At 55.0% G+C, this 243,793-nt stretch overlaps 6 protein-coding genes and 1 long non-coding RNA gene across 35 annotated transcripts in view; 5 read left to right on the top strand and 2 right to left on the bottom strand.

The window, feature by feature from the left end:
* Positions 1 to 5,505, bottom strand: part of LOC102463923 (transmembrane protein 229B-like) — a 15,676-nt gene extending 10,171 nt beyond the window's left edge. Inside the window, exon 1 of the mRNA XM_075915338.1 lies at positions 5,394 to 5,505. The gene's annotated coding sequence lies outside the window, so the exon portion shown is untranslated. The remainder of the gene's footprint in view (positions 1 to 5,393) is intronic.
* Positions 5,506 to 35,936: 30,431 nt separating this feature from the next.
* Positions 35,937 to 87,049, top strand: PLEKHG2 (pleckstrin homology and RhoGEF domain containing G2). Of its 8 annotated transcripts, XR_012898912.1 has the most exons (20): positions 40,934 to 40,959; positions 51,933 to 52,006; positions 58,103 to 58,563; positions 62,866 to 62,966; positions 67,851 to 67,917; positions 68,958 to 69,004; positions 69,256 to 69,406; positions 70,629 to 70,760; positions 71,164 to 71,346; positions 71,875 to 71,967; positions 72,498 to 72,584; positions 73,489 to 73,522; positions 73,820 to 73,921; positions 74,195 to 74,296; positions 74,857 to 74,895; positions 75,267 to 75,304; positions 76,055 to 76,318; positions 77,873 to 79,415; positions 81,955 to 85,172; positions 85,217 to 87,049. XR_012898912.1 is itself a non-coding variant. In XM_075915278.1 (19 exons), the coding sequence occupies exons 2-19, from the start codon at positions 51,958 to 51,960 to the stop codon at positions 84,099 to 84,101; spliced, it is 5,640 nt and encodes a 1,879-aa protein (XP_075771393.1). In that variant the 5' UTR covers positions 35,937 to 36,096; positions 51,933 to 51,957; the 3' UTR covers positions 84,102 to 87,049. The 8 variants fall into 8 exon arrangements, 7 of the variants coding, with proteins under 7 accessions (XP_075771393.1, XP_075771395.1, XP_075771391.1 ...); XM_075915278.1 differs by lacking the exon at positions 40,934 to 40,959 and adding an exon at positions 35,937 to 36,096 and having other exon boundaries at positions 81,955 to 87,049; XM_075915280.1 differs by lacking the exon at positions 40,934 to 40,959 and adding an exon at positions 35,937 to 36,096 and having other exon boundaries at positions 58,106 to 58,563; positions 81,955 to 87,049.
* An 11,742-nt stretch (positions 87,050 to 98,791) lies between these two features.
* Positions 98,792 to 115,385, top strand: LOC102460529 (neuroglobin-like). 3 transcript variants are annotated; one of them, XM_075915327.1, is made up of 6 exons: positions 98,792 to 99,051; positions 100,366 to 100,650; positions 110,363 to 110,470; positions 111,327 to 111,447; positions 112,199 to 112,279; positions 114,009 to 115,385. In XM_075915327.1, the coding sequence occupies exons 1-6, from the start codon at positions 99,047 to 99,049 to the stop codon at positions 114,132 to 114,134; spliced, it is 726 nt and encodes a 241-aa protein (XP_075771442.1). In that variant the 5' UTR covers positions 98,792 to 99,046; the 3' UTR covers positions 114,135 to 115,385. The 3 variants fall into 3 exon arrangements, with proteins under 3 accessions (XP_075771442.1, XP_075771443.1, XP_075771441.1); XM_075915328.1 differs by lacking the exon at positions 98,792 to 99,051 and adding an exon at positions 99,726 to 100,034; XM_075915326.1 differs by lacking the exon at positions 98,792 to 99,051 and having other exon boundaries at positions 100,168 to 100,650.
* LOC142823815 (uncharacterized) lies at positions 107,598 to 121,569 on the bottom strand. Of its 3 annotated transcripts, none has more exons than XR_012898927.1 (4): positions 121,363 to 121,569; positions 114,024 to 114,135; positions 112,182 to 112,426; positions 107,598 to 111,360 (listed from the first exon to the last, which is right to left on the bottom strand). It is a non-coding gene; the product is annotated as an uncharacterized LOC142823815 (long non-coding RNA). The 3 variants fall into 3 exon arrangements; XR_012898926.1 differs by lacking the exon at positions 121,363 to 121,569 and adding an exon at positions 120,438 to 120,560; XR_012898928.1 differs by lacking the exon at positions 121,363 to 121,569 and adding an exon at positions 120,054 to 120,408.
* LOC142823814 (interleukin-15-like) lies at positions 120,629 to 145,220 on the top strand. 16 transcript variants are annotated; one of them, XR_012898919.1, is made up of 7 exons: positions 120,634 to 120,786; positions 127,907 to 128,011; positions 131,327 to 131,609; positions 132,824 to 132,868; positions 134,843 to 135,101; positions 137,818 to 138,188; positions 144,146 to 145,220. XR_012898919.1 is itself a non-coding variant. In XM_075915324.1 (5 exons), the coding sequence occupies exons 2-5, from the start codon at positions 127,912 to 127,914 to the stop codon at positions 144,269 to 144,271; spliced, it is 333 nt and encodes a 110-aa protein (XP_075771439.1). In that variant the 5' UTR covers positions 120,629 to 120,786; positions 127,907 to 127,911; the 3' UTR covers positions 144,272 to 145,220. The 16 variants fall into 16 exon arrangements, 6 of the variants coding, with proteins under 6 accessions (XP_075771439.1, XP_075771438.1, XP_075771436.1 ...); XR_012898917.1 differs by lacking the exons at positions 137,818 to 138,188; positions 144,146 to 145,220 and adding an exon at positions 135,364 to 136,235 and having other exon boundaries at positions 120,636 to 120,786; positions 134,843 to 135,294; XR_012898921.1 differs by lacking the exons at positions 137,818 to 138,188; positions 144,146 to 145,220 and adding an exon at positions 136,035 to 136,235 and having other exon boundaries at positions 120,638 to 120,786.
* A 5,010-nt stretch (positions 145,221 to 150,230) lies between these two features.
* On the top strand, positions 150,231 to 177,781 carry SUPT5H (SPT5 homolog, DSIF elongation factor subunit). Of its 2 annotated transcripts, XM_075915283.1 has the most exons (30): positions 150,231 to 150,387; positions 154,015 to 154,147; positions 154,294 to 154,453; positions 155,220 to 155,285; positions 159,448 to 159,459; positions 160,169 to 160,238; positions 160,768 to 160,836; positions 161,451 to 161,516; positions 162,661 to 162,691; positions 162,881 to 162,949; positions 163,367 to 163,618; positions 163,942 to 164,031; positions 164,473 to 164,543; positions 165,773 to 165,878; positions 166,854 to 166,947; positions 167,098 to 167,234; positions 167,553 to 167,708; positions 167,796 to 167,942; positions 168,833 to 168,979; positions 169,682 to 169,807; positions 170,566 to 170,650; positions 170,862 to 170,966; positions 171,416 to 171,518; positions 172,165 to 172,292; positions 172,578 to 172,683; positions 172,936 to 173,094; positions 173,202 to 173,370; positions 173,536 to 173,739; positions 175,587 to 175,682; positions 177,304 to 177,781. In XM_075915283.1, the coding sequence occupies exons 2-30, from the start codon at positions 154,067 to 154,069 to the stop codon at positions 177,445 to 177,447; spliced, it is 3,249 nt and encodes a 1,082-aa protein (XP_075771398.1). In that variant the 5' UTR covers positions 150,231 to 150,387; positions 154,015 to 154,066; the 3' UTR covers positions 177,448 to 177,781. The 2 variants fall into 2 exon arrangements, with proteins under 2 accessions (XP_075771398.1, XP_075771400.1); XM_075915285.1 differs by lacking the exon at positions 159,448 to 159,459.
* Positions 177,782 to 185,662: 7,881 nt separating this feature from the next.
* TIMM50 (translocase of inner mitochondrial membrane 50) lies at positions 185,663 to 242,067 on the top strand. Of its 2 annotated transcripts, XR_012898915.1 has the most exons (12): positions 185,663 to 185,860; positions 191,044 to 191,194; positions 192,203 to 192,234; positions 209,146 to 209,167; positions 219,801 to 219,859; positions 223,146 to 223,265; positions 228,330 to 228,434; positions 230,420 to 230,518; positions 235,180 to 235,336; positions 235,974 to 236,080; positions 237,460 to 240,267; positions 240,424 to 242,067. XR_012898915.1 is itself a non-coding variant. In XM_075915314.1 (11 exons), exons 1-11 carry the CDS (start codon positions 185,678 to 185,680, stop codon positions 237,562 to 237,564), a joined length of 1,140 nt encoding a protein of 379 aa, XP_075771429.1. In that variant the 5' UTR covers positions 185,663 to 185,677; the 3' UTR covers positions 237,565 to 242,067. The 2 variants fall into 2 exon arrangements, 1 of the variants encoding a protein (XP_075771429.1); XM_075915314.1 differs by having other exon boundaries at positions 237,460 to 242,067.
* Positions 242,068 to 243,793: the final 1,726 nt, after the last annotated feature.

A 243,793-nucleotide genomic window follows, 5' to 3' on the forward strand; every position in this document is an offset into this window, starting at 1 on the left:
GCATTTGATACGGTCTCTCATGATCTTCTTATCAATAAACTAGGCAAATAGCACTTAGATGGGGCTACTATAAGGTGGGTGCATAACTGGCTGGATAACTGTTCTCAGAGAGTAGTTATCAATGGTTCAGAGTCATGCTGGAAGGGCATAACAAGTGGGGTTCCACAGGGGTCAGTTTTGAGACTGGTCCTGTTCAACATCTTCGTCAACAATTTAGATATCGGCATAGAGAGCACGCTTATTAAGTTTGCAGATGATACCAAGCTGGGAGGGGTTGCCAGGGCTTTGGAGGATAGGGTCATAATTCAAACTGATCTGGACAAACTGGAGAAATGGTCTGAGGTAAATAGGATGGAGTTTAATAAGGACAAATGCAAGTACTCCACTTGGGAAGGAACAATCCGTTTCACACGTACAGGATGGGAAGTGACTGTCTAGGAAGGAGTCCTGCAGAAAGGGACCTAGGGGTCATAGTAGACCACAAGCTAAATATGAGTCAATAGTGTGACGCTGTTGCAAAAAAAGCAAACATGATTCTGGGATGCATGAACAGGAGCGTTGTGAGCAAGACACGAGGAGTCATTCTTCCGCTCTACTCTGCACTGATTAAGCCTCAGTTGGAGTCTTGTGTCCAGTTCTGGTACCACATTTCAAGAAAGATGTGGAGAAATTGGAGAAGGTCCAGAGAAGAGCAACAAGAATGATTAAAAGTCTAAAAGAACATGAGCTATGAGGGAAGACTGAAAGAATTGGGCTTGTTTAGTTTGGAAAGGAGAAGACTGAGAGGGGACATGATAGTGATCTTCAGGTATCTAAAAGGGTGTCATAGAGAGGAGGGAGAAAAATTGTTCTCCTGGGCCTCTGAGGACAGAAGCAATGGGCTTAAACTGAAGCAAGGGAGGTTTAGGTTGCACATTAGGAAACACTTTCTAACTGTCAGGGTGGTTAAACGCTGGAATAAGTTGCCTAGGGAGGTTGTGGAATCTCCATCGCTGGAGATATTTAAGAGCAGGTTAGACAGACATCTATCAGGGATGGTCTAGTCGGTGCTGGGTCCTGCCATGAGGACAGGGGACTGGACTCGGTGACCTCTCGAGGTCCCTTCCAGTCCTAGTGTTCTAGGATTCTATGACTCCATGCAAAGACATAAGATAAGTTTGACCAGATGTAGTGCAGACCATGCTGGAGTGTCTCACTCAGAAAGTCTTTTCTCCAGCCCTCAAATAATGTTTGTGGCTCTTCCCTCAACAATTCAGCAGCGTCCTTTTCAAAAACGCCTGCACCCGAAGTGGATGTATCAGTATTGGTTTCCACCAAAGACAGATACAGGAGGTAAAAGTCACCTCTTTGCTTTTAAAGCACTATATATCGAAGGATCAAGTCCTGTTTGTCCCAGGACCATGCCAGGACCATGCCGGGAGCTCATGGTGGGTTGTTCATCCATTAAGAAGCTGAAATGCCATGCTGGAGAGGCAGGGGGAAGGGAAATGAATCATGGAGTCACAGAATCTTCCAAGCCGCTTGGGGAACCAAAGGAGAAAGAGTCCAGCATCCAAATTCCATCCTGACTTCTTAAAATCCCCAGCCCCAATATCAGATCCACTGAGCTCAAGTTTCTTCTGCACATCGCCTCTTCAATCCTTGTGTGGCGTTGCCCTCTAAGCTGCCACGCTCCCCCCCAAAGGAGGAAGCATTATGTTGAATGCATAGGGCTCGCATCCGAGGGCCTCTCAGAATGGCTTGTTCTGAACTCGCCAGAGCCCCCTGGATTCTCCTGCAGCCGCTCGGGAGATATTCCAATGCCGCCCAGCCGCTTAGCAGCACACCCACAGCTGGGTTTTGTTAATGGTGGTGCACTTTTGCACATGACTCGGCGCACATAAAAATGTATTCCACACATAGATGGAGAAAATCCCCCATTAGCCTGCTGCCCTGGGATTGGCTCAGAACTCACGGTCGCTGGAGGGGAAAGGTCCCATGTCCGGTTCTGACCCAGCCAAGACAAGCTGAGCAGGGAAAGTCCTTTCAAACTCGTAGGGCTGCCAAGGGATCCTGCAGGCGGAGTTTCTCTGGGCAGAGGTTCCCAGAGAAAGACCAGCTGCCTGATTCAGACCAGTGGAGACAGTTTGGGATACGAGCGGCTTTCGAAGGACAAGGGGGGAGGAGTCTTGCCAGTGGCCCTTTGCATTCAAGTGTGGGCTGTAACGTAGCCAGCCCCACCTAGGTCTGTGCCAGTCAGTCGGGAAGGCTGGGCACAGGAGAAACCAAGCCAAGTCTCCCCTTCTGCCCGCCTTGTGGTCTCTGGCTCCCCTGCCTTTCCTCTGGTGGTCTCTGATTCTGGCTACCTCCATTTGGGGCCCCTCCAGTAGATACCCCCAGGGGAGCAGTGCCCAAAAGGCCCACATCGTTGGCCTGCTACGGGAAGCTTTGGCCCAAAGGAACATCCCCCTGGGAATTTTCCCTTCTACCTTCCCTTTCCTCAGGGGACGTTGCCGTGCTTAGCAAAGAGTGGCTTGCATTGCACGTGCCCTGCAAGGAGTGGAGCATCTGCAGGGTTACAGACAGGGAAACTGAGGCACAAAGGGGTAGTCACTGGGAGCAGGGTCACCCCTCATTCTGGCATCTGAGCTAGGGATGTTAAACAGTCGATGATCCTCATGAATTCTTATTGGTTACTTGGCTATTTTCTAGCCCCTGGGGGTGGGATCAGCAGCCAGCGTGCTCTGGGTCCGCTCCCAAGGAGACCTCTGCAGGGAGTGCCAGGCGGGCGCTGGTCCACAAAGGGAGCCAGTTTAAAAACCAGCTCCCCTCGCGGACCAGGCTGCCTGTCGCCCTGTTCTGCTGCCCCTTGATACCGAGGCAGCAGTGCGGGGTGGAAGCAGCCCCTGTCTGGGGGTGGGGGACTGAGGTCCTGGACCTGGCAGGAGCTAGAACTGAGACAGGTTGCCTGTCTGCCTGACTCCTAATTCACCTTAAATGCAGAGCTGCAGTGGGGGTAAGTCCCAGACCTGGGCTATGTCTAGACTGCAGGCTTCTTTCGAAAGAGGCTCTTTCGAAAGCATCTTTCGAAAGAGCCTCTTTCGAAAGAGAGCGTCTAGACTGCACGGAGAAATTTCGAAAAAGCGGCTTGCTTTTTCGAAAGAAAGCATCCAGTGAGTCTGGATGCTCTCTTTTGAAGAAGCCCTATTTACATTGAAGAATGCCTTCTTTCGAAAGAGGAACTTTCAAAAGAAGGCGTTCTTCCTCGTGAAATGAGGTTTACCGCCATCGAAAGAAAAGCCGCGTTCTTTCGAATTAATTTCGAAAGAACGCGGCTTGAGTCTGGACGCAGGGGAAGTTTTTTCGAAAAAAACCCTGAGTCTGGACACAGCCCCGGTGCGAACCAGGACTGAGCCAGGCTGCTGGTCAGCCTGCTAAAAAATGTAATGGCAGAGGGGAGGGAATGCGGGTAGTCTATAGCATTAACCTACACGCTTTTGCTTATGAGTTAATCAGCCACACTATTACACCACGAATCTGAGCACATGGTTAAGTCATTAACCTCATTCCAACTCCTGCCGTTGCACAGTGAATCATAGCACAGCTGGAGATGGAACCCCGGAATACTGGTACCCAGTCCCCCCTGCTCTAACCACTAGCCCCTCCTGCCTCCCAGAGCTGGGAACCCACCTAGATTCCCCACACTGGCTAGCTAGTTTCCCAAAAGAGCCCCTTGAGTTCAACTGGAAGCAGCAGGGCCCGCGTGGGCAAGCAGCCCTTTGGGGTATCACACATGCGCCCAGGGCTCAGCTGCCCTAGAGCAAGGCTGATGTGCTGCCGGGCTTTGCCACAGCTCCAGACCCAAATGCGGTACCAGCCTAACCCCCCACCCTCCCAGCAAAACAGAGAGGCCCCCGCTGCTCCCCTTCCGGGGGGGGGGGGGTATAGCGGCCAGATGTGGGGATCTGTCCACCTCCTTGGGAGAGAGGAGGCAGCCCTGGGCATGGGGAGACTCTACCCCAATGTGTTACGCACGTCCCCGGCCATTCTCCTGCCACCTGCCCCTTGCCAGGGGCACACAGCCCCCCCAGCGCCCTTATCGGGGGTACCCCTGAACCCGGCCTAACCCTGTGCCCCCGGCCTTTGGCAGGAGCCTACAGACAGCCATCATGCCCAGAGCAACATGGCCACCCCTGCCTGGCGCACAGCAGGAGCCTGCCCACTTGCCCCTTGGTGCTCCCTTCCCCGAAGGGGCATATCCCCGACCCCTTGGTGCCCCTTTCCCCTGGAGGGGCATATCCCCGACCCCTTGGTTCCCCTTCCCCCAAAGGGGCACATCCCCGACCCCTTGGTTCCCCTTCTCCCGAAGGAGCATATCCCCGACCCCTTGGTGCCCCTTTCCCCTGGAGGGGCATATCCCCGACCCCTTGGTTCCCCTTTCCCCTGGAGGGGCACATCCCCGACCCCTTGGTTCCCCTTTCCCCTGGAGGGGCATATCCCCGACCCCTTGGTTCCCCTTTCCCCAAAGGGGCATATCCCCGACCCCTTGGTGCCCCTTTCCCCTGGAGGGGCATATCCCCGACCCCTTGGTTCCCCTTTCCCCTGGAGGGGCACATCCCCGACCCCTTGGTTCCCCTTTCCCCTGGAGGGGCATATCCCCGACCCCTTGGTTCCCCTTTCCCCTGGAGGGGCACATCCCCGACCCCTTGGTTCCCCTTTCCCCTGGAGGGGCATATCCCCGACCCCTTGGTTCCCCTTCCCCCGAAGGGGCATATCCCCGACCCCTTGGTTCCCCTTTCCCCTGGAGGGGCACATCCCCGACCCCTTGGTGCCCCTTCCCCCAAAGGGGCATATCCCCGACCCCTTGGTTCCCCTTCCCCCAAAGGGGCATATCCCCGACCCCTTGGTGCCCCTTCCCCCAAAGGGGCATATCCCCGACCCCTTGGTTCCCCTTCCCCCAAAGGGGCATATCCCCGACCCCTTGGTTCCCCTTCCCCCAAAGGGGCATATCCCCGACCCCTTGGTGCCCCTTCCCCCGAAGGGGCATATCCCCGACCCCTTGGTTCCCCTTCCCCCAAAGGGGCATATCCCCGACCCCTTGGTTCCCTTTCCCCTGGAGGGGCACATCCCCGACCCCTTGGTGCCCCTTCCCCCAAAGGGGCATATCCCCGACCCCTTGGTGCCCCTTCCCCCAAAGGGGCATATCCCCGACCCCTTGGTCCACCCTTCCCCCGAAGGGGCATATCCCCGACCCCTTGGTGCCCCTTCCCCCAAAGGGGCATATCCCCAACCCCTTGGTGCCCCTTCCCCCAAAGGGGCACATCCCCGACCCCTTGGTTCCCCTTTCCCCTGGAGGGGCATATCCCCGACCCCTTGGTTCCCCTTTCCCCTGGAGGGGCACATCCCCTACTCACCTGTCCGGGTGCCTGACGTGCCTCTGGCCCTGCTGCTCACCTGAGAGCAGGCACTTTAAGAGACTCGGCTAGCCGGCTAGGTGTCATCCCTAATCCCCGCCCACCCTAATCCCCACTCCCCTCTCCTGGGCCCCGCCCACCTGCCTCGACCGCTGCTCCCAGTCCCCTGTCTCCTCTCGGCTCCTCTGGCTTTTCCTTCTTCTCACCCCTCTTCCTTCTGAGCCCCCTGCCTCCCTCCCTCCCTCCCTCCCTCCTCCTCTCTCCCTCCCGCTGTGTCTACACTACAGAGTTTTTTCAGAAAAACGGCCGTTTTTCCAAAAAACCTGCGGAATGCCACACCTCAAAGTGCGTTTTTGCGCCAAAAATCAAAAGCTCAGAGGGGGCTTTGCGGTGCAGGTATTCCTCGTTCTGCGAGGAAGAAGGCTTTTTGTGAAACAGCTCTTTCGGAAAAAGGCCTGTGTGGACGGGGAAGAAGGGGTTTTGTGCAAAAAGAGGAAAGAGGAAAAAGCACAGGTGCCCTGGTGGCCATTCTGTGTATAGCAATCAGAGCTTATTCCGAGATAGTGTCCATGCAGTGAACGCTCTTTCACAAAAGTGCATCGCTTTTTCAATGCGCTTTTGCAGTGTGGATGTGCTCTTGCGCAAGAAGTTTTTTCGGAAGATCTCTTCCAAAAAAAGCTTCTTGTGCAAAAAGCCTGCAGTCTAGATGTAGACTCCCTGTCTGCCTCCCTCCTTCCCCCTTCCTCCCTGTCTTCTCTTCCTTCCTTCCCCTTCCTCCCTGTCTTCTCTTCCTTCCTCCCCCTTCCTCCCTTTCTGCCTCCCTGTCTTCTCTTCCTTCCTCCCCCTTCCTCCCTGTCTGCCTCCCTCCTTCCCTCCCTCTTCCTCACTGTCTGCTTCCCTCCCCCTCCCTGTCTCCCTCCCTCTTTCTCCCTGTCTGCTTCCCTCCCCCTCTCTGTCTCCCTCCCCCTGTCTCTGCCTCCTTCCCTCTTCCTCCCTGTCTGTCTCCCTTCCTCTCCCTTCCTCTCCCTCCTCCTCCCTATCTTCTCAGCCTCCCTCGCTCCCTCTTCCTTCCTCCCTCTCTCCCTCTCCCTCCCCCTCCCTGTCTGCCTCTTCTCAGCCTGCCTTCCCTTCCTTCCTTCCCCATGTACCCCCTCCTTCCTTCCCCCCGTCTTCTCAGCCTTCCTTCCTTCCTTCCTTCCTCCCTTCCTTCCTTCTGTCTTCTCAACTTGCCTTTCCTCCCATCCTCTTTCTTTCTTTCTTTCTTTCTTTCTTTCTTTCTTTCTTTCTTTCTTTCTTTCTTTCTTTCTTTCTTTCTTTCTTGCTTTCTTGCTTTCTTTCTTTCTTTCTTTCTTTCTAACAACATACATCTTGGCAGGGATCATAAACCTCCTGCTTAAACCAGTCTTAAGAGACCCAGATGAGCCCTTTGGGGATGGCTGCTCTGGTTATCCCCCCGTCTGCTGGTGCAGGCTCCTTGCATCTAGCGCTGGGCACTGTCAGAGACGGGATACTGGGCCAGATGGGCCCGAGTGCTGCTCCGGGCTGGCAGCTCCCAGGTACCCACAGTGTTAACCTTCCATCCCTCTCTGGATGTCATTGGTGGCACTTCAGGGATGGGTAGAGAGCTCTTGTGTGCTGAGCCGGCTCCAGGGGGCAGGGGTTAGGGTTTGCCTGCAGGTAGAAAAAGGCCCTTTGATTTTATTCTGAAGGAAACGTATGACTCGTGGTAGCTCCTGGGAGGTGCGCCGCCCACTCATGCCCCTGCTAGCTAAACGGGGTGTCCTCACATGCCCTCTTCCTGCACCCCCTCCTCCCACAAGCCCCCTGGAAGGAAATGCAATGAGGAAGGAGAAGTTTAAGGAGCTCCACACCTGACACCCGCACTCTGCCTTCCGCCTGGAGAGGCTGATCACATCCAGCCCTAGGCTGGGCTGTCCCAGTTAGCCTTACAGGGTGGGTAACCCACATGGGCAGCACCCTCCAGCCCCTCCCCCCACCTCTTACAGCCCGAGTTGTGAGGGGTCGGTGAGAAGGAAGGAAAAGGGGGCGAGGTGGTGGACAAATGGCCCAATAGCACAGGGCAGAGGGCATTGCTGGAGATTCTCCAGAATGCCAGGGGCAGCGGAGATCCCGGCGTCGGGTGGGAGACTCACTGTCCCGAGCCAGGGCCTGCGGCAAAGCTGGTCTCCAGGTAAGCTCACAAGTGCTGCCGGCCAGCAGTTGCCACCTAGTTGGCTACCCTGCCTGTCTGGTGAGAAGCCAATAGCCCGGCTCTTCGTTCAGTGGCTGCTCAAAGCATTCGCTTCTGGTCACCCCCGGGTCACCTGGGCCTGGCCCTTCAATTCCTGACTTGGGCTCTGACTCCAGTTCTGATCTTGGGCTTCCATATCTGGTGCCTGATGCCTGCTCCAACCACTAGGCCTGACTGTCCACATTCTGGACAGCTCCTCTCTGCAGGCCCCAGAGAGAGGTGGCAGTGCATGGGGGGAAATCTTCCCCATGTGGGTCTGGGTCCAGGAACTTCTGGGTGGGCTGGTCCCATTTTACTTTCTCCATTGGCTTCTTTTTCTTCCTCCCCACTGCTGACAGCTTACGCAAGGCAGTGGCTTTATGCATGTTTTAGACCTGCTTGGTATGGCGGGGCGAGCCATGGCCATGTGATCCACTCAAGACGGGGCTACCCATGGATGGAGTGGGGGTGGGGTTCCCTGACCCCTGGCTCGTTTGCCAGCAGCATCTCTTCCTTAGGTCACAGATCTGCATGGGATGCTGCTCGTACTGCATCTCTCTTTAGCTCTGATACTTTACAGATGTGGTAACTGGAGGGGGCGGTTGGTCAGTATTCAGGGCCTTGCTGGACTGTTTCCTGTGGGAGGAGGATCTGAAGGTGAGTCAGTTCTATTCCACGCACAGTCCTGCTTCCTTGAATGCATCAGGAACAAATCATGCCAGGCAATTAGCTTTGCCTTGGGCGGTGGCTTCTATCCTTTCCGGCTATCTCACTCTATAAAGGAGCTTAGTTGCTTCTGCTACTGAGCCTGAAAGAAGCATGGTTAGCAAGCCCAACAGTTTTAACCATGTCTGTGATTGTTGGTCAAAGTCTCCCTTTTACGGCAGCCATTCACGAAGTGGAGAAGAACTCAGATGGCCAACGGGCTATCAGGAAAGAAATCACGAGAGCTGAATTCCATTAAGGATCCCACAGAGTTATGCGAGAGAAATCCCTGTGGCTATGTCTGCACTGCTGGGGGTTTTTTCGGAAAAAGATAAGCAAATTGTGAACCGCAATTCGCGTACCTTTTTCCGGTTCTTTTTTCGGAAGAGGCTTTTCTGACATCTACACCAGGCCAAATGTCAGAAAAACTTCCTCTTTCAGAGGAGCCCTTATTCCTCATAAAATGTAAAAAAAAACAGTTGGAAGAGCAGACGCGTTCCTTGCATGCAACGGAGTTTTTCTGGGATACCTCTGGCACTCAGACAGAGTGTCCTGAGCCTAGTGGCAGAACATTGCACCTTGGCAGACCTGGGCAGTTACTTTGAAATAGCGCAGAGCTGTCTGGCTGCAATGACTCACAAAGGAAGTCGTTGACGCTTGCTTAACCACCGCAGTGGGGATGCCCTGGGTGTGTCTAAACTACATGGCTCCGTCGACGGAGCCATGTAGATTTGTTTGTTCGGCAAAGGGAAATGAAGCCGCGATTTAAATAATCGCGGCTTCATTTAAAGTTAAATGGCTGCCCCGCTCTGCCGATCAGCTGTTTGTCAGCAGATCGGGGCAGTCTGGACGCTCCCCTGCCGACATGAAAGCCCTTGATCGACCTCCCCGGTAAACCTCATCCTACGAGGCACAACGGGGAGGTCGATAAAGGGCTTTCAGGTCGGTGCGGGAGCTGTTTGTCGGATCAGCTCGGCAGCCATTTAAATTTAAATTTAAATGAAGCCACGATTATTTAAATCGTGGCTTCATTTCCCTTTGCCGATCAGCCTAATCTACATGGCTCCATCGATGGAGCCATGTAGTTTAGACACACCCCCTGTTCCAGTAAGGTTACACTAGAGTGTGTCATCTGCATGCCAGTGATATTTCCGGGTGGAACAGGTGATAGTAACATGCCGTCTGGCTGGGGAAGCAGCTTAAACTTTTCCCAGGAGCTGAAAGCCTCTGAAATGACAAGATCTAAGCAAAAAGGTCTAGGCTAGGGGTGGAGAACCTAAGGCCCGGGGCCAGATGCGGCCCCCCGGCTTGCCTGGATCTGGCCCCTGAGGCTCCTGGCTCTCCCCTCCATCAGTGGGGTGCCATGCTAGCACTCTTCCCCCACCATCCCTCCATGGGGCTGGAGCACACAAATTCTACTATCCCTAGGCTCTGGTGTCGGTGGGGAGCCTCTTCTGCTTCTCAGTCTGGGGTCACGTCAGTTTGGTTTGGTTTTTTGTTTTTCACTTTTGCGTTGCCCCCAACGGATTTTTCTGTGGGTCCACAGCCCCCGACCCACAAAAGGTTCCCACCCCTGGCCTAGGCGAAGGGGCTGTAAAGAAGGTGTCCAGTAGATGGAGGCATTTGCTCAGTGTGGAAAGCCAAAAGGGTAGAAATAGCAGCCACTTACTAGAATTTATCTCAGCATCTGGAGTCTCCCTGCTTGGTGTCCCAGGCTTACTGTGCCCTTCCCCAGCTGCTTGGAGGGTCCCAAGTGGCAGTGGGACGCAGAGTCAGCACGCCATTGGGGTGCACCATACAGCTTACTGCACTTACAACAGCAGGCACTGGCTCTCTGCAAACGCAGGCAGCGTTGCCGTGTCAGCTACATGCCGTCATGTTTTCAGTCTCTTTGTCACAGCTAGCAGGGGCACAAACTAGCTCTTTAACAAACCCTGAAGTTCTGACATTGGCCTGCGACTCCGCAAGGCTGAGCTGTTGTCACAGGCAGAGCTGAGTCAGAAACATCCTGCGAAAACGTTAACGACAGCGAAAACCATAAATTCAGACTCTTGCTCAAATCAGGCCAAAAAGTCTGTAGTAAAACCTCCAGTAAAACATTCCACTGTGAGAAGTTCGGAATATTTTGTTTCCGTGTTGACCTTTTTTAAAAAAAAAAAAAAAATGACCCGATGGAGATTAAATTCTGAAACAAAAAGCCATTTTGAACTTGCTTGAACATTTTGAGTTGCTTCTTATAGAAAAACGGGAGGGAAAAGTTTTGTTTGTTTTTGTTTGGAAAAAAAATGAGGCAGTCAGGCGGGGGTTGCGTGAGAAAATATTGCGAAAACCAAAACTTTACTGTGAAAAACTCGATTTCAACAAATTGGCATTTTCAGAGGGAAAAACATCACCAAATTCTTCACCCCTGGAGTCAGGGAATCCTGGTACCTTAGCCGGGCCTCCGTCCAATTCTAGGATGAAATCCCACCTCTCCCCCTTTTTTAGACAAGACCAGGGGAAGGAAATCAGACCCGCTGATGTTGTATCTTTCTCCACTAGAGGCCCTAGTAAACCAGTCTGGAGAGTTTCCCACAGAGCTGCTTGTTTGGTTGATTTTCCTGTGGGATGGAGGTGGGGAGTGTGCTAATCTACAAACAAATTTACACCCCCACATATCTCCTGTAGCCAAAGTGGTGTGAAAATGCAGATCAGACGCATACACATGGTGTCCAGCCTATGCAATACCGAACACACACTCACACAGCATCTAGGCTATACATTCACCGCACACATGCACATAGAGCCATCTGTAAACACACACATTGGCTAGGTGATGGATTCACTAGACACACATGCACACACAGCAGCACATGCAAACACTCACACAGTGTGTTATGTACACCCCCCACCCCCAAGTCATACAAAGGGACCTACCTATTCCACATCTCCACAACATGCACACTCTTAGCATACAAACACACCCTGCTGGTCTCAGTTGCTCCAACGGGGGACATCACATCAACCCCCACCATATAACCTAGCCCCCACCAACACATATGTATGCACCCTTTTACTGCGCACACTTGCACACCACAGGGACACACACAAAAGCTATATAACTTAGATGTGCAAACACCCTAAACACACAATCGTAGCCGTACACATGCACTCTACATACACACACATCACTGAGCCCTTCTGGTGTTGGGTATGGTGTCTTTTCCTGCCACAGTGTCTGTTCCGAACCACTGGAGGCCTCGTATTATTAAGATGGAACAACTGGTTCTAATTAGGCTCTGATCGTTTTTTCCATTGTGTAGCAAGGGGGTTGTGAAGGTGAGTCCAGAAGAACAGGAAGCAGCGTTCTGTGTGTGAGCATAAGGGGAAAGCGAGGAGTGAGGGCAGGGAAAGAAAGAAGGGAGGAAGGTTGTGTTGGGGGGGGTCATAATATTTGTCTGTCTGCCACCCCCTGCTGGAGGCGCTGACACCTGCTCTGTGTGTGTGTGTGTGTGTGTGTGTGTGTGTGTGTGTCCATCTCTGTGGCCCCCTGCTAGAGGGATTGAGACCTGGTGTGTGTGTGTGTGCATGCACGCGTGTCCATCTCTGTGGTCCCTTGCAAGAGGGATTGAGACCTGCTCTGTGTGTGTGTCCGTCTCTATGTCCCTCTGCTGCGTGTGTGATAGAGACCTGCATCTCTGTGACCCCCTGCGAGAGGGACTGAGACCTGCTGTGTGTGTGTCTCCCTGCTGCCCCCAGATGCGAATCGATACTGGGGTAGGTAAAAGGTGTGGAAGGTCATATTTCCATTTGTCCCCTGGGACCAGGTTTGTGCTAACCTGAAATGAGCGGCTCATCTGCACCCCTTCACTGTGGTATCTGAGCACCTCCCAGTCCTTCGTGCCCCTCATCATTTTTTTTTGCCCTTTTCTGAACTTTTTCATGCTCCTCGCTTTAGCCAACACCTCCCTCTTCCCCAATATGGAAGGCCCAGCACGGAGTGAACTTCACTGAGTCGTACTTTCCGGGTCAGACTCAATGGGCTGAACACTGTGAATCTGAAATGATGGCAGAATCAGGCCTGCGGTCCAACTTTGCCACACGTCCTCGTTCGCGACACAAGCATCCGCTGCCTGTTCCATTCTCTTTCCCGCGGCTGTAGGTCACAAACTCTGAAAGCTGGAGCCCAAAATAATCTGTGTATTTATATGTCTCTTTCAGCTCTTCTTGTTACTCATGTTGGAATGGGCTTTTTTTTCCATACCAAAATTGGAAATCTAAACACTCCTCATTTCGGATAGTCTCTCTTTTCCGTCTCCGTTTTCCCAGGCCCCGGTCTTGACCAGTTGAAAGCAAGCAGCAGGTTTCTAGCTGGGTAGCTACCTGGCTCCCACATCTCCTGGGGATGCACTTGATACCCTGTGAATTGGAAGTCACCTGCGAAGAGGATTCGGTGCCACTTGAACTGCACAGGAGAGAGTGGGACAGAGGCAAATGGGAATGGCCTTTTCGTTCAAGAATTCACAAACCTGTGCCCTGCCCCTCCCCTTGTATCTTTTAGCTCACAGCCTAGGATGCTCACCTGGGCTTCGGAGAGATCAGGGTCAAATCCAGAAAGGACTTTTCCAGCTCACCAAAAAGTCTGGGGAAATGGCAGGTTCCGTTCAACCCAAACCGACTTTCTTTTGACTTTTCGGCCCTGAAAAATCAGTTTGTCGCCTGGTTCAGACGAGAACCCGGGAGAGCTCTGACCACCTCCCAATCCACCCACGCTGGAAGAAGCAGGGAGTGGACAGGAGGAAAGCATCAGTCACTCCGAGCTGGCAGAGGGTCTGAACCTGGCTTTATTGTGGGGGAACTTATCGTAACTTGGAGAATTTGTTTATTTAGAAATTGTGGTATTAATGGGGACTTTGGGAAAGCCATGATTCTCCTGCATTTGGACACAAGTAACAGGTGTTTATCCCTCCCCCCCCCCAAGCCAGTCCTGGTAGCAAGAGGGGTATAGATAAAATCACCCTGCTCTCAGCTCAGAATGTCAACACTGCTAGAAAACTGACCCCACCTGGTTGCATGTGACGGCCCAGTCTCCCAAGAAGTGTGACATCACAGCCTCCTAATATGATGTCACAGCCTCTGTGTGTGATGTCACTCAGTATGAGGTCACGTCCTCTACATATGACACCATGGTTTCCCCCAGGAATGTCAGTAGGTCACAGAGGTAAGTTGGTTTTTCAGTCACTAAGGCTACGTCTAGACTGCAGGCTTCTTCCGGAAGAAGCTTTTTTTGGAAGAGAGCTTCTGAAAAAAACTTCTTCCGAAAGAGAGCGTCCACACTGCAAAAGTGTATCGAAAAAGCCATCTGCTTTTTTAAGAGAGCATCCAGACTGACTGGACACTCTCTCGCATGTAAGCTGTGATTGCTATGAACGGAATGGCCACCAGGGCACCTGTGCTTTTTCCTCTTTCCTCTTCTTCCGAAAGAACGCTCTCTTCCCCGTCCGCACACGCCTTTTTCTGAAAAAGCTCTTCCGCAAAAAGGTTTCTTCCTTGTAGAATAAGGATCACCAAAAAAGAAGATTAAGGGGGGACATGATAGCGGTTTTCAAATATCTAAAAGGGTGTCACAAGGAGGAAGGAGAAAATTTGTTCCTCTTGGTTTCTGAGGACAGGACAAGGAGTAATGGGCTTAAAGTGCAGCAGGGGAGGTTTAGATTGGACATTAGGAAAAAATTCCTAACTGTCAGGGTGGTCAAATATTGGAATAAATTGCCAAGGGAGGTGGTGGAATCTCCCTCTCTGGAGATATTTAAGAACAGGTTAGATAGACATCTGTCAGGGATGGTGTGGACAGAGCTTGGTCCTGCCTTCAGGGCGGGGGGCTGGACTCGATGACCTCTTGAGGTCCCTTCCAGTCCTATGATTCTATGATTCTATGATTCAATGCCGGAAAAACCCCTCTGTTCTTTCGATTTTCTTGCGGAAAAGCGCAATTGCAGTGTGGACGTTCCTTACGTTTTGTTTTTCCGACAAAACTCTGTAGTGTAGACACACATATTCCCCAGACCAGGCCTTGCTGGCCCTCTGTGCCTGTTATGCTCGGCTGGTGAGGGAAGGGAAGGTCTGATGGCAGGAACATGTGTGGCTGACAGCTAATTGGAGAGAAAGAGGAAACGAGAGATTAATTTACAACTCTCAGGATGGCAATCAGCAGGGGGGCGGGGCACATTGGAGGAAAGAATGAAATACACACTCACAATCATTTGCGTGTGCACACACATTCATTCGCTCGCTCACTCTATCACGCATTTCCAGACTGTTGCCACTTCTCGACCCCTAGTCAAATTTCAGAGCCCTGGGGGTGTTCTGGCTGGAAATAGAAGTGGATGGAGTCTGGTATTTTCTTTGATGCAATCTTGTTTATTTCCAAGGAACGTCAGAAGGCTTGCTTGGAGCAGAGCCTTTGCTCGCAGCCCCAGCCTCTACAGCCAAAATCTCTTTAGCTTTTTCCAGGGTCACGTGGTGTCGATAGGCTGTGTCTTGACTTCCTTGCTTTCTGTCTGTCTCTTCTCTTCCCCCCACCCCGCCTTCCCACAACACTCTTCAGCCCAGCTTTGCTCTCTCCCCTCCTTCTGCCTTTAGTGGGGCCTTACACAGGCGGTTGTGTGAACGGAAGGGTGCGCTCACGCCTATCCATCCCAACGGGGTTTGAACTCCCCTGGAACCAAGCTTCACCGGGCTCACAACAGTCCCGCAGTGGCATCCGCCTGCCTGCCCCCGCTCTGACATGCAGACCCTGCCACGCTCACCCCACCCCACGAGAGAAATCAGCTGACCAAAAGAGCTTTTGCCACAATTCTCTCTCTGCATTTAAATGCCCCTCCCTCAACCTCTCCCCAAACATTATCCACTGTGTGCACTTAATGAGGCCCGGTCCTGTGAGTCTCCTTCCTGGCCCCGTGCACATCAACCACACCTGAATTTCAGGCCTGCTGAGAGGACAGAGCCCAGGTCTGCCAGTGTCAGAGGCACTAAAAGGAACAAAAGGAGAATCACCACTAGCAGTGTGCAGTATAGGAGTCTAGGACACACACGTGCCACTTGGATTCTGTCCCGTAGAGGGAAGCAGTGCTCCATGCAGGCCAGCACGTTCCATCGCTGCCGTAACTCTTGCTGCTGCTTGGTTTAGATTTTGGCAGTGGTTTGGTGGAGATTCAGATTTCCAGAACATAAGCCCAGCCATACTGGGTCAGATCAAAAGCCTAGAGTCCTGTATTCTGACAGTGGCCAGTGCCAGGAGGCCCAGAGGGAATGAACAAAACAGGGAACCATCCAGTGGTCCATCACCTATGGCAGATTCCCAGCTTGTGGCAAACAGGCTAGGGACACCATCTCTGCCCATCCTAGCTAATAGCCATTGATGGACCTAACCTCCATGGGTGCGTCTATACTGGCAAGATTTTGCGCAATGCTTTTGCGCAGAAACTTGCCAGCTGTCTACACTGGCTGCTTGAATTTGTGCAAGAGCACTGACTTTGTAATGTACAAAAAGTATTTCCGCAAAATCGTGCCAGTCTAGATGCCCCCCATGAGTTTATCTAGTTCTTTTTTTAACCTTGTGAAAGTCTTAGCCTTCACATCATCCTCTGGCAAGGAGTTCCACAGGTTGGTTGTGCACTGTGTGAAAAGCTTGACAGCTTGTCACACCCCAGGGAGGAGCGAGGATAAGGTGTAACTGCATAATAACCTCCAGGGCTGCAGCCGTTTAAGACAAGTGGCAAAGAAGAAGCCCTGGAAGAATGTGATTTTTAAAAAGAAATAAAATGGCAGGATAACGTCACTGTTTATTTTTAAGCAAGACAGGGTGGGTGAGGCAACGTCTCTTTGACGGGCCCAGCGTCTCTGGGTGAAGGAGACAAGCTTGCCAGCTCCACAGAGCTCTGGGAAGGGTTTTCACAAGTGCAGTTGCAGGGGAAAAGTGACTGGGGCGTGGGGAGGGAGGAGCCAGGCAAGGATTATTAAGGAGCAGCCAGCACTGTGCTGTGACTTTACGAGCTGGCTGGGTCCGCAGAGCCATAGCTATGGGCTTTGGGTCGCCTTTGTCGCGGCATGTTTGTTGGTGGACAAGGTGGGTTCCAAGAAAGAGCCTGCCCCCTCCCCTGGTCTCTTCGCCCTGCCGTGGGACAAGTCCTACACTCTGTCCCTCTGCAAATGGAGATTCTCAACCCCAGTCTAGACAGTCTGTGTGGCCGGCGAGACTGACCACCATTGGCTGGGGAAAATGGAACGCTCCCAAGCCTGGGAGGCGTCCGGGCCTGAAATCCAAACCCTTCCCAAGCCTCTCACCTTCAGTTCCCAGTCCCTGGGCTCCGGCTCTGGGAGGAGCCTCGTTTCCAGCTGACCTACTTCTGTTCCAGGCCTGGTCCCGGCAGCTCTGCGGTGTGAAATCGCCCAGCCATGGCTTTGAGAGAGCCTGGGCTTGCTTGCCTTCCAGAGAAGGGAGTTAAGGGTGGGAGGGAAGCTGGGAACCAGGACTCCTGGGTTCTATACCCAGGTTTTATTTCCAGGCGTTGGCAAGGCAGTGGTGTCCAGTGGTCAGAGCAGTGGGGAGCAGGAGCCAGGACTCAAGTTCTGCTCTAGCTCCAGGTGTGTGTGTGGCGGGGGGGGGGGAGGGGGGGTTTAGTGGATTAGAGTTGGGGGAGGGGGAAGCTGGGGGTCTGGATTCCTGGGTTCCATTCCCAGGCATTGGGAAGGCAGTGAGGTCTAGTGGTCAGAGCAGCAGAAGGCCAGGATTTCAGGAGGCCAGAGGAGTTAGGGGGGCTAAGAAGCAGGGGTGGCTGCTGAACAGGTGAGTTTGCTTTGCAGGAGATGGGCAGGGAGTGGGGTCTAGTCAATAGTGTGTGTGCAAGGGAGGTAGCAGGACTCCTGGGTTGGGGGGTGGGGCTGGGAATCAGGACTCCTGGGTTCTATTCCAAGGGCCCATAAACATCCCAGCCCTGACCCTGGTTTTCCCGCAGGTCCCTGCCTGTAGGTGGGGGAAGGGGAGATCCCAGATTAAACACCCCTGAATTTGGCATCGGGGAGGGGCAGATTTGTAGCCCCTACTTCATGCCTTGGGGCAGGAATGGAGCCTGGAATTGCTGATCTGCGCTTAGATGGGGCCAACCCCCCCCCCGGCCCCCCCTCCCCCCGGCCCCCCCCCCCCCGGCCCCCCGTGCACACATACATACTTTCTTACTTTCTGCCATTCCAAGATCTTGCTTGGACTGAGGGATCCAAAGCCCATTGACGGATGAAGGGATCCAGAGTTCAGGTTGCAGGCCCATCAGCATTAAGCCAGGGGGTGTTAGAGCCCGTGGAAATGGCTAGAGTGGTAAGGGAGAACTCAGAGAGCTGGGCTTGCTTTCTAGCTCTGCCACAGACTTCTTGTGTGGCCATGGACAAGTCACTTAGCTGCTCGGTGCTAAGTGTCTATTAGAAAAGCAAGTCGGCCTTGAGGTTGATGGTCTTGGGCTGGGGAGCTGAACTCAGTTCTCAGCTCTGCCTCTGGCTAGTGGGGTGACTAGAGGAGAGTTGCTTCCTGCCTCCACCCCCACGTCATGCCTCAGTTTCCCTGTCTGTGATGATGCTACTTCTGTCTGCGTCCATTGCGTGGGCAGCATCTAGCCCACCGGGGCCTATTGCACAAGTAAGGGCACCCGTGTACTTGGGGGCCAAGCCTGGGTCAGTGTCTGCTTTGCAGGGGATCCTCTCCCCTCTTAAATTGAAAGCACTTGTGTGACTGCTCCAAGGGAGAAAGGGGGGAGGACCATGGCTGGGCTGCTGGTTCCCACGACACGGGAGCAGGGAGTGAGTAATCTGACCGCGGGTCGCTTCTCAGCCATGCCTTAAAAAGGCAAAACATTCCATTGCCCCCAGACAGAGCTCTGGACTCCAGCAGAGACAGTTGAGACTGGAAAATTGTTTCATTGGAGGGGTGGCTGGGTGGGACCCACGGCCCTCTCTCATTTTGGCCAAGAGAAGGTGGGGAAAACCAGAGAGTCCAGCTGAGGGAAGCGCTGGAGAGTCGTGACCCTTTCACACTGGCTTGCAGGGGGGGCTGGGAGAATAGCTGGTCTTTGGAGCTTTAGCGTGTGCTAGAAACGTGCCGCAGCCATGTCTAGGCTGGGTCTCATCCCAATGGGATACATAGCAGGGGTGAGGAGAGACTGGAAACCAATATTTCTATTTTCAAGGTGCAACTACATTTGAAATGATGGTGTCTATCATTTAGGGAAGGGAAGGGCTGCAGGGGACTGGTAAATTTGAAACTGACATTCCTGTTTTCTGAGAGAGGTGACTATATATGAAACTGACTTTTTGTTTTTTTATTTTGAGAGGCAGCTACTTTTGAAAGTTACCTCTCTCTGTTATTTTTGTAAACAGAAGGGAGGGCCCTACATTTGAAAGACACAGCTCTGTTTTCCGAGAATCCAGTTTCTTAGGCAATACAGCCGGGCTACTCAACACACAGCCCGTGGCATTATTATTAATATCAGCAGAACTGACAGAAATGGGGCCTGTGTGTTGTGTTGGGTATGCTTGCCTTATTCTTTGTATTCCTGACCGTTAGCGTGAAAGAAGCTATTTGCATATATTTGCATTTATATTTGCATGTATATACAACCACGCTTAAGTTGTGGCCCTCAGCATGTGCTGTGAGGTATCATTGTGGCCCCTGGGGCTTCCAAAGTTGAGTAGCCCTGTAGGAGCAGCCTGAGGCAGGCTTGTGGCAGCTGGCACCCCAGGCGGAACGCGCCATCAGCACCCCCGCCTGCATGGCCGTCAATGGGCCATCAATGGGGTGACGTCATCATCGGGTGTCCCGGGCGTCCCGTGATGTCATCATCGGGCGCCATTGAAGGTGGTGCCCTAGGTGACAGCCGTGTCGGCCTATAGTCACAGGCCACCCCTGTAGCCCTGCAATACAGTATAATGAGGTTTTGAGAATGGGGGGCGGGGGGGTGAAGGAGGAAGGGATAGTCCTGTGGCTGTAGTCCAACCAATCAGGAAGTGCGAATGACAGGGCGCTGCTGTGGGTTGATTTATAGTGGCTCCAATAGGGTCCTGGTTTGTTGGATGTTTCACAAAGAGAGCCTTTCTCCAGACTGCTCATTGGACATTGGAGTTACTTATATAGAAAACCTTAGAGAATTTTAAACCACATGATTGAAAATCTGTCTGAGCTGCTGCAGCATCTCATCCCTTGCACCCTCATTCCCCCGCTAGACATTGATAATGTGCAACAGCTTCAAAGAACTGGCAGCATGCATCAAACCTGAGTCTCTGCTGCGGGGCCATTTCCACGAGGGGGCAAAGCTCTGCCCCATCAGAAGTGCACCCAGTCTGCACTGGTGACAATGGCCATGCAAGGTGCTGGGTGACTGTAAACAGGCCACGTGGGGGTGGAGCAAAAGGTCTGAAATGCAGGCAGTGTAGCCTCCTGGGACTCATGAGACCTAGCTTCTATTCCTGGCTTTGCCATTGGTCTGTTCAGCAACCTTGGGCAAGTCACTGTGCTGCTTCGTGCCTCAGTTTCCCCATCTGGAACATGAGACTGGCTTCCTTTGAGATCTGTGGCTGCCAGGTGCTAGATAAGAGCTTGAGATATTGTGGTAGGTTCCATGAGCTGTCACAGGCCCTGAGCAAAGGTGAATTCACCAGAAAGGAAGGAATGCGGCAGCTGGGACACCACTGACATCATCACCTGGGTGCCTTGAGCCAGACCTAAGCTGAGTCTCTGTCAGAGTTGAGGTTTCATCCTCTCCAGTATGAGGGAGCCAGGCCCTGGTGTGTTCTGTGGCTCTCTCCCACATGGATTCAGGCGGGCGCACGCATGCATGCACACACCTGGGCCCGCACACCTGCTGCACACTCATGCACGCTAATACCCCGTCCCGCTGCATGGCTTTCAGCTCAAGGCACTGGGGAATATTGCACAGCAGCAGCTTGTCAGAGGTCGGAGTGGAGAGCCTGCTCTGCTCAGCCCTGGCTCCCCACGCCCCAGGATTTGGCAGACACGTGTTTTCTTTCAAGAGAATCATCACATTTTTGAAAGGGCCCCAGTGCATTCCTGAGCAGTGAGTTCATATTCCAAGACGACAATGGAACATTTGGGGTTGAAAACGAATTCGCAGGGCAGCGGGATCTCTTTGTGAGCAGGGCGGCCTTCGGACCGTCTCACTGGTTTCTCTCATTCCCACACGCCTGCCCCGCTTTTCTTTCTTCCCGTCAGTTCCGGATCCCCACTCCGGCTCCAGAACTTTGCTCTCCAAAGTCAGCTCCTAGCAGAACCCAGGTGGCCTCTTTGCAATCCACTGTGCTGATCCCTTTAAGTGTGTGTGTGCGCATGACCCTGCTGCTGCCTGGCTTGCATCGCTCTGTGTGTGTGTGTGTGTGTGCGCGCGCACGCGTGCACATGCATGTATTCTTAAAGTGACATTTACCCCATGCAAGGCCCCAACCACTACTTGAGGATTTCAGGGTGCACAGGTCAGTTTCAGGCCTCAGTCTGTAACTGCCTTGGGTATATCTGACTCAGGAAAGGACTTATCTTTACTGCTCACTACAGCTCAGTGCTGGGGGAGCAAACCCTCACTAGCCAGCTGCCCTAGCCCATTACAGAAGCTGCTGTTTCAGTGCTGGATAAGGGATCCCTGGATAAAAAGGTTACTGCCACTCAGTGACAGATGTGGGATCACTGGGTAATTGGTGGCTGTGTACTGCCCCAGAGGTGGCTGCTGTTCCGTGTCAGGTGTGGGATCACCAGGTAGTCGGCTGCTGTGCACTGCCCCAGAGGTGGCTGCCGCTCTGTGACAGGTGTGGGATCGCTTTATAAACTGCAGTGTTCCACCCCAGAGATGGCTGCATTTTAGCAAAGGGCAAGACTGTATAAATAGCTGCCATATGGCCCAGCCCAATAACAGCTGTGCTCCAGTGCCAGGGCAAAAGCAAACCTTGAGCATCCCCGCCTGAGAGGGGTTTGCACGGCTTGTGAAGCCCTCGTCTGTCCTTGCCTGACACACGGGAACAGGTGTGATGTAGCCCTGCTGGGGCAGGAGTGGCTCTGCCATTGGGTTTGCACTGAGCCATTGTAGTCAGACTAGGGATGTAATAGTGTAGTCGAGTAACCAATTAACCGATAAGCAAAAGCTTATAGGTTAAAGCTATGGACCACGCATTTACCCCCTCCCCTCAACAATACATTTTTTAGCAGGCTGGCCAGCAGCTCGGCTCAGTCCTGGCTCACGCCAGGTCCGGGACCTACCCCCGCTGCAGCTCTGCATTTAAAGTGTATTAGGATCAGGCGGGCAGGCAGCCGGCTCAGCTCCAGCTTGTGCCGGGTCTGGGAGCTTGGCCCTGCCTCTCAATTAACCGATATTTAACATCCCTAAGTCAGACTCAGCTCCAGGGCCTTGTTACTCCCAGGAGCAGGCGCAGGAAACCTGTGAGTGCTGCGTACGTTGGGTCCTGCTAAATCACCCAAGTAAAGGCCGCACCTTCTTTCCAGCCTGAATGTGTCCAGCTGTTGGGCCCCTCTGCTAGGCTGGCAAACCCCGGATCTGCCCCGTGGCTCTCCAGCAGAGGGGAGACCAGGGCAAACTGGAGTGAGGCTCTGCAGAGCCTCGCAGGCGGCCTGGCCTTGATGGAAGGCTGGGACAAACAGGCTGGACTGGCCCCTGCCAGGGACAGGCTAGGGATCCGTAGCCCTGCGTCGGAGCGGGGACTGGGCGAGCTGTCAGCTGCGCCTTTTCTCTCCCATTCCCGGTCTCTGGTGTGCAGAGGAGGGTGCCGGGCTGTTTGCCTCACCTTTCCGGCAGGCCTGCCCTGGTAGCAGGAGGATTCCCATCCTGCGGGGAAGCCCTGAGTAATAATCCCCCGCTGGTATCGACACAGACTTTACGGAAGAGCCTTGTTCCCATTTGCCAGATGTGGAAACTGAGGCATTCGTCTGCGGTCACCCAGGGACAGAGCCAGGAATAGGACTGAGCAGTGCCACAGTCCAGATCAGTGCTCTGTCCACTGGGCAACATTGCCTAACAGCCCTTGTACCAACTGGCCAGCCAGCGATATGGCCCCTGGTAGAATCATACCCGCCCTGGCAGCGCTCTGGGCCTGGGGGCATGTGAGCCAGGAGCCAGAGGGTTATGAAACAAGGAAGTTGTGGGGCTCCAGAACCCAGCACAGAGCTCCCCATTGACGCCAGAGCTGGCAATAATCACTTCTAGACCTATAGTCGGCCCTAGGTCTTGAAATGGGGATGCTGAGTAGGGGGGTGTCCCTGGCTCTCTTGGGTCAGTCCTAACTGCATGTCCAGAACTGGGACTAGAACCCAGGCATCCTGACTTGCCCCACCTCGCTCTAACCACTAGCTCCTATTCCCCTTGAAGAGTCAGGAGCAGAACCCAGGAGTCCTGCACCCTAGCCCTCCCTCAGTCCTGTCCTCCTAGACCCCCATGCCTGCCCTAGAGCTGGGGTGAGAACCAGGAGTCCTGGCTTCCAGGCTGCTGCCTGGTTTCCTTTCGGGGAGCTAGCACAATGGGAGCTCACAGCCCCGGGTGCAGCTCCCGGGACCTGTTGGAGGAAGAATCAGGGCTTTGTGCTGCCAACAGCAGGCACTGCCAGGCGCGATGTGCGGGGTGGAGGCGGCCAAGGCGTTGGCAGAGCCTGGTGGGAAGAGGGCTCAGGCGGCTGCTCGGATTCGGAGACTTGCTTCTTGTTTGGGGGATAAGGGGCTCTCACTGGAGTCGTGGGGGTCATTCGTGGCTTGGCACAGGGACAGCGTAAGCAAGGAGTGCATACAGGTACTGCATTCCCAGCAGGGGGCGCTCGGGGGAGCAAGGCAGGAGCGCTGGCTGGGGGGATGGGGAAGCTCCTGGCTACTCCAGTCCCAGCCTGTTCCAGCAGGGGGTGCTGTGGGGAGCAGGGCAGGGACTGACGGGGGGGACGGGGACGGGGAGTGCCCAGCTACACTAGCCCCAACCTCTCCCAGCAGGGGGTGCTGTGCGGAGCAGGGTAGGAGCTGGCTGGGGTGGGGGGGCGTGCCTAGTTACACCAGCCCCAGCCTCTCCCAGCAGGGGGTGCTGTGGGGCACAGGGCGGGAGCTGGCTGTGGGGGAGTGCTCAGCTACACCAGCCCCAGCCTCTCCCAGCAGGGGGTGCTGTGGGGCACGGGGCGGGAGCTGGCTGGGGGGAGGCGTGCCCAGTTACACCAGCCCCAGCCTCTCCCAGCAGGGGGTGCTGTGGGGCACAGGGCGGGAGCTGGCTGTGGGGGAGTGCTCAGCTACACCAGCCCCAGCCTCTCCTAGCAGGGGGTGCTATGGGGCGCGGGGCGGGAGCTGGCTGGGGGGAGGTGTGCCCAGTTACACAAGCCCCAGCCTCTCCCAGAAGGGGGTGCTATGGGGCGCGGGGCGGGAGCTGGCTGCGGGGGAGTGCCCAGTTACACCAGCCCCAGCCTCTCCCAGAAGGGGGTGCTATGGGGTGCGGGGTGGGAGCTGGCTGCGGGGGAGTGCCCAGTTACACCAGCCCCAGCCTCTCCCAGCAGGGGGTGCTGTGGGGTGCGGGGCGGGAGCTGGCTGGGAGGCAGGAGGAAAGGCAGCTCTGGCAGAAGCCCTGGAGGTGCAGGCCTGTGGGCCAGGCCTGGGGAAGGAGCATGGGGCCTGGATGGTTTATTGCTAAGCTGTCAGTGTGCAGAGTCTGTGGGGCGTGGGAAAGGCCGCAAGGCTCACTCTGGCTGTGCCAGCCAACACAGCCTCACTGCGAGTGGAGGGCTGGCACGAGCCCCCCCCCCTCCAGTACTCAAACCTCTCCGCCTGTGTCTTCCGACATTTGCACCCCCACATATGGTCCCCCTGCTTTCACACCCCTTCCCAGGCCCCTGTGCCCGCCCGCTCTCACATCCCTCCCCCATCACTTACACCCCGGCCCCATTCCCTGCCCCACCCCATGGCTCCCCAGCTGTCACCTCCCCAACATTCATACCTCTCACCACCCTGCACCAGTCCCTTCCCCACCCAGAACGTTGCCCCCAATGGTGCCAGGTCACCCACTGCCCCATTAAAATAAGGGAACAGGCCTGGTGTGGGGAACGCTCGGTTTCTGGTGCGGTTTAAGAGTCGAGACCTCAGCTTTAGGCCTTGGGTCTGGACACACAGTGGGGCCCCTCTCAAAAAGCCCCTCTGGGCCCGTTCAGATCCGAGCCGGAAAATAAATCACCAACTAGATCGTCGGCTGTGAAAAGAAAGAGGCTGGGAAAGGCGCCAGTCCCAGCTGTGCAAACGGGCCGGATCCCCAGCTGGGGGAAATCAGCGTCACTCCAGAGCCGACCAGCACTGAGAACCCGGCTCCGGGTGGCGGGAGGAGTTCTGGGGACCGGCGTTTGTGGCCTTGTGTCCGTATGGCTCAGCGCTGCCAGGAAGTCTGGGCTTTTCTGGGATGCAGAAAATGAGTCGCTGGCAAAGGCCTGACGTCTCCCTTAGCGTAAAGGCCACAACCAGATTCCCAAGGCACCGGCTGCTAATTTCCAGGCTGGGAAATTTACACTTGGCCACTGCTGCAGTGCCACTTGGCAAGGTCTGCCCAGTGCCCCATGGAGACAACAATAGCGCAGTGTGAATTTCCTTAAAGGGGATGGGCTCTGCAGAGGAGCAGGTGCCCGGCGCCAAAAATCAGGCCCCTTTAGGGTACGTATGTGGGACTGGATCCCCACCAAAGCACCAATAACTCCAGAAGCTTTAGCCTTCCTCCCTGGATCTCAAACAAAGCACTTTGCAGTGATGGATCATTGGTGCGCTCACCACTTGGCAGAGAGGGGAAACTGAGTCATAAAGCAAGGGACTTTCTGAGGACAGACCCCAGATTTCTGGGAAGCCTCCCCTCCCCATGCTAGCTGTATGGGCGGCTCGCATCCAACGCCAACTTACAAATGAGCCCTAGATCTCAGAGTGCTCGGCGAAGGAGAGACACAACAACCCCCTTTCGCAGATGGGGAAACTGAGGCCTGGGTTGGTTGGGGGGAGCAGCTTCCCCACGGTCGGTGGTGACAAAACCAGGAATAGAACCCAGCTCTCCTGAGGCTGCTGCTCTGGCAGCTCCGCCATGTTGCCGCAGACGTGAATAAAACTCTCTCTGCAGGGAAGCTGAGTGTGAAATGAGCCGGCAGCCTCACAGCGGAACTACAACTGCATAGTGGGATGCTGCCTCGCCTGATATTAACTCCAGGAAGGGGCCTCTGAAGAGAGGTGTGAGCAGGTCTTATGGTGGCTTTATGGGCCACTGAATCTGGCTGGGTGGGTGATCAGGTCCTCTGGCGCTTCCTGAAATTGGAAATCCCAGGGTGCCCTAGAGCGGGCCAGAGGGCTGCAGTGGGGACAGGAGCCAGCTGCATGGTCTTCAGGCTATGGGGGACTGCATCATCCAGCACCCCGTCAGCCCACTTGGAGAAGGGAAGAAGATGCCCCAGGAAGTGAGTGATGTTAGCTCCGAGAATCCACCTGTCATTAGTGTGCCAAGATCAACCTTGTGCTATTCCAGGCTTCGGGAGTGGTGGTCAGTCGTGTGCTCTTACAGACCAATGTCAGCATTTGATGGTATGGGCACGCTTTGGAGTGACCAAGGTCAATATTGTACCTTAAGGACCAGCACAACCAAGGGCCATGTCTTGCCATTACAAACCAGTGTATCTGAGGGCAATATTGTCTCCTTACGGACCAGCATAACCAAGGGCCACGTCCTGCCATTACAAACCAGTGTATCTGAGGTCGATATTGTCTCCTTACGGACCAGCACAACCAAGGGCCACGTCCTGCCATTACAAACCAGTGTATCTGAGGGCGATATTGTCTCCTTACGGACCAGCACAACCAAGGGCCACGTCCTGCCATTGCAAATCAGTGTAACTAAGGTCAATATTGTCTCCTTAAGGACCAGCACAACCAAGGGCCACGTCCTACCATTGCAAATCAGTGTAACTAAGGTCAATATTGTCTCCTTAAGGACCAGCACAACCAAGGGCCACGTCCTGCCATTACAAACCAGTGTAACTGAGGGCAATATTGTCTCCTTACGGACCAGCACAACCAAGGGCCACGTCCTACCCTTGCAAATCAGTGTAACTAAGGTCAATATTGTCTCCTTACGGACCAGCACAACCAAGGGCCACGTCCTACCATTGCAAATCAGTGTATCTGAGGTCGATATTGTCTCCTTACCGACCAGCACAACCAAGGGCCACGTCCTGCCATTACAAACCAGAGTAACTGAGGTCGATATTGTGCCATTACGGACCAGTGTCACCAAGGTCCATATGGTGCCATTGTAGATTTGGGGCTACTCAGTGCTCTTCCCAGCAGCAAAGAGGGAATTTTTCTTATGACAGAGACTCTGATCAGTTTGTGAATTATTCCCTCTCCTCCTACCCTCGCTGATGGGAGCTTTCCAGCCCACGCCTTTGTCAGGAGCTGCAGAGTGGGAGGCATCTGTAAATCCCCCCCTTCTACCACAGCTGGAGCCCTGTCCCAAGTGGCTTCTCTCTCCAGGGCCAGCTGAGGAAGTGTTGCAAATAACTCATTTTTACCCCTGTAGTTAGGGTCAGAATCTGGCTTCTGCACCATGCCCACACGTGTGCAAACGTGCACATACCCATACAGACACACAGGTGTGCATACAAACATGCATATGAGCACTCCTCTACGTGCACAGATCCACTCGAACACAATTGTGCGCACACACACTGAGTTTCTGGGAGAAGGGTGGGCCAGGACTGTTTGATTTACAGCCCCCTACCCGTCTGCTGGGACACACGTGCAATTATGCAAACAAATGCACGGCCACCCATGTGCATGCCAGCATATACACAAACACACAAAAAGTGTGCATGCAAACAAACATGCACACATGCGCATAAAGGCAGGCACACATGTGGCTGCCAATAGATGTGCCCACACGTGCCTGTTCAAGCATGCAAACCCTGATATGTGCATGCAAACGTAGGCATATGTGCACCAAGGCAGGCATGCAAAGATATGCATAAATACACTCACACACACACACAGACTGCACTCAGTCCGTCCTTACAGCAGGCTGGGCACCCGTGGGCTGGGAGTCCTGTGGGCACCTTCACCTTATTAACAAAACCCTCACCCAACTCCAGCTCCCTGGGCACTGCTCCAGGGCCACACACTCAAGGGTTAACAGGAAATCGGAGACCTGCAACAAGCCATTGCAAGACTGGACCCCACAGCTCAGCAGCTTGTGCTTGGCTTGGCTCTAGCTGGCCTCGCACATTCACCAGGGCATCCACCCAGCGGGAAGCCTCCATTCCACAGTGTGACGCTCTCCCCTTCTGCACAGCAGCAACAGAGGCTCAGTCCTGCGCTCCCTGCGCCGGGGACCCCAAAGCCCGCCTCGGGGGGCCGGAGGGGAATGGCAGCTGCTGCATCACACACTGAGTTTCTGGGAGAAGGGTGGGCCAGGACTGTTTGATTTACAGCCCCCTACCCGTCTGCTGGGACACCGGTCTGCATGTTTCCCTGGCTTCATGATTGGAACTTGGTTGGGGGGAGCAAGTGACCCTGGTCTGTGCTGCCGAGGGGGTGGGCTGGCAGTCAGCTGTCCCTGCCCAGCAGCCTAGCCGAGGGAACTGGGACTCAGGCTGGGACCCAGCAGACTAATCCAGGATCTTCTGCGTGGCCCTGGGCAAATGCCTGCGTTTTCCCTCTGAAAAGCCGGGGTGATGACCCCGACGTTCTTTGGGGGGCTTGGTGCTCTGCAGCAAAGACCCAAGGGGAAGGCTGATTTTGTGATGAGAGCAGGCCTGGGTATCAGGACACCTGGTTCAATTCCCAGCTGGGGTGGAGTGGGGTGGAGTGGTTAGAGCAGGAACGGGGCTGGGACTCAGCACCTCTAGGTTCTGGTCCCCTGCTCTGAAAAGTAGCTGGAAAAGGGGAAGTGGGGGCGCCACTTTATGGGTTTTGGGCCCAGCTCTGCTCTGTGAACCTGGCAGGAGCTGCTTTCCAGCTCTCTCTGTGCCTCAGTTTCCCCATCTGTGAAATGAGGATCAGAATACTCTTGCCCCTCTTTGACCTGAGCAGCTAGTCATGGCTAGCGGGGGGTTCAGTGGGGGCAGAAATGGGTGACCCTCGGCGGTCAATCTTGGTGACAATCTTGGATGCAGCTTTATTTACAATGTTTGAACTAAAGTCCTGAGCTGAAGGCAGAAGGAATCCAGTCATGGGAAATAGCTCCTTTTGCTCCCAGCGCCCAGAGTAAGCTCTCTCTTCAGTCTGCTCCCCTTCCTACCCCAAAAGCTCAGCCCGGTTCCTTCCAGAAACAGATACCATGCATCTCAGCTGCTCCTTCTGGCTGTCCCTCCGGGCATGGGCTGTGTCTTTGCTCTGTGTCTGTGCAGCACCTGGCAGAATAGGGCCCAGAGCCATGATTGGGGTGTCTAGGTGCCACCATAATACACCTAATAGCAAACAAAATGTACAGCACCTGGCACAGTGGAGTATTGGTCTGTGACAGGGGCTGCCAGGTGCTACTGTAATACACCTAAATGCAATGAAAGACCAAAAGTATCCCGAAATAGCTATTCTGCGTCTTTTGAGCAAGCCCATTATTTTGAAATATAAAGGGCTCGCTAGTCCGACGTCCCTGCAAACTTCGTTCCATGAGGAGTGAGGGACGTTTCGAAATAAACTATTTCGAAATAAGCGATGCAATTTTTGTAGCTCCAAGTGAGTCGCTTATTTCAAGCTCCGGGTGCAGTGTGGATGCACCCAAAATGCACAGCACCCGGCACAATGGGACCTGAGGGCCCTGCCTGGGGTTCCTAGATGCTACTCGAATAAAAATAAATAATCATAATTTGTAGAACACTTAGAGATCATCAGGTGAAAGAGCCAAAGCATGATTCGCGGCACGTCTCTGCAGGGATGGGGAAAGGTTCAATACCCTGCTCCCCCGTCTCCTTGGGAGCAACAGCATTTCGTCTGGGGACAATCAGTCCACAATCGCTGGGAGCAAGTGACTTTAGCAACCTACCTTCCAGTGGCTAAGGCCACCTCACTCCAGAGAGGGTCTGCGTACATGAGGAAGCTGGCGGTCACAAAGAGCTACACTGGAATCGTTACCTTGCTACGGCGCGGCTCCAGAGTAATCATGGTGCTTTGGAAGTGACACTGGGAAGAGCTAGAGAACAAGAGTTATGCCCTGATCGCTCCGCCAGCCAATTTGCCCTCCTCCCTTGGAAGAGGGGGCCTCAGCTGGGAAGCTGATGTCGTTCTAGTGATTCAGCAGCCTTGAATGGGTCTTTCTCCTGTGCACTGCTGACTTGGCAGCCAGGATGTCTGAGGGCTGGGTGAGGAGGGGGCTTTGTCCTAAGGATGTAGAATCACTCTGCAGTCAGCACTTAGAAGCTCCTAAGCTTTCTGCTGGGTAGGAAAAGTGGACTGGGAGCTCTATTCCTGGCTTGGATGCAGCCTCCACATGGAACCTGGACCTTGTGTTTTGTTTTCCCCCCAATATAGTTCAGTGTACCCGGTCCTCGGCACTTTCGGTTATGGGTGTCAGGCCCTAGGATATCTGGCTCTTTCCTGCCTCCAGGCCTCAGTTTTCCCATCTTGAAAATGGGCAGATTAATCTTCCCTTTTGCCTGCCTTATCTCCGAACTCTCTCACAATTTGGGTCACGGTACTTAGTGCCACTTTTTAGGGATATGTGAAGCTTTGCAAAAATTTCAATTGTTAACGTCTTTAGTGACATGATTGTAAATTCCAGCGGAGGCAGTGTGGCCTACCAGATAAAATGCTGTAGATGGACTCTAGAGATTTTGGGTCTATTCCTAGTTCTGCTGAGGGACCTTGGGTCAGTCCCAGCCCTGTTTGGTGCCTCAGTTTCCTTTTCTGGGGGCCCTGTTCTCAGTGCCTCTTGAGGCCTTCCTGATAATTAGAGTTACCTGAAATTTATCGACTGGATTTTTTTTATTACAATAAAAACACAGTGCAGACAACTCAAACATGTTTTGCAAAATCTCTTTGAGACAAAATGTTTGAATATTCATCCAACAAATTTTTTTTCATTTCAAATCAATATTTTCATTTCAATTTATTTTTTGAAAACTGGGGGAAAAAACAAGATTTCACTCAGATGGTCACTGAAAATGTTGATTCGGAATGAACCAAAAAGTATTGTTTGGGATTTCGCCATCAACAAACATTGACATATTCAGCCAAAAATTTCAACCAAAATGGTGAATAGAATTGGATTTCTCAGCCCGTACTAGGGACAATGATAAGTTTACGAGGGTGTTGTGTTTGAACCTGTATGACATAAACGATTGTAGCTGCTAGTACAGAGTCAAAGCAAATGTTTGTTTCTAGTTGCAGTTAACCCAAGACACCAGGGACAAAATTATGCATCCTTCCAAAGATTTTACAAGAGCAAGCAAAAATTTGATTTTTAAATGATTTCAATGGATAATATTGTTGCTTATTTTTAACCATTTTTAAATTTTTTATCAATTTAAATGATAACAGTTGTGGGAACTCAGGGGAAATCAGACAACGGGAGGGATGTCAGAGAAATATTTAATGACAAAAATGTTGAGATTCCAAAAATGAAAGTTTTCTCCTTGCTAAAACACAAAATGTCCCTATCACGTTTCAAAATATACAAAATAAACATCCTTAAATCCAATGCTCACAAGTTGTCAATTAGCGTTTTTCTCACTTTCCCACCGCATAAATTTTATTTTTTCATGGGTTTGCATGTGCAAAGTGAAATCAATGGTTACTGATATTTACTGACAAAATCTAACTCTTTGAAGCCTACCAACTAACCGAGTATGGGTGTGTGTGCTCTCTCTGCCTTGGTGTGTGTGTGTGTGTGTGTGTGCGTGTGTGTGTGAATCCCCCTGCCTGTCCTGTATCCACCCCACTGTGTTTCTGTGTGTGATCCTGCTGTTGCGGTTGTATAGACTGTGTGTGTAAGATATCTCTCAGTTAAAATCCTGCAAGGGGTTAAAACCCTGCAGTGCATCTGCCTGTGAACAGGAAATTGTCCAACAGAAGTGAGTGTGAGAGAATTTTTGCTTGTCCTTCCCCCGCTCCCCAGCCTCCAACATTTTAACTGGGCATCCATCAGCCCCCCCTTTCTCTCTCCTTCCCCTCCCAGCTGGGCTCTGGTGCTGGCAGCCTCAGCAAATATATTTTTGTCTTTCCAAGATCTACAGACCCCCCCAACTTTTCTCTCCCAACTGGATCCAAAGACAAGGGGGGGAGAGGAGGGAGGAGGGGGAAGGGGGAGGGAGGGCTTGCCTTGGCTTAGAAAGAAGGAAAGGCAACCTAGGCAGAGTGTGTTGGAGGGAGAAGTTGTTATATCCTGAACACACACACATTTGTAGTTGCACACAGGAACAAAGATCTGTACTTTCAGAGAGATACAAGCCTGCAGCCATGCACAACACAGAGGTGTAGATACACACACATAGATTTATAGTTACAGGCACAAAGCCCAGATCTTTAGCTGTGCATGAACACACACACACACACACACACACAGATTTGTTCATTGCCCAGAAACAGGTCTGTAGTTGTGTGCATGCAACACATACACAGAGGTTTGTAGTTGTTTGCCTGTAGCAGATAAAAACACACAGGCTTGTAACTGAGTGAGCAGCAGACACACACACACACACACACACACACACACACACACACACATCTATAGTTGTGTGCACACACATCTGTAGATGTGAGCAGGCAGCACACAGACGTGTGGATGTGCATGCACAGTGCATACACACACAGAGGTCTGTGGTTGTGCACATGCAGTACACACACAAATCTGTGGTTGTGCACACACAGTACATACACACACATCTGTGGTTGTGCACATGCAGTACACACATACACACAGAGGTCTGTGGTTGTGTGCGTGCAGTACACACACACACAGACAACTCTGTGATTGTGCGTGCACAGTACACAAACACACTAAGGTCTGTGGTTGTGCATGCGCAGTACATACACACACACAGAGGTCTGTGATTGTGTGCGCACAGTACACAAACACACACAGGTCTGTTGTGCCCATGCAGTAAACACACACGCGCATGCACGCACGCACATAGGTCTGTGGCTGTGCATGCACAGTACATACACACACACACAGAGGTCTGTGATTGTGCGTGCGCAGTACACAAACACACTAAGGTCTGTTGTGCGCACACGGTACACACACAGAGGTTTGTGTTTGTGTGCATGCAGTGCACACACACATACACACAGAAGTCTGTGGTTGTGCGCGCAGTACACACATACACACAGATCTGTGGTTGTATTGCGCAGTACACACACACAGAGGTCTGTGGCTGTGCGGGCGCCGTATACTCACACACACAGCCTGTGGCTGTGCGTGCACAGTATACACACAAACACACACAGCGGTCTGCGGCTGTGCGGGCGCAATATACACACACATATACACACACGTCTGTGGCTATGCGTGCGCAGTATATACACACACACACACACAGATCTGTGGCTGTGCGCGCATACACACATATACACATATACACACACTCACACGTCTGTGGCTGTGAGCACACAGCACACACGTCTGTGGCTGTGCACAGCGCAGTATACACACACAGATGTGTGGCTGAGCACACACACACACATACACACACACAGGTCTGTGGCTGTGCGCGCACAGCACACACACACATATACACACACACAGGTCTGTGGCTGTGTGCACACAGTATACACACACACACAGAGGTCTGTGGCTGTGCGCACACAGCACACATACACATATACACACACACACGTCTGTGGCTGTGCGCATGCAGTATGCACACACACACATACAGAGAGGTCTGTGGCTGTGAGCGCACAGCACACACGCACACACGTCTGTGGCTGTGAGCACACAGCACACACGCACACACGTCTGTGGCTGTGAGCGCACAGTACACACACACACATACACATCTGTGGCGGTGCGCGCGCAGCACACACACACATATACACACACACACACGTCTGTGGCTGTGTGCATGCAGTATACACACACACACACACAGAGGTCTGTGGCTGTGCGCGCACAGTACACACACACACATACACACACAGGTCTGTGGCTGTGCGCGCACAGTACACACACACACATACACACACACACACAGGTTTGTGGCTGTGGGCGCACAGTACACACACACACACACACAGAGGTCTGTGGCTGTGTGCGCACAGTACACACACACACATATACACACACACAGAGGTCTGTGGCTGTGAGCGCACAGCACACAGATACACACACACAGGTCTGTGGCTGTGCGCGCACAGTACACACACACACACACAGACACACAGACAGGTCTGTGGCTGTGCGCGCACAGTACACACACACACACACACACACACAGGTCTGTGGCCGTGCGCGCGCAGCGCACACACACACACAGGTCTGTGGCTGTCCGCGCACAGTACACACACACACACACACACACAGGTCTGTGGCCGTGCGCGCGCAGCGCACACACACACACACACACACACAGGTCTGTGGCTGTCCACGCACAGTACACACACACACACACACACACACACACACACACACAGGTCTGTGGCTGTCCGCGCACAGTACACACACACACACACACACACACACACAGGTCTGTGGCTGTGCGCGCACAGTACACACACACACACACACACACACACAGGTCTGTGGCCGTGCGCGCACAGTACACACACACACACACACACACACACACAGGTCTGTGGCTGTCCACGCACAGTACACACACACACACACACACACACACACACAGGTCTGTGGCTGTCCGCGCACAGTACACACACACACACACACACACACAGGTCTGTGGCTGTGCGCGCACAGTACACACACACACACACACACAGAGGTCTGTGGCTGTCCACGCACAGTACACACACACACACACAGGTCTGTGGCTGTCCGCGCACAGTACACACACACACACACACACACACACACGTCTGTGGCTGTCCACGCACAGTACACACACACACACACACACACACAGGTCTGTGGCCGTGCGCGCACAGTACACACACACACACACACACAGGTCTGTGGCCGTGCGCGCACAGTACACACACACACACACACACACACACAGGTCTGTGGCCGTGCGCGCACAGTACACACACACACACACACACACACACAGGTCTGTGGCCGTGCGCGCACAGTACACACACACACACAGACACACACACACACACACACAGGTCTGTGGCCGTGCGCGCACAGTACACACACACACACACACACACACACACACACACACACGTCTGTGGCCGTGCGCGCACAGCACACACACACACACACACACACACACACACACAGGTCTGTGGCTGTGCGCGCACAGTACACACACACACGCACACACACACACACAGGTCTGTGGCTGTGCGCGCACAGTACACACACACACGCACACACACACACACAGGTCTGTGGCTGTGCGCGCACAGTACACACACACACACACACACGCACACACACACACACAGGTCTGTGGCTGTGCGCGCACAGTACACACACACACACACACACACACACACACAGGTCTGTGGCCGTGCGCGCACAGTACACACACACACACACACACACAGGTCTGTGGCTGTGCGCGCACAGTACACACACACACGCACACACACACACACAGGTCTGTGGCTGTGCGCGCACAGTACACACACACACACACACGCACACACACACACACAGGTCTGTGGCTGTGCGCGCACAGTACACACACACACACACACACACACACACACACACAGGTCTGTGGCCGTGCGCGCACAGTACACACACACACACACACACACAGGTCTGTGGCTGTGCGCGCACAGTACACACACACACGCACACACACACACACAGGTCTGTGGCTGTGCGCGCACAGTACACACACACACGCACACGCACACACACACACACAGGTCTGTGGCTGTGCGCGCACAGTACACACACACACACGCACACACACACACACAGGTCTGTGGCTGTGCGCGCACAGTACACACACACACACACACACACACACACACAGGTCTGTGGCCGTGCGCGCACAGTACACACACACACACACACACACACACACAGGTCTGTGGCTGTGCGCGCACAGTACACACACACACACACACACACACACACACACAGGTCTGTGGCCGTGCGCGCACAGTACACACACACACACACACACACACACACAGGTCTGTGGCTGTGCGCTCACAGTACACACACACACACACACACACAGGTCTGTGGCCGTGCGCGCGCAGCACACACACACACACACACACACACAGGTCTGTGGCTGTCCGCGCACAGTACACACACACACACACACACACACACAGGTCTGTGGCCGTGCGCGCACAGTACACACACACACACACACACACACACACAGGTCTGTGGCTGTGCGCGCACAGTACACACACACACACACACACACACACACACACACACACACACAGGTCTGTGGCCGTGCGCGCGCAGCACACACCCTCCCGCACACACCCCCACACCCGCCCGCCCGGCCCGTCCGCATGGCTGTTCCCCTGCCCCCAGCGGAGCTGATGGGCTGGGCCGGCGGCCGGGCGCCCGCCGCGCTCTGAGGCCGGATCCCAGCCCGCCCGGGCCCCGGGAGCGCCGCTGCCTCCGCCGCCGCCGCTCAGCCTGGGAGGTGAGTCCGCGTGGGGGTCGCGTCGGGGAGCCCCGGCCGGGCAAGGCGGGTCACACACACACACACACACACACACACACAGCTAGACACACACACACACACAGCTACACACACAGAGCTATACACACACACACACACACAGCTTCACACACACACACAGAGCTAGACACACACACACACACACACACAGAGCTAGACACACACAGAGCAAGACACACACACAAAGCTACACACACACACACACACACAGGCGGAAAAAGTTTCTCGGCGCAGGAGTGGGCAGGAACAGCGCTGCCTTTGTGTGCCGGGGCCGCGGGATGGGGTGCCCGGCCCTGCTCCAGGGAGTGGGGATTGGTGCGAGTGTGTTGCTGACCGGGGAGAGGGGATCTGCTCTGGGCTGGGGGGGGTCCTTGGCTGGGGAGGGGAGATCTGCTCTGGGCTGGGGGGGGTCCTTGGCTGGGGAGGGGGGATCTGCTCTGGGCTGGGGGGGTCCTTGGCTGGGGAGGGGGGATCTGCTCTGGGCTGGGGGGGTCCTTGGCTGGGGAGGGGGGATCTGCTCTGGGCTGGGGGGGGTCCTTGGCTGGGGAGGGGGGATCTGCTCTGGGCTGGGGGGGGTCCTTGGCTGGGGAGGGGGGATCTGCTCTGGGCTGGGGGGGTCCTTGGCTGGGGAGGGGGGATCTGCTCTGGGCTGGGGGGGGTCCTTGGCTGGGGAGGGGGGATCTGCTCTGGGCTGGGGGGGGGGTCCTTGGCTGGGGAGGGGGGATCTGCTCTGGGCGTGGGGGGGTCCTTGGCTGGGGAGGGGGGATCTGCTCTGGGCGGGGGGGGGTCCTTGGCTGGGGAGGGGGGATCTGCTCTGGGCTGGGAGGGGTCCTTGGCTGGGGAGGGGGGTTCCGCTCTGGAAAGTGCTTGCCGGAGGGCTGCCCAGTTGGGTGGGAGCTCTCGGCTGTGGGGGGCGGGCATGTGGGTGTCATGCCGAGGGAGGGGGTCTCTGTAGGATGTAGAGGGGGTGGGCTGTGTACTGGAGTGGGAGCTCTGCTCTAGGATGGGGGGTGGGCTGTGTACTGGAGTGGGAGCTCTGCTCTAGGATGGGGGGTGGGCTGTGTACTGGAGTGGGAGCTCTGCTCTAGGATGGGGGGTGGGCTGTGTACTGGGGTGGGAGCTCTGCTCTCGGATGGGGGGTGGGCTGTGTACTGGGGTGGGAGCTCTGCTCTAGGATGGGGGGTGGGCTGTGTACTGGGGTGGGAGCTCTGCTCTAGGATGGGGGGTGGGCTGTGTACTGGGGTGGGAGCTCTGCTCTCGGATGGGGGGTGGGCTGTGTACTGGGGTGGGAGCTCTGCTCTAGGATGGGGGGTGGGCTGTGTACTGGAGTGGGAGCTCTGCAATAGGATGGGGGGTGGGCTGTGTACTGGGGTGGGAGCTCTGCTCTAGGATGGGGGGTGGGCTGTGTACTGGGGTGGGAGCTCTGCTCTAGGATGGGGGGTGGGCTGTGTACTGGAGTGGGAGCTCTGCACTAGGATGGGGGGTGGGCTGTGTACTGGAATGGGAGCTCTGCACTAGGATGGGGGGTGGGCTGTGTACTGGAGTGGGAGCTCTGCTCTAGGATGGGGGGGCTGTGTACTGGGGTGGGAGCTCTGCACTAGGATGGGGGGTGGGCTGTGTACTGGGGTGGGAGCTCTGCACTAGGATGGGGGGTGGGAGCTCTGCACTAGGATGGGGGGTGGGCTGTGTACTGGGGTGGGAGCTCTGCACTAGGATGGGGGGTGGGAGCTCTGCACTAGGATGGGGGGTGGGCTGTGTACTGGGGTGGGAGCTCTGCACTAGGATGGGGGGTGGGAGCTCTGCACTAGGATGGGGGGTGGGCTGTGTACTGGGGTGGGAGCTCTGCTCTAGGATGGGGGGGGCTGTGCAGGGCCACAGCGGGCAGTCCCAGGAGGGGTGGTGAAGGTAATTGGGTTGGGTGCGTGTGGTCGTGGGGCTGGGAGAGATCCTTGCAGGGCAGTGAGTGCTGGCCGGGGGGAGCGGGGGGATTCTGAGCAGGGTGGAGGTTATGGGGGGGTCTGGGAAATGGACCCCCCTCTGAGTTCTGTATCCACCCCGGGACAGTGCAGCTATGGTAGACAATGGGAAGGGGGGGGCAGCCTGGCCAGCTTGGAGGAGGGGGGAGCAGTGGGGGGGCAGAGAGGTGTAATGCCCCCAGGGTCTTTCCTAATGGGCTAGAGGCATTTTGCAAAGCTGCGTGGCCCCTCCTCCATTCTGGTCATGCCCCTCCCCCTGCCTCCCCCAGCCTGTCCCGGGCGGCTCCAGCAGTGGTACTGAACTGCTGCCCCAATGTGGGTCAGAGATGAACATGGGGTGACCCATCAGCATGGGTTCCCAGAGTACCCTGAATAGCTCTGCCCTCTTCTTCCCACCTCAGACCCTTAGCCCCCCCCACCTCACTCAGAATTTCAGGGGGGGTGGAATGCAGGCCCTGGCTGCTTGAGCTCAAGGAGACTCTCCAGCAGCTGCTGGCTGCGTGGGGGCTCTGACCCACGGCAGAGCCATCCCAGTTCCATCCAGCTCCGGCAGGACAGACTCTAGAGATGAATCGCCCACTCTGGGGGGCCTTCCCAGTCAGTGTGCTTGACATTAGGCACTGCTCCTGCCCCCCCGCATAGGAGTAGCAAGGGGGCCTGTCTGGAGTGCACTGCACTGTGGCTGTTCTCTGCCCTGGGCCCATAGCGGGTGAATTGTGAGCTGCTCTAGCTGACATTGGGGACCAGGCAGGGAGGTGCCGAGAACCTCCCCAACCCTGTTTCCACCCAACTGGGCTTTCCCTTGGGTTTGCCCCCTGCTGGTGCCGGTCCCTGGAGGGGGCAGTGTATGTATGAGCAGACTTGTTATCCTGGGCTGTCTGAGGTCAAGCTACATGTTCAGGGATCTTCTCTGCCCTGGGAACCCTGCCTAGAGACTCCTGCATCCAGCCCCTCTCTGACAGTCGTGCGGGAGTGGCTCTTTTAGCGTGACCCCAGTGACGGAGAATCCACCCTGGCCTGGGGTCAGTTCCCCTCCCTTTTCAGAACGTGCACCTCATTGCCGCTCTGGGCTGAACGTGTCTCGCTTCTGCTCTCGGCTCTTTGGGCTTCTTTCTTTTGCCTGCCGAATTAAAGAGCTCGCTCTGGGGAGTGCTCCTAGGCCAGGACTCAGTCTCCTCTCCGCCTTCCCTTTGCCCCATCTCCTCTAATCCCCAACCGTGAGGCAGGTTTTCCAGACTTGGAACCTCTCTGTGTCTCTTCTGGGCCCCGTCCTGGTTTTTGGCAATGCCCTTCTTAAAGTGTGGGCTCCAAACCGGTTTATAACGTTGCCGTCCTGGACTTGCCAATGCTCCTGTGAAATCTGCCCCTCGGTCTCCCCTGCTGGCCTTAAATCTAGGGATTTCACTCCTGCTGTGGCAGGGTAGCGATGCCAGTCCTGGCAGAGGGTGATGGAGAGAATATCAGCTGGCATTGCTGAAGCTGCCTGTTAACGGTTGGGTTTAGTGGTGCCAAATGCTACCGTTCTTGGAAGGAAGCTGCTTTTCAGCAGGGGCCGGGAGCCGTGCCGGAAAAATCTACTTTGCAGTGTCTCTCCTCTGTCTCATTCCCTTGCCTTTAAAGAATTAAGCAAGCAGTGTAAACCCAGAAAATGTTTGTGACCAAGCTGCGGTGCCAGGTGCGTATTGGGAGGGGGCCCCAGGTGTGGGGCAGTGAGATGTTGGGGGACTGTTGGCCTGTTCCTGGATGTATGGTGCTGGATGGGGTGACTCCAGGTGGGGGGGTGCACTGGGGGGACTCCTGGCATGGGGACGGATTGGGCTGTCCTAGATGCAGGGCACTGGGCTGGTGTAGGGTGCTGGGCCAGGTGACCCCCGGCGGTGGGGCGCAGGGCTGAGTAAGATGGCCCCAGCATGGGGTGCTGGTCCAGATCAGGGGTGCATGGCTGGCATAACATGCTTAGGGCAGGCAGGAGTAATTTGCCCTGAAGAGTCACTCTCCGGAAACTGACGTCAGTCTGGCTCCCACCCCACAGCCGCTGCTTTGGCTTCTAGGAGGGTGCATGTGTACTGCTGGCCGGACCCCAGCGACCCCCCTGTCCCAGAGCGGCTGGAGAAAGCGAGTTCAGCTGAGGCCAGGCTTGGCTCCCGGAGCCGGAGCTGCAGACACAGAAGGAAGGAAGGAAGGAAGGAAGGATTCTTCCCTTGCTTTGTCCATCTATCCGCATGGAGGAGGGTCTATTAATGAGTGGCGATGGTTTGCATTTGTCCCTTCTGGGATGGACTCTCCCAGATCAGAGTTGGAGGCTGGGCGCAGGTTTGGGACACTGGTATCAATGTGGACTCCCGTTGGTGGGGCTGAGCCATGTCGGGGGGATTAGGGGAGGCTGAAGGTCAGAGCACTGGAACCCAGGGCTTTCAGCACGCCAGAACGCCACTGCTAAAGCCAAAGGACTAACTCGAAGCTGGCGGCTCTGGTAGGTTGTTATCCCCCGGTGCAGCTGGCCAACATGCGCTTTGCCAACATATTTCAGGAACAGCATCTGCCTCCCTCTGTTGGAGGATTCCAAAGCGCTTGCCAGCCAAACCTCACTGTCCCGGTTCCCACTGACAGCAGCCAGCCCCCGGCCTCTGGGGAGATCTGCGTGATGTCAAGTGTTTTTTTGCCTGTGTGGCTGCTGGAAAGCAGCCACCTCTGGGGTGGAGCGTGGTGGCTGTTGTGTGCCAGGTGCTGTGTGGAGCAATGACTAGGAATGAAGGAGAACGTACCAGGCTGGGAGGCAGGGTGGTACTGACCTACCAGCTCTGCACTGCGCATCGGTCCATTTGCTGCCTTAATGGATGGTCTGGTGGTAAGAGTAAGGAGTCCTGAGTTCTGTCTCCAAGGGGAGTGGGGTCTAATGGGTAGAGCAGGAAATTGACTGTCAGGAGCTCTAAGGTCACTCCCAAGCTGAGGGAGTGGTGCCTGGTGGTTAGAGCATGGGGGCTGTGTGTTAACAGAGCTGACTTCCTTCCTGTGTCTGCTAGGATGTGTGATGTAGTGGTGAGAGCAAGGATGTGTCAAGATGCCTGGGTTCATTGCACAGCTCTGTGGAGAGCGAGGGATCTAGTGGTCAGAGCAAGCCTGGGTTTGGGACCCGGGACTTTTGGATGCTGTTCCTGATTCAGCCACCGATTTTCCTTGGGACCTTAGGGGAGTCACTCCTGGTCTATGTGCTTCCGCTGCCTCATTTATGAAATGGGTGGGGTGGGTGTGTAACAACCCCGGTGTGTGTGTAACAACCCTGGTCTGACGGAAGCCCTTTGAGAGGATCTTGGGATGCAAACCTCAGGGAGTGAAAGAGTTTTCCCCTGCCCTCCTGGTTCAGGGCATGTCTGTGCATTGCATGTGTTTGGTAATTTTGGGCATTCTGCCCAGTTTGCATTTGATCCCACGCCCCAGCGTTAGCCCTTCCAGAACCGTTTGTGCCGGGAATGGGGCACGCTCGGGAAGCGTCGCTCAATGACAGCCGGCCGCCTTCTCCCTCGGGGCCGTCAGAAAGTGACGAGGGGCTGGCGTGTGCGCGATGCTGCGTGTGTTACGGTAGCGCTTGACGCTGTAAGCGAGACGCTGCTGTGCTAGGTGCTGCACAGACACGTAAGGCGAGGCCAGGCATGCTGGGGGCGTGCGGCCTGCCTGCATTGTGGTGCATTCTGGGATCTCCACCTGTTCAGAAGGCTGAGAGGTCACTGGGACCCTGCTCATCCAGCAGAGGGAGCAAGCCCAATGGGCAAAGGGGCAGGATCGGAGCTGGGGGCACCTGTGGCTATACCCCTGCTCTGCTACCGCCTCCCGTGTGGCTGGCTGGAGAGAAGGAGCAGGCATGGAAATTCTCCACCTCCCTCCCAGTCTTGTGGTGCCTCACCTGTTTCCTGGCACCAGCTTTGGGCGGGCAGGTCCTTCCTGGATGAATCACTGCTCCGTGCCTCAGTTTTCCTTGCACTAATATGGGGACAATGCTATTAGCCCAAACCAGCAGGGACTGGGAGGATTAAGAGCTAATTATCTCAAGTGGACCAATCAGAGAGTAGGACCCAGCCTTGTCTGGCTTGGTCATTGAGCCTGGAAGATCTTTGGAATAGGCCTGTCTCTCATGCTGTGTCGCACTGCCTCTGGCATGGCGCGGCTCCCATCTCGGGAGAGGCCTCATGTCACTGGTTCTGCACAAACACAGTCAGCCTGCTACCATCTGGGGAAATCGCTAGTTCTTCGTTATCTGCATCGGCCCCATAGCTCTCCGCTGTCTGTGCAGCACCAAGCACCGTGGGATCCTGGGCAGTGCTCCCTGTGAGCTGAGCGTTTGAGTGGCCCCCAGGAGAGAAACAGATGCCGCCCTGCTGATTAGCAGAGTGCCGGTGGTGCACATGCCTCAGTGCACAGAACAAAATGTATTCTGCCCAAGGATGGAAAAAGTTAGCGGGAACATTGCCTTTGGGTGCAGAGATCCTACCTGGAACAAGAGCCCTGTGGACACGATGGGGTCTTTGGGTGCTTTCCAGCTCGCTGGCTCTGAAAGGGGTAACCGTGAACCTGGAAATCCCCTGCCTCGCGCCAGCGCTGGGCAGCTCCTGAGACCCAAGGCTCCAGGCTGCTTTTTGCAGCAGAGAGGAGCCGCCACACACAGGTCAGCTCCCACAGGCTGGGGAGGGGCTTGTGGGCAGGGGAGGTCACAGTCTGGTGAGCTAGAGGATGGGGGCTGCCCTCTGGGCTGCAGTGATTGCAGGAGTGGGGAGATGGGGGCAGGGGTGAAACTGGAAGGCAAGACCTGGGTTCTAGTTCTAGGTCCATCTCCTGGGAGAAGAGGGGGATCTAGTGATCTAGAGCAGGGGCAAGGTTGGTGTCTGGATCCCAGGTTCTAATCCTGACTCTGGGAAGGGAGCGGGATCTAGTGGTTAGAGCAAGGGCAGGCCTGCTGTCAGGACTTCTAGCCCTGCTCTGTTTCTGGAGTAGGTTGGGCCTTGAGTAGGGATGTGAACGACTAGTCGACTATCCGATTAGCAATTGCTTATCAGATAGTCCACACACTAGTCGCTTCCCCGGCCTTGCTGCCTCTATCAGAAAGAGGCAGGGGAGGGGGGGAAGGGTTGCTTCAAAGCAGCAGTGCCATGTGGACCCCGGGGCTGTTGCTACACTTCAAAGGTGGAGGCGCCCTTATCGACTAATCGATGCAAATTGCATTGACTATTGCAGTGTTTCTCAACCAGTGGTACGAGTCCCCTTAGGGATACTCCAGAGAAGTCTGGGGGGGGATGCTCCAGAGAAGTCTGGGGGGGGGATACTCCAGAGAAGTCTGGGGGGATATGTCAATACAACTGAAATTTGGAGAAAACTAAATTTTTGTTTTAAGTTTTGCAGCGCTTTATTCTTTTTATACTTTTTACACCCAAAAATGTCATCGCCCACCCGGCGACGATTAAGTTGTTTAAAAAAATGTGTTGCAATCATAGAAAAAAAATGTTGTTTGTCTGAAAACTGGAGGTACTGAGGGTGCTTTTTTTTTTTAAAGGGGTACTTTATAAAAAAAAAGTTGAGAAACACTGGACTATTCGATTAGCCAATTAATCGAAATTTAACATCCCTAGCCCTGAGATATCTGTTCCATGAGAAATTCCGACATTTGCGGGGAGAGAGGGAACTTAGCTCTGCATCCGAATGAAATACTGGGAAAAGCAGTCTGAGGATTTTCCATTCCGGGTTGACTCAGATCTGGTATTTAATGCAATAGCTGTGTACTAGCTCCTTCCCTGGGCCTGCACTTCGGGATGTTGGAAGGGCCAGTGGAGTGTATACGACAGATTTCTCAGTAGGATCATACACTTCTTTTGAGCTGCCCAACCCAGACAGATCTAGGGACCGGACAGATTTAGCTCCCTGGCTGTTCAGGCTAGGGGCTGATAAGCGATCCGTGTAAAATACATAGAAACCCCAGCTAACAAGAACATTTGGAGTTTTTATTTCCCTTCTGGTTATTGTAAGCCCTGGGGTCTCACTTCAGCCACCTTTCCAAACATTTCTCCGAAGACATGATGGCTACAAACTCACTTAAAAAAGCAAGCTAGATTCATAAGAAATCCCATGACTCCGGAAGCTAGGGTCTTAAGAGAAGCATGAAATGTCTTCTCACCCCATCCCCTCTTCTTCTTTTGCATCTGATCCTTCTGCTTGGGGGGTTCTTTGTTTGGAATGATGGGGAGGGTGGATGGGTTTCGCTACCGCTTAGTTGCTGTCATTGGCAGTGGAACCGTGTCATTGTGCCATGTGCTGTACAGGATCCAGAGCAGTGTTTCTTAAACTTTTTAAGACCGGGGAACACCAAACAATATTTTTTTAATGAGGAACACCAATGATTTTTTGTTGAGGAAAAAAAAATCCAAAAACGGCCAGGGAAAAGTTATTGACCAAAAAAAAAAAAGGTTTCCTGCCTCTTTAAGGGCAGCCATTTTTAACTCTGTTGCTCTCCGCGGCACACATCCGACTGCCTTGCAGCACACCGGTGTGCCACGGAACATAGTTTAAGAAACACTGATCTAGAGAGATGTAGCACCCTGGAGCAAGGAGGGCAGGAGGCCTTGGGCCCCCTTTGCACTCCCTGTATTCTGAGCCCTGCTGTAGTATCCCTCAGTGCAGCTTCAGGGCTGCTCTGACAAATAGCGAGACTCTTCTGGGCCCGGGGAGCGGAGACTAGCCACAGCACGGTTTGCTCTGGCCACGGCCCCGATCCATCCCTACTTTATGGCCCTTTCACCAGCTCCAGATTGACCTATGAGTAGAGGACACTCTGGACACGTATCCCCTTCCCAGAAGATCAATCTGCCTGAGTTCGATTTAGGTGGTCTAGCCGAGACCCACCAAATCGAGCACTGAGTTTGCCCCCTCCATGCTGGATTCCTTCAGTCATGGGGAGTCAGGGAAGTGGACTGGGGATGTTTGCTCCTGCTGACCTACTGCCGTGAAGACTGTGCTGAAGTTGGAATTACAGGCAGTTCCCGGTTACATGGATCCGACTTACATCGGATCCCTACTTACAAACGGGGTGAGGCAACCCCGCACTAGCTGCTTCCCCCCAGCAGACCAGGGAGATACGAAGCTAGCGCCCCCCTCCCCCAGCAGACTAGGGAGACGCGGAGCGGCTTTTCTCAGCAGACACCTCAGCTTAAGAATAAAGGACTGAGGGAAGTGAGGTGTGGGAGAATAAAACTGAGCTCTGGAGAAATGTTTGGCTAGAGTTTCCCCTACAATATGTACCAGTTCCGACTTACATACAAATTCAACTTAAGAACAAACCTACAGTCCCTATCTTGTACGTAAGCCGGGGACTGCCTGTAATGTCTGTCGACTCCAGCTGTGCATCTTAATTCCAACTTCTGTGTAAGTGTAGATGTGGCCTCAGGGTGGGTGTTCCCGCTCCCAAGGGCACAGGGGCACCTGAAAACTGGGGCCAAGCAATCGGTGAAAATCAAAGACCCAGGACTCCCCGCCGTGCTCGTGGTTTGCTATTCAGAGCTGCACGCTGGACCATGTTCCTCCTGAAGAGGAGGGTGTCCCGTTTGACCTTAGCGGGGGTATTTTCCCCTGGTTTTCAGCCTGGGGATTTGGGTGAGGGAATCTAGAAATCTAGAGGCATTTGCTCAGGAATGTGACGGTGGCCCCCAGCCCGAGGGAGGTGCTTCACATCAGCCCCTCCCGGCTCGCTGAACCCCCTCTCGCTTCTGCGGCTGCTGTTTCTGCCCCTCAGCCGGGGTCAGGAATTTAAATTAAATGAATTAATGGAGATTGCCTATCACCTAGAATGGACCTTGAAAGGTCATCAAGTCCAGTCCCCTGCCTTGACAGCAGGACCAAGAACCATCCCTGACAAATTTTTGTCCCAAATCCCTAAATGGCCTCCACAAGGATTGAACTCACAACCCTGGGATTAGCAGGCCAATGCTCAAACCACTGAGCTATCCCTCATGGTGGGTTGTGCTGGGTAGCCTAGTGGGTTGAGGGCTAGAACCCGAGCTGTGTTCTCAGCTGGGTGACTGTGGGAAAGTCACTGGCCCTGCCTTAGTTTACCCAAATGTGGCTCATGTTACTGATCGCCTTGGGGTGTGCCTTGAAGTATGTGTGCTAACAGGAGTGTCGTTAGGTACAACCAGGGAAGCAGCCAGCCCGGGGGGCTTGGCACCGGGGAGAACTCCGCATGAATTCTGGGCACAGCAGTTTAAGGAAGAGGTGGACCAATTGGCAAGAGTCCAGAGGAGAGCTCTGTGGGTTTAGTTAGGGAAGAGAAGGCCAAGGGAGAGCCCAATAACAGTCTCCAAATATGCTAAGGCCCATCTACGTTAACTCGGTCCTGAGTCAGCGCAGGAGGCAGGATGCGATCGCCTTTCAAGGTCCCTCTCTCGCGGATGTTTCTATGATGGAAGAGCCCTAGGGATCACTGTGGCTCACCGCACAACAGCTGTGGGAAACAGAGAACCATCATCTCCCCCATTTTATAGGTGGGGAAACCGAGGCCGAGCACGGCGATGGGACTGCCTGTCAGGTTGGTTTCCCAGTTACTGCAACGGGCTGGGCTCTAAGAAATTTGGATCAGGATCCTGGCTGTGCTACAGATTCACTGTGGGATCTGGGGCTATTTGGGTCTAGGGATGTTAGCTAATAGCTCCTTCCCCCCACCTCCCCCCGCCGCTGCCTCCATGAGAGGCAGGGGGAGGGGAACAGGAGCCAGTGCTGGGGGGAGCTGGCTTAAAAGACGGTTCCCCCAGCAGTGTTTCCACAGTGCCGCCTGGCGGATGGGGGAGGCTGCTGCGAAGTCTCCCCTCCCACCCCACAGACAGGGCTGGCTGGACTCAGTGCGAGCCGGGACTGAGCAGTCCCAGCTCACGCTGGTCCGGGATGCTGCTCCTCTGCATTTTAAAGGTAGTAAGAGCCCGGCTGCTCTTACTACATTTAACATGCAGAGCTGCAGCAGGGGTGGCTCTCAGAGCCGGCCTGAGCTGCGACTACTTGGTCCTGGCTTGAGCCAGCTCCTGGAGCTACCCTACTGCGGCTCTGCAGAGCGGCCCTTATCGACCAATCGTGGGGTCGATACAAATTGTATCGACCCCACGATTAGCCAGACAACTGCAGTTTAACAGCCATATTTGGGTCTCCGTGTCCCCGCGGGGCAGCGGCTCTCGCTGCACCAAGAAAAGTGCCCTTTCCGAATCTGCTAATTCCTCTGCCAAAGTGGGTCGGACTGGAAGCTCTTTGGGGCTAGCTCTGTGTCTGTGCAGCACCCCCTGCGGTGGGCCCCAGTCTTAGCTGGGACCGCTGGGTGCTACCATGATACATGTAGTAGTAGTTCCATCTGTAACCCCACAGGAGATTGCCAGCCCCATGTCCTAGCCTCTGCCGGCAGATGGGGAGACCTCCTTGTATTTGGGTTTATTTTTTGGGTAGGCTTCCTTGTCCCATCAAATTTCCTCCCCCCATCTTTTTGCTTAGAAAGTTAGGGGTCACAGTTGTTGCTACATCTTGGTCACAGTTCTCGGTGGCAGAGCTCAATGTGCATCTAACACCTGCTGCTCTGTGTTAAGACAGTGACTATAATACAGTCTCATGCTCCAGGGCTTTACCCAGCCCCCTTTCAGGGGTCAGGAAGGTTTTGCTCTCCCGGATACACAGTTGGTCCGATGGTTTCTGGGGTGTGCAGCGTGATGCGTGGGTCACCGGCTTGGATCATTGGGTGAATCTCCCCTAGTCGGTTCCCTGTCCCTGTAAGGGCAGTGGGGGCACCTGTCCCTCCTGGAGCGGGATGTGGCACACAACTATTGAAACGCCCGAGGGCTAAAGTGCTTGCTCTGGTTGAAGTCGCTGGGCCTAAAATAGGCTGCATTGTGTTCTCAGCCTGTGCTGATTGTGCCCGGGGCCGTGGAGATGAATGGGGGGAAGCGGTGACCGGTGCAGGAATTCGAGCCGTCGGCCCTCCCGACAGGCAGCGGGCATGAGCGGTGCCAGCTCCTGGCAGCCCCAGGAAAGAAGGCAGGAGGCGTGGGGAGGGAGGAGGGCAGAAGGGCTGCCTGATATGATTGTGTTACACTCCTCCGCGAGGGCTGGCCACCGGGCCAGCCTGACCTTTCTCCAGCCCTCCCGGACGGAGCCAAACATGGGTCAGGCCTGGCTGATTGGCAGGGAGGTGCGAGACTCCTCTGCTGGTTCCTGACAGGTGGATGAGCCTCCAGACTTTGCCCCAGGGAAGCTGGGATGGTGCAAGCCGCCGTTCACACCACTTTGCACGAGGGGGAGTTGGTGTCAGGGCAGTTTTCACGAGGAGGGATTGCCCCCACACGTTGCAGCAGGACACAGTGCGTTTTGCACAAGAAGGCTTGCCCCAGCAGCACCAGAATGGCGTAGTTTGCACGAGGGAAGCTTGCAACAGTGTTGCGTACAGTGCAGTGTAGATTGCACTAGCATTGTGCAGTGTAGTTTGCACAAGAGGGGCTTGTGCCAGGACCAGGCAGTGCATTTTTGCATGGTGTGAGTTGCACCAACACTGCACTGTTTGCGCAAGGGGTTAATGGTGCTTCTACATGGAGGCTCCTAGATGGAAAAGGAAAGTGCTATTGTTCTTAGCCCAGAGGGCTTCCTCAGCTAAACACAGCTAGGCTTCCCTGGCAAAGGCAGTTTGTGGCTAATCACCAGGCATGAGGGACCGAGAGGTGTCCCACAGCAAGGGGCTTGATTCCTCATCGCTCTGTGCCCGGAGCAGCGGTCTGCAGCAGAGCAAATCGGGGTCCCGATTAGCATTTGCACTGGTGCAGGGAAAGGGCAGCGTGAGGATCAGACCCTGCCCTCCCCACACCCATGCATGGCCCAGTCTTCAGCTGAGAAGTACCTCTGTGTCCATAAAGTCGTGGATTTCCTTTGGCTCTTCACCCGCTTGTATCAGACAAGACTTTGCCTTGTTGGCAGAGCCTGGGATGCACTTGCCCTGGTCGATAAAGTGATCTGCCCCTTGCACTGAGTGGCTCGTGTTTCCGTTGTGCCCAAGGGGCTGTTTTTCTCTATGCAGCGCTGAGATGCGGCTTCCTCTGGGGAGAAGCGTAGCAGTTGCTCACGCAGGCTTTCTCCGTGTAGGGCTGAGATGCAGCTTCCTCTGGGGTGAAGTGTAGCAGTTGCTCACGCAGGCTTTCTCCGTGTAGGGCTGAGATGCAGCGTCCTCTGGGGTGAAGCGTAGCAGTTGCTCACGCAGGCTTTCTCCGTGTAGGGCTGAGATGCAGCTTCCTCTGGGGTGAAGTGTAGCAGTTGCTCACGCAGGCTTTCTCCGTGTAGGGCTGAGATGCAGCGTCCTCTGGGGTGAAGCGTAGCAGTTGCTCACGCAGGCTTTCTCCGTGTAGGGCTGAGATGCAGCGTCCTCTGGGGTGAAGCGTAGCAGTTGCTCACGCAGGCTTTCTCCGTGTAGGGCTGAGATGCAGCGTCCTCTGGGGTGAAGCGTAGCAGTTGCTCACGCAGGCTTTCTCCATGTAGGGCTGAGATGCAGCGTCCTCTGGGGTGAAGCGTAGCAGTTGCTCACGCAGGCTTTTTCCATGTAGGGCTGAGATGCAGCATCCTCTGGGGTGAAGCGTAGCAGTTGCTCACACAGGCCTTCTCCATGTAGGGCTGAGATGCAGCTCCTTCTGGGGTGAGGCATGGAACCTGTTTAACAACCATCCCACAAAGAGCATCTTTTTGGGGGGAGAGGGAAGCACAGTGGAATTTCCAGCTGAAATGTGGTAAATGCTCCCGGCCTTTCCTCCAGTGCGATCATCACATCCAGTGCGAGCCTGCATGTTTCTACGCGAGCGTGGGTCACGGCAAGGCAGACGTGGGACTCCTGGTGTGTTCCCCGCTCTGGGGGAGGAGTGGGGCCTAGTGGTTTGAGCAGTCAGGGCTGGGAACCAGGACTCACAGGTTCTCTTGCCAGGTCTGGGAGAGTCCCTGCATTTTAGTTTGCAAGCTAAGTAGGGTCTGAGCCAGTCGGCATCAGAGAAATATCAGTGTGGAAGGGACCTTCAGGCAAGGCCTTGTAAACCTAGTCCTGCCCAGGGTGTGTCCAGCCTGGTCTTAAAAAGCTCCAGTGACGGGATCCCCCATTGGCGGGAAAGCCGGTTCCAGGCTTGACTCCCAGAGAGTTAGAAAGTTTGTCCTGATTTCTCCCCTCGATCTCTCTGGCTGCAGATTAGGCCTAGTCCTCCTTGCCCTGCCTCCAGTGGACACGGCACAGAGCGGATCACCCTCATCTTTGGAACCCCATTAACCTCGTGGCTGTTTGCAGTTCCCCTCGGTCGTCTGCTCCAGATGCACTTGCCCGGTTGGTTAACTTTCCTCCCAGGGCAGGTTTCAAACCTCGAGCCTTTGTGTTGCTCCCCTCTGCATTCCCTCCGGTTTGCCCAGGTGTGTCCTACGGCGCAGCCCCAGGCCCAACTGCCTACGCCAGCCGAGGCCCCGTGCCTTGTGGCGAGCGGGACAGTCGCCCCTCGCCTGACATATGACACTCCTGTGGCTACACCCGCAGGGAGATTCGCCTGTTGCGCAGCTGCCTCCCGTTGCTGACTCACGTTCCGTCTGGGACCTGCTGGAAGCCCGCCAGCTGCTCTCCGGCTGCACGGCCCCCAGCCGGCTGTGCCCCCGTTTGGAGCCGTGCATGCGAGTTTTTCTTCCCGAAGGACGTACTTTGGGCTTCTCATCGCTGCCTCTTCCAAGTTTCACAGCAAACTATTGATTGCCCCTTTGAATCTGATTTTTCAACCGGTTGTGCGTCTCCCATACAGCGACCCACAGCCCGTGGCGGCTCGTCCATAGGTGCAAACTAGGCAGTCGCCTAGGGTGCCAAGATAAACGGCTGTTGAGGGCTTTGGAGGCAGGGGGTGCTGATCGCGCGTTTTGCCTAGGGCGCCAGTTGCCAGCAGCTCATCTACGGCCGCTCCTGCCCACAGCTTCCTAGTTAGCTTCTGGGATTGTCAGGTGGGACGGAGTCCAAAGCCTTACTCGCCTCAAGCTCTGTTGCGGCTACAGCTTCTGCCCATCCTCTAGGCCAGGCAGCCTGTCAAAGAAAGCTTAGAAAAGAGGAGATGAAGGGGGATATGATAGAGGTCTATAAAATCATGATTGGGGTGGAAAAAGTGAATAGGGAAAAGTTATTTACTTGTTCCCATAGCATAACAACTAGAGGTCACCAAATGAAATTAATAGGTACCAGGTTTAAAACAAACAAAATGAAGTTTTTCTTCATGCAGCGCACTGTCAACCTGTGGAACTCCTTGCCAGAGGATGTGGGGAAGACTAGGACATTAGCAGGGTTCAAAAAAGAGCTACATAGATTCATGGAGGTTAGGTCCATCCATGGCTATTAGCCAGGATGGGTAGGAATGGTGTCTCTAACCTCTGTTTGTCCGGAAATGGGTGACGGGAGGGATCACATGAGGATTCCCTGTTCTGTTCCCTCCCTCTGGGGCACCTGGCATTAGCCACTGTGGGCAGACAGGATACTGGGCTAGATGGACCTTTGGTCTGACCCAGTCTGGCCGTTCTCATGTTCTTAAAGGAACTGGTTTGGTGTGGTGTGTTTTGACAAAGCCATGCGGGCTTTCGAAGCTGAGTTGTGGGCCGGCCCGGATAAGCCGCTGGCGGGCCGCAAGGCGCCTTGTCTAAGTGCCCATAGACGCGGAGCCTCGCATTGACTGGGTGCCTGGCTCCATGAGAGGTTAACCAGTTAACCCAGTTATTTACATGCCTAGCCCAGGATGCTTTGTGACTCATGTTGTCTCCCTCTCGGCACAGGACGTCCGTCGGAGAGCACAGCACCATGCCTGAGGGAGCCCGTCGGGGCAGCCACAAGAAAGCAGGCAATCAAGGTGAGTGCCTAGGCCCCCTGCCCCATGTGCTCGTAGCCCGAGGGGCAGCCCCGCCTGTGGAACTGGGCACATTGCTCCTGGGCTTATGACCCAATCTGCCCCAGTTGCAGCGGGGGTGCGTTACTGCACGGAGCGAGAGGGGAGACAGGAGTCCTGGGTCCTAGTCTCTGAGAGGGGGAGGGGAGTGGGTACTAGTAGCTAGAGCGGGTGGATTATGAGTGTGGACAGCTGGGTTCTTTTCCTGGATGTGGGGCTAGTGGGTTGGGGTTAGGGGGCTTGGGAGCCAGAACTCCTGGGTTTTATTTTCCACTTGGCCACTGATTCACTGGTTGACCATGGGCAAGTCTGTCCCGCTGTGTGCCTCAGTTTCCCCATCCTTCAGATGTGGGGTGCATTCATTGTGACCAGCTCTGTATCACTCTTCTTCCCACGCTCTTTCTCATTCCCTCTTTCCTGCAGCCCCGGAACAGTCTCCCCATCCCCAACCCACCAGCCAGTCCCCCACACCCTCCTTCAACGCCCACCCTCCTACAGCCATGCCCACCCCTCCCCCAAACTGACACCCTGTGGTTTGGGCACTCGCACTCCAGCGGCCACAACAGATCCCCTTGCTCGGAGGCTAGGACTATAACAGAGTTTAAAAAAGAGCTGGATAAATTCATGGAGGTTAGGTCCATATTAGCCAGGGGATAAAATGGTGTCCTTGGCCTCTGTGTGTCAGAGGCTGCAGAGGGATGGCAGGAGACAAATCGCTTGATCATTGTCTTCGGTCCACCCCCTCCGGGGCACCTGGTGCTGGCCACTGTGGGCAGACAGGGTACTGGGCTGGGTGGACCTTTGGTCTGACCCAGTGTGGCCGCTCTTATGTTCTTAAGTACGTAGACAGCACCAGACGGGGCTTTCCGCCACCCCCTGGCTACAGCCCTCTTCCCAGCGCAGAGGGAGGGGGCGGGTCCTGGCGCAGATGTGAGGGGGTGAGGACAGAGGGGCTCCGGGGGCGAGGGCAGCGGGGGAGCGGCTCGCACGCCCACCGCCTGAGGAGAGGGAGCAGGGAGCAAGCAGCCGGGGTGGATGAGTCTCGGTTGCAACCAGAGCAGCACCCGGAGGCCCCTCCCCCGTGAAGGGGGCCTTCTGGCCAGTGTGGGGCCGGCCTGAGGGCTCTGCTACCAGCAGAAGGGGCAGATGGGGGTGGGGCCAAAGCACAGGGCGCTGTGGCCGTTCTCCGCCCCCCAGGGCCTGGTGCATGAGTTGGAGCAGCCCTGAGGCTGCCGTGACACTGGAGGCCCCGCAGGACCCGGACCACGGAGAGCAAAGAGACTTACAGCCTCCTCCCGACATGCCTGCCCCACGCGCAGGGCTGTGGGGAGCTGGCTCCCAGGCCCCAGGATGTGGATCCTGGCCTGACCGGGGCGCCGGAGGAGGAGGAGCCTGGGATGCGGGAGAGGGGCAGGGGCAGCGGGGCGTGGGGTCAGAGTTGACTCCAGCTGGAGTTGGTCTCTCGGCCTCTGTGGAGCGGGGAGGCCAGGGTTAGAATAATAAACCTCCAGGCTGCACACAGCCAGCCGAGGCCCCCAATGGGGAGACAAAAGCAAACACCTCGTTCAGGGGCTTCCGCATTCCTGGCAGTCTTGGCAGGAGGAGCCTGGTGCATGGGGTGGGGGGCGGGGGGCAGGGGCCCTGTAAGGGATCAAATTTAACCCTTCTCCTGCCATCCAAACTGACAGGCGAGCTGGGGAGCCACCGAACATGCCTGTAGTGAAGAGCCATTGGAGTGCTGGGCTCCCCTGGGCACAGGGGCTGTTGCCACCAAGCAAGCCCTGCCTGTGGCCAGCCCTGGCTGCCATGAACAGGGGCCGCTGGACTCAGCGCGTGCCGGGACCAAGCAGCCCTGGCGTGCGCTCATCCCCGCGCCGCTGCCTTTTAAGTGTAGGAAAAGCCCAGCAGCTCTTACTGCATGTGAAATGCAGAGCCGCAGCGCAGGGGCTCCGGAGCCAGTAGGAGCCAGGACTGCTCAATACCGGCTCGGGTCGCTTCCTGGAGCTACCCCGCTGCGGCTCTGCAGAGGCACTTAACGACACATCGTATCGTCGATACAAATTGCATCGACTTCACCATTAGCCAGGTAATCACATTTGAACATCCTCACCCTAGTGTCAGGGTGGCGCTTTTAAAGGGGAAACTGAGGCATGCCACCAGGGGCTTCTGTGCACGGGGACAGCTGGGCAGTGCTAGCATTCCCTGGCTCCTGCCTCTTCTTGCAGTCTGCACATTTCACTTCCTCTCACCTTAGTGCCGCATGCAGTCGGTTCCTCTTTTTGTGTTTGTGGCTGCTGCTCGAATTGAGTCCCTGGCTGGAACTGAAAGGGCCAGAGAGACATAAACTGCCTGCAGGGTCGATATCAATGGGTGTCGCTCCATTAGACCCCGCCCCCAGGCCTCCTACAGCAGCATGTGCATGGGGGAGGCCGAAGTGTCTGTATATACATGGCCCCACTGCACTGGCTCGTTACCCCCTTGTAGGTGTATAGTGCACTGAGTTGGTGTTCAGGAGACACGGGCTCCATTCTCAGCTCTGCTGCCGGGGGCCTTTGAGCAAGTCCCTTCCCTGTTCTGTGCCTCAGTTTCTCCATCTGTAAAATGGAGCATTTGGAACGCAGCCAGGGATGAGAGCCGGGGAGGTTTTGTTACATTGCTGTTTGTGTGGCACTCCCCGCGGCTGTTCAAATCCACACGGTGTGTGTCTGTACCTCTCTGTTGTTCATGCGTGCAGAGAGGTGTTTGTGCCCTGGTGTGTGTTGCCGAGCTTGTGTGAGTGTGCATATGCACAGAGGGGTGGCAAAGAGTGGCCTTGAATTGTGTGTGCATGGGGTGAGGGCAGACATGTGCGCATGCATAAGGTGTCCATGCGCATGCACAAGGAAACGGGGTTGATAAGTGCAAATCACAGATGTCCCCTTCGGATTGTCCCATGGTGTGCTGATCATGCCACTGATGTCTGCCTTCCTCTTCCCTGGGGCTCCCCACCACCCTGCCCTGCTGGGCCAGATCCCCTCTTCTCCCCCGGACAAGGCACAGGGTTGGGGTCACCACTCCTCTGCTGAGCAGCACAGACCCTGAACCACTTTAGTCTAAGGGCTCAGCACCCAGGAAATCACCCTCCAAAAGGGACCAAAACCCCAAATAAATCGGTCAGTAAATTGTATAAAAGTTCTACACAGAGAAAGCTCATAAGGTCCAGCCCTTTATCAGAGAAAGAGAGATATGCACAATGGTTGCTCCCCCAGATAACAATTATTTACTCTGGGCCTGATAATAAACAAATGTGTTTGTATTAAGAGGAGGAAACTAGGGTAGTGGTGGTTGGAGATTCTCTTCTGAGGGGGACGGAGGCGCCCATATGTCGCCCTGACGTGACATCTTGGGAGGTGCTGCCTGCCAGGGGCCTGTATCCGAGACGTTATGGAGGCATTGTTGAGGATTATCCGGCCCTCTGACTACTACCCCATGCTACTCCTCTCTAATGATTCTGCAAGGTGTGACCTTGAGTGGATCAAGAGTGAAAACAGGGCTCCGGGAGTAGTATGGGTGAGGGAGTTTGGAGCACAGGTGGTGTTCTCTTCCTGTCAAAGGGAGGGGCCATATGAAAAGCCCCTCTCCATGATGGCTGCAGCTCCGGCTGGCATAGCCGGGGGATCAGTGCATGTCCCCCCGCTGGGAGACAGACAGCCACAGCCACACGAACAGACACATTCTCTGAAATATGTAGTACAGCGGCCTCCAACCGTTTTAAGCATGCGATCACTTTTTGAATTTAAGTGCAATCCAGGATTCACCTCAGACCTAAACACGCTTGCCCCGCCTCCTTCCCACCCCATCCTCCCTCCCTCCCCCATCCTCACTCGCTTTTATCCTGCCCGGGCCAGAGGGCTGGGATGCGGGGGATGCAGACTCTGATCTTGGGCTACAGGATTTGGAGTGTGGGAGGGGTTCTGAGCTGAGCCTGGGGCAGGGAGCTGAGGTGCAGGAGGGGGTTCAGGGTGCTGGCTCTGGGAAGGAGTTTGGGTGCAGGGTTGCAGAGGTTTGGGGTGCAGGAGGGGTTCAGGACTAGGGCTGGGGTTCGGAATGCAGGCTCCAGCTGGGCACTGTTTACCACAAGTGGCTTCTGGGTGGTGGCGCAGGGGACTAAGGCAGGCTCACCCCTCCCCTGGCCCTGCACCACTCCCAAAAGCAGCCAGCAAACTCTCTCCATCCCTGCCCCCCTCTGCTCTGTGGAGTTGGGGTACAGAGTGGAGGAAGGGGCACCCTGACATCAGCAACCCCTCCTCTTCTTCCTGTGCCCTGCACAGCAAGCAAGAGGCTCCTGGGGCTGGAGGACAGCTCCAAGCAGAGGGCAGGAGCAGCAAACGAGCTGAGAGGGACAGATACAGTCCTGGCACTTGACAGCCTCCCCCCAAACCTGCCAGGATCACCTGTCAAAGGGTCCAAAATCTACTGGTTGGTGACCACTGCTATAGTAGGTAGCTGTCCCTTTCTCCACCCTGCCCCCTGCTGGCCCAATGGGGTTATAGCCGTCCCGGTCCCCATCTCTGGCTCCTTGTGCCCCCCTGTGGTCATTTTACAGTATAAGTCCCTCCTGCCAGACCCCTCCCTTTCCATTTCATGGGAAACAATCGAATTCCAGGCACATCCCATTGTCCTGGCGCAACCAAACTCCACCCTGAAGTGATGGTAAGAGGAAGCAGCATGAGGGGGTCCTAGCTCTTCCTGTTTAGGAGGGGTTTGTGAGCACAGGGACTCATGGATGGACGGCCAGACAGACGCACATTTCTAAACTATATAGTAAGCTAAACTAAAATACAAGCAAAGGAGAGACATGGGCTCACACTGTCTGAATCTGCTCTGGGCCCCGGCTCCAGTGTATATTTTGGTGCAGACCTTTTCCTGAGCAGCAGACCTCACTGTGCACAGGGTGCGTGTGCAAAGCCTCTGCTCCCACAATGCAACGCAAACCACAGCAAGGCAGGGCAGGAAGTGAGGAAGCCCTTGGAGATCGGAGCTGTGGGCGGGGGGGGGGGGGAGGAAGGGAGCATGAAGTGCAGCTGGGGACAGATGCTGCAATGTCGCTGCGTCCCAGGGGGGCAAACCCCCACAGAACCAAGATCCGAGGTGATGATGTGGGGCGAGGGGGAGAACGGAGGAAGCGGCTTGAACTCAGAGCGGTTGCAGATCGGGGGCCGTGGCTCATTGTGGCCATGGGGCGGGAAGGTGCTTGCAAGGTGCAGGGCAGGTGCCGGAGGCGCGGGGGCTGAGGTGAAGGGGTGGTAGGACTAGAAAGGATGCTGGGGTGCTCCCATCTCCTATAGCTACAGGAGGCTCAGTCTGGGAAGGGCTGAACAGCGAGGACTATACCCGTTCCTGGCCACGCCGGGCAGCTGCCCTAGGAGACCTCTGGGGAAATCTGCCCGAGCCCCGTGCATCAGTGCAGTGAACCCTTTGCTCCCCCATTGTGTCCCTTGGGGGATCTCTAAACACTCTGCAGGCATGAATGAGTTTAGCCACATGCATGCATTGGGGATAGCGATGGGTGCTGTGGTACCATTACACAGAAGGGGAAACAGAGGCACGGGGGAAGGGCAGGGCTTGCCCAGCATCACCAAGTGACAGAGCTTGGGGGGAACCCAGGAATCCAGACTCACTTCTCTGCTCTGTCCAGTAGACCCTACTCCCCTCCAGGGAGCTCTGTGGGGAGCAGGGCAGGAGCTGGCTCTGGGGGGGGTAGTTCCCAGCAACTCCAGTCCCAACCTCTTCCAGCGGGGGGCGCTGAGTAAGAGCTGGGTGTGGGGGTAATTCCAGTCCCGACCTCTCCCAGCAGGGGGTGCTGTGGGGAGCTGGGTAAGAGCTGGCTGTGGGGAGCGCCTGGCTACTCCAGTCCCCGCCTCTCCCAGCAGGGGGTGCTGTGGGGAGCTGGGTAAGAGCTGGCTGTGGGGAGCGCCTGGCTACTCCAGTCCCAGCCTCTCCCAGCAGGGGGTGCTGTGTGATGGGGAGTGTCCCAGCAGGTGGGCACCACTAACCCAGCCATCTCTCTCTCCTCCCCAGCAGCTGCCAGGCCGTCCTCTGTGTCCTCACTGAGCGGGATTGCCGGCAGCATGGCCGCCGCCGCCATCTCGGGCAGCTGCACCTCAGTCAACACCGTGTGCTCGGACGGAGATCGGCCCGTCAGCCTCAGCTCCTCCGCTTCCTCAGCCTCCCTGCCTGACAGCCAGAGCGCCTTCGGCAGCAGCGGGGCCCTGGGTGGAGGTAGCTCCGCCGGCTACCCCCCCGACGCCCAGCAGAGCGGCAGTGACATTAACCTTGACCTCACCCCCGTGGCGCTGCTGGAGGGGCCGGTTGAGGCCGAGCAGCCCCCAGGGGGCGCCAAACGCAGCAGCGGCACCTGGTCCCCTGGGCCCTCCAGAGCCAGGGAACGCCGGGCTAAGCTGTCCCAGCTGGACCGAGTGGTGCTAGAGATCGTGGAGACGGAGCAGGCTTACGTCCGAGACCTGAGGAGTATCGTGGAGGTGAGCTGAGGGTGTGCAGGGGGAGCTGCCAGCTATGCCATTCCTGGCCTTGCCCAGTAGGGGGTGCTGTGGAGCGCAGGGCAGGAGTGCTGGTGGGGGGGGCAGTTCCCCAGCCTCGTCCAGTAGGGGGCAGTATGGGGGGCAGGTATAACACCCAAGTAAATGGGATGCCATGTGTATAATTAACACATAACGTTAATTCCCATTGGTTTTCCGATAACAACAATAGGCTCCCACTGGGATTGGATCCCATGACACCTGGTGCAGCACGGACTCACGCTTCCCTGAAGAGCTTCTAGTCTAAACAAAGGGTGGGGAAACTGAGTCATGAAAGAGGCTGTGACTTGTCCACGGAGACATGGCACGTCTGGGGCAGAGCCAGGATTCCTGAGGCCTAGCCCAACCCCCTGGCCACTCAGCAGCGCTGACTCAGGTCAGAGGTGACCCCGGAGAGCAGCGATTTGGGGGGGGGTGTGTGTGCACGTGTGGACTCATCTGCCTTGCCAGTGCCAGTGGAGCAGGGCCGGCCCTGGCTGTCCCCAGAGAGGCCCAAAGAATCCCAGTTATTCCTCTGGCAGGAAGGGCTGAAATGTGAGATGTGAGCTTGAGTGGGTGGAGGTGGGGAGCATCTGCCGGGAGCCTGGATCCAGTATTGCGAGGAGGGAAGCTCTAACCCCAGCAGCAAACAGCTCAGCCCAGGCTGGACTTTCACTTCCAGCGAGAAACATACAGGCCCTTGCATTGAGTGCAACCAAAGTCCTGGTTTGAACTGTTCGCTGGCATTAAAACCCAGACTCTTGGCTCCCAGCCCCCTGCTCTAACCACTAGACCCCACACCCCTCCGGGGGCTGATAATAAGCCTCTGCCCCCTTCGGTAGTGTCTCCTTCTTGGACACCCAGCCTATTTCCTGCCCAGATTTCCATGTCTTGTAACCTGGTGCTTTGGCTTCCTTTTCATTTGTCTCCTTTCTTGTGGGACTATGGTGCCTGCAGACACCAGCTCTCTCATGGGAGCTCTCAGGCCTGAGATACTGTGCTAGGGAGTGAGGATTACCCGTACCAGTGTCGGTAGTGGAAGGGGCGGTTCCCCCTCTATGCTCAGCATGCGGGGGGGGGGGGAGATTTTGTGGGCTTCCCTCTGGGGCAGGGGAGCCCATGAGATCTCTCCCCGTCACCCCGCCCACCTAGAGGGAACCGCCAGCCATTTTGAACATTTGGAGGTTCCCTCTGGTGCCGCCTGCCCCTGGTGCGGGGAGGAGACCTCATGCGCTCCCCCGCCCCTGGGTCTCAATTGACCTGGGGGTGGGGTGTGGCGGGGTGGGCTGCAGGCATGATCTGGCTTGTGGGCTGGATTTTGCCCATCCCTAGGTTAGAGCAATGGGACCTAGGTGCCAGGACGCCTGGGTTCTATTGCCAGGTCAGGGAGGGGAGAAGGATCTAGTGGTTAGAGCATGGAGAGACAGAGAAGCAGGACTCTTGGGTTCCATTACCAGTTCTGAGAGGAGGATGTGTCATAGTGAGAGCGGAGGATCTGGCAGTCAGGAGATCTGGCTTCTGTTCCCAGTTCTTCCGTAGATTCCCTGGGCGGGTAATCATGAGCAAGCCTCTTGAGGCTAAAGAATTCGAGGCGCTGAGTTCCCATGACTCAGTGAAATTGTAGGTGCTTGGCAGGTCCAACAAGAAGGGCCTTAAGCCCTGTGCCTCAGTTTCCCCATCTGCTGAACAGGGATAATAGTCCTCCTTCCCTGCCACCTTTCATCCATCTAGCCTGATTGTACTGTCTTTTGAGCAGGGAAGGTTTTTACAGCCCGGAGCACAATGGGCCCTGATCTCGGACTAGCAATACAATAACAGATTCTGTCTGTAATCTGGACAGGGGATGGAAACCGAAATGGCTGAGACTGAGAAGGCGCATTGATATGGAGGCTGGTTGAGCCATATGGAGGAATTTCTCCATTTTGACAAGTTACTTTGACTCTAATAGCAACAAGGCATCCTGAGTCACCTTATAGACTTAACAGATGTATTGGAGCATAAGCTTTCGTGGGCAAAGACCCATGCATGCATCTGACGAAGTGGGTCTTTGCCCACGAAAGCTTATGCTCCAATACATCTGTTAGTCTATAAGGTGCCACACGACTCCTTGTCGCTTTTGCAGGTCCAGACTAACACGGCTACCCCTCTGATATTTGACTCGAATGGCTCCCTCCACGTTTAACAGAGTTTTTAATTTTTTTCCTAGTTTTTAATTTGGCACATCTTTTGGGGGCTGTGATTTCGTCTTTTCTCAGAAGTGCGCTCACTAGGAGACGTTGCTAAGCAAGCCGGGCGAATAACTGACTTTTGGGTTCACTGGTAGCTCTAAAAAACGGAAAAGAATTCGGTTTAGGTCAAATGGATTCCAAAAAATTCCTAGTCGTTTCACCAGAATCAAATTCTGCGAGTGTGTTTTGGGGCGGAGAAAACCGCTGGTCTGGGAAACATAGTATGATCTTTTATTTCTTAAGGGTTTGAGGTTTCCTCTGCCTCCCTCCTTCAAAGTAGATATTTTTGGAGCAATCCCTCAGCACCTTTTGACATTGTCTGGGTTCCTCTCAGGACAGACTCCCAGTAGAATCGTTGAAATCTTGGCTGCACGCTTGTGATTGGTCCCTACGTTCTAGGGCGGTTGTGAGTCAGCCGGAGCCGTCCTGGGCCGGGGCCAGCACTGAGTCTCCTTTGCATGGGCAGGCGGGTTTTTCTGGCTGTGGGAGGTGCAGCGTCAGAGGGGGTGGGGGAGCTAGGGAAAGGTCACTGGCAGAGAAATGAGAATGAGTTTAACAGATTGTCTAAGCAGCACTCGTTCCGGGTTGATTAACCGCATTTGGTGGGTGGGCGAGTGCTGGAAGTGCTGAAACTCAGGGTAGAAGGAAATGTTATTTCACCCGGGGTAACCGAGGCACAGAGCGGGTGGTAATGGGACCCAGGAGTCTTGGCTTTTGCTCTGACCATTACGCCCCACATGTCCCCCTCCTAGAGCTCGGGACAGATCCCAGAAGTCCTGACCCGCCCCCCACCTCCACTGTCCCATCAACCCCACTCTAATCCCTCCTCCTACAGCTCGGGAAAGAACCCAGGAGTCCTGACAACTCTTCAGATCAAACCACGCTGGGGATGGAGCCAGGGATCCTAGATCCCAGCCCCTGGCCCCAAAATGTTGCCATAGGGATCCCGGTCTAGGTAGATTTCCCGTGGGTTGTTCCACCCCTTTGCAGTCAAGGGGACAACAGCACCCTGTGAATCCAGCAGCTGTCAACCTGTATCCAGCTGGCGAGCCTGTGCATGCCGGCTGGGATCTCCCTAGAAGCTTCCTAGAGTGGAGCCAACGGGAAAATGGAATTTCCCTCCTTGGAAAAGTCCAATATTTCAACCCTGGGTTTGGGGAAGAAAAGTTGGAATCTGGGCTCTTTTCACGCAGCCAGAAGTTTTCATATGGAAACGTTGTTGGGAGGGTTCATTTTGGAGTCAAGCGAATTCCGCTGAGGGCCTGAGCTGCCACGCTGCATTGTGGGAGTTGTAGTCAAATGTTCCTCCTTAGCCTCTCTGGACCCTGCTCCCTGGCCAGATGTCATCTCCCATGATGCACTGTGGTTTCTCCCCAGGGATGAGCCGGTGAGGGATCTCTGTCATGCTCCACCCCTCTCAGCGCTAGGTGCAGGATCCTTGTACAAGTGGGTTTCATGTTCCACGGCAGAGCTAGCTGCATCCCAGAGCTGAGGGAGGGATAATTGTATAAAGAGCTACCATGCCCCATTGCTGGGGTGGCTGCACTTTGGTGCTGGGTGCCGGATTCCTTTATAAACAGCTGTTGTGCTCCTCCGCTGACTTCTCTGCATTTCGCTGCTGGGCGTGTAATCCCTGAGCTATGCGGCTAGTAAGCAACTGCCATGCCCCACCCCAGGCCAGTCCCACATCAATCCGGGCGAGTGGCCACTGTGCAGAATGTTATGCAACAGCTGCTGGGGGCTGCCCCACAGATGGGTGCACTTCAGTGCTGGGGAATGGCTCCTGTAAAAACAACTGCCCCGGCCCACCCCAGAGGTGAGCGCATCTCAAAGTGCTGAGTGACGCAGCCTTGTATAGTCTTGGGCCAGGTGTCACCCCAGAGGTGGCTGCATCCCCGGGCTGGGAAAGCCGTCCCCGTATAAAACAGCTGCCGCACCCCACCCTACAGGCTGCCACGTGTGCCCAGGGATGAAATGGTGCCTGCCTGGTGCAGCGTTTGCCGGGAATGCCAGGTTCTGACCCATTCCTGTTCTGCAGGATTATCTGGGCTGTATCATAGACTGCGGGCACCTGCCCCTCAAACCCGAGCAAGTGAACACCTTGTTCTGCAACATCGAAGACATCTATGAGTTCAGCAGGTGAGTCCGCAGCCCACGAGTGCCCATGCCTCTGGGAGAGCCCGGCAGGAGACCACAGCGTTTGGAGGGGGACTTGCCGGGGGGCTGAGATGTTTTCTGCACTCCTAGCAACTTTGCTAACACTGACCCCCATAGGTCTCCCATGCTGCAACATGGCCAGGAACATCCCCCGCCTTCCTTCCCTGAGAGGGGAGAAAGTGGTGCATCATGGGAGATGTAGTCCAGTCAGAGCCTGGCCCATAGAGAATGAGACTATAAGGTACCTGAACCATGGCTGGTGACTTGAAATATGTTAGTCTCTGGCCGAAATTTAAACTTTGGCTCCAAAAGTCTAAATTTTCTAGGGGGGAGGATGAGCTGAGAGGGTGGTTGAACTGTTTTGACGGTTTGTGTTGACTCAGCTCTCTCAACGTTCACAACGTTTTTGATTTTTGCATGGAGCAATTTCCAAGGTTTTTTAACTGGCAAAACTTTTGGGATCAGAGACATTTTCATAAACTCCCCCGCTACTGTGCAAATGCTCATGGAAAAGGTGATCGCATGTGATTTCCTGCAGCCTTTATCTTATGTGTCTCCCCACACCTGCCCCCATTCTGGGGGCACACAACCTGCATCGGGACGGCACCTGGTGGAAGAACTTTTGAGGGAGCAGTTTTCCATTGGAGAATGTCATCTGGCCAGGATGGAAATGTTTCACAGCCGCGTGTTGCTTTCTGTGACATTCCCAATGGAAAAAAGTTGAAATATTTTGTTTCAACAAAAAAATGATTAATATTGACGTGACGGCGTCGCTGTATTGTGCTTTGGCTTTTAGCTGCTATTGCAGCAGTAAATTCAAGCTGTGTCTTCATAGGGTGTATTTCACGTGTTTGGGTTGTCCTGAATGATGGTTTGAGATTTCTAATATTTTAATGCAATCTAAAAATCAAATCCAACTGCATCATAAAAATAAAGTTGTTCCAGAAAGGGGAAACTGAGGCATGTCTGGCTGGATGGCTGAGTCACAACATCTTAAAGGATCCTGAAAAACTGGCATCGAAGACTCCATACATGTTGACTTATGTATTGTGCCAGGTGCTGCTCACACGCAGAGCAAGTGACAGTCCCTGCTCCCCTAGAGTTCCTAGACAAAAGGTGGGGAGGGGAAACTGAGTCCCAGAGTGTGGGAGGTGGCTTGTTCATGGATTCGTAGATTGCAAGGCCAGAAGGAACCAGTTGTATCATGTAACCTGTCTTCCTAGGTGGCACAGATTAGAAACCTGTCCCAATATAATTCTTACAGCAGTTTTTTTAGCAAAACGGCCAGTGAGTTAAAAATTACCAGTTTGAGAATCGTAGGCAGGGACGAAATCCAAGTGGCTAGTTGATCACTCCAGTGCCAGTTTTTCAGGATCCTTTGAGATGTCGTGACTCAGCCATCCAGCCAGGCATGCCTCAGTTTCCCCTTTCTGTAACAATGGGGTTAAAGAGGAACCCCGCTGAGATCCAACCACTAGGCATCACTCCGCCGCCTGGAGCTGGGAGCAGAACCCAGCTGCCCTGTCTATTCCCAGCCTCCCTCACTCTAACCATTAGACACTTCTCTCCACCGAGACGGGAGAGAGAAAACTGAGAAGTCCTGACTCCGAATCCCCCCCCACCTCCCAGCTCTAGATACCCCAACAGTTTCGTGGCAGGGCAGCAAACAAAGCAGCTAGGGGCCCGGTGCTTGGTTTATGTGGAGCATTTGGTTTCAGCCAGAGCTGGCTCTGGGCCACCCTCCCCCCAGCTATAGTCTCAGGGTGGGGGAGGGGAAGGGAAGGGGGAGCGGGGGTTGTTTCCTGTCGAGCACGAACTCTCATCTGTGTCTGTTTAAGCGTTGCGGCAGAGGCTGCGTGGGCCAGCCGCCGGGGCCCTTAACCCTCTACGGGAAGGAGCCGCACGCTGAGCCGGGGCTCAGGAGCACGAAGGGGGCGGGGGCCACTCCCATGCCAGCCTCCCCCCGCGACACATCTTACTGGGGGAGGCAGCCTGGGTTTCTTGGGGAGTTTTGCTAGTCGGGGTGGGGGGATTTGGCACGAGAGTGGAATGGGGGTGCAGTGAAAGGGGGTGGAAGGGGAGTGGGGCCTAGTGGTTGGGAGCAGGAGTCCGGGCTGTGGGAGTCAGTTCCAGTCAGGCTTAGAGGGGCTGCGTGCAGGGGCCTGGTTGTAAGGGAGGAGTGCCGAACCCAGTAAGTGGAAGGAGGGGATGGGTTTACCTCTCGCCTGACAGTGTTTGGCCGGGCAAGGTTGGACCAGTGAGAAGCCCCCACCTCCTGCCATGTGCTTGGCCTCTGGGTTTCTCCTCTGCAGCCCAGCTGGTTCCTGGAGCTGGGATTGAGTTTCCTGGCAGGGCAATGCAAGAGGTAGGGGGAGGGTCCCAGCTCTGTTGGAACACCCCCCCCCGGGGTAACATTGAGGTGGGGCCCAGCCCGGGCAGAGCAGGCGCTGGGGTTGGCGTGGGACGCAGAGGACAGGACCGTCCTTCGCCACCGCTGCGGATTCTAGCCCAGCACTTCCCCCCAGGTGGGAACTGACCAGGTGGGAACTGAGGCTGATGGTCTCAGTTGCCCAGCGGGGGTGCTCGGGAGAGGCGAGAGCAAGACCCCGGCACATTTCTCCTGCAGCCTTGTGCTGACATGAATCCAAAGAAACCACCTGCTGTTGCATTTCACCCCCAACCGCTTAAGGCACTGGGGAGAGGGTTGGTCAGGCCACTAAGCATGTGAGTGTCACTGCCCTCTACTGGCTGCAATCAGCACTGCGGTGCCTCTGTGTGTCATGGCCCCTATACTGCTAGCAGGGGGTTCTCCTTTGGTTCTGGTGGCAGGTGGAAGCTGGGCCTTTGTATAAGTGCCACTGGGTGGATTTGAACCTAGGACCTCTGGAGCCCAGTGCAGGAGCCTCTACCGCTTGAGCTAAAAGTCTGCTGCCTCTCTGCTTAGGCTGTAGTGCTCACTCATTTTTATCTCTCGCTGTAAGTGGCCTAAGTGCCACTCCCTGGGACACTGCCCCACACCCACTAGGTGTGTGGGCTACATTTGCAGCAGAAATGCTTGCTGTGTTGCTTGTTGTAACGGAGCGTGGGTGAGTCACTGGGCCCTGCGCCCCCTTCCGCAGCCAGACGGGACTGTCAGCCGGCAGGTGCCACAGAAGGTTCATTCATTGCTGGGGACACAGCGTAGCACAGACTGGTTGTTACAGGAACCAGCACCATCCAGTACAGTCCATCTTGGGATGGGGGGCCCCAGCTGGACTCCCCCCTCCCTAAAGCAGCCGACAACTAACACACCCAGCAACTGGTCCCAACCGTCTAGGCAGACCTGCCCCCTCCTTTCTCCTGCTTCCCGGGCCCCAGGTGTTATCTGGTGATCACTGGTTGCATCTTCCCCCTCGGGTCAGGGGACAGGCCAGTCCGGGCCATTCCTGAAGTTCTCCCCCAAAGGTCCCACCCCCCGCTGGGCACTGCACCCCCTGTGACGGACCGGGCCGGGTCTGAGCATGGCTGAGCGCATCCGCTCAGGGCAAAGTGCTCAAACTCGGGGCTCCTTACAGCCCCAGACCGCGGACCTTCCCAAATAGGCCACAGACCAGTCACACCGAGCGCTCCAGCTGCCAACCTGGCCAGCCAGAAGCCTCATGCGCAAAACCCCTCTGATACCCCAGCTCTCCCTGTGCCCCAATCAGCCCCGGGCCTAACACAGGTGAGGGGTTATAGAACCCAATCTCACCTACCCCGAACGGGTTCTTCTGGTCCCAGGAAACCAGCCACAGTTCCCAGGTCAATATACCCTCTGGATCTTACCCAGAAGATCACGCCGAGCCAATCCTTTAGAATCTAGACTCTAAAGGCTTATTACTAAAAGAACGAAAAGCATGAGAGTAAGGTTGTTAAAGGATAGTACGTTACATGCATCGAATCTCCCAGTTCTCAATACAGGCTCTAGCAGAGATGTGATAACTGTCTTTGGTGTACATCCTGTGTCAGGATGGGTCCACAGTTCTTTCTGGCTCGTGGTTCCCTGCAAGGCTGCCTCTGGGATCAAGAGCTGAGCTGAAGACCAGATGGAGGGTGCCACATGGCCCTTATATACCTCCCCTGGCATCTTCTTCGCCGGAGCAGGTTACTGCAGGTCACATGGTCAGACAACCTATCCCTGCGTCCCATGCTGGTTTGCAGGTATCAGTCACGTTCCTGAGGTGTGTATTGGCACCTAGAGCCTCGTTGTCCCCTTGCTAATTAGCGTAGCCATTGGCCGAGCATTCCTTGACAGTTTTCCAGCATCCATACAGAATACATGTTTATAACTCCACATACAGATATCCTACAAGTACATGAATAGCAGATACAGAACCAGCAGAACATGAGCTTTCATTCAACATCTCACATGACCCCTTTTGTACAGACTTTTGGGGCAAACACCCCCCTATGGATGCAGCAGTGATCTGGCTGCTCCCCTTAAAATCCAGTAACGTGACCCCCCCCCCAGTCAAGACAGAGAAGCACAGGACAGCAAAATCACACATGGCACCGCAACGCAAGCCAAGGGAATACAAAAGCGAGGGACTGCAGCAGTGAATACCGTCCCCACGACGTCCCACTTGCGCTGAAAGGAAGGGAACGTGCACAGTCCGGGGGCTTGACCTCGGCGCTTTGTGCGGGTTCGAATCCAGCCAGCGTCAGCTTGGAGGACAATTATGCAAACTTTATGCAAATGTGGAGTCTGAGCATGCAGCTTCTGAGTGTGTGTGTGGGGGGGGTCTCCTGAGGACAGAGATTCCTCCCCCCCCCCCAGAAACAGCCTTTGAATTGAGTGCCCCACATGGCAGCCACTTCATCCCCTCCCTGTTTCTCCCTCTTGTGCAGCGAGCTGCTGGAAGAGCTGGAGAGCAGCAGCAGCGCCCATGCCATCGCCGAGTGCTTCGTGCAGCGGGTAAGGGTCTCCTGTGCTGCCCCCGCCCCCGCCAGCAGCCAGCTGTGGCCCCCTGCCTCTCCTGCCCCCTGGCGTGTCCAGGTGTGCGCTGCACAGCCCCTGTTCATTGCTGGCTGCAGAAGCCAGCTGAGGGTGGGAGTGGGCCAGGGCCAGGCCCAGCCTGGATCTTCTGCACCCCTCTGCCAAGAGAACTGGGCACCTCTCCCTCAGGCGTGGCTGGGGCATAGGGATAGAGTGGAGGGTTGAAGGGTAGGGCTAGGGTGGTGGGAAGAGGGGTAGGGATATGGATAGGGTGGAGGAATGGAGGGTGAGATATGGAGGATAGGGGTTGGGTGGGTGGTTGGGCGGTGGGTGGGGTGGATGGGGGGTATGGTAGTTGGTTGGATCATGGCTGGGGTAGGGTGGATGGTTGGATGGTGGGTAGGAATAGGGTGAAGTTGGGTGGATAGTGGGATAGTGGGTAGAGGTAGATGGTGGGTAGGGGTAAGGTGAGTGGTTGGATAGTGAGTAGGGGTAGGCTGGGTGGTTGGACGGTGGGTGGGGTGGATGGGGGGTATGGTAGTTGGTTGGATCATGGCTGGGGTAGAATGGGTGGTTAGATGGAGAGAGGGGTAGGGATATTGGAGGGGGGGCTGGGGAAGGGGCTGGTCTGCTGGGGAGGGGGGGCAGCCAGGGCAGAGGGGGCCATTCTGGTGTCTGGAAGCTCGAGTGGGAAGGTGGAGGGGTGGAGTGGGAAGGAGTCGGGCGAAGTGAAGCAGCCAGGCAGGACAGCCGTCCAGGTCAGGAGCGCCACACACCAGAGGTGGCTGCATCTCGGAGCCAAGTGAGGGCTCCTTGTATAAACAGGCCCCCATCCCCCGTCCATCAGCAGCATCTTGCTGCCGGGAGAGCCCTGTGCTTTGGGAGAGGGGCTGTGGGACCGTCCTCCCGCTCTGCACCTGAGCATCCTCCCTGGCTGGCACCTCCAAGCTTCTGTCCCAGCCCTCAGGGTCCTCCTCCCGGCGCCGTCCCCTCCCCTGATGGCCCGTCTTCTCTTGCAGAGCGAGGAATTTGACATCTACACCCTGTACTGCATGAACTACCCCAAGTGAGTAGGGGCCCCCAGCCCAGGGGTGGGGAGGGACGGGGCACGGAGCAGCCTGGGGGAGGCAGGAGAGGGGCATGACCTGAGCATTTGTCCCCAGCCCTGCTGCGGGAAAAGGGCAGGGTGCTAGGAGTCAGACTGGGGAGGGTGGCGCCCCCTTTGCCCTGTGCAGGGGCAGACAAACACCATCCCCCTGGCTCGTCGCCTCTGGTCCGTGGCGCCGGCGCCTGGCTAGCCTGCCCGTGTGCCCCCAGCTCGGTGGCGGTGCTGCGGGAGTGCATGGAGAACCAGGTGCTGGCGGGGTTCTTCCGGGAGCGCCAGGCCACGCTGTCCCACTCCCTGCCCTTGGAGACCTACCTGCTCAAGCCCGTCCAGAGGATCCTCAAGTACCATCTCCTGCTGCAGGTGGGTGTTGCTGTCGCCGGGCCGGGGCCCTGTGCCGGCTCGCTGCAGAGGGCTCTGGGGAGGGATGACTAATGGGTGGGGGTGAGACAGGCAAAGCTAGGGAGCAGAGGCCCCCACACCCAGTTGGGAGCTCCCCCCACAAGTAGTGTTCCCGCCCCGCCCCCCACAGTGTTCCCCCCACAGGCAGTGTTCCTGCCCCACTCTCCACTATGCCCAGTGCTGGGCGAGACTGGGAGCTCCCCCCACAGCCAACGTTCCCGCCCCGCCCCCCACAGCACCCCCAGCTGGGCGAGACTGGGAGCTCCCCCCACAGCCAGCATTCCTGCCCCGCCCCCCACAGCGCCCCCTGCTGGATGAGACTCGGAGCTCCCCCCACAGCCAGCATTCCTGCCCTCCTCCCCACAGTGCCCCCTGCTGGGCGAGACTGGGAGCTCCCCCCACAGCCAGCATTCCCGCCCCGCCCCCACCCCACAGCGCCCTCTGCTGGGCGAGACTGGGAGCTCCCCCCACAGGCAGTGTTCCCGCTCCGCTCCCCACAGCGCTCCCTCCTGGGCGAGACTGGGAGCTCCCCCCACAGGCAATGTTCCCGCTCTGCTCCCCACAGTGCCCCCTGCTGGGTGAGACTGGGAGCTCCCCCCACAGGCAGTGTTCCCGCTCCACTCCCCACAGCGCTCCCTCCTGGGCGAGACTGGGAGCTCCCCCCACAGGCAATGTTCCCGCTCTGCTCCCCACAGTGCCCCCTGCTGGGCGAGACTGGGAGCTCCCCCCACAGGCAGTGTTCCCGCTCCACTCCCCACAGCGCTCCCTCCTGGGCGAGACTGGGAGCTCCCCCCACAGGCAATGTTCCCGCTCTGCTCCCCACAGTGCCCCCTCCTGGGCGAGACTGGGAGCTCCCCCCACAGGCAATGTTCCCGCTCTGCTCCCCACAGTGCCCCCTGCTGGGTGAGACTGGGAGCTCCCCCCAGAGGCAGTGTTCCCGCTCCGCTCCCCACAGTGCCCCCTGCTGGGCGAGACTGGGAGCTCCCCCCAGAGGCAGTGTTCCCGCTCCGCTCCCCACAGCGCCCCCTGCTGGGTGAGACTGGGAGCTCCCCCCAGAGGCAGCTGAGGGACCAGCTCGGGCTCTCTCTGGCTGGAATCTGCCCCAGGTCCACCAGTTGCCGTGGCCCCTGCCCACGGGGGGATCTGGTGGGTGCTTGGACGGGCCTCTGCCTGCTGCCCCCAGGAGCTGACCCGGCACTGTGAGCGGAGCAGCGCGGGCTATGAGGCTGTGGAGGAAGCCACCATCACCATGACAGCTGTGGCCTGGTACATCAACGACATGAAGCGCAAGCAGGAGCACGCTGCCCGGCTGCAGGTGAGGGGGGGGGTCACTGTGCTGCCCCCCAGCCAACCCTCCGCACAAAGGGCCCCTTCCATCCCTCCCAGGCCTCTGTGCTGGCCCCAGGTGGGACCTCGTACCCCTCCCCAGACCCCAGATGGGGACCCAAAGACAAGCCCCAAGCTGTACCCCACTAGGCCAGGTCCCCAGGTGAGACCCCCTTGGCCGACACCAACTGGTCTTCCCCATCTCCTTGCCCTTTCTTGGCTGGGCCCCCACCTGCCTGCCTAAGCCCCTTCCCTCACTAGGCGAAACGGAGAGCCCCCCCCAGTCCTGCCCCTCCCCCAGCTCTCAGCTGGCTTCTGCCCCCTAGGTGAGCCCCCTTCCCCTTCCTCATCCTGACCCGTGCGGAGACTGATCTGCAGCCATGTTCCCCCAGGAGCTGCAGGGGCTGCTGGAGGGCTGGATGGGGCCGGAGCTCCAGGCCTTCGGGGAGCTGGTGCTGGAGGGGCAGTTCCGGGTGCAGCGGGTGCGGCGGGAACGCGCCTTCTTCCTCTTCAGCAAGATGCTCCTGGTTGCCAAGCGCCGCGGGCCGGCCTTCGCCTACAAGAGCCACATCTTCGTAAGGGGGGGCCCTTCTCGGCGGGGGGGCTACCTATTCATTGGGCGGAGGGGCAGTCCCATCCAGGGGGCCAGACAGGTGGAAGGGGGCTCCCTGCCTATTGGGAGGTGAGTAGGTGGAGGGACGGCCCCTGTTCCGTGGGGAGTATGGACAGGGCTCACTCTCTTCTCGGTGGGGCAGGTGAGGAAGGGGGCTCCCTATGGGGAGGGGGTGAGTCATGGGGAGGGGTGCCCCAGTCCAATGGGAGGGGGACACCCCCATGCCCTGCACTTGAGGTGGGCGTCTTATCCTTGGGGGGAGGTAGGCAGGGGAGGGGCACCCCAATCCACTACGGGGGGGCCTGTCTTCCCCTTTGCCAGCTTTCGCCCTCCACCCATGGGGGCTGTGGCCCCCATCGAGGGGCACCCTGTCCCTGGGCAGTCCCCCTCCCCACCGGTTCTCCCCAGCTCCTTCCAGGGCACTCGGGGCCCCCGGAGGGGCCAGCAGCCAGAGGGGGAAGGGCCACACCATGCTCTCCCTCCCCTGCAGTGCTGTAACCTGGCCCTGTCGGAGAGCACCAAGGACCCGCTCAGCTTTAGGATCTCGGACCTCACCATCCCCAAGCAGCAGCACGTGGTGCAGGTGAGCACAGCCGCCAGGGTGCGGGAGGGGGCCAAGCGAAAACCCCCCAAGGGGCGGCAGGCAAAGGGCTGATGTGTCCACTCCCCTCCGACTGCTGGCGTCCAAGCGGTGGCGCTGGGGGGTGCTGTGCAGTGGGGTTAGGGGGACTCTGCAATTGCAGTGAGTGTTGACCCCATGCGGCACTGGGGCGCTGTGTTGTGGGGGGAGGGTCTCTGCCCTCATAGTGCAACCCCCTTGCTAGACTGCAGGGAGTAGGGCGGGCGGCTCAGGAGGGGGTGTTCTCCCCACTGCCCCAGGGTTGAGTTCGGGCGCATTTTCCTTTTGCTGGACAGACACAGCTGAGATCCTGCCTAGTTGCAGCTGCTAAAGATCCTCTGGCTAAAAGCCAGATTGGTTTCCTCTCGGCACCTTCCTCACTCCCTGTGCATCTCCGCGCTGGGCGAGAAGCCCTTGTATCATCAGCTCCTGCGCCCCACCCCAGAGGTGGCTGCATCTCAGCTGTGGGTGTTACTTCCCTGTCCCCTCTGCAGGCCAGGAACCAGGAGGAGAAGCGGCTGTGGATCCATTACCTGAAGCGCCTGATTGTTGAGAACCACCCCGCGTCTATCCCTCAGAAGGTGAGCAGGGGAAGGGCGCTGCGAAGGGGTCTCTGTGGGGCCTCGCTCCTGTTCTGAATGGAGCCACCGGCTCTGGCAGCCTCCCTCAGCTGGTGTTAGCGCCCCTCCCAGAAGCCAATGAGGGGTGGGGCCTTGCAGGCTGTGCTCCCCTCTTAGCCCTGCAGGGGGCGCTGTGAGCTGCAGCCAGGGTGTAATGGCCCCTGGATGTTATGTGTCTCTCTTAGCCCTGCAGGGGGCGCCGTGCGCTGCAGCCAGGGGTGTAATGGCCCCTGGACGTTATATGTTTCTCTTAGCCCTGCAGGGGGCGCTGTGAGCTGCAGCCAGGGTGTAATGGCCCCTGGACGTTATGTGTTTCTCTTAGCCCTGCAGGGGGCGCCGTGCGCTGCAGCCAGGGTGTAATGGCCCCTGGACGTTATGTGTCTCTCTTAGCCCTGCAGGGGGCGCCGTGCGCTGCAGCCAGGGGTGTAATGGCCCCTGGACGTTATGTGTCTCTCTTAGCCCTGCAGGGGGCGCCGTGCGCTGCAGCTAGGGGTGTTATGGCCCCTGGAGGGTGTGCGCCTTTCTTAGCCCTGCAGGGGGTGCTGTGCGCTACAACCAGGGGTGTAATGGCCCCTGGACGTTATGTGTCTCTCTTAGCCCTGCAGGGGGCGCTCTGAGCTGCAGCCAGGGGTGTAATGGCCCCTGGACATTATGTGTCTCTCTTAGCCCTGCAGGGGGCGCTCTGAGCTGCAGCCAGGGGTGTAATGGCCCCTGGACGTTATGTGTCTCTCTGAGTCCTGCAGGGGGCGCTGTGAGCTGCAGCCAGGGGTATAATGGCCCCTGGACGTTAAGCGTCTCTCTTAGCCCTGCAGGGGGCGCCATGCGCTGCAGCCAGGGGTGTAACACCCTTTTCCTTTTGTTACAGGCCAAGCAAGTGCTGCTGGAAAACAATTTCCAAAGTAAGTGAGCAGCTCTGCACCCAGCCCCCCCTGCTCTCACTGCTAGCCTGCACTGCCCACCCAGAGCTGGGGATAGAACCCGGGGTCCTGACTCCTAGCCCCCAATCTCTGGTGGCTGAGTGAGAGGCCTGGGGGGGGGGGTGGGAGGAAATGGAAGAGGGAGGGGCTGGGTGGACGGTGGGGTGGGGGCTGCCCAGGATGTATGTAGAACATTGGGCCCGCCAACTGCCCGGTTTGCTGCGGTCTGTAGCATCGGCAGTGTCTGGGGGGCAGGCTTCAACCCCTCATCTGTCCCAGGCTCCCCGGAGATCCACTGCATCCCGGAGCCCCTGAAGACTCCAGCCCCCTCTCCACGGATGGATGATGCCAGGGGCTACTACCGTGGCAGGCGGCAGTCAGGTACCCAGGACCCAGGGAAAGCGGGGTGCAGCAGCTCCTGCAGTGGGAGATGGGGGTCCCAGCCACACGCCAGGCCGGCTGAGCCGAGCCGAGCCGGGGCGTCCGTTTGGGTCCCTGCTGCCGAGGGGGTAACGCCAGTGGGTGGGAGCCAGGGACCGGATCAGGGTCTAATCAGAGTGTGGGAGAACCTGATCCTCCTACGGCGGCTCGTTTGCCCCCTCCCCAGCCGGGGCAGGATTCCTCCCCCACCCACACTCTCCTGTGCCGTTTCAGAGCCGCCTGAATTCATATGCAGCCCAGAGAGAGCTGGCAAAAGCTGCCCGGTCCTGCAGCTGGACAGCACCCCCCAGTCCCGCCGTGGCCGCAGGAAGTCCGGTGAGTGCCCTGCAGCCAGCATGTGAGGGCAGGAGAGGAGTGTGCCCCCCTGTTGCTGCGGGGGCAGGGGTGAGGGGGCACCTCCTGACTGGCACAAATGGGGCTTTTCCGACAGTGGGCTCTGGGCAAGGATTGATCTGGGGAGAGAACCCAGCCCTGCTGCTCTAGCCACTGGAGAGAACCCAGGAGTCCTGGCTCCCAGCTCTGGGGGGGGGGGGGGGGGAGCAGGATCTAGTGGTGAGAGCAGGGGAGCTGGGAGCCAGGACACCTGGCTTCTTGTCCCATCTTTGGGAGGGGAATGGGGCCTAGTGGTTAGAGCAGAAAACAACAGGCTCAGGACTCCTGGGTTCCCTGCCAAAGACGCCCTGTGTGATGTTGTACAAGTCTCTTCCCCTCTTTTTGCCTCAGTTTCCCCGGCTCTCATTCTGCCTGCTGGGGTGGGTGATTACAGGGGAGCACCCTGGGCAAGCTAAGAAGCCTCAGTCCTCCCTGGCAGGGTGGAACCCAAACAGCCTTTTCCTCCCGGGGGCTTCAGCTAACGCTTCCTCCTTTGCCCCCAGAGCCAGGCACTGAGCTGAGCCAGATGGGAGTGCAAAATGGTACGTACCCGCCCCTCCCCCGTCGGTTTCCATTCACTGCCAGGCCGGGGGTCTCCCACAGCCTCCTGGTACCCCTCAATCCTGACCCTCTAGCCCCCTTGCATCCCAGCCGGTTGCGGTGCCCATAGGGCTGCCTTGTCCAGTCCTGAGTTTGGGATCTCAGCCTTCCCAGAGCGTCTTGCCCTTTCCTCTGGTGCAGGCAGGATGCCGGGGCAGATGGGCCCATCGGATCCAGTTGGAAAATTCTGTGTTCCTAAGTGGCAGGTGCTCCGGCCCAGGTGGGGCTGGCCCGTTGGGTCTGTGCTGGTTGAGATTGGGGCCAGCTGCTCAGGTGTCTAATGCTGGGTTTGTCTTTCTCCTTCCATGCTAAGGTCGCTGTCGGGGGCTCCCAGCCACCCCCAAATTGAAGGTAAGAGGCCAGCGTGTTCTGGGCTTTCCCTTCCCCAGTTGGCATTTTGTTGCTGCCTAATGGGCCTTGGACTGGGGGCAGGGAGTTGCTAGGTGTGCGTTGTGCTCCCAGCTCGGGGAGGGGATGGGGGTACTGGAGCTAGGACTTTCCTCTGAGAGGGGAGTGGGGTCTAGTGGTTGGGGGGGAGAGTCAGAATCAGGACTCCAGGGTTCTCTCCCCAGCTGTGGGAAGGAAGGGAGGTTTAGTGGTTAGAGTGGGGGGGGGATGCTGGGAGCCGGGACTCCTGGGTTCTCTCCCCAGCTGTGGGAAGGAAGGGAGGTTTAGTGGTTAGAGTAGGGGGGAGGGATGCTGGGAGCCGGGACTCCTGGGTTCTCTCCCCAGCTGTGGGAAGGAAGGGAGGTTTAGTGGTTAGAGTGGGGGGGGGGGGATGCTGGGAGCCGGGACTCCTGGGTTCTCTCCCCAGCTCTGGGAAGGAAGGGAGATTTAGTGGTTGGAGTGTGGCCGGCGGGAGGCTGGGAGCCGGGGCTCCTGGGTTCTCTCCCCAGCTCTGGGAAGGAAGGGAGGTTTAGAGGTTGGGGGGGGGGGGGGGATGCTGGGAGCCTGGACTCCTGGGTTCTCTCCCCAGCTCTGGGGCGGGGGGGTTAAAACAGGTGCTCCTTCCTCCCTAGCCCGTGCCCGGTCTGGGGAGCCTGTGTGGAGGGAGGACTTGGGGGGTTCATGGTGTGGCGACCACCCTTGTTCCTTTTGCAGCACGCGGGCAGTGAGGGGGAGCTGTTCCCCGCCCCACCGCCCATGGTGTCCTCGGGCAGCGCCTGCACCCTGGCCTCCAGCATGGCGGAGGCTGAGGAGTCTGACCCCGGCGAGGAGGCCGAGTCGCCCCCGTTCTGCCTGGCCCCGGAGCCGCTGTCCATCACCGAAGAGATCCTGGAGCTGCTCAGCCAGAGGGGGCTGAGCAGGGATCTGGGCACAGCCGAGGTGCAGCGCCCTGGCAGCCCAGCTCCTCAGCCAGAGCAGGTACATGCGGAGCAGGGGCACAGTGGGAGAGAAGGAGGTGACATTGGCTAGTGGATGGGGCACTGGGCTGGGAGCCAGGACTCCTGGGTTCCTGGACGGGAGTAGGGTCTAGTGGGTAGAGCAGGAGGGGGGGGGGAGCCAGTCTTTTATGTGCCTACCTGGAACACTTCCGAAAGCACCTGACTTAAGAGCAAAACCCCCATATTCAAAAGCAGCCAGGCTGCCGGGCCTTTCAGAGTCTGAGTCTACCCCCGTCCCTCAATGGGACTTGAGATCTGAAACTGCGTCAGGGCTTGTGAAAATTCTACCCCGGCTCTGCCGGCGCAGAACCATCAGCCATCAGCCCAGCGCGAGTTTTGCTGAGAAATCCTGAGGTCAAAGGGTTTTTCTGCTGCATGTTTTTCACCCTTTTCTGGGCAACCAGAAACTTCATTTTGGTCTATGAGTCGTGGCTGGGATTCCCCAGAAGCGCATGGTTCCGGGAGCCCCGTGATGATTAAGTTAAACCTCAATGATTGCGACAGCTGGCTGCAGAGCCCTTGCTAGACCCGGATAGGAAACAGCTCATCTTGTCAACACGTTCGAGAAATCCAAACAGTTCCCCTTCCCGAAGGGAGGCACGGAATCAAACCCCCTACGAGTGTCCCCAGTCGGAAACGGGTTTCCGTTCTGCTTGATGGAAACGTTTCATTTTGCTTTCTATGCGTTTGCTCTCCGGAAGCGCTGTCACCGTTTGGGGCGGTTTTGTCAAGAGCTGCCCAGCCAGGTAGCCCTTTGTTGCACGTACACAAAGAGCACGCGCAAGGACTCACCCATTTCGGGAGAGCTGCTTATCTGGGTTGTTATTTATTTGTCTCGCTCTCCTGCCTTGGCACTGAGCTTCACTTTCTCAGTGAAGAGCCGGTTTGAACCGATCAGCTGGATTTTTTCATGTATAAACTATAACAAGTTTTTCCCCAGGGGTATGTCTAGACTGCAGCCCTGTCGGCAGAGGGATGCAGATTAGGCAGGTCGACATTGCAAATGAGGCAGGGATTTAAATATGCCATGCCTAATTTGCATAAAAATGGCTGCTGCATTTTGCTGACTCATCAGTTTGTCGGCAAAAAGCGGCAGTCTAGAGGGGGAGCTGTCGAGAAAGAAAGCCTTTTTCGACAGATCCTGTAAACCTCCTTGCAGGAGGCATAAGGGATCTGTTGAAAAACGCTTTCGTTCTCGACAGATCCCCCTCTAGACTGCCGCTTTTTGACGACAAAGTGCCGAGTTGGCAAAACGCTGAGTCATCAAACGCAGTGGCCATTTTTATGCAAATTAGGCACAGGATATTTAAATCCCTGCCTTATTTGCAATATCGACCTGCCTAATCTGCATCCCTCTGCCCACAGGGTTGCAGTCTAGACATACCCCAGGTGTCCCTGGAGGGGAGAAATTCCTCCATTCCCCACCACCTGGTCCGGTGTCGGCGAGTTGGCGTTTTCTGATGGAAAAATCCTTTGTTGGGACATCCCCCCCAAGCCCGGCTCTAATGCTGCTGTTGTCTGCTTTGATCCCCAGGATCTGCCCCTGAACCCAGCCAGGCCGGAAGAACTGGCGGAGGGAAGTGAGGTTCCAGAGGGAGACGCAGCTGGGTCAGAAGAGCCCTCCTGTGGCAGCCTCAGAGTAATGCAACCCCCTGCCCTGTGCCGGCCCCCCAGCAGTGAATCAGAGGAGCTGGGCCTTTCCCCTCTCTGTCCCCTCGAAGACCCGGGTGCAGAGGAGGCTGACTGCCAGCCGCAGGTCCTGGCATGGAGTAATGTGCTCCGTGCAGGGCGTGAGGCATCCAGCGGGCAGCCCGGTACTGCCAAAGGGGCGTGCCCCCCGTGCAGGGCTGGGTCGGTGGGGCTGGGCCCATGCCCCTGCAGCCCAGCGGGTGGGACCACGTGGGATTCCACACTGACCCGCGACGACCGGCTGCTGATCGAGAAGATCAAGGGCTACTATGAGGCGGGCGAGGCTGCCCCAGACCCCCCAGCTCGCGAGGGTGCCCTCTCCGTCCCGGCTGGCGTGGTGCGGGAATCCGTGCTCCACCTCAGCCGCCTCCCCCAGCAGGAGGGCACCGCCATGGACAATGAGGGAGGCAAGGCTCGGTGGGCCAAGGCCCGGCCTGCCCGCCAGGAGGATGCTCGGAGGAGGTGGGGCCAGGTTCTTGACCAATATGATTCCGAGCTGGGGCAGAGCGAGATCTTTGACCAAGGCACGCAACTTGGCGCCAGCCAAGAGGATGCTGGGAAGGGACAAGGCCAGTCTATCAACCCAGGCGTTCATGACACCAACCAAGAGGATGCTGGGAAGGGGCAGGGCCAGATCTTTGACCAAGGCACTCAACTTGGTATCGACCAAGAGGATGCTGGGAAGGGGCAGGGTCAATCCATCGACCATAGCACTCAACCTGGTGCCAACCCAGAGGATGCTGGGAAGGGGCAGGACGAGCCTATCAATCCAGCCTTCCAAGGCACCAGCACAGAGGATGCTGGGAAGGAGGAAGGTCAACTCATTCACCAAGATAGTGGCGCTGGCGCCAACCAGGAGGAGGAGAAGGGGAGGGGCCAGCCCGCCAGCCCTGCTGCTCCGCCCCCCGCCAGTCAGGAGCCAGAGTACAAGTCATGCGCGGAGATCCGGCAGGCCTGGCGGGAGAAAGAGCGGGGGGTCGTGGATGCCCTGGGAGCTGGTGCCCCCCGCAGGAAGTGGGGCAGCAAAGGGCGGCCCGCCGTCCGTGAGCCTGCACCGTTCCTGGAGCCCCTGCGAATCGTGGAGGAGTCGGATCTGGCCACCGTGCCCCGGCCTCCCCACAGCAATGGGGTCCCTCGTGCTGACACGGCCCCGCCTGCCGGCTACACCCCCCCGCCGGGGCTGTATGAGGATAGCGCCCCCTGCGTGCTGGAGAACTCGGAGCGGATCCTGAGCAAGGTGCAGGCCCTGGCGCGGATGTACAGCGAGAAGATTGGCCGGGCCAAGATGCCCCGGAGGGTGCAGGACGGGCCGCGCCGCCCGGCAAACAGCAGGACGGGCGCCCTGGAAAGCGTGTGGGAGGAGATGCCAGGACCCCTCCTCCCTCGCTGTGAGTTCCAGGGCCTCTGGCTGGGTGGGTAGGGGCCCCTGCTGTGGCATGGCTGGAGCAGCTCCAGGGGTCAGAAAACCCCATCTCATGCCAGGCAGTGTGCATGGCTCTACCTCCCCCATTGCCCCTGTGCCATTCCCCACCCCCTGAGCCAGCCAGCTCACCCCCCATGGCTGGATCAAACCTGCCCCCTGGAGAGGAACGGCTCCGTGACCCATCCCCCCTCCTGAATCAGCCTGCTGGATGCCAGGGCAGTGGGCTAACAGTCCAGATCGGGGCAGGATCCAGGCACTGACTTCTTGTCCCCGTTCCCTGGCCACTGGCCTTCCCTGCCCCCTCACTCTGTGTATCTGGATGCCTGGCTTCTGTCCCTGGGTGCTTGGACTGGGGATGTCAGCGACTAGTCGAGCTTATCGCATAGTCAAGTAGCGACTCGACTAGTCTCTAAAAAGCCGATTCCCCCCGAGCACCGTCTCCGCAGGGGGCAGGGGCGTAGTGCGGGTCCGGGCGCAGGCCAGGAATTCCTGATTCCTGGCTCACGCCCTGTGCCAGACGCTGCACTTCTGCCTTTTACATTTCTTAGGAGCTGGCAGGGACTTGATCCATTTACAAAGTGGAAGCGCAGCAGGGGGATCAGGCGTGAGCCAAGAATCAGCTGTCCCAGCTCGCGCCTGGTCTCCCCTGCTGCACTTCAGCCTTTTAAATGGATTAAGAGCCTGCCGGTGGGGTTAGCTCCTGCTTAGCGACTAGTCAATGGAAATGCCGTCGATTAGTTGATGAAATGCAATTCAGCATCCGTAGCCTGGACCCCGCAGCAGGCTGAATGGTGCGCCAGAGCCACCATGCCAGCCCCGAGCTAAATAGCAGGTGGAGCGGGGTCCCTGAGCCGCCCAGAGAGATGGGAGATCGAAGCCTGAGCAAAGCTGTGCTGGGGGGGGACATCTGGAAGGAGCGGTGGAGGCAGCTGGAGAAGGGTTTGCAGGCCAAGAGCAGGCTTGGGGGAGTGATGGAGGGAGTGGAGAGAGACTGGAGGCCTTGTCCCCGGCTTCGGCTGGGTAGATATTTGCACTAGTGTATGTCCCTGGTCTGCTCTGTGGGTGACCCTAAGGGGTACCACACCCACCTACCTTCCCCTTGCCTCCGTAGCCTATTTCATCCTTGGATTCTAGCCAGGTGTCCCACTGGATGGGACTAGTATGCTGACGAGTGACGCCTGAGGCTGCCACTGGGACATTTCTGAGCCTCCAGAGTGGTGGGAGGGGAGAGCTGCTTCCCCTGAGCTCTGCCGACATTAACTGGTTGTTTCTCTGTCAAAGCTCCTGGCCACTCACAAGCGCCCAGTGCTGGCAAGGGAAAGTGTTGTCATTAGGGTCCAGAGTCAACACCGACCCTCTAAATGGACTAGAAAGCAGGCCCCCCTTCTCTCGCAGCAACTGAGTCTGGCTTCTGGCAGCCTCCGGCGCTTTTCTCCACACTCCAAAGGGTGGGAGATGAAACAAAAGCTTGGCCTTGGGGTCCCTGGGGTGGTGCCAGGTGAGATGGCAAGGAGCGACTCAGTCTGAGAGGCAGGTTTCCTGGTGGCCCTGGGAGATCTGTGTCCTAGTCCTTGCTCTGCCATTGGCCAGGTCAGGGCTGTGTCCAGGGCCTCAGTTTCCCTAACAGGAAGAGGGGAGAAGTGGTACTGCCCCTCCTGGGTAAAGCACTTTAAGATCTGCAGGGATTAAGCACAAGGATGGTTCTCCCTGCAGGGGCTGCTCTGAGAACGGTCAGGGTCACCAAATAACCCGGTAGCAGCAGGCTGGGTTCAGGCCAGCACCTCCTAGCGACTGTGAGGGGGCCATGTCCCATTCCAGTCCCAGCTCGCCTGCAGCCTGCCACACATCAGCTGTTCGCAGGCAGCATCTCATGGGCGCACACGGAGTCAGGTCAGCGAGGGTCCGAAGAGAGCTGGCATTTTTCTTAGGGGGGAGGCTGTTGTAACCCTTGCGGGCTGCTGCTCCCGCATGTCTAGGGAAGGCAGAACAAAGGCTTGGATTCCGCAGCATCCCCAGGCCTTGCTCCCACGACAGGCGGAGGGAACAGCTCCGGGTCAGTTTATAAGGTCAGACCCCCAGCGGGCGTGGCGGGCGCTCTCCTTGGAGTAATAGCCCCATGCAAGGGGACTCAGCCCCTCTGTGGTTCCTAATGCCTGTTCACGCCGGCTGGGTGGTCTCACCCCGGGCTCTGCCCTGTTGGGTCCTGCCCCCTGGCTCTGGGGGCCCATGCGCTCAGCCCTGCAGCCGGCGAGTGACTAGTAAAAAGCCCTTGTTTGTCTGCATCACAACGGCGTGGGGCCCAGCGTGCCCCTTTCACGGGGGGAACTGAGGCACGGGGCTTGCCCCCGGTCACCCCGCCACAATACAAGGACTAGAACTGGGGTCTCCTGAAGCGAACGCTGTCGCGCTACCCACTAGGCCACACAGCTCCGGAGAGGAAAAGGGGACTTAGGCCAACCAAGAGCTGCTCTCTCCGGTGACCCCTCTGCCCGTTTCTCCCCCAGGCGAGCCCCGGATCTACGGCCATGTGCTCATCCGCGAGCCCCCCTTGCACGTGAACTGCGTCCAGGAGAACGTACCACTGGTGGCTGCCGCCCGAGACAATGCTCTGGATCTGCGCAGTGACCGGCCTCCGCCTTTGCTGGCTCCTCAGCCCCTGGCTTCGCTCTCCACAGAGGATCCGGAACCCACCGACCGGGAGCTCCCCAGCCCAGACTCCCCAGCGGCTATTCCGCCTCCCCCCCCACTGGTGGAATCGGCAGGGGAGCGCCCCCCAAAGCTCAGCAAGGACCCCCCAGCCCCAGGAGACCTGGCTGGGGCTGGTCCCAGCATGGGCCGCTCTCCCCCACCTGCTGCCGAAGCTGCCAGTGGAACTGGCATGGTGTTTGAAGCCTTGGACTTTGAGGGGGCCCAGGGCTCCTCGGTGCCAGGCTGCCGAGCTGAGCTGGAGGGGGCAGCGGCTTGCGGGCGACAGGGCGAGATGGTCGCTGGGGAGGTTTCCGCGGATGCTGGGGCGCTCCCGGTTGCCTCCTCCAGCCCCGGGGCAGAACAGCAGCTTGCACCCTCGGGCGCCTCTGGCGTGTGCGCCGGCCTGTTCGCGGAGCCCGACCTGCTGGGGGCGGGCCCCTCCATCCTGGCAGAGGAGCGGGCCCTGGGTTTGGGCAGGGATTGGCCACTGGGCACCGAGGAGCAGCTCCCCCAGCGGCTGTCAAGGCCCGTCAGCTGTGGGACAGGAGAGGTGTCCCTGCCTCCCGGCCCGGGCGCCAGTCCACTGGCAGCACCAGAGCATGGCAAGCCGCTGCCTGCTCCCTCTGTTCCTGCAGGATCCCCATCTCTGCGCCACAGCAGCTTCCTGTCCCCAGCGGCCCCTCCGTGCCGTGGTCCCCGGCTGCCTTCCCGGGCCACGAGCGTGGCACACCCATCCCCCAAGCTGCCCGTGGATGCAGCTGCCCGGGCCGGCCCCTCCGTGGCCCAGCCGGCTCCCACTTCTCCGCCCAGCTCTGGCCTGGATCGTAGCCCCGTGCCGGCTCTGCTACGCCTGCAGCCCTCCCCGGCACACCGGCGCCTCTCGTCCAGTGCCGCAGCCATCTCCAGGTACCTCGCCGCCTCCTGCATCAGCCAGAGCCTGGCCAAGAGACATGGTGCCCCCCTGGAGCCCTCTGGCACCCAGCCTCCGCTGGCAGACACCCCCGCCCCCACCAGGCCTCTGCCTCCCTGCTCAGCCATCCCGAGGTTGCCTCCTGGCTCCGTAGGCTCCAGAGCCCCAGCACCCCAGTCTGCTCCATTCCCCCAAGAGGAGACCAACACCTGGGTCCATTGTAGCCGCCAGCGGGACCCTTCCCCGCTCCGCACCTGTCCCGCTGCCCGTGGTTTTCCCAGCTCACCCTCTCCCCCAGCCTTTTGCCACGAGGCCAGCTGGCCCAGGGAGCCCACAGCCATGCTGCTGGCCTTTGACCGTCTCTTGGGGACATGTCCGGCCCCCAGGGCCAAGCAGCCAGCCCCCTTCTCTGCCTCAGAGCCCAGCTCTAGGGTCCAGTCTCCAGCGCCGGCCTGCCCACGGGTGTGCTCTCCCCCTCCCTCCAGCCAGCGCCCTGCAGGAGGGGTAGCCAGCTGTGCCCCCCCACGGCCTTACTCCTTCACCCCTGTGCACATCCCAGCCCAGCCTTTCGCCCCCCGCCGCTCCTCCCCTCTGCCGCCCACCTCCCACCCCTGTGCCTCATTACCTCAGCCAGGCAGGAGGGCAAAGGAGCACCCTGAGAGCCCCCTGTCCCCTGGGGAGGGCGACAGGGTGGGGTGCTGCTCTGGAGTGCCCCCTAGTGACTCCCCCATCCTCAGCCCTGATGAACTGGAGGGCATCAAGTGGCCAGCTGTCCCCGACTTGCGATCCAGGTATGCCAGCCAGGAGGGTGGCCCGGGGGCACCGGGCTCGCCAGAGGATTGCCCCAAAGTGAGAGCGGACTTGGGTCGGGACACGGGCCCCCATCGCGCCAGCTACTCTACCACCGTCAACATCCAGATCGGGGGCAGCGGCCGGATCGCCTCCTTCAGCAACGCTCAAGTCAGCCTCACCCACCCACTGCTGGCAGGGCCCGGGCTGCACAGCGCCAGGCGGATTAACAGCAGCACCTTAGAGACCCAGCAGAAAACGTGACAGCCCGAGGGGGTGGGGCTTACAGCTCTGCGCACCTGGGGACCAATGGTAATATGGTTCTGGCATTGGATGGTACGGGGGGGGGGGATAAATTGTCACTGTCCCACAGGGGTAGGCAGGGATGGGATCGGATCCACAGCTGGGGTCTGGCCCGTTGAGGATGCTCCTGGGTGGTGTTAAGAGGCGCAGGGGGTGAATTAGGGACATCTGAACTTGAGATCTGTCTGTGCAATTAAACAAGTGTCTCTAGCCCCCCCAGGCCAGGAGGGATCTGTGGGGCTTCTGTCTGTAAAAGCCAAGCCACCCCAGCTGGCTGTGTGGGTCCCTGCCAGGTGGCTCTGGTGCCCCGGACAAAGCACACTCCACCCTGCCAGGCCCTTTATGAGGCAGGCTGCTCTCCGCTCTGCCTTTTGGTGGTTTTCACTGCCTGGCTCCTTCCTCAGCTGGTTGGGCCTCAGTGGGGCCCAAAGTGAACAGCATGGGTGATTGTAAAGAGGATCAGGCACATGTGTTCCTACCCCTGGCCAGCAAGGCGCAATGCATATACTCACATCTTTCCCACCCTCAGCCAGCAGGGGGCAGTGTATATACACACACGTCCTTCCCACCCTCAGCCAGCAGGGGGCAGTGTATATACACACGTCCTTCCCACCCTCAGCCAGCAGGGGGCAGTGTATATACACACGTCCTTCCCACCCTCAGCCAGCAGGGGGCAGTGTATATACACACGTCCTTCCCACCCTCAGCCAGCAGGGGGCAGTGTATATATACACACGTCCTTCCCACCCTCAGCCAGCAGGGGGCAGTGTATATACACACACGTCCTTTCCACCTTCAGCCAGCAGGGGGCAGTGTATATACACACGTCCTTCCCACCCTCAGCCAGCAGGGGGCAGTGTATATACACACGTCCTTCCCACCCTCAGCCAGCAGGGGGCAGTGTATATATACACACGTCCTTCCCACCCTCAGCCAGCAGGGGGCAGTGTATATACACACACGTCCTTTCCACCCTCAGCCAGCAGGGGGCAGTGTATATACACACACGTCCTTTCCACCCTCAGCCAGCAGGTGGCAGTGTATATACACACGTCCTTCCCACCCTCAGCCAGCAGGGGGCAGTGTATATACACACGTCCTTCCCACCCTCAGCCAGCAGGGGGCAGCGGTTGTGGGGTTGTTTCCAATCAAAAGACACACACAAGCCTAGTCAGCAGGGGGTCGTGTGGATACGTGCACACCCTTAAGCATGCCTGGGACTGTAGAGATATGCACATGTTAGCCAGCAGGGGGATGTCATGTGTCTAACTAGCAGGGAACAGTATGGACACAGCCAGAGGGGGGTGGGGGGAAGGCAATATGGGTACACAGAGCCAGTGAGGGAGAAGGGCTTGTATGGGCATACAGAGCCAGTGGAGATGCACAGAGCAGGTATACGCATGCCCAACCTGCAGGGGGCAGTGTGGACAGAGCCAGGCGGGCAATATGGACACACACAGCTGGCAGGATGTGTGTGGAGATGCACAGAGCATGTACATGCATGCCCAGCCAGCAGGGGGCAGTGTGAACATGCACACCCATTTTCCTGCTCCTTTCAAGCGTGAAACCCAAAGTCCTTGCACCAGCCAGTCTCCCTGAAGCTGCCCAGCAGAGCAAGGGCTGCAGGAGCGGGGGAGTCTTTCTCCCAGTGCTGTCCAGCCACCCCTGCTGTGTGTCCCAGTGAAGCAGGATGGGGTCCAACTCGGAGGGCTAGACCTCTTAAAACCATTGTGACTTATGTGGTGCTAGATCTGTTGGCCAAGGGTTGGATTCCTACTTCTGCTACAAACTCCGCGTGTGATTGGTCACGTAAATTAAGCTGCCTCGTGCCTCAGTTTCCCCCATGGGGAGAATAATTGTTTCAGTTGTGGGCTCTGGAGCAGGGGTGTTGTTTACTTGGTGCGTACCTCTGTCCAGGTACTACTGTAATTCACCTAATATAGACTGCTCTGCTGAGCTGGATCTGGTGCAGTTTAGTCCCCACAACCTAAAATGTGTAGGAAGTGGAAGTTGCTTTTGCTAGGAGGAAAACACAGGGGTTGGTCCCAGGGTTGCACAGAGTGGTGAGCGCATGTGTCGAGTGTGCTGGAATTGGGGCAGGCAAATTCATCTCTGCAAGGTCTAAGCACAGCTTACGCTGAGACCAATGGCAGTGGGCCAGTTGGGTATACAGGGGGTCCTCACTATAAGTCCAAGATACGTTCTAAAAAACTTGGACTTATAGCGAAACAACTTAAAGCTGGGAATTTTTTTCCCATGGCCAACTTCCATTTTAGCAAATTGAGGGGAGTGTTTCACACGACTTATAGCAGGGAATGGGAGGACTTATAACGCATCAGTTCCTACACATGTCAATGACTTTCGTGTGGAACGGATGTATACTGGGGCGACTTATAGTGGGGACTCCCTGTAACTTTTAAACGCATTGGTATCAGACCCACATTGAAATCACTGGCGTAATGCCTGTTTGAACCAGCTGGGAATTGACACCAGAGGAGTGATACCCCTGATCTCCAGCTTTTAGTTTCTAGAGTGGCAAATGGTCTAAATTGCTCCAGAACTCTCTCTTACCCCTTCCTACAGCCATAAAACCTCTTACTCAAAACCACCAGCTTCTTCCCTGCTTTCCCTGGAGCTGTGTTGCTGTGACATTCCAGATGATCTCTGACAAATTCAAACAAGTTTGCTTAAGTATTGCACTTCTAGGGTCAAATCCTTCCAATCCTGGGTTGAGATTTGGAGTAAACTACTTGGAACGTTTGTGTCCTTGCTTGTTTTCCTTGAACAGAACATGGGGAAATCATGGGGGTGGGGGGATGCAATCCCCTAAAAGGGGAACGCAGGAACGAGCTGGCTCTAAAGTGAGACTAATGAAATAAAGATTGGCTCTGTAGAAAGTGGTACAGCTATTTCTGGTTTCTTTGCAATGAGTTTTTCTGCTTCATTTCTAAAGCTGGATTGCATAAGGAGATTTTAAATTGAAGCAGCGGGTAGTTAGAGAGACTCTGGTATTTAATAGCCAATCTTGCAGATGGAACCATTTAGCTCCATGTTTCTACAAATTATTTCAGTCCACCATTGGAAAAACTGAAGGTTTTTAGCGTTACCGCCGGCATGTTCTCGTCCATCGGAGATTCACCATTTTCTCCTCTGACTGCTGGGAGCCATGCTAGCTTTGGACTGCCTGTCCAAGATGTCATGGCCAATTTTGAGAGAGGCCTCCCATCTTGATGTAAAGATTCTGAGAGAGAGAATCTAACTGGTCTCTTGGGGAACTTTTCTCAAGTCTAGTTCCTTCCCCCACCAGACTGCCCCTCTCTCTTTCCAGTCGGAATGTGTCTCACTTCGACTCCCTGCTGCTAGGCCTTATCCTGCCTTTGCTCCGTTACAAAGCCCTCTGCTAGCAGGTAGGTTCAATTGCCCTTTGTGACCCAGGTGGCTAGTCAAAGCTGGAGTCCTGCTTCCAGCTGGGAGGAGAAATTGAGAATAGAGCCAGGCACCTTTGATGTGATTTTGTTTATCTGTAGTGGCTTGTCAGGGCTGTTCCCCACTCTGGCACTCTGAGGCTATGTCTACACTGCGCCTGTTTGGCGCAAAAATATGCAAATGAGGCAAAGCATGGAATATCGCCAAGCCTCATTTGCATAATTAATGAGGCTCCGTGTTTGCACAAGAGGCTTTTGCGCAAAAAGAAGCCATCTACGCAGTTCCTTTTTGCGCAAAACTCCCCTCTTGCATGAGAGCTGTTCTTCCTGAAAAAATGAGGAAGAACGGCTTTTGCACAAGAGGGGGTTTTTGCACAAAAGCCTCTTGTGCAAAAATGGAGCCTTGTTAATTATGCAAATTAGGCTCAGCACTGTTCTACACTTAGCCTCGTTTGCATATTTCTTGCAACAAACAGGCGCAGTGTAGACATAACCTGAGTGCAGAATGTGGGGGCCCACAAAGACTTGAAATATACCTTGCCGCTACAGGCATTGGTTACTAAAACCTCCCCTAGAATCACAATACACAGATTTGAGGGGAGGGAGGAATGGCTGCCATCATCAAGTGATTGTTATTTCTAAAACCAAGGGCAAACACTTGAACCCACCCCCAGGGTACCTCAAGCTCTTCTGCCACAGAAGAGCTTGGCGGGGGGGGAGAAGAGGAAAACAAGCTGCAGTCTCTAGTAGCCGACCATTCAGTCTGAGGCAGGCAGACACACACAGACAGATCTCTCGTACCTTCCCAGACACGAGTCAAATCACCTTAAAAAATGAATTTTATTACAAAACAAAAGACAAACTTGATACAGCATACTGAGTTGCTAGATGTTATAGAGCAACTAAGAAAAACAAAACAGAAAAATCTCTGGGAACAATGCTTAGATGGTAAATGGGGAGGCATAGATTCATACAGAGCAGTTCAAACCACACCACAAAATAAAGAAAATACCCTGATTGTGGCTAGATTCACTTTTTCCCTTTACTTACTCCCAATCTTTTCTTGGTTCAGTCCACTTCAATGCCCCAAATTCCCTGGAGGCATGGTAGTCCTGCCTGGGTTTGAATCATTCTGTATCTCTCCCACAAAGAAAGCGGGCAAGGAATCTATATCCATTTCCAATTTCAACACTCTATCTCAATTGGCGCTTCCGGCCCCAGACAACACCCTTGCTAGCTACCTGAGTTTACCACCTTAGTCACCGGGGGCTGGTCAGTGCTCTTCTTGTCCATTACAGGGCTTACAAGGTTCTTTTGTCCTGAACACAGGTGGACCCAAAAAGCAGGAGATCACTTCCTTACCTGTGGCAGCACACATCCTGTATCTGTCTGTCTTTCTGCCTGTCTCTCTCCTTGTGTTGTATCTCCAAGGCCTTTGCCACAAAACCTCTGCCAACCAATGTTCCCTCTAATTTTTTCATCCATATGCAGAATGAATTTTGTTCTGTGCACTGAGATATGTGTAGATATGCACCACCAGTAGAAACATGCTACTGGCCGGGAGCGCTCTGCTAATCAGCGGGGCAGCATTTGACTCTCCTGGGCAGTCGCCCAGGTGCCCAGCTTACAGGGAACACTGCTGTTAACTTCCCCCTCCACTGAAGTCTTGAGACTTCCCGAGTGGCTGTGGTTTGCAGTTGCCTGGAGGAAAGCTGAAGGAAGGGCAGCTGTTTGCTCACCTGTCTCTGGGGATTTAACCCAACCTAGTGCAGCATTTACAGCCCGACATCACCTGACTCCTTAGCTTTCTCTTCAGTTAGTGGAATCGACTGAGTCTCTCCAACCCGTAGCTTGTTCTTGTAGCTCCTCTTCGTTTGTGGACCTGTGACCTGACCGACGTCCCAGGAGGCACCCGACTGGAGCTGAGCCGAGGCCCATCTAGCCCGGCATCCCGGCTCTCATGCCAGGTGCTGCAAGAGCGAGGGGTAAGAACCCCACAGGGTAGATGGGGGATAAGATCCTCCTCCCCCCCCCACACACACACATTAGGTCTGTCTCCTCTCTGGTAGCAATTGGCACGTCTGGCTCCCTCAGCAGGATTGTCAAATGAATCACTCCAATGCAGGACGACTGTCTGATTAGGGTAGGACCAGGAGCGCCCCTCCCCCCCATGCCCGCACTGCATGTTTTGATTGCTATTCGGTCTATTATGGTAGCCCTCAAGAGCCCAGTCATAGTCCAGGACCCCACTGAGCCAGGTGCTATTGCTAGTAGGTCTATTCCAGTGACATTCAGCTGCCCAAGCATGGTCCCCAGCCCATGGTGCTAGGTACTGTATGTATTTGTGGCTATTAGATGTATTATGGTAGCAGCACGACCCCCCCCCCCCCCCCCATGCTGCTAGCTGTTTGCCAACACAGAAGTGTCCTAACTCCAGAGGCTTCCTGTGGGGTCTTGTCCTGCTGCAGATGGTGACTCAGGAATTGGCCCTTCCTTTCCCTCCCTCCCTATCTGCTTTACAGCTGGCCCTCATGGTATTTTTTTTTCCAGCCTCATCCTCACTCCTCTCCTGACTCGACTTCCCTCCCTGCTGCCCTCAGCCCTGCTCTTTGCTGGGTGGTTTCCTGCCTGTTGCCAGTGATCCAGCGAATCAACCGACTGCTTTTCCTCTGCCCCCAGTGACCCTCCGCACACACCCGCAACTGGGAAAACAGCAAAAGTGCAAACCAGGCAGGAACACCCAGGCCGGCACTCACACGCTGGCTTCTCCCCAGGCTCGGTGTGGCCTCGTGGCTCCGGAGATTTGCCCGTTACTCAGGGGATGCTCGTTTATTAGGGTTCTTATGGGGGGGGGGGTTAATAATTCTGCTTGTGCTCTCATGTGGAGCTGCATTCTTTCTGCTGCCAATTCCCTCCCGACGGAGCTCTCCTGCAGGAGCTGTGTCCCCCAGCACTGGGTTCTGCCCGCCCTGGAACCAGACGGACACAGACACAGCACAGCTGAGAGGGCCGGTTGATCAGTACTCCCAAGCTGACCCCTTCTCTGTCCCTGGACTCAGCAGGCTGGTTGCCCGGCAGCGCCAAGCTGGGACCCCCATGGGCTCTTGGACTCGTGGGCTAGTTTAACAGCACTTTAAGCTGCCACCCTCCTATGCCCCCACGTTCAGCACCTCCCTGTCCCCCTTTCACATCACAGTCGTTCTGCTGGGAACCTGCGTGGTGAGCAAACCCCACAGGAGTTTGGGGATCTCTAGCTTAGGTAGGAGGAGCCTTTCTGTAGAGGAAATGGGGGAAGCCAAAGCACCCCTGAGGGAGGGGGAGAGAGAAGCAAGCAGCTTACCAATGACAGTTACTCATTTCTAGGTGGGCACCTCACAAGGGGGTCAAACAAACAGTCGAACTGCAACCAGATTACAAGCACTGGGCCAGCAACCGCAACTGATTACCGTAATTTAGTTCCCCGAGAACACAGGGCCCCTTGGTTCCCCGAGAACGCAGGGCTGGCAGGTGAGTGATCGAGCAGAGTGCAAGGGGTTCCTGGTGTGAGAGAGTGAAGCTCAGTGGTTAGGGCCTCCTAGTTTCCAGTGAAATCCCACTCAGCTTGGCCTGCCCTCCTTTGACAGGGTGGTCGGAGCTGCCCTAAGCAAATGGGTCCCCTGGAGCTGTGGGGACAGGGCTGACAAAGGAGGCTAGTGGGCATGGGAGTGTGTGTGTGTGTGTGTGTGTGTGTGTGTGAGTGAGGGTGAGGGTGAGTGGCACGTGCCAAGGGCTGGGAGTGGAGGGAGGAGAGATCCAGGGATCAAGCTAACCAGGCACTCCTGTGCTCCTCTGAGCCCCTCCCTCCAATGTCGTCAATACCCTCGGTGGAGTGTGGCCAAGTGGTGAGAGCATAGCAGCAGGCGCTCGAGTGCCTGAGCTCTTTTCCCAGCTCAGGGAAGCTATCCCTAGTGGTCAGAGCAAACCTGGCCTCCTAGGTTCTGCTCTACACTCTGGGCAGGGAGTGGTATCCAGTGGGTAGAGCAGAGGGACCTGGGAGCAGGTTTCATGGGTTCTTCCCCCCAGCTTTGGGGAAGGAGCATGTTCCAGTTGCTGGTTAGAGCAGAAGGAAGCCAGATCAGGCCTTGTTAGATGGACCCTCGAATCCGCAGTGTTTCCTGTCTCCAACCCTATTGCTGGAGAGCCTCGTGTGACCACGCATGAAAGTTCACGCTGTCCTTCCGGCCAGCAGTCCCCTTGGCTCCACCAGAGCCTTCCTTATTTTCTGACCACGTCACTGATTACACCGGCTGTCACAAGCACCTTGAAATTAAGGCCTAAGCTTTTATTTCCTCTGGCTTCGTGCGAAGTTTGCCCTCTTGTAAATACATTGGCACTGGTTAGGACTTGCTATCGTCTCACCACTCTGGCGGGTTGGTTTACGGCCCCTGTATCGTAGGTGCAGTTTGTTTGAACGGGTTTGTTCTTTTTACTTCTGTTTTTTTAATTAAAGGTAATTTTGGAAGAGGAAAAAACCTGCCTTCAGTCACTAAACAGCAATGTTTTCAGTGACATTGTGCTCATTCTTTCTCAAACAGGCCCTCTCCGGACTAGCAGTCCCCAGCTCAGCTTGTTAACTGAGTTTTTGCAGAGGGGGAAACCAAGGCCCTGGCGAATGGGGCTGCCTCACCAGGAGCTGGTGGCAGTAGTGGGATTAACAGGGAGCCCAGCTCAACCCACTAAATCACTCTCCCTTCTGCAGCCAGAAGGAGAATCCCTGGGTCTGATAGACCCTTGCTCTGACCCCTAGACCCCACTTCCTTCCCAGAGCCAGGGAGAGAGCCTAGGAGTCCTGGCTCCCAGCCCCCCTTAAGTGTCCTCGGTTCCATGTGAGAGTAAGGGCAACCCTGTCCCAACCCAAGAAACCCCAGGGACCAGGGGCTGCCTTCTGTGTGTGCTGGGAAAACTCACCCCAACAAGGGACTTGAGTAGGGGCCATTTAGCAAACATCTCCCCAGTGGTCCCTCCTCCCGCCTCTTCCATCCCCAACACCCCCCTCTACACATACCCTCCCTGCCCCTGCACCCTCCCCTCTCCTGCCCCGTCCTCTCACAACCCACTCCCTTTACTGCCCCTCCACCCCCATCCAGATCCTCCCCTCTCCTGCCCCCTCCCCTGGCAACTCACTCCCTTTACTGCCCCTCCACCCCCATCCAGATCCTCCCCTCTCCTGCCCCCTCCCCTGGCAACTCACTCCCTTTACTGCCCCTCCACCCCCATCCAGATCCTCCCCTCTCCTGCCCCCTCCCCTGGCAACTCACTCCCTTTACTGCCCCTCCACCCCCATCCAGATCCTCCCCTCTCCTGCCCCCTCCCCTGGCAACTCACTCCCTTTACTGCCCCTCCACCCCCATCCAGATCCTCCCCTCTCCTGCCCCCTCCCCTCACAACTCACTCCCTTTACTGCCCCTCCACCCCCATCCAGATCCTCCCCTCTCCTGCCCCCTCCCCTCACAACTCACTCCCTTTACTGCCCCTCCACCCCCATCCAGATCCTCCCCTCTCCTGCCCCCTCCCCTGGCAACTCACTCCCTTTACTGCCCCTCCATCCCCATCCAGATCCTCCCCTCTCCTGCCCCCTCCCCAGGCAACTCACTCCCTTTACTGCCCCTCCACCTCCCATCCAGATCCTCTCCTCTCCTGCCCCCTCTCCTGGCAACTCACTCCCTTTACTGCCCCTCCATCCCCATCCAGATCCTCCCCTCTCCTGCCCCCTCCCCAGGCAACTCACTCCCTTTACTGCCCCTCCACTCCCATCCAGATCCTCCCCTCCTGCCCCCTCCCCTGGCAACTCACTCCCTTTACTGCCCCTCCACCCCCATCCAGATCCTCCCCTCTCCTGCCCCCTCCCCTGGCAACTCACTCCCTTTACTGCCCCTCCACCCCCATCCAGATCCTCCCCTCTCCTGCCCCCTCCCCTGGCAACTCACTCCCTTTACTGCCCCTCCACTCCCATCCAGATCCTCCCCTCCTGCCCCCTCCCCTGGCAACTCACTCCCTTTACTGTCCCTCCATCCCCATCCAGATCCTCCCCTCTCCTGCCCCCTCCCCAGGCAACTCACTCCCTTTACTGCCCCTCCATCCCCATCCAGATCCTCCCCTCTCCTGCCCCCTCCCCAGGCAACTCACTCCCTTTACTGCCCCTCCACCCCCATCCAGATCCTCCCCTCTCCTGCCCCCTCCCCTGGCAAATCACTCCCTTTACTTTCCCTCCATCCCCATCCAGATCCTCCCCTCTCCTGCCCCCTCCCCAGGCAACTCACTCCCTTTACTGCCCCTCCACCCCCATCCAGATCCTCTCCTCTCCTGCCCCCTCTCCTGGCAACTCACTCCCTTTACTGCCCCTCCATCCCCATCCAGATCCTCCCCTCTCCTGCCCCCTCCCCAGGCAACTCACTCCCTTTACTGCCCCTCCACTCCCATCCAGATCCTCCCCTCTCCTGCCCCCTCCCCTGGCAACTCACTCCCTTTACTGCCCCTCCACCCCCATCCAGATCCTCCCCTCTCCTGCCCCCTCCCCTCACAACTCACTCCCTTTACTGCCCCTCCACCCCCATCCAGATCCTCCCCTCTCCTGCCCCCTCCCCTGGCAACTCACTCCCTTTACTGCCCCTCCATCCCCATCCAGATCCTCCCCTCTCCTGCCCCCTCCCCAGGCAACTCACTCCCTTTACTGCCCCTCCACCTCCCATCCAGATCCTCTCCTCTCCTGCCCCCTCTCCTGGCAACTCACTCCCTTTACTGCCCCTCCATCCCCATTCAGATCCTCCCCTCTCCTGCCCCCTCCCCAGGCAACTCACTCCCTTTACTGCCCCTCCATCCCCATCCAGATCCTCCCCTCTCCTGCCCCCTCCCCTGGCAACTCACTCCCTTTACTGCCCCTCCACCCCCATCCAGATCCTCCCCTCTCCTGCCCCCTCCCCTGGCAACTCACTCCCTTTACTGCCCCTCCACCCCCATCCAGATCCTCCCCTCTCCTGCCCCCTCCCCTGGCAACTCACTCCCTTTACTGCCCCTCCACCCCCATCCAGATCCTCCCCTCTCCTGCCCCCTCCCCTGGCAACTCACTCCCTTTACTGTCCCTCCACCCTCCCCTCCCCTCCCTTTCCAGATCCTTCCCCCTCCTGCTCCCTCTTCCCTCACAACTTAGTTCCTTTTCTGCCCCCTCCCTCCCCTCTTCTGCACCCTTTGGCTCACAAACCTCCCTTTTCTGCCCTGTCCCTACACACCCTCCCCTCTCCATCCAGTCCTCTCCTCCCACTCGTCCCCCCCCAACCACACACTCCCTGCCCCATCCAAATCCTCCCCTCTCCTGCTCCCCCCTCACCACCCACTCCCTTTTCTGCTCCCCCCCAATCCCTCCTCTATCCAGTTTCTCCCTTCTCCCTGCCCCACACCGAAGCCGCTCAGGGCCCTGGCACATGGTGAAGCCGAACAAACCCATAGCGGCTGCAGCCCGGCGGACTCCCCGGCGACCCTGGCCTACGCTCCGGGCTCCAGATGGGCCCGAGACGCTGGAAACGGTTCCACAGCCCCACGCACCCGGCCATTCCCACACAGCAACCCCCATCACACGCCTGGGCCCGGCCCCAGGCTGGCTTGGGAAGGAGCTGGGCGGAGAGGGGGCTCCATTGGCCGCGGGCCTGGGGCAACTGGGCTCCAGGGAGAAGAATGAAGGAGCCAGGGCGCCTGGACTCTGTTCCTGGCTGTGGGGTTGGGGGTGGTGTCACAGCAGAGTTGGGGGGGTTGTGGGGCTGGGGGTGGTGTCACAGCAGAGTTGGGGGGGCGGGTTGTGGGGCTGGGGTGGTGTCACAGCAGAGTTGGGGGGGTTGCGGGGCTGAGGGTGGTGTCACAGCAGAGTTGGGGGGGTTGCGGGGCTGAGGGTGGTGTCACAGCAGAGTTGGGTGGTTGTGGGGCTGGGGGTGGTGTCACAGCAGAGTTGGGGGGGTTGTGGGGCTGGGGGTGGTGTCACAGCAGAGTTGGGTGGTTGTGGGGCTGGGGGTGGTGTCACAGCAGAGTTGGGGGGGTTGTGGGGCTGGGGGTGGTGTCACAGCAGAGTTGGGGGGGTTGTGGGGCTGGGGGTGGTGTCACAGCAGAGTTGGGGGGGCGGGTTGTGGGGCTGGGGTGGTGTCACAGCAGAGTTGGGGGGGTTGTGGGGCTGGGGGTGGTGTCACAGCAGAGTTGGGGGGGCGGGTTGTGGGGCTGGGGTGGTGTCACAGCAGAGTTGGGGAGGTTGTGGGGCTGGGGGTGGTGTCACAGCAGAGTTGGGGGGGTTGCGGGGCTGAGGGTGGTGTCACAGCAGAGTTGGGTGGTTGTGGGGCTGGGGGTGGTGTCACAGCAGAGTTGGGGGGGTTGTGGGGCTGGGGGTGGTGTCACAGCAGAGTTGGGTGGTTGTGGGGCTGGGGGTGGTGTCACAGCAGAGTTGGGGGGTTGTGGGGCTGGGGGTGGTGTCAGCAGAGTTGGGGGGCGAGTTGTGGGGCTGGGGGTGGTGTCACAGCAGAGTTGGGGGTTGTGGGGCTGGGGGTGGTGTCACAGCAGAGTTGGGGGGTTGTGGGGCTGGGGGTGGTGTCACAGCAGAGTTGGGGGGTTGTGGGGCTGGGGGTGGTGTCACAGCAGAGTTGGGGGGGCGGGTTGTGGGGCTGGGGGTGGTGTCACAGCAGAGTTGGGGGGTTGTGGGGCTGGGGGTGGTGTCAAAGCAGAGTTGGGGGGTTGTGGGGCTGGGGGTGGTGTCACAGCAGAGTTGGGGGGGCGGGTTGTGGGGCTGGGGGTTGTTTCACAGCAGAGTTGGGGGGGCGGGTTGTGGGGCTGGGGGTGGTGTCACAGCAGAGTTGGCGGGTTGTGGGGCTGGGGGTGGTGTCACAGCAGAGTTGGGGGGTTGTGGGGCTGGGGGTGTTGTCACAGCAGAGTTGGGGGGTTGTGGGGCTGGGGGTGGTGTCACCGCAGAGTTGGGGGGTTGTGGGGCTGGGGGTGGTGTCACCGCAGAGTTGGGGGGGCGGGTTGTGGGGCTGGGGGTGGTGTCACAGCAGAGTTGGGGGGGCGGGTTGTGGGGCTGCGGGTGGTGTCACAGCAGAGTTGGGGGGTTGTGGGGCTGGGGGTGGTGTCACAGCAGAGTTGGGGGGTTGTGGGGCTGGGGGTGGTGTCACAGCAGAGTTGGGGGGTTGTGGGGCTGGGGGTAGTGTCACAGCAGAGTTGTGGGGGTGGGTTGTGGGGCTGGGGGTGGTGTCACAGCAGAGTTGGGGGGGCGGGTTGTGGGGCTGCGGGTGGTGTCACAGCAGAGTTGGGGGGTTGTGGGGCTGGGGGTGGTGTCACAGCAGAGTTGGGGGGTTGTGGGGCTAGGGGTGGTGTCACAGCAGAGTTGGGGGGTTGTGGGGCTGGGGGTGGTGTCACAGCAGAGTTGGGGGGGCGGGTTGTGGGGCTGGGGGTTGTGTCACAGCAGAGTTGGGGGGGCGGGTTGTGGGGCTGGGGGTGGTGTCACAGCAGAGTTGGGGGGTTGTGGGGCTGGGGGTGGTGTCACAGAAGAGTTGGGGGGGCGGGTTGTGGGGCTGGGGGTGGTGTCACAGCAGAGTTGGGGGGTTGTGGGGCTGGGGGTGGTGTCACAGCAGAGTTGGGGGGTTGTGGGGCTGGGGGTGGTGTCACAGAAGAGTTGGGGGGGCGGGTTGTGGGGCTGGGGGTGGTGTCACAGCAGAGTTGGGGGGTTGTGGGGCTGGGGGTGGTGTCACAGCAGAGTTGGGGGGGGCGGGTTGTGGGGCTGGGGGTGGTGTCACAGCAGAGTTGGGGAGGGCGGGTTGTGGGGCTGGGGGTGGTGTCACAGCAGAGTTGGGGGGTTGTGGGGCTGGGGGTGGTGTCACAGCAGAGTTGGGGGGCGGGTTGTGGGGCTGGGGGTGGTGTCACCGCAGAGTTGGGGGGTTGTGGGGCTGGGGGTGGTGTCACAGCAGAGTTGGGGGGCGGGTTGTGGGGCTGGGGGTGGTGTCACCGCAGAGTTGGGGGGTTGTGGGGCTGGGGGTGGTGTCACCGCAGAGTTGGGGGGTTGTGGGGCTGGGGGTGGTGTCACAGCAGAGTTGTGGGGTTGTGGGGCTGGGGGTGGTGTCACAGCAGAGTTGGGGGGGCGGGTTGTGGGGCTGCGGGTGGTGTCACAGCAGAGTTGGGGGGTTGTGGGGCTGGGGGTGGTGTCACAGCAGAGTTGGGGGGTTGTGGGGCTGGGGGTGGTGTCACAGCAGAGTTGGGGGGGCGGGTTGTGGGGCTGGGGGTTGTGTCACAGCAGAGTTGGGGGGTTGTGGGGCTGGGGGTGGTGTCACAGAAGACTTGGGGGGGGCGGGTTGTGGGGCTGGGGGTGGTGTCACAGCAGAGTTGGGGGGTTGTGGGGCTGGGGGTGGTGTCACAGAAGACTTGGGGGGGGCGGGTTGTGGGGCTGGGGGTGGTGTCACAGCAGAGTTGGGGGGTTGTGGGGCTGGGGGTGGTGTCACCGCAGAGTTGGGGGGGCGGGTTGTGGGGCTGGGGGTGGTGTCACAGCAGAGTTGGGGGGGCGGGTTGTGGGGCTGGGGGTGGTGTCACAGCAGAGTTGGGGGGGCGGGTTGTGGGGCTGGGGGTGGTGTCACAGCAGAGTTGGGGGGGCGGGTTGTGGGGGTGCGGGTGGTGTCACCGCAGAGTTGGGGGGGAGGGCGGGTCCGGCAGGCAGTCGGGACTCCTGGGTTTTGTCCCGGCTCTGGCAGAGCAGGGGGCCAGCGGCTGGAGGCTGTGGGCATGGCAGGCAGAACGCCCGGGGGGGGGGTTGACTGTGTCTGGCGAGGACAGCCAGGCCCCCGACCGGATCTCCCCCCCTCCTGTTTGGCAAGGAGCTCGCCTCAGGCCGGGCAGACCCAGGCCCCGTGCGCTCTGCTCTGCCTTCCCGCCTGGCTTTGTAATCGACGTGCTGGGCCAAGCCGCTGCCTAGCCGCTGTGCACCATCCCCCCCGAGCTGCATCCCCCACCAGCAAAGCCTGATCCCCCCCCCCCCGTAATTCCTCCAGCGGGGGTGGGGAGCTTAAAACCCAGTGTTCACACCTGCAGGGCTCCCTTCTGGCTGCGGAGCCTCGCGCTTGCTTGGGCTGGTCCCTATCCAAATAGCCCCTCAGCCCCCCCGTCGGGGCACGGAATCGCCTCGTCCCCCTGCCTTTGGAGAAAGGGGCCGGGTGCGAGAACCCACCGCCCGGCCAGTCCTGGGCCTGCGCGTGTGCAGCGAGGCAGGGGAGGGGGTGCGAGGCGGGGAGGAGGCAGCCAGAGAGCGCGCCGACCTTTGGGAAGCGGATGCAGATGGCAGGAGATAAGTTTGAAGAAATCCAGGCCCTGCTGGAATTCTCCTGAGCCCGTGTTGGGGGAGGCTGGTTAGCAGACCGAGACTCCCCAGGGGACCACATCCCTGCCAGTCCTTAGCTGGGCCCCCCTCTGGGGCAGGCATCCCAGAATGCAATGTGGTAAGCAAGCGGGGTAGAAAGACCGGTCTAGTGGGGGAGGGGAGTTAGACGCTGGGATTCAGCAGTCCTGGGTCCCAGTCTCAGCACCCTGTTGGACCTTGGACAAGCCCTGTCACAGCACTGTGCCTCAGTTTCCCCAACCGTAAGTGGGGAAGTGCAGTACAGGGGCTAGGGCCCTGGAGGAGGAAGCAGGACACCTGGGTTTTATTCCTGGTGCTGCTGCTGGGTGAGCTTTGGGTAGGTTTTCCTTGCCCCTCATCCCCCATGCTGTGCCTCAGTTTCCCCATCTGTAAAACAGCAACAATGCTTCCCAGGGTTGTTCAGCTACTACGACCTTTAAAAATTCCCAGAATTCTCTGCTCTCTAGCACCATCACCAGTAATGGGGAGAGGTGGGTGCAGATGGCCTATGGTTGGGTTGCAGGGCAGGGGGTGTAGATGGGCCCAGAGCAGGTGGAACCTGGAAGAAGTGGCTTACTTGCACCTTGCTTGGCACTGGAGGAGGGGGCAGATTAATAGGCTACATCCCCCGCCAGTCTCTGAGCCACACCAGCAAGGTGACACCCCCCATGCCCTGGAAGAGGCCCAAGGGGTATCGGAATCTATAGTGGGGGGTGCTGGCCGCATGGATTGTCCTCGAGAGAATGGGCTGGGTTCAGGTCCGGAGAGCGTGTTATCGGCACAGGCCCAGAACAGCGACTGGCTGGCTGGGGAGCTCCTCTGAAAGCTGCCCCCCCCCCCCTTCACATGTGCATTGACTAGGAGGCTTGATGCTCCCATTGGTTAGCTGAGCCTGTGCTGTCTAGGACCCTGGGATGGCTGCACTGCTCAGCTCTGTGCAAAGACGACCCACCTGCACGTTGGAGCGCCAAAAACACACACACACACACACACACACACACACACACATACACACACACACCCTCGCTGGCCGCCTTCACCATCTCCAGCAGCCTCCTCCTGGTCGCCCGGGGGCCTCTCTAGGTAGGTGGGGGCCACTGCTAGACCACATCAGGGCTTCCCGGCATGGGTGTGTTGGCTGGGAGCATTTGGAGTTGCAGGGCCGGCTCCTCGGTGGGTGGAAATAGCCGGGGCTCAGCCAACTTGGAAGGAGTTGATTTATGCCAGCTGTCTCCCAGGCTCTGTCAGCCTGCAGAGCTGCATCCCTTCAAATAGCGATCGCTAGTGTCCGTGTGTCCCGCTGCAAGCTCTGCCCTCGGGTAGCCCCTCTGCATCTTCTCTCCCAGGGGAGGGAGGAGGGTATACATTCACCCCAGATGCAGGCTCCTCATTTGCTGCATCTCTCCCTGCCTAGCTGGTTTGGAAGATCCAGGACGGCCCTGCTGGAGGTGGGTTTGAGTCCCCTCGCCTCAAGAGAGATGGGGTGCGCTCTGTCGGGTTCGGGGAGCGCCCCGGGGAAACGCAGCTCCGAGGCCGAGCAGAAGGACCGAGCGGCGTGGAAAGCGGGGCCGGTGTGCGGCGGCGAGGGGCTGGAGGCTGGTCCCTTCCCGCCGGCGGGTGCGCAGAAGGAGCGGATCCAGGAGTCCTGGCGCATCCTGCATGACAGTATCGCACGGGTCGGCATCATCGTCTTCATCAGGTGAGCCAAGGCGCGGGCGCCGTGGCCGTCTGGGCGTGGAGGCTGCCGGCCACCCACATGCCTGCTCCCTGGCATCCCGCGTCCCTGTCCTGGGCTCTGTCCTCAAGCGTTCCCGGCTCGCTCGTTCTGGGGTGCGTTGCTGGGGAAGAAGCCTCCGCAGTTTTTGACCCCAAAGAAAATCCTCCGGCCCGCTACAGCCATGGGGCACTCTCCTGGGTGCTGCTTGGCTTTATAAAGCTTCATCTTTCTAGCATGGGCTCTATATAAGCATGGAAAGAGAGCCACATAATCCCGGTGCCTAGCCTTGCTACCTAACCCCCCGTCCCTGCTCAGCAAGAACCCAGGAGTCCTGCCCACCTTTGGCTGTAACCACTAGACCCCATTCCCCTCCGGAGCTAGGAATAGAACCAACCAGTCCTGGCTAAGCAGAGCATGAAATGCAAGTGGGTTCAGAACTGACATCGGGGTATCAAAGGGGGCACTAACTGCCCCCCCCCCGGGGGGCCCAGATCCTCCACTGGTGTCAGTCAGCACTGCTCCTTTGACTCCAGCGTGGCCCATTACACCAGCTGGGGTTCTGGTCCGTTGACTCCCCTGGAGAGCTGCCCACCTATGCTACTGGGGATGTGGCCATGGTGCTACCCTTCCAGATGAGACACTGAGCCTTAGCAGGAAGCCAAAGGAAACCACCCCGTGGCACAAGTCTTGGGTCTGGCTCTTAATGGTAAATTGTTTTCTGCCTTGTGTAATCCCCACCAGACAGATTTGAACCTAGGACCTCAGTGTAGGAGCCTCTACAGCCTGCGCTGTAAGCCAGCTGGCTCTCCGTTTGGGCTGTAGAGCTCCCTTTTTCTTATCACTCACTGCAAGTGGTCTAAGTGCTGCTCTATGGGACAGGGAGCACACCAGGGCTATGTCTATACTGCAGCCTTCTTCCGCAACAGCTCATGCAAATGAAATGCGGACTAGGTGCTTCATTTGCATAATTAATTAGCAGCTGGTTTTGCGCAAGAGGCTTCTGCTGGAAGGCTTTGGGGGCTTGAGGGGACGGCTGGATACTCAGCACTGGGGAAGCGGCCATTCCTCCACAGAGCGGGCACACCTGGCAGGCGCTGACCCCGGTGTGATGTAGTGTCAGTACCTTGCTGGCTGCTGTGCTTAGGCTGGGGTGACCCCTACTGGCCTCTGTCTGTAAGCACTGCCCGGAGCGGGGGCATCTTGAGGGACCCATGACAGTGACCGAACCGGCTGGGAAGAGATGGAGCAAAAGAATTGAGTGTTGGGGAAGAGGCAGTTTTGGGCTGGAACCACGAAGGAAACAGACTAAGGAGGAGGCTGGAATCTAGGGGTCTGCGGCATCCTGGCCCAGACTCTTGAAGACTCTTGTAAAAACATGCTGCCTCTCTACACTGGCCGTGTGTTCTTGCGCAAGAACACTGACGTTCTAATGTAAGAAATCAGGGCTTCTTGTGCAAGAACGATGACGCTCCCGCTCAGGAATAAGCCCTTTTGCGCAGCTGTTCTTGTGCAAGAGGCCAGTGTAGACAGGCAACGTGAATTTCTTGCACAAGAAAGCCCGATGGCTAAAATGGCCAGCAGAGCTTTCTTGCACAAGAGAGCGTCTACACTGGCACGGATGCTCTTGCACAAAAGCACATCTCTTGTGCAAAAGCACATGCCAGTGTAGCCGCTCTCTTGCACAAATACTTTCACGCAAAAACTCTTGCGTTAAAAGTATTTGTGCAAAATCTTGCCGGTGTAGATGTAGCCATCACATCTGTGCTGTGCTGTATGCAGGAGCAGCAATAAACCCCCTCTATTTTGCTGGCTGGTGGAGTCTGTTCTTGCTGCTACAGGGCTGCAAGATCGGAGGAACCCCAACTCGCCATCACACCCAGCCCATGCATCTCATCGCCCTCACCTTAACGGACCCCGGAGACAGCGAGTTGTACAGCGTCGCCAGCGCTAAGGGCTCCAGAGCACCCCCAATCACAGCTGGAACCCCGAGATGTTCAAGGGGGTTCTGAATTCTGGGGTCTCCCTCCTGGTGTTCTGTTTGCTCTGAGCCTTTGAGCTTTTCACAGCAGTAGCACAGCACAGGATGCTCTCTGGCCCCACTCCTGATCTGCCCCCTATGGGCCCTGGGGGGCAGAGAACAGCCCCAGTGCAGGGAGCTCCAGCCATGACCCCAATCTGCCCCCTATGGGCCCTGGGGAGCAGAGAACAGACCCAGTGCAGGGAGCTCCAGCCATGACCCCAATCTGCCCCCTATGGACCCTGGGGGGCAGAGAACATACCCAGCGCAGGGAGCTCCAGCCATGACCCCAATCTGCCCCCTATGGGCCCTGGGGAGCAGAGAACAGCCCCAGCGCAGCACCCACCAGCCATGCCCCCATCTGCCCCTATGGGCTCTGGGAGTAGCCCAGTGCAGGGTGCTCTGGCTGGGCCCCAAGGCTGAAGGCCATATGCTAGCCCCATACCAGATGGGGAACCTTCCCCCCCGCCCCGCCCCATGGGGAGGTTCAGGTGGCCGAGAGAGCCGAAGGGCTCTGAGCAGGTGAGTGAGGCCCAGAGGAGTCGGGGCAGAGAAACCCGCCTCTCGCAGGCCATGTTCATCTCCCGGGAGGGGCAGGTTTAACGTTCCCCTGCCCAGCTGGTCTTCAACCCCTGTCCCTTGACTGTGTATCTGGGGCCCCGGCCGGCTGTGGCAGAGTGTGGGGGGAGACTCCTCTGCCGTGGCACCAGGGCCCCTGGCGTGTTCCATATGGCAGCACTTACTCCAGTTTTCCGGCTGCCGGCCTCCTGGCTAAGCCAATAGGAGAAGCAGCAAATCACTTGGAAACACAGCAAGCCTGTCCGATGGCATCAGCTGCCTAATGAGGGTTGTTAGGCCGGCTGGGAAACCAAGGCGCAGTCAGAGCTGGGGGGGGGGGGGTCTCCTCACCCCTTTGGGCCCTTATCGATTCATTTGGAGTGATCTGCATTGCGCTGTGCAGACCCAGGGCGAGCTCTGGACCCTGCTGTGCCAGGTGCTGGGCAGACATCCAGTGAGCGAGAGTCCCAGAAATGCCATTGGTTGGGAGGGGAAACTGAGGCACAGAGCAGGGACACGATTGGGCAGTCACCCAGCAGATCAGCCGCAGAGCCAGGAACAGAAGCCAGTTGCCTTGTGCCTCCGGCTAATGCTCTGCCACGTTCCTTCGTGAGGCAGGATGCATCTGGCAGGCAGGGCTGGTTCATGGCAGTGCCACATGGCTAGTGAACCCTGACTCTACCCACTGGGCCCCACATCCCTCCCAGAGCGGGGCTGGAACCCAGGAGCTGGGCTCCCACCCTGTGACCATCATGGGTCTTTCCTTGCAGATGTAGCCAAAGAGAAGGTACTTTCCTCCTGGGGCAGATGGGCAGGGATTTTCCCTTCTTCTGTAGCACGGGTGCCTGTCCGGACAGATCTCATTTTGCCGGTTCCCTGCTTCGGGGGCCCCTCGGTTTCTGCCCGCGGCTCACAACGGCGAGGACCAAAACGTTTGAGTCTCATCAGAGCGGCTGGGTTCAAGGCAGAGCTGACCAGTGCTCTGCAGGAGAATGAGGAGTCTTAGCAGGGGCATCCTTCACATGCAGGCAATTGCTGCCCCCGGCCGGCTTGCCCCCTGCATCTGAAAGGGGCACCACATGGCTCTCCAGCAGGACCTAGTGGACTGGTGCCTGGGTGTCCGACATCCCACGTGAATGTGCTGTCTGTGAGGTCACGCTGCCTCCCCACCCACATGCACATCCCGGGGGTCAGAGTTAAGGGGATGCAGTTAAGTCGGAGCACCTCCATGGGGCATTTCCTGGTGACGTTTGCAGCTGGTTGTTTCCATGCCTGTAAACCAGTGGGTTGTCTCACTGGCCAGTGGCTCAGGAGACTCAGCAAGTGCAGGATTTCAGCCCCTTGTGACGAGCACAACAATCGCCTTCTGCTCTCTCTTAGCAACTGGCTCTGCACCATCGTAGCACCCCACCCCAGGCCCTGCATGAATAACCAAGGCACAGTCAGCCGTGCAGAAAGGGCTTGGTCCAGGAAAGCACTCACTTCTGGTAGATCCCAGCAGGGGTGGTTTTTCATCCCTGCGGCTTTTCCTCCTCGCCGCCTTCCGGCTGCTTTGCATAAAGGCTCCTAATTAACCAGCACCAAGTCCCCCCACTATCCATAGTTGGGCTCAGCTTCCCTTGCAACTAAACCGCCAGGGGCTAGTGCATCAGGGCTGTGTTGCTCACTGCTGGACTGAATCGGCCAAACTGTGTGTCATATGCCCCTCTACTGCTGGAGGCCAGTGGGGATTTTCAAGTCTGGGCTTTGGAACAGGCAGAGCTGGCGCCTCTAACCCAGCTCCTCTCTGCAGTTTTAGGGACTTGACCTGTGTCGCAGTGGCCCAGGAGCTAACCCGGGGGGAAGTGCCTGATTCCCTTTAGCCGAACTTGCTGTGGGCATAACCACAGCCCGTTAGACTGAGCCTGGAATTGCGGGGCCTTAAACCCAAACATCTCAAACAGCAGCAGGAAATCTCACCTGTGCCAGGACAAGGCCACTCTCCTCCTTTTACTGAGGGGGAAACCGAGGCACAGAGCAGCAAAAAGCTGACCAACAATCACACAGTCTAGGCACAGCTGGGGAGAGGACCCCGGAGCCCTGAGACTCCCAGGGAGTCGGGCGCACAGCTGGGAAGAGGACCCAGGAGCCCTGAGACTCCCAGGGAGTCGGGTGCACAGCTGGGGAGAGGACCCCGGAGCCCTGAGACTCCCAGGGAGTCGGGCGCACAGCTGGGGAGAGGACCCCGGAGCCCTGAGACTCCCAGGGAGTCGGGTGCACAGCGGGGGAGAGGACCCCGGAGCCCTGAGACTCCCAGGGAGTCAGGCGCACAGCTGGGAAGAGGACCCAGGAGCCCTGAGACTCCCAGGGAGTGGGGCGCACAGCTGGGGAGAGGACCCAGGAGCCCTGAGACTCCCAGGGAGTCGGGCGCACAGCTGGGAAGAGGACCCCGGAGCCCTGAGACTCCCAGGGAGTCGGGCGCACAGCTGGGGAGAGGACCCCGGAGCCCTGAGACTCCCAGGGAATCGGGTGCACAGCTGGGGAGAGGACCCCGGAGCCCTGAGACTCAGTGAATGAGGCTGGGGCACAGCTGGGGCAGGGAGCCCGGCCTGCTGGTGTTCGTCCAGGACACAGCTGGGGCGGGGTCCCAGGAGTCCGCTGCTCTGCGCGAGGTGACAGTTCCACGCAAAGCAAATCCATTTCCCAAAACCATAAACCCTCTTGGAACCGCTCCCCCGACCTCGCAGCCTCCCGTGGGGTTCTGTATCGCGTGTGTGGAGGGTTGATTGATACACCTGGACGGGCCATTGTGACAGGCAGGGGAGCCCCCGCCCCCGCAGCACAGCGCCCCTGGGGCCATGCTGGGGCACTGGGGTCAGTGCTGACCGTGAGGGGAGAGGCCCCTCACCCCCGGCATCCGGCATGTGCCCAGCTCTCTGAGCTCCGGGAGGAGGTGGGCGACAGGCTGAAAGTCCTTGGGGAAAGGTAAGAGGGGGGAGATGAAACTAGGGGTGCTGTGCTGTGGGCAGGGGAGCCAACAGCCTGTGCGGGCCCTGGGCAAAGCATGTGTGAGTGGGGGGCTGCTCCGCGCTCCCACAATGGGCAGGGGCTTGGGCGGAAAGGGTGGAGCAGTGGGCGGAAAGGGTGGGGCACCCACCCCAGCCCTCAGAGCCCCCCAGCCCTCAGAGCCGCTAGGAGCCCCCCGAGCCATCAGAGCTGCTGGGAGCACCCCCCAGTCCACAGCATCACCCGGAACACCTCCCCCAATCCTCAGAGCCGCCTGGAGCATGCTCCCCCTCCCCCCGAGCTGTCAGAGCCACTCAGAGCACCCCCCAGCCCACAGCACCCCCCTGCAGTCCTCAGCGCTGCCCCGAGCATGTGCCCCTGCCCCCCACCTTCAGCGCTGCCCAGAGCACGCCCCCCTACCCCGCACTTTCAGCACTGTCCGGAGCACACCTCCCTTCCCCCCACCTTCAGCACTGCCCAGAGCACGCTCCCCTGCCCCCCACCTTCCGCGCTGCCCGGAGCATGCTCCCCTGCCCCCCACTTTTAGCGCTGCCCAGAGCATGCCACCTTGCCCCCCACCCTCGGCGCTGCCCGGAGCCGCTCGTTTGGAGCATTAGCCCAGCAGCACCCTTGTGCCCTTTGGGCTTGGCAAATGGGTCCCTCAAGGGATTTCTTAGCCAGTGTTTGCTTTAGGCTTAAGTGGGTTATGGTAGCACCCACAGGCCACGTCTGAGTGTGTGGGGGGGGTCACCAGAGACCCCTTGAGGCTGCTTCCCGGGTGCTGACAAAGCCACTGCACTCGCCACCTTGCTCTCTGGGGCTTCTCTCCGCCCTGTCCCGCCAGGCCAGGTCTGGTCTCCCCCAGCCAAGGCCCCGAGTTGAGACCTCCCCCTCCCCCCGAAGAGCAATGCAGACACTGAGTCACTTCAGGTCTGAGGAGAAGGCAGTTTCAGGCCCAGCATCCAGGTAACCAACCCCAACTGGGATCCGAACCCCAAAACAACCACTCAGGCAGCACCCTTTAGCAGGGAATGGAAGGGCACACTGGTTGCTCCCCCAGGTAACAATGATTCACACAGGGATGATAGTAAACACAAGGGCTGTGTCTAGACCTGCATGATTTTCTGCAAATGCTTTTAATGGAAAAGTTTTCTATTAAAAGCATTTGCGGAAAAGAGCGTCTAGATTGGCACGGACGCTTTTCCACAAAAGCACTTTTTGCAGAAAAGCGTCCGTGCCAATCTACATGCGGTTTTGCGTAAGAAAGCCCCGATCACCATTTTCGCAATCGGGGCTTTTTTGCGCAAAACAATACCGTGTTGTCTACACTGGCCCTCTTGCGCAAAAGCATTTACATGAGATCATCAGTGTTCTTGCGGAAATTCAAGCGGCCAGTGTAGACAGCTGGCAAGTTTTTCCGCAAATGCTTTTGCGGAAAAACTTGCCAGTCTAGACACAGCCAAATGCTTTCACTAAGTACAGTCGGGTTTCAGCAGTTGCAAGTGAAAACAGCAAAGTAAATTACGAATTTAAAATAAACAGTAAACGCGGAGCTTGTTCTAACACAGTCAAACTTAGTGCAAACTCACCCGAAAACTGTCTTATTTCAGCTAAACCTCCAAGCCAAGGAAGGTCTTTTTTCCCTGGAGGTCCCTAGCTTATTCTCTTGACGTCTACACTGTGAGGCTATGTCTACACTGGCGGCTTCTTGCACAAGAAACATCCACACTGCCATGTGTGAGCTGTGCTTTTGTGCAAGAGCATCCATGGCCGTGTGGACGCTCTCTTGCACAAGAAAGCTCTGATGGCCATTTTAGCCATAGGGCTTTCTTGCACAAGAAATCCCTGCCAGGCAGCCACACTGCCCCCTTGTGCAAGAGCTCCTGCACAAGAGGGCTTACAGCTGTTAAAAAAGAGTGTAGCTCTTGCACAAGAAGCCCTCTCTTACCACGCGGTACTGTAAATCTTCTTGCACAAGAATGGGTGGGCAGTGTGGACGCTTTCCAGAAGAACGGCCCTTTTTGCACAATTATCCACCAGTGTAGGCATAGCCCGGGTGTTTTGCGGAAGAGTAAGTGCAAATGGAGTGCTCATTTGCATATCTCGCGCTTTTCGGGAACTGGTGATTGGTTCTTCAAGGGATTTGAAACCACAGACTGAGGAATACTTCCTTTTAGGGTTAACCAAAAATTTATTTCTATTTACTTTTATAATTAATTTTTCATTTAAATCAATTCACTATCTTTAATTCTTTTAAGACAGTGTAACATACAAATAAAGAATAGAAAAAACAGTACAAATAAAACGAGAATAATAACCCGTCCTACAGCTATACCCTCCAAAGTTACCTTTGAACAGTTTGTGGAGTTATCAGACATACCTACATAATACTTACATTAAGATGGATAGAAGCATTGTTTAGATTCAGGAGATAGTCTTTTCTTTATGTCTTTCCTTTCGGATTTTTCGTTGCAACTTACGACCGATGTTCCCCTTTTGGAGCTTATGAGCTGCAGCGAGATTCAGTGCCGGGGAGGGAGCCCTGGTTGATCAGACCTGGCTTTTTCAGATTCGCAACCTGTCCCATTTTGGTCTGTTTAGTTCAACCTTACATACCCTGCTTTGGTATTTTTCCTCTCGCCTGGCTATGCTGACATTACTCATTCTGCCTTTTTTGGACTTGCGTCTGCTTCTTATTTGGGGTTATCGGCACTTTGTTGCTTTTGCTGGTTTTGTTATGTCTATTTCCCTAAAAGTGGGGTTATTGTTGGTCATCCAATCAAATTCTGTTTTTTTTCCTGTTTATGTCTCCTGTATCTTGGCAATGCTGCCTTCCTTTTACACTTTCAACTAAATTAGTGCTCATTTGACATACTCAGGGTAGGCCTTAACACATCCTTTTCACAGCGCTCTCATTTGCATATCTTCTTCCGATCCTTTTTGCAGAAGAGGTTTTTGCGATAAAAAGCCCTGTGTAGACGGGGCCATTTGTCGGAAAAAAAAAAAACGTTTGTGCAACAGCCTGTAAACCTCATTTTCTGAGGAATAAGGGCTCTTGCACAAAAGGGGTCTGCCACACAGTGACCAAGATCAGAGCCCCGTCAGGCCGGGTACTGCCCAGACACATGGTGACCAAGATCTGGGCCATTCGGGCCGGGCGCTGTCCAGACACACAGTGACCGAGATCAGGGCCCCATTGGACCTGGTGCTGGCCTCCTTCCTTAGAAGCTTTTAAGGCCCAGCTTGACAAAGCCCTGGCTGAGATGATTTCGTTGGGGTTGGTCCTGCATTGGAGATAAGGGATTGGTTGTGCCAGGAAAGTGGGATGTGCCTGGAATGGGATTGTGTCATCAGGCAGGTGAAAGGGGCAGGCTGGGGACACCTCCTATCTGGGACTGCCCCAGCCCTGAGCCTCCCACCCCCCCAGGCACCCTTCAGGGGTTGCTGAATCCCTCCCTCCTCCCAATTTGTATGGGAATACTGCTGTCTGTTCCCCTTCACTAGGGAGTGAGGGGAAAGTGCACAGGCTGCTGCATTCCTCACTGCCTGGGGAGTGCAGGGAGCAGACGAACCTCTACCTGCCCGAGGTGGAACAGGCACCCTTCCCCTGGCTCTGCCTGCTGGAGCTGCAGCGGCCATGAAGAGGCACCTCTCACCTGACCCCAAGCTGCTGCCGCGGTGACAGAGGGCTGGGGTAGTTCCCTCCCCCTGGGGCAGCCTGCACACTGAGCCCCCAGCCCCAGAGCAATGATGCAAATGAAGCACGTACAGCTGCATTTTGTTTTGCCAGAAACCAACATTAATTGAGCTAAGGGCCGGAGCTATGCCGGGTACTTCCACCGACCCCTGGGCCCCTAGAATGAAGGGTCGGCTTAGTGCCCAGGACTCCTGGGTTCTCTCCTGGTCACTGCCGAGGTCAAGTTGCTTCCCACAGCACCATCAGCGCAAGCCGGTGAACCGCCCCCAGTACAATGTGCCGGGTGGGCTGGGAACTTAGGTGGCAGAGTGTTACTTTCCCACCACCACTAGGGGTCGCTCCGGTGCACTGCCCAGCAGCCCAGGAGCACAAAAAGGCCAAGTTAAAGGGCAAGCAAGCGCCCAATCCCCTAACTCCGTCTCCCCTCCCCCACTCAGGCTATTCGAGACCCACCCTGAGTGCAAAGATGCTTTCTTCCTCTTCCGGGACATTGAGGACCTGCAGCAGCTCAAGATGAGCAAGGAGCTGCAAGCCCACGGCCTCAGGTGGGTCCCCGCACCGTGCGATGGATCTCACCTCTGTGCCCGGCCTCCTGGGTCAAGAGGCCAAAGGCTGAGCCACGCAGGAGCCGCATGCACGCCTGGATCTCAGGAGGGGGGGAGTGGGGTCTAGTGGGGAGAGCAGGGAGAGGCTAGGAACCAGAACTCCTGGGTTCCATTCTTGGATCTGGCTGGGGAGCGACATTTCCCCTCACTGTGCCGGCTCAAGTGGGATATGAAGCTGCTCCCTAAAGGGCGGAGGGGCTCTCCCGCCAGCCCCGGCTTTGGAATAGAGAGTAATTGAACCACATCAACGGGAGTGATCCGAGATGGGAAGACTGCGTTTCGGGAGGCTCGGGGCTGGATTCAGGCCCACCCTTGGGATGGGATAGGATAGGGAGCATGATGGGAAGAAAGCTAGAAGGGGTTGGAGAGGAGACGGGGGCTAGGAACAGGGGGAGGGGGGACTTGGAGGCGATCGGAGGGGGATCTAGTCAGTTGGCTAGATCAATATTAGTATTATCCAAAGAATAAGGCCCTGATGTCTACAGCCCAGTCCTACTTATCCTGGGGACTCCCTGCCAAAGATGGTTATTGAGCTGGGGCAATTCTGGGAAGCTGGACCGGTGCCAGGGGTTCACTTTCCCGAGGTGCTGAATACCCACAACTCACTGTGGAAGCTTCCAGGACTCCAGGCTCTGCATCTTCATGCATCAGGGCACTGGCAGTGAGCAGGTCAGGAAGGTGTTTCTCCCAGTGCGAGGTGGGCCAGTCTGGCAGGCTCGAGGGTGGGATGTTGGCAGGGAACAGCCCCAGCGCAGGGCAATCCAGCGACGTCCCAGTCGGTTCTGCCCCATCCCAGGGTGATGTCCTTCATCGAGAAAAGCGTGGCCCGGCTGGACCAAGAGGACAAGCTGGAACACCTGGCCTTCGAGCTCGGCAGGAATCACTACAGATACAGTGCCCCTCCCAAGTACTATGAGGTGAGCGCTCCAGGGCCTGGGCTGCAGGGCGAGGGGGGACGGACCTTGCCGTCCTCTGGGGGCTGGCTCCTGGGTTGCACAGACAGGAGCCGCTTACCCTCCTGCACAGAGGCAATCCACAGTGCATTGCACCACAGGGCGCAGGCCAGGACACCCAGAATCCTCTGCACTCTGGTCCAGTGATGGTGGGAGGATGGGAGTGATTTCCCCAGCCTGGTCCAGTGCAAAGCCATTTCCCCAGCATGCCTGGGAACAAACGCCTTGTTTTTCTCCACTAGTACAAATGGCTTTTTCCCCAGCTCACGCTGGTGCAAATGATTTTCTCCAGCATGCTGTGGCCTGGCACACATGGCTTTTTCCCAGCATGCACTACCACAAACATTTTTTCCCCAGCATGCACTAGTAGAATGTTTTTCTCCCCAGCATGTTTCCCCAGCGTGCACTCCTGCAGACTGTGGTTCCCCTCCACCATGCTCCAGTACAAAGGGTGGTTCCCGCTGTTCACTCAGACCAACCAATTTTCCCAGCACGCCCCAGTACGAAACCCTTTCCCCACAGTTCACCAGTCCGGGCGCTTCCCCAGCCTGCATGGCTACAGGCCCAGCGGAGGTCCCAGGGAGAGACCCGTGCAGAGGGCAGCACCCAGCCATGCCTGGCCTGGTCTGTGTTTGCCACAGATCGGTCTGTCGTTTGGGCCGAGAAGGGCTGGGGCTGGCGTCTTCCTCTGACCCCACCTCTGCTCTGTTTCCAGTACGTCGGCGTCCAGTTCGTCAGCGCGGTGCAGCCCATCCTCAAGGAGCGGTGGACACCGGAGCTGCAGGAGGCATGGCAGGTAGGCAGCGGCTCCGCGGAGACTTCACCCTCTCCTGGACCCCTCTGGTTCTTCATCCGGCCCTGAGCCCTTTGTGTGGGGCTCTCACAATCAGTGGCAGCCAGGGGAGCTGGACAAATCTTCCAGGGGTTTGGCTTCCTGCTTGCCCTAGGAGTGGGTATGGAGCACAGTGCGCTGTGGCTGGTCTCTGCTCCCCAGTGCCCATAGGGGGCGGATCAGGGGTGTGGCCGCAGCACACTGTGCTGTAGCTGTTCTCTGCTCCCCAGGGCCCATAGGGGGCGGATCGGGGGTGTGGCCGCAGCACACTATGCTGTGGCTGTTCACTGCCCCCCAGAGCCCATAAGGGGTGGATGGGGTGGGGCCAGGGTGCCTGTGCTGTGGCTGTTCACTGCCCCCCAGGGCCCATAGGGGGGCGGATCGGGGGTGTGGCTGGAGCACACTGTGCTGTGGCTGTTCTCTGCCCCCCAGAGACCATAGGGGGCGGATTTGGGGTGAGGCCAGGGTGCCTGTGCTGTGGCTGTTCTCTGCCCCCCAGGGCCCATAGAGGGTGGATGGGGTGGGGCCAGGGTGCCCTGTGCTGTGGCTGTTCACTGCCCCCCAGGGCCCATAGGGGGCAGATTTGGGGTGTGGCCGGAGCACACTGTGCTGTGGCTGTTCAATGCCCCCCAGAGCCCATAGGGGGTGGATGGGGTGGGGCCAGGGCGCCCGGTGCTGTGGCTGTTCTCTGCCCCCAGGGCTCAGATGGAGCAAGAGTTAGAGCAGCGCCTGGGCTAGACCCTGCATGGTGCACTCAGGGCGTGCATGGGGCTCAGTCCCTGCCCCCGGCCTGTATGTATCATGATAAGATCCTGCAAAGGGAAAGTCCCTCTCAGCCCCTGCGAGCTTAGCCTGGAGCAGGCTCAGTTCCGCGTGGGGGGCCGGAGCATGCTCAGTGCAGATGGAATCTTTGGAGAATTTAGTTGCCAAACGCTCACCTGTCTTTTCTGAGCATGTGCAAACTGATTCCCCTCCCCAGAGGCTTCTGACTCAGCCAGATTTGAGTGGATTGTGTGGGAGGGTGTGATGGGGCGTCTGCCCCACACTGGGGCAGGGCAGCCGGGGAGAGGGCAGGAGGTGGAGCTGTGGAGCCAGCAGCTGTGGCTGGGATGAGCCAATTAGGGCCCAGCTGGAGCTGTGTAAATAGAGGGTCCTGGGAGGGAGGGGGGGGGGGGCAGATACAGACTCACTCTTGCTCTAGCTGGAGGTTCCTGACTTAGAGCAGAGCTGGAGCAAGGCCTGAGGGTACTAAGGGACACAGCCAGGATAGGCAAAGGCAGCAGGTCCACACCCCTGGCCACTGATGAGTGGCCATTCCAGATTGCAGTGTGTCCCCCGTGGCAGGGGCTGGATGAAGACTGGCAGTGGGTCACTGAGGCAAGGGGGCTCTAGGGGAATTGTGCGTTCCCTGGAAAGGGAGGACCCCAAAGTGTGGGGGTGCTGCAGCCGGGCAGTACCAAGAAGGAAGGGCACTGTAATCTGGGAGGGACGTGGGCCCTTATGCAAGGTGGGGGAGCCAGGAAAAGGTACCAGCAGGAGAGACCCTGAAGAGCTAATTCCCAAGTGACCAGTAGGAGGCGCCGTGCTAGCAAGTCATGCTGTGTGACAGAGGGCAAAAGATGCCTTCCCTGCGCCCAGGGCGACCGGGCACAGGCCTCCCGCTGTGTGCAATCTCGCTCCTCTCCCCTTGCAGAGTCTGTTCAAGTACCTGACGGCCACGATGGAGCAGGGGTACTACGCGGAAGAGGAGAAATCGGGCAGCAGGAAATCCCTTGCCTTGCGGAAGCCTGGGACTGGATCCTTCCTGAACAGCATCTAGGCTGGAGGAGCAGACAGGGTAGCTAAGCAGAGCAGGCTTGCTGTGGTAGTCCCATAGGACCTCTCCCTCCGCCTCCCCCTGTGCACAAGGAACTGCCCTCACCTATTTCTTTCACGGGCTGTCATGCCAGCTGATCCATGCACAGAGCCTGGATTTTTACTGTCCCACTGGCTGGAGGCCCCATAGCTGGAGGCCTCCTCAGGTCTCCGCAGCAGGTAGCGGCAGTAAACAGTCCTTGAACCCCTTCCACTTTGGGCATAGGCAGTGCAGGCTCAGCCTCCTGGAAGGCAAAAAGCTTCCTGGGGCTGAGAACCAGGCTTGGCTTTAGAGACCAGCAGGAGGGCCTTGATTGAAGGGTATGGACTGCTATCTGCCGGGCCCACCTAGAGCAGCAGGGGAGAAGGGTTTGCAGGGTGGCAAAGTTAAAGGTCACCCCCAAAGGGCAATGAAATTGAGATGGGGAGGCAGCCGCCTCCTGTTTTGCTTCTTTACCGGGGATCAGGACACCCTGAGAAACCGAACTCATGGGCAGACCAATGCTTTCTCGCAAGCTGGTTAATGGTCTGCTACTGCTGCCGGTGGAGGGAGTGACTCTGTTACCTTGAGTGGCAGAGGCCTGTGCGAGGCATAAGGCTCAAGAGACAGAGGGAGGGAGCACAAGGAAGCAGGGAGGCGATGGGAGCTGGCCTTGCGCAGGTCTAAAGTGGGAACCGGGGGAGGCCGTGGCAGTCTGTGAATATTGGGGGAGGGGTACGAGAACAGAAGTAGCCCCGCCCTGCGATTAAAGCGCTCGCAGGGGTTCACTCCCCACCTCTGCTGCGATCCTGGGCAAGTTCCTCCATCTTTCTAGGCCTGGGTCCTTCCCAATCTGTACAGTAAGGGCGGCTTTGTCCTGTCAGACTGCAGGGGCAGGGCCGGGCCCTGAGCTCAGTCTGAGATGCCTGTACAGCTCGCTTTACAGTAGAGACCCTGACCTTGCAGCCTGCCCTGCAGGACTCTGCGGAGAACTAGCCCTGGTGCTAGTCTAGGGACAAAAACTGCAACAATTTGAACCCCCCCTCCAATTCGGAGGCAGCAAAGTACAGAGGAGGGGCTGTTGGGAATCAGAGACTCACAGAACACGACAACTGGAAGGGACCTCGCAAGCTCATCAAGTCCAGTCCCCTGCCCTCGTGGCAGGACCAAGCACCATCTAGACCCTCCTGATAGATGTCTGTGTGACCTGCTCTTAAATCTCTCCAGTGATGGAGATTCCACAGCCTCCCTAGGTAATTTATTTCGGTGCTTAACCACCCTGACAGCTGGGAAGTTTTTCCTAATGTCCAACCTAACCCCCCGGCTGCAGTTTAAGCCCCTGGCTTCTTGTCCTAAAAGCCAGAAAGCCCAGGCCTGGTCTATGCAGACGTTTTGTGCCGGGGTAACTGCATGGGCAGGAGGGTGCTTTCCTGGAACCCATAGGCTATGTCTACACTCGCGGCTTCTTGCGCAAGTACGATCGTTCTTGCGCAAGAATCTGCAGAGCGTCCACACTTCCCGCCTGCTCTTGTGCAAGTAAATTTACAGTACGGTGTGGTAAGAGGGGGCTTCTTGTGCAAGAGCTACGCTCTTTTTTAACAGGTGTAAGCCCTCTTGCACAGGGGCTCTTGCACAAGAGGGCAGTGTGGACGCTCAGCAGGGGTTTCTTGTGCAAGAAAGCCCTATGGCTAAAACGGGCATCAGAGCTTTCTTGTGCAAGAGAGCGTCCACACGGCCATGGATGCTCTTGTGCAAAAGCACAGCTCGCACATGGCAGTGTGGACGTTTTCTTGCACAAGAACTCTTGCGCAAGATGTTCTTGCACAAGAAACCGCGAGTGTAGACCTAGCCATATAGTTCTCCTCCTGCAACCCCAAGTGTGGCTGCAGTTCTGCCAGTATAAAGGCCTTAAGCTGGTATCACGCCCCTTTGTGGGACCAGGGCAGTAGCACAGTGGCCCTTGTGTTCATTCGGTCCCCCGGGACACTATGGGTGCCCCCCTGGTTTTCACCACTGCCCCTCCAACTCTGGGGCCATGCAGTTCCATTGTGCGTGGGCAGGCAGGCGCTTGAGTTGTGCCTGCCGGCCTGCGAGCAGCTTGGATCGGTTTGCCCCAGCTGGTGCTAGTTCTCCTGCTTCAGGCCAGGCTCTTCCCTTCCACCTGTGACCACCCTGGCTTGCCACCACGCCCGGATCTGCCCTGGCCTCTTGGCCACTGCCAGGGCGCCACGCAGCTGCCAGAGACGTGGCCGTGGTCTGACGGCGCCTCTCGTCCTGCAGCACGGCGCCTCGTGCACCCGCCATCCCTGAGCTTGGCCTAAGGGCCGGGAGAGGGGAGGTCTGATTGCCCCACAAGACACAAAGGGAAAGTTGCTTCTGTTTGTCCTGTTCTAGGCCAGCAGCTTTGCAAGGCATTGCTGCTAGTCCTCTGCTGCTGAAAGTGCCGGGGTTGCCTCGTGTTTTCCCTCATCCCTGGCTTGGCAAGCTGGGACGGAAAATACGTCCACTCAGGGGCCCGTGGGATAGGAGCGGGCTGCTTGACTTCCCTGCATTCCCACGGAGTGTGCAGTGGCATAGGCAGGGTGCCCTGGAAGCTGGACACGTGTGCACCGCCTCAGGAGAAATTATTCCAATGCTGCCCAGCTGAATAGCAGAGCACCCACGGCTAGGTTTGTTTCTATTCGCACACGGCCCGGTGCACATAAAATGTATGCCACACAGCTATGGAAAACCTCTGCACATGGATGGAAAAGATTAGAGGAACACTGGGAGTAGGGTGGCCGGGTGGCCAGTTTTCAACCAGACAGTCCGGATCAAGAAGGGGATCCGACAATGTCTGGTCAGATCTATCGACTGGACACCCAAAGTCCAGTCACTGCAGACTGGAGAGGGGCCGAGTCATCACCTGCGCCAGCCCCACACAGCCGGGTCCACCTCCTTCCTGCCATGGGAGGCTGCAGCTTAAGGATGTTACATCTCGATGAACTTCCATGAATCTCGATGGAATTTCCATCAACTACTCGATTAGTCGATAAGGGGCGCCCTTGCGATCCTGCTGCGCCTCTGCCTTTGAAATGTACAAGGCTGCTCTTGTACATTTCAAAGGGAGAAGCGCAGCACTAGAGACGCCACTGCCTCCCCTGCCCCCCATAGAGTCGGTGCTGGGGGGAATCGGCTTTTAAGCCGGCTCCCCCCAGCACCAGCTCCTGCTCTCCCCCTCCCCCACTGCCTCTTTCTGATACAGGCAGCAGGGGGCGTGGGGGAGCGACTAGTTGAGTCTCTACTCGACTATCTGATCGCATTTGCTTATCGGGTAGTCGACTAGTCGCTTGCATCCCTGCTGCAGCTCCCTGCCCTGGCTCTGCAGATGTGTCCCTCTGACCGCCGTGGGGGGAGGGGAGCGGGGAAAAGCAGTGAGCGGCAAAGGGAGGGGAAAGAGGAGTAAATGGGGGACAGGGCCCCAAGGGGAGGGGCAGGAGCGGGTCCGTGGCAGAAAAGACATGTGGGTCAGGCTGCTCTGTGCTCAGCTCCCAGGTTCTCACACGGCCACTGATTTTGAGTGACTGAGGGTGGGGCCCAGGACTCCACGAGGGAGTGTGGAGTAGTGGTTACAGCAGGGGATGGTGTTACACTCCCACCTCTGGGAGGGATGGAGGGTCTAGTAGCTAGACAGGGGAGTTGGGGCTCCTGGTTGCTATTTGTGACTCTGGGAGGGGAGTGCTGTCTAGTGGTTAGAGGTGCAGCTGGGGTCAGGACGCCCGGGGTCCGTCAGGCTCTGGGACGGGGTGGGGCTGTCTAATGGCTAAAGCGGGGGTGTGGGGGGGGTTAGATTCCAAGGCCAGAAGAGCCCACTGTGATTGTCTATTATACACGCCCCCGCAACTGCCCCAAAACACTTGCCAATGCCGATCTTCTAGCTGGATTGTAAACGTGCCGGTGGCGGGGAATTCACCGGGCCCCTCAGTACATGGCTCCGGTGGGGAATGACTCGCCGCTCACACTGGGCAGCCGGGGCCCCGCTGGGTGGGTCACAGCGAGCCGGGAGCTGAATCTGCCCCCAGTCCCTGTGACTGGGCTGACTGGCGTTCGGAGGCTGCTGGGTGCCTAGTTCCCTGCGTTCGTGCCGGGGCTTGTCCCGGTGCCTGGCGCCTCGCAGGGCGTGCCCCTTGGCTGCGCCGTGTGAGCCATAGCGCCACGACACGGTTCAATAAACCCACCGCACGGCACGCCGGGCCCAGGGAATTCTTGCCTTCGAAACAGGAGCATGTAGCTCCCGCCACTGCCTTCCTCGAGGCAGGCTGGGAGCAGGGCCCCGGGGCCCCACTCTGCCAGGGAGCACGGCCTGCAGCCTGGCCGCTGGCATCGGGGCGGGGAGCGTTGGGAATGGGGCTGGCCCCATGGCAGTGGAGAGGGGACGGGCTGGCTCGGGGGCTGGGGGCTTTCCCTTCTACGGGAAGCTTGCTCCAGTGTAGCCCGGAGGGGGGGGGGGGGGGCTGGCTTGAGGCGAGGGACACCAGACCTTGCACCTCGAACCCAGTTCCAGCGGGGCAGCGAACAGGAAGGTGGCGACGGGCTCCTGACGCGTGTCCGCAAATTGCCACTGTCCTGGGGCCAGGTGGCCCTTGTCCATGAAAGCTGCATCCGCCCCCCAGGATGGAGCGAGAGGGGGTCAGGAAAGGGGGGGGTTGTATTGCTGCTGTCCCAGTGCAGCCCCCAGGCTCCCTGCCCCCAGTGCCCAGGCTCTGCCCTTGCCCTGCCCTTTGGCTGCTGGAGGTGCCGCTGGCTGTACTTGTCTGGAGGTTACAGGTTCAAGCCCCCGTTCACAACTCGGCCCCCCTCCCCCCGGTGTTGCATGGGGATAAGCAGGCATCTAACTACCCCCCTCGGTGACCTTTGCCCGCAACCCCCCCCCCCCCGGTGTGCTCTACAGAGTGAGGGTCTCGTCTGGACAAACTGCCCTGGCTGGGCATGGGGGGGTGAAAGGCCCCTGTGCTGGGAGCCCCGGGTTCCTGTCCAAGCTCTGTGTGTGCGACCAGTCACCCACTGTGCCCATCCCCCAGGCTGGGAGTTGTGCAGTCCTCTGGCCACGGCGCTGCTCCCGAGGTCCCTGGTTCTGCTCTGGGTGCAGCAGCTCGGATCAGGGCCTCAGAGCAAAAGCCTCTGGCGCCCTGCGGCTGCAGCTTGCCAGGCCGGTGGGATGAGGTGGGTTGTAGGAGCCCCCAGCCACAGCCCTGGTGCCTGGTGCTGTACAGGGTCAGTGCTGGTAGGGGTCTTGCAGCTGCTGCTAGAGGCCTCGGGCCTTATTCACGCCCCTGAGCCGCGGCCGTCCAGCCGAAGCCAGCGCTAGTGCTGAGGGAGCCTTAGCGGCTACTGCAGGCCCTGAGCCCCGGGCCTGTGAGCAGCCCGTGGCACCGTCAGCCTGGGCTTGGGCCGTGGCCACGCGTCCGTGCTGCGCTGCAGACCTGCTGACTTGGGTCTGCCCATGGGTGGTGGGTGAGCCTGCCCCTCCCCGTGGCCAGAGCCCTGAGCACCTCCTGCCCCAACACTGGCCTGCCCCCCAGGCACCCCAGAGCCACCCCAGGGCAGCGGGCCTGAGATGGAGCCGAGCCCCCACTGGCTTCTGCCTCCCTGGCAAGGCCTCAGGGTGGGCTAGGGGAGCCTTAACCTGCCCTGGCCTTTGGTACCAGCAGCGCCTGAGTCCCCTCGGTGTGTCCTGGGCCCACGTGGACCGGATCTCCACGTGCCACCGTAAGACCCGCAAGGGTGACTGCACGGAGCCCCAGTCCAGCCCAGCCTGTGCAGCACCGAGCGCAGCAGCACCTCCGCTCAGCCGGCGCCTCTAGCCGCTGCCCTCATACACGGCGCCCTAGGGGCAAACCAACGCCTGCGCGTGTCCACACGTACCACCGGGTTTCTGAGCAGGGATGGAGTCGGCTCCTGGCCAGGGCTCCCCGGAACAGCAGAACCCAGCAGCACCGCGAAGGAGCAGGGAGCCGTGCGTGGCTGGCGCTGGTGGGGATTTATGAAGCTGCAGCACCCCTGAGCCAGGAGGTGAGCCTTGCTCAAGGAGCAATAGGGCCAGGCAACTCCTGCTTTTGGGGGGGGAGGGCAGCGGGGCTGAGTGGTCAGAGCAGCGGGGGCTGGTGTCAAGACTCCTCCGTTCTGTCTTAGGCCCTCAGGGGGAGTTTCTTGACGGCTGGAATTCAGGAGCCAGGACTCCTGGGTTGATTCCCAGCCGTGCCGTTGCCTTTCTGGACAAGTCACTTGACCATGCCTCGGTTTCCCCACCTTGCCTAGGAACTGAGGGTGCCAAGCGTTCTCACGTCTCCGGCGTGGGGCGCTCCAGCCCCTCCCCTTTTTGTGGGGAAGCAGAATCCGCCGCCCAGGAATGCGGCCGCTCCTCCCTTGCGCCGCTGCATTGGACTTTGGAGGGCTTGGTGCTCTGGCAGCCCTTCCTGTGCAAGCTCAGCAGGATGGGTGGGCCGGGCCAGTCCAGACCTCCCCTTGCCCCTGTGCTGTGCGGGAGGGGCATGGGAAGGAGTGCCCCCCCTTCCGGCTTCTCTCCCACTCGCGGCTCTGCCCAGCGAGGAAGAAGCAGAGTCGAGGCGGAGCAGGGAGCCGTGCCCCGGGGGATGGGGTAAGTGCTGTGTGCTCGGCTGTGCTCCCCTAGCCCTGGCCCTGTCACGCGGCCACCTGCCCCTTCTGCTGAGTGGCCCTGCCTGGCAGCGGTGGGCGAGGGAGCTGCCTGGTAGCCCCCTGGGCATTTCCTAGCTAGGGACCTGGGGACTGGGGCTTGGCTTTGGAGCTCTGGCTGCAGGCCTGCTGCCCATGGGCTGCCCGAGTTCCCTTCCCATCAGGCAGGACTGGGAGAAGGAGCAGGACAGTCGGGGGCTCTGCCCTGCAGGGCCGCTAGCCCGTCCCCGCCCCACTCCATGGACGGGAGGCAGGAGCAGGTCCCCGGCCATGGCAGAAGGGCTGATTGCCCCCGTGCAGGGAACGCCAGGAGCGGGGCTCGTCCTCGTGAGCTGGGATCGCCCCAAGGGAGACTCAGGCTGGCACTGTGCTCACACGGGGCCTGTTCCCAGTGCTCTGCCTTTCCCCAGCCCTTTCTGCCAGTGTGCTTTGCCAACAGCACCGAGTCGCTGCCTCCAGCACTGCGGGGCAGCCACCTCTGGGGTGGGGCGCAGCAGCTGTTTATCCAGGGATCACTCACCCGGTGCTGAGATGCAGCCACTTCTGGGGCACAGCACAGATCTGGCTCAAACCAGGATCATTCACACCTGTTTGTACAGGGTTGCTCTCCCCACACAGACATCTCCGGGGGTGAGCGGGGCAGCTGCTGATCCAGGGTTTGCCTCCTCTGCACGGGAAGACAGCCAGCTCCGAGTGGGACACAGCAGCTGTGTATTCTAGCTCACCCTCCCGGCACTGACACGCAGCCCCCTGGGGAGTGGGGCGTGGTACCTACGGAGAGAGCCAGGCTCTGTTGTCATGCAGCTGTGACGGGACAGGACACGGCAATTGTTTATATAGTGACCACTCACCCAGCACTAACACGCAGCCACCTCTGTTGTGGGGCGCCTTTTAACAGTGGGGTCCTCGGCATATTGCTGAGCTGCAGCCATCTCTGGGGTGGAGCACAGAAGCTGTTAGTTCAGTGCGCCCACATGTAGCGCTAAGACACAGCTCATCCTAGGGAGAAGGTTGCAGGCAGACAGCACATGGGGCTGGACCGGTATGGGGCGGATCTGGATTCGAGTGACCCCGGTCATGGCTCACAGGTTGCGCCCACACTTGTCCCGTCGGTCCTCCGGGGTGGCGCCTCTTAGGCCTGGCCTCCCTCAGCCCAGCCTGTCTTAGTCTCCCCTGCGCTCTGCCGGCTCCCTCGCTGTCCAGATCAGCCCCCCAAGTCTTCCAGCTGAACCTCTAATATCAGTTTCTGGGGCTCAAGATATGGGCTGTTCTCTGCAACATCAAACTCCCCCTCCCCTGAACACTGCCCTGTGCATGCAACCCCCCCCCCCATGAATCCCCCAGACTCCTCACTTCCTAACTCTCCCCCCCCCAACAGCAACATTCATCAGGAGGGAGCCGGGGCATGAGGAACCACACAGCTTTGCTCACCGACACATTGCTCTGCCCCTCACCAGCGGCTCTGTCATGGCTCAGTCCCCCAACCAGACCCTCTGCGTGCAGAGATGGGGGCTGGCTAGCAGAAGAACCGCTGCAAACCCTGTCTCTGTGACTCCCGCCGATACACTTATTCAATCTCAGGCCCCCTGAGATCCAAAAGACAAGACTGGTTCCGCGCGGCCACCACCCAAGTGATTTAAAGGAAATATAAAAATAAACCGTTTTCCAGGGAGAGAGATCACTGGGGGTATGTCTACACTACAAAGTTAATTCCAACTAACGGACGTTAGTTCGAATTAACTTTCATAGGCGCTACACTAGCGCTCTGCTAGTTCAAACTTAATTCGAACTAGCGGAGTGCTTAGTTCAAACTAGGAAAACCTCATTGTACGAGGACTAAGCCTAGTTCGAACTTACTAGTTCGAATTAAGGGGTGTGTAGCCCCTTAATTCGAACTAGTGGGAGGCTAGCCCTCCCCAGCTTGCCCTGGTGGCCACTCTGGCCAACACCAGGGAAACTCTTCTGCCCCCCTCCCGGCCCCAGGCCCCTTAAAAGGGCACGGGCTGGCTACGATGCCCGTGCCAGGTGCAAGCCTGCCAGCACCCAGCCAGCAGACCCTGCACCTGGCACGGCTCGAGCCAGCCACCCGATGCCCCCCAGCCCTCCCCCTCTTCCCGGGACCAGGCTGGCGGCTCCTGGGAGCTTGCCCGGGACCGCAAGAGGCGGGCACCCACCTGGTCTAGTGTGGACATCGTGGACCTCGTCCACGACCTCTGCACTAGGCACAGGAAAGCGGCCGGCTAGGGCAGGAGAGCTGCCAGCCTGGCCACCCAGGAGCAGGTGTGCATGAAAATCAAGGTGGTCCACTGAGACCCCCGACCCTGAGCCCTGAGCTTACAATGGCTGTACTGGGTCAGACCAAAGGTCCATCTAGCCCAGTAGCCTGTCTGCGGACAGCGGCCAACCCTAGGGACCCTGGAGGGGGTGGACCGACGACAGTGATCAAGCCGTTTGTCTCGTGCCATCCCTCTCCAGACTTCCACAAACTTTGGGCAGGGACACCACTCCTACCCCCTGGCTAATACCACTCCATGGATCCAATCTCCATGACTTTATCTCACTTCTCTTTAAACTCTGTTCTAGTTCTAGCCTTCACAGCCTCCTGCAGCAAGGAGTTCCACATGTTGACACTTTGCTTTGTGAAGAACAACTTTCTGTTACTAGTTTGAAGCCTGCTACCCATTCCTTTCCTTTGGTGTCCTCTAGTCCTTCTATTATGGGAACTAATGAAGAACTTTTCTGTATGCACCCTCTCCACCCCACTCATGCTATTATAGACCTCTATCTTATCCCTTCTCAGTCTCCTCTTTTCTAAACTGAAAAGTCCCAGTCTCTTTAGCCTCTCTTCATATGGGACCTCTTCCAAACCTCTGATCATTTTAGTTGCCCTCCCCTCTCTCACCCTCTCTCTTCCCCTCTCCCACCTCCTTTTCCCAGTCTCCCCGAGTTTTGTTCAATAAAGAGAGATTCTATTTTTGACCACCCGTTTTCTTTATTTTGTACATCAAGAAGGGGGGCTAGGGAAGGGTAAGTGGAAGGAGGTGAGGGAGGAATGGGGTACGAGCCCCCGATGGGGAGGACTGGGCTGGCTCTGCGGGCTTCTGGGGGTGGAACCTCTCCTGCAGCCTCCCAATTGCCCCCTCTCCTCAGATGGCAGCCTGCGGCAAGTGCAGCCGGTCTGATGGCCGAGTGCTGTGATGTGCCCAGTGTGGGTACTCCGGGCACTCCAAGCCAGGACTGCTTTGCAAGCGGGGCACCCCTTAGAACTGTCTGTCCGGGGTGGGGGTCGGGACTCTTTAAGCGCAGCCCTCGGCTAGCCTGAGACAGCAGCTCCACTCTCTAAGTCCTCCTCTGATGCCCTGCCGGCACTGCTTCCGGCCAGCCTTAACCCCAGTTCAGGGTCCACTTAATGTGGACATGCTAGTTAGAATTAGCAAAACGCTAATTCGAACTAGTTTTTAGTTCTAGATGCGCTAGTTCGAATTAGCTTAGTTCGAATTAACTAATTCGAACTAAGTTAGTTCCAGTTAGCGCTGTAGTGTAGACATACCCTTAGGTATCTCCTCCGCTAAGGTAAAGCTCTCCCCTTGCACCCAACCTCCGTTTTGCTTGGAGTTGGGAAAACAGAGTGAATCCTCAGACAACACTGGACTCTGCCCTTGTAACTAGGCTTAGTCCTAAGGACACAACGATCGACCAATACCGGTTAATTAGAATAAAAAGAAAACTCTTTGGCTACGTCTAGACTGGCAGGATTTTCCACAAATGCTTTTAATGGAAAAGTTTTCCGTTAAAAGCATTTTCGGATCAGAGTGTCTAGATTGGCACGGACACTTTTCCACAAAAGCACTTTTTGCAGAAAAGCGTCCGTGGCCAATCTAGACGCAGTTTTCCACAAAAAAGCCCCGATCGCCATTTTCGCAATCGGGGCTTTTTTGCGGAAAACAAATCTCAGCTGTCTACCCTGGCCCTTTTGCGCAAAAGTTTTGCGCAAAAGGGACTTTTGCCCGAACGGGAGCAGCATAGTATTTCTGCAAAAAGCACTGAGTTCAGACAGTAGGAAGTCAGTGCTTTTGCAGAAATTCAAGCGGCAGTATAGACAGCTGGCAAGTTTTTCCGGATAAGCGGCTGATTTTCCAGAAAAACTGGCCAGTCTAGACACAGCCTTTTAGTATCAAAACAAAGTTACTGTTGCAAGCAGAGTACATTTACCATAGTAAATAGGTGGTAAATACCCACAATTGACTTAGATGCAGGGAAAGTCCCTGAGCTGTAATCCTTAGTTACAAAAGAGAGAAACAATTAGCCAGCTCAGACATGATTTCCAAATCCCCAAAATAAGGAAAACAATAAACCCTGAGGGTACGTCTACACTACAGCGCTAGTTCGAACTAACTTAGTTCGAATTAGTTAATTCGAACTAAGCTAGTTCGAACTAACGCATCTAGAACTAAAAACTAGTTCGAACTAGCGTTTTGCTAGTTCGAACTAGTAAGTCCACATTGAGTGGACTCTGAACAGGGCTTAAGGATGGCCGGAAGCAGTGCCGGCAGGGCATAAAAGGAGGACTTAGAGCATGGAGATACTGTCTCAGGCTAGCCGAGGGCTGCGCTTAAAGGGTCCCGACCCCCACCCCGGACACACAGTTCTAAGGGGTGCCCCGCTTGCAAAGAAGTTCTGGCTTGGAGTGCCCTGAGTGCCCACACTGGGCACATCACACCACTCGGCCATCAGCCCGGCTGCACTTGCCGCAGGCTGCCATCTGCGGAGAGGGAGTAATTGGGGGGCTGCAGGAGAGCTTCCACCCCCAGAAGCCCGCAGAGCCAGCCCAGTCCTCCCCATCGGGGGCTCGTACCCCATTCCTCCCTCACCTTCTTCCACTTGCCCTTCCCTAGCCCCCCTTCTTATTGATGTACAAAATAAAGATAACGTTTCTTCCAACATTGACTCTGTCTTTATTGAAAAAAACTGGGGGAGACTGGGAAAAGGAGGTGGGAGAGGGGAAGAGAAAGGCTGGGAGAGGGGAGGGCAACTAACATGATCAGGGGTTGGGAACAGGTCCCAGATGAAGAGAGGCTACAGAGACTGGGACTGTTCAGCTTAGAAAAGAGGAGACGGAGGGGGGACAGGATAGAGGGCTCTAAAAGCAGGGGTTGGGTGGAGAGGGTGCATTCAGAAAAGTTCTTCAGGAGTTCCCATAAAGAAGGACTAGAGGACACCAAAGGAAAGGAATGGGTAGCAGGCTTCAAACTAGTAAGAGAAAGTTGTTCTTCACAAAGCAAATAGTTAACCTGTGGAACTCCTTGCTGCAGGAGGCTGTGAAGGCTAGAACTAGAACAGAGTTGAAAGGGAAGTGAGATCAAGTGATGGAGGTTGGGTCCATGGAGTGCTATTAGCCAGAGGGTAGGAGTGGTGTCCCTGCCCAAAGTTTGTGGAAGGCTGGAGAGGGATGGCACGAGACAAATGGCTTGGTCATTGTCTTCGGTCCATCCCCTCCAGGGTCCCTAGGGTTGGCCGCTGTTGGCAGACAGGCTACTGGGCTAGATGGACCTTTGGTCTGACCCAGGACGGCCATTGTAAGCTCAGGGCTCAGTGTCGGGGGTCTCAGTGGACCCCCTTGATTTTCATGCACACCTGCTCCTGGGTGGCCAGGCTGGCAGCTCTCCTGCCCTAGACGGCCACTTTCCTGTGCCTAGTGCGGAGATCGTGGACGAGGTCCACGATGTCCGCACTAGCCCAGGAAGGTGCCCGCCTCTTGCGGTCCAGGGCAAGCTCCCGGGAGCCGCCAGCCTGGTCCCGGCAAGAGGGGGTGGGCTGGGAGGCATCGGGTGGGTGGCTCTGTGCCGTGCCAGGTGCAGGGTCTGCTAGCTGGGTGCTGGCAGGCTTGCACCTGGCACGGGCACCGTAGCCAGCCCGTGCCCCTTTAAGGGGTCCGGGGCCGGGAGGGGGGCATAGAGTTTCCCTGGTGTTGGCCAGAGTGGCCACCAGGGAAACCTGGGGAGGGCTAGCCTCCCACTAGTTCGAACTAAAGGGCTACACAGCCCTTAGTTCGAACTAGCTAGTTCGAACTAGGCGTTAGTCCTCGTAAAATGAGGTTTTCCTAGTTCGAACTAAGCGCTCCGCTAGTTCGATTCAAATTCGAACTAGCGGAGCGCTAGTGTAGCGCATAGGAAAGTTAGTTCGAACTAACGTCCGTTAGTTCGAACTAACTTTCTAGTGTAGACATACCCTGACGGACTAGTTAATCTTTTCCTTACTTACACATTTTAAGCAGTCCATTTGGGAGAGAGAAGCATCTCCCATTTCCCTCAATACCTGGGGGTGTGTCTAGACAACAGGGATTTTTCGAAAAAAGTGGCCTTTTCTAGACTGCTGCCTAGACCTTCGTCTAGACTGCTGCTGCATTCTTTTGAAAGTAAATCGAAAGAACGTGGCAGTTTTTTCAACCGCAGAAAACCTTGTTTTACAAGGAATAACGCCTTTTTTCGAAAGAGCGCTTTCGAAAAAAGGCGCTGTGTAATGCAAACTGTGCTTTTTCTAAATAGAGCATCCAGACTTCCAGCTTGCTTTTTTTAAAGTACTGGCTGTAGTCTAGACACTCGTTTCCAAAAGAGGCGAGGAGTCCTGTGGCACCTTATAGTCTAACTGAAGTGTAGGAGCATAAGATTTCGTGGGCAAAGACCCACTTTGTCAGATCTGACAAAGCGGGTCTTTGCCCACGAAATCTTATGCTCCTACACTTCAGTTAGTCTATAAGGAGCCACAGGACTCCGCGCCACTTTTGCAGATTCAGACTAACACGGCTACCCCTCTGATACTTTCCAAAAGAGGCTTTTTCGAAAGTTTGTGAAAAAGCCTCTTTCAAAAGAGGCTTGCAGTTTAGACGTAGCCTGGGCGAAACTGCTCTGCTCTCAAACAAAGGAGAGAGCGAGAAAAACCCGTGTCCCAGTTTGAAATTCCTACTTGCATTGTTATTGGCTGATTGCTCAAGCCCCCCTGGTCGACATCTTTGCTAGGTACCTGAGTTAACCCCTTAGTGACCAGGTGCTGTTCACTCTTTCTAGGCTCCATGAAGAGAGACGGCCGAGCCCAGTGGAGCAGGTGGGATAGACCCCAGCAGCACGGGTGGCTGGGGTCCAACGGTCAAATTGATGCCCCGGCAGCACAGGGTGAGTGGCAAGGCTCTCTGAATGGGCGGCCAGAGAGTCTAGCTAGACAGAGGGGATGCCTGGTGCACAGAAATAGACACAGGCGGAGCAAGGCAGGGGGGCGTCCGGCAGGAGGGAGCTGAGGGTGGGCAGAGGGTGGGGATGGCCCGTGTTGGAGGTGGATGGAGGGAAGGGGGTACGGGAACAGAGGGGTGGTGAAAGGACAGAGGGGTGCACCGTGATGGATGGCGACAGACAGAAATAAGCAAGGGATGCCTATGGGCGTGGAGAGACAGATAGATAGGGGTCTCGGGCAGATGGCAAGCTAGAGGGGGCACACGGAGATACAGAGAGGAGTGGGGGTGGATCGATACGGGTGGGAAGGGGAAAGCGTAGAGAGAGGGGAGTACGGGCGGATGGAAGAATGATGGAAGGAGTGGAAACGAGTGCATGAATGGATAGAGGGGTGTCTGTGCACTGGCTGGCTGGGGCGGTGAGAATGGCGATGGACGGATGGACAGAGGGATGGATGGAGCGGGGCGGCAGGGGCGGCTCTGAACTCCCCACTCCTCCATCCCACAAATACACAGCAGGATGGGAGGGGCCGGGGAGAGCAGAGCAGGATGGGAAGGGGCCAGGGAGAGCAGAGCAGGATGGGAGGGGCCGGGGAGCGCAGAGCAGGATGGGAGGGGCCGGGGAGAGCAGAGCAGGATGGGAGGGGCCAGGGAGAGCAGAGCAGGATGGGAGGGGCTGGGGAGCGCAGAGCAGGATGGGAAGGGGCCGGGGAGCGCAGAGCAGGATGGGAGGGGCCGGAGAGCGCAGAGCAGGATGGGAAGGGGCCGGGGAGAGCAGAGCAGGATGGGAGGGGCCGGAGAGCGCAGAGCAGGATGGGAAGGGGCCGGGGAGCGCAGAGCAGGATGGGAAGGGGACGGGGAGAGCAGAGCAGGATGGGAGGGGCCGGGGAGCACAGAGCAGGATGGGAGGGGCCGGGGAGCGCAGAGCAGGATGGGAAGGGGCCGGGGAGAGCAGAGCAGGATGGGAAGGGGCCGGGGAGAGCAGAGCAGGATGGGAAGGGGCCGGGGAGAGCAGAGCAGGATGGGAGGGGCCGGGGAGAGCAGAGCAGGATGGGAGGGGCCGGGGAGCACAGAGCAGGATGGGAGGGGACGGGGAGCGCAGAGCAGGATGGGAGGGGCCGGGGAGCACAGAGCAGGATGGGAGGGGACGGGGAGCGCAGAGCAGGATGGGAGGGGCCGGGGAGAGCAGAGCAGGATGGGAGGGGCCGGGGAGCGCAGAGCAGGATGGGAAGGGGCCGGAGAGCGCAGAGCAGGATGGGAGGGGCCGGGGAGAGCAGAGCAGGATGGGAAGGGGCCGGGGAGAGCAGAGCAGGATGGGAAGGGGCCAGGGAGAGCAGAGCAGGATGGGAGGGGCCGGGGAGCGCAGAGCAGGATGGGAGGGGCCGGGGAGAGCAGAGCAGGATGGGAGGGGACGGGGAGCGCAGAGCAGGATGGGAGGGGCCGGGGAGAGCAGAGCAGGATGGGAGGGGCCGGGGAGCACAGAGCAGGATGGGAGGGGCCGGGGAGCACAGAGCAGGATGGGAGGGGACGGGGAGCGCAGAGCAGGATGGGAGGGGCCGGGGAGCACAGAGCAGGATGGGAGGGGACGGGGAGCGCAGAGCAGGATGGGAGGGGCCGGGGAGAGCAGAGCAGGATGGGAGGGGCCGGGGAGCGCAGAGCAGGATGGGAAGGGGCCGGAGAGCGCAGAGCAGGATGGGAGGGGCCGGGGAGAGCAGAGCAGGATGGGAGGGGCCGGGGAGAGCAGAGCAGGATGGGAGGGGCCGGGGAGAGCAGAGCAGGATGGGAAGGGGCTGGGGAGAGCAGAGCAGGATGGGAAGGGGCCATGCATCGGCAGATGCTTCTCCTGCCCCTCTGTCTTTTCCCTAGATCAGCCTGGCCAGTGGCATTAACTGCTCCTCCTGGGCCAGATGTTCTCACCTCTGGATGACAGGAATGGCTGGCTGGCTGCAGGCCTGCAGAAGGAGGGGTGGTGGAGGCCAGCTGAAAAGGGATGAGTGGAGAAAGAGACAGAGGAGGGGATAAAGAGAAATCGGGGTGGGGAGGTGGGGAGGCATGGAAAGAGACAGGTATGTAAGTGGATGGATGAATGCTGTGTAGGGAGGCAGATGGATGGGTGGGTGTGTATGGGGAGAGAAGCCTTGTACGGGGATGGATGGATAGACAGATTACATAGAAGGCGTGCAAGGGGACAGATAGATGAATGGGTGGGTTTGGATAGGGCTGGTTGGATGGATGGGGATAAGCAGGTAGGGTATGTCTACACTACCCCCCTAGTTCGAACTAGGGGGGTAATGTATGCATACCGAACTTGCTAATGAAGCCCGGGATTTGAATTTCCCGGGCTTCATTAGCATAAAGCCAGCGCCGCCATTTTTAAAAGCCGGCTAGTGCGAACCCCGTGCCGCGCGGCTACACGTGACACGGACTAGGTAGTTCGGATTAGGCTTCCTAATCCGAACTATCTGTACACCTCGTTCCACGTTCCTCGTTCCACGAGGCGTACAGATAGTTCGGATTAGAAGCCTAATCCGAACTATCTAGTCCGTGCCGTGTGTAGCCGCGCGGCACGGGGTTCGCACTAGCCGGCTTTTAAAAATGGCGGTGCCGGCTTTATGCTAATGAAGCCCGGGAAATTCAAATCCCGGGCTTCATTAGCAAGTTCGGTATGCATACATTACCCCCCTAGTTCGAACTAGGGGGGTAGTGTAGACATACCCGTAGGTAGGTAGATAGATGATGGATGGGTGTGTGGGGGGGTAGATGGGTAGGCAGGCAGACAGGTGACAGACGGGGTGCGGATGCATGTGCCTGGGAGAGAGGGATGGCTGGGTATAGGTAGATCGATGAGGGATAGAGGTGTGTGTGTCGGATGGATGGGTAGGTAGGCAGACAGAAGACAGACGGGGTGTGTGGATGGAGTGGACAGACACACAGATGGGGTGGGTGGGAATAGGGATGGATAGTGGACGCAGGAGCCAGGGGTGTCTGAGGATAAAGCGAGACCGATGGGTGGCGGGGAGGATGCATGGGGACAGAGAGAGGCGTGTGTGGAACAGATGGGGAGATGAGAGGCTGGCCAGAGAGCAGTCGGGGGGTGCTATGACACTGTCCCCCAGTGGCTCTGAGAGATGGGAATTCCATCATTGACCCCCTCCCCCACCTGTCTAGCAGGGTCTGTCCCTACGGATTTGCCCTGGGCTCTCCCTCGTGCTGATGGAAGCATACGGGGTGGGGGTGGGGGGGCTGTCCCTGAAACGACCAGGCCCAGGTTGCTAGCTTTCCAGAAGACACCAGGGGACACCAGGACCTGGCCCAGCTCTCCGGCTGCTGCTGCAGCAATCCTGGACTCAGCAGGCTCTGGAGTGGCAGATGTCGACATGGCCCGTAGCCAGCCAGGGGCAGCTCCGGAGGCCAGCCTGCCTCCAGCCACGCGGGCCCTCCACCCCCTCCTCTGGGTCTCTTTGCTGATGTGCCTCTCGGCAGGAGGGAGCCCGCTCTGCGGGATGGAGACCATCAGGCTCCTGCAGAACATCACCAAGCTGCTGGTGAGTGGCGTGAGGTGCCGAAGGACACGAGACGGGGCAGACCACACCCCCTCTCCCATAGATGAAGGGGCTGGGTAGTTTCTAGAGCCCCCCCACCCCCCCCACCGCTGGCTGGAGACTTGCAGCAGCTGCTAACCGGCAGGTGTCGCTGGCCTCTCTCCCAGTAGCGAGGCCCAGGGCTGGGCGCAGCTCAGATGTTGGCACAGGGTACCGACCGTGTTGCTGCCTGGGCTGAACACACCTTGCGTCCCACCCCTATGGCACCCCATCAGCATGGCACCTCGCCCTCCGTGCATCCCTCATGGCACACTTCTGCCCCGTATTTGTCCTCCCAGGATTGAGACTAGAACCCAGGGCTATGTCTACACTCGCGGCTTCTTGCGTGAGTAATATGCAAATGAGGCTAAACGTGGAATATCGCCAAGCCTCATTTGCATACCTAATGAGCCACCATTTTTTTCAGAAGAGGCTCTTGCACCAGAAGGAGCTGTCTACACTGCCCCTTCTTGCGCAAGAAAAACCCTCTTGCGCAATGCCGTTCTTTCTGAAAAGTAAGAGGTGTAGCGGCGTTGCACAAGAGGGTTTTTCTTGCGCAAGAAGGGACAGTGTAGACGCTCCTTCTTGTGCAAGAACCTCTTCTGAAAAAAATGGTGGCTCGTTAGGTATGCAAATGAGGCTCAGTGATATTCCATGTTTAGCCTCATTTGCATATTACTCACGCAAGAAGCCGCAAGTGTGGACCTAGCCCAGGTGTCATGGCTCCTGGCCCCTTGCTTTAACCACAAGACCCCGCTCCCCTCCTAGAGCCGGGAATGGAGCCCAGGCATCCAGCTCTCAGTTGTAGTACACCTGCTTCCCCCGGTGTGGCAGGAGCTCTCCTGTCAACCTTGGACAAGTCCCATCCCTGCTCAGTGCCTCGGTTTCCCCATCTGTAAACCAGAGATCATGATCCCGACTTGCCATTGGTTGGGTCTTGGGCACATTCCCCGGTAAAGGGGGCAGTCTGAAGTAGGTGGATACAGATAAAGGGCCCCGATTTACGCAGGAGGTTGGGACCGCTGGCTTGGCTACGTGGGGAAATTGAGCAGAGCGGCTCTTGGGGCATATGAGCAAGGGATCCATTCCGGAATGACTCCTGTGCTTTCAAATCATCTGCCCCCTGCTGCCATTCTGCTGAGCCGCTCACCCTAAGCCGTGGTGCTGATCTCTTCCAGGGAGACACCACGGATGGGATGCTCTACACCCCAGAAGACATCACAGTAGGTGCCCTCTCCAGCAGCTGCCTTGAAGCCCTCCATGCATTGGGGGATGGGTCCAAGCATGGCTTGGCGACACAGGGAATGCCATGCACGCTCCTGACATGAGCCCCAGGAAGTGGGACATGTGACCTTTCTTCTCTAGGGGCCTGACTCTGGTGTGTCCCAGCACAGCAGGAATTGATGGCTTGACAGTGGTGCCAATCACCCCTGCTAAGGCTCTTGGGAGATTTTATAAAGCAGGGGTGGGCCGAATTAGGGGGGTGCCCAGATCCAGAGTAAGAGGAGGGATGGCCCAGGACCCAGGAAGCCTGTGTTCAATTCTCAGCACAGCCACAGACCTAACAAAAGTCATTTAGCCGCCTTGTGCCTCAGTTTCCCCACCTGTAAAATGGGGACAATAGCACCGCCATCCAGAAGAACTGCACCTGTATTCCCAGTCCTCCCTCTCTAGGCTTCCAGTTTCTCAGCCATTGCCTCTCTTGGCTAGAGACTCTCATGTCTGACTGGGGCTCTTCCAGGCCACTCCCCTGACACTCCCCCTGACAGTTCCAGGCACTCCCCTGACAGTTCCCTGCGTACACCGCGAGGTCCCCAACCAGCCACCCCTGTGTTCTCCTCAGAGGTTGGGAACATTAAAGGCACCACACAGCTTTGCTAAGCAAGCCCATTGATTCTGCAGGAAACAGCACCTCAGAGAAAACACTGAAACAGTCCAAGAACCGACACGCGGGCCGACAAGCTTAGCAGAGCCTCCCCCAACTCCAGGGAGGGCTTTGGCCCAGGCTCAGCCCTTCAAACCCCACCAAGAGTTTTCCCGTGGTTAAAAGTTCATAGCTGCCTAGGTTCACCCCCATATATCTGTGAGTCCCTCTTTTATCCTGCTTGGGCCTCTGAACTTATCCTCCCAGAACATGTGATCAGCAAAGGTCCCCTCCGCAGGGAAGTTTCAAAAGGCTGAACTCTTGCGCAGTTGGAGAGGGTACATCTGCATAGGACATTAGGGATCTCCTGGGAAAACCACTCACCTCTTGCTTCTGGGAGGGGTTCTCCTGCCCCGGCAGACTTCTACGAGAGGCAGTAGCTAGGTTGATGGACAAATTCTCCCCAGTGGGCTTTCCTGCATCTCTTGGGCGGGGGGGGGGGGGAGTGGATTTTTCACACCCCTGAATGACATTGCTGGACAGAGCTACTGTTCTAGCCATTATTCATGTCTCCCATCTGGAGATGCCATCAACAATCCCAGGGTAATACATAAACATTTGCATTTTTAATGCAAGTGGTTCTCCAAGATGCTTACGCTTAATTCGTTTTCTGCAGGAAATGGCCATTTCTGTCCCAAACAACACAGCCCAGCCTCACAGGGGTTGTGAAGATAAATACAATAAGGACTGTGCGGCACTTGAGTACTTGAGATGGATACAGTCCCTGACCCCAGAGAGCTTATGGTCTATGTAGACAAAGGGTGGAGGGGAAACAGAGGCACAGACTTGCCCAAGGTCAGCCAGCTGGCCAGTGACAGAGCTGGGGATAGGTCCCAGGTATCGGAGTCCTGAATTCTAGCCAAGGCAGGTGGGGCCCAGCCTGGCTTTACGGAAAGAGATGGCAGCCAGCGCCCAGCTGATCAGATTTCGGGTGGCTGCGTTTTGAAGGTCCACAGGGCTGAGCAGATCCTGGCTTCCCTAGAGCCTTGGACAAGGCAGGGTTCAGACCTCTAAGGCAGTTGCTGGGATGGGGTTGGGCGCTGCTGCGTTGTCACCAGTTCCTGGGGTTGGTGACCCCTTCTCTCCCACTGCTGAGGTCCATGGGGAAGGCGCAGGGTGGCCCGGAGCCAAGCCATCTCTCCTCCCTCTCCCACACTGCGCTGCTGCCCCAGCAGGTGTGCACGGTGGAGAACTTGAACTGCTTCCACACCGAGCTGCAGGTGATCCGGTGGGAGCACAGGGAGCACACCAAGAGTCTCTCCTTGCTGATCAGGAACCTGAGCCAGATGGAGCAGCTCAAACTGAAGGCCAGGACCTGCAAGACGGACCGGCCATGTCATCCCTGCGAGGGCCACCAGGAGCAGCCTGTGCCTCAATTCTTGAACAAGCTCCTGGAGCTGCTGCAGAGGGAGTGCTGGCTTCAGGGGAGCAATGTGCATTCCTGTTCATCCTGACCTGGGTGCCTGGCTGCTGGAACCTAGGGGACCTGAGTTCTATTCCTGCCAGTTTGCAGTGGAATGCCCCTGGCGCAGGTGAGCAATTCCAGCATTCGCCCATGAGTCAGGGCAGTACTGGCGCTGCAAGGAACGGGACACGGGCTCACAGATCCCTGTACCTCAATGCAATGCTAGGGAATGCTGTGCTGCAAGGAGAAGGGGGGCCAATGGAGGGGACACAATCCCCTGACAGTCAGGTCTTACTCCAGTGTAGTGCTGCAGTGACAAGGTGGGCCAGTGGGGGGCGCACTCCCCTTGACAGTCAGGTCTTACTCCAGCGTAGTACTGCAGGGAGAAGGCAGGCCAGTGGGGGGCGCACTCCCCTGATAGTGCTTACTCCAGTGCAGTACTGCAGGGAAAAGGCAGGCCAGTAGGGGGTGCACTCCCCTGATAGTGCTTACTCCAGTGCAGTACTGAAGGGAAAAGGGAGGCCAGTAGGGGGCGCACTCCCCTGATAGTGCTTACTCCAGTGCAGTACTGCAGGGAAAAGGGAGGCCAGTAGGGGGCGCACTCCCCTGATAGTGCTTACTCCAGTGCAGTACTGCAGGGAAAAGGCAGGTCAGTAGGGGGTGCTTTCTCCTGGCAGGCAGTGCTCACCCCAGTGCAGTGCTAGGGGGCGCTGTGGTGCAGAGGAAGATGGGCTAGTAAGGGCACTCTCTCCTGGCAGTCATTGCTGGCCCCAATGGCAAGTGTGGCATTAGAGTGTGCTGTAAGCAGGTGGGCCAGTAGGGGATGCCCTCTCTGGGCAGTCAGTGCTTACCCCAATGTCTAAAGTGAGACATTATTAGCAGGTGCTGTGCTGCAGGGAGCACCGTTAATGATTCCTGGGGAAGGGCAAATTTACAAATAGGTTTTCTGGGACCATTTTGGGTTAACTAAGGATGCCGCATCTATCATACTCTAGGCCCTGTTTATTTTAATCCTCTTGTAATATTTTTTTTTTTAAATATTGTCTGAAAAATCCCCAAGATTTCTTTCAGGCCAGGTCATTTCCCTGGAAAAGCTGAAGGAAACTGGGCAAGCTATGCTGAATTCTAGGAGATTGCTGGGGAAGAAAAGGAGAGTGTAAACTAGGCAGAGCTGTGCCAATTTGCACCAAGTGGCCCTATGGCTCTGTTTAAGCCTGGAGGCAGCTAACACAAAGAAATAAATCTTTATAGAAGCCCTGGAGCTCACTTGTTTCCAGTCATTTCACGTCCTGGTGTGTTCCTTTGCCAGGTCTCTGAAAGGTGCAATCCTTGACATCAGGCTGCACAAAACAAAAACAAACAAACAAATCTTTTGTTCACCCTAAGTTCAAAAATGGCTTGACAATGCCTTTTGTTACTGCTAGGTAGTGCACAAGGCACTGGGGGCCAAGCTGAGCATTTGAGTGTTGTTTTCAAATGGTCATTAGCACAAGTTTCAGAGTAGCTTCAAGAACTGAATCAAAGGCCTTGTGAAAACATGGCCAGTGCCCTAAGTGTTGGCCCAGCAAGGCAGTTTCAGAGCAGCTGGTACAGGTTGTGTACAGCACCAGTCACCCCTTCTCAAAGCAGACATTGCAGAATTAGAGGGCGTGCAGAGAAGGGTGATGAGAACGACCAAGGCCCCAGCAAAGCTCTCCAATAACAAGGAGGAAAAGGTTGGGTTTGTTACCTTGGAAAGAAGAATAAAAGGGGAGATAATAAATTTGTAACACGGAGATGGGCAGAGAGACAGTGACTTGGAGGCTGTGTCTACAGTGGCATGAATTTCCGGAAATGCTTAAAACGGAATACTATTCCGTTTTCAGTTTTTCCGGAAAAGGAGCGTCTACATTGGCAGGCTGCTTTTCCGGAAAAACCCTTTTTCCGGAAAAGCGTCTGTGGCCAATGTAGACGCGCTTTTCCGGAAAAGAGCCCCGATCGCCATTTTCGCGATCGGGGCTTTTTTCCGGAAAAGACTACTGGGCTGTCTACACTGGCCCTTTTCCGGAACAGTGTTCCGGAATAAGGACTTATGCCCGAGCGGGAGCAGAATAGTTTTTCCGGAATAGCGGCTGATTTTGTACAGTCAAGTGTCGTTGCTTTTCCGGAAATTCAAGGGCCAGTGTAGACAGCTCGCAGCTTATTCCGGAAAAGCGGCTGATTTTCTGGAATAAGTGGCCCAGTGTAGACACAGCTGGAGCGTCTTTTTCTCCTGTCTTGTCCTGGGGACATTCAGTGAGGTCAAAGGTGGGAAATTCAAACCCCACAATGCATAATTAGTCACATGATTTTGCTCAGGCTGAGAACAGAGCAAGGTTCAAAAAGAGACTAATTTATGTGCATAAGGAGGCTAGCCAGAGTGATAGGAATTCCTGCTAACAAAGATCATTGGCAGAGATAATGAGCCTCCAGCATCTGGGCTTTAAGTCAATGTGTGACTAGTTAGTTACTCTCTAATGTGGGGGCAGACTGTCTCACACTTGTTTCTGTAGAGTTCTCACACCTCCCTCTGAACTGTCTGGTGCTGGGCACTATCCGCCAGAATACTGGGCCAGATGGCTGGTATCTGCGCCAGTCTTGCTATTCCTATGTCAGGTGATTGTGCATTCACAAAACTGTAGAATCTAAGCCTTTCATCAATGTGAAGCCTCATGACCCCCAAGGAGGTAGGAGGGATTAGCCCCATTTTACAGATGGGGAAACTGAGACACAAAGGCAAGACATGCTCTGGAAGTGTGAGGCAGAGCTGGGAATGGACACAGTTCAGTACTTCAGCCACAAGCCCATCCTCCCTTCTACAACAGCAGCTGAAGGGTGTGAATCTTCTGGAGAAAATGACCTCAGCGCAATTACTAGCGGAGATGGGACCTATCTGCCTGCTACGGACGCTCCCATGATCATCTCACTCCCGATATCCTGGTCTACAAGCACCCCCACCTGCATGCCACTAGCTTGGCATTTGGCTTGCTGATACAAGCTCAGCTCCCAGTTTTTTGCCAACTCCGAAGGAATGTAAGATGCAGAATGAAACCAAACAAAAGTGAATAGAAAACTATCCCTCGCTCCCTTCTCTGCTTTCCTTGGCTTCTGTTTGCTTTGGCTGGTGGAGTTGAACACTGTGCCAGTCCTAGTCTTGGCGCCTGTAGAGACACATAACAAGCAGACCAGGAAGAAGGTAAGAACAAGGAGGGAGGGGCAGGGCTGTTATTCCATCCCTGATCCCCGAGGAGTTGAAGGGTTTTACTTGTCATTTAAATTGCCAGCATCAGGCTAGCTGGTCCGCACCTTGCTGAGATGAATCAGGACAGTTGATGCCTCTCTGGGCGATCCACCTGTAGACTCAGCCTGGCAGCACTGCATTTATTGTTGGCCACGTCCCACGGGAGGCAGGACTAGAAGCAATGGGCTTCATCCACAGAATAGGAGATTGAGGGGAGAGATTAGGAAAACTTTCTAACTCAGGGGAGTGAAGCTCTGGAACTGGCTCCCGAGGGAGGCTGTGGGATCCCCGTCACTGAAGGTTTCGCAGAACATGTTGGAAAACCACTTGCCAAGGCTGGTCTAGAGTTACTTCATCCGGTGTCAATGCAGGGGACAGGATGTGATGACCTTTCGAGGGTCCTGCCAGCCTGACATTTCTATCACCATAGCAGGAGCACATCCAGAAGGTATTGTGACAGGGTCAGTCCCACTCCTGGGTCCCAGACCCCTGTTCCGCCCACTATCCCACTGCAGTACAAGTCCCACTTGCCTCTTCTCGGCATTCGGGCTTCTGTCCCGTGGCAAAAGAAAGGGGTGTCAGGACTGAGGTCCTTCCCTGCCACCAACTGAAACTTCTGGCCACTGGGGGGAAAGGGATCCTCCAAACACTCCCTGTTAGAGCCCCTCACCTCCCCCTGCAGCCTTTAGCAATGCTGGTGCTGTTCTGCTCAGCGCCTCTGATTCTCCTGATCAGTTGTTAGTTCCTCTCCAGACTCCTTCTCCACTCTTGCCTACACGCCCCCGACTGGGAAGCTTTATAAAGAGGCCCCGAGGCAGCCTGAAGTCAGCTCACCTGGCCCTTCATGGATTTATAGCCCCCCTGCCTCAGCTGCTCCTAATTAACAAGGCCCCTCACTGTTTTTTCCAGAGCTGCCTTTCTCCCTGGCTACATCTACATTGGCAAGATTTTGTGCAAATACTTTTAATGCAAGAGTTTTTGCGTGAAAGTATTTGCGCAAGAGAGCGTCTACACTGGCATGTGCCTTTGCACAAGAGATGTGCTTTTGTGCAAGAGCATCCGTGCCAGTGTAGACGCTCTCTTGCACAAGAAAGCTCCGATGGCCATTTTAGCCATCGGAGCTTTCTTGTGCAAGAAATTAACGTTGCCTGTCTACACTGGTCTCTTGCACAAGAACAGTTGCGCACGAGGGCTTATCCCTGAGTGGGAGCGTCTGAGTATTTGCACAAGAAGCCCTGATTTTATACATTAGAACGTCAGTGTTCTTGTGCAAATACTCGCAGCCAACGTAGACAGGTGGCAAGATTTTGCGCAAAAGCTTTTGTGCGAAATCTTGCCAATGTAGACACAGCCCCCTTGTATCAATCCCTTTAACCTGCCCTGTCACAGTATCTTTGCAACCAGAAAGGCTTTGATGCTTGTTAGCTTCTGTGATGGCTAGGAGGATTGCTGGCCTTTTCTGAACATCCCCGCCATCAGTAACACATCTCAGGTAGCGAGGAAGTGTTGGCAGGAAGCCAATAGTGGCAATGGGGGGAGGTGTTGGGATTTAAAATGAAAGAAACCTCGCTTGCATTTTCTTCTTTGTGTGAGTTTTAAGCCAGGAGTTGGGGTAACAAGATGAATACAACCAGGCAGAACTACCTTGCCTACAAAGAATACTGGGCATGGAAGCACAGATCTGTGAGTAGATAGGGAATGTCCATTTAGACATGATCAGGTTATTTTCTTTGATTTTTGGTTGGGTAAACTCTTTGCTAAATCCACATGCCCTCCCCCTCCATACATTGTACTTTAAGCTGTATCCCAGGGATGACATTTCTCTGTGTTTGTAAATTGTTCTCAGTTGCTTTAAAACACCCTAGCAACCAAGTCTGCTTTATCAACGATATATTTTTGTTTAATAAAATCACCTTTTTTAAGGCTATGGTCAGATTCTTGTGTCCTGGAAGGTCACAGGAGGCCTGTGTATGCCTGCCTAAGACTGGGAGGTCAGCTATCAGAGATTGTAGATTTTATCTTTTTTTCAAGCCCTCTTGTGGTAAAAGAGCTTGGGGGTACCCCTCTGGAAGAAGTCCACGTGCTCCTTCCTGGGTTTAAGAAGAAAGTTTTTTTTTGTTTCACTTGGGGGTGGCAGCTACCTCCCAAGGCCAGGGAATCCGTGATTGTGGGAAGCTTTTAAGCAGAAGCCTATTGAGACAGGGTATTTTTAGGGTCTCTTTTGGGCCCCCATCTTCTGCACTCGGAGTGCCAGAGTGGGAAACAGCCTCAACAGCTTCTCTCCCCCCGCCTCGTCTTTATCCACCTTAGCCCTGGTTTGCACTTGGGAGTTATTTCGAACTCCCCTTATTTCAAAATAACAAAGCGGAGCGTCCACGCTACCACGCCTGTTATTTCGAAATAACTCCTGCTTTCCACGAGGAATAATGCTTCTTTCGAAATAGCGGGAGCGTGGACGCTCTGCTGCTGCTATTTCAACATAACGACTCCCCAGAGTCAGTCAAAGTAATTCCTCCCCGGGGCTCTGAGAGGCTTCCTGACAGAGACTGCAGGGAAAGCTATCACTGCTCCCACCACCAGGCAGCCCGGCCTCCACACATCCCCAGTGCACCCAAGAGCTCCCTCGCTGCTGGACCGGCAAGGCAAAGGGGGGAGCCCGGCTGGGCGTGTGCTCCACAGCCAGCTGAGACAGAGCCCAGGGCATCCCAGCCAAGTGGGACCCAACAAGCAGGAAGGTGGCGGCAGCGGCCTCCCTATAGCAGCTGCTGGGCAAAGCCACCCACTTCAGGCTAGAGGCACTCCGGATGAGCAGCAGCACCTTCGCGCTGGCCGGGGACTTGGCTCACAACCAGGCCATGGCGCACTGGTCCGGCCAGTACAGCAGCATGAATAACCGCGATGAGCAGGGGACACAATCCAATTTCAATCAGTCCGAACCCAACTTGGAAGATGCGTGTGTGCACCAAAGCGAGGGCTCCTGCTGAGGAACAACGCAGTAGTTGGTGGTTGTTTAGCTTGTCCCTGGAGCTCTTCCCCATCTCCGCTAGCCCAGATCTCTGCCCTGTGAACAGCTACCACACAGAGCAGGTGACTCTGTTTCCAAGACCTAAAGAGAATTCACGGCCCAAGGAGCGGAAGTTTTCTCAATTGAACTTGCACTCTGCTTCCTCTGCACTGTGGTGAAATGTCAACAGGTTCTTCTATCCAGGCAGAACAGTTCTTTTGCTTCATGTGCTTTGAAGCCAGTTCTGGGAAGGCTGAAACTTGGAAATGTGGCTGATTAGATATTCAAAGCTGGGTGTTTTGTGGCTTAAAAGAAGCAAAGACAATATCAGTAGAAGATCCGGTGGGATGCCGTGCTGGCAGGGACCTGTGTTCTTATTATTTAGCAGTGACTCGGGCAGGCTAATATTTTGTGAGGTGTTTTCCGCTCCTTTGCCGGGCTGGGAGATTTCTGGATACGTGAGCTTACCTTCAGCTTTTAATAGGAGAATCTGGGACCATTTGAAACTGTTGGCTTGGTCATGATTAATTCCCTTTGGTCTATATTGTATTAAGGGAAATCAGAAGGAGCCTATTTGGTATTAATGGTCATGTCAGAAGCACTTTCAGCCTTCACTGACTGGACCAGTATTTTACAGTCTTTTCAGGAACTTTTAAATGAAATCATTGAAGCAGAATTTCTCACCCTCCAGCTTTTCGGAACCTTTCCACCTCCCTAGGGTCAGCTCTCTCACAGGCATTACTAACATTGACCCTCCTGCTGCCTCTCCAGTCTTCTACAGATCATGCTTGCCACCTTTTGAAAGGGATTCATTTGTTAAGCAAGGACTTATTGAGGCAGGCTCCCCGTGGCCTTGCTTTCACCTCCTGTGGCAGCCACGCAGCCTGGCTGGTGGAACAGGGTGACAAGTGGCTGTCCCTTCTGAGGCCCTAGTTCCACCTCCAGCCGCACGCTGGAGGCTCAAGATACAGCAGTAGAAATTAACTTATTTTTGTCTACAAAAAAACTATCATTTTCTTTGAAGGCCTGTATAGAAAACTCTCTCTTTTTATGGGTGGTTGCTTCTGATCAAGTTAGAAAGTACCCGTCGTCTTCTCTTTTTTTGTGTTGTATGCTCATTAGAAGATTTACCCAGTGTTGCGTGGGTCCTTACCTCAACGTTTTGTTTTTCTTCATTTAAATCATTGCTCTGTAGCTTACGTGAATGAAGTCTGCAAACATACAGTTGAAAAGAGAAACCTCAAGAGACAGAATGTAAATATGTACGTTAATGGAGGAAAATATATATACAGCCGCTCCCCGAGTTACAAACAAGTTATGGACCAACACCGTAACTCGAAGTGTTCGTAACTCGGATCCCATACAGTTACACGGCAACCGCGCTGTTCCTAAGTGCGGCTCACCGTTCGTAACTCGGATCCGCATTTATGATTGCTTTGGTCGTAAGTGCGGACGATCGTAAGTGGAGGTGGTCGTAACTCGGGGAACGGCTGTACTCTGTCTTTTAAATAACTTGTCACTTCAGCACAGGGTCCTGGCTGGTTTTACTATAAGAGACCCTGAGAGATCATCTAGTCCAGCTGGTGGAAGGTCCGGGAGAGGGATATAAACAGAGGAAGTTGGCTATTGAAAATTGTGCAGTATTCCTTTTCTTTGTATTTGACTTCATATAAAAAAAACCATGTAAAGCCAGGCACCTTGTGAATTCTCCCTTGTGTGAGTATTCTTTCTTCCATAGCATTTAAAAAAATATACACAAGATGTTTGTTCACTTGGATGCCATGACAGCACCCATCTGAACAAGCGCATGTGACCTCGATACTGGAGCACAAAACAAAACTCCCTCCGCTCATGGATGGAAAATCTTAGCGGGAACACTGGCTGAGAGTGTGGGGGCTCAGGGCAGAGTCAGGTTGCAGGAGTCAGGGCTGGGGGTGAGGAGGGGCTCAGGGCAGGGGGACTTGGGGGTGCAGGAGTCAAAGCAGAGGGCTGGGGTGCATGTAGGAGTGAGAGGTGGGGCAAGGGCACCATTTTGTGAGGGCAGGAGGGGCTGCAACCACACAGACTAGGACCCTGCTGCTCTTCTTATCCTTTCTCTACTGTGAGGGAATGAGGGGAAATGCACAGCCTGCATGAATTACTCCTCTGCCTCTCCCCAGGGTAGCCAGCAAGCAGCCAGCTGTGCACTTTCCCTTCACTCCCTGATAGTTAGGGGAAGAAGAGCAGCAGAGTCCTGGGTATGCCTCTTCCTGAAGCCGCAGGCCCGAGCCAGCCAGCTCCTTCTTGCTGGAGCAGTGCCCGTTCTCACTTTCATCTCTGCTCAAGAGCCTCTGAGGAGGAACTAAATCAGAGGCTTTTCTGAAAGTCCACGTACACTGTATCCACCGGATCCCCTTTGTCCACATGCTTGTTGACCCCCTCAAAGAATGCTAGTAAATTGATGAGGTGATTTCCTTTTACAAAAGCTGTATTGACTTTTTCCCAATGTAGCGTGTTCATCTAGGAGTCTGATAATAGTTTCACCCAGTTTGCCTTGTGTTGAAGTCAAGCTCACTGGCCTGTAATTCCAGGATTGCCTCTGGAGCTTTAAAAATATTAGCATCACATTAGCTACGCTCCAGTCACCTGGTACAGAGGCTGATTTCAGTGATAGGTCACATACACAGGTACTAGTTCTGAGGTTTCAAACTTCAGCTCCTTCCTTCCATCCCTGGTGGAATCAGAGATGTCCAACCCAGACATCCCCCCATCCTCCAACCCTGCTTATCTATCAGTGTGGATTCCTCTCACCCTCGTATTGTCTCCGTATAAAACCATACAGAGCGAGAGAGGAACGAGCAGGCATTGACAACACAGAAGAAGAAATTCTCAAACCATTCACTCCAGAGAAACTATTTTTCTCTTTCAGGTCAGCCACACTCGTGAGCAGCTGCCCCATCTGTGCCTTCATCCATCCCTGAATGGATGTGCCTGTGCCCTCATGCGGTTATGTCGAAGCAGTGACATCTGGGGTGGGAGAATCACAGCTGTGTAGCGGCAGCAGCTCGGTTGGGTTTTTTTAATTTGTAAGAACAATTCACCATTATTCCAGCACCCGATCTACGTTTCCTTTGGTTCCTTTTCCAGATGAGATAGGGGAGGGGCGGCAGGACAGGAAGGAAAAAGATGTGCCAGCAGAGTTAGCCTGCTGCCTTGTATCCCAGCCACCACCAGTGGGTACAGGGTGGTGGAGAAGCAAGACAGGAGACCACTTCCAGGCTTATGACTAGAAAGCCAGGGACGGCTGTCACGTTATTGAATTTTAAGGATCATTGCTGCACCCCATGGGGGGGGGGGGGTTGCCCCAAAAGTCAGTACAAAGGGGGCCATGTGAGGTGGCACATGAAAGCTCATGTTCTACTGATTCTGTATATGCTATTCATTTACTTGTATAATATCTGTATGTGGAGTTATAAATATGTACTCTGTGTTGATGCTGAAAAATTCTCTGTCTGAGACAGAGCAATGGGCAAAGAATGTTCAGCCAGTGGCTACGCTAATTAGCAAGGAGATAATGAGGCTCTAGGTGTCAATACACACCTGAGGAATGTGACTGATACCTTCAATGTGACTTTCACAGGCTGGACATAATGGCTGCCAGCCTGTGAAACAGAGATCGGTCACTCGACCATGTGACCTGCTCTGGCCAGGAAGATGCCAGGAGAGGTATATAAGTGCCATGTGGCACCCTCCATGTTGTCTTCAGTTCAGCTACTGATCCCAGATGCAGCCTTGCGAGGGACAGCGAACTGGAAAGAACCGTGGACCCATCCTGACATAAGATGTACTCCAGAGACTTATAAGATAGCAGTTTATAACATCTCCGCTAAGAGCCTGTATCGAGAACTGGGTGATTCGATGCACGTAATGTATTCTCCTTAACAATCTTACCCTTGCGCTTTTCTTTCTTTTATTAATAAACCTTTAGATTTTAGATTCTAAAGGATTGGCTCAGCGTGATCTTCTGGGTAAGATCCAGAGTGTAAGTTGGCTGGGAACTCTGGCTGGTTTCTTGGAACCGGAAGAACCCGTTTGGGGTAGGTGAGATTGGGTTCTATAACCCCTCACCTGTGTGTTAGGCCCAGGGCTGATTGGGGCATAGCAAGAGCTGGGGTGCCAGAGGGGTTTTGCTCGTGAGGCTTCAGGCTGGCTAGATAGGCAGCTGGAGCGCTCACTGTGACTGGTTTGTGGCCTATTTGGGAAAAGTCTCCAGTCCGGGGCTGTAAGGAGCCCCCAGTTTGAGCAATTTGCCCTGAGCGGACGCCCTCAGCTATGCCCAGACCCGGCCCGGACTGTCACAATGGCACCACATAAGGGCTACGTCTACACTGGCCCCTTTTCCGGAAGGGGCATGTAAATTTCACTAGTCGTCGTAGGGAAATCCGCGGGGGATTTAAATATCCCCCGCGGCATTTAAATAAAAATGTCCGCCGCTTTTTTCCGGCTTTTAAAAAAGCCGGAAAAGAGCGTCTAGACTGGCCCCGATCCTCCGGAAAAAGTGCCCTTTTCCGGAGGCTCTTATTCTTACTTTGAAGTAAGAATAAGAGCCTCCGGAAAAGGGCACTTTTTCCGGAGGATCGGGGCCAGTCTAGACGCTCTTTTCCGGCTTTTTTAAAAGCCGGAAAAAAGCGGCGGACATTTTTATTTAAATGCCGCGGGGGATATTTAAATCCCCCGCGGATTTCCCTACGACGACTCATGAAATTTACATGCCCCTTCCGGAAAAGGGGCCAGTGTAGACGTAGCCAAGGGGTGATGGCTGGCAAGTGGCCGGGATTCACTGAATTTGGTCTGCTAGGTTGGATCATTAGCTTTGCAATGGTTACCGATACAGGGTGTGACCTGAAAGCTTATCCAATGCCTCCCAAGTGGACTGCACATCAACACAACACTCTTGAATCAAAGCACCTTCGGAACCCATGGATGCTAAATTATATTATGCAGCTCAGCAACAAGGTGACAGTTTGTATGAAAGATCTTAAGTACATGAACCTCAGTCAAATCTGGCAGCAATGTTCCCTCTAATCTTTTCCATCCAGGTGTGTAATAAGTTTTGTTTTGTGCATGAAGGCATGTGTGAACATGCACAGCCAGTAGAAAAAAAACCTAGCTATGGGTGGTCTGCTCATCTGCTGGGCGGTATTTGAATTTCTCCTGAGTGGCCACACAAGCACGCAGCTTACAAGGAACCAGGACCGGCTCTAGGTTTTTTGCCGCCCCAAGCAAAACAATTTTTGGTCGCTCCCCCCCCCCCCTTTTTTTTGTCCAGGGAGGGACTTGGGGACACGGGCACTGCGAACACCAGAGTTCCCCTTCCTTAGACAAAGGGAGAGGGAGAATCACCTGGGTCCCAGGCAGGGGTGAGGTTGTCAGGACACAGCACATGGGGGCTGGGTTCCTGGGAAGGTGTTTGGGTGGGGGGGGGAGGGGGAAGGGTACAGGGCCCAGAGAATAGGGAGAGGGGGGATTGTTTAGAGAGCCAGACATGGGAATCCAGGCGGGAGGAGGGGGGAGAAGAGGAGACAGAGTCCCAGTAGGGAGGGGCGGATGAGAGTTTTGCAGGGCCCAAGGCAGCACAATTTCTCCGGGCCCCCCTTTGGAGGAAAAAATAGAAAAAAGGCGTCAAATGCACAAATTGAAGGCTATTTTCATATAAAATGTGAATTGATAGAAACTTAATTTAGCTGGATAATTTTTATTCTAATTATATTGTAATTCATTTTTAAACAAAATTCTGCACTAATAGAAAGGGGAGGGATGTCCAAATGTTGAGCAAAAAAAGTGCTGCCCCCCCCCCTCCAAAAAATAATCATGGCACCTTTAAATCTCACACTCCCCATCCCCATTGACGGCAGGGCAAGAATGTCCCAAGTGGCTTTCCAGCTGAGAAAAACTGAAAATACCAGATATTTTACTGGTCCGGTATTTTCTAGGGTTTTTTCACCTGACAGAAGCCACAAATACTGGACTGTCAGGGCCAATACCAGAAACCTGGCAACCCTAGTCGTAACTCGAGCCTGCATTTACAATAGGCCAAGGACGTAAGTCGGGGGATTTTGGCCTTTTCCCCACTTCAGAAAAAGGTCATAATGGTGGGGTGGGGGAGAGGATTGTAAATCGGGCTGTTTTAAAGCAGGGGCCTTCTGTATCTGTGGCAGGGGTGGGAAACCTCTCTTGAGTTAGGGGACACTGACCCTACAGAAAAATCAGCTGGGGACCACACAAGCAGGGGATGTTTTCTCTGACCTATCAGGAACAAGGGGAGATAAACAGATATCATGAAACACATAAGGTTCACACAGAAGTTGTTCAGATCAGTCTATAAATGCCAGGATACCGCACTTTGATCCTTCTGTGGCCTAGGAGACAGAAAAGACTCCCACTGCTGACTGAATGACTCCTTGCCACTAGATATCATGCATTAGTGTACCTATAACTAAGAGCAGGGTGCCCTATCCTCTAGCACTGATAACCCTGAAGCACCAAGGTCAGAAAAGCTCCCACAGTCCAGTTTGCAGAGCTGAGATTTTGCATTTTCACAGTCTCCAAAGCTAGAAGAGAGTGTTAGCACTGGTCTGTACTACAGACTGACATCAGTATAACTCTGTAGCTTTTCTACATGCTTGAGCAATACTGACCTATCTCCCACTGTAGACTGTACCACGTCTACTGGAGGATTTCTCTTGTAGAAGAAGTTACCCCTCTCAGGGAGATTTAACACTTATGTTAATGGGAGCTCTCCTGATGGTACCGGTAGTATCTTCACTGAGTGTTATAACAGTGCAGTTGTGCCAGTGCAGCGCTGGGACTGTAGACAAACTCTGAGATTTACTCAGCATGGTGCAAAGCAGCTTTCTGGAAACCGGGCCAGGAGTGGGAATAATGAGGTAGGTAGGAAGATGAAATAGGAGACAGGGGTATGTACATGGAGGGCACAGAAGGGGCATGTGTGTGGGCAGCTGAAGCACTAAAACAGAACAAGCCAGAGCACTGACAAGCAGATAAAGCAGGCCTGGGCCAGATCCGGACCACCAAGCCACTGGATCCAGCCCGTGGAGGCAGCAGGGAGCCCCAGGTGGGCTCCGCAGCCTTACGCGTTATGCAGAAAAGTGGCTGCAGGGCTCAGTTTCTGTTTTGAAACTGGAGGGGAGAGGGGAAGTTTTAGGAGCTGCCCCGACCCCAGCACATTCCCATTGACCAGTTTCTGGCAGAAACCAGCCAATAGAAGCTGCTTGTTGGAATAACAGGCAGCTAAAAAGGATCACGCCCCCTCTCCTGGGCTCAGTTGAATTGAAACATATGGCCAGGCAAGCAGTCTGGGAAACATTTTAAGTCTGTAGACAGGTAGGGGACTTTGGCAGCTGGCAAGTCAGTCTCTTGGCCACAGCCTGCTTCTGGCACCCCAACCCTTTCCTGCCCCAACTCAACATACCCAAACCCTCTGTCCCCTTCTTATACCCACACCCCCTCCCAGATCTGGCACCCCCATCTCGTGCCCCAGATCACAATTCCCTCCTACTCTAAGGCTACGTCTAGACTGGCATGATTTTCCGGAAATGCTTTTAACAGAAAAGTTTTCTGTTAAAAGCATTTTTTGGAACAGAGCGTCTAGATCGGCACGGACGCTTTTCTGCAAAAGCACTTTTTGCAGAAAAGTGTCCGTGGCCAATCTAGACGCACTTTTCCGCAAAAAAGCCCCGATCGCCATTTTCACCATCGGGGCTTTTTTGCGGAAAACAAATCTCAGCTGTCTACCCTGGCCCTTCTGTGCAAAAGTTTTGCGCAAAAGAGACTTTTGCCCGAACGGGAGCAACATCGTATTTCCGCAAAAAGCACTGATTTCTTACAGTAGAAAGTCAGTGCTTTTGCGGAAATTCAAGCGGCCAGTGGAGACAGCTGGCAAGTTTTTCCGGAAAAGCGGCTGATTTTCCGGAAAAAACAGCCAGTCTAGACACAGCCTGTGTCACATCCAAAATCCCAGCACTCCAGTTCCCCCGCCCTAGGCCAAAACCGCCTGCTTCATCCCACCCCCCTCCCAGATTCCAGTCTCTCTCCTGCACCCCAGTCCCTTCTCCCAAACTGCACCCAACCTCCATCCCAGACCCTCATAGAAGAGTGGGGCCCTTGACCACTTTCCAAAATCTTGGCGTGTCCCCCCCCCAAAAAAATTATTGCCCACCCCGAGATAAAGCCACAATCCCGACCTGAGCCCCCCAGGCTGCAGCCCTTGTCCCAGAAGCAGCTTTCTGCTCCCCCAGCCCTGATCCCCTTAACACCACGAGCCCCCTTAGCCCCCCCCCACAGGCTCCCATACGGCCCCCTTAGCCCCCCCACGAGCCCCCTTAGCCCCCCCACAGGCTCCCATACGGCCCCCTTAGCCCCCCCACGAGCCCCCTTAGCCCCCCCCACAGGCTCCCATACGGCCCCCTTAGCCCCCCCCACGAGCCCCCTTAGCCCCCCCCCCACAGGCTCCCATACGGCCCCCTTAGCCCCCCCCCCCACAGGCTCCCATACGGCCCCCTTAGCCCCCCCACGAGCCCCCTTAGCCCCCCCCCACAGGCTCCCATACGGCCCCCTTAGCCCCCCCCCCCCACAGGCTCCCATACGGCCCCCTTAGCCCCCCCACGAGCCCCCTTAGCCCCCCCCACAGGCTCCCATACGGCCCCCTTAGCCCCCCACCCCGGCTGGGCCCTGCCCCTTCAGTCCCCCACCCCTGGCCTCCCTCTGACTCCCCCACCCCAGGGCGCTCCAGCCCACGTGTTACTCCTCTCGGCCACCGTACACAAGCCAGCGCGTCCCCCTGTCACATGACCCCGCACGCACGGGGGAGGTGAAAGAAAGCGCAAGCTCGTGTCCTCCCCTCCCAACGCGTGACGTTTCCCCGCCTCCCCTCACGTGACTTTTCCGCGCTTCCGCCTGCCTCCTCCTCCTCCTTTCTCCCCCCCCCTCTTCCGTCGCCATGTGACGCGCTGCTGTTTGCCACGTGACACCCCCCCCCCCCGTCTCCCACCCGCGCGGCCGGTCTCGCGAGACTTTGGCCTATCGAGGCAGCGCGGGGGCTTGTAGGCCCGAGCGGCGCCGGGGCCCTGAGCGGAGCCGCCCGAGGAGCCGGTGAGGGGAGCCCCGCGGCCTGGAGCTGAGCGGGTCGCCCTGCCCGATCCGGGGGGGGGGCTGAGGGTGAATACGCGGGGGGGGGGGGCTGAACGCAGCGGGCCTGGGAGCCTCTCGGGGGGGGGCAGCTCAAACCCCCCCCCCCCCCGGGCTGGGCGCGGGACCCCCCCGCAGGAGCCGCCTCGCCAGGGAGACCAGGGCACGGGCTCGCCAGGCCGGTCCCTAGTGCGCCCCCCCCCCCGCAGGCCGGAAATAAAGCCCCCGCCTCACGAACCTTCTTTCAAAGCCCCCCCCCTTGTGCCCGCTTCTCTTCCCGCCCCGGAATCCTCCTTCCCGTGCCCCCCCCCCGAACTGGAGGCCCCCCCCCCCCGAACTGGAGGGCCCCCCCCCGAACTGGAGGGCCCCCCCCGAACTGGAGCCCCCCCTTCCGCGCCGAGCTGCATTTAGAATAAAAAACAATTCCACCCCCCAACCGACCTTGCGGGGGCTCCTGGAAGGAGCCTTGTTCCTCGCTTCCTGCCTTGACCTGTGGTGCGGCACCTCGGGGTGCGTGGCGCCCGCTCCTGTGCGGCCTGGCTCCCATGGGTCTGGCGAAGGGAAGTCCTCTGTGTACACAGCTACTACGTGGGTGTGTAAAGTCTTTGGAGGGGTAGCCGCGTTAGTCGGGATCTGCGAAAGCGGCGAGGAGTCCTGTGGCACCTGATAGTGTGGGCACCCGCGGAAGCTTATGCGCCTACACTTCAGTTAGTCTATAAGGTGCCACGGGACTCCTCGCCGCTTTTAAAGTATTTGGGGAACTTTTAAACACCTGGTAAGATATGCTTGCCTACTTGTTTTCATCACTCTCACCTTAAACTTCCCTATACCCTTTTATGTTGTAGTCCTTCTTGCATCCTGTCTTAAGCCTTGTCTGTAAGTAACTGGAGATTAATGCTCCAGAGATTGATTTTCTGAGGTTCCATTTAGCAGGTCTAACAGGGACCCACTAAATTGACTGCTGATGGTGCCCCTATCAACGCCGCGGGGTTGCAAGGAATAAGGGAAATCGACAGAAGAGTTTCTCCTGCAGTGGGGACGGTGTAAAAATTCAGCTTAAGGTACACTGACTCATAACTACACTGTTCTCATCGCTGGAGTTGTGTACCTTAAGTTGACTTTCTTCCCCAGTGTAGACCTGACCTTAATATAGCCCCTGATTTGAAAGCTTTGCCTTGGGGGCTTTAGCAGCTCATGGAGCAACTTGCAGGATCAGGGCCCCTGACTTCAGAATAGGGATTAGTTTGCAGTGTGCGCAGTATGATGGGGTCTATTTGGGGTCACTGAATGCTAATGTCTGGCAAATAATATATTAAAACATAAAGTAGATAGTAACGTTGGTTCTTCCCCCGTAAGGACATTGGATTGCTTTCCCCTTGCAAAACACTGTGGCTAACTTGTAGAAAATTTGTAAGAGCCGTGCAAACTTTACACAACTTAATTATCAGTTAACACCTACCTGTGCCATAGCTACTGAATAAAGGTTATAGTACCTTTAGTTACCTGAAGCAGGCTCATGCCCCCCAATGTCAGTTAATACATTGAGACGTTCCCTTGCTGTGGTGCACAGAGGAGCTGGATAATCGAGTCTTTACTGTATTTACAAGTCAGGTAATAGTTGGAATTACAATAGAGCTTTGTATTGAGTGTGCTTGGGCTGAATCGCTATAACATTCCCAGTTCATTAGACCCTTGCTGGAAGTCAGCTTTTTCCATTGCCTCCCATGAGTTTGGATCAGGACCTGAGGCCTGTCATTTCACTGCATTTCTACATGATGTGCTAAAAATTCTCACATGCTAAAAGCAAAACGTGTAAGCCTTTGCACAATCGCATGCATAACCTCTTAAGCTTTGATCCTGTGGTGAGCCCTCAGTGGGTGCTTTCCAGTGTTCTCAGGAAGCCCTACTCTCGGTATCAAAGGTTTTATATGACTGCCATCACCCTATTATTTTGGTGCCTCACAACCTCGTACCTCCCTGGGAGGCAGAGAAGTATAATTACCCCATTTTATAGCTGGGGAGCTGAAGCACAGAGACATTAAAGAGCACACACGGGTAGGCTGGGCCGGGCCAGAGCCAGGAATGGAAGCTGGGCTTCTGAAGTCCTGTACAGGGCCTATTGTGAGTTGTGCATGTGTAACAAGAAGCATTGCAGATTCTAAAAATCAGGGATTATGCGCGATCATTTCAAACTGTAGAAGGACTTGAACACTTGCCTATTTTGCTTTTGGTGTCATTCCTTTGCAACCCAGCTAGCATCTACCCAGCATCATTGCCTAGGATTAAGTTTCTATCATTTAGCATTTTGACAGAATTCAAAGCTATGTGTTTGATACTTTCATACTCAGCTGCATCACAGAACCTTTACATTAAAACAAGAATAGATGGAACAAATGCAACATTTGTAAAAGGCAAACTCCAGCTTTTGCCCACTTGCAACCTGGGTGGGTCTTTTTGTGTGCAACATATTAATACTGGTTTGCTTGTGCTCCCCTGTCTAACTCTACTTGTTCTGTCTTATATTTACTTTGTCAGCTCTTCTGGGTTTGTATAGTGCCTAGCTGTTACCATAATGCACCTAATAGCAATTCAAATGCACACCCTGTGGCACAATGGGGTCCTGCTCCATCATTAGGGCTCCTGGGAGCTACTGTAATACACATAATAGTTACTCAGTAGATTTTAATTCACACTTTTGGCTTAGTTGACAGAATAGGAGTCTATAGCATTTGGCAGATGTTCTTTTTTGCCATGTTTCATCTTCCATTAGGCACAGGTCTCAGATCTGATGTTTCTGGAATGCAGGCCCTGTGATTCTCTAGCTGCCCAAGGTTGCTCCATGCCTCAGTTTCCCATCTGTAAAATGGGGATGTTGATATTTCCCTACCTTCTTGGGATTTTGTGTGTGTGTGTGTGGGGGGGGGGGGGGGGGGGGAATCCATTGATATTTGTAAGGAGCTTGGATACTCCAGTGTTGGAAGTATTATAAATACCCACAGCTGGTAGATCTTGAGTAAATCCTGAATGTACCTCCCCAATCCTGACTCCTGCACCCCCTACACTCCCAGGTCCCTGCCCTGAGCTCCTTCTTAAGGTCCCAAGGAATGCTGGATAAATGTGTTAGTCCAGTGTTTCTCAACACTTTTTATAGTACCCCCTTTAAAAAAAGAATCATAAATACCCCCAGTACCTACGGTTTTCAGACACACACAATTTTTTTTCTACCATTGCAACACATTTGTTTAAAGAACTTAATCATAGCTGGGCGGGCGATGAAATTTTTGGGTGTAAAAAGTACAAAGATAATAAAGCGCTGTAAAACTTAAAACGAAAATTCAGTTTTCTCCCAATTTCAGTTGTGTTGACATACCCTCCAGACTTCTCTCAAGTACCCCTAAGTGTACTCATAGCACTGGTTGAGAAACACTGTGCTAGTAGATTAAAAAACAGGAATAAGGGGTGCCTTGCAGAGGTAATAGGGTGGATTCATTGATGCATAAACAGAGCTCTGAGCTCTCTGGTTGGAAGGCGCAGAAGTAAGGGTGAAGTCCGTTTAAGACCCCCTCTTTGAGACGTCCCCTGTTCTTGTAGGTATTTCTCCAGAGGAAATTCTGGCCCCTTAGAATCTTGGAGCCCCACGAAGATGTCGGATAGCGAAGACAGCAACTTCTCCGAGGATGAGAGCGAGCGGAGTAGTGAGGCGGAGGAGGTAGAGGAGAACGAGGTGAGGCTGAAGGAAAGGAATGTAGCTTTGAGGGTGGAGGGGGCACTTGTACCCACTTGAAATGTAGCGTGTCCCGCATGTTACTCTCATCTGACATGGGACTGGCGTTGGCTGTGTAACTGATCAGCTCCCCTCGGCAATGCCAGGCAGAGGAGGAGCATGCCAGTGTCGGAGGCAGTGAAAAGGAAGAGGCTGAAGAGGAGGAGGAGGAGGAGGAGGAAGAATACGATGAAGAGGAAGAGGAGGATGATGATGACCGGCCGCCAAAGAAGCCCAGGCATGGAGGGTTCATCTTGGATGAGGCCGGTGAGGAACTTCAAGGGCTATGGGTGTGTGCTACACAGAGGCCCCCAGGGACCTAATGGTGGGGCAGCTGCCCTTCCTGCAGTGTGATTGATAGAAACAGGGGGAGCTAGGAGTCAAGGCTTCTGGTTAGCAGTACAGATACCTTCCCTGTATCTTCTGTCAAGCCCCTTGAATCCCATTGCCCAGGCCATGGCTGCTGTGGACCAGATCTCTTGTCTGCTTGTGCATTGCCCACAGGGATTCCTCAGACACCAAGGGCTTCAGGAATTTGGGTCCAATTTCTCTCTGCCATCTATCCTGTGAGCCAGTGATCATAGAGCGCAGCCGTGGCCAGCTTGTGGCTCTCTCCCCCTTCCCCCTGAAAGTGCGGCTCATGAAGCCGCCTCTGCACCCCTGAAAATGGTTCCCTGTGTTCACTGGGGTAGGGGAGCCGTCCGGTGTGGCCATTCAAAATGGCATTTTCAAGATGGCGGGAGCCTTAACCGTGTCTCTTAAAGGGGCAGTCCTTTTTTTCCCTCAACTGAACACGGCAGCTGGGGGCTTTTTTTTATTTGTTTGGCTTGACAATCATCCCCCCCCCCCAGCTCCTTGTGCTATATGAACAACTATTTTGGCTCTTTGCCTGTAATGGGTTGACCACCCTGATAGAGCAGCTTAGGTTTCCTTCAGGCAGATTCTGGGTCATGCTTTCCCCTGCCACATCTCTGGTTAGCTGTTGCCTGGATTCCACTTACCTGAGGAAGTCTCCTCTCTGTCTTTCATGCAGATGTGGACGATGAATATGAAGACGAGGACCAGTGGGAGGATGGCGCGGAGGATATTCTGGAGAAAGGTAAGGCAGTGCCTCCCATATCCCACTCTTTGTGAGGATCAGCTGGGGATATGGCACAGCCCTGGGGCATTTGCTCTCAGCTAGCTCCAGAGAGACAGTGCTGTGACCTGGGGAGATTGGGGTAGCTAAAGAGTACACTCCTGTGCAAAGCAGGATGGGATGTTAGCAGGGCTTTCCAGGGGTGATGTTCCCAGGCCGCTCCATGGTTCCCCAACTGAGCACTTTATGGCCATCTCCAGCTCAGATTTAGCAGCCAGAATCTCTCCATCTCAAGTTGAGGGGAATGGTGTGTTTCCCATGGGGAGCAGGGCATGGCTGCTGCTTAGCTGCCAATCTGTCCCCTCTTGAGTTGGATTCTTAGTACTGTGTGGTGAGAGGGACCAGGCCTCAGTGCAGGGAGGTTTGGGGATGGGGTATCACAGCACGTCCTGTCTGTATTTCCCAACCCCAGTGCCATGTGTTGAGTCCTGACGTTGCTTTGCTCCCTGTTGTTTCCCTTCTGTGCATGCCATCCCCTCAGCTAGCGGTAGAGAACACACTTTCACTCCTTTTCAGTCGCTTTTGCTGAGGAAGAGCTGTTGGCCCCATACAGAGGGTGTTGGGAACCCTGGCATGCAGCACCCTGTAAACCAGTTGCTGCAGCCAGCAGAAGAGGAGCCTTCAAATCCCCAGCTTTTTATCAGTCGCTTAAAGGCTGCTCTGCTGCCTGGTTCCTGACATGGCCTCTTGCCCCCAGAGGGGAAATCCTCCCACTCTGCTGCCTTTCCAAGGGTATGTCTACACTAGCCACCCTAGTTCGAGCTAAGGTGGCTAATGTAGTCATTCGAACTTGCAAATGAAGCCCGGGATTAAAATATCCCGGGCTTTATTTGCATGTTCCCGGGCGCCGCCATTTTTAAATGCCCGGTAGTTCAAACTACCTGCCCGTGGCTACACGCGGCATGGGCTAGGTAATTCGAATTAGGAGCTTTAATTTGAACTACCTAGCCCGTGCCGCGTGTAGCCATGGGCAGGTAGTTTGAACTACCGAGCATTTAAAAATGACGGCGCCCGGGAACATGCAAATAAAGCCTGGGATACTTTAATCCCGGGCTTCATTTGCAAGTTTGAATGACTACATTAGCCACCTTAGTTCGAACTAGGGTGGCAGTGTAGACGTACCCCAAGAGACTGGGTGGTCTAGTGGTTATAGAGTTAGGACTCCTGTCTTGTAGCCCTAGCTCTGGGAGGGGTGTGGGCAGGGGGCTGGGACCAGGACCTCCTAGGTTATATTCTCAGCCTTATCACTGAGTTATGTCAGTAAATCACGTCCCCACCCTGTGCCTCAGTTTCTCCTCACTTAAAATAGCAGGGACTTGAATCTTCCTCTGTACTGCATGTTGATGATGCTCAGGCCATCAAAATGTGGCATTACGTGGGTTCCAGCTCTCTATTAGCGCCAGGAGTAGGCCCTGCTCACACTCCCTGGGGCACAAGGCGGCCAGCAACCAGCTCCCTAGTTTGCCTGCGAAGATCGTTGCCAGAATTGTACTCGTGATGCGGGGGCGGGGGCAGTGTGGGCTTTGGGTAAGAGATGCTTTTGCGGTAGCAGCCCTAGCACTTCCCAGAAGAGGCATTAACCCCGCAGCAGCGATGTCCCTATTTATAGCCCTGAGACCCACCAGTGCTCCGGCCTGGCCAGAGGTGGAGAGTTACCAGAAAAGGGGCTGCTCCCTGCATCTGCTTCCTGTGTACTGAGAATCCCCTCTGCTGAACCTAGGGACAAAAAGAAATGTTGGCTACCGCTTGCTTCTGCCTGCCCTAGAGACCCCAGCACAGTTCCGGGAGAGCCGGTGTCAAGTCTGGCCTCACCTATCGTCAGAATGCTCCATAGCCAATTGGTAATTGCAGAGCCAAATTCTGCTCCCAATTCCACAGCAGCCAGGGAGGTTGCATAAATGGGATCGATTACAGAATTTTTATCGTCTGGTCAGGCACCATCTTTTTGTTCTTTGTGCAGCCCCTGGCACAACGGGGCTTCTAAACCCTTCCTTAATATGCCTAATGGCCGTACAAATATTCCATGCCCTGCACAACAGCTTTTTTGAGCTGGGACCGAGGCTCCAAGGCATTACAGTGATACAAGCAATTCGTAATAGTGCAGGAGCTAAGAAGCTTGTGGCTGGGGCCTGCAGGCCCTGTTCAGAGAAGAACGTTGCTCCAAATTGGGGCCGGATCAAAATCCAGAAAATGTGCAAACTTTGTCAAGCTACAAAGCGCCTGTTGCAATGAGCCAACATTCTTTTTTCCTGAAATTTCCTATGAAATGGTTTTGTTTTCGACATAGGAGCTTTCAGAAACGAATCCCCTGCCCCAGAGTTCTGGAGACATAACTCTTCTATGTGTTTAAGCATGAGATGTGAAAGGTTCTGGTTAACTGGTGGGGCTGCAGCAGCTCCCAGCTCACTGTGGGGAGGGGTCTGCTCCAGCCCCGTGGGGCCTGCTGTGGACAGGGACTGCTCTAGGCTTCTGGAGCTACTCCTGCCCGTGGCAGGTCAGGTGCATCCCACACAGGGCTATTCCAGGTGTCTAGAGGTTAACCTAATGTTTAACTGGTTAATTGATTAACTGGGATTTTATAGGCCTAGTTGAAGGTGATCAGTCAGAGCTGGTCACTCAAAACCACTTTCAGGGGACTGACTGATGAGTTGATTCTTTTCTGGTCGAAATTTTTTGTCCCAAAAGTTTCCAGCCCAAAAGTCTTCAGGAGAGTGTGTGTAGGTGAAAGACTTTCATGACCATTTTTTAAAACTGGCCAAATTTCTATGAAAAAAACCAAACAAATGGTGTTTGCGACAATTTGAACTAGTTGAGTACTTTTATAGCTACATTTCTAGCTGAATGAAACAGTTTTGCTGCAGTATTGGTAGAATCCATGGCACGCCAAGAGCTGTAAAATGTTAGCTTTGAGCATGTGTGGGGGAGGGGGGGGGCGGGGGCGGTGTTTCATGTCCTAAGAGATGCCAACTAGGGCTATGTGTGGAGATGGACAGGCCCTGATTTTGACGGTGACCCTGGGAGGGTTGTTCTCCCCGTGGAACCCTGCGGGGGCTGCTGATGGCTCTGCTTGTCTGCCTCTACTCTCAGGCTGGGCTGGTTCAGGTGGCATCTCCGCAAAGAGGCTTTTCCTCAAGGGCAGAGGGGATTCCAGTTTCAGTGGTAGCTGGTGCCAGGGAAGGGTGCCCAGTGAGGCAGCCCTGGGGTCTCTAGCTACGGAACAGGTTTGCCCTTGGACCTCAAAGTGTGTCAGCCTGGCCATGCAGGGACCCCTCTGGTGGGAGAGGGGAGGATCCAGGGCTTGGCCTGTCTGCTGAAGCTGGCAACAGGGGGACCAGCCATGAGGAGGAGGATTAAGTGAGGCACTTAAGTCCTGCTTCACCAAACTGTGGTGCCCCAGGTTGGATTCAAAGAGGCGCCCTAGTGGGGAGGATCCTGCCAGGGCAGGAGAGCCGCGCTCTGACTGGCCCCCCATTTGATGGTGGTGTTGAATGTGGGTTCGTTGCCTGCCTAGCGAGCTGAACGTGCTCGTTGCTTTGCTGGCATCTGGCTGGTGAGCAGTGATGCACATGGCCTGTCACAGTCAGGGCCACTGGCACCTCCTGGAGATCCTGACTGTAAAATGCCATCACAGCCGTGAGGTTTGACTTGTGGGGAGTCAGAGCCAACAGTCCATTCTATAGGTGTAAAAGCTGGAGCAGAGCCATGTCTAGTGGGAAGAGAACTGGGCTGGGCCTCAGTAGACTGAGGTTCTATTCCTGGCTCTGCTGGGTGTCCTTGGGCTAATTGTTTCCCCACTGTGCCTCAGTTTCCCCATCTGTAAAATGGGGGAAACCTTTGCAGCGTGCTTTGAGATCCGATGAGGGCTAGGGATTATCACCCACTTCCTGCATAGCCCAGGCCAGGAAATGCAATTCTCCACCCGCCCACCTTGCCAGTACTCTCCCCGTCTCCCCTTGTGTGTTGGTTTTTTTATTTATGTGCATTTCATTCGCACCTGCTTGGTTTGTGCCACATCTTAATTTTGTTCCTTCCGGTTTTCTGTTCCCCATTCACCCTGTGGTTGGTTTTGATGCTATTATTTGGCTCATACTGTCCGCTCTCCACACCTCTGCCTCCTGAGCAGAAGAAATTGAAGGTAAGCCCGTTTTTCATTCCAGCCCCTGCCTCTTCACAGCCCTGCCCCCCCACCTTGCCCCTTCCCAGTGCCTCCTTTTCTTTCCCGCATCCTTGCAGCTGGGTGGGCTCCTCGAGCGAGGCTGCAGAAATAGCCGACCCTTGGCTCAGTTGCTGCTCTGGATGGTGCGGCAATGAGCAGGCTGGCGAGAGGGGAGAGGGGCAGTGGGTTTGCTGTCTCCTATAGTGATCACAGAAGCTGCCTCAGGTTGGCTCCGTTGCCCTATAGTGACAACAGCTGTTGACTCTTATCACCCTATAGTGGTATGAAAGTGACAGTAGCCACCCAGAGAGGCTCTGGTTCTAGCTGCAGCCTGACAGTGTGTCAGAGGAAGAGGTGGTGCATTGATGGATGAAACCTGGTGGAACTGAGCCAGGCCTAGCGTGTTTGCCGGGAGGGTCACATGGTCCATGATGCCTCTTCCAAACCTAGGTGTCCCGGCAGGTGCCCCGTTCGCTGTCTTGCTCGTGCTGCAGCCACGAGGGAGCAGTTGGCGAAGTTGGCTGTTGTGTGCGGCTGAATTGGGCTTCCCACCATCCCGTCCCTTCCTGGGTCTCACCTTCGCTTCACTGATCAGCTGCCCTTTGGCCATGTTGCTGGCCATCTGCAGCGCTCTCTCCTCCCCCTGTGGTGCTAGGTGGGGGCTATTTAACCGCCGTGTCTCTTGCAGCCTCCAACATTGATAATGTGGTTCTGGATGAGGATCGCTCTGGAGCCCGGAGGCTGCAGAACCTTTGGAGGTGATGTTACCTTGTGCTGGAGGGGTGGGGTGCAGAGCAGTCGGAGACTGCCATATGCACATGGTGGTGACCAGTGTAAACAGCAGGGTGGGCAGTGGGACTTGGGACCTTCGCTTCTCAGCACCTGGCCACTCCCGTGAAGCTGGAAGACTCTGCTGGCTGTGGCGGTATCAGGGCTTGCCACGAGCGGGAGCCCTAAAAGCCCAAAGTAGGTCTGAGGGTGCCCAGCTGAGAGCAGCAGCGGTGGGCCAATGCTGTCGTCAGCCGGGATGCTTTGCTCCCCCTGCCCGTGCTGGGGAGATTCGGCTGTATCCTCCAGCAGCCTCAGCTCCACCAACAGCCATGGCCCTGGTGCAGCCCCCTCCGTGATGCCTTCCTCTGCGAGATGGTGTGGGGGAAAGGAGCCCGAGTCGTTCCCCTTGTGTCTGTGAGCTCATCGCCCCAGCGGAACGCCTGGGGCTGGCTGCACTGCTGGCGGGGCCACGTCGCTCCAATCCGACTGCTCACCCTCTTTGCTGTCTCTCTGCAGGGACCAGCGGGAGGAGGAGCTGGGCGAGTATTACATGAAGAAATACGCCAAGTCCTCGGTGGGAGAGACGTGAGTGTGTGTGGGGTCATCTCTCTTGCATCATGCCCCAGAATCCTCCAGACTAGGCCTGCCCATGCTCCTCCAATCACCTGGCTCCTGCTCCATCCCTTTGGGTCTCTCTTACCTATCACCATGGGAAAAGTAGGTCTTTAATTCCCTGATCTCCACAGGAGAGCTGGCTTCTTCCCAACCCCAGTTCTCATCGGCCTGGAAGCCAACTTCTTTCCCTGCCCTAGGCCTTGCAGCCTGGAACGGATTCGAGCAAAGTGCCGCATGGATCCCTTGGGAACAACAGGATCCTCTCCATCTCCTTCAGGGCCTCAGGGTGTTTAGAGATGAGCCCTGCGAAGGCTCTGCCTATTCCGGAGTGTAACTGACCTGGCCAGTGCTTTGGCTGGCATGGCTCTGTGGGATGGGGCTGGTATCCCGAATGTAGCCCAGTGCTGGCTGGTTCGAGTGTCCATTTCCCTAGCTTGGTTCTGAATGGGTGCAGAGAATTCCCCGCCTCCCAGGTGTGTGTGGGGAGCAGCCGGCTGCCCTGGGCTCTCAGAATCACCGCTCCCAGCTCGTGCTGTCCTTGCCGGGCCTGATTTTTCTCCCCACCCCTTCTGTGTCCTTGACAGGGTGTATGGCGGCTCAGATGAGCTTTCGGATGACATCACTCAGCAGCAGTTACTGCCCGGCGTCAAGTAAGGCCCTTCTGCCTGGGAGAACATGTACTTGGTGGAGGGGGGGATAGAAGGTTGTCTAAGACCAGGGTGCATGAAGGGTAGAGCAGGGTACAGGCTGTAGCATCAGAGGAACCAGATGGGATGAGAAGAAGGTACCAAGTGTCACACTATTGGGAGTGGCTCACATCCATGAGTGCCTACCACAGGGCAGGCTGTCAAACAGGCAAACCGGGGCTGTGTTCTGTAATTAGATTTCACCAAGTCCATGGCAAATGTTGACTCCTGGTGACTCTCTGTCTCCCCAAGGAGACACAGACAGTCCCCTTCAAATGCTCCAGCCTATCTTGCCACTCAAACTGGCCATTGTGATTAAAATGGTCACTTATGCCAAAAGCCACATCACATTGCCTCTAATGCCAAGAAACCAGTCACTTACCCCAGATCGATTGGAACCCCAGGACTTACACCACAGACAGCGCTCTCAGCCAATTCTGTTGTAAAATAACTAAAGGTTTATTAGCTAGGAAAAGGAAATGAGTTGTTGAGAGGTTAAAGCAGGTAAAATACATGCACAGGTGAGTCACCGTTTGTAATTCTGAAGGGTGGCAGCAATGTGATAATCTGCCGGTATCCCAAAAGTCTTTTCAGAGTTCCCAGCTTCTCTGGGGATCTCTGCTTTGCATCTGGTTCACTTCCCTGTAAGGAGGTAGCTCAGAGATGAAGGATTTTTTTTAATCCGTGCGTACAGCTGCTTCTCACAGGAAAGCTGACAGGATCACTACCCCCGTGAGTTTTCCTTTGATGACGGAGAGTGTGGCACACATTTTGAGCCTTCGACCTCCGATTGCTGCACACTATGACCGCTTGCTTTGACATTAGCACTTTTCTGTTGAAGTTCTTCACTTGCATTCCACAAGGCTTCTTCCTCATTTGACGAGTTGTTTAGCAAGAGGGGTATACGCAGTGTAAATGTTTGCTACTACATAACAGGATACACATACGGGAAAATGCAAGAAACAGTCCATTGGTTTTAATGATGTTTAAACACCAGCTACACACTCCTACATTTGTTAGCACTTTGGTCTATATTAATACGCCACCAGCAACACATGTAACAAAGGTTATTTTGCAAACAGTCTTTCTTTTCTTTCCTTCCACTCAGGGATCCCAACCTCTGGACTGTGAAGTGTAAGGTACGTTCCAGCCAGCAGAGGGTGCTGTTTAAAATTGGTGATTGGCCCTGAAATCACCAATTCCAGCTGCCCCATGGCTGCCTTCGTTAGCAAATGCTGCCTCCTCTCTGAGCTGGAGTGTGGGGGCATCTCTCTGGCTATAGACATCTCTCACCATGGGCTCTCTTTTCTCCTCCCTCCCCCCTGCAGATCGGAGAGGAGCGTGCCACAGCCATAGCCCTGATGAGGAAGTTCATCGCCTACCAGTTCACAGACACGGTAAGACTGGGGGGCAGGAGGTTCCCTTGGCCCCCAGCTCCATTCAGGTTTGTGGGGTGTTGACCACAGAGCTTACTGAGGGATGGAAATGGGTCTTAGAGATGTGAATAGGAAACTGGTTACCTGGTAAGCATCACCCTTATCGAGTGATGCTTACTGGGTAATCGGTTAACCGGCGCCCAGGAGCAGCCTGTGGGGCCAGGAGCCAGAAACCCCATGGGCTGGGGGCTGCTCCAGCCAGGCTTCCGTTCCACTGGTTAACTGCTAAAACAGGATTTTACATCCCTGATGGGTCCCAGGGATCCTGACATGGGCCGGGCTTCCTGCTGTGGATCTGTTGAAAGGGGGGATTAGGCTGCAGTATGCCTGAGACCAGCCCCTGTATCTCACATAACTGCCCTCTCTGCCCATCCGCAGCCCCTGCAAATCAAGTCTGTGGTGGCCCCTGAGCACGTGAAGGGTTACATCTATGTGGAAGCCTACAAGCAGACCCACGTGAAGCAGGCCATCGAGGGAGTGGGCAACCTGCGGATGGGCTACTGGAACCAGCAGATGGTGCCCATCAAGGAGATGACGGATGTGCTGAAGGTGGTGAAGGAGGTGACCAACCTGAAGCCCAAGTCATGGGTCCGGCTGAAGAGAGGAATTTATAAGGATGACATTGCTCAGGTACGGGCGCTGGCCTTTTAAAGGGGTCCCTTTAATGCAAGCACCAGGAGGCTCTCAGCTAGGACAGGCTGTCATCGGAGTGCGGCAGGGTTGTGTTCAGTGGAGCTGGGTGCTGACAAACCTTGGCCTTGCTGGGCGAGGGCGTGTGGGCCGTAGAGGTGGGTTTGATTTCTGCTCTGTCCCCAGCTAGCATGACGGTGGACACCACAGGAGCCCCCACTGTCCTCCTGTCCTGAGAGCTGCTGTGAGTGAGGTTGGCCTTCTCTGATCTCTCCGTGACGCTCCCCCCTCCTCTCCTGAACTCATTTCGGCTTCCCTTCCAGGTGGATTACGTCGAGCCAAGTCAGAACCAGATCTCTCTGAAGATGATTCCACGGATCGATTTTGACCGGATCAAAGCACGCATGAGCCTGGTATGTTGGCTGGCGGGTTCCCTGAGCTCTGTTCTACTGAGTGCGCTGCCAGTGAAGAGTTTGTCCCACTGCTGCTTCAAGCCTGTTGATTCCCTGGGCCCCAACTCTGGCAGTTCTGCTTTGGTGGGCAGCCCTGTGGTGAGGTGTTGGCATCTGTGCGTAGTTACCCAGCTGATTACAGGGTGGCGCATTTCTGCACTGTGAAGCGTTACTCCAGTGCACCTTGCTGTGCCTACTGCCCTAGGAAAGATGGATTCTTCTTCCTCGCAGCCATGATCAGTAGAACTCTTCCATTATCCTCTCCAGAGAGGCAGGTGAATGCCTTTCCAGAGCAGCTGTTGCTGGCACCTGTTACCTCACGCTTACAGTCTGGTTGGGAGCCCTGACTCCCCACCCCCGTACAAGCCCAGTGGTGACTGTTTTTCTCCTCTTCAATTGCAGAAAGACTGGTTCGCCAAGCGGAAGAAGTTCAAAAGGCCCCCCCAGCGGCTCTTTGATGCTGAAAAGATCCGGTAAGTGGCTGGTATCTTGCCGGCAGAGTTCCCGCTAAGATTTTCCATCCTTGGGCGGGTTGAATCTTGTCATAAACAAGACCCTCCACCCTAACTCCCGCAGTTTTCTTCCTGTAGAGTCAATTGGTATCTGGCCCAGCCTACAAATAGGCATATGATGCCCGAGCCACACGTGGCCAGCCAGGGGGATAGGTCAGCCATGTCCGAGCTGCCTTTGCTGCAAGTCTTTGAGAACGCCATTCTGTATTGATGCATAACTGCTAAATATTATTTGCATGTACAGGCAGTCCCCGGGTTACATGGATCCGACTTACATCGGATCCCTACTTACAGATGGGGTGAGGCAACCCCGCACTAGCTGCTTCCCCCCAGCAGACCAGGGAGATGCGAAGCTAGCGCCCCCCCCCCCCCCCCCCGCAGCAGATCAGGGAGACGCGGAGCGGCTTTTCTCAGCAGACACCTCAGGTTGAGAATAAAGGACTGAGGGAAGTGAGGTGTGGGAGAATAAAACTGAGCTCTGGAGAAATGTTTGGCTAGAGTTTCCCCTACAATATGTACCAGTTCCGACTTACATACAAATTCAACTTAAGAACAAACCTACAGTCCCTATCTTGTACGTAAGCCGGGGACTTCCTGTATATTGTGTAGCGATTCTGATGATGGGTATCACCAGGGCTCGACAAATACGCTTATCTACTTGCCCGTGGCGAGTAGATTTCAGCCGGTCGCCCCGTTCACCGGCAGTCCGCGCATGCGCAGTGCGGGCCTCGCACGTGTGCGGTGCAGGGCTGGTGAGTGGTTTTCGCCGCGATTGTCGAGTCATGGGTATCACACATGCCACCCTTCAAACTTAGAGGATCTCTGTAAAACTCTCTGCACCCCCTGTGCCTTCTGCCCATGCACTGTGAGATGGTGATGATTTGTCACCTCTTGTCACATCTTTCTCCAGTTCCATCCATAAGCACACAGGGGCTTAGGCGAGTGGAAAGGGGCCCTGAACCATAGGGAGCCAGGAGATGGGTGAATTTGCCCTAGACTGGCAATCCAGACAGCTTCTGGTGAGACACGTAATCCTAGTCCTGACTTCCCCAGGCAACTGAGTGGAGCCACCATTCCCTGATCTCACTAGGGCTCTGCCATCCCGTTACAAAACAACCCGTCCCTCTTTGGAGGAGGCTGCCGCCCTGGGTACCTGACCCTCGAATGCTTCCCCTCTCTTCCCGCTTCAGCTCATTGGGGGGAGATGTTGCTTCCGATGGCGATTTCCTCATCTTTGAAGGCAATCGTTACAGTCGCAAGGGCTTCCTCTTCAAGAGCTTTGCCATGTCGGCAGTGGTGAGTGTCTGGCTCTGCAGAGAGGCTGCATGATTGGCTTCTTCTCAAGGTGGGGGAAGTTGGCCTGTCAAGGTGTGGCTTAGGGCTAGTCAGAAAATGAGGTTTTGGGGGTTCCTCTCCCTCTCAGAAAACTTCTTTTGGCAAAAATTCAAAATTGTTCTTGTCTGCAAATGTTGCTGTGATGGCTCATGGGACTTGTAGTTCTGGTGCCTAGTGCTCCTATTTCCCTCCGTGATCTAGCCTCCCTGGTTAGACTACTTCTCCCATGAGGCACCATGGGCTCCCCTCTTGGAGGTACACCATGGGAGTCCAGGGCCTCGGTGCACCATGGGAAATGTAGACTGGCTGGAGAGCCTGGTCCATAGACCAGAATCAGGAGGTGAGTTACCTGAGCTATATTTCCCACCAAGCTCCACAGCAGCAATCCACACTGGAATATTTTGGCTTTGGACACTTGGCTTTTAGTGGGGATTTTGAAATTTCCCGTGGCACACAGGTGCATCACACAGAACTGTCCGGTTAGTCGGAAACCCAATTTTCTGTTTAAAACCCCTCCCAAAACCAACCCAGTGTTGATGGAAAATTTTCAGTGTCCAACATGGGCTTGGCGGGGTCCTCCTATGCGTATGCGATGGCCTTGGTGTGGGATCCTCATGTGGACGTCTGACTGGGGGGACAGGTTGCTGAAATCCCCATCTACATGTGCTTGGGTGGGGGAGGGGTTGTGTGTGTGTTTGGAGAAGGTGGCAGTGAACCACATGATCCCCATCTGGGTGTCACTTGCATGCCAGACTCCCCGTGGATTGAGATGAACCACCCTGGGAGCAAAGCCCTGCTCTTATCCCTTGTTGTGCGGCAAGGCAGGGAGCCCGACCCCAGCGTGCAGCAGGGAACCTCAGCTTGGAGGGAAGCTCTGCAGGCTCCATTTGGATTTCTGTCTCCCCTCCCCGAAATCTCTTCCTCTTTGTCCCCCAGATCACGGAGGGAGTGAAGCCCACCCTGTCTGAGCTGGAGAAGTTTGAGGACCAGCCGGAAGGCATCGACCTGGAGGTGGTTACCGAAAGCACGGGTACGTAGCAATGACTCACGCGCATCAGAGGGTCCGTCTAGACCACGTGGATCGACGGGAGGGCTGGTCTTCACCTCCAGGTCTTGCTGTGGGCACCCCCTGTCTGGGGCGATGCTCTCCCCGCGAGTCACGGTGCTCTCCGTTGGGCAGGGAAGGAACGGGAGCACAACTTCCAACCTGGCGACAACGTGGAGGTGTGCGAGGGGGAGCTGATCAACTTGCAGGGCAAGATCCTGAGTGTGGATGGCAACAAAATCACCATCATGCCCAAGCACGAGGATCTCAAGGTACGGAATGGGTGGCCCTGGCCAGCACAGCCTCCCCGCTTGCATCCAGGGCCTTCGGCTGCCTAGGAGGATGGGAGAGAGCAAGGGGCAGCAGGTATGTGATGTTCCTGGCTGAACCTATAGGATCTTGGCAGCCTTTAGCACCTTCCCATTCCTGGGTGCTGTGTCCAGGGTCCCTGGCATCTCCAGGACTAGCCCAGGAATGTAAAACGATAGAGCCGCGAGCCCCGCAACAGGCAGTGCTGCCTGAATCCTGCTGTCAACCCCCTTCTGCCCGTCTCTTGCATCCTGCCCTGACCCTGTTCCCCCTCTGCCCAGGACATGCTGGAGTTCCCGGCTCAAGAGCTGCGCAAGTACTTCAAGATGGGCGACCACGTCAAGGTGATCGCGGGACGGTTCGAGGGCGACACGGGGCTGATTGTGCGGGTGGAGGAGAACTTTGTCATCCTCTTCTCGGACCTCACCATGCACGAGGTAAGCAGGGTGGCTGCGGCGCTCCCGGTGCCTGCCCTCTAACTGTGCCCTTCCGGAGCCACTTTCTCACTCGCTTGCCCATTCCAGCTCAAGGTGCTGCCTCGGGACTTGCAGCTCTGCTCCGAGACAGCCTCTGGCGTGGACGTGGGCGGGCAGCACGAGTGGGGAGAGCTGGTTCAGCTGGATCCCCAGACTGTCGGGGTTATCGTCCGCCTGGAGCGGGAAACCTTCCAGGTGGGTGTGTGTGGCTGTCTGCTTCCCTGATGCTGCCCACGCTGGGCAAGCCTGCACCAGACTCTCACTGGAGCGGCAGCGAGGCAGAGGGAGCTGCCGGCTTCTCTCGAGGTCGGCCTGGCCGCTGGGTTCTGCGGCAGGAGAGACCTGGCATTCGCACTGGATCACACTGAAGGTCTGGGCGGTCTGGCGGTCTCTGCTCTGGGCCCATCCCATTCCCTCCCGGCACTGTGCCCCCGCCAGGCCAGCAGCTGGGAGGGAGAGTTCCCTTTTGATCTCTTGGCTGCTTGCCTGCTCGCCTGCAAGCAGCATTCAGTGGCATGATTCATGGGATGGCAATGGGCCAGCCGTAGCCTGTGCCTGGCTCGGGGCTGGAATTCCCCTTTCTCCTGGAGGTGGGTTCCTGCTTCGTCCTCCTTGGTCTGACGAGATTGCTCGGCTTCCAGGGCTGCTGAGTTTTTTCCCTAGGTCCTTTGCAACCCTAACTGCCTGGGTTCTGTTCTCTGTGACACACCAGCGGTCAGACTGGATCATCTGGGGTCCCTTCTGGGTTGGGGGTTGTTCTGGGGTCTTGGGCAGAAGCTCCCCCATAAGACTCCTATCTCCTGGCACTGTCTTTCAGCCATATCATAGGCTATAAGGTCAGGAGGGACCATTGTGATCATCTGGTTTGACCTGTTGACGTTGCAGACTCACCCGCCTGCTCCCGTAGCTCACCGTGGCCTCTGGCTGAGGTACTCAAGTCTTCAAGTTACAGTGAATTCACTGTCTACTCCAGTTCAACCCAGTAAATAACCTAGGCCCCATGCTGCCGAGGAAGGTGAACGGCCACCTGGGGCTCTGCCTGGAGGGAAAACTTCCCTTGTGAACCCCTCATGCCCCCTGCGCAGGTCCTGAACATGTACGGCAAAGTGGTGACCGTCAGGCACCAGGCTGTGACGCGGAAGAAGGACAATCGCTTCGCTGTGGCCCTGGACTCCGAGCAGAACAACATTCACGTCAAGGACATCGTTAAAGTCATCGATGGGCCACACTCGGTGAGCGGGCTGGGGCGGGGCTGAGCCTGTACGTGGTGAGCCTAAGATCTCAGCTGCACTTGCTGTGCCCCAGTGAGCGGAGGCCAGCCCCCGGCTGCCGGATCCTGTCACCGTGGATGGCGCTCTTGCTGCTGGAATGGGGCTGGACTGGATTGGTCCGTGAAGGGGAGAGATCCAGGGGGGAACTGGCAAGTCACTCGGAGCTGTCTTCCCTTGGAATCAGTGCTGACCCTGTCATGGGCCCCTGGGGGCATTCTCTCTCTAAATAGATACCCTGACCGTGGGGAGTCCTTAACCCCTTCCTTCCCCCCCCCCCCCCCCCCCCGACAGTTCTCACATCAGCGTGTTTGAGCCCAGAGTTCTGGCTGTGTTCCAGACTTGGTTAATTTCCCTCCCCATCCCTGGATTCCCCCTGCAACTGGGTACAGATTTGTTCTTCACTTCCTGTCCTAATCCCTTGCTTAGCAGCTGCTTCCAGAGGGGGCTGCATTGCAGTGGTGGGCCAGGTGTTCCCTTCTCGGACTGCGCCAGTGCCAAGGTGCAGCCCCCGGGGACTGAGAACTTGGGCTGCCTCTTGGCTCTGTGACATGCCCTGCTCCGGGGGACCGTGGCTTTGCCCTCCCTGCCATGCGGCTGGGCTCTGGATGCAGCCTGGGCTAGAGGGGGTCCCAGGAATAACTCTCCTCCCTGCTTCTTCCCCAGGGTCGTGAGGGGGAGATCAGGCACCTCTTCCGCGGCTTTGGATTCCTGCACTGCAAGAAGCTGGTGGAGAATGGGGGCATGTTTGTGTGCAAGACTCGCCACCTGGTGCTGGCTGGGGGCTCCAAGGTGAGGAGCCTAAGGAGACCCTGCGACTCGCCATTGGCTGGTGGGACTTGCCTGAAGCAGAGCACTGAGCTTTTCAGTCTCCTGTCCTGCCTTCCTGTTGCACTGGGGTGGGCTGTCCCATATCTGCCTCCTTATCCCCATGAGGCTGAGTCAGGCTGCCTAGTCCCTGATCCTGACTCTTGTCAGCTGTTTCTGGATGCCTCAAAGGCAGCGACACTTAGTGCTGGTGCATTGGGAGGAGTGGATTTCTATTGGCAGTCCTTCCTTGCCCCTAACCGTGACCGTTTGCAGCCCTGGGCATCCGAGAGCGGCTAGCTCATGGCTGTGTGAAGCAGGACTGCTGGGTGTGACCCTGTGAATCTCTCCCTCGTAGCCTGGGGGCGAGGTAGGGAAATGGGGTTAATAGGCGAGGTAAGGAATCAGGCCGGTTCGCCTTGTGGGCGGTGTCCTCTGGCAGCTGATGGGGAAGGGTGGAGCCAGTGCCCCCTCTGGGTGGAGTGGAGAATGAGTCCAGACTTCTCTTCCCAGGGCATAGATCTAGTCTATCCTCATTGGTGCTGGGGGAACAGTGTCCCCTTGTGTCATCCTGACTTCTTGGTTCCTCGCCAGGTTTCGTCTTTCGGCCCCTGCGGGACTTTCCCTCCCCCCCTCCCAGCTGCACCTGGGGGAGATGAACCCAGAGATGCCTCCCTTCCCTGGGGAGCCCCAGCTCTTCCAGAGCTTTCCCTTTCTGCTCTCACCCACTTTCCCTCTTGCAGCCCCGGGATGTCACCAACTTCACCGTCGGAGGCTTTGCCCCCATGAGTCCTCGGATCAGCAGCCCCATGCACCCCAGTGCGGCAGGTGGGTGCCCTGTGGGGCTGGGCCCAGTTTGGGGACAGCTGTAGGTTCTGTTTCACCCCGCTGTTTGTAGCACCCCCAGCTTGGCCCCACATGAATGTCGGCGCCGCGCTGCAGTGACCTGCAGTCCCATGCGGGGGGATCTGACTTGGGGTGACGCGAGGCTGCAGTGCTGAAGGCACATCCTGCTCTGATCTCTGCCCCCTTTCTTCAGGTCAGCGAGGTGGCTTTGGCGGAGGTGGGATGAGCCGGGGCCGTGGGCGCAGGGACAATGACCTGATTGGACAGACGGTGCGGATCTCCCAAGGACCTTACAAAGGTGATAGGTTGTGTTACAGGCTGTGGGAGAGGCATGGGGTCTTGTGCTTAGAGCTGGGAAGGCAAGGATTCCTGGGTTTTATCCCTGGCACTGAAGGGGGAGTGAGGGCTAGTGGTTAGCATGCAGAGTCAGGACCCCTGGGTTTTGCCCCCACACCTGAGTGCCTGATTCGTCTCTTCTAGTAGTGGCCCTGCCCTAAGGTGAGCTCCAAGTTCAAATCCAGCCTGTGGCTGCCCCTCCCTGTATCTGTGCAGTGAGGACCGGGGAGCCCTGAGCTCTCAGCAGGTTCTTACCACCCCATAAGGGAGCTCTGAAGCCCAGCTGGAGCTCTGGCCATGGGCACTTGGCTTTGGGAACCCGTTTCCCAGGCGGCTCTTGGTGATGCTGGGATACACGTGAGCTCCAGGAGCTGCGTCAGGGTCAGAGAGCTGAGGCCTTGTCTCTCTCAGGCTACATCGGGGTGGTTAAGGATGCCACGGAGTCCACGGCCCGGGTGGAGCTCCATTCCACCTGCCAGACCATCTCAGTGGATCGCCAGCGCCTCACGACCGTGTAAGTGCAGTGGGCGGGGGAGACGGGGCCGGGGCCCCACGAGCTGCCATTGGCTCTGGGCAGGTAGCTGCACTAACGATCGCACTGTACAGCGCCTGGCACGCTGGGGGCTGGGCTGGGACGGGTGCCTAGAAGCTGCTACACTAGGAACGGAATGGCCATATGGCTCAGGCCAGTGGAGGTTCTGGCCACTGTGGGAAGACCGGAGACTGGGCGAGAGCCAGGTGCTTCAGAGAGAAGGCCAGAACAGGGCAATTGCCCAGGGATCCATCCTGTCTAGGCCCAGCTCTGTAGTTAGGGGGCAGAGGAGATCCTGAGTCTCCCCCCGGCAGAAGGGAAGCAGGGGAAATTCCCTTGGAGGAGAGGAACTGGGCTAGAGAACTGCTGACCTCTAGGGCCCGGGCTGGGTTGTGACTGGCGGCTTGGTGCCCCTGGTGGGAGACTGGCCTAGTTCCATGCCCACTTTGCACCATCCTGTTGTCAGCTTCAGCAGAGGCTGAGAACGAGGAGACTGGCCTCATTCCGGGGAAAGCTGAGGCCTTCTGGTGATGGCAGTGGGTCTGGGGGGACCATTCTGGGTGCAGGGATCGGCCCTGGGACAATGGGCTGAGCGAGCCGTGGACAGCAGCTCTCCTCTCGCTGGCAGGGGTTCGAGGAGACCCGGCGGCATGACCTCCGCCTATGGCCGCACCCCCATGTACGGCTCGCAGACCCCCATGTACGGCTCCGGCTCCCGCACGCCCATGTACGGCTCGCAGACTCCGCTGCATGACGGTGAGTGAGCTGAGCCTGCGGCTGGGGAATTGGGGTGGGCCCCGGAGGAGGATGATGATAGGGGGCTCCCAAGGTTGGGGGGACTCCCCGGGAACAGGGCTACCCCCTACAGTCAGTCAGCTCTGTCCTGTGTCATGCACAGCTGGGCCTGCCATGGGGAGCCCCACAGACCTGCTCCAGAACCTGGCAAGGGACGGGATGGAAGCAGGGTGCGGTAGGCCTGGCCCCTCCCATCTCAGCTGCCGGGGTAAAAGTGCTAACCAGGCGCGCTCGGGGCTCTTTCAGGCAGCAGGACCCCACACTATGGCTCTCAGACGCCGCTGCACGATGGCAGCCGGACGCCTGCGCAGAGCGGGGCTTGGGATCCCAACAACCCCAACACACCCTCCAGGTTCGTGCCTTTCTCGCTAGTCTGGGGCGGGCAGAGGGTGGCTTTGACATGGTCAGCCAGTAGGGGGCAGAGGTGCATGGCATGACTGGGGCTGTGGAGTGGGGCTCAGTTGGGGGGCTTCATGTGACATGAGCTCCAGGGGAACTGTGATTGGACGTGAGTGCGGCGCCCTCTGCTGGAGAGTGGAGACTGGGTGGGGGGATTACGTCAGCAGGCTGGGGGGGCTGTGCGAGTGATGTTTTCCTCCCCCAGGGCGGAGGAGGAGTTTGAATACGGCTTCGATGACGAGCCCACGCCCTCTCCGCAAGGCTACGGAGGGACCCCCAATCCTCAGACTCCCGGCTACCCCGACCCTTCGTCTCCACAGGTCAATCCGCCCTACAATCCGCAGACGCCGGGGACCCCAGCCATGTGAGTGCACACACCCCTGCACACGGAGCTAGGCAGGGGGGATCTCTGTTGGGTTCCTAGTTGGGTTCCTGCCCCCCCGCCTCACTGCTGGTCTCTTCTCACTGCAGGTACAACACCGACCAGTTTTCTCCGTACGCTGTTCCGTCTCCTCAGGGCTCCTATCAGCCAAGCCCCAGCCCGCAGAGTTACCACCAGGTGGCACCTAGCCCTGTAGGCTACCAGAACACCCACTCGCCCGCCAGTTACCACCCGACCCCGTCGCCCATGGCGTATCAGGTACCGACCGTCCCAGCTCCTTGCTGGGTCACACACCAGGCTGAGCCGCACGTGGTGCAGCCAGCTCCAGGGGTGACGTGGCCTGATTCAACAGGAATTCCTGCTGGGGCTGCGAGGGGTTAATGGTGGAGGGCAGAGACCTCTAACTCCTCTGCTTCCCCACAGGCCAGCCCCAGCCCCAGCCCTGTGGGCTACAGCCCCATGACGCCAGGAGCTCCTTCTCCAGGGGGCTACAACCCTCACACCCCTGGCTCAGGCATCGAGCAGAACTCCAGCGACTGGGTCACCACTGACATCCAGGTCAAAGTCCGAGACACCTACGTGGACAGCCAGGTGGTGGGGCAGACCGGAGTCATCCGCAGCGTGACGGTGCGTAGAGGAGAGAGCGCTGCCAGCTGGCAGCTAGGCCGGGGAGCACCCTGATGGGGATAAGGGAGGGTCTGACGAGGGCAATTACTAAGGAAAGGCATGAAATAATTAGGGGTGAAATGAATGAAAGGTGGAAACACTCAGTAGACACCAAGGAAAGGATCCTGACAGCGAGATTAATGCGCCGTGGAATTGTTCCAGGGCAGCCCCTGGCTCCCCTTTCATTGGGACGAGGAAAAGCCCAGGAGAATACGGCTGTGGGGAACAGCCCTGCCAGGAGGAGCGGGTTAGAAGGAATTATGCCGGCCAGTGCCGCTTCTGAATTGGCCACCTGATCTAATCTGGGTGTTGTAGCTTTGAGGGCTGGCTCATAGGGGCATGGGGAAAACCCATCAAAGTTAGACAACTTTGTGCCTACATGCACAGCCATGTTGGGTCTGGCATCGGCCCTCCCCCTGCATACCTAAGGTACACGAGAACGGCCGCGCTGGGTCAGACTGATGATCCATCTAGCCCAGCGTCCTGTCTGCTGACAGTGGCCATTGCCAGGTGCCCCAGAGGGAATGAATGGAATGTGGCTGTGCATGTTTGTCCCTGGCCTCTTTGTCAGAGGCTACAGAGGGATGGCAAGAGACAAATCGCTTGATCATTGTCTTCGGTCCACCCTCTCTGGGGCACCTGGTGCTGGCCACTGTCAGCAGACAGGATACTGGGCTAGATGGACCTTTGGTCTGACCCAGTACGGCCGTTCTTATGTTATGTAAGAGACGCATCCCCTGCTGCTCACTCAGAACAGGTGTGAACAGACTTGTGCAGGACAGTTTGGGGAGTGGGGGCGGGAGACACCAGTGATGCCAAGATGTGCAGTGAATAACCAGACACATACAAGGCCAGTAGGGGAGGGGGAACAAAGGGGAAGGGGAGCACACTGAGTGGCAAGCATGCAGGCCAAGGCAGTCGAGAAGCCACAGAGGAGAAGGCTCCTGTAGTCCCCTTTCTGACACACCTGAGAGCAGGTAACAGTGGGGTTTCTGTGCTAGCTGCCTGGGCGTGTACGTGGGTGGCTGCCCCTTGCGATTACTGTGCTTCTGGGTACACCCCACTGTTGTTCACTCCTGTGAGCTGAATGGAAGCTGACACAGGCAGCAAGCAGACCTTTACCTGCGGTGTTCAGGTAACGTAAGGTGTAGCCTACTAACCGTTTACCCAAAACTGATACTTATCAATTACTGGGTTGGTTACACTCAGCCGGCTCCCTGGGAGCTGGGCTGGCAGGGGCTGGCGGCTCCGCGCCTGGGGAGGTTTCGCTGTAGTCTCAGCAGAGTAAAGGATATTTAGGCTTTATGCTGCAGAGGCCTCAGCGTGTCACTGTAACCTCTGAGATTTTCACTGGTTACACGGGTCCCTATTTAACCGAATTATAACGTCCCTACAGGGAACAGGGCTTCTTGAGATCAGTTGGACTCTTCCTCGCATTCTGGGGGGCTTGCACGAGGGGGCAGGGGGGAAGGAGAGCTGAATTCTCGGGTTTGCTTTTGAGCTCAGCTGTGCCTGACACGGTTTTGGAAGTGTGTGGTGGCTAACGCCCTTAGGAAGGATAGGGGGGGCCCAGAATGTAGGGAGGTTGGGGGGCTCCCCCAGTGACACAGTGCCTAAGGTACACACCTCCAGAGCCAGAGGTCAAGGGCTCAAGCCCCCCTCCCCCCGGGGACAGCCACCACCAGCTTGGTGATGGATGGGCCAGGCACCCCTGAGACAAAGAAAGGCTAAGGGGGGCCCAGAGGTTGGGGGGCTCCCCCAGTGGCATAGTGGATAAGGCACCTGACCAGGTTGTCCTCTCTCGTCAGGGCGGAATGTGCTCAGTTTACCTGAAGGACAGCGAGAAGGTGGTCAGCATTTCAAGTGAGCACCTGGAACCTGTCATACCGACCAAAAACAATAAGGTACGTTAACCCGGACCCATCTGGCAGCGCCAATCGAATGGCATAGCTGGCTTCTCCAGGGGCTGGCTTATGCTGACCTGCATGGAATCTGATTCTGGGTGAATCTGTTGGGTCTTGGCTGAGAGTGACTTAGTGTGGAACTGTCTAAGGGCTAGTCCATTGCACTAGGTGCTGTATAAACAGGGTAGGCCGTGGCCATGCTCCTAGATAGTTAGGGTACAAGGTCAGCATTGCTAGGGCAGGAATTGTCCCTTGCTTGGTAATACATCTCAAGAAAAAATCCCCATTCAAGCAGCATTCTGTCATCCCTCGCTCTTACCTAGTGCTGCCAGGACGAGGGATGTTAAATATCGGTTGATTGAACTTCATGACTTCTTATCAGTTACTCAACTATTCGATAGTCCCTGGGGGTGGGGCCGGCAGCCAGTGCAATCCGGCCCCGCTCCCAAGGAGCCCCCTGTCACTCCACACTGCTTCCTCTCTATAAGGGATAGCAGACGGGAGCTGGTCTATGAGCGGAACCAGTTTAAAAACCAGCTCCTTTCGTGGACCGGCTGCCTGTTGCCCTGCAGTGTCGCCTCGGATACAGAGGCAGCATTGCGGGGTGGCAGCAGCCCCTGTCCGGAGGGGTGCCTGAGCTCCCAGACCCGGTGCAAGCCAGGCTCATAAGCATTTGCTTATTGGACAGTCGACTAGTCGTTCACATCCCTAGGGAGCAGGTGACTCTTTGCTCCTACCCTCCCAGAGAGAACCACCCAGAGGGAACAGCTGGTGGTTCCCTCTCGGTACCTGTGCCCCTGGCGATGGGAGGAGACTGCGTGCTCCCCCCTACCCTCAGGTCAATCAGAGCCTGGGGGCAAGGGGAGCACATGAAGTCTGCCCCCACCCTGCAAGGGCGCACCGCGCTTAGTCACCCGCCAGCTGAGCCCCTTGTAGGGCAGGAGGAGACTTTGCACGCTCCCCTCACCCCTAAGCCCTGATTGGCCTGGGGACAGGGGAAGCACGAAGTCTCTCACTCCTTGCTCTCTAGTGTGCGGCACACTCCCCTGTCCCTTATTGGCAGAGCCGTTTGGTGGGCCGGATCCAGCCTGCGGAGGCCCTTTTCCCCACCCTGCTCCTATTGCCCTTCATAATGCAGAACATCCATGGTCCGGAAGATTCCATAATTTGGCATAGCCTGTCTCCCAAGGTTGCCAGATTAAAGAGGTTCAAATGTAACCCCCATTTTTACGTAGCTTTGGCTCCTGATGTGCTGGCCTGCATCCTGGGGGTTATGAAGATAAATATGCTAAAGATTGTGGGGAAGTCAAATGAGGCTCAATGACCCTCTGCAGCCAGTTCTGCGCCCCTTCCACCGCACTGCAGACACAGTCAGTCTAGCCCAGGGTTTCCCCGCCTGTGGGTCGGGACCCAAATATGGGTCACCATTACATTTCAAAAGGGTCGCCAAGTGTCTCCCCAGGTGCCTTTGCCCTCCCCCTTCCCCCATTTTTGAATTGCCTTGGGTCACCAAGTCTCCCTGAATTGTCAAAATGGGTCCCCATCTGGAAACGGTTGGGAACCGCTGGTAGCAGGGCCCTAATCCCTTGCTGCTCAAGCTCCTGTGCTTTGCATTCTCCAGGTGAAGGTGATCCTGGGGGAGGACCGGGAGGCGACGGGCGTCCTCTTGAGTATCGACGGAGAGGACGGCATTGTCCGCATGGACCTGGAGGAGCAGCTCAAGATCCTGAACTTGCGGTTCCTGGGCAAGCTGCTGGAGCCATAGGGCTGGCGGCCTTTTTAGCAGTTGACCAGAGAATGGCTCAACGTGTCCTTGTACAGAGTTTGGGGGAGGAGGGAGGCTGCTGCTTTTTGTTTTCTTTCCAAACCAGCCAGTGGTCGTGGGGAGGGAGGTGTTTTTATTTGTAATGCTGCAGTTAGGTCTCATGAGCAAATTGGGACTGGAGTAGGAAAACCAGTGTGCACGCGCGTGGGGGAGGGCAGGGGGAGAGGCGAGGGTTGTCCCGTTGCACTGAACGCGCTTCATCTCCTTCTCGCAAAGGAAACCTACTTGCTGTGCCTGTGTTTCAATAAAATCCATCTGTTCTATGCTCCCTGCATTTGCTTAGTCTGTATCACTGGATGTCTCCTAGGAACCAGAGGAAGGAGTCAAACGCAGCCAGTCCGGTACGATGGAAAAGAATGGAACAACTGGGTCTGGTCTGAGTTTCACTTTCTTCTCTTTGCCTCGTTGTTTATTTCAAAGAGTAATCTAAAATCCAAAGAGCTGGGAAGGAAAGCAAGTTGTTGTAGGGATAGAACTGGTTAAAGGATATTTAGGTAAGTTCTATATATGCAAGTAGGCCAGGCCTAATGAAATTGATCCTGGGGTATATAAAGAACTAACTGAAGCAATCTTGTAACCATTAGCAATAATGCTCAAGGACTAAAGGAAGAGTTGGAGTTTCAGGGCACTAGAGAATGGTAAATAAAAACGGGGAACAAAGAGGACCTGAGGAATTTGTAGACCAGTCAGCCTGTCTTTGATACCTGGAAACATAGTGGAACCAATTAAAACAACCATCATTTTGAAAGCCCGCAGAGCTGTGGTGATCAGCCAGTTCTGAAGCAGTAGCCACTAGCAGACTAGCTACATTCAGCCAGCCAAACAGCCACATACAGCTAGTGGCTAGTGTGTTGGACACCACAGTGATAACAAGGAACGGCCAGCCTGGCTTTTCAGGAACAATCGTTTCCTTCTTCGACAGGGTTATTGGCCTAGTGGCTATGGGGGAAGTTGTAGATGCTTAATATGATGGAGGCTTTTGACATTTTCAGCAAATGGAATCTAGATTAAATCACCTTATGGTGGGTGCACACATTTTTTACAAACCCATGTGACCTACTCAAAGTACAGTTGTACTTTGAGTAGGTCGCAAGGGTTTGTAAAAAAATGTGTGGATTTTGTTGGGATCAATCTTGTTCTAGTTCTATTCCCTATTTGTAATGGGGGGGATAATAGAGGGCCAAGGATGCTTATAAAATTTGCACCTGACACCAAGCTGGGAGGGGTTGCTAGCACTTTAGCAGTCAGGATTAGAATTTAAAACCTGACAATTTGGAGAATTGATCTGAAACCAACACAAGAAAATTCAATAAAGACAAGTGCAAAGTATTTCACCTAGGAAGGAAAAATGAAATGCAAAATGGGAAAGAACTGGCTAGATGGTCATGCTGCAGAAAAGTCGCTGGGGTGTTATAGGGGATCACAAATTGAATGAGTGGTCAGTGGGGTATGGTTGCGTGTTTTGAAAAAATCCCCTTCTATCATTCCAGGGTGTATTAGCAGAAGTGTCATATGTAAACAGGGGGGTAATGAATCCTGCTATACGTGGTACTGGTGTGATCTCAGCTGAAGTGTAGAGTCTAAGGGTATGTCTACACTACAGCGCTAATTCGAACTAACTAAGCTAATTCGAATTAGCGCAGCTACACTTAAAAACTAGTTCGAATTAGTGTTTTGCTAATTCGAACTAGCATGTCCACACAGAGTGGACCCTGAACTGGGGTTAAGGATGGCCGGAAGCAGTGCCGGCAGGGCATCAGATGAGGACTTAGAGAGTGGAGCTGCTGTCTCAGGCTTAGCCAAGGGCTGTGCTTTAAGGGTCCCGACCCCCACCCTGGACAGACAGTTCTCAGGGGGTTTCCCGCTTGCAAACCAGTCCTGGCTTGGAGTGCCTTGAGTGCCCACACTCGGCACATCACAGCACTCGGACATCAGCCTGGATGCACTTGCCGCAGGCTGCCATCTGGGGAGAGGGGTCAATCGGGGGGCTGCAGGAGAGTTTCCACTCCGAGGAGCCCGCAGAGCCACCCCAGTCCTCCCCATTGTGGGCTCGTACCCCATTCCTCCCTCACCTCCTTCCACTTACCCCTCCCTAGCCCCCCTTCCTGATGTACAAAATAAAGAAAACGTGTTCAAAAATAGAATTTCTTTATTGAACAAAACTGGGGGAAACTGGGAAAAAGAGGTGGGAGAGGGGAGGGCAACTAAAATGATCAGGGGTTTGGAACAGGTCCCATATGAAGAGAGGCTAAAGAGACTGGGACTTTTCAGCTTAGAAAAGAGGAGACGGAGGGGGGATATGATAGAGGTCTATAAAAGCAAGAGTGGTGTGGAGAGGGTGCATAATGAAAAGTTCTCCATTAGTTCCCATAATAGAAGGACTAGAGGACACCAAAGGAAAGGAATGGGTAGCAGGCTTCAAACTAGTAAGAGAAAGTTGTTCTTCACAAAGCAAAGAGTCAACCCGTGGAACTCCTTGCTGCAGGAGGCTGTGAAGGCTAGAACTAGAACAGAGTTTAAAGAGAAGTTAGATCAAGTCATGGAGGTTGGGTCCATGGAGTGGTATTAGCCAGGGGGTAGAAATGGTGTCCCTGCCCAAAGGCTGGAGAGGGATGGCACGAGACAAATGGCTTGGTCACTGTCTTTGGTCCATCCCCTCCAGGGTACCCAGGGTTGGCTGCTGTCGGCAGACAGGCTACTGGGCTAGATGGACCTTTGGTCTGACCCAGTATGGCCATTGTAAGCTCAGGGCTCAGGGTCGGGGGTCTCAATGGACCACCCTGATTTTCATGCAAACCTGCTCCTGGGTGGCCAGGCTGGCAGCTCTCCTGCCCTAGACGGCCGCTTTCCTGTGCCTAGTGCGGAGATCATGGATGAGGTCCACGATGTCTGCACTAGACCAGGCGGGTGCTCGCCTCTTGAGGTGCTGGCCAGGCTCTCGAGAGCTGCCAGCCTGGTCCCAGGAAGAGGCGGAAGGCTGGGGGGCATCGGGTGGGTGGCTCATGGCGTGCCAGGTGCAGGGTCTGCTGGCTGGGTGCTGGCAGGCTTGCACCTGGAACGGGCACCGTAGCCAGCCCGTGCCCCTTTAAGGGGTCTGGGGCCGGGAGGGGGGTATACAAGATTCCCTGGTGGTGCCCAGCGTGGCCACCAGGGAAAGCTGGGGGGGGCTAGCCTCCCACTAGTTCGAATTAAGGAGCTACACAGCCCTTAATTCGAACTAGTAAGTTCGAACTAGGAGTCCTCGTGCAATGAGGTTTACCTAGTTCGAAATAAGTGCTCCGCTAGTTCGAATTAAGTTCGAACTAGCGGAGCGCTAGTGTAGTGCCTATGAAAGTTAATTTGAACTAACGTCCGTTAGTTCGAATTAACTTTGTAGTGTAGACATACCATAATTGTGGCTGCTGCACTTTTGGAAAGAATTGGTAAAGAGAGTCCAGAGGAGAGCAACAAAAATGATCAACACATGACCAAAGGTTGAGAACCTGACCTGGGGGAAAGGTTTAAAAGATTGGCTTGTTTGATGTCTTGGGGAAAGACAACTTGTGGGGGAACTGATGCCCGTCTTTGAATACATGAAGGACTGTTGTAAAGAACATGGTGATCAACTGTTCTGTGTCCACTGAAAACAGGACAAGTAGTAATGAGCTTAATCTACAGCAAGGGGGAGGTTAAATATCAGGACAAACTTTCTAACTCGCAGAGGATGAATCTCTGGAGCAGGCCTCCAGAGGAGACTGTGGGATCCCTGTCAATGGAGGCTCAGATCAAGATGGACAAACACCTATCAGAGGCTGCTGCTTCAACTGTGGGGCTGGCTTGGTGGGTTTTTCAGGTCCCTTCTATCTATGCAAAAAGTTAGGGCAGCAGTGCAGCACTGGTCAGACATCAGCCATCGAAGCAAGACTGTGGCAAATGAAAAGGCTTCTTCCATCTTGGGTATTTGAAAAAAAAAAATCATCAGACCCAGGGGACTCACTTCCCCTTTTTTCTTTGGTGTGTAAATCATTGCTTTAAATCCAGTCCATGTAACTAAGCGTCCTTGAAACATCTGATAGCTTCGCACATGGGTAAACGAACAGTCCACCTCAGCACCGTTTTTTAATTTTCCCCATGTTGGCCAATGATAACTCAGTCAATTTCACTCTTGTATCTAACTGGTTTCTACTCTTTTTTTTTTTTTTTTCTGGTTCACTAGCCCAGGGTTGTAAGGCTGGGTTCCATGCATCACCCCAGCATCACATATTTTGGTTTTCATAGAAATTTTTTTTCAATTGCAAATATTTTGTGTGATCGCCTACTGTGAATAAGCGAACACTGCAGCGAGATGGAAGGGCTGCTTCAAACTGTTACAGGTGGAGAAGGTCTTGCCGTCTTCCCCTCCCCCTTCCATTCTTTGCACAGAAGCGGGACAGGGTTTTAATTTGAGTGAATGCTCCGATTCTGTAGCATCAAGAATTCTGGAACCTTGGCCTGTGTGCAGCTGCCAGGAGTGCACCAGAGGCGCCCATGTAAAAGTGAAGAGTGGGAGGTGGCAGGCAAAGGTCAGGGGTGAAGTGCTAGTGTGCCCCAAGGAAAGGTCAGCACCATGTGTGATGAAGTGGGGGGTTTATTCACCTAGTGATGTTGCATGTGAGTTTTACTGTCCTATACTAACTAGCAGGAGGAGTGTGCCTTAGTTTCCCTGCTGCACCAAAGCCTAGATCGTAATGGGAATTCATGTGACTTCTAGTGAGGGAGGCTGCCTAGCTGCCTGCACATAAACAATGGCCTTGGGACATGTGCCACCTTTTGCGCAGAAAGCTGGACAAAGGCTGGAGCAGTCTGGGGCCAGGCAGCTGGAAGTGAGACACTGCTGGCTTGGAGGGGGGGAGGAGGCACAAATGCTGGCTTGGAGGGGCGGGGGGGGGGGGTGGCACAAATGCTGGCTCCCAGCTCCCTTTTCCCAAGATAGAAGCATAGAATGTTCCTGTTTTCTGTGCTAAGTTCTGTCCTATGTGGTGTCCCGGTCACCACCTGTTGGCTCAGTCTCTGCTGACTGTGGATGGGGGGGTGACCCTCCCTTACATCTGTGGCACCAGCTGGGGCAGAAGGGAGAGTTGCTGCTACCTCCCTGCTCCTCATAGAACCATAGAGCTGGAAGAGACCTCAGAAGGCCATCAAGTCCAGCCCCCTGCTCTAGGCTGGACCAATCCCAACTAAATCAGCCTGGCCAGGGCTTTGTCAAGATTAGACAAACACCTCTAGGGATGGAGACTCCACTACTTCCCTAGGGAACCTATTCCAGCGCTTCCCCACCCTCCTAGTGAAATAGTTTTCCCTAAAATCCAACCTGGACCTCTCCCATCACAACTTGAGACCATTGCTTCTTGTTCTGCCATCTGTCACTACTGAGAACAGCCTCTCCATCCTCTTTGGAACCTCCCTTCAGGAAGTTGAAGGCTGCTATCAAATCCCCCCTCACTCTTTGCTTCTGTAGACTAAACAGACCCAACTCTCTCAGCCTCTCTTCATAAGTCATATGCTCCAGCCCCCTAATCATTTTGGTTGCCCTCCGCTGGACCCTCTCCAATGCGTCCACATCCTTTTTGTAGTGGGGGGCCCAGAACTGGACACAATACTCCAGATGCAGCCTCACCAGAGCCAAATAAAGGGGAATAATGACATCTCTGGATCTGCTGGCAATGCTCCTCTTAATGCAACCTAATATGCCATTCACCTTCCTGGCTACAAGGGCACACTGTTGACTCATATCCAGCTTCTCATCCACTGTAACCCCTAGGTCCTTTTCTGCAGAACTACGAATTAGCTGGTTGGTCCCCAGCCTGTAACAATGCTTGGGATTCTTCCGTCCCAAGTGCAGGACTCTGCACTTGTCCTTGTTGAACCTCATCAGATTTCTTGTGGCCCAGTCCTCCAATTTGTCTAAGTCACTCTGGACTCTATCTCTGCCCTGAAGCGTATCTACCTCTCCCCCTAACTTAGTGTCATCTGCAAACTTGCCGAGGGTGCGATCCATCCACTCATCCAGGCCATTAATAAGGATATTGAACAAAACCGGTCCTAGAACCGAACCTTGGGGCACTCCGCTAGAAACCGACCACCATCCTGACATTGAGCCATTGATCACTAGCCGCTGGGCCCAGCCTTCTAGCCATCTTTCTATCCATCTTACTGTCCATTTATCCAATCCACATTCCCTTAACTTGCTGGCAAGAATATTGTGGGAGACCATATCAAAAGCTTTGCTAAAGTCAAGGTATATCACATCCAGTGTGTTTCCCATGTCCACAGAGCCAGTTACCTCCTCATAGAAGCTAATCAGATTGGTCAGACATGACTTGCCCTTTCTGAATCCATGATGACTATTCCTAATCACTTTCCTGTCTCCTAAGTGCCTCAAAATGGATTCCTTAAAGATCCCTTCCATGATTTTTCCAGGAACCGAGGTAAGACTGACCGGCCTATAGTTCCTTGGATCGTCCTTCTTCCCTTTTTTGAAGATGGGCACTACATTTGCCTTTTTCCAATCATCCGGGATTTCTCCCGATCTCCACGACTTTTCAAAGATAATGGCCAAAGGCTCCTCAATGACATTTGCCAACTCCCTCAGTACCCTCGGATGCATTAAGTCCAGACCCATGGATTTGTGTTCGTTTAGCTTTTCTAAACAGTTCCTAACCTGTTCTTTACCCACCAAGGGCTGTCCATCTTCTTCCCATCTTGCATCACTTAGCGCATTAGTCCAGGAGCCGACCTTGTCTGTGAATACAGAGGCAAAGAAAGCATTGAGTACTTCAGCTTTCCCCACATCATCTGTCACTAGGTTACTTCCTTTCTCCAGTAGGGGCCGCACACCCTCTCTGATCACCTTCTTCTTGTTAACATGCCTGTAGAAACCTTTCTTGTTATCCTTCACATCCTTAGCCAGTTGCAATTCAATTTGCCCTTTCGCCTTCCTGATAACCCCCCGGCATTCTTGAGCTATACCTTTAAACTCCTCCCTGGTCATCTGTCCAAGTTTCCACTTTTTGTAAGCTTCCTTTTTGTGCTTAAGTTCACCAAGGATTTCCCCTGTAAGCCAATCCGGTCTCCTACCATGTTTGCCTCTCTTGCTACGTGTCGGGATGGTTTCTTTCTGTGTCTTCAATAAGGCTTCTTTAAAATACTGCCAGCTGTCCTGGACTCCTTTCCCCTTCATGTTAGCATCCCAGGGGATTCTGCCCATCAGATTTCTGAGGGAGTCAAAATCTGCTTTTTTTGGAAGTCCAAGGTGTGTAGTTTACTACTCTCTTTTCTTCCTTTGGTCAGGATCCTGAAATCTACCATCTCATGATCACTGCTTCCCAGGTTGTCACCCACCTCTACTTCCCCCATTAGTTCCTCCCAAATACACTCCAGCTCCCGCATCAGTCCCCTCCCTCTTATCCCCCATGCCTCTTCCCTTGGGCTAGTACTATTCCCTAGTTCCATTAACGAGGGGGATAATCGAGGGCCAAGGATGCTTATAACATTTGCACCTGGTAGCAAGCTGGGAGGAGTTGCTAGCACTCTGGCAGTCAGGATTAGAATTTAAAACCTGATTTGAAACCAACACGAGAAAATGCAACAAAGACACGTGCCAAGTATTTTATCTAGGAAGGAAAAATGAAATGCAACATGGGAAAGAACTGGCTAGATGCTCATGCTGCAGAAAAGTCGCTGGGGTTAGCTCCTGCCTCCCTCCCACACTCCCATCCCCCTGCCTCCTGCTCCCCAGCCCACGAGCTTCTTTTGACCTTCGGCGCCTGCCGTCCGTCCTTTTCCTCGCGCTGATTGGCTCGGGGCGCACGAGGCGTTCCCTTGTTCTTGGTTGGCTCTGCCCCTTTAGCTCCGCCTCCTCCAGTTTCTCATTCTGCCTCCTTCAGGCCCTTTACCTGACTCCTTTCGTTTGCGATTGGTCCGCCTAGTCAAGGTAGGCGGGGCCTAGTGCGGTCGCTCGCCGCGGGCTGAACGGTCACTTCACTTATTTTTCTTCCGATTGGCTGAGCTTCCCCAGCCTCTCTCTCATTGGCTACACCCTTGCCCGTCCCTCGCGCGTGGATTGGCGGCCTGCGCGCGACGCTTTGTGATTGGGTGGGAGGCAAAGCGCCCGGCGGCCCTTGCGCGCGGCGCTCAGGGGGAGGGGAGGAAGATGGCGGCGGCGGCTCGCGGGCTGGTTCTGGGGGCGGCGTGCGGGGCCCGCGCGCTGCGGGGCGGCTGCTGCCGGCGGCTCCGAGCGGCCCCGGGCCGGGCCCTGAGCGCGGCGGCCTCGCAGCAGGGCGGGGGGGTGGGGCTGGCCGAGGCGCTGCTGCAGGACAAGCTGCGCCAGCAGCAGGTGAGGAGGCTGCGCCTGGAGTGGGGGCGGGCCCAGTGGGGGGCGGGGCCTGCGCGAGAGCAGAGGGGGCGGGGCGTGGGCAGTGGGCGGAGGAAAGGGGGCGTGGGTGGTACTGGGGGAGGGGGGAAGCAGAGGGGGGAGGGGTGTTAGGGGGAGGGGTGAGCTGAGGGGGGAGGGGTGTTAGGGGGAGGGGTGAGCTGAGGGGGGAGGGGTGTTAGGGGGAGGGTAGCTGAGGGGGAGGGGGAGCTGAGGGGGGAGGGGTGTTGTGGGGGAGGGGTGAGCTGAGGGGGGAGGGTAGCTGAGGGGGGAGGGGTGTTGTGGAGGACGGGAGGGGCGAAGGGGGAGAAGTTGTGGGATGTGAGAGGATCCGGGAGGGGGTGTAGGAGGGGTGGGGGTGTCATGTCTGGGGGAACCTGGGGGCAGGGATGGGGCTAGTGGGGTGAGGGAGGAAAGTAGCAGGAGAGGTTGGGGGTGGGGAAGCGGGGTGGGATTGTTGGAGCAAGAGGGGGTGGGGCTGTCAGTGGGGAAGGGGCTAATGGGGGAGAGCAGGGAGGTCGGGGGATGGTGTGTGTGTGTGTGGGAAGGAAGTGTGGGGATGCTGAAGGGGCGAGAGATGGGGAGTTGTTATGGGGAGTGGACAGATCGGGTGAGGGAAGGGGGATTGTCACGAGGAGGAAATATGTGGGAGGCAAAAAGGCAATGGGGATTGTCAGTGAGGAGCTGCTGTATGGATAGAAGGGGTGGAGGTTGTCATGAGGAAGACAAGAAAAACATGGCATGGGGATGACCAGAGAGAAATTACAGGGAGGGAGGAGAGACAAGAGAGGGAATAGGAATTGTTATTGGAGAGGGGAAATGTGGCTAGAAAGAGGGAGGAAGAGTGATGGTGAGGTCCTTATTTTTTGTTTTGGGGAAGGAGGGAGGATGGAAGGGGGAGGAGTGGGGCTGAAAATGGAGGGAGGATGGGGGAGGAATGAAGCTGTTGGGGGCAGAGGTGCAGTTGTCAAGAAAGTTGGGTGGTGGATGTCATGTAGGAAGGTGTGATAAGAAAAGTAGGGAGTGTGTGAATGTGGTAGTGGTGCAGTATGCAGGAGACTGGAAGTAGAAAGGTGAGGGTAGACAAAAGAAGTGCTGGGTGGGGACTGTAGATGGGTGGAGAGGAAGATGGTATGTGGGCAGGGAGGAGGGATAGGAAGAATGAGGCTGTGAATGGGGGAAGAGGTTGGAATTGGAGAAGGAATGGGCCATGGGGGAAACAGAGGGCTTAGATGGAGTGGGCTTAATGGGAGTATGGATGGAGTTTGGAGAGGGAGTATTTAGGGGTGATTTGTCATTGATGAGGAGGGATGGGGTGTGAATTATCAATAAATGAAGGCCAGAGATAGGAGAATTGACAGTTGCCAGTTGGGGCGGGAGGAGGTGGTGGTAATGGATGAAAGGTTTTAATGTAATCTAGTGACTGTCTGTCATTAAGTAAAAACTTAACAACAAATAGTCTGGTAGCGCTTTATAGACTAACAAAACATGTGGATGCTATCATGATGTTACAGAAGATATAGGATTTGGTAGACAGGGAGCTCAGCCTACTTAGTCCCATGGCTAATACACCATTGAAATGCTTTTAACCTTTACAGAATAGAGGGAAAATTATTTGAGACATTTGAAATATGAAATAAGGCTTTTGTGCTAACAACGTCCTTTGTTCCCTGTCCCTTTAGTTGGATGGAGTCTTTAGGAGGAAGCCTCCATAGCACTTGACAACCTCTTAGTATCTCAGATGGTAATAATGGTCCTTTTAGAAGGAGCTTAGTTGAGATAGGCTGGAGCTGCTGCTGCTAAGTCTGATCCTGTTCCATCTCTGATGGTGTTTGGATTTCAGCTGAAGCCTGTTGAGGTGGCAGTGGTATCCAAGTCCCTCTCTCTGGTTTTGTCAGGTTCAGGATAACAAAGGATCCCAGGAGATGGGGGGGGGGGGGGGGGGGGGGCATCCCGATGGTGAAGCTCACTCCTGGAAGTCTTCTCTTAAGGACTCTCAGAGAGTGATGTATGGAATAGCCCATTCCTTAATTATTTTGTTCATTGGTTAGGCCTAGTTTTGGTACACTGATTTCTGGTTTTGCAGTTGCCTTGTTTACCGAGTATTCGCTTAACATAGGCCTTGAGCTATATCTCTCAGCCTTTTTGTTTGGACTAGGTCAGTCTTTGTTTCCCTTTTGTACCTTTTCCCATCCACTTCTGTTGTTATAGGTAGGGATGTAAAGTGTAATCTAATACATGATTAACGGATAAGTCTAGGCTTATTGGTTAATCCTATCTACTCATGTGTCCTCCCCCCTCGTCTCTGTATCGGGGCAGCCAGGGGGAGAGGCAGGTTGGAGCTGATACTCATGGGGAGCTGGCTTTTAAGCTGTCTCTTCTCAAGTTCTGGCTCTGCAGATCTGCCTCCTGCCCCTCTTCTCTCTCTCTTCTCCTCCCCTCCCCCTGCCACTTCCTCTCCCTGCCTCCCACAGAAGCAGGGAAGGGGGACAGGCAGGAGCCGGTGCTCTGGGAGGAGCCAGTCTGTGTGGGGGCTGGTTTTTAAATCAGCTCCCCTCGTGGACTGGCTTCTGCACCTCCTGACACCCCATGCTGCAGTCTCTGATAGAGAAGCAGCAGCATGGAGTGGCAGGGGGCTCCCTGAGAGTGGGGTTGGGGCTGTCATGTAACAGCAAAAATTTGATGCAATTACAGGACAATTCAATTAATTTCTATCTAACAGGTTATTGTGACAGCTCATAAATTTACTGTCTTTATTACAAGAAGCTGGGGTGTATTTGGGGGGCAGGGAATAGAGCATGGCTGAGGTCATAGTTGATGGGGAGGGAGGGAGAGCAGAGTGGGGGAATGGGGCTAGCTGATATGACTTGTGGAGAAGAGGTGGGTTGTTAATGGACAGGACCAGAAATGATTGGCAGGGGATTAGGGTCAGATGATTTTGAGGGAAAGGATGAGGACTGGGAAGGAGATAGGTGTGGGAGGGAGGCTGGGGATTACCATACAGAGGGACTGGGAAGAGGTGGGGAAGGAAGGCAAAGAGAGGCTGCTAACGATTGGAGAAGACGGTGTGCGGAGGACTGAACAGTGGAGGTACAATAGAGATGGGGGATGAGGATTAGGGGACTGTCACGGAGGAGAATTGTCATTGGGATGGGACAAGACTGGCTTACTGTCAGCAATGGCTCCACTTGGCACAGAGAAGCAGACATGATCTAGGCACAGAGGTCATCAAGGCCCTTGACCTGGCAGCCTCATGTCTACGCTCTGCACTTCTGTCACAAGGTGGCGCTGCTGCAATGTTGATTGAAAGGCTTCGCAGAATCAGCTCTGTCCTCTTACAACCCAGTGTGTCTCCAGCTGCAGAGCCAATGCCAGGCCCCTGAAAGGTCCCACAAGCAGGTTGTGGGTATAGGCTCATCTGGGATTGGAGAGAGGATTCGTACTCTCCTGAGTTGCCCTTGGCACTGGCACTTCCCTTGCTCCTCTTCACTCGTTCCTCTTTGTGCCAGACTGTTTGCCTGTCATGTCTCCGGCATGTCGTGATTTGGTCTGGGTGGTGTTTGGGGAAGCAGCAACCAGGAAAACATCTTGGGTGCTGCATGGAGCTGTGTAGGTATCTTGATGCCAATCTCAGTGCTCTGGCATGGTGCCAGAGAGTCCTGGGTGATACAGGGAAGGACCCCTTGCAAGCACTGCAGTTCCTATGGTAGTTTTCACAAATGCAGCTGGGCATTATCATGTTCTTCTACCCTGCATTTCAGGTGGGTGTTAGTCCTTACAGAGCTACTAGGCTTTTAACCAATGGAGTAAAAAGTGAACGTATTGCCGTTTTTTGTTGTGCTGGGTTTAAGATCTCAGCTCTCTCAAATGGCTACTAAACAAAACTGTATTCTGGTCAAGACTTTGCATTCAGATTTCAGGCTCAGGTGCAAACATTCCCCGAGCAGTTTATTTTAACCATTCGAAACATAAGAGGAATTTCCTGGTAGCAGAACTTCAGAGCAGTCTTGTGAAATTGTTATGAAAATGTATCAAGCGAAGCACAGAACCCCCTCACCTACCCTTTGCCAGAAATCTGATCACTAATGACAATTCTTGTACCTTATTCTTCCTGAGCAAGTGGATGAGGAGAATTTTGCAAGTCTGATGTTATTTTCTTGAGGCTGGGGGGCATTTTCTTTGGTTGGCACAAATGTTTGACACCGTGTTTGTGAATCAGTAGTGCAGAGAAACCTTACAGGAAACTAGTCTCTCAGGCTGAAATGGCTGTATTAGACGTGGGGTCAAAATGGAGAGGGAGGGAATAGTGGTACCTGAGCACGGCCAGCTGAGGTGCCATGTTTGGTTGGCTGTGCACATCTTCATAACTAGGGATGTGAAAGGTGCTGGTAATCACCACCCTAGACAGGTTCACCCTGGCTCCCTGGGAACGGGCTGCAGAGCCTCCCATCCGGCCCGGCTCCCAGGGAAGTGGCTTCACTGTGGCAGGGGCTGGTGACACCCTCCTGGGGAGACTTTGCTACAGACTCTGCCGTACAAAGCTTATTTGAGCTTGATATTGCAGAGTAACCGCTAGTGTTTTTAGTAATTACATAGCTAGCTTTTTAAACCAATTTTTACATCCCTGTCATAACACAAATCTCCCTTTTTCTTACATGCTCAATCAGCCTAAAAATAGGTAACATTGCTGACATTTAACTGCCTCACTGGGATTCAGTGTTCCCTGTGGATGAATGAAGCACTTAATGCACCTTTTAGAACTATTGTTTCATATTGTTTCAGCCTGCATATTCAGGCAGAGTTCACTACGTTGATTTACTCCTTTTATATTTCAAAGGGTACAATGTTTACTGTAAAGGCTGGAGAATATGCTCATTTGATCTCTGGCTGGAGAATGTAATGGATCCTGCCCATCTCTAGTTTCTCTGATTATATGAATTGCCTTATTTATTCTTTGACTGGGAATTTTGTAAAAGGTTCCAGGATCGCATTTTGATACCACACAGAGGCCAGTTAATTTTTCCCCTAGATGTTTTGAGTTCAGTGAGTCATTTATTTGCCAGTGTGTGACTCTTCAGGGTAGCTACTTTTGTCTCTTTCACACCTGCTAATATGAATCTTTTCTCTATTCCACCCTCCATGGGTAGGTAACAGAGGGAGGAGACGGGAAAGGCTCCAGTTCGGATGAGAAGCAGGAGAAGAAACAGAAGGAAAATACAGCCTATGCCAAGAAAGTGGTGCTCCGGATAGCAGGGCTAATGGGAGTTGGTAGTGGGATTGCAGTTATCTATATTTTTGGTAAGCTGTTCCAATCCATTTGCGATAGAAATGTCTTAAAAATTATACAGAAATGCCAGCAAATGTTCTCAGTGCCTGTCTGATTATTATCTAACAGTTGAGTTGGTTCCCCTTGTCCAGTCACTGGCTGGGTTTCATGCTGCTTTATTACCTTTCTGCTAAGAATCTTAAGTCTTTTTAAAAAGCAAAGCCTTACAATCCCACTGCAAGGGTGTGAAGGATCATTATTTCCATCATAATTTTATAGATGCTTATGGTTAGAGATGTGAAAGTGTGACCGTGTAAACGGTTAATTGACGAGCCTGGGCTCATTGGCTAACATTCATGGTTGTATGTAGGCAGCTGGCTTAAAAGCTGGCTCCCCATATGTAACTGCTGGAAATTTTAGCAGTTACATGGTTACTTAATTACACACATTTTAACATCCGTACTTAGGGTGCATGCCAGTGACTTGCTACACAAGAAATCAGTAGAAGGGTCATGGGTATAGAACCCAGAGGTTCTGTTCTTTCCGTTTTTATTTAGTATTTATATTACCATGGTTTTCATAGACCCCAGTCAGGATCTGGGCCACGTCTGTAGAAGGGGTGGTGGTACCCTCCCAAATAGTCTTTAAAGGACCATCACACAGGGAATCTAACTCTGACATTCCCTTAGGAGTGCTCCGTAAGTTACTTTTGAGATCTACAAGTACTAAATAAGAGCTAAACGTCATTGTGGTAGGTGCCGCACAGGTAGATGTGGTCTCTAGCCTAAAGAGTTTGCAATCTAACGCACTTGATGCCCCTTTCTTGGCCTGTCTCGGTACTTATGTGGCTATTATCACTGTGGCATTACCCTGTGTGCAGAAGGTGTAAGGCCTATCAGATTATTTGAGAAGGGTGGTTTGTCACATGGATGGATATACTCATGCAATCTGTGCCTGTTTGTAACAGTGTTTAATGTTGCATGGTTTGGTAGATCGTATAAAGAGACTGACATCCTCTTTGTCTTATGTTTTGCTGGCAGGTAGTAATTCAGTGGATGAGCAAGGGGTTAAGGTAAGGTGCTTTCTGTTGTCTTTGGATTTTGCTCCTCATGATACAAGAGAATAGTCTGTAGAAGTACTTTGAATTAGTACAGTTTGCTTGGGGCCTCCCACAAGAGGGCACCGTTCCTCTTTCAACATGTCCTGGTTATGTCCAAATCAGGAATCAGTTTTAATCTTGCCTGTGCGAATGGTACAATGTTGGGTTTATGGTTGTGGGAGTGTCCGTTAAATTTACCAATTACCTGGCATCACAGCTCTTTTAGTAATTGTCCAGTTGAACTTTACTCACTGGCTGTAACTTGGATTACTCCCTTTTTATCAAGTTAGGAGGAGGAGAGAGGAACAGTTCTCAGCCTAAGCCAGAGAGTCCATTTTGAAAATTGGTTGGTAGTTTTTTGGGGTGCACAACAGGAAGGGTTTATGTGCTAGGTAAAATCAGGCTTTCTTGGTGCTTAGGACAAAAGCTTTGAAATATCCCGGATATTGGGTTTGACTTTGAGACACCGTGATGTTGATATGAGAGGGGCAGGGGCATATTGGGCTAGATCAGGGAACTACATTTTTGTTCGACAAGCACTGTCCCAGTGGAGAGGCTGGTCGTGGATCAAGTAGCTCCGCAGGCTTTCCCTCGCTGCTTTTTAGATTCTCACATTAGTTCTAATTCTGTTCAGTTGTTGAACATGAGATGTGCGAGAGTGTTCCCCAGCTTCGATAGGTCTTGCTCAGTTTTTCATGGGACCTTGTCCCTCCTCTCTTGCAGCTATCAATGGCTTTGGCAGCTCTTAGCAGACTTCAGCTGTTGCTCAGTCTTGATCTTACAAACATCTGCAGAGATTTTTCAGGTTCCTCTCTCTGTGCGCTGACCACTAGTGGTCTGACTGCAGACATCAGTCCTGTACTGTAGCGTAAAGAATGCCTCCACATAGTCATGCTTTTACTGGACTCTGGTGCACAGTAGCATAAGCAGAGGCAATCCAAAGAGGAGAAACACTCCTTATTTTTTCAGTTACCAACAGCTCACTTCATTGCTCTGCAGAGGGCCCTGTGGTCGCAAGCATTTGCGCTGAAAACAGAGAAAGGTGAACTATAAAATAAGTTCACATCAGCGGTACAGATCACAACCATTTGGGTTAATATCAATCATTGAAAGTAGTTCAGTATACAAGTAGTATTGTTAGTGTAGTGTTAGCTACATATCCTGTCGGGGTGGAGAGGCAGAGGCTAGAGTGACTGTAACAGATCTGTTAATCACTATACCATTGGCCTGATGTTCAGAGGGTGGACCACTCACGCATCCCAGTGAAATCAGTGGGAGCTATATGTCCTCAGCAGCCTATGACACTAATATGCTGTTACGCTGGATACAGTACCCTTGATGGCAGCATTATACGAACAAAACCACGTTACCCCTTCCACAGCTTTCCCTGGCAGGTAATAGACATCTTTTCAGCCTCTTAACTTCATCCACTGGGCCCTAGCAGATCTCAAGTCATGTTAGCGTCTTTGGATGCCCATTAACAAACCAAAGGCACAGCCCTAGAGTTTTAGAAACACTGACAGCAGCTCTTTTATACAGGGTAGTACCCTTCTACAACACTGCAATTCCTTTGCTCCTGTTACTCAAGTCGAGGAAAGATCCCAAGAATGACTGGATGGCTCAGAGGAGCAGAAGTAGGCTGCAAGAGCTTTTCACTTCCAAGTTGCTGGTTCAAATTTAGCTTCGCCTCAAATTCAGCCTCAAATTACCACCCCCTCTTTGACAGTTCCTTTGAGAAGTAAGTCGGGGAGCTCACCATAATTTTTAGGAGACTGGTGGCCACATCAAGGCAACAGGCGTTGAATAGCATTCTGCTTGGCAGTAGCAGCCATGTTCCAATGCAACTTGTAGGCACCTCCCCCCCCACACACATGAAAATACAAAGGGTTTATTTATACAGCACAAGAGAGTTTCCCCCTGTCATCACTAGACAGGAGGCACTTAGCACCGCCAGAAAGTGCTGTATGGAGCCTGTCCAGCGTATTGCTAATCTATTCATTGCCTGCATGGCAGTGAGGGTCTGACACACCTAAGGACGGATTTATGAAGAGACACAGGCATGGAAGATTTCCCAGAAGAACACCATCAAGAAGGCCATCAACCCATGGACGTGGGAGGAGGAAGATGGTGACAGTTGTGGACACAGATGATGCTCTGAAACACCAGAGCTGCAATTTATACAAATTTGGTGGCCGACCCCCAGACTAAGGCCAAAAACGTATCACCAAGAAACAGAAAAAACCCTCTTTGAATTAAGAGAAGGTCTCAGCCCTGGAGTAGGTGCAACAGAGGAAAGTTGTATCCCAAAAGGGAGCGAAATGAGAACTGCAACAGGCTGTTCATTTAAAGACTCCAGCAGGTGCTCCCTGAGGCAGCACGCATGTTACCGACAGACACAGCATGAGCCCCAGGAACTCCGTTTTTAACCAGGAGATGGTGGGTTGGCGGAACTAAATATATGCAGCATGTTGCTTCAATTTACCGGTAACTAAACCCTCTGTGTTCTCAGTCTCCTTGCTGCTTCTCTTCCTATGGGAATGAAACTCGTGTAATAGGAGCAAATGGGTCATGAGGTGCCATGGAAAAAACGGGCTGCGTTCTATGACAGATGACACTTCCTCCACAGATGTCGCTTTCTTCCCTTGTGCTCTGTGGAATCTTCTCTTCCAGTGCAACCACAGAAAACTGGCCTTTGAGCAGAGGGCTTTGCAAAGGCGGGAGTGAATGTGGACTGGCTACCCTTCCGGTCTTGCCAGAGGGAGGTCTTTCCAGGGAAGTACCGCTGAGCAACCTGTAGCCCTGCCTTCCTCGCTGAGAATGGGAGCAGCTGAAGCAAATTAGCAGGCGTGTCCTGTCCTTTCTGTGGGCTGAATTTTCTGTTTTAGGTGGGGGGAGGAAGGCGAGCGTTATGCATATGGTTAGCCCCCGTGCTACCTTGTCTCTCTGGCCAGTCCTTGCCACCTCTTAGGCTTGAGCATGTTCCTTTTTGGTGCCTCAGTGTTTCTCTGGCCTGAGACTGAAGACTGAATCTGGGAGAACGTCTGAGCAAAAGTTCCCACAGATTACAACCCGCACATGCTGCCATGGACATGCGAATGGGCCTTGCTGCGGGGACTGTGGGAACTCTCCCTAACTATGGCCTCTTCCACAACATACCTGTTACCTTCAACACCCTGTTGTTCTTTGAAGGGCTGGGAATGACCGAGTCTTTGAGTGGGCAGCTCTTGTAGTGAGTGTATCGATCTGCGCCTCTCATTTCCTCTCTTTGATGCTATTGGGGCAGCTGTTAGAGGGGAGCATTGGGAGAACTGCTGCCTCTCCAGGATTCACTCCTGTCCCCATCATTTTTAACCATCAAAGGAAAACGGTTTCATGTCCTCCTATGGATTAGCTTTCCCTGAATCCATGTTTACTGGATTTCTTTAAACCAGCTCGCTGTGTGCTTTCCCTGGTGCGCCCAGAGTTGTTTTACCATTGTCCTGCCTTGCATCACAAAGTGATTGGGAACAGTGCCTCAGTGAGCCGGTTCACAAGGCTGCAGTTAGCTCTAGCTCTTGCTGCTTGTTCTTATTTCCCCTTTAGTGTGTCTTTGGTCAATGACATACATCATTTGTAGGAAGAGGAGATCTTGGCTGGCTTTTTCCATGGGATCCTGGATCCCTGCTCTAAGATTGGGTGGGGATGTTTTTCCTTTCCTGTCCCCATGGGGAATTTATACATGTGCCAAGGATCCTTTTCAAACTCACCTTGCAGAGGGAAGGTAGAATACTGGTCTGTGATCTCTGGCACCTGGAGGGGCACGTTCCCCAGTGCTTATGTAAAAATCTCTCCCCTTTCAGATCTGCCCCCCTCTCTCCTTTGTTACAGGATCGCTTATGCAGGTTGTTTTTTGATATGCAGCACGAGCCACGAGCCCAGCTGGGGTGCTGAGGTGTGAATTGCTGCTTTGGTTATGCATTGCAGAGCCTCATGGGGTTCTGATTGGGAGAGAGTGACGTTCTTTTTTGAAGTGCCTCTTGGCTTCCTGGCTGCCCTTTAAATGCAGGTCTTGTTTGATGTCTGGACAAAGCTCCAATTCTTCACCTTGTTGTGAATAGCTGCTATTTGTCAGGGGGGGAAGCGCCCCATAATATCCCCCTCTGGCACAGCTGAGGGCAGCACACTTCCCTGATATCCCCAGGTGAATGACTTTACTGCCTGGATGGGAAGTTGGAGCCTGTGTGCTGACAACACACTTCTCACATCCCTGTAAATATCCCTTCTCACCTTGGTTGGGCAGCAGGTCTCGTTGCTTCGGCACATGCCATCTGCTGGCGTGAGAACCGGCTAACAAGGCTTTTCCTCTATAACTGGACTCTTTGTGGACCCCAGAAGCTCTTGAAAATCCCCCCTAAAATACAAGGAGTTAGTGGTCTGATGGTAATTGTGACAAGATCGGTCCATTCCTACCCCTCCTTCAACTGGGGGTGTGAGTCAGCTCCTGAGTTTACAGAGCACAGTGCTCAGGTGCAGTCTGCATTGTAGTAAAGTACAGGCAGTCCCCGGGTTACATGGATCCGACTTACATCGGATCCCTACTTACAAACGGGGTGAGGCAACCCCGCACTAGCTGCTTCCCCCCAGCAGACCAGGGAGACGCGGAGCGGCTTTTCTCAGCAGACACTTCAGCTTGAGAATAAAGGACTGAGGGAAGTGAGGTGTGGGAGAATAAAACTGAGCTCTGGAGAAATGTTTGGCTAGAGTTTCCCCTACAGTATGTACCAGTTCCGACTTACATACAAATTCAACTTAAGAACAAACCTACAGTCCCTATCTTGTACGTAACCCGGGGACTGCCTGTAAAGGTTCTGTTGGTCCCATGGGAAACTGATACCTCTCGAGCTGGACTGGGCTACCCAGAAGGTTTCAGAGGGGCTGGGGGTGGGCAGGCCTGGCCTGCTAGGATTTCGGGAATCTGTGCAGGAGAAAAGAGGACCACAAGGAGAGACAGTGAGGAGCCTTGTGGCACCTTGTAGATGAATAGATTCGTTTGGGCATAAGCTTTCATGGGTAAAATCCACTCCTTGGATGCATCTGACAAAGTGGTTTTTACCCACGGAAGATTATGGCCAAATCAATCTGTTAGTGTGTAAGGTGCCCTGGGACTCCCTGTTGTTTTTGCAGATACAGACTAACACAGCTGCCCTTCTGAGACTTGGCACCAGGAGAGATGAGTGTTCTCTCTGTGCCCAAGGATGCCAGCTCCTAGATCCTTTATGTAGCAGAGAGGCCCTGCAGGCCTTCACCCAGCTACTGGCTGTCAGCTGTTCTTTGATGTAGCTGCAGAGCCGTGTTTCTCATACACGCTTCGCGATGGAGTTACCTCGCTGGCAGTAAAAACCCCTTTGGCTTTCTTAATGATCCTGTCCGCTTGAAAGTCATATTCATGTGACTTGCCATAACGAGGTGTCTGGCTTGCAGCTGCAGAGCAAATGTGCCTGTGGGGGAGCGCTTGGCACACTTCCCATCTTCTTGAGAGCCGCGTGGCATCATAGATTTGTATCCAACTTGTCTGGTCACCTCTCTGGCAACTGGCTGTAAAATGAGGGAGCTTTTGATCTGTCTCTTTTCCCACCCAGCTCTGCCCATGCTCCCTTTTTCTGGCTTCTAGAGTGGGACTCTGTTACGGTCCAGAGAAAGGCTTCCTCTTTCCTTGAGACTCTGAAATATCTCAGGGTTGGATTACCCAATAGGCAGACTAAGCATGTGCTTAGGGCACCAGCAAAGCAGGGGCACCAAAAAGAGAGATTTTACCGTACAGTATTGTTTTTATTTTGAATTGAATATGGGGGGGAGGCACCATAATCTTTTCAGTGCTTAGGGCCTCTAAAGGTCTTAATCTGGCCCTGAATGTCATATATGGATGTCGAAAATACCCTGGCTGCAGTGGTTTCATTAAAACCTGGTTCGTGCCAGCAGAGAGTGAAACTGTGGCTGGAGCAGAAAAGTCTGAAGCAAAGGAAGGATCTTGGGATCAAATCTTTTCAGCACATGAGATGAGATGCACTTCTGGAATAAAGTGATGGGACGTGTTCAGTAGAGATATGACTTGAAGGTGCAAATGAGGGAAAGGGCATCCAAAGAATTAAGTGGCCTGTTCCTGTTTCCAGCATGTTATGACTCCTTGTGTCACCATAAATACGCAGACTGCAACTTGACGATAAGAATGAACACTTATTACCACAGTGCCCAGCCCAGCCAGGCATTATATGAACACAGGGCTGTGCTGAAGCTGTTGTTGGATATTGTTATAGAAAGTTATTTTTCTGGAGGCTCTTAACACCAGCTGTTTCCAAACTGCTCCCCCTGGAAGTTTTACATGCCAACACTGTGTCTAAGGGTGGTCCTTGATTGTGGAAAGGGGTTACTTATGCTTTGTCTACACTACTGAGGGCCATTGACCCAAGTTATACAACTTCAACTATGTGAAAAACATAGCTAAAGTCAACTTTCTTGGATCTGCTTACTGGGGTGCCTTCACAGCGGTACATCGACAGTTGATGCTCTCCCTTCAATTTTACTTATTCTTCTTGTTTTGGAGGAGTATTGGAGTCATCATAGAACACTGGAGCTGGAAGATCCTCAAGTCTAGTCCCCTGCCCTCGCTGCAGGACCAAGCACCGTCTAGACCATCCCTGATAAATGTCTGTCTAATGTGCTCTTAAATATCTCCAGTGCTGCAGACCCTGCAACCTCCCGAGGCAATTTTTTCCAGTGTTTAACCACCCTGACAGTAAGGAAGTCTTATCTAATGTCCAGCCTAAACATTCCTTGCTGCAGTTTAAGCCCATTGCTTCTTGTCCTATCCTCAGAGGCTAAGGAGAACAATTCCTCTCCCCTACTCCCTTGTGATACCGTTTAGATGCTTGAAAACTGATGTCATGTCTTTTCCTTTCCAAACTAAACAAGCCCAATTCTTTCAGTCTTCCCTCATATCTCATGTTCTCTAGACCTTTAATCATTCTTGTTGTTCTTCCCTGGACCTTCTCCAATTTCTCCACATCTTTCTTGAAATGTGGTGCCCAGAACTGGACACAGTACTCCATTTGGGGCCTAATCAGCACAGAGTAGAGTGGGAGAATGACTTCTGGTGTCTTGCTCACAACACTCCTCTTAGGCAGCCCAGAATCATGTTTGCTTTTTTTTGCAACAGCGTCACACTGTTTCCTCATATTTAGCTTGTGGTAAACGGGGGAGAGCTCAGCACACAATTTATTATGCCTATAGATGCGATGAATCAACCCCTGCTGGATCGATCACCGCCAGTTGATCCAGCCTGTAATGAAGCCATACCCTTAGATTGAAACACTCAGGTCCTCTTTGATTAGGGCTCCTAGGTGCTACCATAAAACACCTAATACAATGAGATCCTGCTCCATGACTAGGGCTACTAGGGGCTCTGGTAATACAAAGACCAAGACCTGGACGGATTCTTTTGGAAGCTTCATGCTTTCCCCGTTTTCCCTTTTCTTTGGGGTTCAGCCATCAAGACCGTGAATGCAGACTGGCAAAAGGCAGTAGCATGCACTTTGAGAGCTCCTTTCTGGCAGGAGGTTGCCTGGGCATGACATCCGCGAAGGACTCGAGTCAGAGAGAAGGATGTTAAGAAGCGGGTAATGACTAATCATGTAGTTGATACAGTTTGTATCGACTACACAATTAGTTGATAAGGGGCCCTGCTGCAGCTCTGCAGTTTAAATGTAGTAGGAGCCGGGCACGCAGGCAGCCTGGCTCTTCCTACCTTTAAACTGCAGAGCCACAGCAGGAGTAAGTCTGGGACCCCGCATGAGCACCGGTTCCTGCTTTCCTCCCCCCTTGCTGCAGAAATGAGTAGTGACTCGAGTACTTGACTAATTGCTTACATCCCTAGTCAGAGCATTGTAGAACTAACGAGTTACAGTAATTATGTGGAGAATGTACATAGTGCGTCCCAGGCATAAAGAGTAGCGTTTGTTGTTGCCCCTTAACGTATTATGTTCAGGGGCCTTGTTCTCCTTCTGTTGTCTCCCTTAGGAGTGATGTGCTGTAGTCTGAGGCCAGTCAGAGTCCAGGATGGCTATCCCTGATTTGGTGAGATCTTTTTCGGTCTGTGTAGCAGCCAATAGCCTTTTTAGGAAGGCACCAAAATCCAGAAAGCTAACAGGAAGAAAAACAAACAAAAATAAGAATATCGAATGCTGCTTTTACTAGTAGGTGTCAACAAGCCTGCTGGAGCTGAAAAGACTTCTGCACACCTACTGGGAAGGAATACCTTTGTGGTGCCCTTTTGTCAACAAAAGGGTGTGTCCACAATGTGCTGTCCCTTTAAGAACCACGCACATGGGCTCTCCTCTTGGCTGACTTCAGCTAAGTGCTAGGAAAGATATTGCACCCTTTGGTTTTCCTTTTGACACAACGCCCTTGACTGCTGGACCAAACTCCCAACTCCCTAAAGTATGCTGTGGGAGAGAAGAATTAATTCCCTCAATCTGGCCCAACCCAGCTAGCCAGGATGGCACTGTGTGTTCAGGTAGCTGGCGTCCTCCTTTTAACCAGAGGGAGGGGTTTTAACAAGGGATGTAAAGGGTTAACCAGTTACCCAGTAAACCTTTGTCTTACTGGCATGTTTACCAGGGTAACCAGTTAACATGGCTGGGACAGAGCAGCCCCCCACCTGCAGTGCGGTGCAGCGAGCCCTACCCAGCCCAGCTAGGCCGGAGCAGCCCATGATGCGGCAGGTCCAGCTGGTGCAGCTTAACTGGTTAACTTTTAAAGTGGGATTTTACATCCTTAATTTTAATCCATTCCCCTTCTACAGTCAGTCTCCCCAAGCAAAGTTCGGCGCATGGATTTTCACTTGTCTTGCCCTCTTCTCTGTCTAGATGGCACTGTTGAGCTTTATAACCTCACTGAGCCCCTGTGAACTAGTGGACTATGGGACCAGTTGCCTCCCTTAAGGTTAAACTGCTCCATTGAAGCTGTTTGTTTTTGTTTGAAAGGCCAAACAAGCAGTTTGAGGCTGCTCTGTCAGCTGCAGCTACTGGTGCAAAGCCTTGTGCTGCACGATAGGAGAAATGGGGCAGTTGTACATCTCAGTCACACTCCCTTGACACGCTCAGGGGAACTCTGGCCTTCTCGCAGCGCAGCTCTGGATGAAAGCAAAGAAGCTGCAATGCTGGATTCCATAAATATTCCTTAAATACGTTAGTACTGGAAGGTTTACCCAGTGTTGCTTGGGTCCTGACTCACTGTTTGTTTTTTTCATTGAATCCTTGCTCTGGGGTGGGGCTGGAGCTGGGGGGCTCAGCATGCAGGCTGCCCCAGGGAGAGAGGACAGCCCCATTTCTCTCTCACCACAGCAGCTTGGGGTCAGATGAGAATTGCTTCTCCATGGCCACTGCAGCTCCAGCGAACACAGCATGTCCCCTGGCTGGGGCAGGTCCACATTTGTCTGCCCCCTGCGCTCCCCAGGCAAAGTGAGGAATGCAGCAAACTGCGCAATTCTCCCTTGCTCCCTGCCAATGGGGAACAGCCATCAATGTTCCCATATGAATTGCGGGGGGGGGGGTTCAGCCCCCCCTTTTCTCTAGAGTGTTCCTGGGAGATGGGAGGCTGGAGACTGGGGCAGTCCTGGACATTGTGGGGTTGGCACACCCAGCCAGCTCCTTTCACCTGCCTAGAGATTCTGTCTCCTTTCTGTGTGTTTTTATGAGAAGGAGGCACATCCCATTTTCCTGGCACAACCAAGTCCTGACCTTGCTATAAGTTATAAAAGGAAGCTGTCTACCAAATGTGGTGTTGCTAGCTCTTACCCTTTAGAAGGAATTCATAGACAGACAGATGGACAAACTCTCTCAAAAATATAGTAGATGAAATGAAACTTAGCCAATGACATAATATTGCTTCCTGGGGAGGTGCAGATCAAATAGGGTTTCTTTAATTATGGCTCAGGAGTGGAACCCCCGGAGGTACTCAGGAAGTTATAGGTTACTGGTCTAACTGGCTAGCTATTTTTGTTTTTAAATCAAAAGGGTAGGATTTTTGAGTTAAAACGTGGGCTGCCTGTGTACTGTGGCTTCTCCTGTCTTTTGCACCATGCTAAATCAATGTCTTGATCTATGAAGCGCAGGGTGATGGCAGTACATTCTCAGTGTTCAGGGTCATAATCCCAAACTGCAAAACACTGCCATGATGCACAGACTTCCTTGCTTTTAACTTATCAGCTAGGATATTCTGCTGCTTCCTCCCAGGAGCTGTTCAAAATAGTCTGTCAATGAGTGTCTCAAACTCAGTCCTGCATCCGCTCTCCTCAGACTCGAGTTCTCTAGCAGTTTCTGCAAAGCCGCCACAGATTTGGGACTTTCATTACCCAAGCCTAGATTCTTAGGGAGATTTTCATCTGGGGGAGGAGTGTCCAATTTTTTTTGCAGCCAGCTGATCCAGCAGCCCTTGGATTAAAGGGAACTTTTCACCCAGGAATGTCACTTGTTCTGCTGAGCAGCCGTTCTGATCTTGCACCTGTGTCCGGAGACAATGAAACTTGCCCTTCTCCCTTGCCTCCTTCCTGGGCCAGGGTTTATTCTTTGACTAGTTACATTTCTTTTTGTGGTGGTGTGGAGTCTATAGGGTGCAGACAGCTGGTCCATTATTATCCATGTCTTTTTTTTTTTTTTACTAACAATTGTTTTTGGTATTGAACAGGGACTCTTTCTCTAGTTCCTTTCCCAGACTCACGTAAGCAGTAATGGCCATGTGTTGAGCGGAGCTCGGTTTGGAAGCTGACTTTGATTGGGTTCTAGCCATCATTACCGGTTCAGTTTTCTTTGCCAGCAAAGCTGGCCACAAGACAAATTGTATATCGTGGAGTGGAGTCAATGGTGAGCTGTATTGGAATTCTAATTAGAGTGAACTGAAGAGAAATCTAGTGGGGAGTTTGCCTTCCCAAGAGCTTGTTACTTCCTTACTGAGGTATTGCAGCTGCAAGGACGGATGGTTGGTGTAGAATAGACGCAGCTGTGTCACTAAAGTCAGGCAGGTTGTTTAATGTATGACTGGAAGGCACTCAGATGCTACATGGATGAGCATGGGATAAAAACATGTGTTGAAGCAAGTGCAGTTCTAGACTTTAGGATTTAATTATTGTTTCTATTTTTCAGAATGTTATTTTAGAAGACAAACTCTGTGGCTGAAGGGAAGCTAAATAGATTGCTAAATAGGGGATTTGCAGGATTCCTGGTTGACTGGTGCATTCTAGAAGTATTTCCTATTAGCACAGAATAAATTCCTTAGCACTTTTCCTTCCACCATGTGTTTCCAGTTTCCTTTTATTGAACTTATGCTACAGCCTTCAGTCATCGCTACATGTAGTTCTGCTCCAGCAAAGGCATAAAGCTGTCTTCCGGACAATAGGTGAGAAGAAATAGCATGAGCTCACCACACAACAAATTCAGAGAGTTATTTTATATAAGGCTGGGGGACACTTCATGTGGTTTTGAATGGGTAGCTTGTTTATTATTGAAATCTTGGCCGGATACACCTGTAAACTTATCAAGGAACTTGATAGGAGGCCTTCGGTAGCAGTAATGGCCGGATGCCAGACCTTTCATTTAGGAGTGGTTGGTTCACGTCCTGCCTGCTTCATTTGACCTTTTGTGAAATAAGTTGGTGGATCCTAATCGTGTTTCTAGTGAATAGATTTCCACTTTGCAAAAGAAGTCATGGCAGATAATACACTGGAGGAAAGCACCTGCCTCAATGTATCTCCAGGTTTACAGATGTTAAGGCCTTCTCCCTGATTTCATCTTGGTAGTGACACACCAAGAGTGGAAAGCCAGAATGTCAGTGCTTCAGGGCGGGTGGTGGCTTTTGTATTTGGCCACTAGTAGAGAGCTCACCTGGCTTCCTGCTTCACTCTGCCCTTCCAGAGCTCTATGGGCACACATTTATTTGGGTGGGATTTCCTTTGTGTCGGGGGAGTTTGACCACGCATACATGCTGGCAGCACGTAGCTGTAGCTGTAGCCTGTTAGTTTTTCCTTTTATTCACCTTAAATTGCCTCCAATTCCCAGACAACCATAATCCAGCTACGTTTGGGCTTTGTCTTCTAATTTTTCCTGACAGCTGTCGTAATGGCTCTTTACAACATCACCTGCACTTTCTTTCCATCCTCCTGATGTGGCGGTGCATTGAACAGAGGAGATGGGTTACGGTGGGGGGACTTTGTTTCCTTTCAGTGCAGTGGCTGATGGAGTGCTCGTGTTCCTACGAGGGGAATTGCATCCAGAGGAGATGTTGTCATCACTTAAGTAGTTGTACAAATCCTGTTACTGTTTGACCTCTTCAAACTGAGCCTAAACAAAAACGTCTGATTGGATTGTCTCTTTGGCTGGCCTCCCAACAGTCAGAAAAGTCAGCTGCTTCTCCCAACAGTGAGATGTTGGAAATCCAAGAGACACCCCTCTACCCCCTCCAAAGAGTCACATTCTTCACCTTGAGGGGGGTGATTCATGGGCCTCATGTTAGAGTTACTAACTTGCTCTCCAGCCTTGAGTATTTAAAACAGGCTCTGACTCCTGACCCATCCGAGCACTTGGCTTCCGGAAGCAGAGTTGGACAACAACCTGCTTTTGTTTTGTTCGTACTTCCTTCCCTTCCTCCGTCTGCTCTGCCCTTCTTTTCCTGACCTTTTTCAAACCCTGTCAGCTCTGCGCTGTCCCTGCAAGAGACCTCAGAAATGGCTGCTCAGTGAGCCATGCGTTTATATCACGATGCTGTTCTTGCGTACAGGGAAAGCACTTGGTCAGTGTCCCCCGTGATGTGGAGGGGGTTGGAGCAGTGATTTGTAACCTGGCTCCCAGCACTGCTGATGGAATTGCAGTCTGGCAGGAAGAGCTGCCGGTGAAAGAAGCATGCAAGGTTTGCTTTCTTCCCCTACCCTGTTATCACTTCTTGGATCACTTTCCAAGGCTGCCGCTTTCTCAGGCTAGTTTTGTCATTAGGTGGCACTGGAGTCAACACCAGGCTCATAGCAGCCGGTTCACACTTAAAAAGCCTTGCGGATCTTTCAGCAGTGAACCCTCCCAGCAGATGAGGAGGTGCTTTTCCATTCTCTTGCATTCTTGGTCAATTTCAGGTGGGGATTGATTAGACTTGGTTAGGCCTTTGTGTAATGCTTCCCCTGTCCTGCTCCTATCCCAGACTGAATCTGAGATGCCATTTGTAAGTGTAAATGCCCAGGGTGACCACCCAGCTCACTGATTCCTGATGGCCCACAAATACATTAGTAGGACTCAGCAAGAGTCCTTGCTATCCTGCCACGGGATTTCCTGCCTGAGGAATTGTACCCGTTGCTTGCTGAATAGGTTTCCCGCATCTCGCTCTTAGGTACTTCAGTGTTCCCTCTAACTATTTTCATTGATGTACAGGATAAATTTTATGTGCACCGAGGAATGTGCAGATGTGCACCACCAGTAGAAACACTGGCTGCGGGTGCTCTTCTGTTCAGCTGGGAGACACCTAAATCTCTCCTGGGTGGCTGCCCAAGTGCTCTGCTTACAGAGATCACTGGGCAACATCTCTTGGCATATTTGGGCTGGTGCCTCATCTGAACTTCCTGGCAGCAGGAGGAAGCTTGACACCATATCCTTGTAGCTGGACCAGAGGACAGTGGGGTGGTGAGATGAACTTCACAACTCAGGAATCACCCTGACAGCTTGGTGACCTGCAGATCCTAACACATGGCCTAGCATTAGTTGGCTGGATAGATTTGTGCTGATAGGGAGATGCACTGAATCAGGACTCAGCTTAGACCCTTAGATACCTAATAGGGATGTAATAGTGTAGTCGATTAACTGATAAGCAAAAGCTTATAGGTTAATCCTATAGACTACATGCATTTGCCAGTACATTTTTTGCAGGCTTGCCAGCAGCCCGGTTCAGTTCTAGCTCCAGCTGGGTCCAGAACCTACCCCTGCTGAGCTCTGCATTTAAAGTGTATTAGGAGTCAAGTGGGCAGGCCAACTGGCTCACTTCCATCTTGTGCCAGGTCCAGGAGCTTAGACCCCTCTTAGACAGGGGCTGCTGCCACCCCATGCTGCTGCTTCTTTATCACAGGCAGCAGCACTGGGCAACAGGCAGCTGGTCCGGAAGGGGAGCTGTTTTTTAAACTGCCTCCCCTCTTGGACCAGTTCCTGCCTGGCACTCTACACTGCTGCCTCTAATACAGTGGCTGCAGGCCCTGCCCCCGGGGACTATAGAATAGTTGACTGATAAAAAATCCTGAAGTTACTCAACTATTAAATTAACCGATGTTTAACATCCCTAATGCTCCTGAGGGATAAGGGCACAAATGTGTTCGATATGGACATTTAAAGTGAGCCTTTCTTTAATTAGTGTTTGTAGGGCTCTGGAAGAGTTTGCTGACAGACTACAACTAAAACAGGCCAGCCATGGAAGAGACAGCAGCAGCAGGTCCTTTCGGAAAACTGCCTGTGTGCGTGCTGGTGAGGGAGAGCATGCTACAGCTTCGCTTCTGCCAACAGAGTCTGTCTAGGCCATCTGGGTGCTGTTCTGGCGACTGACTGGCCAGTGCCCGTTTGCCATGGCTCAGAAAAGTAAACACGCTCTCCATGACAACGGAGCCCCATTGGTGTAATGTGACAAGGGTTAGAAACAGAACAGCTGAGTATCTGGCTCCCAGAGGCAGCGAGGAAGTGGCTTGAGAGTGATTAAAGCAGTGAGTTTTTTGCATGGTGCTGCAAAATATACTCGGCCTTCTACAAAATGCAGAATGTGGCCTAGTCCTGCTCATCATCCGATTTGGCATCAGATCAGGTATAGAGGGTGATTCTCTTCAACCATTAGGCTGCAGCAGCTTTCTGGGCATTTTGCACCCCTCTTCCCCTTTTTGGTCTGGCTGCTAGCATACCACTTACGTGATTGGACACTGGCTAGGCCATTTGGCCAGCAAATCCATGCCTTATTGGCCAGAGTGGGCCGGGCTCGCATCCTATAAACACAACTACAGGGCCATGCAGTCTAATACTGTACTTCCAACTCCCAAAAGTTACAAGCATTACTGCCAGGTGTGGGCAAGCTTACCTGTGGGTGTGATCCAGTTGCTCAGTGCAGACATAAGCAGCTATCCGGGTGGATGGCACCTTAGCTTCAGTGTGAAACAGATCATTAAAGGCAGGCCTAGGGTCTTTTATGTAATCTCTAGGCAGGAGGTTGGGTATGAACAGCTTTTTTCTTGTGTTACCAAGCACCTCTTACTCATCCAAATGTGTTGTTGTAATTGTTCTTTGTATTGCAGTAGTGTCTCCCCCATCACTGATGAAGACCGCCTTGTGCAAGGCGCTGTACAGATAGAACAACAAGATGGTCCTGGCGATTTGTGATCTAAATATGTTGACGTATTTAGTTCACATCCCTTGTATCCGCTACAGTGAGCCAGGGTTCAGAGGTGGTGGGGTGTCTGACCTCATGGGCATCTCCTCAAACCTAACCTGACCAACTCGGGAATTGGACCAAATTGTGGGATGTGAAAACAGAATGGTTACGGTGATTAGTTCAAACACACATTAGCCAAGGAGAAGTATGAGGAGCTTCTCTAATCTCTCTGTGGCTGCTCGCCAGTGAGAGACGGTATCCCTCTGGCCTTCCTGCTGGGCAGTAAAGTAAGGCACCTCAGGAAATGCCTCTCGCCACTGGAATTCTCTCTCCAGCGTTGTATTGCTGCGATAAAACATCGTAGAACTACTTGGAAAAGCCTTCTGCCTTCCTAGTGAATTCTAGTGCTACGCTACTTTCCCCTGGCTTGGGGGCCTTTTTTGTGTGTCTGTATTTTAGCTAATTTTTCCCTAGAAAGAATGGCCTTTCTTTGTAAAAGAAATGTGGTGATTGAGACAACTTTGACATTACCCTGGGGCTTTCCTATAGCAAAAGGACAATTAGTATTCCTATTACGGTAGTGCCCACAGGTCGCAATCGAGATCAGGATCCTGTTGTCTAGGCACTGTGTAGACACAGTTATCGTCACTGGTACCCAAACAACCTCCAGTCAAAATAGTCAAAGGGCAACAGTGGATTATACACCTGACTTAACGGATGTTGGGTTTGAGGTGCAGAGAGGTTATGACATAACCCAAGTCTGTGGCTGAGTCAGGATTTGAGTCCAAGTGTCCTGCATCTCTCTCACAACTGCTCTTCCTCTGTCTCAGTGGAGTTCAAAGTCAAAGTTCTCCTGAGCCGCTGGTGCGTTGGGTTGATGCAGCCCAGGTGCGCCTGTTTCAACAGTCCTTCAGGGTGCAAATAATCATGGAATTTCCACCTGTCACCAGATGTTCAGTTTGTGTTTCAGCTGTTCTTAGCAAAGGATTGTGGGATCTGAAATATTCCCTATAACCATTGTGGTATGTTGCATCAAATCATTGGATTGCACATTCCATATGTAAGCGGTGTGTTTATTGCAACAGTTACAACCCTTCTGGTCCTCAGACATCCCAGCCTGGTCCTCTTGTCTTGAACAAAGAGCTGCTATAATTAACTGGTGTCAGGAGTTTTCCTCCCCTCTGGGGGGAGCAGGCCCAGTTGGCTTTGTTGGAGTGCTGTGCTTGTTGTGGGTACAAGACCTCAGAGTTGAGCGTGCTGGCAATGCTAGCGGGTGTGGATTTGAGTGTGCATAGGTGGGGGGGGGGAGCTGGCAGCTGCACCCCAGCCAACAGATGTATCTGAATATTCATATGTTTAGAGATTAATCTTTCTCTTAATTAGGCAAATGGCTTTGAGCATGTCTCCAGCCATACTGTGTAATGTGGAGTCAGAAACAGAAGAATAACTGGCCATATCTCTTTTCTTTCCCTACAGATCCCAGACGAATTTGATAATGGTGAGTAAAGCCCAAACCTGCTTCTGAGTTGGCTCGGTGCTTTGGTCTGCCTTCTTCCCATGGGCCCTTGGCAGACAAACGCGAGAGAGGGGCTGGCAGAGGGCGGGTGTTTTGTGGCAGGAGGGATGGATTTGCCATCCTGCAAATGTGAATTTGGTAATGCAGATGGCTCTCTTGATAAACGGGACACTCCCTGGTCACTGGAAAGTGGGTGAGAGGCAGAGAAAAGGTCCTTCTGCCCGAAGCTGGAAAGATGGCCAACGTGACAAGCCAAAAATGCTGACAAACAGAGGCCAAGGACACCATTTTATCCCCTGGCTAATAGCCTTTTATGGACCTAACCTCCATGAAATTATCTAGCTTCTCTTTAAACTCTGTTATAGTCCTAGCCTTCACAGCCTCCTCTGTCAAGGAGTTCCACAGGTTGACTACACCCTGTGTGAAGAACTTTCTTTTATTAGTTTTAAACCTGCTCCCCATTAATTTCATTTGGTGTCCTCTAGTTCTTCTATTTAGGGAACTAATAAATAACTTTTCTTTATCGGCTCTCTCCACACCACTCATGATTTTATAGACCTCTATCATATCCCCCCTCAGTCTCCTCTTTTCTAAACTGAAAAGTCCCAGTCGCTTTAACCTCTCCTCATATGGGACCCGTTCCAAACTCCTAATCATTTTAGTTGCCCTTTTCTGAACCCTTTCCAAGGCCAAAATATCTTTTTTGAGGTGAGGAGACCACATCTGTACACAGTATTCAAGATGTGGGCGTACCATAGTTTTATACAGGGGCAGTAAGATATTCTGGGTCTTATTTTCTATCCCTTTCCTAATATTTCCTAGCATCCTATTTGCCTTTTGACCGCCGCTGCACACTGTGTGGAAGTTTTCAGAGAACTGTCCACAATAACTCCAAGATCTCTTTCGTAGCCAAATTAGCCCCCATCATACTGTACGTATAGTTGGGGTTATTTTTCCCGATGTGCATTACTTTACATTTATCCACATTAAATTTCATTTGCCATTTTGTTGCCCAGTCACTCAGTTGGAGGAAACAGAATATGTGGATGGAAACCAGTGGCATCTGGCAGCCCTGCACATGGGCAACAGGAAACACAATGTCTTGTGGGCCACACACGGAGGCCTGATGGGCAGCAGGTTGCCCACCGCTGTTCCTGTGAATTTGAAAATCCTGCCCTGAGGCTGAGTATTGGGTAAAGCTTCCTGAGAATGAGGGCTCCAGCTTTGGGACCATCTCTCCAAGCAGAGGTGTGGTTGCTTTGTCACTTCAGGCTTAGGACAGAACTCAAGCAAGCTCCCACCAAGGCAGAATCCCGGTATTAGGCCTGCAAGAGACACAGTGTGTTTGAATTTGATTTCTCATCTCATCGTGACTGTTTGGTAAAACCGTTTCCTTTCTTCGCCTAGGTATAGAGTGAGTGTCGTCTTCCCTTCCCCCCCTTCCGATTAACTCCTCCCCTTCCTCCTCTTCCCATGGTCTTACTAGGGAGAGCGATAGGCAGAAGCTAAGGAGGAAGCGAGAAGCAGGAGAAAAACTCCTTTCCTGTTGCAGTGTAGATCAAGTTTTTTAGAAGCAACCTGTGCATTTTGGATGCTTCAGTCTGTGGCACCGAGTCTGAAGAACCTTTAAAGGGCCTTTCAGCAAGCACTGAGTATCTGTCCTCTGAAAATCAGGCCTTTGGTGGTGTCTCAGTGCCCCACATGGATACTCATAGTCTAATGTGATCACTCATTAGAAGTGGCCCTCATGAAAGACGTTCTTAGACCCTCCCCCCCTCCCATCCCTTCACACAACTCCTAGTGCCCTTTGCTTAGACAGATTCTCTGAAAAGTAGACAATATCTTCTTTCTAAGGCCTAGGCTACATTTCAAACTTTCACCACCATAGCTGTGGCAGCTAAGAGCACAGGAGCAGTCACACCTGTTAGTGACAGAGCTATGCCACCAGCCCTCCAGGGTAGATACAGCTGTGCCACCAGAACTCCTGTTGGCATATACCACGTCTACACCAGGGTTCCCTGTAAACTGTGCAGGAGAGAGTCAAATGCTACAGCATGTGTTTCTATTGGTGGTGCACATTTACAAATGCCTCGGTTTTCTCTTTAACTTCTTCCCTGGAAGACAGTAGATTTGTTCCCACCATCCAGAGTTGCCCGTCATTTATGCAATCCCCACCATGCTATGTGGCAGAGTTGCTCTGGGAAGGAGAAGGAACGTCTGCAGCTTTGACCAAGCAAACCATCTAGGTTGCAGGACCTGGCCTGGTGCTTAATTGCTTTTCCATTTGTAGCTGAAATCCTGTCCATTTCCATGTTAATTAGCCCTGGGTTAATGCTGCAATTAAAACAAGATGAATCGGTAATGAACCATCACTAAATGCAGCAGCTGAGAGTGTGCCAGGAGCTCTCCTAGCTGGGGTCGCCACTGCACAGGGGCTGTTCAGCGGCCAGCTGCAATCCAGTCTGCATTTTGTGATCGTCTGAGGAGCTGTGATGGCCCAGATGGTAACGGTGTCTATCAGTAAAACTGGGTGTTTTAAAACCTGAAAATCACTGGCAAGGCCATGTCAAACTCCCACTGGTCCTCACTGCTAGCTCAACAGTATAATGTGACTTGTATCCAAGCCCATCTTCCCACTTGCCAAGGAACCAACTGAACTCTGACATGCTAGCCAGCACTTGTTAGAAAGCTTGAGGGAGAGATTTCATGTGACCAAAAATCCTCAACAGAGGCATCTTCAGCAATCATCTCTTTCTGTTATAGACAGCTGAACTCAGTAACCTACTAGTTCAATAGACCCATCCCCCCATCCATCAGCCAGGTGCTCTTAGTACTGAAGGGCATTTAGAGTCATGCCCAGAATGTGCCAGGAGCTTTCCAAACCTAAAAGGGAAGTGGGCTCCGTGCTTTGCAAAGTGACCCATAAACCAGATCTTCACATGGGCTCACTGGTACGCTCCTCCATCTTCCCAGCCATCCCTCCCCCTGTGGGAAGTAAGTGGGCTTGGAAAGGCCGGGCCGGGCAATTGTCGCAGCGCCAGTAATTCTGGGATCTGAGACTCCTGCGTCTCTTTGGTTCATCTCTTTCCATCAGCAGGATGGAGAGAAGAGGCCTGCCCAGGACTTGCTCCCAGCGCTTGCAGCTCTGCCTCGCGAGTGATTATAATCACGTCTCCGGCCTCAGCCATTTGCCTGCAGCAGAGTCAGGAAGGAATGTTTCCTGCTGCAGTTTGTCTCCTTGGATGCAGGGGGCGTTTTCACTCTCCCCTGGTGCATCAGAGCCTGGCCTTTGCTTTGATGGGGTGGACCAGTGCTCTGAGGTCATGCAGAGAACCCTCTTTTTGCCGCCTGGCTGGCAGGTCTGTCCAGGAATGTGTACAATCAGAGGGAGCATTGCTCTACACCCTTGTAAGTATGTCCGAGTCCTACTGTTTGCCAGATTCGGGGTCAGGAAGGAATTTCCCCCATGTCAGATTGGCAGGGACTTTGGGGGTATTGATTCCTCTGCAGTGGATTTCCTGCTGGGATCATCTGGACCTGTCTCACCTAATCAACTCCCTGCCACTGCAGAAGCCTTTTCTGTTCTCTCCCTGTGTCTCACAGTTTAATTTCCTGAGGGCAGAAATTCTTTTGTTACAAGATAAGTCACTGACTTACTCTAGGGCAGTGTTTCCCAATTTTATTTGGCCACGGAACCCTTTTAAACTCGAAAGAATTTTGCAGAACCCCTAACAGTTTTATATATGGAGCTGACAAAGTAGACCGCAAATAAGCAAGGATAATAATAAACAAATGCTAAACAAGGTCATGAGATCAACATTTTGTTTAAATGCACATATTTAAAAACAAAAATCACATTTAACGTGTACAAAATTTTTTTTAAATCATAAAATGTTATTGTAAAGAAATTTCCTCGCGGAACTCTTATTTTCACTTTGCAGAACTCTGGGATTCCGGGGAACATCATTTGGGAAACACTGCTCTAGGGGCGTCTGGGTGCAAATTCATGTCCAGTGCTATATGAGAGGTCAGCCTCTGATATCTTCTGGCCTTAAACTGAATGGATCTGTACAGGCCCCCAGATCAATCCTGTGTACTGTCACCCCATCTTCCCCCTAACCTGTCTGCTGAAAACAGTCATAAGTTTTAGACAGCTCCCCCCCCCCTCCCCCAACCTTTGCAGAGGACTGCTAGTAAGTGGCAGGGAAGTTTTCATGGCTCCGGCAGCACAGTCGCAGAACTCTGTTCAAACTTCAGCCAGACACTGGGAAAGTTGCCTCTCATCAGGTTTACAGATAGTTCCCCCAGCTCTGGATCTGTGTGCTTGCTACCTCTTCCAGATAACTGAAGCGACATTGATGCCGCGCTTGGTTACGCGAGCTATGGAGTTACTTTGCTGTGATGTCAGAGACCCATCTGGTAAAATCTCAACCTTTCTGAGGGTTTAAACTCTTTTAGTTTGGCCGGCTGGAAGCACAAATGTCTTTACCGCCTTTTGGATTTAGGGAGCAGAGAGATCTGGGAGGAGAGCGGCTCAGTACATGGGAAGCCAGATTATAAATGTTAATTCGTTAATGTGTTTAAGCTGGCTAGTGAGTGAGCACTAATAAGCATAACATGCTCAACTCCCCCGGGAGGGGGGGGGGGAAATCAAGCAATAAAGTTACTTTACAATTCTAATCAGCTGAGTGAAAGGGCCAGTATTTGAGCTACTCCCCCAGAGCAGATGTATGGTGCATAAATAGCGTGTGTGAGTCTCTTGTCGAGGGCAGAAGGTCAGGCAGGACTTGGTGCTGGGAGGGGAGGTTTAACAATGCTCCCTTCCCTACCCATCCCAGACATAGCTTTGGGGGAGCAGAGTGGGGAACTGCTATGACATTGAATGAAGGGGAGGGGAAGGCCCTGTAGCAAGTCTGTCCCCCAGGGACAAGAGCCATAGGCTTTCCAGATGCCCTTCTTAGCTGGTTCCACTTGCTGAGCAAAGAGCCAGGGACAGATTTCAGGAGAGAGCCCGCGGGGGTCAGAGCAGAGTGGTGGGGAAAGGTCAGGCTCTGACGGCATCTTGTTGCCGCGTGCGCTCTCATACCAGCGTCCTGTCCAGCGTGCCTTCGCTAGCTTAAACTCCTCTACAGCTGCTCACTTGGAGTTTTTTGGATTGGCGTGTGACTCCCCCTCTGCCAGGCTTTGACCCCCAAATTCATCCAGTCCCCAACTCCCTACTCTGCAGCCTGGGTTTGCTCCCTTATAAAGCCTATGTGGTATTTCTGGATTTTCTTACGAGCCATTGACATTCCGAATACCTGTATCCTAACAGTGCTGTTGGGTATTTTGGTGGTGTCTATGGAGCACAACTCTTAAACATACAGGCTGACTGTTCCTTTGATGTTTGCAGTAGGGATGTTACATTTAGATTAATTAACTAATCGAATGGGATTTCCATCGACTATTTTCATCTCTGCATCTTGGGGGTCTTCAAAGTATTTGAAGGCTTCAATATCTGAGATATAGGTGAGAGGATTATTCTAGGAGGGGTTGGGTAAGATTCTGTGGCCTGCACTGTGCAGGGGGTCAGACTAGATGATCATAATGGTCCCTTCTGACCTTAAAGTCTGTGAGTCTAGTTGATAAGGGCGCTTCTGCCTTTGACCTGTAGCAAGAGCCCTGCTGGAAGCCCTGGCAGGGAGTGCGGGGCCAGCGGGAGACTGGCTGCTGCTCCCTGTTGAGCCTTTGAAATGTACAAGAGTCGCAGTGGGGCTCTTGTACGTTTCAAAAGGAAGCCTGGCAGGGCTCCCTGAGGGGCTTCTGCTTTTGAATCGTACAAGAGCCCTGCTAGGGCCCCAGTGCATTTCAGAAGCAGAATCACAGCAGAAGTGGCACGAGCAGAGACTGCTTTGGTCCCCGCTTGCGCCATTTCCCAATGTGCTCCTACCTCCCCTTTTAAGCCAGCTCCCCCAGCGCCGGCTCCTGCTCTCCCCCCCCCCCCCCCCCGCGCTTGCTCCCTCTCTTTGATAGAGGCAGTGGGGGAGGGGAATAGTTGCATGACTAGTCAACTATCCCATAAACTTATCCTTAGACGACTAGTCGCTTACATCCCTAGTTTACAGTATTCTCTTACCAGCACTGGTCCTAGATCTGAGAGACAAAGGGGGCGAGGTTCTTTCTTTTATTGAACCAACTTTGTGGGTGAAAGAGAACTCTTATGCAGGCTCAAAAGCTTGTCTCTTTCACCAGCAGAAGTCGGTCCAATCACGCAGTGGTTTTCCACCTATGGGCCACAGATGGCCTTAAGATTACTGAAGGGTCCACGCCTCCATTTGACCTTTTTAGTGCACCTCAAATGAAAAAAAGAAGGCTGAAAGCTGCTGCAATAAATGTTACTGCCTCCCCCTCCCTTGCCTGTTTGTTTCACAATGTTGAGGGGCATAGCATTATGAGATGGCAAAGATCTGCCAGATCGTGGGATGGGGGTGTGTGAGGGGATGCTACAGCTCCAGTAACACAGAACCTTAGGGGAAAAGTTTCAGGCATGCTCCCTCCTTTGTCCTACAGTACACAGGGAAAATAGCAAAGCATGGAGGCGGGGGAATGTCTGTTTCAGAGGTGCTGACACCCACTTACTTACAGTGAGGGCCCTGTTTAAATCAGACTCTTTGTTATGTTGTGTTTGCCCCCTCCCCAGAGGAGCCTGGCAAACAGCGAGGCAGATGGGACTTTGCTGAACACTTTCAAAGCAGAAGGGCCGGCAAGCGGAACACTTCAGATCCAACGCGTACAGAAACACGCAGGAGGCCGGGCCTGGGCTTTGTCTGCCTGCGGACCCCTGAGAGCGAGCCAGAGCTGGGATAGGAAGCGCTTTTCACCTGCTCCGTTCAGCAGGCCTGGCATATGCTTCATCCAGATTAAAAGCCATTTTTCAGTCAGTGGCCTATTGTCCAACACAATAGCAAACTCCCCCTCCCCCTTTTCCTCTCTCCAAATCTCTGGCTAATTCTCTGAGCTCTTCCTTTTAGATTGAAAGATGTACGGGTTGGGGTTAACATAATTGTTTAACCACCATGCGCCAGCCATCATGTGACCTAGAGGGATCTGTCAAGGCGCTGCAGACCTTGTCCCCTGTGTGTGTTTTTGTTAACACAGTGTGCACCTAGTCCCCTGGAGACGTGCTGCAGATGACTTCTCACTGTAGAGTAGTGAGAAGATAGGATGTGCTCTTGGTTCTCCTGAGGTCACACTACACACTTAGCTCTTATGTCATGTTTCATCTGGAAGCTGCAAAGCCCCAGTATAGCTACTGTCTGTCCTGACTTATAGAGGAGAAATTGAGGCACAGAACAGTGCATTGTTGTGTCAGTTTCAGACCTGGAAATGAAACGCAGCTCTCCTGTCTCCCAGCTGCCACCCCTGCATGCTAAAAATTTTCAAGCGCATGGCTAAAAATATTAATTGTCGCTGGGACGGGGACAATTGGATGCAGAGTCCAAGTATAAAACATGATCCCTGGTCAGTAAATTTGGGTTTAAAATGATTTAATTTGTTTTTTCCTGGTTTAACTTTTGTGTGTGTGTGTGTGTGTGTGTGTGTGTGTGTGTGTGTTGCATCTGACAGTGGGATGTGTGTGTGTTGCATCTGACAGTGGGACAGAATCCAACGCAGTCTTGGCAATGCTTGGATTCCCCTGTATGAGCCTGGGATTGACACCTGAATCCTGCTCTGAACAGCCCCATGGTCATCTACCCCAGCTGCTCTTGCCTGTATTACCATAACAATTGCTCCCAAATTATGTCCCATTCACTGCGCCTGCCTTTGATTGATTAACTTACAGTTTCTGTTTGAATAACCCTGGCCACTAAAATGGTAAAGCTGTAATCTCAGAGGGATAGTTACCAGCGATGGCATGGGGATTGCCGTCTCAGTCACACGCTCTCTGCAGCCTGACCCCTGCTTATGGAAACATCTGAAGTGACAGGAGGAGAGTAATTGAAGAATCCATTCCTTGTGTGCGCTGGGAGGGGACGAGGGAAGCCTCTGTATGTGTGAGAGCTGCATCAGATGGTCTGGATTGTCAGAGACAAGCCACCCTTTCATCTACTAGCATGGCCAATGATTGGAAGATACAGTTGTCTGGTGTTCCCCCTAGACTTCTGGTTTCTAGACACATTGGCAGTGCCCTCCGAGCAAACACTGTCATTGGCATCTCTCTTGTAAAAATATGGGCTGAGATTTTCAGTAAGGGCCAGTGATTTTTGGTGCATCCAGTTTTTGAGTATCCAGTTTGACTCCTTAAAAAGAGGAGGTCTGATTTTTTTCAGAGGGATGCTGCTCATTGTTTTCTGAGGGTCACTTTAGTGCCTCAGATTTCTCCCCCCCCCCCCCCAAATCTGTAGACACTTGAATAGTTTGGCTCTGGTTAGCCACTAAAACCAAGTTCTTGTATTTAGAGCCCTGCAAATGCACAGGTATCTATCTACATCTCTGGATGTGGCTATCGATATGCACAGTTCAGTTTTGTGGATACAGATGTGGATGCAAATTTTTGATCTGCTCAGGGCTCTTACATTGATATGCATGTGCCTTCTTTCCACTGCCCCTCCGTTCACTCTCCTCACCTGAATTCTTTTTGCCAGAACAAAATGGGATGGGGACGGGGTAAGTTGCCCCCGCATTTCACTGATGAAAACGAGGAGAGAGACAATCAGTGTATGTTAAAGCAGATTCTTCCAACGCCCCAGTTTGTAGTTTGGTTGTCTCCTGCAGTCTCCTTGGAAGGGTGTGTGTCCCTAAAAGGACCTGGGCTAATGAAATGCTAAATTCCCTCTTCATCCGCCTTCCTTGGTGCTTTGTGCTGCCTTGCGGCAGGGGTTCGTAGCCTCGCCAGGTGACTTGAAAGGGTTTCAAGAGTCGGATTTGTCTAGTCACCTCACTTAAAACAACTTGCTTTCAAAGTCAGGTATAAAAATACAGAAGTGTCCCGCCTCTTAATTCGGAAAACCTGCTGGTTTCCTTGTTTTGCCTGTATGAAATTTTAGTGTATTGACTCCGCTAGTGCTTTTTGTGTAGCCTATTGTAGAACGAGGCAAAGGCTAGGTGAGTTGGTTCCCCCTCTGTGCACTAGGAACCTTAGTGTATAATTGAATAGTCGTGGAACCGTGTGAAATCTTAGCAGTTACACGACTATTCGATAGTTGCGAGAGGCGGGCTGGTAGCCAGTGGTCTCCTAGTCCCACTTCCTGGGAGCCTCCGGCCACCCTGCACTGCTGCCTTTGTATCTCAGGCAGGAACGCGGGGTGGCCTCAGCCCCTGTCCACAGGGGGTCTGAACTCCTTCTGGACAAAGGCTGCTCTGATAGCAGCCCCTGTCCGTGGAGGGCCTGAGAGGCAGCAGCATGGGGGTGGAAGGAAGCAGGCTGATCCGGTGCCCTTCTTGCCTTTGATACAAAGGCAGCGGGGGAGGGGGAGTGCGTGTAGTCGACAGGGTTAACCGAGAAGCCCAGGTATATCAGTTTATTGTATAGTTGTCTGTATGCTGACATCCCTACTGCGCACGCCTGGGGCACACTTGCCACTGGGTTCTCAACCAGGGGGGTGGCGAGGAGAGACGGGGGTAGAGGGCAGTTGCTCCTGGGCGCCATGCTGCGGGGGGGGTGCTAGTTTAGTACCCGCTCCCCCTGTCATCCCTCAGCTCGCCTGCTCCTCCACGGCCACTTGCTGGAGCGTCCTCCCTGTCTCTCCGCCCCCAGTCCGACCCTCCTCCATCTCTGCCGGCAGGTTAGTGCATGTGGGGGCCTGGCCCCAAACTGGAGGGAGGGGGAAGATGCAGTACAAGGGCCCCACCCCCTTCCTCCCAAGGTTGGGCTCAGCTGTGCTCCAGGTTCGGGGCCCCGCCCCGCGGCGGGTGGAGGTGCAAATTTTTCCTTTGCCCGTGGGTGCCTAACACCCTCGCTATACCTCTGTTAGAACCACAGCTTTGCAGTATAAATGAGCAAAGCGTGTTTGTGTGAGTTGAGAGAGGTACATTCATCCCACTTTGGGTGACTTGGGAAGTGTCTCGCAGGGCAGCGATGGGTAACCTAGGCTAGAGTGTGGGCCACATGGGGGCCTCTTTCATCTTAGTGGGCCACAAGATTGTCGTAACTAAGACGATCTCCCGAGAGGGAGCAGTTTTGCTACCTGCGCTTGCGTGCCTAGAATTGCAGGGGGTGCCGACTGACCCGGAGCAGCGCTGTGGGCAGTCAGCACATGCCTCGCTTTACGGGCCCTGGCTTTACGTGCAGGTCACTTCAGTAACACCAGTAGGAAAACATTTATGTGGATGGAAACCAGCAGGATCTGGCAACCCTGCACATGGGCAATGGTAAGAAAATGTCTGGTGGGCTGCTCCTAAAATCCTTATGGGCTGCTTGGCCACCACTGTCCCAGGAAATCTGTGGGGTGCTAAAACTGACCCCCCTCCCCGGCTCTGGTGCTCCAGCATCAAAGCATGTTCCCTCCCACCCAGCTGATCCTCATTTGTTCCTTTCAGGATCCCTAGCAATGCAGGGATTTATTTTCCAGCCAGCTACAGTTTTTTCCCACTTTAGATGCCACTTCTACATGCAGCTCTTCCTCTTGTCTTGCAGATCCAGCGGTGGTTCAGCAGCTCCGAAGGACCTATAAATACTTCAAAGACTATAGGCAGGTGAGTTGCTGCACAAACCCGCCAGCGTGGTTCAAAGGATCAGCTGTTTGGCGGCTGTCCCTTTAAAAGGGCCAGCTGACCCCAGGCTCCCTGGGAAATGCCATGGGGAGCCCCAGATCACCTGGGGAATCCCCAGCTGACCCCGGGCTCCTAGCAGCATGCAGCATAGCATGGAGCCTGGGGTCAGCGGGGGACTCTTGAGTCCCCTACTGATCCCAGGCTCCATGGCTTTGAAATACACAACAGTCCCCGCTGGGGACTCTTGTACATTTCAAAGGAGGAATGCGGAAGTGCCTGTCGACTAGTCGATGGAAATTCCATTGACTAGTCAATTAGTCAGTTAACCACATTTTAACATCTTTAGTTGGAGAATTCCAAAGGACGGTCGTTGATTTTCACAGAGAGCTGTTACCGCAGGGCGGGCTGGCTGGCATCACATTGTTCAGCAGGGAGAGTAGCCAATCACTCTAGCTTCAGAGTGGACTGATTTAAATCTCTCTCTCTCTCTCTCTCTCTCTCACTCACACTCACACACACGATTTTTATATCAAGTTACCAAAAAAGCCAAGACTGACTGTGCTTAGAGTGCACGTGATTTGGGAGTAAGGCCTATTGAACTCACTGGCACTTCTGTTTTTCGAGACTTCAAGTGTAGAATGGAGTTCCCTTGGGATAGCTGAGTTATGCTGCAATAGACTTATGGCACCACCATTATGGTCTATGACAATTTTTTTCCAAAATAAGGGGCATGTGTCGTGTAATATACAATGAAAAATGACACTCTGTGGCAACTGACAACTCTAGATTTCTTTTACTGCAGCTTTCTGCACTGTATACTTGAGTAATGGATTCTAAACCTAGTTCACTAATTAAACAAGCCCTAAGGATTAGCTAAACTCAACTTTTTTCTAGCAACATCCAACATATCAAACAGATTGGGCATTTACTTGTCAAATCCCACTTCTACTAAAAGGCAGAGAGAGTCTTGAAGAATGATGCATTGCAAATGATGAATTATTTACGTTATTAACCAGTTGTTCCTCTCAGCCATATCTACATCATTTTTTCCCCAATAAGCAATTTTCCATATAATGTTTCATTTTTGCTACTAGGCCCTGCATCATTATCTTGCACATTTTCATTTTTTTTACACAGGAAACAAATTTATTCAAAATATTCCCAGATAGGATTTCTCTTACTCTCGGAAGCCAGAAGAGTTTTTCTGTGGCCAGAGTGTAGGGAATATAGGAACCTGTGTGTATGCTGAATAATCTCTTCCCTCTTTCTTTCCAGTCCACTCCGCTGTTCCTTTGCATGCTGTCTTTGTCCTTTCCTATAGATTGCCTCTGTCCTTAAGACAATATCTTAACTCACTCCTCCGCTGTAAAAAACAACAAATGGTCTGGTAGCACTTTATATAGACTAATGAAACATGTAGATAGTATCATGAGCTTTCGTGGGCACAGCCCACTTCTTCAGATGACTGGAGTTATGAGTTTGGGATGTGTACACTCAAAATAAATAGGGCAGGGAGGGGGGGGCGGGACAGAGCATTAGTAAGTACAGTAGACTTCCGATAATCCGGAACCTATGGGACCTAGGTGGTGCCGGATTATCAGATATGCCGGACTATCGGGGTACTATAAGATGGTTATATAGATACTGTATACATTATATACTGTATATAAAGTGTTCTTAACCCTTTTTATTGTACATACTGTATACAGTCTACTGTAATGTTTTAGTTTTTTTAAGCCTTTTTTACCCTTTTTGCTCAGTTCAGCTGCTGCCGCTGTTACCTTGTGACTCATTTTTTGCCGAAGCTCACTCACTAGGCTCTTGCTATTTTGATGCCGGACTATCAGGAGTGCCGGACTATTGGATGCCGGACTATTGGAGTTTTACTGTATCTGGAGAATGGGTACTTAAACCAAAGCAGATAAAAATCAAAGTCAATAGATTGAGTCCCATGTCAGGAAGGATACTACTCAGAGAGTTGTTAGCACCTTCAATGGTTGTTAAATTGGTAGTGTCCCAACCAACCTTCATCACGATTGAGTCCATTAGTATGTGCATTGAATGTGCAGATGAACTGTAATTCCAATGCTTCCCTGTGGATCTGGCTTGTAGAACTGGTTTGTGACAAGACAGCTACTTGGCCAAATTACATTCTGACAGATCTCCAAGGTCCACCACCACATAAGCACAGAACAAAACCAGTCCCATCCAGCCTGTGAGTGTCTTTGCGCAGGTTCCTTTTTAGTCTGCTGAGAAACAGAAATTGAGAGCCCAGAACTTTCAAGAAGCAAGAGCCAGGCATCGGGCTGGACAGACTAGAGCCATTCATTTGTTTTTATGAGACTGCAGATGTAGCATGTTTGTGACGAGATTAAATTGTAACTCTTGTTTTTAAATGAGACGTTTCGTATTTTATTGATGATTTATAAAAAATCTGATTTAAATGAAAAAAATCTGATTTTTTTTTTCTTTAAATCATCAATTTTTAGCCTTCTGTCTAGCACTGCCAGGGTAGAAACACTCACCCCTGAACTGCGCTCTGCCCCTTATGCTGTGGCTCTGAAAGTCTCTGCAGCAGCTTTGCTCTCATTAGAGGCTCACCTTGTTAAATCTCCCAGCTGCTTGAGCTGTCTCTGCAGGGAAGGTGGAGAGTCTGCTGCCAGGCACAAATCGACAGGAAGGACCATTGCTGGACCTCATTCCTGTTGGCAGGAAGCTGCAGCTGCTAAAGGGGACACAGTATTAGTTTTGAAGGCTGAGGGGACACCGCTAGCGTGGACTGTACAAGACGGGAATGGGGAGCCGTTCTCGGGAAGCTCCCACATGTGTGATTTTGAGGCAAGCTGTAAGGAAGTCTTACCGGTGTTCTCTGGCCCTTGCTGCTTACTCTGCTTAAACAGAAGCCTTTTCCCCAAAGGTCAGAGGGGGGAGGAGGAGAGCATAGCAGAAAAAGAGGAGCAGATGTTGAGATTTGGTTTGAAGCTGCCCCTTGCTCTGCCACCTGTCAGTAACACTCAGGCATTCAGTGGCACGCGAATAACCTTGTGGGAAGCAAAGCCTTTCCGTGAAAAGACGTGGCAGCGGAGGGGGCTTTGGGGCTCGCTGTAGAGATGAATCTCGCCATCCGTGGTGCAGGAATTCTGCCTCTCTTGCGTGTGTTCATGCAGTGTGCCAGGTATCTTGCCTAGTGCTTCAGGCATCTCCTCATCTGACTTCGCTGTGCACCTGGAATTCCCTTAATCTGCCTTCCTGGGTCTCTTCCCCACAGATGATTATAGAGCCCACCAGTCCAAAGCTGCTTCCGGACCCCCTGAAAGAACCGTACTACCAGCCTCCCTACACCCTGGTCATTGAGCTCACAGATGTTTTGCTCCATCCCGAGTGGTCGGTAAGTCAGGGTCTGTCCCCTTTGCCTTTCCCCTTTCTGGAGTGAATGTTCTGGGAAAGGGTGCTCCTTCCTCCCGGTTCTTTGTGTGGTGGTGCTCCCAGTGCCTCTACAGCAGACACACGGGGTGAGGCGCTGGGTTATGTCAGTCATTGAGATCCCGAGACATCCGAATAGACATCAAATTAATGGTCCCAATGTGGCACTTGTTTCTTCCCTATACACAACTGATGGCCAGAGCACAAGTGGCCAGTGGGGGGAAAAAGTACCCCAAAAAATTACTTGAGCAAAAGTACTGCTACTTTGGAAAAATGTAATTAAGTAAAAGTCAAAGTATCCTTCTGGAAAACTGTGTGTGCGTGCGTGCGTGCGCTAAATACCCCTCAAGCTGCCTTGCAGTTTCATTTGTGAAAGAGGACTTTATTGAAGCAAATAAGTTCTCTTCATCAGTAGGGGCTCATCTGTTGTCTGATGCAGGCAAGAACTGTATTGGAAAATAAATTGAGAGCTAATATAAAAACGGGGGTTAGTTATGAAACTAAATAAATAACATTACAGAAAAATCATGCTGCCAACTAATGAGCTATCAGATCTAGGTGGCTCTTTTAAAACAATCCAAGGGTGAATCTGCATTTCAGTGTAGAACTAAACATATGACAAATGAATTAAATATACATGTTTTATTTGTAACAAATATTAGCTAGTAGATACAAAACATTCTCACCTTAAAACCAGCCAGTCAAACTGAAAATTTTTTCTGTCAGCCGATTGCATGGGAGAGCCTGAACTGACAGGCTGTACTGCTTTAATACAGTCCCTTACCTTTTCTAATCACAGCATCATCCTTGGTCCAAGCAGTCTTAAACTTTGGCAGCAAGATGGCAGCTGCAATCAACTCTGGGTCCTCAAACATTTCACCAAAATGCTTCTTAATGCCACACTGAAGTGCATCTTCCAGTACCCTGCAGAACTTGGAGGACATCTTGAGCCTTTGTAGTTTTGAATCCAGCTGGCATAGTGTAGAAAGCAGCCATCCCATTTGTGCACTGGTCTCTGCTTAGAAAATATTTAGTGCCTTCGCCACTGGGCCCATGACCATGGAATATTCTGTTAAGAAGGCCAGCTCTGCTGGATTCAGCCTGTAGAACAGTTAATAGACATTGCTAGTTAAGTTAAATACAGCTTGGTCAGTTTTTTTAACAAAGAAAAGTAGAAAGCAAAGAACTGCTACTTACAGGTGCTGCAAACACACTTCTAATGGCCCCTTCCCCTTGTTCTTTCAATATGCACAGAATTCTCTTCACAGCCATGAACACAGAGTTCCATGCTGTCTGCTTTGGCCGAATGAAATGTAGCTTGCATTCTGCTCCAATAGCTGTGTGTCCAGTTTTATTCCACAGTGCTTGGCATTGGCAAAGGTGGACCTGACTCACTTTCTGTAGGGGTGTGTCTAGACTACAGGGATTTTTCGAAAAATCTTTACCTGAGTGTAGACTGCTGCCACGTTCTTTTGGAAATAAATTGAAAGAACGTGGCAGTTTTTTCGACCACGGAAAACCTTGTTTTACGAGGAAAAACGCCTTTTTTTGAAAGTGCTCTTCAAAAAAGGGCGCTATGTAACGCAAACTGCTTCTTCAAAAGAGAGCATCCAGACTGCCTGCGTGCTCTCTTTCAAAAAAGCGGCTTGCTTTTTCGAAAGTACTGATTGTAGTCTAGACGCACTTTTTCAAAAGTATCTTTCGAAAAAGCCTCTTTCGAAAGAGGCTTGCAGTCTAGACGTAGTCTAGGTATCATTTGATTCAGCCTGTACCACATCTACAGAAGAAACTAGGTTAACAAGTGGCAGGCACAACAGTAGTGTTTTGGCGGGTGGTACTCAAGGCCATCTGTGGAATCTGTGTCCGTCTGAAGTTTTGTGAAATTCAACTTCATTTTCTTCATCATCATCGGTTTCTTCCCCTGGTTCCAGACTGGCTTCTTCAGTATTCTGGTGGTTTTCACTCCCAAATATTTTGACAGCTTTTAGGAAATTTGACCCATTGTCTGTTGTTGTTCTAACTATCCTCCCTCTTATTTGATATTTACAGTGAATGTCATTTAAGGCACTGGCCAAAACAGCAAAGCCTTTTAGATGTGCAAGCCTTTTAGCTGCCTATACGGGGGCCACTGACCTACAAAAAAAATCAGTCAGGGGCTGCACAAGAGAAAGGCAAGCCCCCAAAAACCCGCGCTTATGTGACCCCCAAAATGAGATACCAAGCTTCAGGGATTCCCACAGGCCAGATGAACTCTTTTGGGGGTCCCAGGGTTCGTAGATTTTGTGAACTCCCCCTGGCTCTGGGGTGAGGTCAAAATGAGGGGTTCAGTGTGCAGCAGGGGGCTGCTAGGGAGTGGGGTTGGGATGGGGGTGAGGATGGGGGTCTGGGTGGGAGGTAGGGTGCTGGAGTGGGGGTCTGGGTGGGAAGAAGGTGCTGGAGTGGGCTGAGGGTCGGGTGTTTGGAAGGGGGTGTGTGTGCAGGAACCGTCCAGGGCTGGGAGACCTGGGGGGGACGGGACGCGGGAGAGGCATGGGGGTGTTTAAGCTGGTCATAAGAGGAGTGGGGAGCCTGCTTATCTAGCACTGCACTTCCTGCTCCTCCCATTGGCTAAAATCTGGCCAATAGGAGCAGCAGGAAAACCCTCCCACGAGTGGTTTCCAGCACCACATTCCCCCTGCTGGGGGGAGGATGAGCAGCACTGCACTTCTCCACCCCCCAAGGCTGCATAGATACTGGTTTGGAATGAAAAATTCCTGATGCGGCCATTAAAAGGTTTCTTTGTAGGCAGGGTCACTGTGCTTGTTGTCTGGTGACTTTTTTTTAAAAAATGAATGGTCACTGCCTGACGATTGGAGGCTTTGCGCGTGTGGCTGTGCGTTAGCACATCAGAGTGCGGCTTGCGCACCCCTCAGCGGGTGCTGAAAGTCGCGAGTAACGGAGCACTTCCGGAAACGGGAGTGGGGTAAAAAGCACTTGAGTAAAAGTCGAAGTATCACAGAAATAAATGACTTAAGTACAAATGCCAAAAAACGTACCTGAGTAGTGTAACAAAGTGTTCTACTTAGTGACTCTCCACCTCTGCAAGTGGCTTTCTAGGAAAAGCCATGGTTCTGCTGCTCAGGAAAGGGGGGCATGCAGAGCCCGGGGGGGCTGTAGGTTAGGGTTCATGAGCATCAGCAGAGCTGTGTGTGGGGAGCCCAAAACTGGAGGTGCAGGGCCACACGTGGTCAGGACTGGGGTGTGTTGGTAAACCTCTGTTCCTGATGGACTTGGGCTGAACCGGCCCTTGCTCTCATTCTGGGAATGCTGGCTGGACTCCAGGCCATTCCAGCAGCTCTGAAAATGGAAGCTGTGCATTGAACCTTCCCTTGTCTCAGAGGAGTGGGACAGGGACGAGATGGACCTTGAAAGCCATCAGTCACTGAACCTCTTCGCAGCAGGCTGCTCCTGCAAAGAGTGAACATCTGTTTGTTGGGGAGCAGCTGTCTGCTGGACACACGCAGGCCAGCTGCTGTGTCAGTGGGTGTGGATTCAGCAGATGTGCTGGCCCAGGAAGGAGGGCGGCGCTTGCAGAGACGAGGGGGAGGGATTGCATTTGCACTGTCTTTCAGTATGTCACAGCTCGGCCTGACTGCAAGCCCGTTCCGTGAGCATGCTGCTCTGCGGTCTGACCAGGCCCCGTGGCTCTAGCCTAAAGGTGGAACAGAGCACTGACAAATGGAGAACTCGCCGTGCAGATCAAGCTGCTGAATCCAGCCCCCTCCCTACCTCAGCATCTTCATCCCGTTCCGGTTTCCCTGTGCAGTCGTCAGATCACAGTGCACGTCTCGGGGTGGAATGCGTCTTCGATCCACATCTTGGGAGCTGCCGTTTACTTGGGTTGCAGAAGTGCTGAGATACCAGCCCCTTGGAGCTCACCTCTGGCTGTGGGGAAGGGGGCTTGAGAGTTAGCCATGCACTCACCCCAGATAGCAGCGGCTCCCATGTGTGGCAGGGCTGAGCCCAACTCCCTCCTGCGGCCATGGCAGCCTAGTGCCTCTTGGGCCTAGCCCGTCCCTCCCTTGATGGAGACAGGGCAAATGTGATTGGCATTGGGACCTAGCACATGGGATCGCAATGCTGCTTCAGTGTGGTCTGCTCGCCCCTCTGTCAATGGAGGAGGAGGGTGGATGGCCCAGAGGTAACAGGGACATGGCGTTGTGACCCACAGCAAGGGGCGCATGTAAAACGACTGGGAATTGGACGTGGTAAACTTGGCCACAAAACAGCCCCAGTACACAAGGGAAGGGAGGCTTGAGACACTGGCCTCCCAGGCCGTGGTGGGTAGCCTGGGGTGCCTGTGCACGTGAGGGGCAGCTGGTCGCTCTGTTTAAGTGGGCTGGCCAGCCCTGGCTCTTACACAGAGGGGCCCCTGTGGCGAGAGCAGCTGCTAACTTCCAGTTAACCCTGACACCACTCCTGCATGTGAGTTGCTAAATCACCAGCCACGGAGCAGGGTGGCTTTGGATTGGAGCGTTGGTTTAGCACAGTCGTGGGCCATTCAGCAGTGTGGGTGGCAGCTGGGAGCTCGTCTGCAAGAGGAGCCAGTTTAAGAAACCAGCTCCCTGCACAGACCAGCTGCCTGTCAGCCTGCACTGCTGCCTCTGATACAGAGGAAGCAAAGCACGGGGAGTAGGGGGAAGAATGAGAGTAGTTGACTAGGCTTATCGGTTAATGACATAGTCGACTGCTCTTTTACATCCCTAATCTGCACGTGGATGGAAGAGATTCGAGAGAACATTGGCTGTGATGCTACATGAGTCAGAGAGCATCTCATGAAGAACTGCTGGCCACTTTCCCAGACTTCCAGGCGCCTTGTTCCCTCGCACAGCGCTGCCATGTCGTGAAGAATGCTTGGCTCCTCGCCCTGCCAGCCAGTGCAATGCCGCCTGGCACCCCATGCCTGCCTCTCTGTGAAAATCAGCTCCTCTCCTTGCATAGCGCATGGTCATTTCATGGCTTTCCTTTCTCTCTCTCCCTTTGTCCCCAGCTAGTAACCGGCTGGCGCTTTAAGAAGAGACCAGGCATCGACAGTCTGTTCCAGCAGCTGGCACCGCACTACGAGATCGTTATCTTTACCTCGGAGACAGGCATGGTGAGTGCCGGGGCCGGGGAGGGCCATGAGCCGGGAGGTCTCAGACAGGTGCGGCTGGCATGGCCTACATAAAAGAGGATGGGGGAGACTGAGACTTTTCTAGCAATCTGACAAACAAGGGAGAGGCCGAGCCAGCAGTGTGGGCAGGTGGGCAGATGGGGATGCCCTGCGCTCCTCGTGCTAGCAAGTCTGGCACGCTGTGTCGTGGCCCTTAATCCTGGCATTAGGGGGTGGCTCAGCCCACTGTAGGGTTGATTGTTTATTCACAGGCTCCCAGGTACAGGTGTCCATCTTGCTATGCCGGGCAACGTCTTCCAATGAGTCTCTCCAGAAGGATCCAGACCTGCCTTCAGTACATAGTGGAATGAAACTTTAAAAAACCCGTTGTTCTGATAGGTTCCTGACGGGTCCTTTACTCCATCAGCGATGCTAAACTTTCAGCTGCGTGCATGCATGTGTTTGCTCCCTCTCTAGTTAAAGAGAGACTCCTGAAAGAGCCCCCAGAGACCACAAATTAAATAAGGATCGAAATGACCTGAGCAGATTTGTTGCCAAACAACAAACAATAATAATGTTAGTGAACAAACTTGCTGCTGTGCCGCCACACCTGACGTGAGCCGTGGCAATGAACTTAACACCCACTAAGCGCCCTGAATTTCCAGTGCCCCTCCATGGCCAGCTGGTGATCACCCTTTGGGGTGCACTTTTATACATTGGTACAGACGAGCTACAAATTACTGACGCATTAGGTTGCCACCCTCTGTTGCCTGGTTACCACTCCGTACCTCCCAGAAGTGGGGTTCGCTTACTATTCTTAGTGCTGTCAACTCCAACCTGGTCCTAGACCTAGGTCGGTATGTACTCTGGGGAGGTGGTTGGTACCAAAATGTTTCTCAGCGAGGCTTCTGTTACAACCCCTCTGGAATGTGCTTACAGCCTGTGCCTGGTACATTCTGGCGTTTTCTATGCTTAACCTGGCTTATACTTTTTTTTTTAAAGCTAAGCCTCTTTCCTGCTTGCAGTTCTATTGAGCCAAAGTTTTGCTCACTAGATTTCAGGCCTGCTGACTTGATGTTCCCAACTCTCAACTTACTACATTAGGCTGTTTGGGGAGAGACAGCCTCCCCCGGCCTGCCATCCATGAGAATGATTCAATACCCCATCCAGTGTTGCTCACAATATTTATGTGAATGGTGAGCTTGAGGGAGAGGAGACTCCAGTTTTTGTGAGGTGTGCTGGAGACCTGGGTCATTCTTAACCTTGCCTTGTTCCTCTCAGCATCCCTGACCTGTGGTTTTTCTAGCCTCCTCCCCTCCACATCTCTTGTGTTACTGTACCCACACTTGGCCTGAGACATCAAGGGACACCATGGATTCGGGGTTATATTGGGGTGACTGAAAGCCATTTTTGCTTTACACGCACCCTGGAAGAAATGCCTGGCATCCCTTTTGAAAGCTGGTCGGGAATTATCCATCTGATTTTTTTTTTTTCCAACCCAAAATGCCCTTTTTGCAAAACAGAATTTTTCTGTGTGTAAATTCTCTTTTACAGAGAAAAAAATCGATAGCTTTCTATTGGAAAAATCAAAATCATGGCTCCCCGATTGCTCATGTCTTGTCAGTTTCACACTCAAAAGTTGAAAAATGTTTGTTTCCATTCTCCTTCAATGGATTTTTTTTCTGGAAATGGCTTCCCAGAGAAAAATGGCACCATTTTGACTTTTTGTCCCCATTTGGGATGTTGTTTTCTAAAACATTACATTTTTCAGGGGAAGATGTTTCCATTTTCAAGCCAGCTGCATGCAGCTGTTGTCCCTGAATTCTGAAACCTGTCCCTGGTTTTCGTTAGTTTCATATACCTCCGCGTTGTTCCTCATGCGCTCTGTTGCTGACCCCGAATGGTTTTCAGTGTGTGTCTGGGAGTGAAGGGCTGTGGCTACCTTTGTCTAGTCCAGGCCTTGAGTCACTCCTCCTTTTCCCCTCCAGACGGCATTCCCCCTGATTGACAGTGTGGACCCTCATGGATTCGTCTCCTATCGGCTTTTCCGAGATGCCACCCGTTACCTGGACGGACACCACGTTAAGGTATTTTTCCTGGGGGTTCTGGCTTGAATCGTGTCGCCGCATCCTTGGGTGGGAGAGCCCAAAAGAGTCTCATAACAGATCTGTGCTGGAGTGAACAGGGAACTGGTTCTGAAACCTTTGTGGGTTTTGTAGTTAAAATGCAGCTTTCAGAACTACATTCCCTGATGACACCTGGTCCTCCAGCTCTGTGCACGCCCCTCCGTCCTTGTCTGCCCCCTCCCTGTGCTGCTCCAGTCGTGGACTCGTCACACGGCTCTGCCTCTCAGCTTGGGTCGCTCCTCTTCGGAGATTCTTGGTGCAGAGTTTTGCCAGCTTGTGTAGTGGAGCTGTGGCCAACCAGAGGCTCAGCTCGACAACTTTGCCCCGGGCTCTTCGTGCTGGATCCAGTGCTATCTTGGCTCTTTGCCCAGAATGGGCACCCCTGGTGCAGTGGGATTTGTGTGGTGAGCCTCACCAGCTACCAAGTGTGCATTTAAGCCTTGGCACCAGCCGCTCCATCCCTGTAGAAGCCACAGAAACTCTTTACAGCCTTTCCTTGAGAAAGCTGCAAACGGCAGAGCTGGGATGAAGGAGCCGACCTCCTCTCCAGGGTGTGATGGAGGCCGAAGGAGCCGAGAAGCCTTCCAGTGCCTCTGGCGTTTGCTGAGAGAAGTGGTCAGAAGGGACATCGAGTTCTGCTTCCTGGCGATGTGACCCTGTGTGGCTCTGCTCTCAGGCTGTGTCACAGCTGCTGGCGCCGGGCATGTTCTAGTGTCTGTCAGAGAATGGGGCTGTTCCATGGAGAGGGCTGTCTGGGCAGATCCCAGGTTTCAGGGTGTCGGCAGAGCCAGCATCGTTTTGACTCGTGCAAACCGACAGCCACAGTCTGTGGGAGCAACCTTTTCTGGCTGCAATCCTGCTTGCAAAGGGGAGCACCTGGCTTTGCACCCTTTCGTTCATGAGGCCTTGGGGGCAGGGTTTGGTTTCAGATATTGGGACTTCTTGCCATGGGGGACTCATTGAGTGTCTGACCTTCGCTGCACTGCAGACTGGGGGTGCGAAGGGCGGAGCCTTTCCAAGAGGGTGCTGACGCTGCTGGTGGAGACTAAAAGTCCCTTGTTCCCATTAGCATAGTCCTATACATCAGGGGGCAAAATACAGTCCGTGGGCTACATCTGGCCCACTAAACTTTTGGATCCAGCCCACGTCCGTTCTGCAGCGTGATGCTTCAGTACATTCGCCAGCTCGTGTAGCCAAGTCCCTGACCTCAGGAGGATCAATCAAATGAATCCAGTGTAAATTGACACCTTTTGTTAGACTGCATTACAGCCCTGTGTGGGCACACTGCTTTGGAATTAATGGCCTAAATTGGGTGAGCTTAATTGAATTTGGAAGTGAATTCAGATAAAGGGCCTTGAAGTCACTTTATGACTGAATAAAAGTATCCGCATGGGTAGAGCCCTGCATGGATACAAACACTTGGAACTCCAGCTGATCGTCCAAAATGGCAAACAATGCAACTGCACCCGCGGATTCAGATGCCCCTGGATAGGAAGGGAATAGCCACAGATCTGCAGGGCTGTCCAAAAGCTAATCTGCCTAATCGTTCCTGGGGATTCATTTTCCTGGATGTCCTCATGTAGACACACTCGGGTTGTGTCTGCTCTCCAACCCCCTCCGGCAGTGTTTCCCCAATGGTGTTTCGTGGAACCCCGGGGTTCCGCAAAGTGAAAATAAGGTTTCCGCGAGACAATTCCATTACAACAACATTTTATAACTTTTTAAAAAGTCATTAATATTTAAGCATTTGTGAATTGTATTGAAAACCATTTTCATTTGTATTTGCTGCGATAAGTGTCCCTGTGTAACGCCAGCGTCGCCAGAGAGTGGGGATGATGTCGCTACTCAGCGCTGATGTCCGTATATTAGACTGTTAGGGATTCCGCAAAATTCTTTCGAGTTTAAAAGGGTTCCGTGGCTTAAAAAAAAAAAGGAAAGCGCTGCCCTAGGAGAACTGGCAGATTGGCGACCCTGCAGAGCCCAAAGAAACAAAGCCAGATTCAGAGGCAAAACCGACTTTTGTTTCAAGTATTAAAACTTGGAGTCAGTGCCCAGTAAACTCCAACGCTGGAGAGAACTGATCTGGGGTCAGAAACCCTGGCTCCTCGCTGAAACAGCTGTTTGTGCGGGATGACAAGGAAAGGGGAACAGTCAAGGGAAGATCACTCTTAATATTTCTGGCTTTAAAATGAGCAAAATTGCCAGAGGGGGGGCCCCTGTTAGCAGTGTTGTAAAGGATGAAAATGGGAGGGAAATGCAATTCATTCCCTTGTGCAGATCCCTTTTAAAACAAAGGCAGCTTTGCTGCTTTGGAATGGCAAAGATCCTTGCCAGAGTGTGCTAGATTATTACCAAACCTGGGAGAGCTTTCGCTCCACAGACTTGTGTTTAACAAGAGGCTTCCCCCCCCCCCATTCCCTCAGCCACCCAGAGACATGCTGCCCTGTATGCTAATTTCAGTTTGTCTCCTGGCTGGGGGGAGCACCCGCATCTTGCTTTGTCCTCCAGCGAGTGATGGTACGTACAGCAGCTGCCTGCTGCCTTAGTGCGGCTCTCTGCGATCGCTGCCTGACCTTGTATCCCGTGTCAAATGCAGCGGAAGACACACCTGTCCCAGGACATGTCTGTCCCGCTGCCTCTGGGCAGTAACCCCCCGCCAGGCAGGTTAGACCCATTGCAGGGATGTGGGCGGCTCCAAATGGATTCTGTTCTACATCTTCTTCCCCTCAGGGCACCAAGAACGTAAGCAGGGGGCAGTGCTGTTAGCCCTGTCCCTGTGTGAGGCCATACCCCCCCCATTCACGAAATAGTCCCATCGCCTTTGCGCTCACGGGCAGCGCTCAGCCTGGGGTAAGCTGCCCTCCCTTTCCCCAGCCCACGTGCTCTGTAATTTGAGCCCCTCTGTCCGTGCCCCACAATGGAGCAGGGATGTTTTGCTTCGCTATGGACCTTCTGTCTGTGTTCTCCCCCCTGCCCCTCCTCCTCACCTCCCATCTGCTGCCCCAGGGTGGGCAGGGCGTGCGTCTCTCTCCCAGTGTTGCTGGTTTGTGAGGGGTGGAGGGGCGGGTGGCTTTGCTAGGAGAAGCCCTGCTGCTCTGTCCAAGAGGTGGATGCTTTAGGAAGCACTCGCTGGTCTGGGACCCGGGATTGATCTCCCAGTGGGCTGTTCCTTGTTTGCAGTTGGAACGTTGCGGGGGGCAGGGCCGCAAGGGTGTAAATCGGATCAGGGAGCTGCGTCGGGGGACCCTTGGGGGGGCCCAGTCCTGCGTACGGCTGGGGCTATAAAACACTCCGGGTTAACTCTGCTTGCAAATGGGTTTCCCTGGTGTCTCTTCTGTGCTGTCATAGCCCCACGAGCAGGGATCTGATGCCGGGACTCTGCCTCCCTCCCTGCTGGCAGCCCTTGTGGGGAACACAGGGACCCTGCCGCAGTCCCCCCACCCTTCCCATGCGTTAGCCTCTTCCACCCCCTGTCTGAGGTGCTCTGGCAAGGTCATGGGATCATCCAGACGCTGTAGGCGGGAGGCAGTGCATCCTAGCGGATAGGGCACTGGGTTGGGACTTGCTGCCTGTCACCCTGTCCCCAGAGGTGGCTGCATTTCTGTGGTTCGCCGTGCACGCTTTGGGCTGAACCCAGCTATGAGAGACGTGCGGGGTGGAGCCATGAGTAGACTTGGCTCTGGGCTCTGAGCCCTGTGCTGCGCCTCTGGCCCAGTGGGAAGCCTGCCAGGTAACCTGGAAATGTGCACAGAGAGAACTCCTAGTTGGAGAAGCACGTCCCCCAGCAGTGGGCTGTGACTGACATGCGGGGGGGGGGGGGGGGGGGGGGCGGAGAGGGATCTAACAAGCAGGGGTGCATCGTCCCAGCGGAGGGAGTGGCATCTCTTCCCCCACCCCAGAGCACAGGCAGAAGAGCTCCCTGTAATAGTTGCTCTGAGCCCTCCGACCCTGGGCTGTGAGCCTGCCTGCCAGCTATGGATCTGTGTGCTGAGACGCCACAGCCCCTCCGGCAGAGCGGGCGGGGTGATGGGCTGAGTCGCTGGCAGTTTTCTTGAACGGCTTTGCCCCACGGTGAGCCCTGGACACTGTGCCAAGTCAGAGGCAAACTGCCCTCCTTATTTGGCCCTGGCGTGGAGTGGGGGACGTCTAGGCTGAGGAACAGCTGCCTCGGAGTGAGAGTGACCAGCAACCCTGCGGATCAACTAGCCAAGTCTCCCATCCCTGAGGAGACAAGTCCTAGGGTTTCTGCCCCCCCCCAGCCTCGGGTGCCCGGGGCCTGGCACTGATCTGTCCCCGCTACTGCAGAGCTGTGCCCGATGGACTTGTCTGAAATCCCTCTGGAGCTGGGGATGCCGCTTCCGGTGCCCACCCCTCGGGCAGAGCTGCTCGCGCTTCGCTGCCACGCGTGAAACTCTGGGGCTGCCAGCAGAGGGCAGCTGCTCTGTCGTCCGAGGCAGCTCTGACCCCACCGGGTGGCCAGGCCGCCTGAATGCTGCTGTTGGGAGGAGGGGTTGTGGGGGGCCCACTGGAGGTCCTGCAGCGCCCCACGGTGCCGGCTGTGTGGGGTTCTAGGATGCTGGAGAGAGCAGCTTTCAGCTTCTGTCTCCTGTCCCTACCGCTAGGACATTTCCTGCCTGAACAGAGACCCGGCCAAGGTGGTGGTGGTGGACTGCAAGAAGGAGGCCTTCCACCTGCAGCCCTTCAACGGCCTGGCGCTCAAGAAGTGGGACGGTAGCTCCGACGACAGGACGCTCTTCGACCTCGCCGCCTTCCTGAAGAGTAAGGGGAGGGGCCTGCTGCCGCCGGGAGGCCCTTGGCGATGGGCTCCTTCGGGAAGCCATGGGACGGTAGAGGCAGCTCCTGCCGCCTGTCTGGGTGGTGACTCAGGGGTCGCCGGGCCTGTTCCCGCGGTGAGGAAGCCCTGGGCCAGTGGGAGTCCAGGAGACAGCCTCCCCCGCCCGTGGGGGGCCGGACTGGGGGGAGAGGAAAGCCGAGGGGCTGCCAGCGTAGCTGCTGCTCCTGGCATCTTTCCCACGCGTCCCAGGACTGGGCTGCCTTTCCGGGGGGCCTTACCTGGGGCACCACAAGAGGGAGGCCTGGGGGCCATGGCCCCTCCCACTTTTGAAAGTTGCCTTTGGAGCGGCGCTCTCCCCTTCTGAGGCCATGCCCCCCGGTTGGGCCAGTAGCTGGAGCCACAGACCTTCCAGCTGCCGGGGGGAAGAGAAGGGCCTGAGAGCAGCCCCTGGCCTGTGTCCCCACCCCATGGGATGTGGGGATACACATGTGGCAGGGCCTGGGCTGCAAGTGGGGCTTTGTGGTCCCCCCGGAAGAGCCTGTTGCCCTGAGCCTCTGATCCCCAGCAGCACCTGAGTCCCTGCCTCTGAGGCCGGCGTGCTCACCTCTCCTTGCCCCACAGCTATTGCCATGAGTGGGGTGGAGGACGTGCGGACAGTGCTGGAGAACTACTCGCTGGAGGCCGACCCACTGGAAGCCTTTAAACGCAGGCAGACGCAGCTGGAGCAAGTAAGGGCGCTGACCTCGCGGCCCCGGCCGAAGGGGGTGGGGGAGCAGGCTGGGCCAGCGCTGCGCAGACAGACCCGGCCCCGCAGGGCTTAGTGGCAGTAGATGAAACACAGTAAGGGCAGGAGGGAGACGCTGGAGCCGGGCAGGTTCCTGCTCGCTGGCCCCGTGGGACAGACGTGGGGCTCGGGCTGTGCCCGCACTGCCGGGCGCTTTCCAAGTGAGCTTGCTGCTCCGCGTAAGCCGGTGCTGTTCCTTGGCAGTCACAGGCCTGGTCGTGTGGCACTCACCGTCTTTCGGAATAACTCCCCAGTGGAGTCGTGTGTCTGTTCAAACGTCCCGTCCCCTCCCCGCTTGCCGGGTGCGCTATGGAGACTAGGCAGGTGCTGGATGGTGGTGAGGGATCAGCCACATGGAGGGGGCGGGGCTTGCACGTGGGAGCCCTTGCCTGGTGCTGCTCTGCACACAGATACCGTGGCGCTGCGGGGTGTGGGCGTGAACGTCTCGGGGCAGCCGTGGTAGCAACGAGGAGTCCCGGGGCACCCTACAGCCTGATATTTACTCAGGCATAATGTGTGGCGGGTCAGAGTCTGGCAGAGTTGTGGCCCACAGGAGCCTTCGTCTCTACGGCCGTGGTGTCCAACACACTAGCCCCATGAGCGTGGCTAGTTCAGACCTGGCTGGACACCACGGCTCTAAGGTACCACAGGCGTCTTCGTTCTATTGGCTTACAAACGTACCAGACAAACCATCCCGCCGGAAGTACCTGCCAGGCCCCTGGAGAGCGGGGGGTGGCGTCCACGCTGGGGGTTTTACTTGTCAGAACCCATGTAGCTGTTACCTTGTCATGACTGCGCCCGAGTTCTTCTTCAGAGCTCAGAGAGCTTTACAAGGCAGGTCAGTATGGTACATGTGGGGAAACTGAGGCACGGAGCAAGGCAGTGACTGCCCCAGGCCGGCCAGCAGCAGCGCTGGGACTAGAAGCCGGTGCTCCCACAAGCCCCTGAGCTGTATTGCGCAAGAACGTCTCGGGGACGGGCCCACCTCGGGGACGGGCCCACCTCTGTAACTGGAGCATCCTCTGGTGAGGCTCACACGCTGACTCGGCCCCCGGGCAGTGGGCGTGGCTCCGGCGCCTCTGGAGGGATGGCTGGGAGCGAACGCATGGAGCTGGCAGTCGGAGCCTGTTCCTACATCTGGGAGCTGGGTGGGCAGGGTCCCTTCCGGGCTGTGGCTCGTGAGCCAGCCCTGGTCCCCAGACCAGAGAGGACTCAGGCTACGAGGAGGTTCCCGGAAGCTCGGGGCTGTCGGGGCCCCGTGGGCCGGGGAGGTGGGAGCGTGCCCCAGTAATGTGGGCTTTGTGTCCTTCCCTGTGCCTGCAGGAGGAACAGCAGCGCCTCGCCGACCTGTCCAAGAACAAGAAGCAGCAGCAGCTTTTCCTGGGCTCCCTGGCAAGCCGGCTCTGGCCTCGGTCCAAGCAGCAGTGACTGTCCTGTGTCGCCCCACGCGCTGGCGGGCGTCTCACCACCCCTCCGGCGCACGGTCTGGGGCAGGCTGCCAGCAGCGGCACCCCAGCAGCAAGGCCTGCAGAACTGCCGTCAGGGCCGCTCTCCAGAGCCCTGCGGGGGCCGTGTGTCTGCAGGGAACTGGACTTCACTGCAAGCCGGGGGAGGGGGGTGAGCATGTAGCTTGCCCCCTTCCATGGTGTTTCCTTCAGAGGAGAGAGGGCACCGTGCTGCTCTGGTTGGCGTGGATGGCGCAGAGGTACACGTGCAAATAAAGGGTCCTCTTCTCCAGGCAGCTCCCACCCACGCAGCCCTGCCTTGCTGCTTCCGCCTAGTCAGGGGTGGGGTAGCGGGTGGGCTCTGAAGTCACCATGTCCCTAGGGAGGGGCAGCGGACCCACTGGCTCCTGGCGAAAGGCCAGGGGGATTTCAGCATGGCCAGGGGCTGCTGTGGCAGCGGTCACAAGCCATCTAGCAGGGCAGTCCCTCCGTACCGGCGGGGTGTGGGCCTCATGATCTGCCTTGGCCACACCGGCCATGCTGGAGTGTCAGGCCGCGCGCTGGGCAAGTGTACAAACAAAAGGGGCAGCTGGCAGAGCACTTGTAAAACAAAAGACACCTCCAGCTGCCAGCCTCTGCCCACGCTCCTGGGCACTGAATTCAGTTTCCTCACGACGTTCCTCCCCTGAGCCTGCCACCTGCCTCATTTCTTACCTTCCCGGGGCCGCCTCCCCTTCCTTCCTGCACGGCCCTTGTCCCCTCAGCGCTGTGATGCCAACCCGGCTGGCCTGCTGAACCTGCTGGCTTCACGCCACTCGGGTGCATGGGGGAGGGGGAGGGCGAGGACTCCCTGGAGCAAGGTGTGCGGTGAGTCCTAAGCAGCCTTGCGATGTCACTGTGCCACGGGGGAGCCTACCCACAATAAAGCCACTGGAGCCGTGGAGCCATAAAGCCACGCGCTTGAATTTTGAAGTAAGATCCTTGGATTGTGACTATCCCTTCCTGTGGTTGGCAGGAAGCGAGCGGCAGCGTCTGGCCTCCTGCGGGGGGTACGCCTGCGCTGACCAGGGGGCCTTGTCTGGCATTGGGAAGGCAGCGGATGGGGGAGTGTGGAGGGTCCCTGGCACGGGTTAACGCTGCAGTTGTGGGTGGACGCTGTTCAAGGGGGAGCAGACCTGTTTGCATTCGGGGCAATGGGGCCTGGGTTCTCGCCCGAGACCAAGGCTGGCTGGGCCCGGAGTGGAAGGAGCAGGGGCAGCGTTCCCTTACTCGGCCGGGCTCTGGGCTGGGACCCAGCTGAGACTGTGCCGCATTGCTACCCCCTCACCCCCAATGCCTGGAAGGGAACTCCGGGGGCTTTCAGCAAACCAGGGTTAGCTCTCAGCTCTGCAACAGGCTCAAATGCATCAGGGTGAAACCTACTGAGGCTGCTGGTGCAGCTGGAAAGACAATTGAGATCTGTGCCTGTCAGAATAATTTCCTCACCTCCCTGTCCTGTTTGGCAGTGGATTAATGCAGGGGTCGAATGGAACAGTCGCCTCATTTCCATGCTGAGCCCAAAGGCGAGGGGGGAGCAGGGAAGATTCATCTCTCCGTCTATGCCTTTGTACCCCCCCTTCCCCCCCCGGGCATATTAACACCGCTCCCTGCCCTCCCCATGACTCAGCTGTCCCGTGCACCTCAGCGAGGCTGGGCTACTTCAGCCCACGAGCTCCCCTTGGCTGGTTTTGTTCTGTTTCCTCCTCCTCCATAGAAAGAATAAGAAGAAATTAAAGGCACTTCCCGTCAGGAACCGAGCCCCGTGCTTTCCCACGCTTCCTCCAGCCAGGAAAAGCAGCAGCAGCGAGGCGGGCGGGAGGGGCGGCTGGGGGGGATGGGGGGCAGAAGCAGCGGAGTTGTTTTGAACATAAACAGGACATGGGGCTGTAGTGCCGCCTGGCCCTGGCGGTGGGAGGTGCTGCGTTTAGAGCAAGGGCCGAGCGTGTCGGGTGGGGGGGTTGGTTTTCCTTGTCTCCCCTTTCTCCGGGTGGAAGGAAGCAGATGCATCTGTAGGCAATGCAGGGAGTCGGTTTGGTTACTCCAGCCAGCCCTTCGGCTCCTGTAATCAGCCCGTCTCTTCTGCGGAGCCGTGGCTCCGTGTTCGCAGCCCGGCCGGGCTCCTGGGGCGGGGGACAGGCTGGGGTTACAGGTAGCTCTGGTGTTGCTGGAGGACCCCTCGGCTCCTCGGCTGGGGCAGGTTGCCAGTTCTCCCCTGCTGCTGCCCTGCATGGGAGAGCGCCCCCTGCTGAGCCATGCTGCTCTCTGCAGCACTGCACCCCTGGGCCTGGTGCCAGTGCTCCCCCGGGGACCCCAGCGAGGCTCCCGCGGGGATGGGCTGCCCCTCGCTGGGGCGGGGTTACCCTGGCCGGGTGCCAGCTGCCCTAGGCATTGCTGGCTCTGCCTCTTGGCCTGCTGGAAGCTGCTTCCAGAGAGTTTCTGCTCTTGCCCCTTGTGCCGGGGGAAGGGGGAGGAGGGGGGCAGCCAGGATCCGGTGAGCTCAGCACAATGCAGCTGCTCATGGGCTGGCCTGGCTAGCCGTCATACAATTCACGGTAATGCCTCAGCACCGTGGGCCCAGGCCTGCCCCTCCCCCATGTGCAGCCTGAAGCGAGGGCCACAGGCCTGGCCCAGCAAAACCAATGGACAGGTTCAGCACCCTGGCTGCTGGTCGCCCGGCACCTTCTGCATGCTTCTCGCGGCAGGCGTTGCCCAGACCATCCTGGCCCTAAAGCATTCCAGGGTGGGAGGGGAAACTGAGGCACGCCACCAGCTGGCAAGCCACAACTGGAACCCAGGCAGCCAGGGTGCCCTCTCGGCCCCACTTGGCTCCTGCTGGGGTCAGGCCATGCTGAGTGCTTGCCCAGTGCCTCTTCCTCCTTTCTGCTCCTTGCCTGGAGGGAGTGGGAGATGCTCAGCTGAGCCCTGCCCGTCCATGTTCCCCTCCCCCAGAGCAGCCTCTTCCCAGCTGCTGTGATGCTGCCTGGAGCCCCTGGCAGCCAGGGACCCTGCTCCTCAGGGGGCTGCAAGGCCTAAAGGGCTTGGGCCTCCACCCAGGGTTCATGCAAGGGGCCTCGGCCCTCCCCCCAGGGCAGCCAGGGGCAGGAAGGAAGCAGGTTCCATGTGCCGGGGCTCAGAGCCAGGAGGAGCCGCCAGCCCTCAGGTTCACATGAGCTCAGGGCCTGGTTGGGCAGGGCCCCAGCCGCAGGAGGGGACAGGAGAGTGAATCAGTGGGAGGAGGAGGGGAAAGCTGCATTGAGCAGGCTAGGAGGGGAATCTGTCTATGGCAGCATCTGGGCAGCGCAACCAGCCCCGGCCAGGCCAGAGCCAACTGGAGCCTGCCCCATGGGACCGGCAGCCCTCCCATGGGCGCCTCCCACGCTCCCTGCAAATCTGGGCTGCATTGCACCAGGCACCGCCCAGCCTCCTGCCCGGCAGGCCTTTCACACTCCCCAGGCAGGGGCCACTGTCCTGCATGGACCCTTCTGCCCCAAGGAGCCTCATCTCAGTAGATGAAGTGGGAGGGGAAACTGAGGCATGGAGCAGGAGCAGGACTTGCAGCAGCCCAGAGCTGGAGCTAAACGCAGGTTGTGCCGCTGCATCTCCAGTTCCCTGCATGGTCTCTCCTGCCGTCCTTCTCAGCCGGCTGCTCCCACGCACGAGTGCTGCAGCAGGGCTCGATCTGACACCAGCCTCGGGCCACTGTGATCCCTTAGGCCAATGAGGCACCAAGGGCTGGGTTTCCCTGCAGCCAGGGGACATGGGAACAAGCCTCGCTGGGCTGGCTCCCTTGCCACGTGTTTGAGCCCATCCTCTGTCCCCCCACTTTAGCAAGGGAAGATGGGAGACTGGCGCTCTATAGGGGCAGAGTTAAGGCCGTTGGGGGTATCTAAGTTGCAGATTTCTAGTGTCAGATGTTTGGGGATGCTTGTGACTTTCACTCTCCTCAGTGCTGTTAGCAATATTTCGACCTCTCTAGCTCTGCCAGGAGGCAGTGGGGGTGGGGTACTGTCAGTCAGGACCACCCTCTTTGCTATTGTGTCACCTTCACCACATCCCCATGCACCTCTGTGCCTCAGTTTCCTCGGCTGTAGCCTGCGACATTTCATCCTTTGAAAAGAGCTTGGAGATGTTAATGCAGAGAGCTGGGGCGAGTAGGGTGGCGTTCCTCTCTTGCATCTGTCTCCACCTCATAGACTTAGGGGCTGCCTTTCTGCTCTGTGTCTGGCAGCCCCTGGCACGCTGAGGTCTGGCCCTTGACTGGGGCTCTTAGTTGTGACTGTATTTCACCTAATAGCATGAGACGTGTACAGGGCCTGGCACACTGGAGACCTCAGTACTACCATAGTACACCTAATAGCATTAAACATGTATTGCCTGAGGTCCATGACTGAGGCTTCTAGATGTTACCGTAATACATGTAATAGCATTAAAAGTGTACAGCACCTGGTGCACTGGGGTCCGGGTCCATGACTGGGGTAAGTAGGTGTTACCATCATACACCTAATACTATTAAAAATGTCCAAAACCTGGCACAGTGGGCACCAAGGTGCTGCTGTAATACCACTACTGTAATAGCATTAAAAGTGTATAGCTTCAAGCACACTGGGCACATAGGTATTACTGTAATACACCTAATAGCATTGCAAAGGTACAGCACCTGGCACATGGAGCATGTACGTGTTACTGTAATACACCTAATAGCATTGCAACAGTATAGCATCTGGCACACGGGGCATATAGGTGTTACTGTATTACACCTAATAGCATTGCAAAAGTTCAGCACCTGGCACACGGGGCATGTAGGTGTTACTGTATTACACCTAATAGCATTGCAAAGGTACAGCACCTGGCACACGGGGCATGTAGGTGTTACTGTATTACACCTAATAGCATTGCAAAGGTACAGCACCTGGCACACGGGGCATGTAGGTGTTACTGTATTACACCTAATAGCATTGCAAAGGTACAGCACCTGGCACACAGGGCATGTAGGTGTTACTGTAATACTCCTAATAGCATTGCAGAGGTACAGCACGTGGCACATGGAGCATGTAGGTGTTACTGTAATACACCTAATAGCATTGCAGAGGTACAGCACCTGGCACACGGGGCATGTAGGTGTTACTGTATTACACCTAATAGCATTGCAAAGGTACAGCACCTGGCACACGGGGCATGTAGGTGTTACTGTATTACACCTAATAGCATTGCAAAGGTACAGCACCTGGCACACGGGGCATGTAGGTGTTACTGTAATACACCTAATAGCATTGCAGAGGTACAGCACCTGGCACATGGAGCATGTAGGTGTTACTGTAATACACCTAATAGCATTGCAGAGGTACAGCACTTGGCACACTGGAGTGGGTCCATGGGGCTGCTGCAGCAGTACCAATAATAAGGGCAAGGGCTCAGCTGCCCTGCAACTCGGGCCATGGGGGCAGCTAAGAACCTGGGCTGCTTTTGAGAGCTGAGCTGAGCTGAGAGGCTTGTGACTGGCTCCAGCTGCAGCGGGCCCACCCTCCAAGCTTCCCTTCTTGGTCCGTGCTGCTCAGCTGCCCCTTCAGTGGAGGCCTGAGGACAGACCTGAGCCTGGCTCTTCGGCGCTGGGCACAGCTGGGACAGCCGGGGGCTCTGCTGGCCCTGGCTGCTGCAGGCATGAGCCCCTCCGCTGGGGGATGCCCTTTGCCCCAGGCAGGGAGCTGCAGAGTGCAGCTCTCCCACGCGGCAGCTTCCTCCAACCAGGCGGGCACCAGGCCCTGGGTGGAGCAGGGGCCCTGCGGGGCCTTACGCTGTCTGGGGGCTTTGGCCTGGTGGAGGTGGGGGAAGGGAACAAATGGCAGGTGCATCAAGCACCTTTGAAAGTTGAAACCCCCCTGCCCCATGGTGAGACTAAGCCAGATGCCCCCCAGCCTGGGTTGAGCCCCCGTTGCGACACCGTGCCCCGAAATGGGCACTGCAGGGGGTTGGGTGGGGCTCCTGTCTCAGGCTTGGATCAGCAGTGAAAGAGTTAACAGTAGCAGCATTTCAAGTATTTGCCTGAGCCCTGGGGCTCCCGTCCCAGCACCTGGCTCAGGCTCTCTGCAGACTCAGGCTGTGCAGCCACAGTGGGATCGATCAGTCCGGGCTCAGCCTCCGCCAGCTTGCAAAGGGGGGAGGAAGAAGGGGGAGCG

Source organism: Pelodiscus sinensis, unplaced genomic scaffold (genome assembly GCF_049634645.1).
Source record: "Pelodiscus sinensis isolate JC-2024 unplaced genomic scaffold, ASM4963464v1 ctg34, whole genome shotgun sequence".
Classification (NCBI taxonomy): domain Eukaryota; kingdom Metazoa; phylum Chordata; order Testudines; family Trionychidae; genus Pelodiscus; species Pelodiscus sinensis.

Coding starts and splice junctions, on each gene's coding strand:
- TIMM50 (XM_075915314.1), top strand. CDS start 185,678: ATGGCGGCGGCGGCTCGCGGGCTGGTTCTGGGGGCGGCGTGCGGGGCC. Junction 185,861..191,043: donor ACAAGCTGCGCCAGCAGCAG/GTGAGGAGGCTG, acceptor CTCCATGGGTAG/GTAACAGAGGGAGGAGACGG. Junction 209,168..219,800: donor CCCAGACGAATTTGATAATG/GTGAGTAAAGCC, acceptor CTTGTCTTGCAG/ATCCAGCGGTGGTTCAGCAG.
- SUPT5H (XM_075915283.1), top strand. CDS start 154,067: ATGTCGGATAGCGAAGACAGCAACTTCTCCGAGGATGAGAGCGAGCGG. Junction 162,692..162,880: donor TCTGGACTGTGAAGTGTAAG/GTACGTTCCAGC, acceptor TCCCCCCTGCAG/ATCGGAGAGGAGCGTGCCAC. Junction 162,950..163,366: donor CCTACCAGTTCACAGACACG/GTAAGACTGGGG, acceptor GCCCATCCGCAG/CCCCTGCAAATCAAGTCTGT.
- PLEKHG2 (XM_075915276.1), top strand. Junction 71,347..71,874: donor CCTACAAGAGCCACATCTTC/GTAAGGGGGGGC, acceptor CCTCCCCTGCAG/TGCTGTAACCTGGCCCTGTC. Junction 76,319..77,872: donor CAGCTCCTCAGCCAGAGCAG/GTACATGCGGAG, acceptor TTTGATCCCCAG/GATCTGCCCCTGAACCCAGC.
- LOC102460529 (XM_075915326.1), top strand. CDS start 100,172: ATGCCAGCTGTCTCCCAGGCTCTGTCAGCCTGCAGAGCTGCATCCCTT. Junction 110,471..111,326: donor CTGCAAGCCCACGGCCTCAG/GTGGGTCCCCGC, acceptor GCCCCATCCCAG/GGTGATGTCCTTCATCGAGA. Junction 112,280..114,008: donor AGCTGCAGGAGGCATGGCAG/GTAGGCAGCGGC, acceptor CTCCCCTTGCAG/AGTCTGTTCAAGTACCTGAC.
- LOC142823814 (XM_075915319.1), top strand. CDS start 131,193: ATGGGAATTCCATCATTGACCCCCTCCCCCACCTGTCTAGCAGGGTCT. Junction 132,869..134,665: donor ACACCCCAGAAGACATCACA/GTAGGTGCCCTC, acceptor CCCACTGCTGAG/GTCCATGGGGAAGGCGCAGG. Junction 135,102..136,045: donor GTGGAATGCCCCTGGCGCAG/GTGAGCAATTCC, acceptor GATTTCTTTCAG/GCCAGGTCATTTCCCTGGAA.